The sequence below is a fragment of the Schistocerca piceifrons genome, chromosome 1 (genome assembly GCF_021461385.2).
Source record: "Schistocerca piceifrons isolate TAMUIC-IGC-003096 chromosome 1, iqSchPice1.1, whole genome shotgun sequence".
Lineage (NCBI taxonomy): Eukaryota > Metazoa > Arthropoda > Insecta > Orthoptera > Acrididae > Schistocerca > Schistocerca piceifrons.
In genome coordinates this window covers 802,357,420-802,645,777 of record NC_060138.1, presented here as the reverse complement: position 1 = coordinate 802,645,777, position 288,358 = coordinate 802,357,420, and the positions used below count along the sequence as shown (strand labels likewise).

The 288,358-nt window shown below is 43.3% G+C and overlaps 2 protein-coding genes across 3 annotated transcripts; both read left to right on the top strand.

The window, feature by feature from the left end:
• The first annotated feature begins 14,191 nt into the window (after positions 1-14,191).
• On the top strand, positions 14,192-98,670 carry LOC124794929 (pyrimidodiazepine synthase-like). Its single transcript, XM_047258642.1, has 5 exons — positions 14,192-14,297; positions 57,517-57,848; positions 80,763-80,895; positions 81,272-81,387; positions 98,302-98,670. Exons 1-5 carry the CDS (start codon positions 14,273-14,275, stop codon positions 98,422-98,424), a joined length of 729 nt encoding a protein of 242 aa, XP_047114598.1. The 5' UTR covers positions 14,192-14,272; the 3' UTR covers positions 98,425-98,670.
• A 45,951-nt stretch (positions 98,671-144,621) lies between these two features.
• Positions 144,622-259,527, top strand: LOC124804882 (pyrimidodiazepine synthase-like). 2 transcript variants are annotated; one of them, XM_047265260.1, is made up of 5 exons: positions 144,622-144,778; positions 206,638-206,969; positions 231,058-231,190; positions 253,173-253,285; positions 259,180-259,527. In XM_047265260.1, the coding sequence occupies exons 2-5, from the start codon at positions 206,688-206,690 to the stop codon at positions 259,300-259,302; spliced, it is 651 nt and encodes a 216-aa protein (XP_047121216.1). In that variant the 5' UTR covers positions 144,622-144,778; positions 206,638-206,687; the 3' UTR covers positions 259,303-259,527. The 2 variants fall into 2 exon arrangements, with proteins under 2 accessions (XP_047121216.1, XP_047121208.1); XM_047265252.1 differs by lacking the exon at positions 144,622-144,778 and adding an exon at positions 180,532-180,580.
• The last annotated feature ends 28,831 nt before the right edge of the window (positions 259,528-288,358 follow it).

Sequence of the window (288,358 nt, the reverse complement as noted above, 5' to 3'; positions counted from 1 at the left end):
TTACAAAAATCCTTTTTTATTCCAGTTTGTATTCATAATTTAACAAATTATAATGGTCATTTGTTTATCAAAGTATTTGCAATAGATTATAAAGAAGTTAATGTTATTCTAAATAAAGAGCAAATATACATTTTCTCTAGTAAAACAGTTGAAGATGGGTGCACTATAACATTTTTAGATACTTTTAAATTTATGGCTTCAAGTTTTGATAAATTTTCAACTAATAATAAAAAAACGAATTAAAGAAACATCATATTGTTTCAAAGGTAAGCCATTAGATTCAATAATTAAAAAAACGTGTTTATTCTTATAAATGTATGGATTCTAAAGAAACATTAAAAGGAACATAATTACCTAAAAAGAACGTTTTTATCTGAGACTTAACAAATCCAGTATTTCTGATGAAGATTATAATTGTGCAAAAATAGTTTTGGGAATATTCAGTATAAAAAATTTAGAAGAAAAATGAAAACTGTATAATATATCTGTTTTTTAAAATATTTCTGCATGTTTTGGAAAATTTTAGAGATAGTTGCATTAAGTCTGACAAACTCGATCCACTTTGGAATTTTTCTGTCCCAGGTTTATCTTGGGGCACCACGTTCAAAATGACAAACTGAATAAGATTTATTAAACGATTATGACATGATTTTATTTATTGAAAAAGGAATTCAAGGGTATATCTCAAAGTATCAAAAGGTACACTGAAGTTAATAATGAATATATGATAAATATTCTTTCAGAAAATGAATCATATCATGTAACACATTTGAATAAGAATATTTATATAATTGGCGTATTTCTCAATTTTTATTGATTAAATAATTCAAATGGCTAGATCTGGAAAATGACAATGGTGAAAAAATACTCAAAACACCAGATGATAATAAATAAGATTTATTTTAGAGGGTGATTTAAAATACCAAACTGAACTGCATAATTTACACAAGGATTTATCTCAACCACCCAAAGGTGGTTTCATAATAAAGAAAAGTATGTTTTAGATTATAGGAATCTTAAACAGTGTCTAAATGTTGGATTAAATTTAACAAAAGTCTGTAGAATTTTAGCATTTAACAAATCAGACTGAGTAAAAAATACACTGATTTTAATACAAAAAAGGTAGCTGAAAATTTTGACAAATTTTTTTTAAATCTCTTACATTATTCTAAAAAAATCCGTTTTCGGTAAAACCATGTCAAATATTAGAAATAGATAGAATAGTAAAACTATAACAGATTCAGAAAAATACACCACATTATGAATATAAAATGACATTTTATGGATATCCAGAAGCGATTTACTTGAAAAGAACAGCAACACAATAAACCAGTTTATATTGGAGTGAATATTTTAGATATTTAAAAATAAAAATGTACAATTATCATTATAATACTGTGAAACCAAAATAGGGGGGAAATATTGTTTTATGTGAGATGGGTACAGATTCTCTCGTTTATGATATAAGAGCAGAAAATTTTTATGAATTCATGAAATTGATAATAAACCAATTTGACACAACTGATACACAAGAAATAGTATTTATGAAATTCCACAAGTACCCTAAAAAGTTTTAGGGAAAATGAAAGATGAATATAGTGTAAAAATCATGTTATAAAATGTTAGTTTATGGTCAACAGTGTATGTTTATAGAGTAGATGGTAAGGAATATAAAAAATGTAAAGTAATTAATAAATCTGTAATACAGAATGAAATTACTATCAAGAGTCATAAAAATTGTTGAAATGACAAAATAAAATAATATAGAAAAAATAATGTTATTAGATCTTTTAAATATGAATTATATACTACTGAATGTAATAAGATTGTTTAAGGTTCTGATGTTAAAAAAATATATATATTACAAGATGGAATAAGTACTTTACACATGGTCTTTGTAAAATAAAATAATTAAAAAATTCTGAATAAATGTATTAAACTTGAAATGGAAATTCTACAACATATTATTTGTTTCATTAGTATAAATCTTTGATCCAAATGACTGTTAAAATAGCCTGTAGACTATGTCCAGAAAGCTATTAAATTTAAAATTTTGACTACATTTTGAAAATGAACTTTTAAACAATCTCTTGTCAAGAACCTAAAATTTAACTATTTTAATTTAATATTTTAACCGATTTCTGAAAAGTGTTAAGAACCTAAAAATTAACTGTTAAAATTTAATAATTTAACCGATTTTTGAAGGTTCACCAGAACTGTCATTTATTTACTAATCAAATATTTAACAGTAGCAGTTGAGCAAAAATGTATTTACTATTAGCACAAAAATACTGCCCAATATCAGCTTTTTTGGCATGGCTCAATAACCAATTTCAATTCATTTGAAATGATTCATTTCTTGAAGGTATAAGGAATCAGTTAGGAAGTGTATGGGATTGGATGTCATTTCACCATATGTTCTAAAGAGGTACACTAACTGCCCTGCAGTTTTTCCCAAAAGGAGTTATCCATCCACTATAATATATGTTACTTAAGTAAGTTAATAACTGAAGATAAAATCTTCTGAGTGATTGGGACTTATCACATTCCTTTTCAAATGTCTTCACAGAAGGTCGACAATTCGGCCCCTCTCCTGGAAACTTCCCAACGAATAGTGAATAATAATAATTAACAGTTATTGAATCTCATCACTTTATATTTGTAATTCTGTCAAATATTCACTCTCACAGAAATATAGTACTTCCATGAAAGTTACATAATGGAAGAATAATAATATTGTAACTTAGTCCATATACTGCCTACAGTGACGCAGCGAGCTCGCTTTATGGGGCGGTAATACAATATGACATATATAAAAAGAGTGATGTATTAAATGATATGGTGTATCAATAAAGCCTCTATTCATCTCATCAATCAAACCAACCAAATCGAAAATTGTCTCTGAGAAACTGCATATCAGACAATTTCTGTTGAGTTCAATGTTCGTTTGCGCTGGCTGCAGTAGGAGCGTCACGATAGAGAACTCACAGGCTTCATCAATGGAGCATGTGCCAAGTGGAGCATCGGCATATGTGTACCAAGGAGTAGCAAGCATTTCTTACCATGTGTGACATTGTTTTGAAATACAGCACATCACTACAAAAAAAAAAAAAAAAAAAAAAAATAACACCACAGTCAACAGCACGTATACGATCTAGCGGTTGCTCTTAATTTGGATTAACTAAAATATTCACGACATGCAGTGATGTTCCAGTCCATCACATCAGGTGCTTTATCTGGATATGTCACTGGGAAATGTAGAATGGCGTTTTTTCACGTCGTAAAGAGTGTCTCACAAGTGTTAAGTCATCACTGTAGAATAAATGAAAACTAGATTAATCGAATTATTCAATTTTTTGCTAATCGACAAGCGACTGTAAGTACTAAGGAACCCATTAGTGAAGGAATGCTCAGTCTTATCACTTTCTGGAGTGTGTCACCAAAAGGTGGGGAAGGTCTTTTGTCACTTCACACAGTTAATCTCCTAATTCCTTTCCACCTTTAGAACTTTTGCGGTTCTTTCAAGGCCCTTATCTTTCACAAAATCATCGCTGTAGTAACAATGTGCACTGCAAGAGCTTCATTTTCAACATAGTACAGCTATATCCGTTCAAGTTCCTTAATATTATCTCACAGGGCGCTTTAACGTTGAATAGTCACAGTGACTCCTCATACAACGCTTGTTAGATGGAGGTGATACACTACACTTCATCTTCGATGTTTATGTTATCCAAGTTTGATGTACAGGACACAATGCCCGTAGTAATTTTTGACAGAATGGTGGAAGACAACCATAAAACGATTCTTACACATGGCCTACAACACATTTTGGAAGAGTTTTCGCCAATAGATGGTAGACTTCAAATGGTTCAAATGGCTCTGAGCACTATGGGACTTAACTTCTGAGGTCATCAGTCCCATAGGACATAGAACTACTTTAAACTAACTAACCTAAGGACATCACACACATCCATGCCCGAGGCAGGATTCGAACCTGCGACTGTAGCGGTTGCGCAGTTCCAGACTGAAGTGCCCAGAACCGCTCGGCCACACCGGCCGGCGATAGACTTTACCATCTGATCTCACCATTAGAACTCACCATCTGAACTCACCATCTAAAAGTTAAGTGGCGTCTGTAAACTTTGCGTATGATGATGTAATGTTTGAGTAACGTTAGATCGATTTTGCTGATTATGTAAATCAGCAGCTCAATCGCTAGATATGATGCAGGTTAGCAAGTTCATATCGTATCATATGAAGAGGCTAGTTTTTCGAGATCCTGGTTGGCAGTCGCTTGTATCTGAATCCCAACTACAGAAGTGTTGCTATACTCTGTTATCATGGCAATTGACTTTATCATCTTTAAGAAACCTTCTTTGTAGTATCATATTAAATACTGACCAACACTGTGATAAAAGTATATACCATTTGCCTGAAGGTTGTTACATTATATTATCTGTAGATTACACATTGCTATGTACGTGAAATTACCATCATATCAAAATCCGCCCAGTCGTTGTTGCAGAGGTATTGCTTGTCTAGCACACCAGTGCTAAGTTATTTGGTATTGGGCGATTGTAGCATGAGGTTTTCACATCAAACGTCTCAACAAACATATCTGAACAGTCTAGCGGTTCTTCGGTAGAATTCCATACACCATAGTTTAATATAGCTATGAGACAACTTTGTCTGGCACTAGTTCTAATAATTTACGAGTGTGTCTTTGCTCTAAATGTCCTTTATGTTTCATATTATCTTCAGAAAATCGTACTACGCATAAAGGATGCAGTGCAATATTTGTGTCACTCAGAAGCTCACCACCTCTTCTGATCAGTGCAGGGTACTTGATTTATTGGAAAAGCCAAAGGTGTTCAATAACCGTAACTGTTGCCTCATTCTCCATCACATTGTAGCAGAGAAGTAAGGAGTTTCGTAACCGCAACTGATGCTTCGTTCTCAGCCTCACAGCAGTAGTGGGGTAAGTACCAAAGTTCAGAGTGCCATGCATGCTAAATTTTGCTATATGCCCAAGCAATTCTCAGATACCCAATCCATTAGGATAAAAAATGCACAATACCCAAGGAAAAACGATACACGTACTCTTGGGAAACTTTGTGTGTCATATGTGAGTCTGACGAAATGAGCGTGTGGCTCGGGCCTCCTGTTGGATATATCGCTCGCCTGGTACAGGTCTTTATGGTTGACGCCGTTTCGGCGATTTGCATGCCAGTGATGATGAACACAGCACCCAGTCCCCGAGCGGAGAAAATATCCGACTCGGCCGGGAATCGAACCCAGGTCTCCCGCCTAGCATTCTGCCCCGCTGACCACCCATTTATGGAGGTGGACGTGAGGGCTGATGAATGTTCTCTTCGTAATTTGTTTTGACGTAGCAGTAAGCAACTGAAAACGTTGAATTTCGTCGATAGAAGTGCGCTGGACAAGGAACACGGAATTCTAAAGGAAATTAAAGACATAGAAGACCTTTTAGAAAACCTCAGAGGCGGAGCAGAACAGGTGGAAAAATCAAGCGAGCTTACTGTACAAGATAAAGTAAAACACACAAGCTAGTTATTTAGCATTCCATGGAAGCGAGAAATGTCTGGAACGACAACTTCACAGCCTGCTGCAAGGAGCAGTGAAGCGACAAACTGAAAGAAAATAATTTCTCGACTGGTGTATTTTTGTTGTGTCGGTTTGTTTTTCATTGCACCCCTTGTGGCAATCCGGGACAGGAATAAACCCGATAACGGCCTCAATGTGACTCGGCAACTTTCGCTGTGGAACTTCAAATCATGAAGTAGCTCCTTCACGTCGTATGAGAAAAAAAGAGAAGGCTAGCATTTGGTTTGAATATGACTGATCTCATTTCATTTGTATATGGACGGTAGGTTGATCACTGTGAGACTTTTTTTTTCATTAACAGTCATTAATATCACAGAAGGAAACAGTAGGTAAAAGAACACATTCTAAGAATTTGAGTGGTGAGTTTGTTAAAAATAATTGCTAATGTAGCGCAACACGAAGTGAGTTTCAGCAACAGTTTTATGCTATGGAACACAAATGCCTCAGAGTTAGATATTCATATAGAAATACGTTCACAGAATATTTTTGCGGATCTTCGGAACAAATTTTAGCAACATATTTCTCAATAAAAATAAGCTGGCTTATAATGACTGGTTCTCTTGCTTTCCACGGAATCGACGTAGTTGTATACAGTAAGGCGAAGTTAGGGGGTTGCCATGAAAAGCAGAGGCACTCACAAATGATGAGCAACTCATGCGAAGGTTAGCAGCTTACCCTCAGGGTACATAACGAAGACGTCACGTTAGTAAACAGACGAAAAGAATAAAGACAGTTTCACTAAACGAACGATTAATCACACAGCAAGCCATAACAGTACTATACCTATGAGTGTCTATCAGGAGCAGCTTAATTTGTGTGAGCTCCATAAATTAAGACGTGAGGGGCAGACGTTGGACTATGCCTCACTGGAATAAAAGTAAAAAAGAGTAATTAACCGATCTATTGTTGAGTATTGTTCTTTGATCCGGTACTATCACCAAATCGGATTAACGCATGGGATGGAGAAGATTCCAGCAGAGCTTCGTCATTCATTAGTGGTTCGATTTGTTACCGAGAGAGTGTCACAGATCAACAAACACCATTGGGGAGTAATACTACTTAAAATATAGCGGACAACCGTGAGATGTAAAACAAAAAGCGTATAATTTTCTCGCTTGTTCGTTTAGCGTAACAACCATGACGGTGAGATACGAGAAGTAACGTCCTACGCATATTGACAGCAATAATCGTTCTCTCTCTCTCTCTCTCTCTCTCTCTCTCTCTCTTCCCTTTCCGCACTTGACTCGAATTCGGGAGCACGACGGTTCAAACCCGCGTCCGGCCATCCTGATTTAGGTTTTCCATGATCTTGTTAAATCGCTTCAGGAAGATGCCAGGATGAGTCCTTTGAAAGGGCACGGCCGGTTTCCTTTCCCATCTTTCCCGAATCGTTATAGACGGGACGTTAAACACTAATCCGCTCCCTCCTCTTCCCATTCCCCCTCTCCTACTATCTGCAAATGGAGAAGGGAAGGGCGGGCTATTTCTAGCATACTATGTAACTTCCGCCATCAACTATCAACTGTAAAGTGGCTCGCAAAGAAAAAAAAGAAAAAAAAAAATCTCAGAAATTTTGAGAAGCATGCAGTTACGGCGAGGAGTGGCAATTCACCATGAAAAATAAAAAATGTGAGGTCCTCCACATGAACGCCAAAAACATTCCTTTAAATTTTCGTTGCTCGATCAGTCATATGAATTTAAAGGTTGTCGATTGTACTAAATACCTAGTCATTACATTTATTAGCAACTGAAACTGGAATCGTCACGCAGAAAATTTTATGGAGAAGGCGAACGAAAGCCTGCGTTTTTTCGCATGAACACTTAGAAGGTGCAACAACTCTACTACGAGACTACTTACACTATGCCCGTCCGCATTCTGTTTGCCGCATAGGCGCCCGTAAGTGGGGCAAGAGGGGGCACTTGCAACGCCCCCCGCCCCCCAGAGTTCTGGAATCTGGAGTACTGTGTTCTTATTCATTACGTCATTATGTTGAGCGAATAACCATCTGTGGCCCTTATAAAATTTCATTCTTATAGCTTGACCTGTATCTAAACTGACCAACTTATTTATACAAAGCATGCCCCCCCCCCCTCTACCCATCTCCCTGCCCCCGTAAAAATTTCTGCAGTATTGTTGTGTGAGATCCTCGTCTGATAGGATTGACGAAAGACATCGAAAATGTTCAAGGAAGAGCATTTCGTTTTGTATTATAGCGAAAGTGGCGACAGAATGTGATGGATATAATATAGCCCATACAAAGAAAACAAAAAAAGGCGAAGGGGTGTGTGTGTGTGTGTGTGTGTTCGTTCAGTCACAAATTTTTGTACAGTGGTAGGGGGGAGCACCATGAACGACATACTAAAAATACCCTCCTGTGGGGTCTGATCGTTGTCGTGGCGGAGAAATGAGGGAAGGGGGGCTATTTAAAGGTCACTTTCTTACGTTTTTCTTGAAGAACTCGAAAACTGCGGCTTGCAGTAAAATGTTTCCCAGTAAAACAACATTAAATTTCCAACAAAAAAGGCCCTGCTAATTTTTTTCTCTAGAACTAATAGTTTCCTCGTTGCAAAGGATGGGATTATCACAGATTACTTAAAATACTGTCTTAATTGTATAGAATTTGTGTTTATTTTTTAAATGAAACGGGTTAAGAACACATCTATGTGTAGTAGAGACATATTAAGGAATAAATTGCGTTCTGGGGGTGTAACTGGGTGAAGGGGCGCGAGGATGAAGAGCGAAGGAAGGTAGATCGCCGGAATGCGGTCATGCAGTTCCAAGGTCTGCAAACTGACAAGGGAGAAGATGATTCGCCACTATGTACCCCACCACGTCACAAGAAGCAACTACACGGTGTTTCGCAGCGCTACACCAATCCCCTGCTGAGCAGCCTATGAGTCACTGGCGGCGCAGTGCGCAGACGTGCTATGGGGGACGTTTATTTTCCACAAAATGTGTTAATACTACATGGAATACAGATGTAAGTTACTAACGCAAGAAATGCATATGAACAGAATCTATGTAAATCTTTGCATCCTGCTAGGAGGAAACTGATTCTTAGTCATCCTGTATGGGAAATGTAGTGTTCTTCCGAGAAAGGCTGCCTACCTCACAACGAGCACTGTTCACTTTTTAAGTTACGGACAGACTATATCACTTTCCAGTTCTCTTATGTGAGGAGACAAAATTATTTCACTGAACAGGTGTTTGTACAGTAGAGTTATTTTCAGTTAATTAAATGAGTACATGTTTGCTGTTGTTAAGTGAGCTATTGCTTAAAAACGTTCAACAACTGGAGCTGTCAACTGTTTACCACTCTGAAGACACTGCCCCAAGTGTAACATGCTGCCAATATTTATGCGGCAGTGGCGACGTCATTGTCTCCGCTGTCACTAGGTGGAGTACTTTTCGCAGCGTGAGGGATATCAAATGCATTGCACCAGCCTCAGCTCTCCCAGCATCTGAAGAGGCTTAAGCTGTTTCCCTGTGCAGTAGGGTCACCCAGAAGTTATGGAACTTAAGATATTTCAACATAAGTGAAGCCCCCCACCCGAAAGCTCTAGTATGTTGTTCATGACACTTCCCTCCCACCACTGTACAAAGGTCTGCGACTACACGAATTTTTCCCCCAATTTTCCTGGACTATTAAGTGAGTCGGGGTAGCAGTAATTGAAACAAGGGCGTTTTTCGTTGCGGCGAGATCATTTCAAGAAATTTCATTCAGAAAGTTTCTCCATCGAATGCGAAATCGTAATAGTACACGACAAATTAGAGCACGTACGGAAAGATGTAGGTGCTCTTGCTTCTCAAGTGCTATTAAAGAGTGCAACGGTCAAGAAATAGTGGGAAAGTGTTTCTATGTATCCTCTGCTAACAAGGGACGTCTCCTGGCTCGAATAGGAACTTGTAGTTATACACACTCCTGGAAATGGAAAAAAGAACACATTGACACCGGTGTGTCAGACCCACCATACTTGCTCCGGACACTGCGAGAGGGCTGTACAAGCAATGATCACACGCACGGCACAGCGGACACACCAGGAACCGCGGTGTTGGCCGTTGAATGGCGCTAGCTGCGCAGCATTTGTGCACCGCCGCCGTCAGTGTCAGCCAGTTTGCCGTGGCATACGGAGCTCCATCGCAGTCTTTAACACTGGTAGCATGCCGCGACAGCGTGGACGTGAACCGTATGTGCAGTTGACGGACTTTGAGAGAGGGCGTATAGTGGGCATGCGGGAGGCAGGGTGGACGTACCGCCGAATTGCTCAACACGTGGGGCGTGAGGTCTCCACAGTACATCGATGTTGTCGCCAGAGGTCGGCGGAAGGTGCACGTGCCCGTCGTGCTGGGACCGGACCGCAGCGACGCACGGATGCACGCCAAGACCGTAGGATCCTACGCAGTGCCGTAGGGGACCGCACCGCCACTTCCCAGCAAATTAGGGACACTGTTGCTCCTGGGGTATCGGCGAGGACCATTCGCAACCGTCTCCATGAAGCTGGGCTACGGTCCCGCACACCGTTATGCCGTCTTCCGCTCACGCCCCAACATCGTGCAGCCCGCCTCCAGTGGTGTCGCGACAGGCGTGAATGGAGGGACGAATGGAGACGTGTCGTCTTCAGCGATGAGAGTCGCTTCTGCCCTGGTGCCAATGATGGTCGTATGCGTGTTTGGCGCCGTGCAGGTGAGCGCCACAATCAGGACTGCACACGACCGAGGCACACAGGGCCAACACCCGGCATCATGGTGTGGGGAGCGATCTCCTACACTGGCCGTACACCACTGGTGATCGTCGAGGGGACACTGAATAGTGCACGGTACATCCAAACCGTCATCGAACCCATCGTTCTACCATTCCTAGACCGGCAAGGGAACTTGCTGTTCCAACAGGACAATGCACGTCCGCATGTATCCCGTGCCACCCAACGTGCTCTAGAAGGTGTAAGTCAACTACCCTGGCCAGCAAGATCTCCGGATCTGTCCCCCATTGGGCATGTTTGGGACTGGATGAAGCGTCGTCTCACGCGGTCTGCACGTCCAGCACGAACGCTGGTCCAACTGAGGCGCCAGGTGGAAATGGCATGGCAAGCCGTTCCACAGGACTACATCCAGCATCTCTACGATCGTCTCCATGGGAGAATAGCAGCCTGCATTGCTGCGAAAGGTGGATATACACTGTACTAGTGCCGACATTGTGCATGCTCTGTTGCCTGTGTCTATGTGCCTGTGGTTCTGTCAGTGTGATCATGTGATGTATCTGACCCCAGGAATGTGTCAATAAAGTTTCCCCTTCCTGGGACAACGAATTCACGGTGTTCTTATTTCAATTTCCAGGAGTGTATTTGTACACAGAACCATCTCAAATTTCTAACCACGCCTGCGACAGTGCGTGACAGGGTTGCTCTTGGTTGACACACAACAGCATTTGGAGTCTTGGTGGAGGGGGGGTTAACAAGTCAGTCTTTCAGGTACTTCAGAAAGTAGTAGGTGACGTGTTTAGTACACGTGTGCCAGTATTGTCATACACACAGAGCAAAAAACGAATGGAACAGTTACCAGTCAATAAAATTTTTCTGGGTTTGTGACCTTATTGTCAATATGTAAATCTGTCGACATTTGGGTCACTGTAAAACGCCCTGAAGAAAGTCACTTGCAACAGTGACCGAAACGTCGGTAGTTTTAAATATTGACAATGCGGTCACAAACCCAGAAAAAAATTTATTAATTGAGACAATGGCAGCGGAAGCCTACGTTTACATGAAACCATTAACGTTTGAAATGCTTTAAATATTGTGACATCCAAGTTAAGGCGTTATCTAACGGAAGACGGTATAGGACAGGATAATGACACTTTCGCAATGTTTTTGTTGGAGCTTATTATTCAGAACACTAATATTCATTTGAATGATCAACTGAAGTTACATTGGATAGGATAGCCGATGAAGGAAACGACTCTATAGAGTATAGACGATAACTCGATTAGAAGTGTTGAATATTCTAGAGCCAATGGCAGTGGCAGAAATGGTACTCCCCAAAGAGAGGCTAATAGCTATGCTGATTATAAACCTTCAGCAGAAAATAAATACAATAGTGTTAGTATTTTAACAAAATTCTCGGAAGAATGTCTTGAAAAGTATTTATGATGATTGTCGTACATCTCCAAGCAAAATTACGACGTGCAACTCGTTAGTAGAGACACATCCAACTACAAATGCACGTTGAACATCAAGGTAACATTTGATTATGTGAAGAAAAAGGGGTAATGATAATCCATTTCAAAGGAAGAAAGCAATCAAAGAACAGGAGGTAAAACAACTCATTCCTCCCAGTTTCACATAGCAAGGAATGAAAGAAAATTTATCCATTATTGGCACCTGAGATTTTGGGCAATGTAAAAAGTAACAGAAATTGGGCACACACCGTTTAATGTCTTGCAGCTTTGATAGCACGTCTCAAGAAAGAATACAGAATGTGCCGTAGACGCATCACTGCTTTCATAACAGCCAGAGATGAAGAATTCCAAGCTGTTCGCCAGTCTGAGGCCAGTATTGACAAAGAACTATACCAGAAATCTGTAAGTTTCCAGACACAGCCGCACTGCATTTGAAACACTGATCAGAGTAGATTTAATTATCAACAATTGCTTTCGTCCAGTCTGTACACAATACGTGTCATAGTTCTATGATAGATGTTGGACTTCCAGTGAATGGACATCTAACAAAGGAACTGTATATTTGTCTTCAGGAAAAAACTTTCGGCCCGAAGGTTAAAAAGGCGATTAAAGACAATCTTCCACCACACATACATTTGCAGGCTAGAAAAAGCGGGAAAATGTAAAAAAGCCATTTAAAATTCTTCTTCGTGAAAGTCGTTAATGACAATGTCGCATATAACCAGGGGTATAAATACTTTGTTATGCATGGAGTTTAAAAATGGCTCTGAGCACTATTGGACTGATCATCGGAGATCATCAGTCCCGTAGAACTTAGAACTACTTAAACCTAACTAACCTAAGGACATCACACACATCCATGCCCGAGGCAGGATTCGAACCTGCGACCGTAGCGGTCGCGCGGCTCAAGACTGAAGCGCCTAGAACCGCTCGGCCACACCGACCGGCTATGCATGGAGTGCTCGCAAGGAAACAAGAATAGTAAATGATGCATTTGCTGGTAAAGATATAGAATGCATGATCATTCCACCAAAAACAACAAAATGTATATAGCCTTTGGATGTATATTTCTTCTGGCAATATAAAATATATATGCATGAGGAATAAGAGACTATATGGATTCTCCCCAGTGACTTCGACACTAAATTAGGAAATAGGATTTTCACACTGAAAATGAGTTGTGTTATTCATAACCATCGTATAAGCCTACGCTTCAACATTCCTGACAAGCAGCTGGGCACAACACTGCCACAGAAATGGTTGAAATGGCTCCAAGCATTATCAGTCCCCTAGACTTAGTACTACTTAAAATTAACTAACCTAAGGACATCCACGCCGGAGGCAGGATTCGAACCGGCGACCGTAGCAGCAGCGCGGTTGCGGACTGAAGCGCCTAGAACCGCTCGGCCACAGCGACCGGCCACACTCCCACACATATTGAAGAATTCAAGAATGTGATTCAAGTGGCATTTGATTTTGCAGCTCAAGAATGTGATCTGGAGGATTGTCCAGATATTGCTCCTATGTGCATTTTTAAAGTTCGATAGTGGGAAAACTAAGAGCAACACAATCGAGTGCTTCCAGCATCTTAATCATCGCGATATATCGTTGCTTTCCGCCCCTCCTTCCCAGCTCAGATCCTGAGTAGGCCCTTACACTGACACCCATTATCTACTCTTAATAGATACACTAAAAAAAGACTCTCAATACCGCGTAGGAAGGGTGAGTCTGTGTGGAAGAGGGAAACCCTATCCTATTAGGCGAGTGAATCTACCTCTCTGGGTATCCCAACTAACAATGCTATAAGCTTTTATTTTTCTTAACTGCCACAGCAGAGTACCTCAGGTATGTCTGACAATGTTCACATCACCAAATGCCTAATAAAAACATTGCTGCCCTGCAAAAATAAAAGATAAAAATATTTTTCGTATTCGTAACGTATATGAAAAGCTACATGAGGAATGCAAATGTCGAGGAACCGCTATGTGTTCACCGACAAGAGAAAATCACTGCTGTGAGGCTGGATAAGTATCTACTACCGAACGTACACGCAAGACAGTGTGATTCTGTGTTCGGAGGCTGCGAATACAAAGAGAGCAAGGTGAAAAAGGGAAAAAAAAGACCCATTTCCTCTCCATGGTGTAGCCTCTCGCTGCAGGCGTATTGCACGTCTCTGGCAGGTCGTCGTACTGTTGAGCCGCTGGAAAGTGTGACGTGAAGCAACAGTGGCAGCAGCGGCACGAAGTCGCTGAATGCGAACGGAAATCGGTACCGGCGGAACACGGCGGATTTTCTCGTGGCAGGCCTCCGCCGGCCCGCGTGCCGTGCGTCGGCAGTTTGCCGCTAGCGGCGCTCCGGTCGGCCCAAGGTCGATAACAACGGAAGGCGGCGGCGTGGCGCGGAGCTAGTAGCAGCTGCAAGCGGACCCCACTGCAGATCGTCCGACGCACCTGGCCGACGCGGACGCACCGAGCATGAGCACCAAGCACCTCAAGAAGGGTGAGTACGCTGGCCGCGGACGTCTTCCGTCTGATTAATTGGCTTCTGATGGCAATTACAGAGCAAAAGTGAACAGAAACTAATTTTTTTTTCCTCACGCTTGTCAATGTTTCTAAGGTGGCGTGAAATCACAGCACACTTTCGGCAGAAATAAATTGTGCGATTTCTTACAATAATAGCATAGATTTATTTATATAGTTATTAGGGTGGCGCTGGTTTCCGGCAGGAACGTAACTGCTTATTCTCTGCTAATTTATTTTCGTCGTCTGTGATCTGTTTCCCAGACATAGAGAACGAAATGTCTTAAACTGGCATAGTCATCATGCAAATGTAGATTTAGCTTGACTGGCTCAGATAATCCGAACTTCTAGGAATTTATCAGTTCGGAAAACTTGCGGATAATTTATTCTTGGACACCTTTTAAGTCTCGCGCGCTCTACGCACAAGGTCGAAGCATCAACGTCGACGCTACTGTGTCGTGAACTGCTCTTGAGGTAATGAAGTAAGAGTCCTGACAGTAAGGCGGCCATCAGCTGTAGGTTGTACAGCTGTTGTCTGGAAGCTGGGTATTTCCCGCAGCAGCAGGCAGAACTGCGCGGAGCTGCCAGTTTCGTGGACTTGGAGGAAACCTCTCAGAGGCGGAAACTAGGTTGTTTCCCACTAGATTACTCTAATTTATTAACGAATAAGACAGTAAGTTCATAGCTAAAATTCGATGATAGCTTTAGACTTAGTCTGGCGTGAAATTAGTTATTTAGCTATTCAATTTTGGAATTTCGCGACTGACCAGTCTTGCATTAGAAAGTTCTCCTTCGTTAGCTAGCCTTGCGTTTTCCACAGGAACAAAGCAAACATTCAAGACTTGTATTCGCCGTAGTACAAAAGAGATGTGCTGGCTTATAATTTTTTTAATTTGTATGAAGTCTTTCAGTTCTTAACGTCACTCGAGACTACTGTATTTGAAATTTCACTTAATCTTCAGTGTTGTTCCTACTGTCTGACTTAATCTTACTTCAGAGCGTGTACAACAGAGTACTGAACTATCAAAATTTTACCACGACGTGCTGATGAAATGAAGTATACTCATTGACGTTTGCTGTATACGTTTCGACATGACTCTTAGAATGGAGGATACAAATCGATACGTTTAATAAAAAGCAACACAAACATAAATATATGTATTTTGACTAGCCTTGCTGATTACTGGATGTTACAAAATAAACAAATACGTCGAAAAAGATAATACCGTAGTATTATTTATGTAGCATACCAGCGAAAGAGCAGTTCGTAACTTTCATTTGCACTCGAAATATACGTAATGTGCTTCAGTCGGACTCGAGCCAGATCTCTGCAATTTGCAGGCTGAAGTCTTCTTATTTATACACGCTAGTATACGTATGATGGATGGACGAACATAGAAACTGATAACTGGAGTTTTCCTGCCACCATGAGGCTCTCCCAAGGTATATGAAGTTTGATTTTTATCGAAAAATTTACAGTAGAAATATTGGGAGAATCGTCCGACCATACGCAGTGTTTGAAAAATATCTTCAGTATGACGCCATAGTGTGAGCAGTTTTGCTAGGATAAGAGCAAATAGCGTTGAGAAGAGGGATCGAAATTTTTTTAGCGAACCATTAGGTGTGAAATAACTTGATACAATGCAGTCCGCTGTTAAATTAGTATTGTCAGGTGAGTGGAAGGACAGTACCCGGCAGTTCGCTCACTCATAACTTTTGACAAATCTGTTCGTTACTCAACTTTCGCCTTCCCCCAAAATTGATAGTAACAACGTGACAAACGAGTAATTGAGGGGCTCTCACTGAAGTTCGTGATTCATTCGTCGAGGAATTTTTTGTGCTCCCTCTGCCCCTGTCCTTGAGCGGCATTTAGCTCGGCGAAGCGTTTGCGACGTCCTCTGTGGCTGTCGCGTTAGCGCCGCCAGCGGTTGCGGAGGTCGGGCATTAATTGACTCGCACCGAGCTGTCAGCCACAGGGCAGCTGGGCAGCCCTGCCCACCGTGCAGGGCCGCGGCCTTCTCCGTCTGTACTCCGCAAGACATATGCAAGGTGCGGTGCGATGTCGAACACGGCGACAGCGACCGGTCACAACTCCAGAAGACGGGCAGCAACGCTGTCGGTGCGTTGAGGTACGCAGCGACACACGAGCAATGCAGTCGCTTGTAAGAACTACGCGACATAAGATGTCTGGTAACTCTACCGCGATTATTCCATTGTTACGGGAAGAGGAAGCTGTTTACTTGTTACATACAAGTAAAAGACGAAAGCTGGGAGCACCTCTATCTAGATATGTCATAAAATGTATGTTCCATATCCCCTGCTAAACTACACGATCAGTTTGAAGTAAACTTGGTATACAAATCATGAGCAGTGCCATCTAATACTACGTAAACTAGTAACGCTCTTGTCCTTGTGCTATTTTTGCACTTCCATTTCTGAAGATCGAAATAATTCCGAAACGCGTCATGCATACTTGATCGATAGTCATTCTTCACCAGCTGCACGACGATTCATGCGACCTAGCCAGCCTAACTACAGATCTACGAATATTTACTAAAATGGTCGCTGGGCCCCGTTCTTGACTTTGTCCCACCTTTATCACTTTGTCCGAAAGAAGCACTGTGACATTAAGAACCGGCTAACTGCAAAAGGGGTGGGGATGGAGGTGAAAAATTAGTGTAGCCAACAACGTGCAAATACTAAAGTTTATTCATCCAAAACTTGAGAATGAGAGCAGTCACTTGCACCAGACTTTATTGATAGTTTTGTAAAGGTTTGAAATGTTCTCCCTGTGACACCCCTCTCAGTAAATTTTCGCTGATCATGCACTAAAACTGCCGCATCAGACATGACGTTTTAATTTATTAGTTCTCTACTACTAACTATTGACGACATGTATTGCGGCCAACAACCACATGTCGCTGAATGTACCTACAAACTCACATCATTGTGCGACACACTTCAGGAGATAATACACACATTGAGCTATGAAGAAATATTAAGTACTAACCGTAACAAATAAAGAAAAAAAAATATTTTGTGTAAAAAGAAAATTATGTTAAAGTGACACGTTCCACATCATTACGAAATGTCGTATTCATGATCTGTGGAACAAGGATTAATTTATATATGTATGTATGCTGCGAAGGCCGCTAGACAAACAAGCGAAATATGCATACGAATATATGTGGAATATGTTAAATATATGCGGAATGTCATGAGCGTACACTGGTGAAGCTGCCGGTAAAGAAGTTTGAATATCGTATATTACCATCTTACGTATCAACAATTGTGAAACATATTGAAGATTTTAACAGTAAGACTCCGTTCTGTATTGAAACCATCATCTACTTAATCAGATTTCGGATGTATTGGAAAAGAATTGGCATAAGTGGAATATACCACCAACGCAGCTGTGCAAAACACGTTCGCATAAGAGCACCAAAGGGTGGATAGCTGTTTCGTTAAAGATTTTTCAATTGTTTTGTTGGATATTGTGATTGTAAACTGTAAATTCAGGGATTAATTTTGGTGCCTACGGAAAATAATGGGACAACGGGATATTTCAAAAGTGGGCTATGGGGAAGAAAGTTACAGTAAAGTAGTTTAATACCTCTCACCGAAGTGTCTGTCGGGCGCAGCTGTGATGTTACTCAATTTCCTAACTGGAGACGAAGCGTTTGCTGTTAGACAATCGCATGATCAATGCTAACTCGAGAAGAGTTGATGTATCACGGGGTAAGCAAATGTTTTACTGTAGATTGTGCCATGTTCGTCGAGTGACAGAAAACTCTTTGGGCTATTAAACAAAGTGTCTTTATATTCCTTTTTTCACTTTCTTAGTTTTGATACAGGACCAGCAATTTTTTATATTTCATGAAGTGTTCATTAACGAATCTGTCATAGTTGCAGTACATATGTTGACTCGTTTCGAACCAATTGTTTAATTCTCAAGCCTGACCTATAGAGGCTGCACTGAAAGTACCTGATCCTAATAAGACATCAAAATGGCAATACATGGTTTACAAAGTAATCGCAGATGACTGTCACAATCGACATGTGCCTACTTAGCAAGTCAGAATCAAACTGTTTGACTGAAAGAGATAGCGTTGCACTTTGCCTCCTGCAGTTGTGGTCGGTCGCTGAGCCTTATTAGGAATCGCACCCCTGAAGTTTTCGGCGGAAGGTATATCGTGTACCACAGTCATTTCTACCCTATTCCTGTACCAGTACCTTTCGGTTCACTGGCCGAACGATTGCCGGTAAGCCTCCGTGTGAGGTCGAATCCCTCTAATTTTATCTTCGTGGTCTTCCCGCGAGATATACGTAGGAGGAACCAATGTATTAGTTGACTCTTCTAGGAACATATGCTCTCGGGACTTTCGCAGTAAACACAGATGTGATGCAGAACGTTTCGCACCATCTGCCGCTGGTGACGACTCGTATCTCTGACTCTTTCGCGCTTACTGAATGAAAATGTAAAGAAACGCGCTGCTCTTCTTTGGATCTTCTACATGTCCTGTATCAATACCGGATCCCAGACTGCCCAGCAGTATTAAAGTAGTAATCGAACGAGGGTTTTGTATGCTGCTGGGTGGAGTACATTTGCCGAAGTTTCTTCCTAAGGATCCGTTTGGCATCCGTCTCACATACGATCAGTTTTGTGGTAGTTCTACTTTAAGTAACAGGATCCTTGATCAAAAGCTATCGTTTCGGGGCGTGAGAGGGCGGGGGGAGGGGCGGGGAGGTGGCCACTCCAGCATATGCATACGAGTGTCCTCGTGAAGTCACAACTTTATTAGTGATGTATTAAGTTGTTAGAATTGAAATTCGTGAAAGTCACGCTAGAGTGCTCTGAAATGTGTGAATCCTTCGATGTCCGCAGCCAACCTGAAAAACTGCTAGAGGTATAGAGTATAAGTTGATAGTATTTTAAAATTGCCAAACGAAGAGCAATCCAGAGAACTAATACGTAAAAGTTTCTCTCCCAGCAAGGCTTGAACTGTTAATTGAAACTAAATGCGTTGTACGGAAGAAACGTCTATTATAAGGATGCGCGTTCAAAAAGACAGCATTCCCAGCTACAGGAGAATCACCGAAGTGGCCAGATGATATCAGAGGGGTGACTTAAGTCTCTCTTACCTCTGTTCGGAACAGCACAAAAAAAGCTGAAAAAATTAAAGTGTGCTCAGTCTCCTCGAATCGCCCAGGAATGGAAGTAAATGCTTGACTACTGTGTGGAAGTAAGAGCTTCACTAGTCGACAGAAGGGACTGACAACACCATAGCTGTCTCGTTGAATTATATGTAAGGCCGCTGGACCAAACATTGGTCGACTCCCTGCAAGAGCACACAGGTAGTCCACTATGGAGCGCTGTGGATTGTGCAGAACTGGCAGCAGGCGGTCGTGTGACCCTCCTGCCGGGGTCAGTCACAGCAGTAGTGGTGTGAATATGCTAGTGGTTTGTACGGAATAAGCGAAGTGAGATGGATCGGTATGGGACCGCGACAGAATTACAAGGGAGCTATTATGTCGAGACATACTAATGACCACCGTGTGAATGACCTCGGTGGAGGTGTCGGTGAATAACTGCGGACTTCAGAGTGTCAAAGATTAGTGCCATGTGACATAGCATAAAAAGGGTGGTCGTAAAAAATACCCTGCCGACAGCGTCTCGAGAATGCTGTCACGCGCACTTTCATCTCAACCAATTTCCGAGCGAACATTGCTAACGGTATTGCATTTCTGTTCACATGTGAAGTGGGGTACCTCTGAAAAGACAATTGCTCACGGTTGCTCATAAAGTTGAATGTCATTATGGTTTTTCAAGCAGATAATCTGGGCAGTAGCTGACTGGATGCGTGTAACATGGTCCGATTAATCGCAATTTTGCCTCTTCGAATGCTGCAATTGGTAGCGCACGGACGACCCGACGAATAGGTCAACCTACTGTGTGGAGCGTGTCGGGCAGGCCGGAGGTTTGTGTTCTTTCTTTATACCATTGTCGACAAGGGCAGTCACTGTTGCGCCTTGTGAGTGAAATCGCTTTCAAACTAAGAATCCTCACTATCAGTGAGTGAAAGTGCATCTACATCAGTTTGAGTGAACGCTGCGAGGGAAACAGTATGGAACGGACATCTGAAGTCCAGTACTTAGCATGAGGCCATACTGGCAGAAGCAGATAAAGCTGCAAGTCTTCAGTGGGTCACGTTGAGAAACTACACAGTAGCTGATTGGACGCGTGTAGTGTTTTTTTTTCGTACTAAAGCTTGGCCCGACTCGTTCAAATTACCGTGTGCATTGTTCAGGTCGCTTATTTAAGCATTGAAAATTGTGGATTCAGATAAATCCTTTCAGTCAAGATCGAAAGTATAATTTCTTTATTGATAACTAGTTTCAGCTAAATTATCCATCTTCAGATCTATAATAAATAGAATATTGGGTATAAGAAAATAATAATGTATAAACTGTTGGTATAAAATAATTTTATCGCACATACCACAATTGTTCAATGTGAATCACTAATTGGGGTGGAGGGAGGGGGGCGGGTAGCACTGTCATAATTTTAAGCCGTATTGCTTATTATACAATCTGATAAAAATGATGCAAAATTGCTTAAGACATATTTGAATCACGCTGGTATCTATATTCATTCTCTTAATAAGATCAAAATCGTCGTCTGTTCGAACACTCTTATCTCTAAAATCACTAGGCGAATTTTCATGGGTTTCCATCTGTAATTCGAGCACAGCTTGAGAAAATGTATAGGCTTTATTTGATCAAAATGAGATCTCGGAAAAAGGTATTTAAAGTTTTATCTAAAACCCTATACTCAGCTTAGTGTTTCGGATGTTTCATCATCACGGCGTAGTACACCAAAGAACCAATAGATGGCGTTTTTAGTTCAAATGGCTCTGACCACTATGGGACTTAACATCTAAGGTCATCAGTCCCCTAGAACTTAAAACTAATTAAACCTAACTAACCTAAGGACATCACACACATCCATGCCCGAGAGAGGATTCGAACCTGCGACCGTAGCAGTCGCGCGGCTCCGGACTGAGCGCCTAGAACCGCGAGACCACCGCGGCCGGTGGCGTTTTTAGTCTTTAACTGAGTGACAGAAGTGTTTTCGGAGGTTCAGGTCACTGAAATAGTTAAGCGCCGCAGTCTTATCCTTAAAAACTTAACATTACTTTGTTTCTTCAGATAGGTTTTTAGAAAAATGTTTACTTTAATATACATAGTCATTACTATTATTATTATTGATTGTTATAATTATTTTTTGATTGTTATAATTCTCATTGTACTACTTTTATAATCTCTATTTTTTTTCTTTAACATTAATACTGTATAACATGCTGTGTCCTTAATGTTCCGTAGAAACTGAAATTTGTTGAATCTGAGTATGCCTGGTTAGGTGTAAGAGAGGGCCTGAAGGCCCTAATCTTGCCAGGTAAAATAAATGCATAAATAAATAATATATTCTTTGCTAGAAAAACTGAATTTTTTAAGTTTGCATTGATTTCGATAACTACTCTTAAATTTTGATTTCCATTTGCTTACAATGAAAATGGCTTGGAAAACGGTAGTCATTCTGAATAAATACTGAGGCGAGAGACTGAGGACTGTGTGGTTTAAAGTCCAATGAAAATAAGCTGAGAATTGCTGTGGCTCGAGAACAGCGGGCTTCAGCTCGCTCTTTGGAGACTCCTTCCGAAAGCGAGGCGCAACTGAAGTCTAGTGGAGAGCATCATGCAGTATATCGTTCCTCAGAACCTTCACTCAGTGTCTTCAAGTGACTTACCTTCAATATATCATAGAAGCGGAAGTTTTGACGGGAAGTGGGGTGTATGCCAGATCCTGCTTATTTCTAACAACTTACCATTTCGCTTTAAATGTGTGAAATTCCCGGTGAGCTTATGTTACGGCATGACCATAAGGCCCAAGGCCACATACCTTGTGTTGCAGGCGTGAACCCTAGTGTGTTGCCTTTCCCACGGTCAGCTTTATGTGAATCCCTCCCATGTTAGTGATGCAAACAAGCTCTTCGTTAATGTCCCCAATCGTACTACTTCAAACGTTGTACACAAAGAACCTTTATAAGTAAAGAAAAATGAACTCGTACGAAGTTTCGGGTGCAGCTATAAATAAATACCCGGGCAGCGCTGGGGTTATCAGCTAGTGCATGAATACAGAACTGGAAAGTATACGTTGAGATTACAGTTCTTACCATAGTTCACGAGACTGTTGCCGCCACGTATAATAAAATCATTCTCCAAATGGGAGTAGCGAGAAGACAACTGACACTATTGTTCTAAACGTGTACCACCAGAACAATGTATAATGTTGGCTGTACGAGACTTTCGAATTCATCGTGTAAGTCAATTACCAAGTAAGTTCCACATATAAACGTCAACAACATAGATAGCTCATGACACACGGCATCTGCAAATGAAATGCCCATATCGTAGCAGGCAGAAGATCAACCGATGCCGTCGTCAGGGCTTCCAGTAAACACAAATCACTCACATCCAGTTTGACCATGTCAAATAACAATATTTAAACATTCTCGGTGACGAAGTGTTGACCTTTCTTCCACATATTGAGTAGTAGGCTGTGGACACTACTCTCTTCAAAAATGTGTTCATAGAGCTGCACGGAGACCTTAATGATCTGGTGAACATCAAGCACATGGAGTGGAGAAGTTTATCACCTGACTTCAATCTGTTAGCGTCTGAACTATCTGCAAAAACGAGTGAAGTGTAGCATTCAGCACCCCCGAAATTTGATATTACTCGCTGAGCTGAAGACATAAATCAAGGCTAATGGCGGTGTTACACGGGATTACGCGGTAACTCTTACAGTCGCAAATGTTTTGTCTGCTGGGCCTAAGAGTACGAAAATGTTGTGTATTATGTATAGCAGTCGCAACGCTGGAAAATCGAAGCAAGACAGAAACCTGCAAAGGATAGTTACTTGACATATGGATTGTGAGCTTACGTATACCATAAAATACCGTATAAAGAGGCGGAAAGGTCCGTTGTTTTAGGATTGCACAGTTGCCGAACAGCCGCTGGGAACAGGCATATCCATGAGATCTGAGAATATATATGTTGAGTGATTTAAAGTGGAACGGCCACATGAAACAGATCATAGCTGAGGTGGATACCAGAGATGCCTTGGCATATTCCGTAGTACGTCATAATGCTATCCCTTAATTAGGTGTCAATCTATTACGAACGTTTAGAATATTTATTCCTACGTTGTCGAATTATTTCGGTTTACACAACCTTTAAATTATTTGTTAGAGAAAGTGCATTATATTTATAGATAAATATTTCTTACCTTCGAAAGTTGGTGTCTCAGGGCTGCTTCATTTGTTCATGTATAACTTACTGAAAAGAGTTCGTCCAGGATTCATTTAAGTGACAAGTCGATGGAACATTGTTGCTGTTAACCATTTCTTCTAATATTTGCATGTTCTTGAAACACACATTATAACTGCATAATAAACTCTTCTTCAAAAGTACATTGTCGAACGTTCTTGCACCACACAAAGAACATAATCGGTCAGTCTAACATTTATCACTCTCTACAAATGCTCTAACGCTACCTGACACAATCTCATCCAACTCTTGCGCAACTGTGATGCGCTTGATGCTAAAAATACATTACATATTAAGATTCCAGCGTCCAGTACCTTCTAGAAAAGTGAATAGTCCAAATTAATGCTATCATGACTGTCTCAAGAAACACTGTTTTTTCAGATTTAATATGTATGCCATTTTCTGAAAATAGAGCATTTATAAGCTTAATGATTAATGAAGAGGTTTAAATTTCGACAATACGAAAAATAGAAGTCTGCAGTTATTTTATAAAATAGATTTCGTTATCGATAGTAAAATCAGAAATTATAAGTGCAGACAGAAAATTTGTTTGTATGAAAACTGAAGCTCAACAATTAATATTCACTGCAAATTTGTTTTCTGATCATTTAAGTTTCATGGTAAAACATAGTACCTATGAAATATGTTGATATGAATAACGAAAGAAAAACATTGACAGGTATATGGCTTTTGGTAATCAAAAATGTTCAGAAATATCTATGGATGAGGAAATATATAGTTTAAGAAAACATGAAACAGACTCTTCCCTGAATTTATACGGAATCGAACATTCCTGTTAACAATGCGAAAGTTCCGCAGAGAGTAAATTCATTACAATATGTAGTCAATCCACGAAGGCGGTAACTTACAGAACGTTAGTGAGACAGATAATGAAGTATTACTCGTTAGTCTGGGTATTTTAGCAGATAGAACACACATGAACATTCACAGAGGAGCAGCATGTGTAGTTTTCGTTCAATGAGCGAGAAAGCGTCACATAACTCCAGTGGCAGAGAGACATAGAGCATTACTAAGTGCCCTAGTTAAAGTTCGGAGGGAGTATGTACCTAGAAGTGTCAACTAATATTTCTTCCTCTTAAGTATATTTCACGAAAAGACGAAGGGAAAATTAGGGAGATTACTGGCAGTCATTCTTTCAGGCACCATTCGCGACTGGAAAGGGAAAATGAAGCGACGTTAGTATACAAAGTACACTATATCACACACCATAAAGTGACTTGTGGAGTCTAGCTGCTGAAAAGATAGTAGCTTTTCTGAGCTATTTAAAGTGTGTGTGCAAGAGCAGGAATATGTGATATTCCATCTCGCGGGTAGTACTGCTGCATCCTGAGTAAGACTCACTCAACATCTCAACTTGCTACTGGATGCTCTGCAAACATTAAAAAATTAATGCAAAATATTTTCGAAACTGCTTAGCGATTCCTTGTGGGCATCGCCGATGCGTTTTGCCAGTCAGTCGTAAGGAACGCGATTTGTGCGAGGACAGTCGTCATAAGGCAAGCCGTACGGCTTCCCGTGGTGGTGGTGGCGGCGGCGGCCAGGTGTTTGCCGCCTTCATAGGCTGCCATTAGCAGTCAGCAGAGCGGGGGCCAGACGGTACACTCTGCGTACTGCAGGTGGCGGCGGCACGCCCCGTTTCTCCCAGCAGTGGCAAGTGGCAGGGGTGGTACGGGAGAGACGTTTGTCTAGTGCTCCACCACGCACTTCTACTGGGCACGAAGAGGGGTTATCAGGGCCATTACGAACTGTCGGCGACAGTCACTAGAGACGTTCCTCTTTTGCAAGCAGGCAGTGCTGAGAATTCACGTAGGAGACGCTGTTTCTGCAAATAAATTTCATTTTTCTGTAACTACCACTGCTGCCGTGCTTTTCTTAGCTTAGTCTGTTACATTCTTTGCCTACCAGGCATGTTTTTTGGCTTTGGTTATCGGAGCTAATTGTTCGGATTTACTTATCAGGCTTTCTTTTATTTACCCTAGTTTTGGTTTTGCATGGCTTGAGTTGCAATGGGAAACTCCTTGGAGGTTATTACCTTTCTTAATCCACGAAAGATAATAACCTCAAAGCAGTTTCCCATCGCAACTGAAACCATGCAAAACCAAAACTAGGGTAAATAAAAGAAAGCCTAATAAGTAAATCCGAACAATTAGCTCCGATTAACCAAAAGCAAAAAACATACCTGGTTTCTTCTTTTGGGGTAGCTGGTTTCGTTTTTCCTTACTCGGGTGATTTTGTTTTATTTTAGAAATCAAGTGATCAGAATCTAGGTTGTCTCCTCTGAGGACTTTGATAATTTGGATTTCTTTGTGGAACTTAAGTCGCAGGTTCGAATCCTGCCTCAGGCATGGATGTGTGTGATGTTTTTAGGTTAGGTTCAAGTAGTTCTAAGTCTAGGGGACTGATGTCCTCAGATGTTAAGTCCCATAGTGCTTAGAGCCATTTGAACCATTTTTTGGAACTTAAGTTTGATTGCCACGTAATCAAATTGCAATTCACTTAGATGTGGCTTTAGTGAGAGCAATGTTTCCCATGTTCGAGATAGCTTCTTAAGGGGTGTCGAATTAACCTTAAAATTGTCATACAAAAAGTAAAGGCCAAAATCGTATGTTATCACTTTCACTGACTTTCAGAAAGCATATGATTCAATAGACCAGGTATATCTCTGTACACTAAAAGAATTAAACCTACATAACAAAACCACGAACTAAATCGGAAAGTCTTACTAATACATGCTCCAGTGTCATTCATGGGAGAACTCTGACCCTTTTGAGATGTGTACGGCAAGAACATAGTCTCAAAACTATTTAACTCCACCCTAGAAAAAGTAGAGTGGAACACAAAGATCCATAGTGGAATCCGACTAGAAACAAAAACCAAAGGCTTCAAAGCCAATCGTCTAGCCCTAATATGGGCGTACTATCTCACACCTGGGGAGAAGCCAAAGAACAGACCCTCGAACTACAAAAATAAGCTGAAAAAATAGGTCTCAAAATTCCTTTGAAAAGTTGAGGAAAAAATTGAGATCGTCAAAGAATTCAAATATCTTGGAGAGTGGATCAGCTGGAACACTCTGCAGAAAACGCAATAGTTTAGAAGAAATAAACTTGAACTGGCATTCCAACTCAACAAAAACATGTACAGCAAGAAGTCCCTGTCATGGAATGCAGAAATAAGAATTTACAACACAGTAATCGAACGGGAAGCCCTACATGCAGTCTAAACATTTTCCGTCACTAATCACGGCCCGGTTAAAAGGTACAACCGGAATCACAGTATCTGAGCGTACTTATTTTTTATTTGGGACAGTCAGCAAAGGCGGTTAATCCACTGTAAATGTTACGATCAGCGTTATCTTGAAAAGATTCTTATTGATTTCCCTAACATTACTACCAGTAACTGAACAATAGCACACTAGTATTCTGGACCATATGGGTGGAAAAAATAGTGCTAAACCAGAACTGTGTTCTTCCCCCAAGGGTGCTTTCATTATAGGAGCATTGGATTTGGAAATTTGCTCATACAGATTCGGTACCTTTTGACTACACCCACAACTAAAGAATCGTTTAGTTGGAAAACTGTTTAAGTGGTTACGCCAACTGTAGAGTGGGTCAACAGTGCTGACCATCAGTGACAGTGCCATATTGTGTACAAGAAAGTATTGATGGTGGTGCAGAAGGACAAACTATTTTAACAGTGTTATGAATTTCATCTCTTTAAATGTTGATAAATGAAAACAATATTGTTAAATCAAAAGCGCCACTAAAATCACCTTAAAATTTTAGTTGTAAACTTCTGGAGCGCATCACATCGATTGAGTATATAGGGGTAGTATTAAGAGTACATATGAAATAAAACGATCAGGTGTAATCGGTAGTAGATACGAGAATGGAAGAATGGTTTTTTTTGGAGGATTATGGAAGAGGAGGAAACCGCAGACAAGTGGTCAGTATCAAGTGTTCGTGAGTACTGCTCCTTTGTCTGGGGGCCTTATCAAATAGTCACGAAGCAGACATCGAACGAAACCAGAGACGCGGTTATAGGATCGTGATAGGTCGCGCTAGCCCTTGCGAAATTGTGAGAGATGTTGAACGAACTTGAAGAAAGCAGAGTTGTTATGAAAATTTCATCCGTAAACTGAAAGAAAGTGCTAGACATGCCATACATACACTGCTCTCATCTATCTCGTTGAAGGATTAAGAAAGTAACAGACTAATGCTCAAAGACAGAGCAAATTCCTTCGCTCCATATTGAAATATGACTAAAAGTGTCTGATTATTAATACAGTGTATGCTTCGCCTGTCGCTATACAGTGACTTGCGGAGTATACACAATTTATAAACAGCCCCCTGGTACAGGACTCAGTGAGCTCAGAGCACGAAGTCGGAGAAAGATATAGCGTTCCGCCAGTGGCAGCTGGTCGCGAGCTAGTGTTTGTGCTGAAGGCGCCAGCGGCAGGCCGTGGGACTAGACCGGAGCCTTTGCGGGCGCCGGCGCCGACGCCCCAGTTCGCACAGCTCTTTTTTATTTTTTGCCTCTCGTTGTGCTGGACGACACTTGTTGCCCGACCACTGTGTGACGTCAGCGGCGATTCAGCTTATACTAGAGCCGTGCCGCGCCGCGCTGCTGTGCACGCCCATGGCGTTGGAGTTGACGCCAACTGCCAGCGACTACACCCGGACAAGTAGTGAATGGCTCCTCGCTCTCTCAGAAATGGGAGCAAAAGGGGATTTTGTCCGACATGATGTATTATACATTTACGTCCGCATTACTTAAAACTGGCACCAATAAATAATCTAGCACCATATAGTCCTTAAAATTAGCGCTGCTATTTCTAATAACTCATTTCTAAGGTGGTCCTAAAGACAAAATTTTAGTTACCTGAAAATGATCCGTTACATTTATCTGGGTTATTGTCCTCAAGTTAGTTGCATCATATTACACTCGTATCTACATCTACATGGATACTCTGCAAGTCACATTTAAGTGCCCGGCAGAGGCCTCATCGAACCACCTTCACAATTCTCTATTATTCCAATCTCGTATAGCGCGCGGAAAGAAGGCACACTTATCTTTCCGTACGAGCTCTTATTTCCCTTATTTTATCATGGTGATGGTTCCTCCCTATGTAGGTCGGTAGCAACAAAATATTTTAGCATTCGGAGGAGAAAGTTGGTGATTGGAATTTCGTGAGAAGATAAGGGCGCAACGAAAAACGACTTTCTTTAATGATGTCCAGACAAATCCTGCATCATTTCTGTGACACTCTCTACCATATTTCGCGATAATACAAAACGTGCTGCTTTTCTTTGAACTTTTTCGACGTACTCAGTCAGTTCTATCTGGTGAGGATCCCACAGCTCGCAAGTATTCTTCAAATACTTAAATTATGCTTGGTTAACCAAAATTTTCTGAAAAAGATGGCTATGCTATTCCGGTACGGAATCGTGCAAGCCAATTTCTTTGCCAAAATCCATCATTATACAACACTTTGAATTGCACAGTTTCATACAGTAATATGTTTTGTCACATCTGCATTACGTAAACCGTCCTGGACACGGCTTAATGATTTTTCACTGTAAACTATTTTCGCTGTTTTACAGACAGCAAACCAGAAACATCGGTAACTGTCATGCCATTTCAAAAAAATGCTATGAAGCATTTTCAAATATTTTACCAAGAAACGCGTGGAACACTAATTAGATATTGCAGCGTCTTAGAGGCAGAAAGGAATGTCGCTGCTGATATGTACTGAATGCCTTTGGTCCTAATGCGAATTATTGCAACTTGATGGTTTTTAAGATTCTTATTGTTTTCTTGTCAGACTATGGGCTACGAATGGTGTTATGTGACAAAGAGCCTTCTGAGGCTAAACTTTCCTGACGCATTTGGCAATGGAAGGAAGCGTGGCGGTAAAAATTGCAGAAAAAGGCACGAATACAATAAAGTTGAAATGCTTGTAGGTTGTTGTAGTTATGAAGATACGAATAAACTCCCACGGATGTATTTTCAGGCCAAATTTGCTGTCTATTCTGCCAAATCTGTATAAATATGAAAGCTGGACTCCTAAGATCTTATCACGCTACCACGCAGCTCAGCAAGGCTAATGACCATCACAGACAAGGGTCAGAATTAATAGCGTTCTACCACACGGAGTTCATGTTTTAAAACAGCGTACACGCCTCTGCAAATTGTTCATTCTTCGTCTTTTATATTCACTAACGAAATGTCACCTGTCTCCCCAAAAATGCTTCAGATATTAAATTGTGATTTTAGACTTCAATAGCACTGTGTCTGTGGGTATTGGCTACCTGTTAATAAATTAATTCACTAGCGGCTTCCATTTTCCATTCCAGCATTTCACGACGTACATCAAACCTGTCGAACGTAATCGATATGTACCCGTTAAGATAATGAATGTGCCACGCCCAGTCACTTTCTACTACGCGTCCAACAGTCTGTGTCACTGAGTAAGTCATCCGTCAATAGCAAAGAGCTAAAGTCTAGCACCTGCACGTCGTCCATCTACTAACAAGGCAAACCTTTCATCTCGAACGTTTGTCATATTCCGCAATATCTCGACGACTTCAGAGGGCTAGCTTGTGTGCAGATTTTGCCCGTCTTAATGAGAACTATTAGTCAGCGGAGAGTAAAAGGTACAGCTCCAGTTGAAAATGACTGAAGAATCTATTCACGTGATGTACTTAGATGCGCTGTCTGAAATACGGTCACAGTTTTACGAGATACCCTCCTAGAATAAATATGCTTGGGGGAAGGGATATGGCCACATAGATAAGACATGGATAAGATATTGTACTTCCGTTCTTGAGGAAGAGATTAAAATTACAGCCGTGTAATCCTAATTTTGGTTTCCTTAGGTTATCCTGAAACATCATAAATAGATTAGCTCTTTACAAAGGCGCACATGGAATTCTTCTATATTTCTTCTACAGCTGAGTGTTTAGTTCCAAATGGTCACATATCAAAGAGATTATCCATAACCTATTTTAATTTCGAAGAAGGAATATTTAGAATACTATGAACAGATTACGTTTGCAATTAATCAGGCAATCAGTAGCAATATCTCGCGATTCTTCACAGCTTTAAACAGCGTGTGAATTGTCAATCCGTGGGCTCATCGAAGAGTACCTTCTAGTTACGAATTGAGGAGGAACTATTTTAACCGCTGTTTAGATTCATAAGTGCTCACGTTTTATATGGACCTGTAGATGGGACACTTGTTTTTTAAAAACCAGGTGTTTATTTTAGGAAATAAAAAAAATTAAAGCTGTAACAGATCTTATCGTTGATGAGGAAAAAGTTCATCCCAGTATAGGGGCTGTCTCGCATGTGTTCGACATCCTAAATTTCTGGGAACACTATCACTCCATCCTGCGAATATTGACCCTTCGTGTGAAAATGGGACACCCCTCGCGCTTGCGTAGGTTAAGGGATACAATAATCTCCACTACAGCTACCAAAATTCTTGTATTTGTGAAGTTCTCTCCAACTGTCCTCAACTTTCTATCCCTCTGAGGAAGTGTGAATGTCTCAGGAAGAACAACGGAGGAATGCAAAACAGCATCATTATACTTTATTCCACAGATCTCTACTTTTCACCGTTGCTCCTTGCTTTACTATGTGCACTGAGCGGTAAAGGCATTAACTGAACAGGGATACTGTAAGAACGATCATTCGATGCAAAAAGAAGTTTAGTAAACACGAGCTCTAAAATGCATACCTAAGAACTATGAATACTTGTTCACTACCGTGAAACCCTGATTCTACTGAAAAAAGTGCTCACAGCTCTGAAGGTGTGCATTTTCGAGCCCGTGTTTGACTTATTTTAATTCGAATGATCATAGCCGTCATATCCCTAGATATTGAGCATTGGGAAACACAGGAAAATCAAAATCTGTTAACATGCCGGACACTGTAAAAGCGATCTGCTGCTTACCACGACCAGTCACACAGTACGTGTAATATGTATTCCGAAACCTGAATGTCTAGTTACGGATCATGTACAGGGTGCATATTAGCTGATCGGTTGATATGAAATGGATGAATCCGTAACTGTTCCACAGAAAAATAGCCCTCTTAACAAACTAAGGAAGAGGCTCGGATAAACATTTTTAAACTTTATCAATTCCAAATATTCCAGGTAAATACTAATATTTCATACACATACTTGACAACCATAGTGGTTACGGTATTGTTAGGAAATAAACGCACATAGTAACTATGGTGTATAGACAGTTACATGGCAAGTACTGAGCCCTCTAAGAAAGTGACTTAGTGTAAGACTTTCCTTCTGTCTCTCTGGTTGGGAGGACGTACCCCAGGGTCGAATGCTAGCCTTTATTGATCGCTGCTTCCTGTTTAACTACTGGCTTTCTTACCATTTTCATATAGTTTCTTTCGGTCGGTGGGATAAGAGCGTGTAGGTGGACTGGATCGCCTACTCAACTTGACTTCCAGAACCCAGACAAGACGACGGTTAACGGTTCGTTAGTCCTCCCATCTAGAAAGCGTAATGTATTTTAAATATGGTACTTAGATGGTTTCCCGGCGCGTGTACGCGTAGCGACCGTATGTCGAAATTCCGTCGACAACTTCAAGACGAGTTTCTTTTGGCCACAAACTGGGATGTAGCGTGATATACTGTCTTCTATACCACGTGAGCACAGAGTTACTTCCAGCCTTAAAATTTTAATAAACTGCTGTAAATATTTCTGCTTGGAATAGTCGAGCATCATCTTTGCGGCTTCACAATGTAGTCAGAAAATGGAATATTGTCTGGCTGAGTTTATTTGGAAGAATTTACTGCGAATTTTTTGGGCTACGTGTGGCGGAGGGCAGAATTCGCGCCAAAGTCATATTTCTCCCCCTCTGTCCCACTCGCGGATCACACGAGTGGAAAAACGACTGTCTGAACGCCTCAGTACGAGCTCTAATTTCCCTTACCTTTGGCCGGCCCGAGTGGGCGTGCGGTTCTAGGCGCTAGTCTGGAGCGGAGCGACCGCTACGGTCGCAGGTTCGAATCCTCCCTCAGGCATGTACGTGTGTGATGTCCTTAGGTTAGTTAGGTTTAATTAGTTCTAAGTTCTTGGCGACTGATGACCTCAGAAGTCGCATAGTGCTCAGATCCATTTGAACCTTATCTTTGAATGGTGATCATTGCGCGATTTGAAAGTTAATTTAGGAATTTAGTTTGCAGCCCCTTCCGTTTAGCGCGTCGTCTATCTGCAAGTGTATCCCACTTAAAATTTCTGAGATTTGTAACGCTCTCGCGATGGCTAAATCTACCAGTCACGAATCTTGACGCTCTTCTTTGGACCTCTTAAATCAAACCCGACTGGTAAGTGTCCCATACTGACGAACAATACTCTTGACTGGACGAACTAACGCATTGTAAGCAATTTCCTTCGTTGAAGGACTGCATCGCTTCAGGATTCTACCAATAAACCGCAGTCTAGAGTTCGTCTTGCCCGCTAGTTGTGTAATCTGAACGTTCCATTTGAGATCATTTCGAATAGTCACACTCAGATACTTGACAGATGTTACCGCTTCCAAAGACTGGGCATTTATTTTGTACTTGTACATTGAGGATTTTCACCTTGTTATACGCAGTAGATTACACTTACTAATATTGAGAGAACTGCCAGTCATTACACCAAGCATTTATTTTTTGCAAATCCTCATTGATTTGTTCACAACTTTCGTGTGATACTATTTTCCTGTAGACTACAACAGCATCATCGGCAAAACAGTCTAATGCCGCTGTCAATACCATCAACCAGATCGTTTATGTAAATCGTAAAAAGCAGCGGACCTATTACGCTACCCTGGGGCACACCTGATGTTACGCTTGTTTCTATTGAAGTCTTCCCATTCAGGACGACATAATGTTCTGTCTGTTAGAAAACTTCCTATCCAACCGCATGTCGTGGGTTAGACTGTAAGCGCGCACTTTCTGGAGCAAGCAACAGTGCGGAACTGAGTCCAACACCTTTCGAAAGTCAAGAAATATGGCATCAACCTGGGAGCCAGTATCTAGAGCCTGTTGTAGATCATCGACAAAGAGGGCCAGCTGTGTCTCGCATGACCGTTGTTTCCTAAAACCGTGCTGGTTTCTGCAGATAAGCTTCTGAGTCTAGAAAGGTCATTATGTCTGAACACACAATATTTTCCATGATTCCACAAGAAATCGATGTCAGTGAAATTGGCCAGTAATTATGCGCATCCGATTTTCTACACATTTATAGACTGCTATGACCTGGGCCTTCTTCCAGTCCCGTGGAACTTCCCGCTGTTACAATGATCTCCGATAGATGATGGATAAGAATGGTGCTATATTTGTGACATAGTCAACATGTAATCTTACTGGGATACCGTCTGGTCCATATGCCTTCCTGGCGTCTAAGGTCTTAACTGCTCTGCAATCCCAGATAGACTAAACACCGTCAGCCATCCTTGCGTTTGTTCGATAATTGAAAGGGAATGGTGCTGCAATTCGACCTCACTGAATTCCTGCAAATTGATTCCTCTGCTTTTGTCGATGTGAAAGGGTTTGTACAGCACAGAAACTCGTGCCATAATCCTTTTTTGCTACACTTGAGAAAATATCCCTGGCTGAAGCTATTTCCGTATGAAGCCCTCTTAGCTTTTGTCCAGATGGACTGCTTCCGAATATTCACAGCGCAGCTGCTTTCGGAATGGATGAAACAACGGTTTTGTAAATGACCTCTGGCATATGCACCACCCACTCTTGAAATTTGTCAATCGGCTGGCTGTACGTAGTCCAGTTAACCTTACGGAGCAAGCTTTTCGGCTGCCATCGTTCAGACACCCCTAACAAGGATAGATCTGACAGACCCCAAAGTGACGCCGATATATTTTCTCAGTGTTCCGGTAGAAGTAAATACTCTAAAACTACACCTCTAGGCCAGGTGCCGGAAGAGCCCGGAAGCTAATGGAGTACGTTGGCGTCAACAAGATGAGTCAGGGGTATTTTCGAATAAAGGTTGCAAGAACGTTTTGGCTCCTTTTTATGAGGGGGCACAGATACAGTACGCTGAGTACATGAGGAACCTGAGCTGATAGTCGAAGCTTGGGGTGCTATGGGAGACGGGCGAGAGTTGGCAGGAGTCACTGAGAAACATAGCAGTTCCATCCTTGACAGTTTTGACCAAAAGGGTCATACTTCCTAGAAAACTCGTAACATTCGGGAATCTGGGGGCTTGAAGTGGGTCTCTTGTATACATAAAGACAAGTTTTGTACGTAGTGTAGTTCCTCCGTAAGAGTCCTATACCCAAATTGCAATGAAATAAGTGCCATCTTTCAAAGAGGTTTTCCTTCTGCATCTGGCTAGAAATCAGTAGAGGAGGAGGAATGGAGGGTTCTGTTACTGGCACATCTACGTCGATTTCTGAAGCTGTTTGAGTTCTATGCTTACATAACTTTCGTTCAGCTTTCTTAATCCTTGGTTAACTTGAGACTGCAGGGTTCCCCCTAATGCGATGAGTGGTATAGTTTTAACTTGGGCGACGCTATCTTCACTCGCTTCTTTTCCAGTCGTGAGCGAATGTTGGGTACCTTCAGTCGCCTTAATCGAATTGGAGCTAAGCGCGGAACTTTACAAATGCAACCTTGCACATGCACTTTTGCTTACAGCTGATGGTGGCAGCACGAGATTTTGCATTGTAGCTGGTTCATGAGTACGGACGCAAATGAGGTTTTAAAGGTAGGAGGCTGTATGGCCTGCTGCGCTTCAGCATATGATATGCGCCTTATATAATTTTAAGGAATTCCTTTTCTTCAGTAAACTTAGGGCAATTCAAGCTGCAGACCGGATGCTTACCTGTGCGCTCAAGACACCCTGTGTGTGGCAATCCATATAATTTCTGGCTCATCAGAGGCTTATCTGCTTTTTTCACCGCCTTTGTATGGCAAGGTAGTATGGCCAAGCCTCTGGAATTTAAAGAACCTTGGACAATTTTAGATAACAAGCCTTACTTTCTGTTGAACGAAGCCTGTCTTCAGATACTTTGGTAACAAAGGTGTACTTACAGGAAACACAAATTCGCCAGTTCAGTCATTCTAGCAAGCTTTTTAATTATAGCACATACTAAGATAATTCCTTCTGCTTCTCATTCCTTCAGCAGCTCTGTTGGGTCTGTGTCGTGTGTAAATTTCCACGTCATAATGCCCTCATTTGAATTGCCTACTAAGTGCAGCTCAATTCTGACGATCAACACTTTACATTAGGTTTAATTGCCATTTCTTAGTCGCTTAACGGGTTTGACTTAGCGAAAGTTTATGTACCTTCGTTTATGTAGAATACTTAATGGAAAAATTTTACGTTTCGTGAACCTTTGTGCGTTTTAGGTAGTGTTCTGTTACGTCAGAGGAATTCTTAATAAAGTGGAATAAATATTCAAACTCCATGTCAGGTATTTTTCCTGTTTTACGGTACACCTATTCGGATGGGAGTATTTTGTTCAGATTTGGGACCGCGTTGATACTAGGAATTGCTGGAAATGTAAAGGTCCACCTAGACAGAGCCCTCACTTTCTTGTAAACTTTATACAACCGAGGTGCGGCAGGATCCCCAGAGATGCCCGCTAGTGACTTTAATAGGCGTCCTTCTCCGTTGGCTCGTAATATTGATTTATATTTTTATTCCTGTTCGAAGTCTTTAAGCGTTGATATTTATACTTTCTCGCACCTCTGTCGGTTACGCTAAGATTCCCGTTCCCTCCGATAAGCAACGTTCCAGTGGTACTCAACAATGGTCACCCAAGCGTGCCTAGAGGTTGCAGTAATAATTGACGGCGCTGGTCTGTGCCAAGAGCGGAACTCTGTAATAGTTGCGCCCCTGAGGAGCACAGAAGACGAGGAAGTATACGACTAGTATTGCAAAAGCTTGACGTCTAGTTTTTGTTAATCGCGTGCTCACCAAAGAGCTGCGATCATTGCTGTAGCGAGAAGGGTGAAGGGGAAGGAAGAGCGACACAGCTAACTGTCGACTTTGAGGAACATCGCATAAGTGAAGCAGGACTTGCGCTGTGAGCGCTTTCTCCTGAATTAATACCCTCGCGTTTTCTTTGAGGTCATGTCAACGACTGTCGTGTACATTAGTCCAGTTAGGACCAGAATATAGCGGATTGAATGGTTAAGCCGTTCACGATATGAATTTTACCAACTTGGTGCTAGGTAAGGTTGCACGGTCATCGCTGAGAACGTGTCAAGCATGTAAGGAGGCCCAGGACTGATTAGTCATACCTTGTTATATTAGGTTGGTGCATAATTTCGTAGCGTTTTTGTTTTGCATGTTGGTATTCTGGTTGCTATGGATTTTTTATCGATTGTGATTTTTTTGCTTGTAGTTCGCTGTTGCAATGTGAGTCTACGTACTGTCATTTTGCCATATGAAGATAGTCAGTGGAGCTGTGGACGCTAGAAAATGGAGTGCCAAATAGAGAAATTGAAACATTTCCGACGTAGTCTTCCGTTTGAGTTCAATAGAGAGGTGGGAGCAGCGAAGGCAGGCAGAAACATTTACCATTGGACAGGGCACGCCAAGGAAATAAGGAAATGGTTTCCTCGTTTTGACCGGGTTCGATTCCCGGTGGTCAGGGATTTTCACCTGCCTCGAGATGACTGGGTGTTCGTGTTGCCTTCATCATCATTCATGCACATGGCAATATTGGACTGAGAAATGGTTGGGAATTTGTACGGGCCCTGATAACCACGCAGGTGAGCGCCCCACAGTCCAAAGATCATCCTCGTTTTGAGGACGATGGTTTTGACATCAATGACTCCTCACGTTCAGGAAGGTCTTCGGGGTTTGATTGATACGTTTAAATGCATTACTCCACGATGATCAAAGTCAGTGTACTCGAGAACTGGCAGACGTGATGAACTGTGACCATTTCACCATCGTACTGAATTTGCATGCAAGACGACGGGTTAAAGAATCTACTGTTTGGGTGTCGCAAGCTCTAAGCCAAAATCACAAAAATCAGCGGGTGTCCGTAAAGTGCATCTCTGCTTGCTCGTCATCGACTGGCTCGTGAACACAGACTGTTCCTCTCCTGTATCCTTCCTGATGATAAGAAATGGTGGCTTTACAGTAATATAATGAAAAGAAAGATATGGTCGGGCCTATACAAAGCAGCACTTTCCTCTAAAAAGACCCGGACACATCAACTAGAGATAATGTTGCGCATCTAGTGGAACAGCGACGGTGTGCTGTACTAAGAATTTTTTCTCCCGGGTTTAACCCCCCCTGTTTAAGTTTGTTCTCACCGACTGAGACGTCTTGTAGACGCAGTCAAAGGACAACAACCAGGAACACTGCATGAAATGTTACTCGATGATAACGACCGCCCACATTCTGCTAGACTGACAAAAAGCACTATACAGGAGTTGGTTTGTAAAGTCATCCCGCACCCACCTTACTCGCCTGATCTTGTGCCCTCAGATTTTCACCTTCTTCGCTCTCCATCGAACAACCTTCAAGAAACTTACCTTCTGGATGAAAATGCTCTCCGAACATGATTCGAAGAGTTCACCTATAGTCGTGGAATCGAAAGGTTACCCAGCGTTGGCAGAATGTTGTAAATAGTGAAAGAAAATATATTATTGATGACCATAGGCTCTGAGCAGCTTTACTGTATGGTTAATGATGATGGCGTCCTCTTGGGTAAAATATTACGGAGGTAAAATAGTCCCCCATTCGGATCTCCGGGCGGCGACTACTCAGAAGGACGTCGTTATCAGGAGAAAGAAAACTGGCGTTCTACGGATCGGAGCGTGGAATGCCCGATTCCTTAATCGGGCGGGTAGGTTAGAAAATTTAAAAAGGGAAATGGATAGGTTAAAGTTAGATACAGTGGGAATTAGTGAAGTTCGGTGGCAGGAGGAACAAGACTTTTGGTCAGGCGAATACAGGGTTATAAATACAAAGTCAAATAGGGGTAATGTAGGAGCAGTTTTAATAATCAATAAAGAAATAGGAATGCGGGTAAGCTACTACCAACAGCATAGTGAACGCATTATTGTGGCCAAGGTAGACACGAAGCCCACGCCTACTACAGTAGTACAAGTTCATATGCCAACTAGCTCTGCAGATGACGAAGAAATTGAAGAAATGTATGGCGAAATAAAAGAAATTATTCAGATAGTGAAGGGAGCCGAAAATTTAAGTCATGGGTGACTGGAATTCGGTAGTAGGAAAACGGAGAGAAGGAAACGTAGTACGTGAATATGGATTGTGGCTAAGAAATGAGAGGAAGCCGCCTGGTAGAATTTTGCGCAGAGCACAACTTAATCATAGCTAACACTTGGTTCAAGAATCATAAAAGGAGGTTGTATACATGGAAGAAGCCTGGAGATACTGACAGATTTCGGATGGATTATATAATGGTAAGACAGAGATTTAGGAACCAGGTTTTAAATTGTAAGACATTTCCAGGGGCAGATGTGGACTCTGACCACAATCTATTGGTTATGAACTGTAGATTAAAACTGAAGAAACTTCAAAAAAGTGGGAATCTAGGGAGATGGGGCCTGGATAAACTGACTAAACCAGAGGTTGTACAGAGTTTCAGGGAGAGCATAAGGCAACAAATGGTAGGAATGAGGGAAAGAAATACAGTAGAAGAAGAATGGGTATCTTCGAGGGATGAAGTAGTGAAGGCAGTAGAGGATAAAGTAGGTAAAAAGACGAGGGCTAGTAGAAATCCTTGGGTAACAGAAGAAATATTGAATTTAATTGATGAAAGGAGAAAATATAAAAATGCAGTAAATGAAGCAGGCAAAAAGGAATACAAACGTCTCAAAAATGAGATCGACAGGAAGTGCAAAATGGCTAAGCAGGGATGGCTAGAGGACAAATGTAAGCATGTAGAGGCTTATCTCACTAGGGGTAAGATAGATACTGCCTACAGGATAATTAAAGAGACCTTTGGAGAAAAGAGAACCACTTGTATGACTATTAAGAGCTCAGATGGAAACCCAGTTCTAAGCAAAGAAGGGAAAGCAGAAAGGTGGAAGGAGTATATAGAGGGTCTATACAAGGGCGATGTACTTGAGGACAATATTATGGAAATGGAAGAGGATGTAGATGAAGATGAAATGGGAGATATGATACTGCGTGAAGAGTTTGACAGAGCACTGAAAGACCTAAGTCGAAACAAGGCCCCGGGAGTAGACAACATTCCATTAGAACTATTGACGGCCTTGGGAGAGCCAGTCCTGACAAAACTCTACCATCTGGTGAGCTAGATGTATGAGACAGGCAAAATACCCTCAGACTTCAAGAAGAATATAATAATTCCAATCCCAAAGAAAGCAGGTGTTGACAGATGTGAAAATTACCGAACTATCAGTTTAATAAGTCACGGTTGCAAAATACTAACGCGAATTCTTTACAGACGAATGGAAAAACTAGTAGAAGCCGACCTAGGGGAAGATAAGTTTGGATTCCGTAGAAATGGTGGAACACGTGAGGCAGTACTGACCCTACAACTTACCTTAGAAGCTAGATTAAGGAACGGCAAACCTACGTTTCTAGCATTTGTAGACTTAGAGAAAGCTTTTGACAATGTTGACTGGAATACTCTTTCAAATTCTGAAGGTGGCAGGGGTAAAATACAGGGAGCGAAATTCTATTTACAATTTGTATACAAACCAAATGGCAGTTAAGAGTTGAGGGGCATGAAAGGGAAGCAGGGGTTCGGAAGGGAGTGAGACAGGGTTGTAGCCTCTCCCCGATGTTATTCAATCTGTATATTGAGCAAGCAGTGAAGGAAAGAAAAAAAAAATTCGGAGTAGGTATTAAAATCCATGGAGAAGAAGTAAAAACTTTGACGTTCGCCAATGACATTGTAATTCTGTCAGACGGCAAAGGACTTGGAAGAGCAGTTGAACGGAATGAATAGTGTCTTGAAAGGAGGATATAAGATGAACATCAACAAAAGTAAAACGAGGACAATGGAATGTAGTCGAATTAAGTCGGGTGATGCTAAGGGAATTAGATTAGGAAATGACACTTAAAGTAGTAAAGGAGTTTTGCTATTTGGGGAGCAAAATAACTGATGATGGTCGAAGTAGAGAGGATATAAAATGTAGACTGGCAATGGCAAGAAGAGCATTATTTTTGAAGAAGAGAAATTTGTTAACATCGAGTACAGATTTAAGTGTCAGGAAGTCGTTTCTGAAAGTATTTGTATGGAGTGTAGCCATGTATGGAAGTGAAACATGGACGATAAATAGTTTGGACAAGAAGAGAATAGAAGCTTTCGAAATATGGTGCTACAGAAGAATGCTGAAAATTAGATGGGTAGATCACATACCTAATGAGGTTTTGAATAGAATTGGGGAGAAGAGGAGTTTGTGGCACAACTTGACTGGAAGAAGAGATCGGTTGGTAGGACATGTTCTGAGACATCAAGGGATCACAAATTTAGCATTGGAGGGCAGCGTGGAGGGTAAAAATCGTAGAGGGAGACATAGATGAATACACTAAGCAGATTGAGAAGGATGTAGGTTGCAGTAGGTACTGGGAGATGAAGAATCTTGCACAGGATAGAGTAGCATGGAGAGCTGCATCAAACCAGTCTCAGGACTGAAGACGTCTACAACAACAACATAGGCTCTGAGTATCTGTTGCGTTCATTAAACTTACGAGAAACGCCATGAAATTGTGTGTCAACCCAATACTTTCCCTGAACCACTCCAGGCAATGTACAGGATTTCTCTTCGAAAAAAGCACAGCCGAATTCCTTTCCCATTCTTTCGAAATTCGAGCTTGTGCTCCGTCTCCAGCAACTGCGCTGTCCAGTGAAGTTAAACTCTATCTGCCTTTCGTCTTCTTTATCCTAAAATTATTTTAACAGTATTTTTTTGTAATATTGTTGTAAATTCTCAGAATTTTACGAAGTCTAACGAGCATTACTCAAACACCAGGTTAAAAAGAATTTGTTCTCTAGCAAAACAGAACCTCGTGTGACCTATCCTCGCTCAGTTTGTCAGAGGTGCTGTAACTCAGTGTGTTAACCACCATTGCAACACTATCATGCCATAAAAAGTCCGGAAAATAATTGAAAGTGTGTGTGTGTGTGTGTGTGTGTGTGTGTGTGTGTGTGTGTGTGTGTGTGTGTGTGTCCCTAGAGACGGCGGAACATTTGAATCTTAATCTTACCCTGCGGATAGCTAGTTTTAAGTTTCAATGGAATGTGCATCAAACTTAATTTGGAATGCAGTTGTGTCCCGCTTCCCTGAAATCTGGCTGAGTGCTGGGAGACGAAGAAAAAGGCTTCTACAGCGATAGGAAATGAACATGACGTTTACTGCTCGGTCGACGTCGCGTTCATAACAAAAGAAATGCTGGCACTATCAGAAGAAACCAGGTTTCCCTCCTGAATGATTTGGGAAAGCCAAAGTTGCCGGAGGATTTGAACCCGTATGACATTTCCCATGTCGTCCGCCCTGGTAGCTGAGTGGTCAGCGTGACAGACTGTCAATCCTAAGGGCCCGGGTTCGATTCCCGGCTGGGTCGGAAATTTTCTCCGCTCAGGGACTGGGTGTTGTGTTGTCCTAATCATCATCATTTCATCCCCATCGACGCGCAGGTCGCCGAAGTGGCGTCAAATCGAAAGACCTGCACCAGGCGAACGGTCTACCCGACGGGAGGCCCTAGCCACACGACATTTCCATTTCCCATGTCGAGGGCTACGACATATATACGACGAACGACCAATATTTGATGGCGGTATGGTGGAATATATTTGGCTTATGCGAAGATGACCCTATTGCCGCTGAAAAATGGAAATTGCAGTGTTTGGCCCAGACGAGAGCTTTCAACTGCTCGACAGATCTTGAAACCTAACGCACTGAGGTTGTATATGCATCTGACGCAATGTTTCTCTATGTAAGTAACACTACTACTTGAGTTGGAGGAATAAGAAGTCCGTGATGGACATGACCGCGCCACAAAACGATTTACGTTGTATGATTTATGAGACGCACGGCGAAGGCTTCCGGACAGGTGGCACCGCCTCCTGCAGAAGACAGCGGGAAGGGCGCTTTATGGTGCACGTGCCTTGCAACAGCCTTCTTGTAAGTCAGACGTCTCACGGTCGACGTGCTCTGAATGTTCACAAAATATACTTTCTTTCCACGCCACTCACATTTTCAGTATACTGTCATTTTATTTGTAGATAATTTTCATGAATGCTGAAAACATTATTGATACTGTCACAGTGGTAGATGTTGCTAGGTTTTGTTGAAACTTCTCCGCCAAGGAGAACTTGCATGGCCCTATCTGTAAAAAGCTATTTCTGAATGTATTCGAAATTGTGGTTATCAGTAGAGAGTATGGTACAGTGAGTCTTTCAATAAATAAGGATGAACGAAACTTTTGACTTGCCCCTACTCTTTACATATACGCTAACATACATCAAAAACACTTTAACACACGTTTCTGAACCTGTGCTGGATCTTAGAGAGCAGTTATTCCTTTCAGGGCTTTCATAGCGCCCAGAAGGCTCACAACTCGTGTGTGAGTATTTTCTTGGCTACCACGGAGCCCCAGCCTTTGCAACACTACCTTCCTACTTGAAGTACCAGCATGGTAGTAGTTCCATAACCACACAGGGATCGCACTGTTGGTGACTCAGCTGAAACCGCCTCATCGATGCTGAGGAGTACATACCCATCGTGACTGGGGCACGCTAAATCTGAACAATGTACTAATAGCCAGATAACTGTTCCTGAGACTGGGTGGCGCCCATGGGGAGAGCACATGTTCAGAATTAGTGGCACCATGGCGGATGCTTTCTCTAGCTGGTCATAGGGCCTTAGCTGTCCCTCCAGAAGTAAAACGTTTCCTTCTCTGGCTAAAACGTGGGAGGAATAAATGGTCAGATGGGTATGCCTTTTTTGATTAAAAGAGTATCCCTGTACCAGTCATGAGCATTGCTTGCTTGTGTCAATCTGGCAATATTCCGGTGACTAACTCCTCACCATAGTCGAAACATGGTTCAAGGCATTTTTACATCATGACTACTGTGCCTTTTCTCTTAATAGGGAGACACTTTCCACAACAGAGACCATGAACAGGTATCACAATTGTAGGTCGACTAAAGTGTCTGCTCTGAACTCAAACTTCACCACTGTCACCTCTTGTCAACGAGCAATCACATATGCCCACCACACGCGCACGCGGTGCAGTGAACTACACTCTCGTTGCTGAATGGGTGGTGCCTTCACTGTAGAATTGGCCATCAAACGAGGCCTTAGCCATGCAGCGACTCCCTGAACAGCCTTCAGTTATAGACCATGCTACTCTCGTCACGCCACTCCAGGAATTTTTCTGACACCCATCAAGCTGGAAAGCTGGTCATTCTTGTTTAGACCCCTGAACATGCAGGGATCTCAGGGAATCAAGGCGCAAATCTGTTGGCGTAGTTGGTTACAAGGATGCCAGTTTTACATGGGGGTCCCAAAATTAGATCTTCAGTTGAGTCAGTGCTATCAATTTTTTGGAGATCTGGAACTTGGGCTGGCCCACCCTGAATTCCCCAAACTAACTCTGAAGGCAATAAAGACATCCCTTTCCGCTTCTTGCAGGGAATCCACTGTCGTTTGTTGTCTATCCACTCGACATACTTGGATGACCCACGACCACATTCTGACATGAGAATCCACCTTACTGCCAATGTGGTGCCTGCCTAAAGGTGACCACATCCTACTAGACAGCCCAAATTTGGCTGCTTTGTGGCGTTATCTTAAACTTCCTGATATGCTACCTCTGGTCCTAGTAGATGACGCCAAAGGTGGGTACTTCTTGTTCCTGTGAGGTGGGACACTTTGGCCTCATTGATTACCGGAGGGGTTGGAGGGCACCCCTCACGTGCTCTGCTCCAGAGGACTCACGGCGGCCCTTGCTCGGCTGTCCATTATGGCCCCCACCTTTATACAGGATATTTACGAGTAATTCGACATACCTGTGCAATACAATACAGTGCCTGATGTGTTATCATATGTGCGTTCAGTGACACTTGCATTAGAGATCTTTTATTTCCATTTTAAAATTAATGTACGTCTTTTGGAACGCATTTCTGGCCATGTGCGTTAGGTGGCATTCAATTTCGCAACGGGCAGTGGTAACAATATGTTGGCTGATCAATGTATGTACGTCAAATCTGGACCAAGGGAAAATTGCAGAATTTTTGGTGCAAGAATGTAGAGGAAATACAGTGGAAATTGTAAAATGCTGCAATGTTGACAGAGTTTAGAGAAAAAAATACTATCGACCATACACAGCGGCAAGGACGGTTCACATACGCTTACAAGTTACTTCTAGATACATTTTTAAGAGAACCACTTCTTGATGGGGAGAAAGCGATTGGTGCAAATAGAAACGACTTCTTGGTGCAGTTATGACTCTAAATCTCTCCTCCTCCCCTACACACACACACACACACACACACACACACACACACACTTGGATAGAGATAAAATTTCGTACAGATGTTGATTAAAGTTTGTGTGGAAGCACGCAGTATCAGGAACAGTTAATAAACTTTCTATAGTTCGTTGATGCCTACAAGCATCGCTTTGGGGCTTTCCATCGGAGCTTGGAATGAAGCACTCCGCGACACCACCTGTTGATAAGGGACGGCTCGTGCGGCCTGCTTTCAATCACAGCCGCGGCAGCCGATCGCAGAAATTTCAGATAAAACTTTAGCAAGGTATTAGAAACAGAATATAGCAACTACTATTAGAAACATAAAGAAGTTAATAATATTGTAATAAGTCAAAATCACAATGAAAATATTATTGGAATTACCTTGTGCGCTTCTGAATTGTAAAGGTCTTGTAAGAGTTCAGAATGTTCTCTGCTTTAAAAGTAATTCACGCCATTGCGAGCTGCACTGACTCTCATCTCGTACTCTGAGAAGCGTGAAAGTTCTGAAGGGAAAGAGGATTCTACGGAACCAAGCGACCTTCTCTTGCCTGGTTTCAAGGAAGAACGTTACTTTATCAAAACTAGACATGATTGTCTTAATGGGAATTCCGCGATTGTTCATTAAATAAAATATGGCGTTTCAGTCTTCGATTGTTCTGTACGGACAAGTTACTCTGTAACTGCAACATATGATCTGAGGATGGGCAGCTAGCCCGAAACCGGCAATTGAAAATAAAGAATAGCGATCGAAGACTGAAACCCCATATTTTAGAACGTTACTTTAACACGCAAGCAGTTCGCTAGAACGTGGGATACCATTGGGAGACTGCAGATGAAGCTGGCGAACTGATCAGTGTGGGAAACTGGTAACGATGTCAAGATACTTGCGTGAAGTGGAGAAAATACTTCCCTACAAATATTTCAAGCGATCTTAATAACTTCAGTTACTCGGCTTTAAACTGCTTAGGTAACATAGCGGCTGACTTCCATCGTTGCGTATGCTAACTCAGAGGCAAATTTATTTGTATTACATTTTCTAACGGAAGCACAATATAGGCAGCAAGTAATGAAGGAATAACAGGCGAACGTATATCCGTTGCCTCCTTGCCTCCAGTGCTTACCTTAGGTGAAAGCTCTTCCACCTAGGAGAGAAAGTCAGGGTTTTTGTTGACAGTTAACTTACTGTTTAGTCCTCGCTTTTCGATCGGATTAACATTAAAATTAATTCGTAGCTTGCTGAAATAATGCGTCTCTTTCTTCGCAGTGCACCTAAAGTGAATCTCGCGCAGCCAGTCCAAAGAAACATTTGTTACAGAATAAGACAGTTGTCGCACTAGCGGGTGTCAGTCCTGCCGCGCTCCGCCCCCCCCCCCTCTCTCTCTCTCTCTCTCTCTCTCTCTCTCTCTCTCTCTCTCTCCCCCTCCCCCTCCCCGTCCCTCCCTCTCCTCCCCCCACAGCCTGCTCCTGCTCGTTTCCGATGGACGCGCCGCACCCATCGCCTCTCCGCAATCGATAGCATGACTCAGGAGGTGAGCGTACACTCCCACAAATCAAATAAGGTTATGGCTTCAGTGAAATAAGAGTTCATTTCACCCGGGAGGTGTCAGGGATGATACTCAACAATTCCAAAAATTTTCTGTCATACTTTTTCAAATACACAAAATGACTAAGATCTGGTGTGTGTGTCTGTCTGTGTCTTTTATTATTACATTACTGGCTTCTGCAGACGAGGAAACCGAAAAAGGAACCTTTAAAGGTGCTGCATGGTTTGTATAGGGGTAACTGTCATCCAAAATCAGTTATCTCTGCGAAAACAGTATAAATGAAGCAAAAGTACATATTCCACACATTTTGGTTAGAGAATACGACGATAAATAATGAAGAAGCCATAAGTTCTTTTGAAATAGTGTACCATTTAAAGTTTCGGGCTCGATCCCATCATCAGATGGTAGCTTTGACTCTTCTGCGAGTTTTGCATTTGTGTCCTAAAAATAACAATTATTGTGATTACATATTTTCATACTTACATGTGCTCTATACATTGTACTTACTTAATGAGAAGCCCTTCGCCACATAAGATAAATGTTTGAGCTTCTTCCACATCGATGCTGAATACTGGTCTGAACTAAATAAAATATGGCGGATACATTTGTTTACATTGGCTGCTGCTGATTCGCTGTGCCAAAGAGCATGATGTGTGCACAGATTGACAAACTTCTGGAGTTACTGTAAAAAGGTACTTCACAGGACAAATAATTTTATACTGTTAGACATTTAATGATTTAGGACTAAAAATGTTGTTAATGGAAAATGAAAGATTTTCTCTTTCAATTATTACTTATATCCTCTCAAATTACAGGCGTTCTATGAAATTTTGGAGGTGCATTTGATTTTTTAAATTCCACCATCTCGTGAAAATTGTTTCTTTGATAAAGTTACCAATTCAGCATCTATAATTTTCAATGATACTGAGCAAAACCTTCTGAACAAGGGCCTCAAACGTAATATTGCACCTAAAGCAAAAAAGAATAACAGTAAATAAGTAATTGTTAAAACTAAAATTGCACATGACATAGCTAAATAATTGCAATAAATGTGAAGCAGGTAATAAAACAGACTAATCGAAAAACACACACGGGCAAGACACAATGCAAATTTTCACAAGAGTCAAATGAATCTCAAATATAGTACTCCAGGAGAATAAAGCACTTCTAGTTACAGCAGACAAATGAAGGGTTGCAGTAGTAATGTATTAAGATGGTTATGTAGATAAGTCATTAATTTTTCAGAAACAACAATATAAACGAAATTAATTTCGACCCAACCATAAAATTACACGCTCAGCTCAGAGTGAGACTTCTTCCTAACCTCAACTGAAAAATGAGTGCACAATGATCAACCCTTCAATCAAAGAACTTCGATCACATTCAAAGACCCAAAAAGAACATTACCATGTACGTCCGAAAGTGAACTCGCAGTAAAACCCTTTCAACAAAAATTAGTAAAAACTTAGATCCTCACTGAAGCCTTCACATTTGAAGGTAGCTTTTGTGTAATCGAAAGCTATGACCTTTCAGAAAACATCAAAGATATTCCTATACCAACCACAGCCGGATTCACATCCTTTGGTATACTTAGCTTTTGCACAAATATACCAGTAAAAGAAAGTATCGGTAATTAAAAATAACTTAATTATAAAACTATGTCTACTTTAAATTTGGGTTCATTGAAATTTCATAGTGGTTTCACATAACTACTTCAGCACTAATAACAAATTTTATGCACAGGAAGATGATCTTGCAATGGGCAGCTGAGTAGCTAGCCTGCTAGCCAACATTTAGATCAATTATTCAGAAACACCCTTTCTCAATATCAATATCAGGAAGGGAATCGTATTTCCAGTGGCATGGACGATAATATCGGGCACATTGCACAACTTCATCGACAAAGTCCGACAGAGATGGGGAATGTAACAGCAGAGGTATACAAAGGCCAGTTGGCTCTGTCTGTTGGTGGGAAGGAAACGACAGGATCACCAGAAAGTAGTCACTAATGCGAAGATTGTCATGCGGTGACCAATGTAGCAAAGCCAAAAGACTGAGGGAAGAGAGAATTAAATGACTAACAAGAAAGGTGCCTTAGGAGAAAATGAAATGGGTAGAAGAACCATAATTGAGGAGACATATCATGGTCTGTGAGAAGCAGGTCAATTTGAAGGTAGGTAAATGCTGCAAACAGTAATCGCTGGAGGAGGACGTTTGCACTGCTATTGCCTCCAATGATGTATGAAAGGGAAATCCATTGTACAGATCCCTCTAGATACTCCTTGGGGACCAGGACCAGTATGGTTCTAACAGAACGCGAAATAATCACGCAGTATTGGAGAATGGTCATGAATGAAGTGTGGTTCTTGGAGAGAAATGCAAAGTGTGGAAGAGGAAAGAAGGTACTGAAGTTCAGGAAGGTGATAGCAGTACCAATCAAAATTCAACTGAATGATCACGTGAATCGTGGTCAGGTTAGCTATGAAGGGGCTGTAAGTGTTTGTCAGGCCACAGGATCACTGCATGTCACAAGTGGGGACAGAACCACAAACATCGGCTCACTCTTACTGCATGCGGAGATCTGGCTCCTTTAGGGGCACCAGAGGAGCTGTGTCCCGATTCTTCTTCATTATCATCCTCCTGTCTGCCTCCTCCCGCCTCAACCTTTGGCAAGCAAGACTCATTCAAGAGCAATCTGCACTGAGCACAGGGACCCAAAGGCTGTGGCTCCTTCAGTGTCAGGCATCCAGTTGTGGGTGGAGGGATTGGAGAGGGGTGGGGAGTTGCTGATAAAGTAATTATGGGAGAGCCCTGTCACTGGTGGACACTGAAGAATATTTTTCTGGCTGGGTGTGGGAAGTAGCTCCTAAAGAACATATCACAGGAACCATTGGAAAGGAGGGTGATAGATCTATTTTGGGGAAGGGTAAGGTAAGAGGGGCAATGGTCGAGATGTTAGTGTAATTTTAATCATATCTACAGGATGTAGAGGTTCATTTTTCTTCCATGTCTCAGTATACATCATGCAGTCAATAGATTTGTATTCCTGGATCTTCTGTTCTTTCTTCATCAGTTTTTATACTGCTGGTTGTTCTGGGTCAGTTGACACTTCTCACCTCCCAATAGAGCCAAGAAAAGTGTCCCATTGCGCTCTAGATTGAATGTCACACTCTTAATCACCATCAATGGCCTAGTGACTGCTGAGCCACTGATAATCCCTGCATGGTACGTTGTCGATTATTGCATTTTGTTCAAATGGCTCTAAGCACTACGGGACTTAACATCTGAGGTCATCAGTCCCCCTAGACTTAGAACTACTTAAGCCTAACTAACCTAAGGACATTACTCAGATCCATGCCTGAGGCAGGATTCTAACTTGCGACCGTAGCAGTCGCGCGGTTCCGGACTGAAGCGCCTAGAACCGCTCGGCCACAGCGGCAAGCTTTTACGTTTGGTATAACTACCACTTGGTAGCCTCTGCAGAATACCAGCTCTAATGTGCCATGTGATGGGCTTCTGCATGGCCCGATCCCCATGATTTGATTCTATCATATAGAAAACCTGGGGCAAGCATTTTGCCATTATACCATACTCCACCTTGACCTCTTAGGTATCCACCAACTGAATGTTGTAGCACAGTCTTGTTTTTGGGCCCCTTTTTGATAAAAGTTGACTTGACTCCTCCATATGCTCCTTATTCGCCAGTTGAAGATTATCTGCATGCAGAATCTTAATGTTTCAGTGGGTCCTCGTTTTGTCCCAATTGCACTACAGTTGCCAGGTTTATGGCTTGGTGGCTTCTCCAACTCTAAATTGTTACTCAGTGCTCCATCATGGTGTGCATCTTGCCACTGGTGTTTTCTGGACTAGTCCTGTAGAGTCTCCTTGCCAAACCAGGGATCTTCCCTCTTCATATTTGATGGTATCAACCCTTGGTCTCCTATGCAATCGCCTTTGGACAATTCCCTGGTCATTCCACATATCTCATTCTCTTTGCCTATGATTCTATTCTTGATACCAGGTTGGATTACCAGTTGGTATGTGCCCTGCTTTCCTCTGCCAAGATCGTCATCCCTCCATGGACCATGTTCCCAACGTTTTCTCATGTACTCCCTCTTAGATGGTGCCTAGGACATGGACTGCTGATTGTCAAGGTACCAGACTCTTGAAGCTCCTAAAGTCTATTTCCTCCATGACCTTTTGGCGTCTGGTATGTCCAATTAAGGTTCCAAGGTGCTACCATCTTCTACACCAATGGCAGTAAAACTGTGACTCAGACAAGACATACTTTCACATTTCCTATTGAGATGGAACGCCACTCGCTGCTGGGTGCATGTAGCGTGTTTACAGCAGAGTTGACAGCTGTTTGCAGAACCGTCCATTTTATTAAGGGGGGCCTCCCTTGACCGTGTTTTAGTATGTACCGAGTCAATGAGCAGTCTCCAGGCTAACAACCAATGCTATTCTTGCCACTCTTCGGTTTCTGCTATTCACGATCTTCTCACTAACCTTCGTTATATTCCCTGCTTCATTGTCTTTACGTGGGTCCCAAGTCATGTAAGTATCCCAGAAATGAACTGGCCAGCCATTTGGCTACAGCAGCATTTCTTCACTCCTTCTTAACTTTGCCGACCGCAGGTGCAGATTTGCAAGTGCGTGTGAGATCTGTGCTCGCTCGGAAATGGAATGACATCTGGTGGGTTACTGCCCCATCTAATAAACTCTGCACAATCAAGAAGAGTAATGCGGCATGGTGCTCTTCCTTCTACTTCTCGTGGAGGGAGTCCACACTACTATGTCGTATCAGCATCTTTCATACTAGATTAACCCACAGTTTCCTTTTATGTAACGAGCCACCCCCACATCGTTGTGATATCTTGGTGGAACGCCCCCTCCTTTTGGCCCTTCGTGCTAAGTAGAGATTTCCAGTCCCATTGCCTCTAATATTCCTGGACGATTCTTGGATGGTTGAACTGGTTCTCCACTTCTTCTGTGAAGTGGTTTTTATTTTCAGCTACAAGTTTCTGATATACCTACAGACCAAGGGCATGCTGGTTGAAGTTGGTGCATTTCCCGCCGTATGCTAAGTCTGGGAATTCCCTACCGTATCTTCTTGACCATGCTACTTTTTCTTCCCTCTTTTACTGTGTTTTAATCACATGCCTCCTTTCTGTCACTCCCAATTTTCTATTTTGGGTGTCGCCCTCTGTTGAATAGTTGGCGCTCTTGACTGTAACTGATGACCTCGTTGTTTGATCTTCTCCTCTCTCTCTTCCCCACCCCCCCCCTTCCCCCATCAACGAATCAACCAAATCAGGGGACTGAGGAGGTCAGTCTAGGATCCTCAAGGCGTATGTGGTGTAAAATGCAATATAGGGTTTTGCATTTTTGTAGTGGATTATGCTATTGGGTATGCTTGACAAGAGTGTGACAGCTTACCATTCTTGCCACATATCGTGGCGCATTTACCCTTCCTTGAACAGTCACTCTAGTTGTCATACCCAATAGGTAAAATTCCAGATATCACAGTTAAGTCGCCCAACACCATGCAGTTCTATTGTGTGTCGTATCGTGTCAGCGATTAGAGGCATGGAAACTGGATAGTTCAGCCCGGTATCTAGTAATATGTTCCCAAAGATACGTGGTGACACTCCGCTTGTAACATCTGCGCGTATTTCAGCTGTCGTCATCCGTCTATTGGGAGATTCCGTCTAAAATCCTACGCTGTTCCCGTCTGGTGGTTCAGGAAGGACCCATAACCACTGTTCTTGGTATATTTTTGCTATGAGTCCTCGTCACGACTAATACCATTGCACTACACTCGACGGTCCGTGTGATCTGTTTGTACAATGCTCTTATGTTCCTCATGCAAATAACTGGACCTATTCCAAGGTCTGAAAAATTCTAAGATTTGATGTTTTAGATTTTTGTGTATCATTTTCTTTTGTCTTTCCTTGCGGCGACAAGTTTCTAAAGTTTTGTTAGTTGTAATTTCATTGAAAATATTAAACAACTTTCGTAACTTAAATTTTTTTCAAGGTCGATGAGTAGATAAAGGCAGTCATGAAAAGGGGCAGCCACGTATCGCTCTCGTAGGGCCCGCGAAGACAAGGTTGTGCTAATTACAGCGCAAACACTACTGCTTCAGCTGACGTTCGTCCGCATCTGGAACCCATCCGGAACCCATAGAAACCCTGCTACATGGTACAGAAAGTATCCTCTGACGTGCACTGCGAATTGGTTATGGTGGCTGTGCATCTAATCTAGACAAAGATTAGCCACAGGAGAAAACGTAGCAATGCCTAGAAACTAGACGTTAAGCGAACGGCATATCTGTTGTCACATTGGTGCTAGTGCTATAGACATACAGATGTTTTTTAGCGGTGAATCAGTCTTACGTGTAAGACGACCAATTTAACGTAGATATCCCGATGTTTGATAGAGTTTTCCAGATACTGAAACGAGATTCCTGGTAACCAACAGCATGCGAAGAAATGTCTATTTTCGTAACACTTATAGTCGCGAGTCTACTACCGAAATGTTTAAGCCACTCTACCAGATCGCCTAGTGATTGGTTGAAAGGAAATCGTGACCATAAAATAGACCCGACGTTTTACAGTATCTTCTATCCCTCGGAACTGGTGCACATCTTCTGAAAATGCTATGTTCCGATCTGTAGCTGAAAAGTTCCAGCAGGTTTAGATAAAACCAATAGTCATCACGTACTCACACCACTCTTACGTAGAAATGACTTCATTCTGTACTGAAAATAAGCTCACACAACAAAGAAAATTTAATAAAATCCCATGGCCCTAGACCTAAGAGAGCGTCTGTTAGTTGTCGGTCAAGGTATTCGTGTTGTAATGGTTTCTATTTCCGTCAGTGTAAATTCTCCTGCCGGGAACACCTTCCTTGTGGCGTGCTATAGTTTCGCTCGCAGTGGTACACCAGCAGCCGTATCGACTTGACGTTTGTCCCGGGCGTGGCACTTCATTTCCGGCGTTCCGTGAAAGAGACAGATGTCTGATCTCGCGGCGGATATGCAGTGTTATTTTTAAAAATACTCTGTAGGTATCGATTGGACCAACTCTACTTCGTCCCATAGCAGAATGAAGGTATATTTAACTGTGCGTCTTAAGCGTGGACGCGTTTGGTTTCGAAAAACATAATTTCGTAAAATTTGCTGTGTGCTCTATAAAGCTAGTATTGCGTAGGTGAAGTAGTATCTTCGCAATCTTATTACCGTATGTGACTTGAATAGCAGAGACCGGCGAAAAACAATGAATCTTGCTGGAAGCGAAATATTAATAGCTATGTTTTGACATTGCCAGTTGAACATGAAGTCACAACTGCAAGAAACTTCTTTTTTTTATGAGGTTACGGGTTTCGGTCTGATTTAGATCCTCCTCAGACCTCACACCATGTTGGTGGACGTGGCGGTGAACGGAGCAGGCGCTACGACTCCACGAACACTAATTGAGCAGTTAGCGTTCGTGGAGTCGTAGTCATCTTCTACCAACATGTGAGAGCTGAAGATAATCTAAATCAGACCGAAACCGATAACCTCATAAAAAAGTTACTTGAGGTTGTGGCCGTTCATGTTCATTTTCAAGTAATGAAAGTCTCAAAGAAAAATGTTCTCGAAAATTGCCATTTGAGACCTGTGATTATACCTCAAAGTGATCGTAAGTACCAAAATGGTTTGCTTTTCTTCGCTGTCCCTCTTTGGGTGGCAGTAACGTTGGTGACCTATGTCAGCCATTTTTAATTATTTCTGGTAAGCAAAAGGTAAAAAATCAATGATCTAATTTATAAAATTAAGAATAGACTACATGAAGGCAAATTAGCTAATTGGGAATGATCTACAAACGCCATATTAATGCGTATTTTCAACGAAGTAAGGGAATTAAAGAATTACTCGGCACATCTGTGACAGAAGATACACTGTACATTAAGAACTGCTCCTGCCATCCCCCCCCCCCCCCCCATTCTATTTCCGTGATACATTAGTATTAACGTAACTGATAGTAGGTAGCCTTCAGTGTCCATCTTACACAAGTCTGCTGCTGTAGTGTCTTCAGGTAGTGAGAGATATGTAGTGACAGTAGGCGGCGGCGGCAGTATGACGCTTTATCAGCACAATATTAAAGGGACATTTAAGTGAGAAACAGCGTCTAGATCAGCACATTTATCAGTTTTAATCGAAAACTGTTCAAAATGGTTCAAATGGCTCTAAGCACTATCGGACTTTGAGGTCATCAGTCCCCTAGACTTAGAACTACTTAAACCTAACTAACCTACGGACATCATACACATCCACACCCGAGGTAGGATTCGAAACTGCGGCCGTAGCTGCCGCGAGTTTCCGGACTGAAGTGCCTAGAACCGCTGGGCCACAACGGCCGCCTTCGAAAACTATCATATTAGCAATGGCAGGCAGCAACTTCATTGAAAGAGTAGTGTTTTAACGGCGAAAGCTGTTAGATATTTCAAGGGAAATGATCAAATAGTAATAGCTGCGTGCCCGGATATAGGATTCTCTATTAACCGATACCACAGATTTGATGTACACACGAAGTGAAAAGAGTAGAATTTGTTTCGAAAAGCCTCAAATGTAACGAGAAAAGTGAAAACTACGTGTTGCAAATGCAATGGCAGCATGCTAATGAAATCGAGGCTCCTTTCTGAAATCGAGGCTCCTTTCTGAAATCGAGGCTCCTTTCTGAAATCGAGGCTCCTTTCTGAAATCGAGGCTCCTTTCTGAAATCGAGGCTCCTTTCTGAAATCAGAGGTGAGAACCCCATTGTAATAATAAGGTCGTCTTAGATAATTACCTACGAATAGTTACGAGGCACGCGCTGTTGGTCATCCGCGGTACGAATCAGTTCCGGCGATTGTATGATCCGGTTGAAGACTAAAAAAATATATTAAGTTACTCACTTTACAGGTATGTGTAATAAACACGTAATCAATGAATCTGCGCAACTGATTTAGTGAGAATAGCACCATTAGAAAAGTTAAGGAAATGAAAATAAATCTGCTGGAAAACATTGCTTTCAAATTGCAGAGTAGGCAGTGTCTCTTAAATTCAGACTGTGGAAGCTGGAACTGACCGCACTCAGTTAGATGTGCACCAATTAAGAACAGAAGTTAACTGAGCTCGGTTCAGGACGCTAAACAGCAAAGGCCCACATGTTATAAAACTTAATTGATGCGTTTCGGGCAAGTCTGTTCGTCAGAATACCAGAAACTACCTTAATACAAAGTACATTATCGCGTGGAAACTTTAACATCGGTGCTCAAAGAGGTCGTCGACATACCACTTCACCCGATAATTTCTGTGAATTTACGTTCTTCTGGGCCCACATCGTGATATGACTTGAAATGACATTGTTCCATATTTACAATGTCCGGTGCTTCAATTGAATTTCTTTATCGCAGTAAGCCTATTTCGGCTGTAATTGCCATGTTTTTTACGTTCATGTCACTTCGGTGGCTACTGTCACTTATTAAATTGCTGTCTGACTGTTTGTCAGTTTTTTAGCGATCTTGTGAGATCTTGTTGGTCCTTTCTCACATCAGTCGATGCTGTCCAACATATTTTAGTTTATACTTGTATTGCAACGTATGTCTGACAGCACATTAGACAGCATCCAGTGATGTGAAAAGGACCAACAAAGTGACACAAATTCCCTAAAATACAGTCAGTCACAGAAACCAATTTAATAAGCGAGATACTAAAAAGATAGTACCCGGTACAGTAATCCACAGTACCCACCTGTGTGACTGTGCGGCTAGTCGCGGGGGAGGTTAGAGTCCTCCCTCGGGCATGGGTGTGTGTGTGTGTTTGTCCTTAAGATAATTTAGGTTAAGTAGTGTGTAAGCTTAGGGACTGATGACCATAGCAGTTAAGTCCCATAAGATTTCACACACATTTGATTTTTTTTGAACCTGTCTGGAATGAGTCAAAAACAATTAGACCTTGATAATGGCAATTATAGCCGAAATAGCCTCATTGTAGTGGAGAAATTAAACTGAAGCAGCGGACTTTATAAATATATAATGTATAATTTTTAGTATTTATAATGTCACAACTTTTTGTGAAGTTTGTTATTGGTATTCTAACGACAGGACATGACCGAAGGGCATCAGTTTTTTAACGATTGGATCCTTGTTACTTAGAGATCTGAATCAGCGTTCAAGTAGTGGTCAGGTAATGGTATAATGGTAGCAGCCGTGCTACACGGCCTTGTCACAAGTTGAATTAGATCTGGTCAGTTGTACCTTACCAGGAGCAGGTAATACGTAATTATCTACTCTCACTAGACGTTATCCTCTGATTCATCAACCGTTATTTGTTTAGAGTGTAAATTCTTTTCATATTTGTTGGGATATTTCTTTCCGCACAGACGTGAAACCCTTACGAATTCATTTTCGTTATATAAAATTGTTATTCATGATAATGGTCCTGTAATAATAACTTGTATGTCAGAAATTATGGTGCATTAATTGTCACGTGGTATTTCCCACCAGGAGTAAAAGTATGAGCTACGGTTTTAAGGGTCGAGTAGCACAATGGCAGTTCATGGTGGAGAGTGAGAAACGGATTTACGCTATTGTTCGGGTTTTTACGAAAGTCTGTAAAAAGAAACGTGGAGCAGTTGTATCTTGAACTGTGACATGTAAAAAAGATTATTAACAGAAATGCTACTCGATGTGGTAAAAGGCTTTAGTGGTAGACCTGTATGTGACGTGAGACTCGTCGACAGGTGACGCGCAGCCGGCTCCCCCGGAAGGCGAGAAGCTGCGGCTGTACTCGATGGCGTTCTGCCCGTACTCCCACCGCGCCAGGCTGGCGCTGGCGGCCAAGGGCGTGCCCTTCGACATCGTCAACATCAACCTGCTTGACAAGCCCGACTGGCTCACCTCGGTGCAGCCGCAGGGCAAGGTGCCCGCGCTCGACGCCGGCGGCGGCCAGATCGTCATCGAATCGCTGGACATCGCCGACTTCCTGGACGGAAAGTTCCCCGAGCCACCACTCTGGCCGGCCGACGCAGACACCAAGGCGCGCCACAAGAAGCTCATCGATGACTTTGGCAAGGTGAGCTCTTCTCACTCACAGGCTGAAACATATCCTGCTGTGCAGATATTGCGCTCAAGAATTATTTTCGAAACCTTCTAACAATCTTTCTTACGGGTACGTGCACGAGCAAAAGTCTTAAAAAATTAGAAAAACTACAACACGACGCGTGTGTTTACCGTTTGACGCGGCTAACCTGGGTTGATTGTCCAAGCACGCAACAATAAATCGATGCATACTTTTTGTAACTTACAGTGGTTCGACACATCCACAATTTTAATTTCGTTTGCGAGACAGTAGATAGCTGCAGTTTTTTATTTCTTAGCAGTAGTATTACAGTGAGGATAAAAGTCACGGGATATTACCTAACATGCTGTCGGACCTCCTTTTGCCCAGCGGTGTGCAGCAGCTCGACGTGGCATGGACTCACCAAGTCGTTGGAATTCCCCTGCAGAAATATTGAGCCATGCTGGCTCTGTAGCCGTATCTAATTGCGAAAGTGTTGCCTGAGCAAAATTGTGCCCGAACAAATATCTAGATTACGTCCATAAGCGTTCGATGCGATTCATGTTGGGCGATTTGGGGGGCCAAAACATTCACTCGAATCATCCAGAATATTCTTCAAACCAATCAGACACAACTGTGGTCTGGTACATGGCATCGTTGTTTGGGAACATGAAGTCCGATTGTGGCTGCAAATGGTCTCTAACTAGCCTAAAATTACTATTTCCAGTCAATGTCGGTTCAGGTGGACCAGGGGACTCAGTCCATTCAATGTAAATAGTCCAAATCATTAATCACCACCAGCTTCAACAGTGCCTTGTTCATGGGGTTGGGAAACTTGCATGGAGTGGCATTTGCACGCGCCCTGGGGCTCTTGCAGGAATAACCGGGTTTCCCAGGCACAGGGATACTAAGAAGTCTATCAGTTCGGCACAGCTGCTCGTCAGAGATGGCTCGTGCCCATCCCACAGCTTTGAGCAAGCACGTATCGCTTCAGTGTGGCTCATTAATGCGTTTTGTGGCAAATTTATTCTCAAGACTGTTCTATTAGTGACAATTGACTATGAAATTCTATATAATGAGAACTAATTACAATGAAATGAATACCCCTAGCTGCATACAGGCGTTGATATGTCAATGGGGACAGTCGAAAATATGTGCCCCGACCGGGACTCGAACACGGAATCTCCTGCTTACATGGCAGACGCTCTATCCATCAGATCGACCGAGGACATAGAAGACATAGAGGATAGTGCGACTACAGGGACTTGTCTTTAGCACGCCTCCCGTGAGACCCACATTTCCAACTTTATTGTCCCGCACCATATCCATAGTGCCCCTGCCCATTATATAATCATTTTTGCCGATTCCCGTAAGAGTTAGGGCACTGTTTGTGCATCCGCACAGATGGTCAAATGGTCGGAGAGCCTTAACTAGAAATACAGGGTGTTTCAAAAATGACTGGTATATTTGAAACGGCAATACAAACTAAACGAGCAGCGATAGAAATACACCGTTTGTTGCAATATGCTTGGGACAACAGTACATTTTCAGGCAGACAAACTTTCGAAATTACAGTAGTTAAAATTGTCAACAACAGATGGCGCTGCGGTCTGGGAAACACTATAGTACGATATTTTCCACATATCCACCATGCGTAGCAATAATATGGCGTAGTCTCTGAATGAAATTACCCGAAACCTTTGACAACGTGTCTGGCGGAATGGCTTCACATGCAGATGAGATGTACTGCTTCAGCTGTTCAATTGTTTCTGGATTCTGGCGGTACACCTGGTCTTTCACGTGTCCCCACAGAAAGAAGTCAAAGGGGTTCATGTCTGGCGAATAGGGAGGCCAATCCACGCCGCCTCCTGTATGTTTCGGATAGCCCAAAGCAATCACACGATCATCGAAATATTCATTCAGGAAAGTAAAGACGTCGGCCGTGCGATGTGGCCGGGCACCATCTTGCATAAGCCACGAGGTGTTCGCAGTGTCGTCTAAGGCAGTTTGTACCGCCACAAATTCACGAAGAATGTCCAGATAGCGAGATGCAGTAATCGTTTCGGATCTGAAAAATGGGCCAATGATTCCTTTGGAAGAAATGGCGGCCCAGACCAGTACTTTTTGAGGATGCAGGGACGATGGGACTGCAACATGGGGCTTTTCGGTTCCCCATATGCGCCAGTTCTGTTTATTGACGAAGCCGTCCAGGTAAAAATAAGCTTCGTCAGTAAACCAAATGCTGCCCACATGCATATCGCCGTCATCAATCCTGTGCACTATATCGTTAGCGAATGTCTCTCGTGCAGCAATGGTAGCGGCGCTGAGGGGTTGCCGCGTTTGAATTTTGTGTGGATAGAGGTGTAAACTCTGGCGCATGAGATGATACGTGGACGTTGGCGTCATTTGGACCGCAGCTGCAACACAGCGAACGGAAACCCGAGGCCGCTGTTGGATCACCTGCTGCACTAGCTGCGCGTTGCCCTCTGTGGTTGCCATACACGGTCGCCCTACCTTTCCAGCACGTTCATCCGTCACGTTCCCAGTCCGTTGAAATTTTTCAAACAGATCCTTTATTGTATCGCTTTTCGGTCCTTTGGTTACATTAAACCTCCGTTGCAAACTTTGTCTTGTTGCAACAACACTGTGTTCTAGGCAGTGGAGTTCCAACACCAGAAAAATCCTCTGTTCTAAGGAATAAACCATGTTGTCCACAGCACACTTGCACGTTGTGAACAGCACACGCTTACAGCAGAAAGACGACGTACAGAATGGCGCACCCACAGACTGCGTTGTCTTCTATATCTTTATCACTTGCAGCGCCATCTGTTGAAAATTGTAACTACTGTAATTTCGAAAGTTTGTCCGCCTGAAAATGTGCTGTTGTCCCAAGCATATTGCAACAAACGGTGTATTTCTATCGCTGCTCGTTTAGTTTTTATTGCCGTTTCAAATATACCGGTCATTTTTGAAACACCCTGTATATACGAAGATACCTGTTCTTTCGGGCATGTCAGAATCGGTGGCCATGCAGCTCTTTAGAATGAAATTATAAAGAAATGAATACCTCTGTCGGGACACACATTTTCAACTGTCCCCGTTGACTTATATCAACGACTGTATGCAAGTAGGGGTATTGATTTCATTGTAATTTGTAATCTCATTCTAACGAGCTTCATGGTGGACGATGGCATCTGTTCTTTCGGACATGTCCGAAAGCACAAATACGAGAATGAAATTAATCATCTCTCTTAATATTTTGATGCTGCAAAGACCCTTTTATTGAAACATTAAACATAAAAACAAAGAATGTCAATGAACATTATTTTCTTTTTCACTAAATAATGAATGTCTGGCCCCACTTTCCAAGTATTCTAATTCCAAGACAAGCTCTAGTATTCCTCCTGAAAACAAAAATGTATTTTGATAGTGAAAATGTTGCAAAAATTATAGACATTATTCCTCTGCTCTCATATGATGAACACTTTTACATCGGCTTTACACTATTCTTCAAAATGTACATGTATACATATTCTTTTGCATGTAATCTATTGTAATGTTGGTGACTGAATCTTTTCTTTGTGGTAAAGGTTTTGAAGCACATTAATAGAACACTAAGCGTATCAAGACACCGTCGCACTGAAACGTTCATGTTCATGTGTCTGACCGCTTTGAAGTTCCTAACCCAGCCATAATGTTACTTTTCATCCCTTTAAAAACAGCTACTTTCCATTTTAAAGGGTAACTCCACCCTAAAACGTTAATTTAAAAAAATTAATGGCCATTTCACATCTTTTGAATGTTTGCGCTCAGGTCCGGAAACGATTTGGCTGTATTCGAATTAAAAATAAATCTGAGAAATGTTACAAATACGGACTGCGTAAGGGGCTGTGGCACACTGAAAGATGCCACAGATAATTTTTGATTGATACCACCATCAAATGGAACCACAAGTACTCTGAACTTGGCATAAACTCAAACTGGGAAAAACAAGTTGCAAGATTCCCAGGAAAACTGAAGCAAAACAATTGGCAGTCAGTGGTTGGAAATAAATTATTTTGCCTCTTGACTATATATAAATTTATAAAAAAATTATAAATTTCCTAACGGATACGTTCGTCGTACGTCCCACATTGATTTATGCGGTTATTTCACGCAGTTTCGCGTGTTTGTTAGTAGTGACAACTGGAAAACGCCGCTGCTCTCGGTCTTTAATTGAAAGCTTTCGACCACTGCGTTGTCCGTGGTGAGAGATAATGCTTGAAATGTAGTATTCGTAGCGTACTATTGACATTGTGAATCGTACAATATTGAATTCACTAACGATTTCCAAAGTGAAGTGTCCCATGCGTCTAGCTCCAACCACTATTCCGCGTTCAAAGTCTGCTTATTCCCGTCGTGCAGCCATAACCACGTCAGACACCTTTTCACGTGAATCACCTGAGTACAAACTGCAGCTCATACAAAGAATTGTCCTTTTACCCCTTACGTACACCATATTACCTCTATCCGTGTATGTGCATGTCGCTATGCCATGGCTTTTGTCACCTCCGCGTGTATTGTCCCGAATTGACTCTTCATGCTCCTGTAGAATACAGAGGAAGGTAATTGCGTGTGTCATTCTTCATATCCTGTCTCCTCGTGAGAAGCGAACGATCAAAATGGCAGGTTTCGCGAGAACAGCTCCTCACTCACTTGAATAAGGAAGCTCCCTAACTTCCACCGTACCAGTTTTTGAATAAACACACGTTACGTCACTAGTGGGAACTAGTGGGAACTCCTATCGTACTACTTCTCAGACTCCCAATCAGAATCCTTATGCAGTAATTGTAAATTACATTCACTACATTTTTCCAGCTTCTATATAGTTTTTTGTGCAATTGGGTGCTGTTAAATAAGAATGCTGACTGTAGCTTTAAATTTCGATATCGATATCGTTTATAAACAACTGAACCATGTCACCGTCACAGTACAGAGAAAAATTGTCCATTTAGAGAGCATACCCTATTAGGAAGCTGAAGAAAATATTGTGTGGTAAAATAAGATTTCATCTTTAACTGTGTTACTTGTGACACATATGCTCCATAAACTTCGGACCTGCTGATTTGTTCATAAAACCATTCTTTCTAAAAAAAAAAAAAAAAATTATGAGAAGTTGGACACCGTCATAGGGTATACTCTGGAATATACTATTTCACTACTGCTGCGGCTTAGCGACCTACAATGTCCAAAAAAATGTTTGCCTGTAAAGCGTTTTCGGAGACTATTGAATGCGATCAATACAGAGCTTTGACGTTACAATCACCACAGAGCACCCCCCCCCCCAGGGGGGTCCACAACTCTTTTGTGGATACGTGTGTAGCGTATTCCCCATCTTCGCCCCCCCCCCCCTCCCCTCACCTCTGGCTCTTTCCTTCCCTTTCTCCCCCTCTGGGAGTATAGTTTGTGCCTACGTCCAGAGATGGACGTTCGTAAATGTAACGCATTCTTCGCCTTCTCTGCTTGCATGTCTTCATCCTTCCTTTGTCCTTCTCTTTTCCTTACCTCTTCTCTTTACCCTTTTCTCCGCTGCAGCGTTTGAGACCTCTTCTTTCCTTTTACTTTCTTTGTTTTACCCGTTCTCTTTCTTGCTCCCTGTTCGTGTCTGAAGGCCGACCCACGCATTTTCGTGCGTAGCCGGTGACGGGGTAACGCGTAATTCCCCACCCCGGGTAGACAGGTAGGACACGTACATATCCCCTGGTAACGGCCAGGCCCAGGGAGGGGTGATTACCTGAGCTGATACCTTCCGAAAGTGCCGATTGGTCCCTCCGTCCGTTTCTCGGGAGGTGTGACCTGAGGTGTGAACAATCACCTAAGGCGGGAGTGCCCTCAGAGAGGGCCCCCACAAGGGAGGAGTGCGCCATCGGAGACGCCGATATCATGGGGGATTCTTCCGCAATAGTTTCCTCATCTTCCACTATGTCTGCTCACAAACGTAAGTTCACTGAGTCTCAGCCACAGACAGTTCTTCCATCGTTGCCACAGTTCCTCGTTTCTCGGTCTGACGAAGGTCACGAGTTCTCCACGGTCAACGCTTTCATTATTCAGAAAGGTGTCGACGCAATTGCAGGTCCTGTAAAGTCTTGTTCCAGATTACGGAATGGCACCTTGTTGTTAGAAACAGTCAGTGCCCTCCAGGCACAAAAATTGCTGCGTACTTCACTGCTCCACACCTTCCCTGTCCGGGTTGAAGCACACCGCACTTTAAATTCCTCATGTGGAGTCGTTTATACACACTCCCTCGACGTATTGTCTGACGAGGAAATTCAGCACTACCTGTCTGACCAGGGCGTAACGGCTGTTCGCAAAGTTATGAAAAGGGTTGACACGAACATCATTCCAACCCATACTGTCTTCTTGACATTTGGCAGAGTTGAACTCCCATCGAAACTAAAAGCGGGCTATGAGATAATTTCCGTTTGCTCCTACGTCCCAAACCCTACGCGTTGCTATCGGTGCCAGCGGTTCAATCATACCAGCCAGTCCTGTTCCAACCCGGCCAAATGTGTTACATGTGGCAAGGATGCCCATGAGGGTGCTTGTCCACCTCCATCCCCCCGTTGCATAAACTGTATGGGTGACCACGCTGCTTCCTCTCGAGTTTGCCCTATTTTTAAAGACAAAAAGCTCATTCAGGAAATCAGAGTGAAGGTGTCGACCTTTGCTGCTCGAAAATTATTCGCAAGTCGAAAGCCCACTGTGCCTCAGACAGGAAAATACAGCACTGTCCTTGCCTCTCCTCGGCCAACAAAGGAGGTGGCCATGCAGACTTGCGAAAAATGGCTCTGAGCACTATGGGACTTAACATCTGTGGTCATCAGTCCCCTAGAACTTAGAACTACTTAAACCTAACTAACCTAAGGACATCACTCACATCCATGCCTGAGGCAGGATTCGAACCTGCGGACGTGGCGGTCACGCAGTTCCAGACTGAAGCGCCTTTAACCGCACGGCCACAGCGGCCGGCTGCAGACTTGTGATCTCAACTTTAGTGACACGGTCGTCAGATCGGCCAGCGCAAAGGTCGCCCGTTCAACCTCACCACTTTCGCCTGCTCAATCTATGGCTCACCCTTCACCAGGTTCTGCTAAATCTCGATCCCAACAGTCAGACACCCGGACTTCCAAAAAAGAGCATACTCGTTAAGATTTTTTACGTACCCCAACTTCACAACCATCAGTTCCTCCTTCATCTAAACATCATGTTTCCAAGAAGGCTAATAAGAAACCCAGTTCCTCTCCTTCTCCGCCACGGCGTGTCTCATCTACAGCGTCACCTGGCGGTAACCGCCCTCGGCCGTCTTCTGTGCCGCCGAGGCGCACTGCTGGCGGCCGATCAACCAGCCGATCGCTGGTGGCAGGAGCTGCTCCTGAACAACCTATGGATCAGGATCTTTTGCCTTCGGCTGAGTGCCGTTCCATTCTGTCTGTCGCAAGCTCTGAGCAGTCGTTGAGTTGACAGCAACCTTGGTCACATTCTTCCATTTTCTGTCCACCCTATGTCCATTATCCATAGGAATATCCGCTGCATTCGAGCCAATCGGGATGAATTGACGATCCTCCTACGATCCTACTCGCCGGTCATCTTTTGTCTTCAGGAAACAAAGCTGCGTCCCCACGACGGCTTTGTCAGTCCGATTTGATCTCCCCCCTGTTGAAGGCACTCCAGCACATGGAGGACTCACTCTTCTCCATAATACTCTCCATTATCACCCAATCTCCGTAAACACTTCCTTCCAAGCAGTCGCTGTCCGTCTTTCCCTTTCTGGATACACCTTCTCTCTTTGTACTGTATACATTCCATCGTCCACATCAATGGCACGAGCTGATCTCCTTCATCTTCTTGGTCAGCTCCCCCCCCCCCCCCCTATTTGCTGGTTGGAGACTTCAATGCCCACCACCCACTTTGGGGATCTCCACATCCATGTCCGCGTGGCTCAGTATTGCTAGACGTCTTCCACCAAGCGGATCTTGTTTGCCTCAACACTGGGGACCCTAAATTTTTGTCTGCCTCCACGACAAATTTTTCTCATTTGGACCTTTCGGTCGGTACTGTTCCGCTAGCTCGGCGCTTCGAATGGTTCGCCCTTTCTGATACACACTCGAGTGACCATTTTCCATGTGTCCTTCGATTGCAGCCACACCTGCCATATATGCGCCCAAGACGCTGGAAGTTTGCCCAAGCCGATTGGCCACTTTTTTCGTCTCTAGCGACATTCGATGACCGTCACTTTCCTAACGTCGACGATGAGGTCACTCATATTACAGACGCTATTCTTACAGCTGCGGAACGTTCAATACCTCGCACCTCCGAATTGCCCTGGCGCCCCCCAGTTCCTTGGTGGAACGAGGCATGCCGTGACGCAATACGTGAGTGGCGACGTGCTCTTCGCGTTTTCAGACACCATCCTACATTGGCCAACTGTATCCGCTATAAGCAGTTCCGCGCGTGGTGTCGTCGCGTCATCCGCGAAAGCAAGAAGGCAAGCTGGGACTTTTTTACTAGCTCATTTAACACCTTCACTCTCTCCTCGGAAGTTTGGAGTCGGATTCGACGGTTATCAGGCGAGCCTAGTTTCTCCCCGGTCTCTGGGCTCACTGTCGCGCATGATACAGTAGTGGACCCCGTCGCAATTTATAACTCATTGGGTCAACACTTTGCTGAGATTTCGAGCTCTTCAAATTACCCGCCAGCGTTTATCCCGAAGAAACGTGCAGCGGAAGTGCCACCTCTTGCTTTCTCCTCTCAAAATCACGAAAGCTACAATACTGTTTTCTCCATGCGGGAACTCCAACATGCACTCTCTTCTTCTCGCTCCTCCGCCCCAGGACCGGATGGTACCAACATCCAAATGTTGCTGCATTTATCATACCATAGTCTGCGTTACCTCCTTCGCCTTTATAATCAAATTTGGACCGACAGTACTTTTCCCAGACGATGGCGGGAAGCTATCGTCGTTCCTGTTCCGAAACCTGGAAAGGACAAACATCTCCCCTCTAGCTATCGCCCCATTTCTCTCGCGAGCAGTGTATGTAAGGTTTTGGAACGTATGGTGAATTGCTGTTTAGCTTGGTGGCTGGAGTCCCGCAGTCTTTTCACACCTGCCCAATGCGGTTTCCGAAAGCATCGTTCTGCAGTTGACCATCTTGTCGCTTTCTCCACTTATATCATGAACAATTATCTCCGGAAACGCCAAACAGTAGCAATATTTTTGATCTGGAGAGAACATACGATACCTGTTGGAGGACAGGCATCCTCCGCACACTGTTCTCTTGTGGCTTTCGCGGTCGGTTGCCCCTTTTTCTTCGCGAATTTATGGCAGAACGCACATTTAAAGTGCGGGTGAACACGACTCTGTCCCGTACTTTCTCCCAAGAAAACGGGGTACCCCTGGGCTCCGTGCTAAGTGTTGTACTGTTTGCCATTGCCATAAATCCAATTATGGATTGTCTCCTTCCTGATGTCTCGGGCTCCCTCTTTGTGGACGATTTTGCAATCTTCTACAGCTCTCAACGGACCAGCCTTCTTGAACGACGTCTTCAAGGCTGTCTCGATCGCCTCCACTCTTGGAGCATCGAAACAGGCTTCCGCTTTTCTCCCAGTAAGACCGTTTGTGTTAATTTTTGGCGTCGTACGGAGTTTATCTCACCTTCCTTACATCTAGGACCCGTTAACCTTCCGTTTTTGGACGTCGCTAAATTCTTGGGTCTATCTTTCGGCTCGCTGCCTGCGATCCCTAAACACCCTCCGTGTCCTGAATGGTACCTCCTGGGGAGCGGACCGAGTGGTCCTTCTCCGACTCTATCGCGCCTTAGTGCGCTCGAAATTCGACTATGGCAGCATAGTTTACTCCTCTGTTCGGCCGTCTATTCTTCGGCGTCTCGACTCTATCCACCACCGTGGATTACGTTTAGTGTCTGGAGCTTTTTACACCAGCCCTGTGGAAAGCCTTTATGCTGAGACTGCTGAACCTCGGCTGTCCAATCGGCGAGCTGTCCTAAGTCGTTATGCTAGCTATCTGTCTTCCATGCCTTTTAATCCGGCCCATGACATTTTTTTCGACGGCTCCTTGAATTTAGGGTATGCAGGCCACCCTTCCTTCCCTACTACCACCGGGAGTCCGCTTCCGTCAACTGCTCCATTCTCTTTCCTTCCGCCTTCCTAAAACTTTCTTGACAACTTGGGGTACAGCACCACCTTGGCTCCGTCCCCGGACCTGCCTGCTCCGTGACCTTTGTCAGTTTCCCAATGATGGTACCCCTTCACTTGTTTATCGTCAGGCATTTTCTGCTCTGTGCACAAATGAAGGAAGCCACATTTATTTACACTGACGGCTCAAAAACATCGTTTGGTGTAGGGTGTGCCTATATTGTTGGCGACACCCCAAATCGATTTCGGCTTCCCGACCAGTGTTCGGTTTATACTGCGGAGCTTTACGCTGGTCTCCAGGCTGTCCAATACATCCGTCGCCATCAGCGGATACAGTATGTTATCTGTTCAGATTCTCTCAGCTCTCTCCTCAGTCTCCAAGCTCTGTACCCTGTCCACCCTCTGGTCCACCGGATTCAGGACTGCCTCCACTTGCTCCACTTGGGGGGCGTCTCGGTGACGTTCCTCTGGATCCCAGGACACGTTGGTATCTGTGGAAATGAGGCGGCCGATATAGCGGCCAAGGTTGCAGTCTCTCTTCTTCGGCCTGCTATTCGCACGATTCCTTTCGCCGATCTACGGAGTATTTTATGTCGTCGTGTTGTTCTTTTATGGCATGCACATTGGTCGACACTTCCCAATAATAAATTGCGGGACGTGAAAGCTCTTCTGTGCTTGGACCTCTTCCTCCCCAATGCGTCGTCGGGAGGAGGTAATTTTAACTAGACTCCGGATAGGGCACTGTCTTTTTAGCCATCGACAACTTTTAAGCGGCGATCCTCCCCCACTTTGTCCCCACTGCTCTCAGCTGTGGACGGTAAGACACCTTTTACTTGAGTGTCCCTATATTACCCCGTTACGCGCCCGTATACAGCTGTCGCCTGAAATATCGTCCATTTTAGCAGATGACACGCGCTCAGCCGATCGCGTTCTCGAGTTTATTAGTGCCAGTGAGATGTGTCAGTCATTTGAAGCTCTTTTTGGCGACAACCAACCCCTTTCTGTAGTGGTTTTTTAAGCTTTCCCTCTGCTTTTAGTTTCTCCAATTTTTTGAGTTTCGTTCCCATTTCTGCTGGTTTCCATTTTCGTTTTTTACCTTTTCATAAGTCGCAGAATGGGAGCTAATGACCAAAAACAAAACAAACAAGCAAAAAAACCAGAACAACATCTCGCAGTAGAGAAAGTAGCCAATGCAACGCATCTCATCCTCTTCCAGTCATTGCTGATCTATGTTCACCATGCCAACATTTGTGATGCATAGTCGTTTGATGGCTACTGAGCAGAGGTGTTTTTCTTTATTTTGCAACTCACCACCGAAATTTCAGTTCTAGTATCCAGTGTCAAACTGTGGTATGCTATTTCTGAATTGCCATGCGTTAGTTCTGACTTTGTTACGCACAAATCTCCCCCATAATTCTGAACTGGCATTTCTAAGAACGTAATTAACGTTCCGGACAATGGATGTATCGAACATAGTAAACGTCTTGAATGGCCTTACTCTAATTAACCGCACTGCATCGATCTGGCGCTATTGAAAGCAAGTGTTCCCCCATTCCCCCCTCACCTGCGTGTATTCGGTCGCGCGGACGAATACGCAGTACGCTGTTGTATCCTGCCAGCTAAACTCCCTTGAAAGAATGCAGAAGTAAGACAGTCAACGCACTCTTGCTCATGTTTTACCACTTCTCGTTACAGTCCCTCCAAGACGGCCTCAGGTCCACTCGACCTACTATTAAATTGTATAACTGGGATGTTTCCCAGGCTAAATCATGGTTAGGGCAATGGGCTCGCTAATTTCCCCCTACCAGTGTCAACGCGAATGAAAGATTCTACTGAAGCCTGCAGTCAGGCCAAGAACCCGTTCATGGGTTGAGCGCCAGACTTTAGCTTTCTCAATAGTATTAAGACACAAGTGAAGATAAAGTACTTTTAATGTTAAGAGTAATAGCAATGAGTTTTCGTCATATGCCGCAGTTATTGCGATCATTGTGTTTTATGAACTCAGGAAAGTCGCGTCGGGCAGATTTAAATTGGGAGACCAGGGTGCTCCGGGGAAAGAAAATGGTTTAGTCTTCTCACTTTTCTCTTATGGGCTTCTGTACCGCTACTAGCCGTCACCAGTAGAATGCAGTAACCATAACGATATGTGTGGGAAAAGTATTTCACTATGTAGCTACCAAATCTTTCTCTCTGACAGTTGAAACGGCACCTGTTACCCCGAGCGCATTGCGCAATGCGAAAAAGCTTGGAGAAGCCTATTGTTACCGTCGGCCATTAAAATTGCTTCACCAAGGAGAAATGCAGATGATAAACGGGTATTCATTGGACTAATATATTATACTATACCTGACATGATTACATTTTCACGTAGTTTGGGTGCATAGATCCTGATAAATCAGTGCCCAGAACAACCACCTCTGGCCGTAATAACGGTCTTAATACGCCTGCACGAGTCAAACAGAGCTTGGATGGTGTGAACGGGTACAGCTGCCCATGCAGCTTCAACACGATACCACAGTTCATCAAAAGTAGTGACTGGCGTATTGTGACGAGCCAGTTGCTCAGCCACCATTGACCAGACTTTTCAATTGGTGAGAGATATGGAGAATGTGCTGGCCAGGTCAAAAGTCGAACATTTTCTGTATCCAGAACCTGCAACATGCTGTCGTGCATTATTCTGCTGAAATGTAGGGTTTCGCAGGGATCGAATGAAGGGTAGAGCCACGGGTCGTAACACATTGAAATGTAACGTCCACTGTTCAAAGTGCCGTCAATGCGAACAACCCCACACCATCACGCCGGGTGATACGCCAGTATGGCGATGACGAATACACGCTTCCAATGTGCGTTCACCGAACACGGATGCGACCATCATGATTCTGTAAAGAGAACCTGGATTCATCCGAAAAAATGACGTTTTGCCATTCGTGCACCCAGGTTCGTCGTTGAGTACACCATCGCAGGCGCTCCTGTCTATGATGCAGCGTCAAGGGTAACCGCAGCCATGGTCTCCTAGCTGATAGTCCATACTGCTGCAAACGTCGTCGAACTGTTCGTGCAGATGGTTATTGTCTTGCAAACGCCCCCATCTGTTGACTCAGGGATCGAGACGTGGCTGCACGATCCGCTACAGCCATGCGGATAAGGTGCCTGTCATCTCGACTGCTAGTGATACGAGGCCGTTGGGATCCAGCACGGCATTCCGTATTACCCTCCTGAACTCATCGATTCCATATTCTGCTAACAATCATTGGATCTCGACCAACGCGACCAGCAATGTCGCGGATACGATAAAACGCATTCGTGATAGGCTACAATTCGACCTTTATCAAAGTCGTAAACGTGATGGTACGCATTTCTCTTCCTTATACGAGGCATCACAACTACGTTTCACCAGGCAACGTCGGTCAACTGCTGTTTGTGTATGAGAAATCAGTTGAAACTTTCCTCATGTGAGCACGTTGTAGGTGTCGCCACCGGCGCCAGCCTTGTGTGAATAGCTTTTCAGAGCAATCATTTGCACGTCACAGCAACTTCTTCCTGTCGGTTAAATTTCGCGCCTGTAGCACGTTATCTTCGTGGTGTAGCAATTTTAATGGGCAGTAGTTTATATAATCCAGAAAGCATCCTTAAGGCAGAGTAAATGCTTTTGAGGCTTCTGCGGTAATACAAATACACATTCGTACTTTTAAATGTCGGAAAACCCACGTGTTAATGAAATGCTTTTTATGATCTCAAGTTTAGGCGTCGTAGAATGCGTTAAGGATGCAGCACGTGTCTAAAGTGTGCAGCACGTATATATTTTTCTTTACTCCCGGTGCTTGGCACCAATGCGTGACGATGTAAGTATTGCTTAACGGTAATACTTCGCTGGAGAAGTTTTCACGAGATAGCATAGCTTTTCCATAAGAAGCTAAAAACTTCGAAGCTATTTAACGAGCCTGTTTCAGTTAAGAACTGCGCGCATGAGAAGCAAAGTTTACTCATTTGAAGTTTTCGCTTGGTGGTGGAACTTCATATCACGCGATACTGCGGGAGAAATTAGTTTGCATTCACCATAACCAGTCGCTGGCGGCGAAATACCCACTATAAACAGTAAATGTAGCAATATTTCACTCAACTCAGAATGCTGTCGCTGCTGAGTCTTCGTAGAGCTAGCCATATTTTGAGCCGTCAGGATCGTAAATAATCACAAACATGTTCATATTCCCAGCTTCGGGTAGCTATTACCATCGAAAACTGTTTTAGGGCTGTTGCAAAATATATTCCTCTACGTTGGAGACGAAATAGCATGGGTATCCTTTGACACGACCGGCCGCGTTGGTGAAATGGCTCAAATACTTGACTAGCGTACATGAGGAGGAGGAGGAGGAGGAGGAGGAGGAGAAGAGCGAGGGGCGGTTCTATACATTCAGATTCTGGATTTTCGACGGGTTCCCTCAATAGCTGAAGACAAAATCGTGGGTGAGTCCTGTGAGAGAGACACGGTGGCTATCCTTTTCTAAGCTTGCCTGATGAGTTTGTGCTGCCTCCATTTACTTAGTTCCCAACAGGACGCTAAACTCTAAATTCTCCTTTTCATCCTAAATTATCAAAAAGTCTGTCATGTTGGCGTACTGTTTATAAGTGTGTCTAATAAGTGTGCCCGTGTCAACCACAGTGCAGTGTCGTTCTACTAACTGCCATGACATAAATTGTATTGTATAGGAAGCAGTTAAATGAAAACGACACACATGAAAAAAAGTAAACTGTTTATTTCAGAAGTAATCGCAACTGTTAACACACGATGCCACTGTGATGCAAGATCTGCTCATGCACTTGCTTACGTATCCATAATCATACCCAGGCCTGAGCCTTTTCGTTGGAAGCAAATCGATGGCTGCGAATGTCTTTCTCCAGAGTTCCAAAACTACGGAAATAGCATGGAGATCGGAAGTATACGGAGAATGCGTACAGTCTTCCCAGCGAAACTTCTGCTGCATTCCCGAAAAAATCAGCGATATGATCCTCATTGTTTGACCTAATTTCAAAGTTTTACAGAAGTACAGATCGTGTATGGAAGATCGCCCAACACTGTGTTCGTTCTACCCGTAGTGTCTTTCTATCTTTGCACCCTCGCTTTCAGTGTGCGTGTGCGGGCGTGTCCTTAAGTACCTGCAGGGTTGTAACCCCCTGACAACGCAGGGATCGCATTATTGGTTCCTGAGCTGGAAACTCTTCACGTATGCCAAGGAGCATATGCCCATCGTGGCTTGGGCATGTGGACACAGGCAACATTTGACCAGCCAGATTGTTTTTTTTTGCTTTGACTGGGTGGCACCTGTGGGGAGAACAGTTATTTGGAGTAGGTGGCAGCAAGGTGGATGAAAGGCAAATGAAGCTGGGCAGTTTCTTCTGAAGCAAAGGAAAACTGTAATATGGGAGGATATGACCCCATAACATTTCCTTCCCCGACAATGCCGTGGAAGGAACGTTAAGCTAGGAGGCAAGGGGAGAAATACTCCCCACAATACTTAGTTTGCTCTAGGACTGACGGATGTTCCTCTTTCACCAAAGAGTCATTATTCTTTGTTGAGCACCTTGAGGCATTTCTGATTGTTGCCAGCATCATAATTAAAGCACCAGGGAAGCAGGTTGCTAGCCTTACTCGCCCCGAGTCCCATTAGGTTTTACCCCTAACGGTTGAGGGACTAACCGGTGGATTTGGTAGTCTTTGCCGTATGAGCACAAAGGTGACCACGACTCAGAATATGTCCCAGATGCCCAGCCTTATTCCAAAGTAACTGGTATCCCGTCTGTCGGGACCACTTACTTGGCCACTCATACGTTGCCCGTGGTTCATGAACTAAGTCATGACTAGAGGAACCCACACCATGAACCGTCTTGCACATGCGGATGACTTAGTTGTGATGGCAGATTCGATTGAAAGTTTGCAAAGTAATATTTCAGAGCTAGATCAGAAATGTAAGGACTATGGTATGAAGATTAGCATCTCCAAAACGAAAGTAATGTCAGTGGGAAAGAAATATAAACGGATTGAGTGCCAAATAGGAGGAACAGTTAAAACAGGTGGACGGTTTCAAGTACTTAGGATGCATATTCTCACAGGATGGCAACATAGTGAAAGAACTGGAAGCGAGGTGTAGCAAAGCTAATGCAATGAGCGGTCAGCTACAATCTACTCTCTTCTGCAAGAAGGAAGTCAGTACCAAGACTGAGTTATCTGTGCACCGTTCAATCTTCCGACCAACTTTGTTGTATGGGAGCGAAGGCTGGGTGGATTCAGGTTACCTTATCAACAAGGTTGAGGTTACGGATATGAAAGTAGCTAGGATGATTGCAGGTACTAGTAGATGGGAACAATGGCAGGAGGGTGTCCACAATGAGGAAATCAATGAAAAACTGGGAATGAACTCTATAGATGTACCAGTCGGGGCGAACAGGCTTAGATGGTGGGGTCATGTTACACGCATGGGAGAAGCAAGGTTATCCAAGAGATTCATGGCTTCAGCAGTAGAGGGTAGGAGGAGTCGGGGCAGACCAAGGAGAAGGTACCTGGATTCGGTTAAGAATGATTTTGAAGTAATAGGTTTAACATCAGAAGAGGCACCAATGTTAGCACTGAATAGGGGATCATGGAGGAATTTTATAAGGGGGCTATGCTCCAGACTGAACGCTGAAAGGCATAATCAGTCTTAGATGATGATGATGATGATCACGATGATGATGATGATCACGATGATGATGATCACGATGATGATGATCACGATGATGATGATCACGATGATGATGATGATCACGATGATGATGATGATCACGATGATGATGATGATCACGATGATGATGATGATCACGATGATGATGATGATCACGATGATGATGATGATCACGATGATGATGATGATGATCACGATGATGATGATGATGATCACGATGATGATGATGATGATCACGATGATGATGATGATGAACACGATGATGATGATGATGATCACGATGATGATGATGATCACGATGATGATGATGATGATCACGATGATGATGATGATGATCACGATGATGATGATGATCACGATGATGATGATGATGATGATGATCACGATGATGATCACGATGATGATGATGATGATGATCACGATGATGATCACGATGATGATGATGATGATGATCACGATGATGATGATGATGATGATGATGATGATGATGATGATGATGATGATGATGATGATGATGATGATGATGATGATGATGATGATGATCACGATGATGATGATGATGATGATGATCATGATGATGATGATGATGATCACGATGATGATGATGATGATCACGATGACGATGATGATGATGATCACGATGACGATGATGATCACGATGATGATGATCACGATGACGATGATGATCACGATGATGATGATGATGATCACGATGAGGACGGATCTGGGGCAGAAACAGCAGCGATTTTGGAAATGAAGTGGTTCAGTTCTGATTAGAAAGGCATCCTCTGCTCAGCTGCGAATGTTACTCGCCTGTAAGAAGCTGTGGGACATTTCTGCAACTATCTCCCCCCACCCCCCACCCACCATCCCCCGTAAGTCTCAGCATTGTACAGGGTATCATATCCACTAAGACCCCTTTTTATAGTGTAAATGTGAAGTGTCGAGATGTGCATTCTGTCTGTGTTCAGCGTGGACCAGATGACAATAGGTTTGATACTCGTGTCTTCATTCTGGTCCTCGAAGAGTGCTTGTTACCTGAAGAGGTCAAGACAATGGTGCATCAATACCTTCTGGAACCTTACATGACCCCTCCCATGTGATGCTTCAATGCGTGAGGTCTGGGCACATGTTTTCATATTGTAACACAAGCCCCATCTGTAGGGGTTGAGTGTCAGTCACACACCAACACTCCTTCAGTCCCTCTATACAAGTCCCTTGAGTAACTCATGTATCAGGAGGCCAAGAAGAAATATGATCGTCTTCATTTACATATGACAATGACATTCACTATGGATATGTCACCCTCACCAGTAGTGCTATCCTCTCCCTTCGTGCCTACCACATTGGGTTCTTGGGGCCAGCTGACTACATCCATTAACTGTTGCTTGGGAGCCCCATTCTACTGTTTCTGTTACACCCACTTTGGGAGCATCAACTTCCCACCTGCTGACTGCTAGGGATGTCGAACTCAACTCGCCACCAGAGTTGCAACCCTTCCTGCAGCATCTCTCATTACAAAGGGGTAACTCAGGATGCTCACCTACCAGGGTTTGGTTGATCTGAAATCAGGCTAGGGCAGACAATCACAAACATAAAAATATCCTAGAAACACATAACTCAAAGATGGAGGTACTGGTGGTCCCAGTGCTACTGTACCCCCATACATTCTATCTCAGTACCTCAGGTAAAGGTGTCAGTGGCCCCTGTGGCACCAGATCACCCTATACGACGTTATTCAGAATTGATGTGTATTGATGTCATATCCTTGCAACTGGAAGACCCTACTGTATGACCCACCTTCTTGGTCCCACGGGATAGTAACAGCATGATCCTCCTGTGGAACTGCAGCGGGTTTTTCCACCATCTGGCTGAGCTACATACTCTTAAGTTTCCCCTGCTTCCTACATTACTCTCAAGAAAACCTGCTTCCCAGCATTGTGAACCTCTTACCCTCCACAGCTATTGGGACTACTTTAATAATCGTGTTGACTATGACAGAGCGTTAGGCAGAACTTATACATATATTTTGGACTCTTTACAGTGAGCACGAGCCACTTTGTATGTCTTTGAAGACCGAGGCAGTCTGTGTGAGGATGTCTCTGGATTTTACGGTCTGTAATGTTTATCACCCTCCTGACAGTTAAGTGTTTCACACAGAATTTTCTGTATGGATTTCTCAGCTCTCCCAGTCTTTCCCAGTTAGAGTGACTTAAATGCCCACAACCATTTATGGGGTGGTACTAAGACCACTGGCCATAGTAACACTATTGAAAATGTGCTAAGAGTTTTATCTTTTCTGTTCAATACTGGGTCCACACAAAGTTGAATGTGCGTATTGGGATTACTTGGTCACTGGTCTTCACATTTGCAGCCCTGGTCTTGTCCCTCCCTCAACCCACTTGAGAGTCCCAGACTACTTGTCTGGCATTAATTTCCCTATAGTCCTGTCCCTCCTCAGCATCACTCACCTGGGTGTCAACCTGGATGGCCTCTCAACACTGCTGACAAGGACGCCTTTGCCTCTGCCATCGCCCTTAGCTTTTTGCCATGAGCAAGTAACAGTGTAGCTGACTAGAGCACAATTGCAGCTATTCTATTGACAGCAGACTTAGCGATTCTCTATTCCTTTGTATACTTTCATTGGAAGACATTAACTTGATCAGAAATCACTGTGGGCATTAAAGGTCACAGATGGGCTGTCCATCGCTGTAAATCACATCCATCAATGGATCACCTTATTTCCTTTCAATGGTGGTCTGCCCAGGTCTGTCACCTAATAAATTGAAAAAAAAAAACAATAACATTAGGAACAGTGTGCTGCTACCATTTGACTATGTACCCCTCCTTTCGTGGTTTGGGCAAAGGTTTGATGCCGCTAAGGAAACAAGTCCCCCGGAAGTCTTATTGGTGTCTCCCTGAATGGAATTGTCTACATTGACCCAGATGTTGTCCCCAAATGCACTTCTCTGCCATTTTCTCTAGCCTGTATGTCTGAGAACTGTCAGCCTGCATTTCATGTCCTCAAAAAGAGTGGAATGAATTCACTTATCTTTCAATGCACATCACCTACAGCCATATGGTTCAACCATTTAGTGAGTGGGAATTCCTCAGTGGTCCTAGCCCTTCATGCTGATGTGGCCCCAGGGCCAGACCACATCCACAGCCAAATGCTCAAATACCTAAAAGTGTATTACCATCATGATGTCAGTGTCTGTCCCAGGATCATTCCACTACTGACAACTTGGTGTGCCTGGAATCTACTGTCCAATCAACTTTGACCTGCAGAAGGCTTATGACCCCATGTGGCATCATAACATTCTTGTTACCCTATGAGATTAGGGTCTCTGGGGCACACTCACAATTTTTGTGTGGAACTTCTTGTCACACCATACTTTCAGATTTCAAGTTAGTGCTCCCAACAATACTCAGCCATATACAAGAGAATAGGGTCCTCCAGGGCTCTATTGATTGTGCCCCTTTCTCTAATGGCTGTCAGTGGAATAGCTGCACATGCAGGTATACAGTGTCACCTTCCCCCATATGCTAGCGATTTTTGCATTTACTATTGCTCTGCCAGCGTGGATGTTACTGAATGCTGACTGCAGAGTGCCATATGAAAGGTGCAGTCCTAGGCTCTCACACATGGCTTCCTGTTTCCAGCTACCAAGACATGTATCATGCATGCTTTTGTACTGTCAACTACAGCCAGAACTCTACCTTGATGACCAGTTTCTCAATGTGGTAGAGTTTTATCGCTTTTTGGAATCAGTCATAGATACCTAGTTGACATCCCTTTCCCATATTGGCCAGCTTATATGAATGTGCTGGTTACATCTTAATACTCTCCACTGCCTCAGTAACGGCAGCTGGTGTGCAGAGTACTCTACATATCGGCAGCTGTAAAAAGCTTTCAACCTGTCCAATTTTGATTCTGGTTGTCTGGCACATAGTTCAGCGATGGACTCTACTGCCTGGGTCTGGCTTGCAACAGGTGGCTCTGACTAATCCTGTGAACAACTGACAGAGGCTGGGTTCCCATCACTACAGATAGGATGCCAAGAAATGCTGCTGAATTCTGTGATACACAGTTGCTGCCATCCCCACCCCCATCGCTCCACTTCTGGGCAACTTTTTCCTGAAACAGCAGCCCAGAATTGGAGTCACAATCACAGCTCAGATGCAGTGTCTTTGCTCTGAACTAAAACTTCTCCACGGTCGCCTCTTGTCAGGAACGACTCATGTATGCTCCTATGCTATGCACCCCTTCCTCGGATCTGTCTCAATGTATCCTTTGGACTGAAAGATTCTTTTCATGTCACTGTTTTTCGGCGCCTCTTGCTGACCATCATTGATGCATTTCTGCGTTTGGAAGTGATATACACTGAGAGCTCTTTGGTCAATGGACGAACCAGTTATGTCTACACATATGCAGGATGCAATGAACAACGTTCCCAACCGAATGTATACATTAAAATTACTGCATAACTGGTGGCCATGAGTCGAGCCCTCAAGCATGTTCGTCATTGCACCAGAAAGACGTTCTTAATCAGTAGAAGTCTTCAGTCAATCAACCAGTACTACCCTTGAGATCCTTGGTCATGACTATCTAAGAGCTCCTTTCTGGCTTCCATAAAGCTGGGGGGTTGCCTGTCTTTGTCTCGACAGTCGCATTGAGATCCCAGGGAAAGAATTTGCTGACGGGTTGGCGGTGGGCTACCAGGATTCTTACTTTGGCGATGGGGGTATCAGAACCAGATCTTTGGTCAGCTTTATGCCATTGGTTGTTGGAGGCTTGGAACTCACATTGCTGTGCCCTGGTTTCTCCAAAGAAACTGTGAGCAATAAAGGCCACATCACCCATGTACCAGTCCTCCCTCCCTGCTTCTCAAAGGGAAGCTACCGTTCTCTGCTGACTCCACATTGGCAACATTCTATTATGTGAGGATCCATTCCAGTGTTGGTTTGGTACCAGTCTGACAGGCCCACATCCTACTGGAGTGCCCTATTTCAGCCATCCTACAGTAAAAACTAGAACTGGCTGACTCGCTGCCCTGGTGCTGGTGGAAGGTGGCAGAACAGTTGATCTCGTTTTACGTTTTACTCACGAGGTAGAGCACATTGGCCTCATCAGCCACTTGAGGGACTAGAGGGGTGCACTCTCACCTGATCCAACTTAGGAGGCCAAGGCTGCTCTTGTTCAGTGGTCTCGCCTGGCTCCTATCCTTTCCACCTTCCTTTAACTATACTTACTCTTTTATGTCTGTTGGCTTACTCTCACATCGTCGTTGGTTTCTATGCTGAGATTCTACATAGTTTCCTGCATTACTGTTTATCTAACACTAGAGCGCGAGGAAACATTGGTCGGATGAAGTGTGTCCATCTTCCGTCACGCGTCTCCCAGACCCTCCAGCTGCTTTCTGAGCAGAACAACTCGCCCGCCTTCACCCTCTTATCCCTCTCTCACTTGTACTTGGTTCTCTCTCTGGATTTTATTGACTGTTACAATAGGGTTCGTCAGAATTTGTCTCCTGTGTCCTTACTCTGAGGACTCTCCATGGGTTGACACATCTAGAATGGACTGATGACTTCAGTTTAGTCCCCATAACTGCAGCAATCCAATCCTCAGCTCTGGTACTACTATTGTTTTCAGTGCCTCGATCTTATCACCATGTACCTTCATAATTCGATCAGACGTCTTCAGATGAACTCTTGGCTGTGGGACTGACTGTCTCGCTGTTAAGCCTCTTAACCCACCAACCAATAGAAATTTTCTTTAATGCTTCGTTTATTTGCACCACATATATTACAAACAGATCTTATAAACCAAAATTTCTCGTGACATCTATATCTGTTCTCTGTAAACCACTGTGAAGTGCACGACAAAAGCTATTTTCCAAACCTGAAAGAGCGCTTGCATGATGATTCGTGCAAAATCTGCAATATTACATATAGATGCCAGTGCTCTAGACATTTTTCTGTTGGATCCTCTGCTTGTTATAATGTAGACTTTTATTTGCAGGTCACGAAGATCTTCTACGAGGCAGTTTACGGCAAGGAGAAGCGGCCGCTGGGAGACTACCTGGAGGAGATCGTGGCTGCTCTGCAACCTTTCGAAGACGAGCTGGTTGCTGGCGGTAACACCTTCTTCGGAGGTCAGTACACGCACTCATAATCACTTCGTGAAAAGATTTTTGAAATGATTAACGCAGCAAAATAGATAGGATGGTTAAGACTTCCTTCATCCCCTCTAATTGTTGCAGAAGAGCCGTCTGTATTTCTTCGTTTCTTTGTCATGTGCGTAGGCTATGGATTTTGTTTTGTGTATCTGTAATGCAGTTACAATTATCAGCTTGGTGGACATAAAAATTGGATTTATTGATATTTTTTAAACAGCTTGCCTCGATGTAGCTTTTGTTCGGATTTTATAGATTCTTCCTGTTTTCCTTGTATAAGTAGCACGAGTCTGAAGTTAGTTTGTGTGTAAGACATCGTATGGTGATGAAACAGAAACAATGATTCTCATTGCAGGTACCAGGCCTGGTATGTTGGATTACATGATCTGGCCGTGGGCTGAGCGTGCCAAGGTGCCCAGCATCATCAACAAGCAGGAGATGAACTTCCCCAAGGACAAATTCCCAAAACTCGTGAGTATCTAACATAAAGTGTCTGCTGCAGCAAACAACCACCAGCCAGTAACCTTGTCAAATTCAAATGGTTCAAATGGCTCTAAGCAATGTGGGACTTAACATCTGAGGTCATCAGTCCCGACTGAAGCGCGTAGAACGGCTCGGCCACAGCGGCCGACAGTTAACTTCTCATGGAAGATATGTAAGAGTTGGATAGATACGGTACACTGTCCTTGATATTACATTTCACTATCTGACAAACCATTAAGAACCCATAAAGTTGGGCATATGTCTGGTGGCATTGAGAATAACAGCTTTTGAGCTGTGTGACATTTAGAGAACCTTGACAAAAGCGACATCTATTCAGCTATCTTCGTTTTCATACGTGAGCGGTTGTCCATTTACGACAAAAAATGTATGGTAAAACTCACATCGGCTGTTAAAGACGCTTCACTGGTAGCACCCATTTGCCATGATGATAGTGTGTCTTTATTCAATGCTATGTTGATTGACTTTGTTGTATTTACAGTTTACTCGTTGTCAAAGTATCTCTTCTCCAGTAGTCTTCACGTATGTTCTGGTGCGACAAACAGCATTTCTGGTCTCCTCTACATCTATATTTACCTCTACTCTGCAAATCACATTTAAGTGCCTGGCAGAGGGTTCATCGAACTACATCGCAATTTTATTATTTCAGTCTCGTATAGCGCGCGGAAAGAACGAACATCTGTTTCTTTCCGTACGAACTCTGATTTCCCTTATTTTATCGTGGTGACCGTTTCTCCCTATGTGGGTAGGTGTCAACAAAATATTTTCGCATTCGGAGGAGAAAGTTGGTGATTGGAATTTCGTTAGAAGATATCGTCGCAACGAAAAAAGGCTTTTTTTAAAATGATGTCCAGCCCAAATCCTGTATCATTTCAGTGACACTCTCCCCCATATTTCGCGATAATACAAAACATGCTGCCCATCTTTGAACTTTTTTGATGTACTCCGTCAGTCCTATCTGGTAAGGATTCCACACCGCGCAGCAGTATTCTAAAAGAGGACGAAGCTAATGTCACAGTAGTAAGAGCTACTATTGCAATAGCATAAGTAAACTGACAGTGTTGTAGTGGTTAGCGTTCTTGGCTATTAACACAGGGGTCGCGGATTTCATTGCCAGTGACCGCCTCAAATTTTTCTCTGGGAAACTGGCAAGCCCAGTCAGTCTTGGGAGACTACTGAAAAGCTGTGTGAACATAAAAATATCGAAATTTATACGTAAATCACCAAAGTAGCGTCAATCCGAAGGTTCACTTAGGACAGCTGTAGGATGACATCTGGTGCGCTTGCACGTGGAAACTCTCGTATGGTTTCCAATTATGTCACCTTAAGTCGAGGGTGGTGCGTTTCTGTCGCCATAATACGGTCCATCCTGGCCCAGAGCTCTGCCTCGACACCCAACTCCCGACTATGGCACCCCAGTTGTGTTTCTTGAAGTCTTCTTTTTGACAACCTGCATTCTGAAGGTTCTGTTTTTGTAAACTCTATATGCTTTGCTTCCTTGCCACACCTCTCACGACCAGATCATTCAACCCTTCACTGTCTTTATCAAACATTAGTTCTATCATGTGGACTACTGTTGACAAGCTTACGAATCTGCTACTCCTTCCATGATGCTCCTCTTGGATACAGTTCACCATCCTGGTACCCATTTAGTCACCAGTGCCTTTTGCACTAGCCCTGTCAATAGTCTTCTGGTTGACGGGGATCCCTCCCATTTCCGTTGAGTGGTGCAGCTCCTGGTTTCCTATGTCATCACTAACCACTCTTCCCGTGCTCACTCAAATTCTTTCCACAGCTCTGGAACGTAGGCCCCAAACTGACTGCCCTCACATGGATTCACTGGTTAGGCTCTACTTCTCTCTGCCACAGATTCCATCTCCCCTGCTTGTCCTTCTCCAATTCCCTCCAAATCACCCATCCCCATCCACTTCATTTATTGGCCCCAGATTTGAAAGAATATCTTCCAGGGTCTGAAAGCCTCCATCACTCCCATGGTGTTCCATTGTTTGTTCTGTCTGCTTCTAATGGAGTTCCAGAATGCTGCTTTTTTTTGTTTTTTTTTGTTTTTTTTTTTTTACAATGATGGCACTAAATCTGCGATGGGGACTGGTAAGTGCTGCCAGTCCCCCGTGGCTGTAAGCTATGGGCATGCTTCAGCCATCATTGTGCAGCGCGGTGGTGGAATGTTGTGTCTCTCAGGGAACGGGGATCTTGGCTTCACTGCCTGGATCGCTAGGACGGGATAAACCTCTAAAAAAAAAAAACCCTCTCAAGGTGTGCGGCACGTTGATGGGATGCCTGGCTGTTGCGGTGGAAAGTCGTTAGTGGGCAACCTCTGGGGAACCTGCTACACCCTAGTTGTATAGTGCTTACTCAAGCACACGAGACATGGGGCTCCAAGTGGACCCTTATTTCCATTGCTGCTCGTGGGACCAAGATGGAGCCCTCGAAATCATCTTCTCCTCCCAGTGGGGAGGGAGTATCGCCTGGGAGTATTCACACCCATTCATCCAAAAGAATGAGAGGGGCTAGTCATAATAATAATAATATAATAATAATAATAATAATAATAATACGTTTAGCTGCAGTAACAGGGGTCAAGGAGTCATGAATAACAATGTATTCCTGGTGATAAAGAGGAAGGAGGAGAAATTTGAAAAAGCGTCCCTTTTATGTCCATAAGGGTTTGGAAGGCCTTGCTCGAACATTAAAATCTATAATACGATTGTGTAATGGCTCATTGTTGGTCGAAACTAACAGGTCAAAGCAGGTAGACCTTCTTCAAAAGTCCCAGAAATTGACTATATCATTGTTGAGATGCACACCACTCTCAACTCCGCTAAGGGCATTGTCACATGCCGAGATATCATGGACATATCAAAACTGAAGCAAGAATGAGCATCCTAGGGAATAGTCGATGTGAAGCAACAAAACGTGCAGGCATAATGGAGCAATTGAAAAGACTGCCACTTCCATTGTCACATTCAATTCTCCGAGACTGCCTGAACATCTTAAGGCCAGGTTCCTTCGACTTAATTTTCGGCCTTACATTCCAAACCCTGTGCGGTGCTATAAACGCCAGCGTTTCGGCCATACAACCATACGCTGTGTAGGTGAAGCGATCTGTGGGAACTGTGTAAAAGCCGCTCAAGACGCTGGGACTGACTCCCCATCTCCGGTGATCTGCCTCAACTGCTCTGGAACCACCCAGTCTGGAGCCGACACTGCCCTGCTTTTGCTGACAGATGCAAAATACAGGAGATAAGTTACCAGACAGATCATCTATGCCGAAGCCAAAAAGAATGAGACGAAATCCCCCGTCTTTGCCACCTCATATTCTTCTATGGTGCATAAACCTATTTCCAAGGCAGACGCTTCGACACAGATGACGCCTAGTTTGCCTGTATTCACCACAGGCACCTGTACTTTCACATGTACATGTCAAGGGAAAAATTGTAAGGACAAAGCAATCCAAGCATCTGCACCAGGAAAGACCAACAACAGTTGTGCAGCGAGCATCCTCGAAAGGACAGGGTGCAGGGAAAGGCTTAAAACATTCAGGTCAAAACCTGTTCCGAGCGCTGTCAGATGTCATTCCTTCCTGTCTCACTGATGCGGAAGATATCATGCAGTTAGATGCCTTGGATCCAGGCAGCCCCTCCACTCCCCCTCACTCTTAAAGTGCTTCATGTCCCAAGTGCAAAGAGACGGGTAAATTTAAACTTCACCGATGACATGGCTTCAGTACTACAGTGGAACATGAGTAGGTTCAGGACTCACCGTGGAGGAACTGAAACTCCTAGCACAGGCATGTCTCTTGTGCTATTGTTTACGAAAAACGCGTTTTAAAGATACAGATGTCCCTGCACTACAGGGATATACGCTTTACAACAAGGGTGATACCACAAGGGTGACCTATCGAGGGAATGGACCAAGGTATGTGTCAGTGTTTCACACTAATACACACCACTCCCCTGTTCTCCCCTTGGCTACTGTCTTGCAAGCAGTTGCAGTTCAAATTCATGTGTGTCGAAGGATCCCTGTTTGTTCACTGTATCTACCTCTGCAAGATGCACTAGACTCAGAGGCTCAGAACACCCACGACCATTCCTCTTCTTGGGAGGCTTCAATGTCCATGTCCTGTGGGGCTTGACCGATACTTGCCCTCGGGGTCGGATTTTGGAGGGCATTATGACGTCTCAGGAGCTGTACATCCTCAACATGGGTACTCTCACACATTTCTCTACTGCTACTGGGCCATTCTCAGCCATCAACCTCTTTGTTCTCCCGCCCTCGCCAACTCTCTTCTATGGGAGGTTATTCATTGCAGAGTGTATTTCCCAATACTCCTTCACCTAGTAAATGGCTCGCCACCGGAAGTTAAGCCCCCCAACACGGATATTCAGCTGGGCTAACTGGACATGTTTCAGCCAGCTGGCTCTGTTCGAACACTGCGACAGTGTCCAAGGATGGGTGGACCACATCACAAGAGTGATCCATCATGCTGCTGACTTCTCCATTCCACAGTCCCCATGTCATCCTAGGTGACTAGTACTTTGGTGGACAGATGAGTTCAATTCTGCGGTCTGGAAGAGGCGTGCAGCGCTTTGACATTTTAAATGCCGACCAACAGCAAACAATCTTAGCGCTTTTAGAGTCGTGAGGGCTACGTCTTGATGCATCATTAGGGATAGTAAGAAAAGGTCATGACAAGTATTCCTCGACTCCATCAATTGTTCGACTTCTTCTATAAAATGCAGTCTGGAACCGCAAGACCGCTACGGTCGCAGGTTCGAATCCTGCCTCGGGCATGGATGTTTGTGATGTTCTTAGGTTAGTTAGGTTTAACTAGTTCTAAGTTCTAGGGGACTAATGACCTCAGCAGTTGAGTCCCATCGTGCTCAGAGCCATTTGAACCATTTCTTCTATAAAAATACGACAAGCGATCTGGGGGATTTCCAGTAAACACAGCCTTTTACCTATAGCAGCAGTGCTGAAACAGGGGTGCCTCCAAACAACTCCCAGAGACATTGCACAAAAGCTGGCCAAACATTTTGCACAAACTACTGCCAATCTAAGCCAGGATCTGGCATTTCGTCGCTATCGTGCGGCTGTAGAGAGGGAAAAGTTTGACATCAGGTTCAACAGTTCTGAGGTCTAAAACTCCCCCGTCTCCATTTGGGAGCTCGAATCGACACTGACTGAGATTCGTGACATTGCAACCAGTCACGACCAAATCTGGTACTGCATGTTTAGATATTTGCCAGTGCCGTCAAAGAAAATTCTTCTGAAATGTTTTAATCTAATATGGCAGACAGGAAACTTCCCCAAATCGTGGAGGGAGGCAATTCTGATCCCTCTCCTCAAACCAGGAAAGGACAGCATATACCAGTAGTTATGAGAGTATTGCCTTAACGAGCAGTGTAGGAAAGATCCTGAAGTGAATGTTTAACCGTCGTCTGGTCTGGTCCTTAGAACGGGAAAATCCTTAGCCACTCTAAGTGTGGATTCCGAAGATTTCGGCCCACTTTCAACAATCTGACCCCCCTAGAGGCGGCTATTCAGCAGGCTTTCCTCCATAAGCATCACTGTATCGGCATATTCTTAGATATAAGTAAGGCATACGATACTACTTGGAGACACTGTATTCTCAGACAACTGCATCAATGGGTTTCTCGTGGCCATCTCCACATATTCATTGGTCTTTCCTGGTGTTTGTGGTTGGTTTGTGGCGTTGAAGGGACCAGACTACAAAGGCCAACAGTTGGTCTTTCCTGTCTCAGTGACTTTTTAGGACATGAGTTGGTGACAGGCTGTCTAATAGATTTGAGCAGTAGAACGGTGTTGCTCGGGGCAGTGTTTTAAGTGTTTACCTCTTTGCCATAGCTATCAACAGTATCACACCTATGGTAAGGAGTCCTGTACAGTGCTCCTCATTTGAAGACAATTTTGCTGTTTCGTGTTCCTCCTCGAACTGTGCCTCATTTTTGACTTTAGATTGTTGTGGTTACCACAACTGTGACACTTGAAACCCAGAACCCTGAAGGCACTGATCATCATAAAGTGCCTTAGGCACAGGTCTTGGGGAGTGGACAGGGCACGTCTCCTTCAGTCTTATCGGGCTTTTGTGCATTCGCAGCTGGACTATGGTTGCACAGTGTATGGGTCAGCGAGGCCTTCTTATGGGCGTATCATTGGCGCTGTCCAATAGGGGATTCGGCTGGTCACGGTTGCTTATCGGACAAGTCCCATACCTAGCATCTGTGCTGCTGTAGGGAACCGCTGCTTATCATCCGGCGCCAGCTCCTCTAGGTGCGTCATGCATGTAAGTTCCTCGCAGCTGCAACTTCACCCGCACACCATACTGTTGCCCGTCCACCTCTGGAACGCCTTTTTTTCCAACCGTCCACGAGCCACACTGCCATTTGGGATCCACGTGCAGTGTGTTCTGAAGTCACTCGGTGTGGAGCCAGTACGATCCCAAATCCAGGGTTTTAACTACCTGCCGCCCTGGTTGCTGGACAGGCCCAGAGTGATTTTAGATTTTGTGCAGTTCAGGAGAGATAGCACTCCTGCTTCCATTTTTAATGCGATATTCTCTGATATTTTGTATGAGTACCACGGCCATGTAGCCGTTTTTACAGATGGGTCGAAGCAGGGGGACTCTGTTGGTTGCTCTGTCGTTTTCCCGGATCGTGTCCTCAAGGTCAGACTGCCTCCAGAATTTACCATGTTTGACGCAGAATTACATCTGATCTTGCGAGCATTTGAGCAGATGACTTTGTCCCGGTGTTGGATTTCTCGTCTGCTCAGATTCTCTGAGCACCCTTTACTGTCTCCAACGTTTGTGCTCAGCAGATAAGGTAACCCATAATATCCAGGATGCCATTCTAAAACCAAAACGACTGGGGAATGGATCTTTCTGCTGGGTACCAGGGCACATGGGAATAGCAGGGAATGAAAGGGCGGATCGAGCAGCCAAGGAGGCGTGTCGTGATCCTCTGGTATTTGTGTGCTGTCCTCCTGCATGCTGCCACCTCGCTGTTGAGGTACAGTGTAATGTGTCGATGGGAAGAGGAGTGGCTGGCAGTGGCCAACAAGCAGCTCCGTGTCATCAAGCCCACAACTCGGCAGTGGAGTACTTCCTTCCAGCCACGTTGATTGGACGAGGTCCTTCTTACTCGTCTTCACACAGGCCACAGCACTAAGACACATGCATTCTTACTCCGGCGAGAGGACCCTCCAATGCGTGGTGCTTGTGGCGTGCAGATCACGGTGCGCCACATTTTATTTGGCTGCATTTTATTTTCCGACCAGCAGACTGTGGTGTATTTACCGTCTATTTTATGTAATGAACAAACGAATGTGGTTAGGGTTTTAAAGTTTTGTGAATTGTCCAACGTTTTAATCAGATTTTAGGGTTATGTTCTTAATGTGATAAATCGTGGTTGGCTCACCCTAGATTTTTGTAAGTGATAAGCCAGTCACATTTCACTGTGCTTTTCTTTTAGTTTTTCTGTGTTTTGTTTTCTGTGTTTTAATTTCTTCATTAGCTCTCTTGCCTCCTAATTAGTTTTAGTACTTGTGAGTGTGTGCAACGCTACCACCGACCATCTTAAATGGCAATCGATGCAAAAGTTATACTTCTGCAAAGAAGTTTTGGAAGTTTTGACCGTGATATAATCTATTGGAAACAGAATAATTAAACTGGGATTAGTTTCTGAAACACTCCAGTAGAGAATAACAAAACAGTAAACAGGTGGGTCAGGAACAGTCGTTCTCCCAGCATAAAAGAAAGTTGTAACATTATATATTAAAACCGGTCGACAGCCTAACGAGGAATTCTTGTCAAGTAAAATGATAAAGCAGGTGACAGTGCTAAGGCTAAGCTAACCTAACCTAACCTTCCTTCACACACACACACACACACACACACACACACACACACACACTAAACCCTTTGCTTGAATCTGCTCATACTACAACACAGAAACCTGACCTTGCAGATAAATGTGCTGCTAACTAGTAAGTCAGATAAACAAATGGGCAGTGAGACGTTAAACAGCAACATATGCCTCTCAGCATGTACTTTATATGAATTAGGTGCAACAGTTTATAAAACAAATTACTGACACATGAAACTAGTAGCAATATTGAACAGGGAAAAGCTTGAAATGATTTTAAATTGAAATCAGGGGGTCTGCTAATGATCATACTGTTACTTCACTTCATTGCTTAGTACGGGGTCTCTATGCCTGTGCATTAACCAACTTGCATTAGGATAGACGACACAGTAAATTGTTCCTTCTTAAACTCGGTTTGAAGCAACCGAACGGAATGCAAATCTGACTACACTGGCTCTGAGGAGCCTTTGCATAGCTTCATTAACTAGCTTTGTACATGAGGAGCCTTAAACGTCCATGGTTTGAAGAAACATGCTCATTAACATAACTACACCAGTATGTATACGAAATGGAGAGTATTCTTATCATTAATTATTAAGTAAAGCACAACAAACTATAATTCTTTTAATAACCAATGTGCTTTCATACTCAGTCTTTTGACCTAATCAAAAATATAATTGGCTATGCAACTGACAACAGAGCACTGAATTCAAGTTCAGTCACTTTCTCATAACAAATTAGGACACTCGGAATTAAATTCACTAGGATAGGATTCCTGTCCATGCTTGTGATTTGGTATAATCACGGGTGTAAAATTGTTTTAGCAACACCATGATTATTATTAAAATCAACCAAATTTCACAAATACCTGGTCCGTTTACAGAGTGCCAAATATAAACAAATCAGTGGAAGACTGGTAGCACTGGTGGCGCAATTTGCAGTAGCTGTTAACCTGGCGGCGACGCAGTCATAACAATACTGTTGGTCTCTCCCTGTTACATATCTTCGTGGCGTAGTAATTGTAGTTTTACAGCGCCAAAAACCATGCCATGATAACGGTATCACCAGATGCAGCATCCGAGGCCCATAAATACTGCCCTTAAGCTATTCCGGCCTCAAAATCCAGGAACATGAGCCACAATGGTCCGCTACTGCTAGCGCAGTGTTAACCACAACACTGCTGAGCCCAGGCTACATACCTGTCACAAAGCACAATTTAAACAACATCGTTCAGAAGTTTCACATAAATGAAATATGTATATGTAGTCAAAGAATTTGCATGACAGCTACAACATTTTATATAAGCAACACTACAAAATAACACAAATATCGATACAGATACAAAATAGGCCGAAAATAGGTGCTACGGGTGCATGTGATACAAAGTGACTGTGTGGTCATTTAGAGAGAATGCATATACAACACTTTTAGTTCATCTCCACATAAGTTTCGCCTCTCCCGGCGGAGGTCTTGGTCTTACCTCCACACTAGCATCGTTCTTCCCGCTCCCTTCCCCCCCCCCCCCCCCCCCCTGTGTTTTGTTGGGTCTTTTATGTCAATTTGTTTCCTCTTTTCTTGTCTTCTTCTACCCTGGTGTTGTCCCCACAGGCCTGTCGCACGTGTCATCAGGTAGGATGGGTGGTGGTGCTGGTGGCACGACATCTGCAGCGTTTTTGGAATGTCCCTGCTCTCCCTATTAACCTCCCATCTTCTCTCCTTTCCTCTTCCTACTGCCCCAATGTTCCTTTTACCTTTTTGTTTGCCCGTTTATCCTACACCTTGACTCGACTGAGCGGTGTTCCTCGCTTGGTTTCTGCCACCTCACTGTTTGGACCTCCTCCCCCACTCAACCAACGAACCAGATGGTAGAGAAACCTCCAGGTTGCACTGTTGTATTTGACCACGAACGGCACGTGTGCGATGCCTTCAATACGTCGCAAGTCAGTCGTGGTCAGAGCAGTGTTCTGCGTGGTCGTGCGCGCCTTATGTCAGAGCCAACTGAAATCGATCGTGGCAAAATAGTTCGTGCTCATATGGGTGCTTTTGCAAGAAAGATATTGGAGGTGTTCCTTGTTGAGTGACTGTGACGAAAAATAAGAGGACAACAGCTGCAAAAGTCACTGCAGACTGAATGTCGTACTCGCAAAACCCTGTCAACACCAAAACACGAAAGAAGTGGTCCTGAAGCCAAAAAACCAGGACTAAGGAGCAAGGGAGGGAAGTGTTGCAGTTGGATGTGTCCTGTCTTACGCTGATTACTACTTATGGCCGAGTTTACGTTCCAAGAGTAAAAGATGGCTGGTGTTTGTGATTTCGGCAGTCATATTATGGTATACCACGGACCCCATGGTTGCTTTGTAAGGCTGTATTACTGTCAGTTTTGGCTGAACAGGCCCATCCTATGTACAAAACGTTTGATCCCAAATAATGAGGCTGTGTTCGAAGACGACAGAGCCCCTGATACCACAGTTCGTATCGTCCAGGTCTTGTTTTGTGAGCACGAGGATGAATTATGACATCTCCCCTGGTCACAGCAGTCAACATCTCAGAACTACTGTGCCTTTCCGATTTACTCCAGAGGAAAGAGTGAGTGATAGATATCCACTTCCATCGTTACCTGAACTTGACCCAATTTGGAGGAAGAATGGTATGAAATACTACAGAAAACGGTATAGGTACTGTATTTATCAATTCCGATACGACTGGAAGTTGTTTTGAATACTACCTGTATTCCTACACCTTATTAGGTATGGTAATGTGTGGTGTTTGTGGTGATTCCATAGTTTTACCCAACCCCTTGTAGGAAAAAGTTAAATTGTCGCTGCCCTAGAGGAAGGTATTTTCCGCCATCGCCTTCCGCACTCGTACTGTCAGGTAAAATCACGCACTACTTTGAACTGGAATGTGACCTAGTGACGTAAACTAGCTAGTTCTCGTTACGGCCGGTTAACATGTTCACCTTGCTGGGAAATTCCAGTCTGTTTTCTTATCGCTGCTAGTAATTCTCAACATACATCTCCGCATTGCTTGCTGAGTAGCCCTCAGCTATTGAACGCTTTTCGCGCTAAAAGTCCGCTTTTGAATTTCATAAGTCAGAAGCAGTAATAAAGTGAGAGTAAACCATCAGACTCGTCGGAAAGTTAGTTGTGAGAAATGTCAATAGAGATTTTATCTTTTTAATTTCTTTTTCTGCTTCTTCTGAATTCCTGTAAATACAGAAACTCAATTTTATCATGTATATATCTATATTATGTAGGCCACCTGATTGTTTTTGGCGGATAATATTTCTTGTACCACTATCATTTCATCCAACTGTTTTCATGACTTCACTGCTAATTTCTACTATTTTGTATTCTGTGTATTCATGGAACCTAGTCTGATTACAATGATATTCAATCGACTTTCAAGGTAGCTCCGTTTAGTTCTTCCGTTCGTCGCTTATTTACATTTGTCTGTCGATTTTCTGTATATACTTTTCTGAAAGAATGTGTGGCACAGGCAAGTCGTTTTTCACGGCAAACTTCACTACTGTATGACATTTCCACTATATACAAAGTCTTCCACGAAAGAATATTTCTTTAATTTTCGGTCCTCTTTCTCACTGAAATCCCACTTTATGTTGCTGTAGTGTTATCTTCTGCCGTCTATCAGTTTCTGTAAGTCTTGGTACCTTCTAACCAGAATGTACGTTGATGTAAACGTACTTAAAACAGCGGCGTGACAATACTGGAGGACCCAGTTAGGGCCTGTAACAAACGTTCGTAGCTTTTTCTCAGTAATACAAGGTAATTCTGACATGGTTATTATACTTAATAAAAACTTGTGTGAGTGTTGCATACTAAAAGTAAAATGGTACACTTCTGTTAGTGAGAACGATTTAGAAGAGTCTTGAGAGGCTTAGTAGGCTCCATAGAGAGCAGGTTTAGTAACCATTTCATAGCTCCGTGAAGTATGGCCAAGATGTCAGCAGATGGGGGCTTAGGTATGCGATTTGGAAGACTCGAGGAAACGCTTTGTAAAAAATGGTTCAAATGGCTCTGAGCACTATGCGACTTAACTTCTGAAGTCATCAGTCGCCTAGAACTTAGAACTACTTAAACCTGACTACTCTAAGGACATCATACACATCCATGCCCGAGGCAGGATTCGAACCTGCGACCGTAGCGGTCGCTCGGCTCCAGACTGTAGCGCCTAGAACCGCACGGCCACTCCGGCCGGCAAAAACGCTTTGTAACTGCAGTTACGGAAGCAACAAACCATAGCGAAAAGCTGTACGATGGACTACCTTTAATTTTAGAAAAGGTTTCAACTGTTGATAACGTTGGACCAAAAGATCGTCGGTATATAGATACAGTATGTTAGAAAATGAGAGGGAAGCAGAATTAGAGGATATTGCAGCACCGCGCTGAAACACGAAACTGTTACGTGAACGCAGACGCGCGACCAAAAGTGACAGATGGGTTGGGGGAGAAGAGGGGCAGGGCCCCCTCTGCCCTATCAGCACGTAAAGCGGCTGAATCTAATAAACTCTGTTGGCCTCAACTTGCCGTACCCTCTCTCCCTGTTACACTCACACACAAGTCTCATTGGACTGAAGGTCTGGACAGCTTGCGCAATGGCACTGCTTCATTCAGTTTATCCTGTATGCTGAAACCCCTAGTCTCCTCCGTAAATCATGCAGCAAACTAGTGGCCACTGTGCCCGCAGTCGTTATTTGCAAGCAGCTCTCATCGAGAAAGCTGTTAGTGTTTTTCTGCAAGCTGCAAATCGAAGAAACAGCAGAAACGACGTTAAACCAGCAGAGTAATACCTGAAATCTTCCATATTTTCATTTCGCTTACTCATAGCATGCTCTGTTGCCGTTTGTCCACTTCCTCGAACTATTGTAAATAACATAACTGAGCAGTCTTTCCAGATGTGATGGTTCGGCGACTCTCGAAAGATATGTAGCCAGCATGTCACATGACGTTTGCAATATAGTATATTCTCTAGGCCCTTACATACTTAGTCAGATTCTAATAACGTACGTTACTGCGTAAGAAAGCTAATAACATCTCATCCGTTTAAGCAGACAAACGGGATAGGAGTTTCACAAATGCTCACCAATTCTAATGAACTTTAGCACTAACTTTCGCAACAGCCGTCCTTCTGAACCATTCAATCCATTTGACACACAGACGTGTGTGTGTGTGTGTGTGTGTGTGTGTGTGTGTGTGTGTGTGCGTGCGTGGAGGGGGGGGGGGGGGAGAGGAGCGCACTTTCGTTACAAAGCATATCTTCATAAATTAACTGAAACTACTGAGAGAAGCTGATACGCTGCCAAAATGGAATTTTTTAGATAATACGAGAAGAACTGAAGTTGTATAGTGATGCTATCTAGTAGTAAATTCTCTTAAGCATCCTTCCCGTCGTCATTTGAATATCCCAACTTAGCTCTTTTTGATTATGCATTTCCACCTAGTACCTGAGATGTGTATGAACAGTCAGTGTGGCAAACGATAATCGTAGTAACATAATTAGGGAGGGGGAGAATGAGGTGGATCCCCGTTCAAATTCTGAGTGTATAGATGTGGAAGAAAGTTTACTATCAACTAATTGAGGCCAATGTATAGTTAACTGTTCAAATATGATTTTCTAACAGGGTAATACAGTGTCTGCATGGGGGCTTACTAATGAAGAGTTGCAAGTGACACATAGCCAGGTTTTCAACTTGTTTGAGGAGTTTAATAGGCGGATCACCGAACATTTCCATGGGCGAAGGCACATTCATAAGAAAAAATTGAAGTGCGCCCCAGTTAACTGTGATAAGACTTTCTGCTGCTGATTTGTTCGTGGTTTAACAGATACTGATAGTTGCAATTTCAGAACTCTCGCATATGTGTGAGTTATCTGTGGAGAATTTCAATAATATCATGTCGGATACCGACAGATCTCCTGCAACAAAGATAGGCAAGTACTTACTAATGTACAGAAATATGAAGTAAAACTTCCCGTGAGACACAAAAATGTTGGCGATTTACACTGCGCGATTGGAACGCAACTAGAGACAGACACGTTATGAAAATACCAGTTGTAGAAAGTTTACTGTAGATTATATAGATCGTACAACATAAGCTATCACGGCTGGTACCGACGTCACTTAGGACTTCCAGGCTGATAGGCCATGGTCGGTGTACAAAACTTTCTCCTAACACTTCCTCTCCGACTGCGGAAAGCATCTTCATAGAGTCTGAGATGAAACGTTGCGAGAAAGTTACATGCCTCGGGACGTTCTATTGATTCGGAAATTTTAAATGATACAGATTAGGTAGAGTTGGAATACAACACAAACGGAAGACTTTAGTTTGTTTGTAGGATACTGGTGCACTGTACTTCGTTTGCGTACGAGGTTCCTGGGAAAGCTTTCTGCTTGTGCGACGTATGATGGAATACTGCTCTGGACCGCGTTCATCTCAGGTCGTACGTGCTGGCAATAAGGATCGAATGAAAAATAGGACAACGCGAATCATCACAGCCTTTTATTGTATGCTATGAAACTGGGGACCCAGAAACGACGGAGAGGCTTCGCCCTCGCCATAGCCCTCAGTGGTTCACAATCTCACAACAGGCTACAGCAGTGCACTCACCCCACTGCCGCCCCACACCGAACCCAGGGTTATTGTGCGGTTCGGGCCCCGGTGGACCCTCTCGGGAACGTCTCACACCAGACGAGTGTAACCCAATGTTTGCGTGGTAGAGTAATTATGGTGTACGCGTACGTGGAGAAACTGTTTGCGCAGCAATCGTCGACATAGTATTACAGAGGCGGAATAAGAGGAACTAGCCCGCATTCGCCGAGCCAGATGGAAAACCGCCTTGAAAATCATCCACAGAGTGGCCGGCACACCGGACCTCGACGCTAATCCGCCGGGCGGATTCGTGCCGGGGACCGGCACGCCTTACAGCCCAGAAAGCAGTGCGTTAGACCGCCGGGCTAACCGGGCGGTCTATCACAGCCTTACGTGCTGTGCACTAAAATTTAACAAACGCCAAGGAGCACCATACCTTTGTCTCCCAAATAGTTGTGGCCGGTCGCTGTGACCGATCGGTTCTAGGCGCTTGTCTGGAACCGCGCTGCTGCTACAGTTGCAGGTTCGAATCCTGCCTCGGGCATGGATGTGTGTGATGTCCTTAGGTAAGTTAGGTTTAAGTAGTTCTAAGTCTAGGGGACTGATGGCCTCAGATGTTAAGTTCCACAGTGCTTGGAGCCATTTTTTAGTTCTGTGGAATGACTTATCTATGCGATAAGTTCAGAGCCTGATTCTATGGCATATTGTATTGACATCTCCCGTAGCACTTGACTAAGTTATCAGCTGCTGATTGAATGCATGCAATACTGTTTCACTGCCTGGTACACTTACTTTGTCTGTAACTAAGAGGGGCGTTCCGTAAGTAATGCAAACACTTTTTCTGAAAGCAGGTTTTATTCAGGAGTCCAATATACCATACTATTCCCCCCGACCCCCCCCACCCCCTTTTGGCTACGAAATTCTATTTTTCATTGCAATCTCTGGTAAATGTGACACTCTCACGCCATCTTACTGGAGGGCCTGTATGGCCGCGTCTTACCACTCCACTACTCGACGGCGGAACCAACGCCTCGCTGCATCAATAACCTCCACATCATCCACGTACTACTTCCCATGGAGAGCATCCTTCAATGTGCCAAACAGGTGTAAGTCGGAAGGTGCGAGATCCGGGCTGCCGAGTGGATGAGGAAACACAGTCCAATGAGGTTTCGTGACCTGCTCTCGGGTTCGTTGACCTGTGTGAGGCCTTGCGTAGTAATGGAGGAAGAGACGTTCGTTTGTATTTTTGTGGCGAACTGAAGTCGTTCCTTCAATTTCCTGAGGTTAGTACACTACACTAATTTATCGTTGCACTGTGAGGGGGACATTAAGCAGAATAATCCCTTCCTAGTCCCAGAAGATCGTCGCCATGACTGAACTGGCTGAGATTGAGACTTTGAATTTTTTCTTCAGAGGGGAGACGGTGTGGCGCGCTCCATGGGTTGTCATCTTTCTGATTCGAAGTGATTAACCCATGTTTCATCGCCTGTGACGACATTTGACAAAGTCATAATAAGCCTAGTAACGCATAAGCAATTATTACACACAGAGGAGCCTACGTTGCTCGTTACGCTCTTTAGTTAGGCGGCGAGAAACCCAGAAGGCACACACCTGAGCGCCCTAACAAGCGGACGTGTTAGCACTACCAACAGACCTCCAGTCGAGGAGAGAGGCGTTCATGATCGGCCGATCACCTCAAATGAGAGGGTCCGCACGTTCCACATCTGCAGGAGTCACACCTGTGTGCGGCCGGCCGGCACACGGGACATATGGTAAGTTTGTGCGACCTTGTTTGCGATGATGAGACGCCTTGCTCAACGACTCGTTGTGCTTCTGTTCATTGTCTGATCTCCGGAAACATTTAGCAACTGCCACTGAATATCTGTGAAGCTCTGGTTTTCCACCAAAAGAAACACAATGGTATTCCTCTGCTTGGAACGCACCCCCGTAATAGACGCCATTTTGAAGGTTACATATAGCGCCGCCAGCTATCGGAACTTCACGAAACTATAAGGGGTGAAGCAAGAAATGTCCCACAGCAAATACCGAAGTTTTTCAAACGAAACTGGCAGAGAAAAAAATTTGTTGCGTTACTTACCGAACACCGCTCGTATATTTTGCCTTAATTTGTGATTCTGAGAATGCCTAGCAGACGTTAAAAAATGAACTAAAATAGCATTTGATCCACTACGTTAGATTCTGTGTTTTCTCTCAGGATTATCTTCAACGATTAGAATTATGTTACACGCAATACAATATTTCATCGTCCATAATGCTTAGCTTTTAGACTCTCATTTGCAGCAACAGTTGCCGATAACTCGTAGTAGTCGCATTTGCAAGTACCTCCAGTTAATTACTTGGTACGGTTTCAGCTGGCGTGGCGCGACGCCATGAAGGAAGAGGCAGCGGTGAAGGCGCAGGCCGTGGACACGGAGCGGCATGCGCGCTTCAGCAGCGCCTACGTAGACGGCACACTCGACTACGACAGCGTCTAGAATTCGACCCTTTACCTGGCCGGGAGGGCGCACGAGAAGAACAACAACATGACAATAAAGCGGCGGGACGGTAGTGGCCGCTGCGATGGCTGCAAGCTCTGTCTAGCTAGTACTGCAACGAGGGAACCAAACTGCTTCAGCATGATTCCAATCAACTTGTAATAGATATATCGCTTTATCTAGATTTTCTTACATATTTATAGAAACTGTATCATCTGCTTGGAAGAATAAAATTATTGCAAAATTCTGATGCGTATTATTAATTAAAATTTAATAGTACGAACAGGAGTGTAGCCTAACGACTAAGTTACTTGGCTAATGGTATGCTTGCCTGCATTAAAATACTGGGTGTACATAAAGTGCGGGAACACTTTCAATTATTTATTGCAGAAGAACTAAACATTTTACAGATATCATGCATCCTGCATTTTGAAGAGAAACTCTGAGAGCTTTACAAACATTCGATGTGTGAACCATGAGTGACCCGGCAGACGTCAATACGGTAATCGAATGTTTCTCGTGCGCACTCCACATTCCCTTCACTCACACTGGGACGTCCACTTTTCTTTGCCGGGCACAAGCAGCCCGTCGTAACGAATTTGTTGTGCCAGTGGTAAATGGCATTCCTTGTGGGTGTCTTCTTATCACACTTGGTTCTAAACGTCCGTCGAACAGCTGTAGCACACTTCTTTTTGTCGAATTCCAACACACAGAAAGCTCGCTCCGCACTGGAACTCGCCATGTTTGCGACTAGCTCTATCAGAAAACTACCAAACTACGCTGTGGCGGTACACGTGAAAAAAACTGTCGAGGTTTCGATATATGTATGATATCTGTACAATTTTTGGTTCTTGTGTAATAAATAATTGAATGTGTTCCTTAACTTTATGTACATCCTGTATTTTAAGCATTTTTTGAATAGTACGTTTCAGTGACATCATTTTGTGACTGATTCCTGGTAAAAGTAGTAAAACTGTAAGTTGCCAATGGCCCCCTGTCCTTAAGACACAAGACTCAGCATTGACTGATGGGATGGAGAAGCAGAAAACAAGTGAAGAAATTAGTGAATTATAGAAGAGGAAGTGTACTTACAAGAAATGTTGCTTCATCTTAAAAAAAGGGTAATAACTGGCTAACTGGTAAACGTCTTTGCAGTTACTGGTCACCTCTCTAGGTGCGTAATGCTGTATCTTTGCTTGGAAGCATCAGAATTACTATGATGTCACAAAATGTATTAAATTAGTGATGGTTTGGGAGGGTTTGGTCTGTCAGTGTGGTGTTCCCTGTACACCAAGCATCTTCGGTTAGAAATTGGTAGTGCTTATAGAATTTGCTATGGAGTCATCTATATGACGTGACGTCATTATTTAAGCATCATGAAGTTGAGACGTCGCGATGCGACGTTATCGTGATGTCGTGACGCGATATCATGCTGCGATACGTCGTCATGACGTTGACGCTAAGCGATGTTGACGTCGGGGCAGCACACAAGTAATTGGGTAAAATGTATACAACTGTGGAAAATATGCAAAAATGAGAGTACAAATAGACCTCGAGTGACATGACTTAGCGTAATTTGTAATTAACAATACACACAGCCTAAACGCTTTCCCCGTGCTGCCCAGCTTCAATCTGCCCCAGTTGTAAGAGTTGGAGTTGGGGAGGGGTGGTTCCATAGCAGTGATAACTAATTCAAGCACATACTGCATTGTGGTTGCCTGAAAGCATCATAACGTTAGCCCGATGTCAGAAACCGCGTAATTGCATAAAATACGAGAAATCTGGAAACATACGTAAAGGTGTGAAAAATCTGAAAAAATACGAAAATAGCTGAAACATACGTAAAATTTGGAAAATATGAAAACACGTAAAACTGTGGAAAGATGAGTATATATGCCAGGGTGTGGTCTGTGTTGGTGCCTCCAATGACGTAATATTAAATTGTTATTAACTAGTACAACTCAAGTGACGTGATGTAACGTAATCTGTTACTAACAAATAGACGCAGGCTGATCCTGTCTCTGCGCTGCTCAGCTGCAGAGTGAATCCTTCCCACTCAATTGTCTCAGTTATAAAAGATGGAGTGCAGGAGGTGGATGATCCTTGTTGGTCCCATTGACTGACAGGGGTTTCCCTCCAATTTTATGTCATTTGACGACTATGGAGTTGCATCATGATATTGAATATAGCTCACAAAATTGGTATGTGCCCGTATGCCTACTGATAACCTACTTCTGTCTGCTCACTCTGAAGATTTCCGAAAGGTGAATGGCCAAAATATTATGAGAAATGAATTTATACAGCTGCACGACCGAAATTTAATGGTTACTTCTCCTGAGGTACCTACTCTTGTTTACTTGAGTAGGGTGGACATGTGTAAAATGGTTAGTCACAGAAACTGGACACACACAGAGGCATAAGAAAGGTAACTTCGAAGAAATTGAAGGCAACAGAATTTCATTCAGGAAGAATCAAACAGAAAAAAATCTAGAGAAAGCAAGGAATGCAGCAACATGTCAGTTGGAAATGAAATCAATGAGGAGTACAAGGAAAAAAAGTGAAATGGCTTTTGTGAAAGATGTCAGGAACTAACTTTCATGGTGGTAGAGGGAGCTACACAGGACAAAAATTGTGCAGGCAAACAGAGTGAAATGAACACAGCATATAATTCACGACGTTGGATATGTTACTCTGAGCCAAAGAGGCACAGGAGAGGAAATCGTGACAGGGTGCACCAAACCAGTAAGAATATTTATGGCGAGGAAACTGTAATTATTCAGTTGTTTTTGTTGTTGTCCTCAGCCCTGAGACGGGTTTGATGCAGCTACTCTATCCTGTGCATGCTTCATTTCCCAGTACCTACTGCAACCCACATCCTTCTGAATCTGCATAGTGTATTCATCTCTTGGTCTCCCTCTACGATTTTTACCCTTCACGCTGCCCTCCAATACTAAATTATTCAGTATATGAGAAAAACGAAGCACTGGAAAGTGTTTCGCCAGAAAATGTCTAAGGCAGGCATCCCATAATGCCTTTGTAGTTTAAGGGTTCTTCCATTTGGTCTGCAGAGGCTTTGATTTTGTACAATGAATCAGCTGTGAAAATAACATATGACTCCACCAAATACTGCTGTCATACACTTATTGTGAAAATAGAGAGTCAACCGGCACCTATTCATCGGCCACATATTGTTAAGAGTAAAGACTGTTTAACAATGTTACGTTTCTCTTAAAATAATACATTGACCTGATATTTATTGAAGCGACTTATTATGATTCTTAATTCACGTACGTGGTGGAAAGATGTTTGTTCCGGTGGTGTAAACTCTTCAAAGTATCAAGTAATATTGTGAAACATAACGACCATAAACTAAAGTCAGCTCTAATGATAACTAATTGTTATGGAACTTAATTACATTTCTGCAGCTTTCATTTTATTGGTTGAAAACGTTGCATTTGAATACGTTACTTACAACAGCCAACTATAATTTAGCTACAGTGACTAGGTAGTGTAACAAATCCTCCACTACATTAGATTCGTAACGTGCGGCTACTAAACTCTTTGTCACAGTTTCAAGTACTGTAAATTGCGGTAAATATGAGTGCCGTATCATAGTTGCATCCCTGATAGCATTCCATGGACTGAACTTGATAAGTTATATCTTTCCACTGCATTACAATTTATTTTCCACGTCGTCTTTGGCAAATTGCCAGCCCATCGACTGGACTGTCGAAACTTGTTTTCATACTTCATCTTGCAAATTCTCAAAGTTACCACAGGACAGTTTTTCGTAGGAGTGTGCGATTAGTAACCAAAGCGAGAGGCATCGCTCACTTCAAAAAATGTTCAGATGTGTGTGAAATCTTATGGGACTTAACTGCTAAAGTCATCAGTCCGTAACCTTACACACTACTTAACCTAAATTATCCTAAGGACAAACACACACACACACACACACACACACACGCCCGAGGGAGGACTCCAACCTCCGCCGGCACCAGCCGCACGGTCCATGACTGCAGCGCCTGAGACCGCTCGGCTAATTCCGCGCGGCTTCGCTGACGTCTACACTATACTATAATCTTAGAAACACTAGTGAGTACGAGGAAAATGAGTATTCACAATTTACAGGCTTTTTTAATGTTTCAGAGTTAACGTTAAACAGGTTTAACGACGTTAAATACTGCGTGCTTAATCAACAGTACTTCTTCACAGATGTTAGTTATGACACTAGTTTACTAGTGGAAAGAATTTTAAAACTAAATGACCTTAATAAAATGATTCTGTACAATAAACGAATTATGTTGGCACCCCGAAGGGCAGAGTATTCACGAAGATTGAGGGCAAAAATAGCGAGGCTATAGGGTCGCAAAAGTTAGAGAGCAAGACCTGACAGGAATTTTCACCACCATTGGTTAAGTGCGGTAAATAAAATTTCATCTCTGCCACAATGCCTTTTGTTAATAATGCTTCCAGTTTTCGAGAAGGATTAAAAACGTGGTGACAGAGGTAGGTTTATTTTCCAAGAATTACTAACGCAGATATTCACAACGTCTATAAAACACTATTTAAGAAGAAAATAATTGATTAAATTTAACATACAAAAATTACGAATAGAACAGGTAGGATGCTAATTATAAGGTTCGTAGCTGTTAGTCAAATTCCGGGCTAGTTTAAGAAAAGTAGAACTTTAATGGAACTTTGCACCGAGAATAATATAGGGATATACAAGGTACAAATAAAAGCTAAAACTAGTAAGAAAAACAAAAGGGGGTTCGTCTATCATCAGGTATAACATATAGCATCAAATGCAGGCTCGTAACAAAGTACAGTCATGCGAATGTGACAGTAAAGAGCTAGTGACACGATGATGATCACTTATTTGTTGCATGTGTACAACTGAAAATGTGAATCCATGTGTCCCACCGAAAAAAGTGACGCATCTAAATGCTAAATTGACATTTTTTAACGTTCACTTTCTGTACTGCCACCGATTCTACTCATGTAAATATGCTTCTTGGGTAGATTTCGGAGCAAGGCCTTTTATTTACACAAGATAACTGAGTATCATTAATATCGTACATCTAACAAAACAACATAGCCAACTAACAGAACTTTCCTCTCGACATAACTGGTAAATGTGTGTGAACTGCTAAGGGACCAAACTGCTGAGTTCATCGGTCCCTAGACTTACACACTACTTAAACTAACTTATGCTAAGAACAGCACACACGCGCCCATGCCCGTGAGCGGCCACACAATCAGTGACATGGCGCCTCTAACCGCGGGGCCACTCCGCGCAGCCATAGCTTGTACTCTGCGGTTCAGATAAAGAGCAGGCAACCGTTTAGAGTCACTGAAAGGTTCTGAAAAAAGAAAATCAGCAATTAGTTGTCATATGCAAAGCATATTGATGGCGAACTGTGTGACAGCTATGGTGGTTGGCCAAAAATGTGGAAACACTACCACCACTACCAACAACAACAAATTACCATGCCTAATATGGTCTGAGAGAACTGTTGATATTCCAAACAGCTTCCAGCCGTCTCGGTACGGATAAATAATATACTGTTTGGTTTTCAAGGGAATCTTACTCCATTGGTCCTGCAAAATAGTAGCAAGATCAGGTAACCATGAAGGGACTGAATAGCGATGACGCACCTTTCTCCTCAAAGTACACTGCAGGGCCTCAGCAATACTGTGATCTCGTGATTGTGGTGGCCAGGGAAGATGCGACAATGCATTGTCGAGCTCAGAAAAGTAGTCCTGGAGCTGTGTGAACAGGGGCCCTGTCGTTCTGGAATACAGCATCACCACTGGGAATAAACATCGTACCGTGAGGCAGACTTGATAAATCAAAGTGGCTACATAATCCTTGGCAGTAATTCGACCCTGCAGAGTACCCGTGAGTCCCATGGAATACCATGATATAGCTTTCCAAATCAACGAACACCCACCATATTTCACTTTTGGCTCCCAGAAGTTGGGATAGTGTGGAACAAGACTTACTCGACCAAACGACTTGCTTCCGTTGCTCCCAGTCCAGCTTTTATGGATTCGGCACCGTGTCCTGTTACGGACATTTGAATCACTGATGTGTGATTTTCGAATTCCTGATCGCACTGAAATTCACGGCTTACGGAGATCGCTTCGTGTTGTTTTGGTACTGACAGCTCGCGAGTGTGACATTCCCTTCTACAGTGGCCTTTGCAGCTGTCTTCCTCTTATTTTTTATCATAGTTCTTTTCAATGAGCGTCTGTCACGATCACTCAACACACTCTTTCGTCCGCGCTGTAGCTTAGAGGATGGTTTTACGCTTTCCTTGTGTGCGGTACAACTCGTCGATATGGTGACACTTGAAACACCAACCACTTCGGCTCCCTTGATTAAGAAAACACCAACAATTTGCCCGCGTTCGAATGCACTTAACTCTGACATAATGCACTCACAACTATTTTCTGACCACGACTGACACATGTAATGTACTGAGGTCATGGCACAGGTGCCGCTATAGTCAAATGAAACACCATCATTTAAGGGCTTGGCTAGCAAAAAAGAATGTTCAAATGGCTCTGAGCACTATGGCACCTAACATCTCAGGCCATCAGTCCCCTAGATTAGAACTACTTAAGCCTAACTAACCTAAGGACATCACACACATCTATGAGGCAGGATTCGAACCTGCGACCGTAGCAGCAGCGCGGTTCCGGACTGAAGTGCCTAGAACCGATCGGCCACAGCGGCCGGCCTTGGCTACCATCTGCATTTATTTTCAGGCAAGCATTTCTCACGGGTTTCCATATTTTTGTCCAAGCCCTGTATCTACACCTGTATGAGTTACTCCTATTCTGTAATTAATCTCAACTAAAAGATACCCTCAGTTTGTTCTACAGCTGTTTTGAAAGTGCTGAAATGTATTAGAATATTATCGATTATTATCGATAACGATGGCTGGCGCGATATATTCGACTGTTGTGAAACGAAGAAGGGTAAGAAGAAGAAACTCTTCGTGAAATCTGGTCACTGCTCACGCAGAAGAAACAACTATTGCGTGGACGACGTACTATGTTGTGACATCGTGATATATAACGAAGGCATACATTGAAATCAACAACCAAAAGAAACTACAACGGTGACTTGAAATCAGATAATCATAACGAAGTTGCTGCTTGTTGCCACTCTAACGAAAATTGGTCTGCATAGTATTCGCTTACTGATGTCCCGCACTATATGTAAAAGAATGTGATCAAGTAGCGTTGACGTGAGACAAGTGCTTTTCTGAAATGAAATAGAGCTGTTAAGCCCAGTGTTCCTTTTGAAACGGAAGGTAATGTACGTTGCTGCGGGTTACAGCGGCATACATGTAGAGGGCGAGTATTAGTGCCGATTTCCAGAGTTGATTAAATAGTGTTAAACCTAACGCTTTGTCCTCGACAATGGAGAGTCCATTGAGAGACTGAGCGTACCAACTGAAACTCAACGTGAATAGACCAAGAAAATGCTACCCATGGCAGCGTTTGTTCTGCAGTGGGTGACGATGCTTGTTAAGTTGGTGAGAACCGCGGTACCACCCATGGCCGGGCTACAGCCAGGTGCAGCAGGGAGGAGTTCCTGATCGTGACTGAATTGCAAACGGATGTTGTGTGAGGGGAGGGAGGGGAAGCAGGCATGTCTCTTTCAGAATCAAACGAGCGTGCACAGTACTGGTGTGTGTACCTTATAGCTTCGATCGCTAGCAGAGACAGCCTGTACTGGTTCCAGGCAGGCTCGACTGCTGTGATAAACTCTTGCTACCGGAAGGCGAGGCTGTCAAAAATGTTTGTTTAGCAGCGATGCGTAAATCAATGCGTCGCTTACATAAGCAGGCCTGCGGGACCGCTAGATGTCGCAGATTGGGAGCGTCGTATTTTCTGACAAACGTAGGACATAAACCAGTGTACTGCTATCGTTAATTCGAGGCAATACGATATTCTGGCATGCTTAGAGTTGTAGGCCACCGTAAACTATCATAAGCAGACGTAGATGGTAGTTTTCTTAGTAGCCTTGGTCAAATAAGACAGCAAAGATGATACTTGAGCATCAGGTGTTGTATTCCTATCTGGCGCTACCTCTGTTTGCGCATGCGATCAGAGTTTTGCTAGATTCCTCTTGAAACCGGAAGCTGTGGATCGTCTAGAAACAGAGAGCATATGTATAATTCGTTACGTAGCCTGTACAACATTTTCGTTCTACATAGTTATCCTCCTACCTGTTACTTAAAAATAAACAGTATTTATAGCAAAATTGAAATTGTCAATATTTAATTCCGGTTTTATTCGCAAATTGTTAGTTTATAACAAGAAATGCAGGGAATTTGTAGGAAAAATAAAAACAACAATACCGATTTATCAAATAGCACTAGAAAACGCAATTTTCTCAAAAAAAGGTAAAATAAAAAAGACATAAAACAAAATTGTTCAAATGGCTCTGAGCACTATGGGACCGCTCGGCCACCCCGGCTGGCGCAGTAATAGTTCTGTATATCTTTTATGCTTTTGTATACAAGCTGTACTTGCATCAAAAGTAATTGCTTTGGTTACATAAAAGCACAGAAGTTACGCTAGCAATTAATTTTTATTAATTATAAAAAGCAGTTGATTTTTTCAAGGATATAAAATACACAATGCATTAACACTGAACGATGTGCGGGATCTAATTGTGTGTAAAACAAACAAAGAGAAGTGGTCGGCTCCCAGTTTCTCTCTCATATATTCATTTAGATTTCTTTCTCTACCGATGCTACCAGTACTACCGGTAATCCTGCCATTTTTACTCATTTACTTAAGGTACCAAAACGATGGAACCGTAGTTTTGCTAGAGCGCAACTCTAGCCCTGTGTGATTGTATATCTTGGGCCGAAAAAAATACACAACTTTTCTGTAAACTACTTTCTTGTTTCACACGGCGTAGGCTGTATAAGATTAATGGCTGTTTTTATTTCCTTGAACTGCCCTTAATTGTACGATGTATCGTAGGTTTGGTACAATTTACAGTTGTTCAAGCCGTTAGTACAGCTGTCACACCAGAAGAAAAACTTCAGTCACAGAGCTCGATTGAGGAAACAAGTTGTGCCGATGGGATGACTGGATTGTTAACTAGGAGAATTTTTAACTGCCCAGTTAATGATAACCTTTGGAAGTCCTGAGAAATCTCTTATGATAGCCGACGGATTTCCTCTTTTTTTGTTATCAGAAACTATTGAGCTCAGGCCAGAAGCAAGTGTTGTCCTATAGTTCTGCGTTTCAGGAAGTATGGTGTTGAAATCAGTGTGTTGAATGGTACATTTAAGAGTGGATATTAGGTAAGGATTGGACACTGTGTTCTAGAAGCTGTGCTGGAGTAGACTTCATATGAATCAGATAGTTTTAAAAATGTGTGGCATTTGGTCTCTGAATTTGGATTTCGGTCGACTGACTGATAAGGAAAATTGGTAGAATTCTTTTCGTCCTGCTAGTTTAAGAACAGAAATGTTTATTTTTCCATCTCCTTAAATGACCAGTGTGCTGGGAATAGCCGGCCGTTGGTGGCCGAGCGGTTCTAGGCGCTTCAGTCTGGAACCGCGCGACCGCTACGGTCGCAGGTTCGAATCCTGCATCGGACATAGATGTGTGTGATGTCCTTAGGTTAGTTAGGTTTAAGTAGTTCTAAGTTCTAGGCGACAGATGACCTGAGATGTTAAGTCCCATAGTGCTCAGAGCCATTTGAACCATTTTGCTGGGAATAATTCACTTTGATGCACAATGTTAGATAGCTGACTTTACTATTTCTTCGTCAGCTATGTTCAGAAACAATTTTTCAATTCACATTTCTCTGCTGTAACATGGTCCACAGCGTAAAGATAACATCACACAATAATTTATTGCGGACTAGCTTCGCGCCCGCTCCTTCGCTCGCGTAGACTATGTGGCCTGCATAGATGTTATTTTTATTTAATCGAATTTTTATGTTGTACACAAACTGCAAGACCTTCGAAGCTGTTCATGCTAATTAAATCCATATAAGCATGGTCTTTTCTGAATGCATTCCTAACCTAAAAGTGATTCTGATGGCTGGAGTCCAAATTTTTTGTTAATCATGCTTTTTGCGTTCTTGTAGAGATATCTCCATAGCAACTTTCGTCCCATACCAAATACTTCTTTATATCTAGCCGAGAACTGGAATACCAATTTTCAAAAATTTTGCGGTAATTTTTTTTAATATAACGAAATATTTTCCTTAAATTCCTGTTATCCTGATTACTCATGTCGTGAAATCTGTACCATTTTTCGTTATAAATATACCGCTCTATCTTTATTATGTATGTACTGTGTTCCATATCGCCCATCACTGTTTTTGATTATTCCTGTCCAAGGATGTCTCTGTTCCTTAGCAATTTTCAAGCAGTGTATTGCAAGGGGTCCAGGGTGCAATGACCGGTGCTGGGTGACGGGAGCGCCTTCGTGTTTGTCGGGAGGCATTCCACTACCACCTCCTGGGTTCGTATGCTGGTGAGGGGACAGCAGTCAGAAGAGGGTGGCTGCAACAAAACAGTCTGTGAACATAGCATATCTTCATTATTCCATTAGGCTCGGACAATAACATGTACGCGCCGTCGTCCTGACTGCGGCCTGGCGTCATCTACATCTACATCTACATCTACATTTATACTCCGCAAGCCACCCAACGGTGTGTGGCGGAGGGCACTTTACGTGCCACTGTCATTACCTCCCTTTCCTGTTCCAGTCGCGTATGGTTCGCGGGAAGAACGACTGTCTGAAAGCCTCCGTGCGCGCTCTAATCTCTCTAATTTTACATTCGTGATCTCCTCGGGAGGTATAAGTAGGGGGAAGCAATATATTCGATACCTCATCCAGAAACGCACCCTCTCGAAACCTGGCGAGCAATCTACACCGCGATGCAGAGCGCCTCTCTTGCAGAGTTTGCCACTTGAGTTTATTAAACATCTCCGTAACGCTATCACGGTTACCAAATAACCCTGTGACGAAACGCGCCGCTCTTCTTTGGATCTTCTCTATCTCCTCCGTCAACCCGATCTGGTACGGATCCCACACTGATGAGCAATACTCAAGTATAGGTCGAACGAGTGTTTTGTAAGCCACCTCCTTTGTTGATGGACTACATTTTCTAAGCACTCTCCCAATGAATCTCAACCTGGTACCCGCCTTACCAACAATTAATTTTATATGATCATTCCACTTCAAATCGTTCCGCACGCACACTCCCAGATATTTTACAGAAGTAACTGCTACCAGTGTTTGTTCCGCTATCATATAATCATACAATAAAGGATCCTTCTTTCTATGTATTCGCAATACATTACATTTGTCTATGTTAAGGGTCAGTTGCCACTCCCTGCACCAAGTGCCTATCCGCTGCAGATCTTCCTGCATTTCGCTACAGTTTTCTAATGCTGCAACTTCTCTGTATACTACAGCATCATCCGCGAAAAGCCGCATGGAACTTCCGACACTATCTACTAGGTCATTTATATATATTGTGAAAAGCAATGGTCCCATAACACTCCCCTGTGGCACGCCAGAGGTTACTTTAACGTCTGTAGACGTCTCTCCATTGATAACAACATGCTCTGTTCTGTTTGCTAAAAACTCTTCAATCCAGCCACACAGCTGGTCTGATATTCCGTAGGCTCTTACTTTGTTTATCAGGTGACAGTGCGGAACTGTATCGAACGCCTTCCGGAAGTCAAGAAAAATAGCATCTATCTGGGAGCCTGTATCTAATTTTTTCTGGGTCTCATGAACAAATAAAGCGAGTTGGGTCTCACACGATCGCTGTTTCCGGAGTCCATGTTGATTCCTACATAGTAGATTCTGGGTTTCCAAAAACGACATGATACTCGAGCAAAAAACATGTTCTAAAATTCTACAACAGATCGACGTCAGAGATATAGGTCTATAGTTTTGCGCATCTGCTCGACGACCCTTCTTGAAGACTGGGACTATCTGTGCTCTTTTCCAATCATTTGGAACCCTCCGTTCCTCTAGAGACTTGCGGTACACGGCTGTTAGAAGGGGGGCAAGTTCTTTCGCGTACTCTGTGTAGATTCGAATTGGTATCCCGTCAGGTCCAGTGAACTTTCCCGTGATGTTCCAACTTTGGCGTCGCAGGCGCTGCGGGCGCCACTGCACCGTACATATTACGGCTGCGAGGCAGCGTGCTGACTCGGCGAATGCCGCCGCTAGTTGCTGCTGCGGCGGCATCGAGTACGGCACTTGCCTAGGCTTGGCAGCCCGTGGCAGCCAAATAAAGACTTCTTACGTTGTGGCCTCGTGTTCCAGTGACGCATCAGCCGGCATTGCTGCTCCAGGGAGGCCAACCCTAAACCATTAATTAGCTGCGGTGCAGCGTCTGGCACTGACGGACCCCAACAGGACGAAGCTGGGCGGTCCTTCTTACGTGCCTCGAGTCGTGAGGCGACAGGAAAATCCCGGACGTAGACCCGCGGAGACGGCAGTGGGCAGAGCTGCCAAGTGGTTGGGTAGTCAGGCAGTAGTCGGAGGTTCGAGACTCGGACTTGGCAGTCGGATCACAGTTACGGCGTTGACTTCAGGGCAGCGTACAGCACAGGTTGAGCGTCTTAACATGACCCACCTTCCGGATAATGACTCGCTGGCCTCAGGAGTTACAAATATGGCGGCCTGGCGGCTGTCCGTGCCCAAGGAATATTAGTGCAACACCTTCGTCTCGCCGAACGTTCTTAATGGCACAAAAACTTCCAAAAGGCTTGTCAGTATTCTGGCCATTGATCGTTGACTCGCGGTAAACAGCCTGGTGTGGAATTGACCCATTAACGAAGGGTGCTTCTGTCAACAGAGGTCGTTGACCTGCTATGGGCAGAGCCCAGTCTCGGACTCGACGCACTGGCTATGGCTTCCGTCACTGGCTTTGGCCTGTGCAATTACAATATTCTAAATGCCCATCTTTATGGCATAGGAAAATATTGTTCAGGTTTTTGACTTGGATGAGATTACTTCTTTGAACTTCTGTTTATTCGAATTGTGTTGCATAACAAAGTCGTATAGCCTGCTCGTCCAGTTAGGCTACAAGAAAACGGCTCCTAAATAGCCTCCCATGTATTGTAAACAGAGACAAACATACCTGTGTAAATCACTCGTTTTATCCGTTGTTGCGACACTCAAGAGAAGAACACCAAGTGCCATAACCCCATTTCTCAGAAACCTCACTCAGAGGAAGAGGAGTCAAAATAGGCGAAAACGTGTTTCGTCTTATGTGTAGATACTCGACCATTTCTGAGAAAACAGCGGTCAAATTTTTCGTCGTGATTTAAATGCCCTTTTTTTTCAATTGAAATGGTGGCACAGTGGCCAGCGTCGTAGACTCTCACTTTTGAGCCCCATGTTCGAAACCCGATTATTGCTTTTAATTTTATTTTATCATCTTTTTTTTTACCCATGTCGATCCTAGGTTACTGCACGAATGATTTTATAAGTTACGGGCGCCAAGCGCGTTACTTTATCTATAAAATTACAACTGATGTTCACAATATCATACATTTATTACGTAATATGTGCGTGGTGTTTTCGGGGGTTATAATCTTTTTAAGTTCTGATTTTCTTACATTTCATTCTTACATCAAGTCTTTTATTAATTCTTGTATTTTATTCTTATGTTTATTCTTCAAGAAGATTTGGTGCAGTCCCTCGGATGATACCAATCGAAGAAACATTCTAACCATAGAAATTTCGAACACACCTCGAGCATCGCGCAAACGCAGGTTTGCCACAGTGATATTTCTTCGTATTAATCTCACTCGGGAAAGAAACTTCGTTAATAATGCTGAAGATTCATGCTTTGGCAATAATTTCGCGGCAAACCACGCATAACAGATCACTATTCCTAACACTGGCGGTTATAGTTGATTATGAATCAAGATACAATACAGGAATTCCACCGAAAGCAATATCAAATAATTCTCATTTATTTCTGTTTTTTTTTTTTTTCATGCATTCATCAGATATAGAATTAGTAGACGAATAAGGATAAAGTTATTTCAATATACCTTGGGAAAAATTCGTATAGTAATTTTCTACGGGCGTGGGTAGCTAAATGAAGGGAAAAAATAGTAATCAGATTTCGAACATGGGGCGCAGAAGTGTGAAGTCGCAACGCTAACCGTTGTGCCACCGCTGAAGTTCAACTATTTAATTGGTAAAAGAGACACAAATGATAATTAATTGAAACCCTCAGCTGCCGACAGGTGTTGTTGATATACCTCAATGGGGACAGCTGAGAATGTGTGCTCCGACCGGGACTCGAACCCGGGATCTCCTGCTTACATGGCAGACGCTCTATCCATTTTTTATAATTTTTTTGCATTTTTTCGTTGTTGATCGTCGGGTATGGTCGTTGTGGACGTCAAATGACATACGTTCAAGTTCGTTTGTTGATCCTTTCACTCAGTTTTTTTATTACAGAGGCTAACCAGCTCTCTGGCCGAACACGCTGAGCTACCGTGCCGGCATGCATGCGAGCCACCGAGGGCACAGATGGATAGCGCGACTGCAGGGACTTATCCCTTGCACGCTTCCCTTGAGACCCACATTCCCAAATGTCCACGATTCTACATATGTAATGTACCTAATAGATATTTGCCCATCCACTCATTAGTTGCGCACGCAAAGACACATAAAGTACCTCGAGAACTTTGACTGTCGTTTACTGAGAGACGGTCGAGTATTTATGGATAAGCCAAGACGCGTGTTAGCTAATATTGACCACTCTTCAACCGTGTTAACTTTCTGGAAAATCAAGTTATGACGCTTACCGTGTTCTCCTTGTACGTGGTGCCCTCATGATGGCAAAGAAGAAAAAACCCTGTTCGTCATCAAATAAATAATAATTTACTTAACATCTAGAAAATGTGTCCCATTTAACTTTATTGCCATGTTGTCTTAATGGCTATTCTATTGAGCACATCTTAAGCTACAGTTTACAAAAAGGATATAATTAAATGAAACACGACGTCACTAGAAGCTGCTTTAAAGTATTCCACAAAGCTCCGGGATTGTAGACAGATAATGTCGACTTCTTGCCACGATATTTCGACAGACAACGATTCAGCCATCTTCGGCTGAGCGTTTTGCACCGGTCTAAATTTATTGTAAAAAAAGTAATTAGAAAGTAATTATACCATAATAAATCATACATCCTGTGCACTGTAGACCATGATAACTGACATATATGTAAGTGCGTAACATCGCATTGAACACTGTTTCACTGTTTTAGGTCGACAGCAACAGGATCCTATGATTTAATAAATGCTATGATAAAAAGAATTTTGTACTGTCTTGTATCTCGTCCACAAAAATAGTAAGTGGTTCAAGTCGTCTCCTTCCTTGTGTAAATCATACAATGGAGATCCCTTGAGTCTTATTCGGAACATGTGTGTTGGAAATTGTCCATGGTTTACGTGCATGCGCGTTCACAATATTATGAGTTGTCCACTTTTATTGCAATTGTTAAATCAAGGACTTAATAATGTGCAACATAAAATATGTTGTAGGCTTTTGGAATCTTGTTCTAATCACATTGCATCTGCCAGTCGTTTCTGGTTCTTTCATTGATCAAACTCAACATTTCTTGGTAAGGTAGTTTATCATTTAGGATTTTGCCTAAGCTGTCTACTGTTTGGTTACCAAAATGCTATTCGTGCTTTCTTATTTGCTACGACTTCTTTAACAATATCTATACATATATATAACACATCTTTTTCATTTTAAAAACTTTTCTTTTAGGCTCATAAGTGTATTTAGGGAATCTGTGAATGTCACCATGCTGCTTTGTGCACAAGAACTAATTTATTTTACTGCTTCCCTAATTACGATGGTTTCCACATTGTACACTGTTGTCTCCTTAAGTAGAGAAAGTAGGGAGGACTTGATAATTTTCTGCCTGGTTGTATAATGAGCATCCTCGTTTGTTGCCGTCCATGGTCTTACATCGATCCTTATCAACCTTCGTGTAATTCAGGAAGAAGGTGCAGATCAGAACGTTCGTTAATTTCAGAGTTCAAGATGGAAGAATCTTTATATAATACGATATTTTAGAAAACTTGTACGTTTTAATTTCGGTAGCTGAATGGGGTAGGAATATTGGCATGATTTCTTATTTCGGTATTTTATTTCGACACATTGAGAACCACTCAAGCAGTTTCATAATCAGTGGTTTTCTTCTGGTTCAAGTAAGACAGTTACATTTGTCGGTGTTTGGCCATTACCTCATTAATCGATTGATTAATTGGTGTCCTGTTACTTCAAACTACCCATTCATTCTTATCTTAAAAACAGGTGCTGGTTAAATCTTTTTTACATTACGTAGTAAGCTACACGCGCAGCTGCCGTCCTGCTAGTGGTATCTGCGGACTCTCGGTTACAGATGGAGGAAAGGGCCGATGGTGAACTCGAGGAGCTTCAGCGGTGGTGTTCGAATAATAAATTAGCCATAGTAGCACACACAACTACTTACATACTGTTCATCTACCTCAAACAAGAAAAACCATGATTAAAATTGGTAACACCTCCATATCACACAGTAAGGTCAGCAGATATTTGGGAGTCCAGTTGCATGAAAAGAGAAATGTTATGAGATACATTAAGAAACTCACAGAAAAAGCAGTGAAAATTAGGCACATGTTTGTGCGAGCCAGTGTCTTGCATTACAGGCTGCCGCATGCAGTTAAGGCTTCCCACAACGCTGCTTCGCATCTATGTGTACTATGTGAGCAATGGCTGCGACTGGAGAACTGCAGATCCAGCCTTATATGAGCACTTTTCAGGTTTACCGAGGCCTTTCATGCACCACCTACTGAAGCTGTACTGGTAATACTGGGCTTCTGCCCCATCGGCATTCAAGTACGATGTAGAGCAGCATGATATTAACCCGAGGAAGACACAACTGCGTGCAATTGACTGTCAGAGTAAATGTCAGCAACAAAATAAAATTCCAGACCTGGACACCAGACGAAATGCAGCTTGATCGGAACGGTAGATCCATCCGGAGGCATGTGTGTTTTTCCCAACTGCCAAAGGCAGATTACAATCGCCTCTGGATGACCCAAATAAGGGAACAGTACAGTTAATTACTGGACATGATCCTTACCCTCTACATAAACGAAATAGGGGGATGGACAAAAGCTCTCTTGAACTGAGGAGAAATGGTGCTGCCCACAATATAATTTACACCAAATAGAAAGGGAGAACGGACTGGATGATTTGAACCTGGGGGCAATTGATCAAGATACTGAAGGGCTGAGGTTAATTTAGCTCTGTTGCTAATAGAATATCCAGAACACTGCATTACCAGTTTGACAATGGGGAACGTAGGGATATCGTAATAGATTAACGTTTTCTCGCGTCTATCACATGTCTATCAAATTGACGTTTTGAATAAAGTGTAGAATCTTCCGGACGTTGATTGTAGTAGAATGCTAAGTACAACAGAACAATTAATAGTACCCTTCACGTCAGATACCATTAAATTAATTTTACCTTTCAGTAAGTGTAAAACTGAGTGAGAAAGGCGATAGTCGACTTTGTAAACATTTATTTATCTGTTGGTCCCGGCATTGGGGCCGTTTTCACAAGTGTGACGGTTAATATTGTAAATACTAATTGTGGATAGGGCCTTGATGTGCGTATGTTGTTAATTGATTATTACTGCTGATGAATTCATGTGTCTGTAATCAATAAAGAAGTGTTGCAACTGCAAACTGGTTGTGTTACTGATATATAAGGTTAGTTTGTGCAATCGCCACACCATTATATGCCTCTCTAACTGACAGGCTAATAGGAAATTTAGATAGTGTGTTCATGCTAATAGATAAGAAACTCAAATCCTCAGACAGATATGTCCCACAAGGAAAAAAAAATTGTAAGACTTGATATCAGGCACAAACTTGTAATGTAGGGTTAATGTGGAGTGGCGTTTAGGCTGCAGGTTGTGCAGATGAGGGCCTCAATTGAACAGTTATTTTAATATCAAAATATTTCTAAAAACGGAACATTGATACATTTTCAATAAAACAAAATAGTCATATTGACGATTTTAAAGTTTGACGTGGTCGGAAGCAAAATAACTGCAATTGCAAAAGAAATAATTTATACAGTCAACTGCGAAAATGATGTACTTTAAAAAATTGAACAGGATCTTTCAGTAGAAGGTTCTTAAAGACGGCTCCACATAGTCTTGACTATCCCATTAAACTGAAGAATTAAAATGCAACTTTTGCCTAACATCCTCATCCAGACAATAACATTAACAGTTTACAATGTTTAGCCCTACGCCATAAACTGTATAAATATTGGAGACAACATCAACAGTAAAACATCAGTGCGATTATAGCACACAACTACAGATTGGTCTACCGCCACCACCACCACCACCAGCACCACCACCACCACCACCACCACCACCAGATACCTAACACAGGAAACTACAGACAGCTCTCTATCAAACTACCTATGCATACATCTTAATAAATTCTGATGTAATAACACATTCACATAGAACAAGTAAGAAAGGTAATTCTCAGCAGAACTGTGTGAACAACTGAGTCGCGTTCACAATATAGTTCAAACAAACTCTTTGGGATTAATACAATTAATCATGCATGTGACATGTGGCCCACAAATTGAACTGCCCTTACTCACAGTGCACACATTCACACTCTTGCCAGCCATCAATAAACAACCATAACTTGTCTAACGACTCTTATGGACTTCTGTACTGAATTTTTGGTTGGCAAACACACCAAATGCACCAGTACCACACAGCAATGTATCAACCACAAAAGCACCAGAATGCTACCATCAGCTGCAAAAGCACTCGGGTATTGCTCCTCTCGATATACAGAAGCACTTTATCCGCCTTGTCTGGGATCGCTGTCCATCTGGCCAGGAGAGAACACCAACCGCTCCACAAGCCTGCCACACTACACGGCGGCCACGCCCTAGCGGACCGTAATGAGATACAGCTGACAGAACCGCAACATGCCAGCTACTCGAGTCCCTCACTCTCAGCTCTGCCCAGAACTCGCTCGTTCGCGTCCGTGGAGCGACTTATTCCAACGTCCTCAGGCCCAGCCCGCAGTTACGGACTCTTCATGCGGTCTCTGACGATGTGTCGCGACTACGGCGCTGGCCTACGAAAGATAATGTTAGTTCCACTTGCTGCAACTTACCGACTGCTGACCTTGCTAGAAGCTCGGCAGAATCGGCGCGCACGACAATCATGTGTCCGTGCCGTGTGCCCTCTCGCGGCCACATCATGACACGCGATACAGTATGACTGTGTAAGAGAGAAAATGAACTGCGCCACTCGAGATGGCACAAACTCAGGACTGGATCCTTCTAATCGGCTCACCCCAATTCGATATTACTTATGGTCCCCAGCACACCCACATCGGGAAATAGCACTGTAATCATTCAAAAAGCAGTTAGGACAGTTACAGTTTTGCTAATGACGGGCGTGACGAGGCATCCGGCAAGACAGGACCAAATTTTTTCTCTGAAAACTATTGAAACGGGTATCTCAAAGACTCATTTATGGCGGAAATGCATTAGATCCAGTGGCAGCAAACAGACATGATCTCTTCGAAACTACCCACGTTAAATCTGGTATCAGCGACAATAAGGTAGTGATTAGTAATTTACAACTAAAGTAATAAACTGAGTTGTCAAAAGTCACGCGATACCTCCTACAACCGTCTCAGACTTCCTTTTGCCCGACGTAGTGCAGCAACTCAGCGTGGCCTGGACTCAACAGGTCGCTGTAAGTCCCCTGCAGAAATATTCAGCTAGGCTACCTCAGTAGCCGTCCACGATTGCGAAAGTGTTGCAGGTGCAGGACTTCTGCACGAACTGACCTCTCGATTATGACCCATAATTCATTCATCCATAAAAATTTCATCGCTAAGCGGCTACAATTAGTCTCCAAGTAGCCGAACATTTTCAGTAAATGATCGGTTCAGTTGGACCAGTAAATGTAAACACAGCCCACACCAATATGGCGCAACTACCAGCTTGCACAGTGACTTGGTGACAACCTGGGTCCATGGCTTCGTGGGGTCTGCGCCATACTCGGACCCTACCATCAGCTCTTACCAAACGAAATCTGAACTCACCTGACCGGATCACGGTTTTCCAATCGTCTAGCGTTCAGTCGAAATGGTCACGATCCCAGGAGAGGGGCTGAAAGCCGTGTCGTGCTCTTAGTAAAGGGACTCGCGTCGCTCGTCTGCTGCCATAGCCCACTGACGCCAAATTTCGCCGCTATACTGAAGGATATGTATGTCATAAGTCCCATTTTGATTTACGCAGTTATTTCACACAGTGTTGCTTGTCTGTTAGCTCTGACAATTCTACACAAACGTCGCTGCTCTTGGTCGTTAAGTGAAGGCCGTCAGCCACAGCGCTGTCCGTGGTGAGAGGTAATGCCTAAAATTTGGTATTCTCGGCAAACTCTTGACACCGTGGGTCCCGGAATACAGAATTGTCTAACGATTTCCGAAACAGAATGTCCATGCGTCTAGCTCCCACTACCGTTACAAATTCAGAGTCTGTTATTTCTCGTCGCGTGACCGCAATTACCTCGGAAACCTTTCCACGAGAATCGACTGAGTGAAAATGACAGCTCCGCCAATGCACTGGACTTTAACACGTTGCGTATTCGATACTACTGCAAGGTGCATATCGGTATCCCATGACGTGTCAATTCAGTATATTAACTTGTTCAGCGAACTAGATAATGTGACTATTTTGTCATATCTCAAGGAGGAACTGAAAACATTTAGGAGAACAGTTGATGCTGGGAGGCTAGAAACCGAACTATTTTCATTCTATTAATATTAAAGTCCATGCTGAAATAAAGGTTATAACTATTCTTATGTTTCCAGACGGGAGGTCACAGTCGTCTGAATCGTTCGATGTAACCGTATTGTGTGTAACGACAGAAGTAGTGCGGTAAGTAATTTAATATAAATGTGCGAGACGCCATAATGCAACGAGACACCCGTGAAGCAAATTATGTATTTGGTCTTAAGCCGGGCGACAGAATGCGAAGTATGTTAGATGACGCGCGAGAGAAGGAGACAAATTCAGTTAGGGCGTGACCGGAAGGCGATCTGAGATAACACGTGACGATGTCGCTTAATAATACGGATATTAAAGCAGCGGCATTGTGTCGTCTCGTGATCATGTGCACTGTGTGGAACTTTGCCGATAGTTATCTGACGCCGGCCAGAGTGGCCGAGCGGTTCTAGGCGCTTCAGTCTGGAACCGCGCGACCGCTACGGTCGCAGGTTCGTATCCTGCCTCGGGCATGGATGTGTGTGATGTCCTTAGGTTAGTTAGGTTTAAGTAATTCAAAGTTCTAGGGGACTGATGACCTCAGATGTTAAGTCCCATAGTGCTCAGAGCCATTTTGAACCAGTTATCTGACAAGCGGCGAGGAAACTGATTTGGAAATATAAACGTTAAGTGCAATAAAAGTGTGTTGCCAATACTCTTAAAATCACACCTGTGAATGTGTGAGACTAAACTGATAGGTACATGAACAACACAGTAAATTAAGTTAGTTTGTTGTAATAAACAAACAACGCAAACAGTAATTCTGTATGCAAAGACAAATCATCCATCGAGAAAGAGTTATAGACCTCCACTGACAACTGTGGTATGATTTGATTGCATGTTTATTGAATGAAAAGTTGTATATTAGCATTACAAAATAAGACATTTAAATAACGCGGTGTGGAAACTCCAGGAGTAAATAAAATAACATCCTTGACTAGTGTGCGTCGATTCCGGTGATGTAACGACTTTAAAAAATAAATAGAAAATGAAATAGTAAGAAAGTGAATTTTTGAATGAAATGAAAGAACATTTAAATATTTGTTCTAAATAATTTTCAATGGATATATTTAACATTATATGTCCAGATGACTGTTTATGGTCAAATGTGGTTGACCACATTTGGACTTTTGACTATTCACATGACTCGCTGAGCTGGTAACATGGAGAGGTGTTTTCGAGCTCGTTTCCTGGTGGGTGCCGATCCGTTGAGATTGTTTAGGTGGTAAAGTGATACACGTTTACAGGGTGACATCGAACTATATGAAAAAAAAACGTAAATTAGTTGCAAACTACGGCGTCCACACAATTTATTGAACAAGTAAACGTCACTACAGATATTCGGATTTAGGTTATGACAAGTTCGATATGCCTGCCATCATTGGCGATGATGTGGCGCAGACGAATAGCGAATTTCTGCATGACCCGCTGAAATGTCGGAACATCGATGACATCCTGAATGTCTGTTTACAGGTCAGCAGGGGTTATTGTTGTACTCTTTGCCTTTAATATAGCCCCAGAAAAAGGAGTCCCACGTGTTCAAATCCGAAGAATATGACGACCAATCGAGGTCCATGCCAGTGGCCTCTGGGTACCCTCGAGCCAGAATGCGGCCTCCAAAGTGCTCCTCAGGGACATATAACACTCTCCTTCTTCGGTGGCGTCGAGATCCGTCTTGCATGAACCACATTTTGTCGAAATCAGGGTCACTTAGGACAATGGGGATGAAATCATCTTTCAAAACCTTCATGTACCGTTCGGTGGTCACCGTGCCATCGAGGAATGTCACACCGATTATCCCGTGACTGGACATGCACACCACACAGTCACACGTTGAGGGTGAAGACACTCCTCGATCGTGAAATGCGGATTCTCAGTCCCCCAAGTGCACCAATTTTGCTTCTTGACGAACCTATCCAAATGAAAGTGGGCTTCGTCACTAAACCATACAACAATGCGCACACCAACTTCCATCATGCCCCGCTACGAAATGTGCAGTTTAAATGTCCTAATGCAAACCTTACGTTAGACCCAGATATCGGGAGCTGACAGTCGGTTACCAAGTACCGCTCGGTGTGGGCTCCCTCTACCTCAGTTTGTGAAAGATCTTAAGTATATGCATATCATGTTCTCCTTTAGGTTAAGCTCTTAAGTCCGCGGTAACAGGCGGGCACTGGAGCTTGCATCGTGGGCCAAGCTGGCGTCGGCTGCATCAGACACCGATGAAGGCGGCCTGACGCCGAAATTAAACATCACAATAACATCAGCAGGAAACGGAATGACACCACACCAACACACCATCACGGGATCAAGGAGCGATCAGATGAACAAGCTCAACAGGGGATGTAACATCTAGACGTGCAGACATGAAATCAAAAGTGATAGCAGCTGTAGACGAATCTCTGGCGCATTTTAGAGCACAAAAGGGCGTCCACCACAATTACTGCATCAGTCAAGTGCAAAATATGGGCATTAGCACTCGCCCAAATCACACTTCGTGGACAAAATGACGAACTAGGGAATTAGCGGCGGCGAATACCCCTGACGCAGTAGACAGAATTTAGCGTTTGGAAATGGAGATTGCAGCGCTTAAGGAAGAAAATCAAGAATTGCGCACTGAAAAGAGGCCAACACCACTGAAATTTGCTGCGATTGAGGCAGGTGGTCTTGTAACCAAACCAAAAACCAGGGTTGAAGAACAAATTCAATCAGCAGAAAATAAATAGGAAACTGTCCTCTTTTTTAAATCAGAGAACAGCCAGGTTGCTAAAGACATAAGGGAAACCTTAACTAAAGCAATAAACCTTAGACTTGATGAAATAAAAGTTGGAGCAATGAGGAATACAGGAAACACAGTAATTCTTGAAACTGAAACACAAGACAGGAGGAAGATCAATGAAAAAACAGCAAACTTAAAGGACATTCGATGCGAAGAACTCAGAAAACTAAGACCACTACTGGCTGTACACAGCTTTCCAACAACACTCACAGATCAAGCCTTTGCTGCGCGGGGTAGCTGTGCGGTCTCAGGCGGGTTGCCACGGTTCGCGCGGCTCCCTCCGTCGGAGGTTCGAGTCCTCCTTCGGGCATGAGCGTGTGTGTTGCCCTTAGCGTAAGTTACAGTAAGTAGTGTGTGAGCTCAGGGACCAATGACCTCAGCAGTCTGGTTCCATAAGATCTTACCTCAGATTTCCAAAATTTGAACACCAGCATCCTACCTCACATAAGCAAACACAAAACAAAGCAAACACAAAACACCAGCAACCAAAACAAGAGCGTGATGATGTGCAGTAGCCTGGAGGCAACAAGTTGGGCTGCTGCTGACCGAAGACTCTTCAACGGACATGAATCCACTCAATAGTTGCAACATTGTGCAAGAAAAATATTTAAGCCTAACGGATCACATCGACGATGCGTGTTTCTTCAGCGCCATAGACTACCGTGTGGCGAGGCACATCAAACACGAACTTTTCCTGTGGGCAGCACTCCAAATGGCGACCTTTTTTCGAGTAGAAGAACTGGAAGAGGAAGCCCCGAGTAAAGAAGACCTAAACAACAACACACTACACACAACGGAAGTACACAAAAATGACGATACACATCCAAGGTACGTCATGCCCACAAAGAATTGGATCATATACAGTCGTTAAACGCAACAGTTACCAGAAGTAGATAACAATGACAACAGACGTCCGAGACACTGTCAAATCCATCCAGAACAGGATAATGACACAAGCTTTACACAAGTATATCTGGACACACCGAAACAACATAAACGCAGAGTAATTCTTCCGTCGGCAGAGGATAGGTTACCATATAATGAAACAATAACTTCAGAAAAATATGAATATGACGCATCAAAATGTAAATCCTACATGTAAACTCTACGTTTCGTCTACGGTGGCAATGAGCACGAAAAGAAAACTCAGGTGCAAGAAACAGTTAACAACAAAAAGTGACCACACACCATATGGATACTAAAAACAACATGGACACACAAGAAGCTCACAATAAAAAATCAATACAATCTTCAACTGACGAGACATCACATCACCCAAAACCGGAAAGCGGATAAACACCACGACACAGTGCATCAAACAGAGTTACAAAACCATGAAGTAAGAAACAAAAGAAACTAAATGACATCGAAGAGAACTTGCACCTAAGTCGACTAGAAAAGAAAGGAGTTTTTCAACCCGCACTAAGAACGACAACAAGAATGAATCACCCATTGGACGACATTATATGCTATCGCAAGACTGAACAGACTGACAGAATGATTCTACGAACCGAAAACCTACCAACAGATAAACTCGAACTCTGAAATCATTTACGTAAATCATGTGAACGAAAAACTGAAGCCGTTAACACTGACAATGTCTACAAGGACCTGGTAAGGGCGCATGCAGGCGTGTACCTCGGTTACAACCAGAGCAGGCCGAAGTTCTTTGTTTTTATTAAATTTCCATAGTGAAAGTCTTGCGACCTAACTGCGTGGGTAGCGCGACTGTGGCCGCAGAACTTGGTAGGCTGGTGAACGAAGTATGCGCAAGCATATTGTGTCAAAAAAGAACCGTACACACGAGATGGAAAAATTACAGACATTCCGAGGCAGTATAAGCAAATCAAAGGCACGAACAAGGCCAAGGCTGCAATCATTGTAGCACAAAAATACGTTACAGTAACACAAACAACGCAATTATGCACACAACATACGGTTACACTCGAAATAATTTCAGGCAGGAATACTTGGATCGGCTCATCGATCTGCGCCCAGTACTCATTTGATGTATAGCCTTTTGCTGAAGTAATAAAAGAAATTGCACGATTTGAAAATGGCAGACGCCTACTTATCTTAAAAGACACATTGATTATATACACTAAAACAAACACAGACACAGACACATTACAACGCCCAAGGTGCTGCTACGTAAAGCAAACTGGAAAAATCTAAGGTACGTGATTGAAAAGTTTCCTCTGTGTGTCACTCAAGGAAGCGTAGATTACAGAGCTCACGTTCTTACAGAGAGCACAAGCTACAGCAATACATGCAGCACGCGACGCACCCAAACAAAGGGCACCATGGTCAGTACTATTTACAAGATTAAGAAAAGACACTCGTGATAAACGACGACATTTCCAAAAATCAAAGACACCACAGGAAAGAGAAATTAGACTTCAGCATTATTGTGAAACTAAAACACAATACAAAGACGAACGTCATAAGACCAGGAAAGACCACTGGGACACATATGTTAGGACAAACTTACAGAACAGCATCTGGGAGGGAGCCGTTCAAACTGCAGACTAAACTTATAAAGACTCCTACAGTATTATCAACAGTTAAGAAAGCAGCTGGTACTACCAAAAGAGGCTGGAGATGGGCAACATACTATATCCTCTACAAACTGCTTCCTGACGATGACCACACTCAGGACAACCAACTTCACACCGCCCTTCGAAAACTACTGTATGACGAATACGATAATGAAGGTATCACCATCCTCTTTGCTTGTGAGACAGTTGCACTGGCAATACAAAAAATAAAGAACAAAAAGTTCCAAGCCCTGATGGCGTCCAACCCAAAACTATAAAAAAATTTCTCCACCTGATGGACTTACTGAATTATGCTCTACTAGAAGGACGAATACCGAATATACGGAAGACGGCAAATTCAGCTGTAATCAAGAAAGCGGAGGACAAAGACCCGACTGACCCTGAGACATACAAACCAATATGCCTCATTAACATTCTGACAAAGGTGCAGGAGAGACTGCCGTGCGACATACTTCAGTCGCACTGACAGCTCTTCGGTCTTAGGCCGCATCAGTTTGGTCTTCGACCACATAAATCCATCGACGACGCAGTAAATAGAACCGTAGAAATGACACAGACAGTACATGACAAATACATACTAGCAATCCTAATTGACTTAGCTGGTGCTTTCGACAACGTTTGGTGGCCGGCGCTGTTTGCAAGACTTACAGATATGAAGACTGGCTCTATACAACAGCCTTAGAAATTATTGTAAGAACACGAGAGTGGAATGGAAGACTGGTAGCCGAAAGGTTATATAGAGGGTAACAAAAAAATCCATATGCGGGCCGATTTTCTGGGAGAAAGTCATAGAACCACTACTGAATGCACTAGAAGACAACGACAAGGGGAAACGGAGTGGTTGCGTACGCTGATGACATTATGGTCATGGTATTTGCAAATTCCAGGTCCCAGTTTGAGACTAAAACCATGCGGCTCCTGGCGTTCATCGGTGAATGGTGCACGAACAACAAACTCAAACAGCAACAAACAAAACTGTTTACCTACTTCTAAACGGCACACTGAAAATAAATCCAATTATAAACAACAGATCTATAAAAAGGAAACCTATGACGAGATGCCTTGGCATCAATATTGACGAAGGTTTACACTTTAGCGAACATGCTAGTCTGACAATTAACAAAGCGACGAATCTGATGCATAAACTTGCAAGACTGAACGCTATAAGGTACAGACTACCTCTTCAGACAGTGAGGACAGGTTACACAGCACTCTTTGAGTCACTAACCTGTTTTGCAGCTAGTGCTTTGGTACATCGATTATGCTTAGGTACGCATAAAACCATTGTGATGCGCAGCCAGAGGAGTGACCTTCTCAGAATCCTGCGGGATGTCGGCACGACCTCGACTGAGGCACTGTACGCGGTACTGAAAGTTTTCCCTATAGACATTACAATTCGCTCCAGAGCAGCTACCTACTGGCTGAAGAGGGCAAGACGCGACAAAATAAGAGTAATAACTGGACAAGATACAACTGACAAACGGAAATTAAACAAGCTGATACACGGCAGGCAGCATGGGACACAACTGATAAGGGAAGACGAGTGTACTCTTTCTTCACCAGCGTACGAGATCGGATGAACTTAAAATACATCATTCCAACACACGGCACGGTCGACTTTCTCATGGGCCGTGGCCCGTATACTGTGCATCTCTACAGGTCTGGCCTAAAACAAAATGGTTCAAATGACTCTTAACACTATCAGACTTAACATCTAAGATCATCAGTCCCCTAGAACTCAGAACTAGTTAAACCTAACTAACCTATGGACATCACACACATCCATGCTCCAGGCAGGATTTGAACCTGCGACCGTAGCGGTCGCGCGATTCCAGACTGTAGCGCCTAGAACCTCTTGATTTGTGTGTGTGTGTGTGTGTGCGCGCCTTTCTTTTATTCACTGACTTAATTTCATTGGCCACTTGTTTAAAACTAAACGTGCATATAAGTGCATAAATGCAACGGTAGGCAACCGCTCCCTCAGCAGACGAGCTATCTGCTAATGTTTAGATTGTTTACTCGCCTTTTCTGTGGGAAATTAGCGTTAAATAGTTGTTTTTATGTCTCACTGCAGTTTTGTAGGCACGATAGAGATACATTTTAAACTGTAGAAGTGCATTCTTCTCCTCCGGTGCGTTGCAGCGGCCGCTTGGAGGGTTCGTAAGAGTTCCGAGAATGTTCTAGTACATTCTGAGTAGATGACCTCACTGTCAACAGAAGTTTAAAAGAAGCAGTAAACCTGCGAAGACCCATCAGCCAAGTGAATGGACTCGTTCATCTGACTTAGGATGGAAGGAACAATTGTGTGGTAGAAGGTTCTTATTTTTCTGTTTGTTAAAATGAGAATAAATCTTGCGATAAGCTCTTAAGGTTGGGTGAGGTATATGAAGATATTAGAAACGTCTGAAGGGATATCATACGTGATAATAAAGTAGCGCTTGGATGACCTGGGTATGGGTGGGGTTGCTGTGGACCAGCTAAGGGTTAGTCTTGGTGGTGGGCGACGAGTGAAGACGGCGTCCCGAGAGCTCGCCGAGGGATGCGCCAATTAAGCAATGGTTGCTCAGCGTGGGCGTCCTGCAAACGAAAAAATGAAGGGATGATTATCCATTAGCCATCAGATGCACCTTCTGTGCTCAGTTTTGCTCAAAGTGTATTTTGAATCTGTGGTTGGAAAAGGAACTGAACCTCACTGAGTAAGTACGCTTACACTACGCACTTTGCTTTGCGTCGTTTCATTTCTTCGTATGCCAGTGGTCGCCGCATAACGCGCTCAGTGGATACTTAATATTCTTCTTATTCTCCGAAGGAATGCAGTGAAATATACAATGGTAGGTGTACTGTTCCGATTACTTTATTTCAAAACACATGTGGCAGAGATAGTAAATTTGCGCAGTATTGCTCGTACGAGGAAGTTAAGCTCGCCTTATTCGTAAAGGTGAAATTTCCACGGGTACCAAATACCACGTTGAAAACGCGGGGAAGGCGTGTTTTGAGTTTCAAAAAATGGTTCAAATGGCTCTGAGCATTATGGGACTTAACATCGGAGGTCATCAATCCCCTAGAACTTAGAACTTCTTAAACCTAACTAACCTAAGGACATCACACACATCAATGCCCCAGGCAGGATTCGAAGCTGCGACCGTGGCAGTCGCGCGGTTCGGGACTGAAGCGCCTAGAACCACTCGGCCACTGCGGCCGGCTTTGACTTTCCGTGAGGTCTTATTGTACTACGGTGCAAGACAAAGGCTACGTAAACATGTTAATATACGCCACACATGATGTTTAGAGATCGTTGCGTTTCCATACTAAATTATAAACAACAAAATTCGGGTCTGTTCTTGCTTTTAGGCGAAAGAAACCCCTTCCCTGGACAAAATTCGTTTTAGCGTTTTGACATAAGACAACTGTGTCAAGCTGAGAGACGGGTTATCTGGGTGTACTTCTGTAATAAGCTAAAGCATGTGAACTGCAGAACGGAAGCCATCAGTTGTAGAGTTAAGGTGAGTCGCTACACAACGTAATTTCCTTTCCTCAGACACCGATGGGACGCGCAGGCGAGCGATAACCAAGTAATCAAAATTTATGCCAACGCAAAGCTCCCCTCTATGTTCCACAAGACATGCAGGCTCTGTAAGGAAGCTTGATAAGAAGCAGAGACTTCTGAGCAATAGGGAAAAACAAGGGTTAGGAGCATAGATATAGACGTAATAAATGAAACGCGTTCGCCTGTAATAAGGCATATCGTAAAGCCTTTAGCGAATACCATGTCAGTATCTCAACACAGGCCTCTCACAAAATCCAGGGAAATCCTAGAAATACGTAAAGGCTGTCAAATGGCACCACAAGTAACTGATGAGGCAGGCACCGAAATTGAGGGTGGCAAAGCAAAGACAGAAATGCTTAACTTTGTTTTGAAATTTTACTTTACGACAGTAGCTACAAATCTATTGTTGTAATTTAATTCTCGCACCGCTGCAAAGATGAGTGATATTGTTATTAGTGTCAGTGGCATTTAAGACAACTAAAATCGTTAAAACTGAAGAAAGCTCAAGGGCCCGACGGAATCGCAGTCAGATTATATACAGAATGGTGTCAGTTAGTTCAGCTTTTAGCGTAATACACTGCAGATCCCGCGAATAAAGAACTACGTCCACTAGTTGGAAAGAAAACCATCCATCTACGAGAAAGATAGCAAGACAGATCTACAGAACTACCGTCCAAAATCGTTGACATTTGTCTGCTGTAAAGTGTAATGGCGTATCTCGAACAGAAAGATCCCCTCCATGCAAGTAGCGTAGATAACGAAAACATCGCTCTTACCAAACGAAAGTTAAGCTTTAGTCACATGACAGCCTGCAGGGCAACAAGAATCAAGTCAATCAGGTAGCTGCAGTATGAGATCTTCACTCTGCAGCGGAGTGTGTGCTGATACGAAACTTCCTGGCAGATTAAAACTGTATGCCGGACCGAGACTCGAACTCGCGACCTATGGTAGAGCACTTGCCCGCGAAAGGCAAAGGTCCCGAATTCGAGTCTCGGTCCGGCACACAGTTTTAATCTGGCAGGACGTTTCAGTTGGCTACAGTATTTACTGACGTCCTAAAACGTTGACGCACCAACAGACCAATGCTTTTTAACGCAAATACGATCATACGGAGCATCAAACGAAATTTGGACTGGATCGAAGTTTTGATGGTAGGCAGAAGGGAGCGTGTTAGTTGGACGGAGAGTTACCGACAGATGCAAACGTAACCTCAGAGCTGCCACCGGGAATGTGTCTTATGCCTCTTGATGTTACTGTGATATATTATTCTCATCGTAAACAATAATGGCACTAGTTCAGACTTTATGCAGAGGATGCAGTTGCCAAACTAGTATTGTCTGAAAAAGCTGAACCAATATAGAGAGATCTTAATTGGATCTCACGGTGGTGCAAAGCTTGTCAACTTGGTTTAAACATTCTTAGATGAGAAGTAGTATACTTCACTAAACAAATAGGTGGTCCCAGTATCACAATATCACTGAGCCACAAATAGAATCAGTAAGTTCACACAGATCGCTGGGTACAACAATTTGCATGTATTTGAAATAGAATGTCCCCATACGCTTAGTAATGCGTAGAGAATGTGAAGACTTCATTTCGTAGTTAGGATACCGGGAACATCATCCAGTCCAATCAAACACGAAACGAAGGAGATGGCAGACAAAAAGCGCATATGACACATCCTAAAATATTGGTCATATGTGTGGGACAGAATTTGTAGAAGATGTTAAACCTATACAAACAAGGGCATCACCAAGGTTTTCTTTTTAAAGACACACGATAGACAGGGTTGCACACTCTGAAGGTACAAGCCTACTATCCCATGAAAGGCTACTTACAAAATTACTTCGGGAGCTAGTAATAATAAGGGAAGAATGTACTACAATTGCTGCTTACCGCTCCCACAGGGGCCACAAAAACAAAGTTAGATTAATTACGACGCACACAAAAGCATTTGGGCAGTCATTCTTTCTACGCTCCATAGGCGAATGGAAAGGTAAGAAACACTAATATGTGGTCCATTGGAAGTACCTTCTGCCAGGCACGTCACAGTGATTTTAAGACTGTAAATGTAGATGTAGAGGTGATGAAATGCATGTAGAGAAAAAGAGTATGTCGGTAATCTCAGACAGAATGAGAGTAAGTGGACATTCTGTGAGGCAGGGACAGTGGCCTAAGTAAAGACATAGCGAATAGTTCAGTAGGGGTGGAATATAGTACAAAAGGAACCAGTTACGGTAATACAGCATATCGTTGGTGTAGCGAAAGCGGAGGCAAAGTAGCCGTGAAAGGCTCAGAAAATAATCGAAATTATGGAATGAAGCTGAAAATATAGGTGTCCGGACTAGAGGTGTACACAAACAAAACTTTATAACGAAAGGACTCGACATTTTATATTGTTGGGTGCATACCCAATCGATAGAGACACTATCCAAGATGTGATCCTGACCATTTCTTGAATTGTGCTGAGTTGCATGGGGCATGCGCGCAGCGACAGGACACACCTATCTCGACATGTCGGCGAACTATTCAGCTTCACAGATGCCTCCTGACGTCTTTTTCCAAAGGACGGTCCCCCCCCCCCCCCCCCCCGGACCCCCGACTATCATGAGTGCGTTACCACTTTTCTCCATGAGATGTTTCCTGAGGGTTCGATCCGTGTGGGGGAGGTCCCATTGCTTGGCCCCCCTTGGCGTCTCGATCTGATTCCACTGGATTTCAATGCATGAGGGTTTATCAAGAACATTGTTTACAAAACAAGAACTCGAGATCCAGCACATTTGGAACAGCTGACCTAGGCCGCAGCAGGGACCATAATACCTATCATGCATATGAACATGTGGCGAGAAGTGGAGTACCGTTTCGATATCTGTGGCGAGCTATGAACGGTGCCCACACTGAATGCACCAACTCGCATAAAAATGTTTGATCTCCTGCGTACGATATTGGACGAATCAACTTAAAATCTTAATAGGTACTGAAATGTAAACAAACGCTTTTGTGTATCTCTAGCCCAGACGCCCTGTATAAGAATATTAAGAACGAAGTTGGATGGCACCAGTATAGGCTGCTTAGAAATAAAATCAGTAGGAAGTGCTCTACATCCTGCAGCACCGTACACTAAATGCATACCTGTATTCCTCTAAGCTGTTTGTGTCCCGTATTCAAGAACTAGCCATGACCAGTAAAAAGTTGATTACTCCATCACCGACTTGTCACTGACGACTTTGTTTTGTTTTTCACCATACATTATGTAGAAAGTAGTTTGTTACGAAAGATAAGTAGTTAATTCTCACAAGCATTTCATTTCTTTCGGCGTGAAGTATCCATTACAGAACATAGCTTTATATCTCACACTTCTCAGTTTGTATTCTCTACTGTCTCTACAGTTTTGACAGATGTAGTTGGGACATCCTGTATTAACTCAGCTGAACACGTCAGTCGCCGTGTTTATTCTCTTCTGGACACAATTCAGCACTTGTGGAAAGCACTGCTGACAGCGTAGCTACAGATACCGTTGGAGGACAATCAGCTCCTGACTTAAGAAATTTATAGTTCTTCGATCTGATGAGTCTGTAAACAGCGGCTACCTCAGACTACAAGATGGTAGTGCTTCGGTGATTCATTAGGGTACCGAAATTACGTTCGGTTGACAACTATGGGAATGGTAGTGATAATCGTGTGGTGTTGATGACAGGGAGTCTCCACTTGGGAAAGTTGGGCCCCCGATTTACAACCCTTTCCAGGTGGCGCCACATTGGGCGACTTGTGTGTCGATTCTCAACGGGGGCGCACTGCGACAGTTGCTGTCGCACTTGCCACTCTCGAGTACTCACGACACGTTCATTTTAATGTCATGTCGAGTTTTTCGTAAACATTTATAATATTCATAACAGCACTCCCTACCAGCATTCTCACACAAACCCATACAACAGATGAGTAGACGTCCGACAGGATGCACAAAAATATGTTTGAAAATATGTAACAACTTGGAAATGAAGATAAAGGTATGGAAGACTATATGTAATGACATACAGGGGAAGGGATGAAATCATGAAAACCTATAACAAGGTCCTACAGAGTAGGCGATGCCGCTGTTGGAACAAGATAGCGAGCCAGCCAACTGATAGCGCAGTATTACATTTCGCATCTGCTTCGCCAAGTGTGTGTGTGGAAAGAGCAAACAACATAAAAGCTTTCGAGTGAGAAAGTATGTTGACTCTCACTGTTGGCTGACAGATATCTTGCAGCGGTGAAAAGCTTCATATTGGGAATCTGATACGTTATCACACAAGCCATGATAGAGCAGGAATAGAGACATGCTGTTAAATAGTAAATGGCTGCAGGCACTCGAAATTCTAAGATTTCCAAACTGACGTGTTACCTCAAACATCCCAGAAACAAAAGACTGGGGATGTTTATTGCTTCACCAAAAATTTTTATAGGAAGAGAAGAAGGTTATTATTTAACGACTCGGCTACCCTTAGGCAACTGAATTTTCGAGAAATCTCCCAGTGAAACAGCAGAGAGCATTGAGAGGGCATCCTCATCAGTTACGTTTACCACTGTGTCACCTAACTTGATGTCAACAGAGAACTTTGCCCTCGACGGCGTACAGATGTAGACCCATATATCAAACTCGAAATGCGCCGCGTAAATCACAAGCTGTGAGAGAAACAACTTACATCACTCAAGATCAATCCCCCATCTGTTTTTATGATGGAGACCGTGGTCTAGGGGTAGCTGCTTTGACTAACAATCAAAATGTACTGCATACTGGGTTCGTTCCCAACTACTGCTTAGATTATGAATAAAAATCATCAGCTAAGACGGCCAAAGAATCTCGTAATATGCAGTCATCCTCATTGTGCCTACGATCTTGTCAAAACGGCACTGGGGAACTGTACCTGTAAGCTGAAGAACCAATAGCACGTCGGTACAGAAAACAAATGAAGGAATTATTGCATTAAGACACAAGAAGTGAATACCAAGTAAATGTGGACCCTAAATGAAATAGTGTCATGTAGACTTCTCCATTGCAAAAAAAAATCGGGATAGTTCCCCATTCGGATGTCAAGGAGAGGCTGCCAACGGAGAACTGACCATGAGAAAAGACAGGAAATCCAACGAAAAGTAATGTTCTAAGAGTCGGAGTGTGGAATATCAGTATGAATCTACTAGGGAAGCTAGAATATCGGAAATGGGAAATAAGAAGACTAAACCTATATGTAGCAGGGATCAGGTAAGTGAAAGGGAAAGACGATAAAGAACTATGGCAGAAGATTGTAGGATAATATCAACAGATGCAGAAAATTGTATAATGAGAGTAAAATTCGTTGTGTACAAACAGCAAACTAATTAGTGAGTAACTGGAAACGGTTCATCAATACAATTATTCGAGTCGGAATCGAAACCAAATCAACCCAAACAATTACAGTTCAGTTGATTTCTTCTTGACCAGCAAGCCATCTTGGATGAATTTAAATGATACCATTTTGCTCAGGTAGTTTCATTGTGTACGTTACTAAGCACTACTAACTAGCTTCGAGCGTGCGATTATTCTCAAGTGAGCCTCATTAAAACTAACCACAAAACACTCATAATAAAATGCTCTTTAAAACTAACATCCTGGTGGAACTTAGTACAGATATCGTTGTCAATGTCAGAGGCAGAATACAACAAGATGAAGGCAGTATACGAGGGAACTGAAGGGACAATTCAGTATTTATAGAGAGAGAAGAAACAAATAATCATGAGTATTGGAAAGCAATAGTACGGAAAGGAATAGCTTCAAGCTGAGTACAGGGGCAACACAGGTTCAACAATAGGAACGACTGGGAAGGAAGGTTCTGTAAATTCTGCAATAAATTTCATCTAGCAATACCAAATACATTTTTCGAAGTCACAGGAGGAAGAAATCTACTTGGAAAAGACGAGGAGATACTGGAAAGTACCAGTTGGGTTACTTCATGATGTGACAGATTCCGGGATGAGGTACTGGATTGTAGGGTGTGTCCGGGAACAGATACAGACACATACCCGAATTTAATAATTTTGAACAGTAGACAGGAATTTAAAAGAATGCTCTGGAAAATTTAACGTACAACGCACTGTGATATTGATGTGCTGGGGAATGATGATGTCCGTTCGAAGTTCTATGAGGGATACTGATTACTGAAGTAAGTAAGTCAGCTGAAGAGGAAAGGAAATAACTAGAAAAAAAGCAATCACGATTTGGACAGGCAAATATACGTAGATACAAGAAAGGTTACTGTAACGAGATTGTGTTTAACAGACTTAATAATTTAATTAATCGCTGAACGACGGCTATACAAAAACATTCAAGGAATTAAAAGGATACAGCAATAAAGGCCACTCAGAAATGACACCAAAAGGAAGTGAAGGGAGCTAAAAGCGAAATGACTAGAGAAAATGTGAAGAAATCGAACAGGAAAGGCTCGGCAGGAGGACAGAGCAGCATGCATGGAACTTGGAGAAACTTTTTGTGTATCTTTAAGCAAACGCGTCAACATTCAGAGCGCAAAACGAATTCTACAATTACACGTGGAGGAGAGAACAGATAGGTACGTAGAGTATCTTAAGGTAATCAGCAAGGGGACGAACAGTATGCTCTGATAGAACATGAAATTGTCGTCGATTTGGAGGACAAAGCGGACCCAGTGTTAGACTGGGAGTTTGATCTAGCTCCGTATAATCAAACATGGCAAAAGGATTGATAACAATACACAGGAAATTCTAGAAACACTGGAGGAATGGAAACCAAATAATTATTAAAGATTGGGTGTGGAAACTATGAAAAAAGAGGAGACTTACCATAGCGATTTCAGAATTGTACAAAGCCACCTAATACTGAAGATAGAAAGTGCAGATAAATGTGACACCTATCGTAGAATAAACTTGATACCTCATACAAGCTGCTGACCAGAATTACAAATATTGGAATTTATAAGGAAATTGAGGAATTGTTAGATGACGATCAGATTCGTTTCAGCCAAGGTATAGGCATCAGAGAGGCCAGTCTAATGCTACTCTTGATAATGGAAGCAAAAATTAACAAAAATCGTGGTAATTTCATAGAAACTGTGTAAAATGTATGCTTGAACCGTCAAGTATTTTTATTTTACATCCAAACATCTACCGGTTTCGGTCTTGGACCATCTTCACGGATGAAGGGTTAAAACGGTTTAAGCCACCATATTCCATCAGTCATGACCTAAATTATGTAGTGCATACCATGAATGTATATATATGACACAGGACATACTAATACTAAATGTATACATTTTCTATTCGTGTATTTCATGTTGTTTGATGGTTCAAATATACATTTTATACAGTACTTAGCGGCTGTTGACAGTAACCTAAAATTGTTCATAGAAAATGTCGGTCTATGAGCAGGTTACAACAATGTAAATGGGATAAAGTGTCTTCATTACTTAGGAAGAAACGTTTACACTGTAGAAAAGGATTGGTAATACACAATATGTACAAGAAACAATAGGGAACTGTCGAAGATCACAAGAGTGTAGCTTCAATGACAAATGGTAGGGGTTACTAATAGCAAAATTAAAATTACAGCCTATAAAAACATAAGGACCATCAAGGATAGAGTTAGAGGAAACTTCTTTTGAGCTTATTCTTTGTGACATGTGTTCCAGTGCCACTCTTCGCTTCAACGTGCAACATACTTTTGGACACAATAGTGCTGTGACGTGCACGTCGACGACACCAGTAGCGCGGCATAACTCAGCAGCGAGAATGAGGTGGAGGCAGAGATGTGAGGACTTTTAAGTCGTGACTGTATAGTTCAGTCAGTGGAGCACTTGACCATAGAAGGCAAAGGTGTTGGTTCGAGCCCCTGTCCGGCATACACTTTTAACCTGCCAGGAAGTTACTCCTCTACTTTTCATCCTTCACGTGGAAGAAGCAAAGTCGGAAATAAAATAAAGGCTTAGAAATGAGATTAAAACTCAGGAATAATTACAAGATATGTTGATAGGAATGATAAGTCTTCTGAATACAGAAGACAGATTACACCAAAGAAGGGTGAAAGTACTGACGAGCAGCGGAAATGAGACGAGCGACAAAGTAAACATAAAAATTGGGGAACCATATAGCAGTCGAAATGAAGACATTCTGCCGTCATGGAAGAAAAGTAATGCCACAGGGATGCAGCAACTTGCGTGTCAGAAACAGATTCATACAGGCCAAGAGATCCTTTCTCGTTAAAAGTGGTCTATTTATATCTTACATTGGCTTTAACATAAGGAAGAAATTAATGAGGTTTGTCTAGAGCACAGTATGTAAGTAGGCTGTTTAGGTTTTTATGTTGGTAACGCCACGTAGCGCTCTGTATGAAAATCACTGACTGTGCTGTGGGTAGCTGGTCCCGGCGGAGGTTCGAGTCCTCCCTCGGGCATGGGTGTGTGTGTTTGTCCTTAGGATAATTTAGGTTAAGTAGTGTGTAAGCTTAGGGACTGATGACCTTAGCAGTTAAGTCCCCCCTTCAAGCTAGACAAGTTTCGTTCTTTGCAGTTTTTTCGTTTTACGCTAATTTCGTGAGATATTTGGCCCGGTCACGATCAATGGACCACCCTGTATATGATGACGTTTGAACATTATTAAGGTACATTGTTTGTTCTATATCAAAATATTTCATTTGCTAACTATGCCCATCAGTAGTTAGTGCCTTCAGTAGTTAGAATCTTTTATTTAGCTGGCAGTATTGGCGCTCGCTGTATTGCAGTAGTTCGAGTAACGAAGATTTTGGTGAGGTAAGTGATTCATGAAAGGTAAAGGTTATTGTTACTCAGGGCCATTCTTTTGCAGGGATTTTTGAAAGTCAGATTGAGTTGCGCTAAAAAATATTGTGTGTCAGTTTAGTGATGATCAGAATAAGTAGAAAGAGAGAACTGTCTAAGTACGTTCAGTGTTACTCAGCTGTCTTTGTATCAAATAACGTAGAAGTTTACTAGCACAGTCATTCATAGTTTTTCAAAGGGGACGTTTCAAGTATTGTGTGGAAGCCGATCATGGATGTACGAGAACCGGAAAAAACTGACGAATTTCAGATGTGATTTTATAGATTGATGCTGATACTATGTCGCAGATTCGTCGAAGAAACGAATACGTGGAAAACGCTGACAAGAAGTAGATGTATTAACACGTGGAGATACATGTAGACGTTATTATAGATGTATAAAGATATCATGGAATAAATTCGATGGTACTAATGGGAGCCGAACAGGGTAAATGCTTTTGAAAGTCATAGACTGGAATACGGTGTACAGAATTCCGGACACTGGACGTAGCTGCTCCTCAGAAATCAAGAGATTGGCACAAGAAAGGACGTTGTGTCGATCCGCACAAAGCCAATCGGAAGACCGATAAAGCAAAATAAGATATTCATTACCACTTATATTTGGTGTGAAGAAAAAGTTCTGCAACGGAATAGCGCGAGGTCCTGGAGTGAATGAGGTAACCAGAAGCAGACTATATTTCAACTGCTTACACAGGGTGGACAAAAACATGGAGACACCGAAACGAGATACATTACCATGCCTAATACGCTGTAGGAAAACCGTTCGCATTCAAAACAGATTCCTGTCGTCTTTGAATAGATAAACACAGGTCCTGGGTGGTTTTCAAGAAAATCTTATACCAGTCTTCCAGAAACATAATGGCAAGTTCATGTAACGTCGACGGAAGTGGATAGGCATCACGCACCCTTCTCTAAAGAAGACCACAAAGTCTCAGTAACATTGAGATCTAATGACTGTGGTGAACAGGGGAGATGAGAAGATGAATTATTCATCCTCATGTTCACAAAATCCATCCTGGATAATGCGAGCTAAGTGAACAGAGACCCTGTCGTCTTAGAATACAGCATCACCATCTGGGAACAAACTTTTTACCATAGGATGGATCTGGTCAGCCAAAATTGCCGCCTAATCGTTGACAGTAGTGCGGCCTTGCAGAGTACACATTGGGCCCATGGAATACCGCGATATGGCTTCCCAAATCATCATTAAACCCCCGAATGTTTCACCCGTGAGATGTATTCATGATCATCATGATCATCATCATCATCTCAGCCTTTTACCACGTCATGTGGGGTCGGCGTTGCTTTTCTGGATCCTTCTCTTCCATAAATGTCTATCCAGTGCTTCTTTTCTGAGCCATCCTTTCTCTCGTAGGTCCCCTGCTACCTTGTATTTCCTTCTCAGTTTCGGTCTTCCTCTTCTCCTTGGTCCTTCGATTTCTAGGTCTTCCATTCTTCTCCCCACGTAGTACTCACCTCTTCTCTGAACATGTCCATACCATCTTAGCCTACTTTCTTGGATCTTCTTCCCTATGGGCCCCACTTTCACTGTTCCCCTGATGTACTTATTCCTTAGTCTATCACCTCACTCATCTAGCTTAACATTCTCATTTCTTCCACTTCAATCTTTTTTCTTGGGCTTTTGTAATTGGCCAAGTTTCTGCGCTATACAGTATCGTAGGCCTCACCACAGCCTTGTAAAGATTTCCTTTCATTCTGCAGCTAAACTTCTTATCACACAGTACTCCACTCAGTTCCCTCCAGTTCATCCATCCACTAGTTATCCTGTGCTGTATTTCGGCCTCCAGTCCTCCATCACTTTGCATGTAAGAGCCTAGGTATTTAAATTTCTTGACCAGCGCCAGTTGTTCTCCTTGTAGGTTAACATATAGGTCTTTGGCATCCTTTGCACACATATTGTTTTCACCCTGCTAATTCTTATTCTCCTTTCCTCTAGAGCTTTTATCAACTCTTCAAGCTTGTCTTGAAGTGCCTCCTGGGTGGGTTTGCTGATTACAATATCACCGGCAAACATCTTGTTCCAAGGTGAGTCTTTTTCACATCTTTGACTAGTACATCCATGATACAAGGTCAAAGAGATATGGGCTGAGAGCAGATCCCTGATGTTGTCCTACTCTCACTGGAAATGCCTTTGGTGCACCTGCAATGCTCCTGATTTGCGTCATTGCACCTTCATAAATGTCTTCTACCACCCTGATACATTTTTCTGGCAGGCATTTACTTCTCAGATATCTCCATATCTCTTGCCTCGGTACTCTGTCATATACCTTCGCAAGATCGATAAAGGCCATATGCAGTTCGGCTTGTACTTCCCTATGCCTTGCCATCAGTTGCCTTACTGCAAATATTGCATCGGTTGTTCCTCTTCCCAACTTAAACCCAAACTGTTCCTCACATACTTCAGTTTCTAGACGCAACCTCTTTTCAATTATCCTTTCCCAGATCTTCACTGTGTGGAACATTAGTTTTATAACTCTATAATTGCCACAGCTTTGGATATCCCCTTTCCCCTTATATATGGGAAAGCAGTACACTGCTCCATGCATGCAGCATTCTTTCTCCTTTCCAGATCTTCTGCATTAGATCCCAGAGAACATCAGTTCCCTGTTCTCCCAGACTTTTCCATGCTGCTATTGGGATTTGGCCTGCTCCTAGGGCCTTCTCATTTTTCATTTTCTTCATTGCGTATTCGACGTCTTCCCTATTTATACTTTGAATCATTCCTTCATTTATGTCTCCATCTTCATAGTTCTCTCGTACATTTTCCATATTCAATAGCCTTTCAAAGTACTCCCACCACCTAATCAGGATTTTCTCAAGGTCGTGTAGTACTACACCTGATTCATCCTTTATCTACCTCATTGAAGTTATGTCCTTGGTCGCCTTTTCTCTTGTTTTAGCAATCCGTAGGAGTTGCCTGCCGTCCTGACTTCTTTCCAGTTCTTCATACACCTCTTCCATTGCCTCGGTCTTTGCTTTTGCCACTGCTCTTTTTGCCACCTTTTTTGCAGTCTTGTAGGTTCCCTATCCTCTTGTCTTCCTGTTAAGTCCCTTTGTTTTTTTGCCCCTACTTCACTTTTGTCGCTCCCTGAACCTCCTCATTCCACCACCATGCCTCCTTATCTTCTGGTGGTGCCTTTTCTGTTGTTACACCCAGTAAGTCTTTTCCAGCTTTTGTAATTACATTGCTATTATAGCTCCACCACTCCTGTACATCCTCTGGTAATTTCACTTCTCTTAATACTGTTTCCTTGAATTTATCTCGCAACAAAGTGGTTCAAATGGCTCTGAGCGCTATGGGACTTAACTTCTAAGGTCATCAGTCCTCTAGAACTTAGAACTACTTAAACATAACTAACCTAAGGACATCACACACATCCATGCCCGATTCAGGATTCGAACCTGCGACCGTAGCAGTCGCGCGGTTCCAGAATGTAGCGCCTACAACCACTCGGCCACCCCGGCCGGCTTCTCGCAACACCTCTTCTTTCAGTTTCCATCACTTTATTCTTTGTTCTCCTCGCTTGATACATTTACGTCTTTTCTCCACTACCATTTCATAATCGGCCACTACGAGTTTGTGTTGCGCAGCCACACTTTCACTGTATATAAGCTTGGTATTCTTTATTTCCTTCATGTGTTTGCTTCTGGACAACAAGTAGTCTATCTGACTCTCATGGTCTCCACTCCTGTGCGTTATAAGTTGTTCTCTTCTACGATTGACGTAGGTATTGGCAATCATTAGGTCAAAAGATTAAGCGTATTTTGCAATATTGTGCCCTGCTGCATTTCCTTCTCCAAAGCTCCATCCACCATGAATTCTGTGTCTTCGCCACTCCTCCTCTCACCAACATGTCCATTTAAATCTCCCCCAATTATCACCCTTTCATTGTCTGGTATTTCCATTGTTACTCCATCTAGGATTTTCCAAAATTCGTCCTTCTCTTCCTCCGAACACCCTGTCTGGGGTGCATACACACTTAGAACTGTGATGACGTCTCTTCCGATAGTAAGTTTTACGCTCATGATTCAAAATGGTTCAAATGGCTCTGAGCACTATGGGACTTAACATCTATGGTCATCAGTCCCCTAGAACTTAGAACTACTTAAACCTAACTAACCTAAGGACAGCACACAACACCCAGCCATCACGAGGCAGAGAAAATCCCTGACCCCGCCGGGAATCGAACCCGGGAACCCGGGCGTGGGAAGCGAGAACGCTACCGCACGACCACGAGATGCGGGCGCTCATGATTCTGTCATTGATTCTGTCCACTCCACAGACTTCCTCTTTCAGATCTTTATCCACAATAATCCATACTCCATTTCTGGACCCCTTTTCTGCACTGCTATAGAACAACTTGTATCCTTCTGCCAATAGTTTGGATTTGTCTCCCTTCCACCTGGTCTCTTGCAAGCACAGGATATTTAGCTTCCTTCTTTGCACCATGTCTAAAATCTCTCGACTCTTTCCCTTTAATGTTCCAATGTTTAAAGTTCCGACTCTGATTTTGCACTTCATTCCTTCCTTCGCACCCTCTTCTTCTGTTGGGTTATTCATAAAACGTCTCCACCTGAGATCCGATTGGGAGCCTATTACTACGGAACATTTACTTTGAGAAGTATCAATCACTGTTTTCGTTTTGGCAGGGTTTTTTCTGGCCGGATGCCCTTCCTGACGCCAACCCTCCTCCTTTTTCCGGGCTTGGGACCGGCAATAACAGTTTACGAGCTACTCAATCCACTCGTTACCTGTTGCATGCGGAGATGTAATCTAGTCCAGAAATTGAAAACAGTGTGAAAGAAGATTCATCCGATCTATTAACGTTCTTCCATTGCTCCATACTTGAGGTTTTATTGCTTCGGCGCCACATTTTCCTGTTACGGGCATTTGCATCACCGATGAGTGGGTCTGGATTTTCCAGATCGCCCTGCAATACGCAGCTTGTGGAGCTCCCTTAGTGTTTTGTTTCTGACAGATTTCGCGAGTGCAATATTCAGTTATGCAGTTATTTTGGAGCTATCGTCCTCTTATGTTTTGTCGCAATCCTATTCAGTGTCCGTCCGTCATGATTACTCAACACGTTCTTTCGCCTGTGTTATGACTTAGCGGATGATGATTTTCCATATACCCTGTAAGGAATACATAACTTAGATATTGTGCCTCTTGAAACACCAAACACTTTGGCTACCTTGGTTACTCACAGTTACACAGAACACTGTTCCGACCACGATGGCACTTGTAAAATGTTGTGGACATTGCACAGCTGCCGTTCGTGGTCAAATACCTCACTGCAAACTGCAGGTTTGACTAGCGTCTTCATATCCAAGCATGTATTTCCTGCCGTATTTCCATATTTTTATACCCCTGTGTCCGTATAGTGGGGTCGAAGTTAGCCTCCTTCACGCAATATCGCTGCATGCTCAAGCACTCCTTTCTCTGGAGTACTTTCACATTCTGGTTAACCGTCCTGAAGCTATGGGAGGATCTTATGTCATCAAATGTGTAGCGCTCCTGCACTGCTGAAATAATTCGACAGAACTCCTTTAGACAAAAAAAAACGAAATGGGATAGTTTTTGAGTCATTAAAGGTGAGCCTTTCCAGGAACGTCTCTACTTACCGACCAGAGAAGCCTTGCTGTGAGTACTGTTTGACTAGGGTCAGCTATAGACGATTGAAGCAGCGTCAAATGATGCAGATTCTAGGCAACGAGTCTGCCTGGGGAGAAGGAAGTGGATAGCTATGGGCAGCAGGTGCAAGCCGTCCGTCTGTTTCCCTTTTTCACTACCGTGTAAGGAGCATAGTGTCCTGGTGGATGCTGTGCTGTGGCGTTCTGATAACGATGGATGCGGTGACGTGGCTCTGCTAGCGTGGCTCTCAGCTGTGCCCGCAAGACGATAAATAGCCGCCGTGCCAGTGGTCGTCGGAATTTAAACTATTGACTGCGCACAGCCGGCCGGAGTGGCCAAGCGGTTCTAGGCGCTAAAATCTGGAACCGCGCGACCGCTACGATCGCAGGTTCGAATCCTGCCTCGCGCATGGATGTTTGTCATGTCCTTAGGTTAGTTTGGTTTAAATAGTTCTAAGTTCTAGGGGACTGATGACCTGAGAAGTTAAGTCCCATAGTGCCCAGAGCCATTTGAACCATTTTTGACTGAGCACAGAGCTTCACCGTGTGTTCTGTTCTGACAGAGGCTATTTAATCTGTTTTCCTCTTTATAGATGTGTGAGGGTACAGCAGTCTAGTGGGTACGGAGAGCGTGATTCCTTAGCGCTTAAGCAACGTTGTTTGGCAGACATTATCGTTGATATGTATTTCGGTGAATTCGGCTGGCATCGCTTAGCAGACATTGTGGTTCATCAGTGTATGAGTGGCGTTGTTTTGATTGTCATTGTGGTTCGTCATGTCTATGTCTTCTACTGGGTTCATTTAAGACTGCCTCCTCAGATGAGCTTCCGTATGTTAGTGAATTGGTCTCTAGTAAAAGTGAGGGGCTTGTTTTTAATGCCAAGATTCTTTCTCGTTCGTCCCCTGTTGTAAAATTAGTGTTAAGTTCGGTTTTTTTGTGTGTTTTGTGTCACTGCATCACTAAGACACTGTGACGTTTTATTGAGAGGTTAATTTATAAAGCTATGCACCATGTGACTGCTTGTAATATTTATTGCGCAGGTAGCGCCGATATTGTGTAGCGGATGGTTCGATATTTGTGAAAGCTATTGATATAAGGTTACCACCATTTAACTGTGTAACGTTACTGCGGCATTTGCGCCAACGTTTTGTCAGGAGTTCTGTGTGCCAAGCTAATGTGTCATGCATATTTTTAGAGAGTTTCATGTCCAAGATTTATTGTTTAAGAAATCGCTAAACTTGTAAATGTCTTTCGTCATTCTTAAGGAGAAAGCTCCACTGGTTGGGAAGCTGCTGTTACTGTAACTTTAAATATTTGTAGTAACATTCTTTGTTGTCAAATTATTTATCAGTTCTGTTATCGGTTTTTGCGAACAATTGCGTTAATATCTGGCGGAGTATCGTTTTTCATAATGTGCTTGAAAGTTTACAGCAAAATATATTTTATTACTAGTTGTAAGGCGAAAAATTTGTTTTTTGTTGACAGTTGTTTTACGGTCGTCTATGGTGAAATGTTCCTTACAAGTAGTGAAATGTTTACTAATAAATGATGAATTGACAGTCGAGTAAAATCACCAAGATGCTCCACTCCCCCAAACCCACTCTCCTCACCGCCACAAAAGGACTAATTTTGCATTGAAAAAAGAGTAAAACTATAATAAAATCTAATTTTTCATATTAGTTAATAATATTCGCTTTAAATTACATATGTGGAGCTTGTTTTCAGAAAGTACCAAATCCAAATGGACCAATCTTTGAGGAGAGCAAAAAAATTTCCTGTAGCCACAATAATTTTCATGTGTAAACCATACTTGATATACTGTGTAGTATGACGTAGTCATATAGTCTTAGTCTCATGCGACAATATCGTGGTGGAATTTTTCGACAGGAGAATTCTTGTCCACACATGGAAAGTTTATCTGTGACCAGGAGGACCAGTTACAACAACTGTGGGTCACCGTGCCTATGGAGGGCATAAATTGGCTTTATGACGCCCTTCCCATAGGAATTAGTGCATGTGTCGAGACCAGAGGCGGTGCAACAGTGTACTGGTAAGTGACCTCATACTGCCGAGTTCTTCGTGAATTTGACTTGATTTGATAATCATTGAAATAACAACACATACGTAGACAACCTTTAAAGTTTCATTTCATTTGCTCCTCCCCTTCTGTATGCTTTACATTTTTTGTCAGGCAATTTATTTAAAGTCAAGGTTATATTAATTTATGGAGCTTGTTTCCAAAAGATACCAAATTCAAAACATTCAATATAATCATTTAGAGATGGCAGCCCCTGCCTAAGAGGTTACTGGGGCTAAAAAGTGAATATTTTCTTGCAGAAAGAAGAAAATCTCTTTAATAGAAGCCATAAAATCCAGCATTTTACACAAAATCATACCAAATCCCTTTTAACGTTCATAGAAAGAAGTACAAATACTCTTGAAGTGATCTCGCTGGGTGCTGTGACGTCACAAACGCAGTGAGACAATATAGTTTGTCTGTGTGATCATGTGATTACAGTTTCGGTAATGGTTGCCTTCAGCTTGTCATTGTGTCTTTTTATCTAAAATGCTTGTGCTTTCTGTTATGATTGTGTATAGTGAACAGTTGATATGTCCGACGAATATGCCGATGTGACTGAATTTAGAGAAAAGTCAAAGAAACGTAAAATATCTGTAAATACGTCGTGGCGGAACGTGTTGAAACACGAAAAACAATACTGCTGCAAGCGCAAAACCTCGGATCAGTATAAACGTACTGATAGCTTTTTCAGCGCATTATTCGTATCAGAAGATGATATGATACTTGAAAATAACAGATATTAGAACAATACAGTTGTCGTGAGTCAGAGAAACTCTTTAATAGGGTACACTGATATGAACTGTCCTAAAAGAAGAAGGCCTAATGACGATCACATAGAATGTTCAAGCAAAGAGAACACTATAAGTTATAGTATACAAACGGCTCATCAGGGGAAGGTCCCTGTTCGTAGAACTACATTCCAAAGTGTTTTCAATATTGAGTGGAGGAAGGTTGAGAATGCTGCTGGCGAGAAAATGAATAGTGGGCGCAGTTTCTGAAACAAGAGGTGGTGCAAAGCGTGGTGACGATATGAAGAAACTGCAGCCTGAAATAATAGCTCACGTAACAAGGTTTAAAAGCAGAGAATGGCACTAGGGGAGAAAAAAGACACCATTAAGAAAATACTTGCCTTCAGAATGTGCCATACATAGGATGTGGAATTTATCTTGCGAGGAGAGAGCAGTTAGCAGTACAACTTCAACACAATCTACTTACGCGAAGTATAATAAGATGAGTAATAAATTAATCATCTAGTAGAAATGATAGTATGACTTGACAGTAAAAAGTTAGATTCATATTACATGTAAAATTTTTTGTTAAGATTGCTGCAGAATAAAAGGAAATTTTTAGTTACCTTTCCTTTCATTTTATTTAATTTTTTATCATAAAATTCCGTCTGAGGTTTGGCACCATAAAACAGGACACCTGCAGTGACTCCCTAGCATTCAAAGTTATTTTTTAAAGCAGCTCCTGATGAGGATATCAACAAACATCTTGTTGTGGAAAGGCTTTTCCATAAACTAAAAGCTTGTTTTAAGAACCTTGATAAATTTCCAAATGGCAGTTTAACGCTCAACTTTGATTTGATGCAGAATCAGCCTTTACGAAAGACACAAATGAATAGAGCGTATTACTCACGACAATTATGGTGTCATGTTTTGAGACTAGTTATTCAGGTGAACAGCAAAATTGTTTCACCAAACAGGACACAGTATTTATAGGTGGCTTGAGAGAGAAGTTGGTGGGGGTCCCGATGAAATTAGTTCATGTCTGTGGCATTTTTCAAGTCAGTCTTAAAACCATACTGTGATGCGAATAATATTGAGTGTATTCGATTGTTTACTGACAGTTGTACACCTCAAAACAAAAATAATTGTATTTTATTTCTGTTTTGTAAGATTACATCACAATGTGGATTTAAGATTGAGTGTTTCTTCCCATGTGTATGTCATCAATACTTGCCTGCAGATAGTATTGTAGAAAAGAAATTCCGAAAACTTGAAACTGTAATGCTCCCAGAAGTATATGGCAGTGTACTTGAGGCAGTAGGAACACTTTCCTTCCTGAATTTTGATTTTTCCTGGCTCAGTAGGCAAGAACTCAGTCGAATGTCGGTTCAAAAATCAAAAACCTTTCAAATTAATGAAGTTAAACGTCTCACTATTCATCATACATCACCACTGATTGATTAGCATACTTCATACGCAATGACACCAGCGTGCGAACACAAAATAATCCGAAGAGAGGTAGGCTACGATCGTATTTTGCTTCAAGTAAAGGATTTACCCAATAGTAGTCATCTGCAACAGGCAAAGAAAAATGGTTTAGTACCCCTACTTTCTGCAATGTTCTGTCAACTAAACCAAATACCTTTCTACAAACGTGTGGCAGAGTAAGATGATGTATGAGTAGTTACAGAGGGTGGAGACAATTATAACATTGACGTTCATTATAATGACGGATGTTTTGATCAAAGTATCGGTAATACTATGAAAAATTAGTTTCTACATACGTAATCGTTATTAATAAAATATCTCTTAACAGTTCACTATGTGTGAAGTGAACTAAATACCATTTTAGAAGGTCCAGCACAGAACTAATATACCGGGTGATCAAAAAGCCACTATAAATTTAAAAACTGAATAAACCACGGAATAATGTAGACAGAGAGGTAAAAATTGACGCACATGCTTAGAATGACATGGGGTTTTATTAGAACAAAAAAAAAACACCCCATATTGCTAGACGCGTGAAAGATCTCTTGCGCTCGTCGTTTGGTGATGATCGTGTGTTCAGCTTCCGCTTTCGTCATGCTTGGCCTCCCAGGTCCCCAGACCTCAGTCCGTACGATTATTGGCTTTGGGGTTACCTGAAGTCGCAAGTGTATCGTGATCGACCGACATCTCTAGGGATGCTGAAAGACAACATCCGACGCCAATGCCTCACAATAACTGCGGACATGCTTTACAGTGCTTTACAGTGCTGTTCACAACATTATTCTTCGACTACAGGTATTGTTGAGGAATGATGGTGGACATATTGACCATTTCCTGTAAAAAACATCATTTTTACTTTGTCTTACTTTGTTATGCTAATTATTGCTATTCTGATCAGATGAAGCGCCATCTGTCGGACATTTTTTGAACGTTTGTATTTTTTTGGTTCTAATAAAACCCCATGTCATTCCAAGCATGTGTGTCAATTTTTACCTCTCTATCTACATTATTCCGTGATTTATTCAGTTTTCAAATTCATAATGACTTTTTGATCACCCGGTATGACAAGTTATGCTGTTTCTACACTCTTCTACGAACATCTTTAGGTATCAGACATCGTATATCTTATACGGGTGTAGGATAGTAGAGCAAAGATGCGGCGGTAGAGTTTTGTGTAGCACTGGGTGTAAATGTGTTGTCATTCAGTTAACAGTCACTTATTGCTGAGAGTTTTACAATCACTCTATGTTCCCAGTGCGACCTGGCAGTGCCCTTGCTGAGCCAGCTTTGCTGTTGGCTGGCGCAGGCCCCTCGCATTGCCAAGGTCAGTACTGGGGTCCCCTCGTAGGAGGGTACGGCAGCCAGCGGCCGGCGCCGAGCTGCAGCCTGGCGTGGCTGTGGGCGTCTGTCAGAGCCTCAGCGCTCTCGCTGAGTGAAGCTGCGCACAGGCTAGGCCCCAGAAACATGCGTGCCCCTGTTGCCGGTTGTTGAGATGGCGTGTAGGCGGTAGACCCAGCAGCAATACAAGGACAGCCCGAGGAGAGGTTCCAGAATGCAGCCAGTAACGCGGCACTTTTACAGTCCAGGGATGGCTGCTCAGGCGCCCTGCTCCCACCTAAACTAAAATTAAACTCCGCCCGAACACGCCATGAAGGCCCAACAGTACCGAACGGCCGCCGTGTCATCCTTAGGCCACAGGTGTCACTAGATGCGGATTTGGAGGGGCATGTGTTCAACGCACCGCTCTCCCGGCCGCATGTCAGTTTACGAGACCGGAGTCTCTACTTCTCAGTCAACTAGCTCCTTAGTGCCTCACAAGGGATGAGTGCACCCCGCTTGCCAATAGCGCTCGGCAAACCGGATAGTCACCCATCCACGTCCTAGCCGAGCACGGCAGCGCTTAACTTCGGTGATCGGAGGGGAACCGGTGTTACCACTGAGGCAAGGTCGTTGGCTGCTCCCAATTTAACAGCAAAATTTAACAGGCAGATCGGTTCTTCATCCATGGAAGTTTGTTCTGGCCCTCGTCTTCGGATAGGTTCAAATGGCTCTGAGCACTACGGGTCTTAACTTCTGAGGTCATCAGTCCCCTAGAACTTAGAACTACTTAAACCTAACTAATCTAAGGACATCACACACATCCATGCCCGAGGCAGGATTCGAACTTGCGACAATAGTGGTCGCGCGGTTCCAGACTGTAGCGCCTAGAACCGCTCGGCCACTCTGGCCGGCTCTTTGGATAGTCACAGGTGTGAGCGGCGTTTTGGAGTGTTGCGGTTCCCTCCACAACCGGATGGCTGAAGAGTTGTAGCAGTGGACCCCAAGCGATCAGCGTCTGGAGACACTTCGTCGTATTCCTCTAGGCATCCTCCAACTAGTGAAGCTGACCTTCCATCCATATCAATGATGCAGATGGAGTGGCTAGACTCTGACAGTAAGTGGATGGAAGGCGGCGATTTTATAGCAGTCGATGACATGATTCCCTCCATACTGGCGACCAAATGTGCTCCCGTTTTCTGAACCTATCTTCCCTCTTTGCTATCCTAATGTTTAACTTCAGAGCTTCAAAGCTATACTTTAAACAAAGTTTGAAGTCTGAAAGGCGTTCTTGTATCATCCGCAGGTCAAGTTACTACACCTAGTTCCGCTAGAGAAGAGCATTGTGTCTTCTCTGCACTTCCGTCTAAGCGCTGAATCAAGTGTTCCTGAAGTTCTCTCTCGCACACTGTGAGACAGTAAACTATTGGTTTTTACTTCAGATCTTCCGGGTGTTGACATACGCCACCGTTACGTGCTCGACGAGCTCGCTCCACTTAGCATTGTCCCAGCTGGCTAAAAAAAAAAAAAAGACTGCACTTAATTAACATTCTGCTATGCAACAATTTGTGATTAGCTGTCTTCGACTGGTGTAGTTGACGACGGTTGACTACAACCAGCAAGATATGCAATGGTTTGTTTCTCACGATGACAGTTAACAATTGGAATGACGTCACTTTCGTGGGCACCAGTTCAGAGGATAACTTCCCGTGCTGACAACTCTTGTTGCCATAAAATGTTATTCTAAAGTAGGTGCGGTCTAAGCACGATATACAAGACAGCGTACACTAGACGCACTGTGCCATTCGTGACTGGGAGCACAGCGCACACTAATGAACAGCACTGCGGGTGCAGTTTTTAATGTTACAGTTGGCAGGCTGTACGTAACGGTTTCCTGCGGACAGGAGAATATTAAGAAACGGTTCTTCACTTTAACTCTCAAACTGTGCACGTCTTAAGGATTCTGCAACGTTATTTTTAAGTAGTTTAAAAATGAATAACTCACAAAACAACTGGTAAAGCATGCTGGTGTAGTGATTGGTTCCTTACAATGCAGAGGCCGGTTACATTTAGGGAGAAATTATTTTGAAAAACACAGGTGCTGAAGCTGTGATGCAAAACTTGTGGTGTGTTCAAAGCCCGCTTAGATTCCTGAACGGTAGTTTCTGCGTTAGTAGGGAGGCAGCTTTTATTTTCTCTCTAAAACTTTCGAATTACGTCTTTCACAACATTTCGAAAAATATACAGGAATCTGTTACTTTTCCTTGATGAATCGTACTGCCCGATTGTGTCTGGCGGGTCGGGACCTTATTCTAATGTGTGCCTTTCGCACTAACAAGAGGTTTCGGAAATTCAGTTCGGGATGAGACTTCGCAGGTTAGAATTATACCTCAAGGGTGTCCACCCACAAAAGTTGTACAGTGCACTAGCCAGAAGATACCGAGAAAAAGACTCTAAATTTTTACGAGCAGCTCATAAACCGGTCAACTTACGGGCTATGGCAGCACAGCGAAATTGGTGCGTCTATAGCACAGTTACTTACCACGCGAGCGATCCCGGTTCGCTTCTTCCTACAGGTAAATGTTTATTGTATTCTTTGAAGTTGTTTTGAAAACTATGACAACTTTTAAAGAAAGGTAATTACCTAAACTATTATCAATTGAATGACAAAGAATTTTATTTTATTTTTGAAATGACTATTAACAGCGAATAAGCAAAAACGGGGAATTAAGATTTGTATTTTCTTTTTAAAAAGTTGAATAATTTGAAATGCATTTTTAATCGAGGTAACTAAAGCTTTACCACTGTAACAAATTTTCTGCTAGGGTTTTATTTACATAAAAATTTTTGCAACATCCTCTTTATTGATCAATTTTGTGATTTATGTACTAGTACCGGAATGATAACTGTTATAAAAAGATGGAAAAATATATATTTTGGCTTTTGCACAATTTATGAAGGACGAAGACAGTTAGATCCATCATTTACTGCATTTTTATGCAGTTCAAATGGTTCAAACGGCTCTGAGCACTATGGGACTTAGCCAGCCTCGGTGGCCGAGCGGTTCTAGGCGCTCCAGTCCGGCACCGCGCTGCTGCTACGGTGGCAGGTTCGAATCCTGCTTCGGGCATGGATGTGTGTGATGTCCTTAGGTTAGTTAGGTTTAAGCAGTTCTGTCTAGGGGATTGATGACCTCAGATGTTAAGTCCCATAGTGCTCAGAGCCATTTTTGAACTATGGGACTTAACATCTGAGGTCATCAGTCTCCTAGAACTTAAACCTAAGTAACCTAAGGACATCACACACATCCATGCCCGAGGCAGGATTCGAACCTGCGATCGTAGCCGTCGCGCAGTTCCAGACTGAAGCGCCTAGAATCGCTCGGTCACACAGGCCGGCTTTTATGCAGTGTTCACGGGAATAAAATAAAATTCTTTATGATTTAACTGATGATATTTTAAATCATTAACTTCGTTTAAAATCTGTTAATTTTAAAACAGTTTAAAACGACAGAATAAAAAGTCACTAGAATGTAGGATCGAAAGTGTATCGTCCGCGTGGCAAAAGAGTCCGGTACAGGAGAACCCATTTCGATGTGCTGCCATAGAATATAAACTGACCGGTATATGAGCTGCGCGTAAAACCTTAAGAGATCTTTCTCTCGGGATTTTCTGGCTAGTGTATTTTACAGCTTTTGTAAGTGGACACCCTTGAATAATACTGCTAACCTGTGAAGTCTCGTCCCGAACTGAATTTATACTAATGGCTGATTCTTCTTCGGCTTATTTAAACTACCTGATAAGAAAGTACCCTTTTTCTCTTTTATAAAATGCTTATTGCACTCAAGCCTCTTGAGACTAACAGTTGAGTAGAAAGAATGTCCAGTAAAGCATTATGACTAATTATTTGTTAGGTCCTTGATTGCGGGTCCTTGTGAAAGAAATATTATCGCATTGCGTTACCTTTAGAGAGGAAGAAGAATGATATGATCAGCATTTCGTAAAAGCAAAAATGCCTTCTCATCGTAAGGAGGCACGTGGGGGGCAGACACGCACACGTGAGTGAGACATGTGCGGTCCTTTCTTAAGGACGGCCGCCACGGGCGGCGCCGCCTCAGATGTCGTGACTGCAGCCATAAAGCGGCACGTGACGGTGGACGCGCCCACGCGTTCCTCGGAAGCGCCGGCTACAAACACAGCCTGTAAACACCGACCCCACGTGAGGGCCCGCAGGTGCCGGGAACGCCGGCCACCCCTCCCTGCAGTACAAGGGAAGCGCCGTCTTCTGCCAGGTCACTCAACTATCGTAGTCTGCTGTTCCTCAGGCAGCATACTTTCCTGTACCTGGCGTGGAACAGAATGAAACTGAAGATCGTAAAAGGTCATTTTTGTTATTAACGTTTATCATATCCACTGAATCCATACCTGCATCTTTATGAAAATTGGTATGAGGTGGTGTAATTGTGCAAATCTGAATCTCGTCGCAATAATGATTCATTGACTTCCCGGGTCCTATTGCATTTATTTTTCAATACGACTCGACAGATTTACAAATATCTTGACACACTATCTAGGGAATAACGCGAAAAATTCAGAGCAACGCGAGCCGTTTAAGTATAACGAAGGCGTTGATATACTCGTAGCTTCATTTCACACGGCGAAAGGCGAACTGCCATATATTCTTTTAGAGTATATTTTTATTTTTAATTAACTCCGTTGTCTTAATGTGTCTTTTTATTTAGTCTGAAAGGAATGCAGTGAGTTATCGAAATACTGAGATCTGTTTCACTCCCACGGCTGTCATCTTCACATCTACACAGAAATTTTTTCGTGTATTAAAGGTGTACATTGATACCAAGTCTATCGGACTAAATACCTTTGGGTTTGGTTACCAATTCTGTACATTTCTTTATTAATTAGTAAAGGGTTAGCTAAATCCGTTGAGGTAATTTCGTAACAAAAGGAGTTCACTGATTCTAGCTTCAAGCTGTAGTCAGTATAGATTAACACTACTGCATGCGAAAGTAACATTCGACTGTTGAACACACTTGCCAGAAACCTATGTGGTGAAGCTCTAAATACTAGCACAATCAAAACAGTTTTATCAGTCTAGCAGTTAGGTTCCTGTATGTGTTTGTAGGCAAAGAAAGAAAAAGTCTGATGAACCAGGCAGTGTACGCACTCCCAGCACATGTTAAGCTACAAGCAACATTTCGACACAGTCGACTGTGCACCTAGTGTGATATGAGGATGTATCTACAGGGTGTTATAAAAAGGTACGGCCAAACTTTCAGGAAACATTCCTCACGCACAAAGAAAGAAAATATGTTATGTGGACATGTGTCCGGAAACGCTTACTTTCCATGTTAGAGCTCATTTTATTACTTCTTTTCAAATCACATTAATCATGGAATGGAAACACACAGCAACAGAACGTACCAGCGTGACTTCAAACACTTTGTTACAGGAAATGTTCAAAATGTCCTCCGTTAGCGAGGATACATGCATCCACCCTCCGTCGCATGGAATCCCTGATGCGCTGATGCAGCCCTGGAGAATGGCGTATTGTATCACACCCGTCCACAATACGAGCACGAAGAGTCTCTACATTTGGTATCGGGGTTGCGTAGACAACAGCTTTCAAATGCCTTCATAAATGAAAGTTAAGAGGGTTGAGGTCAGGACAGCGTGGAGGCCATGGAATTGGTCCGCCTCTACCGATCCATCGGTCACCGAATCTGTTGTTGAGAAGGGTACGAACACTTCGACTGAAATGTGCAGGAGCTCCATCGTGCATGAACCACATGTTATGTCGTACTTGTAAAGGCACATGTTCTAGCAGCACAGGTAGAGTATCCAGTATGAAATCATGATAACGTGCTACATTGAGCGTAGGTGGAAGAACATGGGGCCCAATCAAGACATCACCAACAATGCCTGCCCAAACGTTCACAGAAAATCTGTGTTGATGACGTGATTGCACAATTGCGTGCGGATTCTCGCCAGCCCACACATGTTGATTGTGAAAATTACAATTTGATCACGTTGGAATGAAGCCTCATCCGTAAAGAGAACATTTGCACTGAAATGAGGATTGACACATTGTTGGATGAACCATTCGCAGAAGTGTACCCGTGGAGGCCAATCAGCTGCTGATAGTGCCTGCACACGCTGTGCATGGTACGGAAACAACTGGTTCTCCCGTAGCACTCTCCATACAGTGACGTGGTCAACGTTGCCTTGTACAGCAGCAACTTCTCTGACGCTGACATTAGGGTTATCGTCAACTGCGAGAAGAATTGCCTCGTCCATTGCAGGTGTCCTTGTCGTTCTAGGTCTTCCCCAGTCGCGAGTCATAGGCTGGAATGTTCCGTGCTCCCTAAGACGCCGATCAATTGCTTCGAACGTCTTCCTGTCGGGACACCTTCGTTCTGGAAATCTGTCTCGATACAAACGTACCGCGCCACGGCTATTGCCCCGTGCTAATACATACATCAAATGGGCATCTGCCAACTCCGAATTTGTAAACATTGCACTGACTGCAAAACCACGTTCGTCATGAACACTAACCTGTTGATGCTACGTACTGATGTGCTTGATGCTAGTACTGTAGAGCAATGAGTCGCATGTCAACACAAGCACCGAAGTCGACATTACCTTCCTTCAATTGGGCCAACTGGCGGTGAATCGAGGAAGTACAGTACATACTGACGAAACTAAAATGAACTCTGACATGTAAATTAAGCGTTTCCGGACACATGTCCACATAACATCTTTTCTTTATTTGTGTGTGAGGAATGTTTCCTGAAAGTTTGGCCGTAACTTTTTTAACATCCTGTATATTTCTGAACGTGACGAAGCTAATTTTAATTGAACTGTTCATATACAAAACATGCTCTATTTGATGTGCTTCCCAAGGTCAACGTGTTTCAGCAGATAATTGCGATTTAGGTTTTTAATTGTGTAGCTGTGTTAGCGCAAACAAAAAGTGCTCATATGTCTTTCATGCGCAGCCGAATGTCGACGATAAGCGTCTCTTTCTTTCTCATTACAAACAACATGATATTTAAAGCGAAATTTCACGTGCCTATTCCATAGAGCGGTCCCAGATTAGTTAGGTCCGACATTAGTTCTATCGATATGTATTAAAAGGGAAAGTAACATACGAAGAGTAACCAGTAATCCAGCAGCAGCAGCACCACCGCCCTGGCCATGCTGAGTGCTACCGTTAAGCATCCAGCGCTACTATGTCGTACTCGATTGCTGTTTATTTTCATGTCTTATAGTCCTTGTTAAGACATATCGATAAAACAAATATCGCACTACACTAACAGGGGATCACTCGGTCGAACGGGTCTATAAAATTCCGATGTAAAAATAATTGAAACTTCCTGGCAGATTAAAACTGTGTGCCGGACCGAGACTCGAACTCGCGACCTTTGCCCTTCGCGGGCAAGTGCTCTACCATTTTTTTTTTTTTTTTCAGTTCGTTGCATCTGCTCGGGGCGGACGTCGCAAGATGCCCATTTCAGTTTGTCGTTGATCAATTAACTCAGATTTTTTTATTACAGAGGGCAGCTAACCCTCTGGTCGAACACGCTGAGCAACCGCGCCGGCTACTGAGCTACCTAAGCACGACTCATGCCCCGCCCTCTCAGCTTTACTTCTGCCAGTACCTCGTCTCCTAGCTTCCAAATTTTACAGAAGCTCTCCTGCGAACCTTGCAGAACTAGCAATCCTGAAAGAAAGAGAGACATAGCTTTGCCACAGCCTGGGGGATGTTTCCAGAATGAGATTTTCACTCTGCAGCGGAGTGTGCGCTGATATGAAACTTCCTGGCAGATTAAAACTGTGTGCCGGACCGGGACTCGAACTCGGGACCTTTGCCTTTCGCGAGCAAGTGCTCTACTGGCAGAAGTAAAGCTGTGAGGACGGGGCGTGAGTCGTGCTTGGGTAGCTCAGTTGGTAGAGCAAAGTTCCCTAGTTCGAGTCTTGGTTCGGCACACAGTTTTAATCTTCCAGGAAGTTTCATATCAGCGCACACTCCGCTGCAGAGTGAAAAATCTCATTCTGGTAAAAATAATTGTTTCTAATGGGAAACAAACCGACGCTTTCTGTTGACAATGAGAGTCGCGTGAAAGACGCGACCATCAATAATTGCTTGGGCTAACTGCAGCTACAAACGCAAAAACAAAGTGTCAAATATCTGCCAAAACACCGGAGGAAACGCGCCTGACGACTCTTAGGAGAGGCACCCTTTATATGGGACATGAGCTGAGGGTGCCTGGCGTGATAACGTCGGACACACACGTTTCGAGATGCTCCTAGTAAATGCACGCTATGAAACACATGGCGAAACAAGGCCCCGGGATTAGACAACACTCCGTTAGAGCTGCTGATAGCCTTGGGAGGGCCAACAGTGACAAAACTCTTCCATCTGGTGAGCAATATGTTTGAGACAGGAGAAATACCCTCAGACTTCAAGAAGAATATAATAATTCTAATACCAAAGATAACAGGAGCTGACAGGTGTGAAAATTACTGAACTATCAGTTTAATAAGTCACGTTTGCAAAATACTAACACGAATCCTTTACAGAAAAATGTAACAACTGGTAGAAGCCAACCTCGGGGGAGATCAGCTTGGATTCCGGAGAAATATAGGAACACGCGAGGCAATACTGACCCTCGACTTCTCTAGAAGATAAGTTAAAGAAAGGCAAACCTACATTTGTAGTATTTGTAGATTTAGAGAAAGCTTTTGACAGTGTTGGCTGGAATACTTTCTTTCAAATTCTGAAGATGGCAAGCGTAAAATGCAGGGAGAGAGAGGCTAATTTGTACAGATACCAGACGCCAGTTATACGAGTCGAGGGGCACGAAAGGGAAGCAGTGGTGGAGAAGGGAATGAGGGCTGTAGCCTATCCCCGATATTATTCAGTCTGTTTATTGAGCGAGCAGTAAAAGAAACAAAAGAAAAACTTGGAGTAGGAAGTGAAGTCGAAATAAAAACCTTATTTCCCGATGATACTGTAATTTCGTCAGAGACAGCATAGGATCTGGAAGAACAGTTTAACGGAATGGACAGTGTGTTGAAAGGAGGATATAAGATGAACATCAACAAAAGCAAAACAAGGATAATGGTATGCAGTCTAATTAAATCAGGTGATACTGAGGGAATTAGATTAGAAAATGAGACGTTTAAAGTAGTAGATGAGTTTTGGTGATTTGGGAAGCAAAATAACTGATGATAGTCGAAGTAGGTAGGGTATAAACCATAGACTGGCAATGCAAGAAAAGCGTTTCTCAGAAAGAGAAATTTGCTAACATCGAGTATGGATTTAAGTGTCAAGAAGTCCTTTCTGAAAGTATTTGTATGGAATGTATCCATGTATGGATGTGAAATGTGGACGATAAATAGTTTAGACAAGAAGAGAATAGAAGCTTTCGAAATGTGGTGCTACAGAAGAATGCTGAAGATTAGATGGGTAGATCACATAACTAATGAGGAGGTATTGAATAGAATTGGGGAGAAGAAAAATTCTTGATACAACCTGACTAGAAGAAGGGATCGGTTGGTAGGACACATTCTGAGGCATCAAGAGATCACCAATTTAGTACCAGAAGGAAGCGTAGGGGACAAAAATTGCAGAGGGAGACCAAGAAATGAACACATTAAACAGATTCAGAAGCATGCAGGTTGCAGTAATTACTCGGAGACGAAGAGGCTTGCTCGGGATAGAGTAGCATGGACCGATGACCTTAGCAGTTAAGTCCCATAAGATATCACACATTTAGAGTAGCATGGCGAGCTGCATCAAACCAGCCTTTGGACTGAAGACCACTAGAACAACAACAACAACGAAATACTTGCTGTATATCGACAACTGGAACACATCTCGCTTCCCTTACTTGCATGAAAGAAGAAAATACCGTAGGTATAGTTCGCATGAACTTTCGCCGCCGAAACTTGAAGCCGAACTGCGAAGATGTGAGATGGAATTTAGATCAAGCGATACTATGGTGGCTTTGAAGTGGTATGACGAAAGAGACGTACAGTATGTATGTCGACGATACCTCATACAGCTGCAATGAAATCAGATGTGATTGTGTGTTGAATACAACGATTCTGTGGGTGCAGTGGACAAATACAACATGCTACTTAGCTCAACTAAATATGTTCGCGACACATTGAAACGAAGCAAAAAAAATCTTCCTTCTCTCCTTAGGCATGTGCATGTTGAACTCTTAGGTTATTTACAAGGTTCATACCGGAAAGAATACTTCACTTACCAGATTTCATCTCAGCCTCATTCGCCAGATGTTAGAGACATACCACCAAGAAAGAAAGCATGAGGAGGTCGTCAATCAGACGGGGAAAATGCACTGCTGCTACAAGAAAGGTATTCTACAAGCACTATCGAATCATCAGCAGCGCACTCAGTAGTGAAAGGGTTAGTAATTAGTTTATTAGTGAAGTAACTAATGTACAACAGTTCATAATACATTTTAAACGTATCATAATAACTGTATGTGATATGTTGAAACTGTGTGCCGGTTCGAGACCAAACCAAGGTCCCTACGGCTCACTGGCACTTGTCGCGAAACGTAGGTCTCCATATTCAAAACGACCAAGAATACATTTCATCTTACACGCGAAGCCTAGAAAAATTGGCTGTAACGGATAACATTAATGCGAATACGCCCAATTTTTTTCGCACATGCAAATTCTTGCAATGGTTTGCGACTATTGAGATTTTGTAATTTGTAATTAGAGTGTACAGTACCAGTTTCAATAGAACCACTGGCAGTCCACTCGGTGCCTGTAAGCATGGAGGTTTGTGTTCAGAGGTTATAAAGAAGAAAAATTAAATGTTTTCACATTCTGATACGAGAATTGTGAATCACATAGTACGGCAGAGAACACTCTGTCTCACTTACGTAAGCTGTTATCCTTCACATCATGGTTCCATAAACCGACTATGACATAACAGCAGAACCCATAAGGATTTGTTTTAGGCATCTATTGCTAGAGAAATATAAATTGTAATTAGCCGTCGAAAGCCTCAGCTGTTATCTAAATTTTCCGCCGCAAAATGACGTTCTATTAAAATAATTTCAGGATTTCCGACAGAATCGTGAGTTACAAGCTGATGATTGTGTGAGATGTGTCTGCCAGTTTTGCCTTCGTGCAGAAATTATACTGCCGGATCCTGCACGATGGAGCCTGCAACTTATCAGGTACCTGCTTGCCACAGAAGAGGCCCTTAAGTGGTCTATTCTAGGATGGCCGGATGTGTGACGTCATTAAAGGCAAATACTCCTCCCACTCGACTCTGGTACCCCCATACTGGCAAGCACAAACATCATTTCAGCCTAGTTTTCAGGATTTCATGCGTGAGTGGTGGTCTTCTAATTCCATGACATGAATAATACACTGAAAAGATGTAAAAGTGTATTAACTTTCTAATAAATTTACGAATTGTGTATGGAGTATAAAGCAAAATTTAAAAGGAGCTTCAAATTTTCAGAGAATGTAAATTTGGTGGAAAGTTTTTATCATGACTTCGACGTTTTCATGTGGTGTTCAACGCTTTGCTTATACGAATGGTATCTCCAGTCGACTAGTCAGACATACAATGAAGTTTCTGTTATGATTTTTAGAAATCTAACGCCTCTCTTACATTTTGTCCTTTTAACTTAACGCACAGAAGTGTGAGTTGAGTTACCGAACAACATCTGATGAAACCTACATCCATAAAGCACCATACTATCAGTAAAAAATAAATAGATTATTGAGACATGTTTCATATGTTTCACAAAAAACGTCGGTTTGTCATATATGGCTATCAATCTGCAGCAAGTTGACAGAACTTTCCGGTAGTTTTGTGATGTCAAGGATTTCCTCCAGCATAGGAGAGTACGACCATTACTGGCATAACTTGTCTTAGGTACACGTGCAATGGATACTGATTGTTAACTGTCCATAATATGTGGCACTGAACTGCCCAGTTACACACTTTTTCGGAGTAAATTGTCAGTAGTGTAACTGTAAAACTGTACAGGCAGTAAGGAAATCTTTCAAGGAGTGAAGGGCGAGAAATATTGCACAATATTGTGAAATGGCATAAGTGAAAGAAAAGCTATAATCCGCTTTTATGCAGTTGTAACTTGCTGATCACTCATACTGAAATCACCACAGTGGGTACTTTAGTGTTGGCATACGCCCTGACCATGCGCAGAAAGCAAGTGGTCGCTAAGAAGACTTGTTCCTCACTTTCCTATGCAACACTAAAGAATAAGAGAAATTGGTATCTTTGGAACTATTTTTAGGTTACATAATAAAATATCTTGGTTGCTTCTACTGGTGCTAGAAAACTCAAATTTCATCCGGCATAAATGAATCAATCTTTACCAAAAAGAAAACAGAAAACAGTCGGTGGTTTTTCTTTATTTGCCTTTGAAACTGAAGTTACCTACTGCCGATAATTCGATAACACAGCTTTATACACTGGTGTCAAAGATTAAAGCAACAATAAGGAGTCTTTCCAGATTGCTTTTATTTTGCCACAAAACAGAATAAGCAGGTGATAGTATAGCAGAAACAATGTAAAAATACAGAATGGAAGCAACTTCAACATACATAACGGTAGAAAAAAATGTTCTTTTTTTTGCAACTTAATAGTTGGACAACTGGTTAACGTGCTCAGTATGGTGTGTGACCACCTCTGGCAGTAATACAGAGCTGACAACGTTGGGGCATGCTGTGAATGATGTTGTCAGGCTCACATTGAGGCAATAACGCCCATTATTCCTGCAGTGCTGTTCGCAAGTCTTGGAGAGTGGTTGGTGGATGCTGACGTGATGCAACCCGTTTCAATAGTGCATACCGGATATTCTGTATGGGATTAAACTCGGGAGAGCGAGGAAGCCATGCCGTGCGTGCAATATCTCCCGTATCCAAGAAAACATCAACAACCTGTGCTCTATGAGATCGAGCATTAGTGCGAAGTCTAGATCCAAAGCGTCTCGCAACAACTGCATATGAGGTCCCAAGATCTTGTCACGACACATAACACCAGTTAAACCTTGCCGATTCATCCCCGAAATTTCACGAAGAGCTGTTCGAGTGCTCAACGTAATCCAAGCCCACACTATTAGGGATCCTCCTCGATATCGGTCTCTTTCCACAATTTTTGGCGCTCTAAATCGTGGTCCAAGTTCCCTCCAGATGTGAATCCGCCGAGAATCACTCTCCAGACGAAATCATGACTCATATGTAAAAAGAACTTTGCCCCACTCTTCGGTGGCCGAGCGGTTCTAGGCGCTTCAGTCTGGAACCGCGCGACCGCTACGGTCGCAAGTTCGAATCACGCCTCGGGCATGGATGTGTGATGTCCTTAGGTTAGTTAGGTTTAAGTAGTTCTAAGTTCTAGGGGACTGATGACCTTAGAAGTTAAGTCCCATAGTGCTCAGAGCCATTTGAACCCACTCTTCGACTGTTCAGATGACAGGTTGACGAGTCAACTCTAGACGTTCCCATCTGTGAACAATCGTCAAAGGTACACATACAGTCGGTCTCCGGTAATGAAGTCCACTCTGCCGAAGCCTTCTGTACATCGTTTGACTCTGTACAACACGTTGAGTGGATGCTGCGAGCTCACACACCAGTTGCCGTGGAGTACTAAGGCGGTACATTACGCCCTTACAGCCAAATAACGATCCTCTTAATCTGATGTCACACGTAGTCAGCCATGTCCTGGTCGTCGTGATAGAGTTTCGGTCTCTATAGATTGTCGCCACATCCGAAAAACAACAGAACGATTCACATTAAGCCATCGGGCCACATTAGCTTCCGACTGTCCTGCGTCCATTCTTCCTATGGCCCTCCACTGCAGAGAGTCTGGTAGGCGTCTTCGCTGTGCCACACTGCATCGTCTGTGACTGTGTACACAGTGGTTGTGGATTGGGGCTATACTGCAAACCCTACCCCATTAGGTAGGTGCCCTGACGTCATCGCTGGCGTAGTTTTCCGTTGACCGGAATGCCATCTTCTGCGCAGAACACGATCATACGGACATCTGTTGACAGTTTGTATGATTATATCGTGAATTAGACACTGGACGGGGAAACAGCGGTTTGTCGCTTTAATTTTGGACACCAGTGTATTAATACAAGAGAGAGAGAGAGAGAGAGCGGGAAAATACACGGTCCACAAGAGGACAAGCAAGAATGGACAGAACCCGATACACTTCAGGAATTTTGACCTCGAAGTCGCTGCAACGCAATATCAGAAACAACATAAGAAACAGCGGACTTCGAAATCCCTTAGAAAGCCTTAGGAGAATTTCAAGTAGACCTGAAAGCGATGGCCTTGAAAAATGCCGGAGAAATTATGAATGTAAGAACAAGGGAAGGATTTTTCGAATTCAGTCATCATCTACTCTAAATCAAAGCGAAAAATAACGCAAACGGAAAGTTTCAGATCCTGGGAGACATTATACAGGAAACTGAACTCGACATCCAGTGAAGCAAGGATCACAAAACTATAGAAAGCAGGAAACCACTACAGAAAAAGAAGTATCTCTCTCAGTTCCAAATTAAGACACTCTAATATAATAGCCTAACGGAGGACTTGTGCGCCTCAGAAAGAACAGCGTTTAAGGAAAGAACAACAATCGAAGGGATAGAAGTACCAACAGAAGAATGATTTGCGGGCTGATTCAGAAAGAGGGGATGTGGATAAAGAGGCCGACAAAAGAACTGCCAAACAGACATGGACGATTACAAACAACACTAGGAAAATAAGGGCAAAATTCCCTGGACACATGAAAAACTGATCGAGAAGATTTCTAAAATGGTGACGATTAATAAAGTTAAAACAGACTGGGTAAAAAAGCCATGGAAGACCTCAAGAAACTAAGCGTCTCCAGGGATGACAAGCAAAAAAACATAGGAAAAACAGAACAGAAATTTTGAGCAAACGACCAAAGAGAAGAAACGAAAGAAGCGGACGGAAGGAGCAAGACGAAACAAAGTGAATTTTTTAGATTTTTGGGAAGAAAGAGAGAGAGCAAGAGAGAGAGAGAGAGAGAGAGAAAGGCTATGAAAATTTATTGTGTTTTTGCGCTCTCCTTGAGGGTGAATTAACCAAGAAAAGTGATACCCTCAAAAATTAAGAAGGTAGACAAGTCAACATCAGAACTTTATGAAGCTCTATTTAAAATTAACTTCAGTCATTTAAGTCACATGAATCCTGATTACAAAATGAGTAGGTTTGAACTCGAAAATTGATAACGGGTTTGCAGAAGTAAGGAACACGTCAGAACTGTAGTAAGAGGTAAATTCAAGCAAGCAGCAAACGACGGATAGAAATGCTGCGGCGTAAATATTAGTCGAGACGAAATATACTATGATACTTAAAGAGGAGTTTAGCCGGTCGGCCCATTACGTAAATAACTTTGGTTTGCAGAACGGATTTCATGTCACGGAGAATGTTCAAATAATTAGTAGGCTATTGTGATAAATGTAATTAAGGTAGAAATGAATTTTTGGACTACATCTTTGTGCCACACAAATGCCAAAGGTATGAAGCTGTTATTCTGTAGGGCGTTTACTCTGACGAGAGCACAGAAAACGTACATCATAGCTTAACTTGTAACTGACGACAAGGTGTTTAGAGACGAACGGGTAAAAGAAGTTGTAACAAAAATTTTCATAGACTTTTAAAGACTGTGATCGATACAAAAGACAAATAGGTGGCTGTGTTTGGTATTTCAGTTCACCTGAGGAGTCAACATGATACATTCATGTCTGAGACCGAACTTCAAAATTATGGTATTGTCAAGTACATCTGAGTAGAGTTCAGCTCTACTAAAACAACGGTTGGATAATTATGGTAAAAAACACAAATGACGTAATAAGTGGTAGGGTTACCTGTGGTACTGGTAGCGAAAGAAAAATGTATGTGCAAGAGAGAAACTGGTAGCGAACGACTTTTGTTTTTTTTGTTTATTTAGCACGTAATTAGAACCGCACATCTTTCAGTGTTGTCCATTACGTATTTTATATCCCTACAAATTATAGATTACATTTTGTAAGCAATAAAAATAACCTGATCGTTACCGGCTGCACTTTTATGTAAACAAAACAATTACTTTTGACCCAATCACAGTTCACATGCACAAACAAATATCTATATAATTAGTGTTGTTATTTTGTGCTCAATATAACGTTCTTCATCATGATCAAAGGCAAGAGTTTCCTGTTAGTAGTTGTTTATGAATTACCCGAATAACTTGTATGACCCTGACGAAGTACCTTATTTTGAAGAAATTTCGTTTTCTAGCGCTATATGTTAAATTCGTACAGTTTTTATTTTTACTACAACACATCTCTGTTTCCCATTACAAACCAAAAATTTTCGAATGAAGTTAAAAATCAACATTTTCAGTTTTGCTGCAAATATTGTTTATGCTTAAGTAACAGAGAGGAGGATATCTACGTAGAACAGCCATGTTAAAAATTTTCATATGTAGCAGTTTGGTAATACTGAAAATGAAACCTAATATGGATATACATTTCATTATATGAAGTAAAAGAAATGTGAGCAAATATTGCGAAAACCACTCATGAATTTTATTTTATTTCCCCGTAAACGTAATGTAATTAAGCAACATATCTAAAAATAACATTAATGCTGGTAGGATCTGAACTGCCCAAGTTTACTCAAAAAGTAGTCTACGTTTACTTGTGATAATCTGCAACAGCATACGATAGACAATCATGTGCTGAGCAATGCTGTGACAAACGAGAAGGAGCCGTGGATCCCCGTATTTGAACGCTACTCCGAAAAGAAAGAGAATTTCACCACAGATTTAAACGTACCCAAAGCCTTGAAGATAAGGTTCAAATGGTTCAAATGGCTCTGAGCACTATGGGACTTAACATCTTAGGTCATCAGTCCCCTAAAACTTAGAACTACTTAAACCTAACTAACGTACGAACATCACACACATCCATGCCCGAGGCTGGATTCGAACCTGCGACCGTAGCAGTCGCGCGGTTCCGGACTGAGCGCCTATAACCGCGAGACCACCGCGGCCGGCTAGATAAGGAAAAACGGAAGGAAGTTAAAATAGGTTTACGGAACCCAACTTACGATCTGACACAAGATCCTAGAAGTTTTGGTCTTATGCAAAGTCAATAACTGTATCAAGGCTCACTCGGTGACCATTGTACCACAGACAAGAAAGATGACATTGAGATAGCAAAAGTTATTTCAGTGAGGGAGAATGTACTGTGCTTCTTAACTTCAATCGTCGTGCGAACACTAATATGCAGATACCGAAGTAAGTAACTGTGGGATAGAAAATAAACTACAATGGCTCAACAAGCGAAACGTGATTGGATCCGATACGTTTCTACACTGAGGTGACAAAGTCATCGGATAGCGATACGCACATATACGGATGGCGGTAGTATTTCGTACTCAAGGTATAAAGGGGCAGTGCATTGGCGGAACTCTCATTTGCACTCACGTGATTCATGTGAAAGCGTTTCCGACGCCATTATGGCCACATGGCGGAAATTAACAGACTTTTAACGCGGATTGCTTTTTGGAGGTAGACACATGGGGCATTCCATTTCGGAAATTGTTAGGAAACTCAGCAATGATCCAAGAATACCAAATTTCAGACATTGCCTCTCGTCACTGGCAACGCAGTGGCCGACGGCCTTCACTTAACAACCGAGATAAGAGACATCCGTGTAGAGTTGTTAGTGCTAACAGACAAGCAACACTGCGTGAAATAACTTCCCCATATGGGGTGTACGGTGAACGTATCCGTTAGTACAGTGCAGCGAAGTGTGGCGTTAAAGGGCTATGGCAGCAGACGACCGACGCGGGTGCCTTTGCTAACAGTACTACATCGCCTGCAGAGCGTCACGTGGGCTCGCGACGATATCGGTTGGACTCTAGGTGACTGGAAAATCGTGGCCTGGTCAGAAGAGTCCAGATTTCAGTTGGTAAGAGCTGATGAAACGGTGCGAATGAGGTGCAGACCCCACGAAATAATGGACCCAAGCTATCAACAAGGCACTGTGCAAGCTGGTGATCGTTCCATAACCATGTAAGATGTATTTACATCGAATGGTCTGGGTCCTCTGGTCCAACTGAACCGATCGTTGACTGTATATGGTTATGTTCGGTTACTTGGAGACAATCTGCAGCCATTCATGGACCTCATATTCCCAAACAACGATGTCATATTACCGAGTCAAAGTTGTCCACTATTAGTTTGAAGAACATTCTGGACAGTTCGAGCGAATGACTTGGCCACCCCGACCGCCCGGTATGAATACCACTGAACAGTTTTGTAACACAATCGAGAAGTCAGTTCGTGTATAAAATCTAGCACTGACAACACCTTCGCAATTATCGACGGCTATAGAGGCATGGCTCAATATTTCCACAGGGGACTTACAACGACTTTTTGAGTCCGTAACACGTCGAGTTTATTCGCTGCGCCGGACAAAAAAAAGGTCCAACAGGATATTAGGTGGTATCCCACCAATTTTATCACCTCAGTATACACAGAGCATGCAAAGAAACTAACTTTTGGCAGCAGAATATCATCAGTCGCTGGAGGAACGCAGTGATCCAAATGATTGGAAAAGTTGCGGGCTTTCAAAAAGGGAAATGAAAGGATGTGGCCCTCAACTACATACCCTCTGACTCAACACTGTAATATTAGAAGTTTTGGCTGGTTTAGTTGTCTAGGGGCTGGGATACGTAGTTGCCGCATTACAGGCCAAATACTGGTGAGTCTACAGTCTACGATAAGAATCCACACATAAATTGAATGGTCAAAGGTTCCTATCACTCGGCAATTGCGAATTAATATAGAAATTTATAAATGAAAGAATGCACTTACATAAAATCTGCAGGTACTATTTTAACGACTTTAAATGATGTGTACTATAGCAGAAGTACTTTTGAAAATGCCATATATTTCTGCAAAACACTTATTGGTGTCGATGGTCCAGCAATTAAATAAAATAAAAGTTGAATATAGGGAGACAATAGATTCCTACTGCACGTAATTAGTAATGAATAACAACATAGCTCGCGAGATATCCACTTCTAAACGCACACTACGTCTTCACTGCAGAAGCCACGGAAATCTCACAAGTGTACAGTCAGCACTACGAAATATTTCTATCTGCCGCGACCACGCGCAAACCGCTCCACACTCTCCAAGTCCCTCTCCCGCGACCGAGCGTCGCGCTGTACTGTCCGCGTCCAGCAGTCACTCCCGTGTCCTGAACCGTCCTGTCCAGCACTGCCACCCTGCCAGAGCTTCGGTAGTCACCTTACTTAGTAACGAGCGCTGTGATTAGCTAGGGCGCTCCCTCCACGTCTCCAGCTAACGTATACTGATAAACATAAAACACTTTCGAAATACTGGATTTACATTTAAATAACTTGAAATTAAATAAATGTTCCTACTGCTGGACCATAAACATGCTCTAACACACATTATTAAATACATAAACAAATAAACATATATCAAAAGAAAAGAAGCAAAAGGTAGGCCAGGAGCCTAATATCTCTGTGCTTTCTAACACAGTGTAAATATTTAACCAATTTCTTCATGAACTGCATATATCGGATATAAAGAAAGACATAGATAAAGAAATATATTTATAAACGTGCTGCTACCCTTTTTCGGTGTAACTGTGGAGTACTTATGGCCTGACGCGATCGATAGTAATCGGCCACTTTGGCCTCAAACAACTCATTTATTATTCAAGTTACATGACTGGAATTTATACCAATTTAAGTTTGCACTAATAGCTTTCTAAAGACACGTCAATAGACGAAATCGGATGAAGCGTCTAAATTTTGGAAATTCTTTGCTGGGTGTTACTTGTATAATTTACCTTGAGGTACTAAACTTTAAACTAATAAAGATATTGAAAATCTCATTACACCATCTGAATCGTCGTGCAAATAATAGTAATGTACATGTTTCTTTTTGAGGTATCATGATTCATTTGGCTACTATTAATTTCTATACGAACTGTGAAATGTCTGCCATGATGGTTTCACAAAGTCCGCCATCTTTGGCATTCTCGGCATACAAGTCTCTTTCGTCGAACACGAAACACCGTCCTCGTCACAGCAGAATTCCTAGCCACGCGGCTGGACCATGCGCTGGGGCTACCCCTCTCGTCCGGCTAACGTTCCACACCACCTGTTTGCCGCTGGGCGTCCTGTGCGGCCGCCCCAACTACGAACATATAATATTTCCAGGGCGCCACAACTTGCCCGTTACCTCACAAAGTGAACAAGTGATTCTCGTTTTTAAGAACGGTCTTCGAACAGATTAACATAACAATAAGCTTATATCACAGTTTGTCTATAATAAAAGTTTGGGAAACATTTCATAGCCGCGTAGTACGTCATTTCTGTACGAATCAACATGAATTCCGCAAAGAGCGATTGTGTGATGCCCAACTCACTCTGTTGGTTCACAGGACCCAGAATGTAGTACATACCAGCAGGCAGGTTGACGCGCATTCCTTCCGGTGGGCGTGCAATACAGTTCTGCCACATTGCGTCACGAATGAAATAAGAACTTACTGAATATCAGAACAGCATCGTGTCTGTGCTGAAAAGCTCTCGGCAACTATAACACAGCACTTTGTTTTTAATGAAGACGAGAATCTTCAGACACTATGGGCGTGTCGCAAGAAAGTGTTATAGGACCATTACTGTTCATAAAATACACGAATGACCCAGTGAATAGCGCTTGAAACTCCACCAGGCTGTTTGTGGTTGTATATAGAGGTCACAACGCTAGGAAATTGTAGCGAAATGGAGAAAAATCCTCGGAAGATCGACGCTTAGTGCAAGAGTTGAGGGTTGATCCCCGACATAAAGAAATGTAAAGTATTTCACAGGAAATAGGCAGAGTGACCCTTTATTGTGTGATTACGCAATAGCCGAACAGTCACTGGATGCAGACACATCCATGAAGTTTGTGGGAGTAAGGGGCCAGAAGGTTTAAAGTGGAAGGATCACATAAGACTATTCGTAGGTAAGGCCGATGCAAGACAGATTCATTGGAAGAATGAAGAAAGTGTAGTCCATCCACAGAGAAGGTATTTACACAAACGCATTCCTCTGACACTTCATGATAGCTCCGCAATGTCTGACACTTACTGGATACGATTAATAGGGGAAACAGAAAAAGATCTTAAGAAGAACAGTGCGCTGCATCAAGGATTTATTTAGTCACAGCGGAAGCGTCACGTATATGGTCATCCATCTCCAGTTGCAGACGCTAAAAGGGAGGCGTTGAACATACCGAGAGATTACGTTCGTAGGAGCGAAGGATCAACCAGCGCTTTATTTCCCATTGCACAAATGTCGGGAATAGAACAAGAAGCTAAAATTAGACATGTTAGAGCTCACTCGGAGGCTTATCAACAATAGTTCTTCCCGCGCATCATTCGCTATCAGAACAGGAAAGTGCTGGATTGACAGCGGTACACGAAGTACGATCCAGGATACCTTGTAAGGTGGCTTGTGGAGTGTAGACACAAGAGATAGTAATTAAGGCAACTGGTTCCAGTTTAGACTCGTATTTCATCAAGCGTTAAAAAAATCTACATAGTACAACAGAATAATCCGAGGACGTGCATCGCGTTTCCCATGTGAAGTGCACACTTCTGTTGACACAACGTAAAAAAAAGTCGGCATCTCTACAAGAATTTCAATTCTGTTCTTCGTTGACGTTTAAAACTTTTGTACAACATCGATACTATTTTGTTTTCATTTCTTTGACATCGTGAATGATCTGACTATTTTGATAGCGTACTGCTATTCATATCTTCGTAGTTGTTACCTCATTCTCAATACTCTGTTTTATACATTCTGATCTTCATTCGTTCCTACACTCTCCTCTATCCACCTCTTTCCATTTTCAGTTACGGAGCGAAGTTGCGCAGAAGTTAGCGCGCTGTACTCGCAATCGGGAAGACAACGGTTCAAACCCACGTCCGGCCACTCTGATTTAGGTTTTCCGTGATCTCAGTAAATCGCTTCAGGCAACTGCCGGGATGGTTCCTTTGGAATCGGACGGCCGATTTCCTTCCTCATCCTTCCCTAATCCGAGCTTGTGCTCCGTCTCCAATGCCCTCGTTGTCGACGGGACGTTAAACAGTAATTTCCTCTTCTTACTCCTCCTCCATTGCCAGTTTTGCTATTTTGTGTACAAGCTATCCACCCCTTCATAGGGTTAGGGTTTGAGTACATTTTCTCTCTCTCTCTCTCTTATTCTTTCTAGAACTTATGTACTTGATCTGTGGATTTACTTTTTAACATCCTTATGTAGAATCACGCTTCACAATGCATCCCATCAGAAGTTTCATGTTTTCTCTTGCTCCAGCTTTCACTACCCTGCAATGCTGTATTCTAACTTATATTTAAACTTACAAGAATTCCTTAAGTACGTTTCTGTTTTCGACGTCTTTAAAGTTCTTCCTCATGCTTGTGACATCTTACGTAATATTGTTTCCTTTACAGAAAAGTTTTTCACTTAAACTTCCTTTCGTAACGTTTATCCTGTCATACGAGACTGACTGTTTTTCGTGATTTGGCAAAATAAGTTTTGTATGAATGCATTGTGTTCTGTTCCTTCGGACACGTCAGAAAGAAGAGACACCTCGCATAATTGAAGGTGGAGAGGAGAAGGAAGGAAAGGACAGGAACTAATGATGTCAGCTGCAACGGGGCTTTATGTACGAGGAAAGTCAATAATTATCCGCAAAGTAGTAATAAAATTTTATTGTAATCAAATAGGAAACTTACAAGAACATTATTTTTCGACATAGTCTCCTTGCGTTTCAACGCACTTGGTCCATCGTTGTACAAGCTTCCTGATGCCCTCATAAAAGAAGGTTCTCGGTTGAGCTTCGACCCAGGAATGCACCGCTTCCTTCGCTGCTTCGTCCGAGGAAAATCGACGGTCCCTTAAAGCCTGTTTGAGTGGACCAAACAAGTGATAGAAGGGTCAAGATCGGTACTATATGTAGGATGATCCAGTACTTCAAATTTGAGTTTCTGGAGCGTTTCAGCAATGTGGGCAGCAGTGTGCGGACGAGCATTGTCGTGCAACAACACAACATCTTTTGACAGAAATCCTCGGCGTTTTGCTTCGAATTGCAGGCTTTAACCTGGCAGTAAGCATCTCACTGTAATGTACACTGTTTATTGTTGTGCCGCTTTCCCCATAATCTTCCAGTACTGGACCTTGTGCGTCACAAAAAACCGTAAGCATCAGTTTTCCTACGGACGGACAGGTATTGAACATTTTCTTGCACGGCGAATTTGGATGTTTCCATTTCATACTCTGCCGTTTACTCTCCGGCTCGTAATGATGGATCCATGTTTCGTTACCAGTAATGATAGTGTCTAAGAAGTTGTTCCCTTCGTTACCATAGCGATCCAAATGATTTTTGCTGATGTCCAAGCGCGTTTGTGCAACTGTGTGAGTTGTTTTGGGAACCATCTTGCACAAACTTTATGAAATCCAATTCTGTTGTGGATGATACCGTAAGCAGAACCGTGACTAATTTGCAGATGATGTGCCACTTCGTCAATAATTAATCGTCTGTCGAAGAGAATCATTTCACGTGAACGCTCAATCGTTTCTTCATTTGTGCCAGTAAACGGTCGTCCGGGTCCTTCATAGTGCGTAACACTTGTGCCACAATTTCGAAATTTTTCAATCCATTCGTAGACACTCCGTTGCAGCAGAGCACTGTTCCCGTACTGTACCGAAAGTCTTCGATGAATTTCGGCCCATGACACGCCTTCCGACCACGAAAAACGGATCACTGAACGTTGCTCTTCTTTGATGAAAATAGACAGTGGAGCAGCCATGATTAACAGCACGGCAGCGATAACGAAACTAGCCTAGCAGCTTGAAAATTGCAAAGATATAACAACAAATAAACAAAGCATGCGTCATCAACGTAAAACGACAGTACTATCAAAATAAACAAAAATAACTGAATTGCGGATAATAATTGACTTACTCTCGTAGAATCAGCAGTGGCAGGTGAAAATGTGTGGCGGACCAGAATCCGAACCCGGCAGCTTCTGTTTATTAACCAGTTGCATTAACCACTGCGCCATCCGAACATAGTGTTTATCACAGCAGTGCAGACTATCTACAGACGCCTCCTCGACAACCTACATTCCCTCCACATTTTGAGTGGTTTCACCCACAGCATCCGATTCGAGTGTTGCTTTTGCATTAAGTGCCTCTACAGTTTCTCTGGATACATGTTAGATATCTTGGCGACAAACAGACCTGATCTTTTTGAGGAAGTTAATCCAGAAGAAGGTATTAGCGACTATAATTTCGTTGTGGCTTCTATGTCAGTGGAAGTTGCAAGAAAAACCAAAGAAACAGCGTAGAGTTTTCTTGTTTGGGAAAGCAAATGAAAGTGTCATTAATGAATATCGTCATAGTCACCTCCAAGCATTCACCGCGAGACACAAAGGTATTGAGCATCTTTTGTCGGAATTTAAAGGTATTGTCCACCACGTGCTAGAGAAGTATGTGCCTAGCAAAAATATAGGGGAGGGAAAGGATCCGCCTTGGTATAACAAGCTGCTGAGAAACAGAGAATTTTGCACACTCGTTTTACGAGTAAACATAGTCACTGCCCCGCTGACAAACAGAAATTATGCGAAATTAAAGCAGCTGTCAAAAGGTCAATGAGAGATTCTTTTAGCGAATTTGAAAGTAATATCTTATCTGCACATTCTAAAAATAACCCCAAAATATTTTGGTTGTTCGTTAAATCTATGAATGCTACAAATAATTCAATACCTTTTCTTACTGACAGTATGGGTAATGTAACGGATGATGATAAACAGAAGGCCAAAAACCTAAACCTAGCTTTCAAAAACTTGTTTACGGTAGAGGACTGCAGCACCATTCTCCCATTCATTTATCAAACAAACGCAAAGATGGCTGACATAGTGTTCAGTGTGTCTGGGATTGTAAAACAGTTGAGATCCCTAGACGCCAGGAAGGCATCTGGCCCAGACGGTATCCCCGTAAGATTATATGTTTACTATGCTACAAATATAGCATCATTCTTAACCATCATTTATCAGAGATCCACGGGACTCGAAGAAAGCCCAGGTCATAGCAATCTATAAAAAGGGTAGAAAATCGGTTGCACATAATTACCGGCCAGTTTCAATGACATCGATTTGCTGTATAATCATGGAACATATTTTGTGTTCAGACATAATGACCTTTCTAGATTCTGAGAAGCTCATCTGCAGAAACCAAACGGTTTTAGGAAACAGCGGTCACGCGAGACAGCTGGCCCTCTTTGTGCATGATATACAACAGGCTCTAGATACCGGCTCCCGGGCCGATGCCATATTTCTCGACTTTCGAAAGGCGTTCTACTGAGTTCCGCAATGTCGCTTGCTCCAAAAAGTGCACACTTACGGTCTATAAGATGACATATGGCGTTGCATAGAAAGTTTTCTAACAGACAGAGAGCAGTATGTCGTCCTGAATGGAGTGACTTCAACAGAAACAAGCGTTACTTCAGGTGTGCCCCAGGGCAGCGTAATAGGTCCGTTGATGGTACTGACAGCGGCATTAGACTGTTTCTCGATGATGCTGTAGTCTACAGGAATGCAGAATCACACGAAAGTTATGAACAAGCCAATGAGGATTTGCAGAAAATAAATGCGTGACTGGCAGTTATCTCTCAATATTAGTAAGTGTAACCTATTGCGTATAACAAGGCGAGAATTCCCATTAATGTACGGGTACAAAATAAATGCCCAGTCTTTTAAAGTGGTAACATCCGTCAAGTATCTGGGTGTGACTATTCGAAATGATCTCAAATGGAATTGTAAGATTACACAAGTAACGGGCAAGGCGAACTCTAGATTGCAGTTTATTGGTAGAATCGTGCTTAAATACACTAGTTCGTCCGTAGAGTATTGTCCGTCTGTATGGGGCCCTTACCAGTTCGGTCTGATCCAAGAGATTAAGAAGGTCCAGAGAAGGGTGGCAAGATTCGTGACTGGTACATCGCGAGAGCGTTACAAATCTCATAGACTGTTTGAAGTGGGACACACTTGTAAATAGACGATGCGATAAACGGAAGGGGCTGCTCACTAAATTCCGAAATCCGATCTTCGCTGAGGATGTAGAGCATATATTATTACCACCAACTTTGAAATCGCCCTATGATCACCATTCAAAGATAAGGGAAATTAGAGCTCGTACTGAGGCGTTCAGACAGTCGATTTTCCCTCGCGCGATCTGCGAGTCGAACGGGGGGGGGGAATATGACTTTGGCGCGAATTGTGCCCTCCGCCACACACCGTTGTGTATTTAACTTTTCGTTCACCTATTTGTCTTTTTCTTCCAACAATTTGATAAATTCGTTGGAAACTCTTTGGCATTGAGCGCCTAAGCGTTCACGTACCACTTCCTCTGCGTCAAGTAATGAACTCAACTCTCTGAGACAGCTGGTGGACAGTGGCTTGTAGACTGCGCTATCTGCAGTGACTGTACGTCGCTTGTTAACTTCTTTAGTGCTTCCGGTGTCTTCGTAAGCTATCTCAAGTTCAGAAATTTCGGTAGAAACATTCGACAAACTGTTATCAATGTTAGCTATTTCCTAATCTCACTCGGAAAGAGTGGTATTAATTTGCACAGCAAAGTGTCACGCTTGTCCATAGGAGGTAACAGTTCCTGTTCACGCTCGCCAAGCGTGGTATTAATTTGTGCGGAAAACTAGGGAATCGTCCATTTTCGTGGAAATTTGTGTGGTCATCTCTTGATTGCGTTTGCTAAGGCTGACATAAATTTACGCCGAAATTCGCGTGACCATGTATTTGTCAAGTTCGTTCATTCGCGTGGTCATTTCCTGATCTTGCTTATTTATCACTGTTTCAGTTTTCTTAAATAACATTGTAAAAAGGTCATTTCACTTGTTTCGGCAATTTCCTCAGTAGATGCTGCTTGTGAGTTTGAGTATATTTCAGAAATGATTCCGTTCAATTTCTCTACTGCCAGATATGTGTTAATGCGGGTAATGGGCATTAGAGTCAACATTCATTAGATTTTCAGGATCCATTGGTACGTCTTTCCATTTTTGTTCATTATATAGAAATGTCAGTGGTACACGAAACTGAATTATGTTGCAATGTAAGTTACAATTTTTAAGTTTACGCACAGAAAAAATTATTTGTAGCTGCTATTGAACAAGATGGACGCTTCTTTTTTAAAACAGCAGAAAGTCATATAAGGTCCATCCTATCCACGCGCTACATAAAAACTGCCAAATTAGACACGATCTTTTACAATAATGCAATTAAGAGAAATTAATATATTAGGACGTAAAACTTTTGATTTAATTTGAGTTATGAACTGTTAGAAAAGGAGAAGACTGTGACGCGCATAATGCAGGCAGTAGACAATGGTGTAGCGACACATTTAGTGTTTCTTTTTTCTTCCGTATTACAGCTTCATGATACCACACAATAAAATTTTTTCTTTCAATATTTTTGTTATTTTCTTAACATAGATTTCATTCCGTTGCTCTTCTTTCAGGTGCTGTGAATTCCTACATTTTCAAACACGAAACAGAAGAAACACAAAATGTCTCACAGTGTGAGTTTGAAACGTCCCCTTTGAAATATTATACATGACTGAGTTTAAACTGACACACAATATTTTTAGCGCAACGCAATCTTACTTTCAAAAATCCCTACAAAAGAATGGCCCTGACTAACATTAACCTATACCTTTCACAAATCACTTACCTCACCAAAAATCTTTGTTACTCGAACTACAGCAATACAGCGAGCGCCACTACTGCCAGCTAAATAAAAGATTCAAACTACTGAAGGCACTAACTACTAATAGGCATAGTTAGCAAATGAAAGATTTTAATAGAGAACAAACAATGTATTTACCTTAATAGTGTTGAAAAATCATAATTACATAGCAGTTCATGACATCCAGTCTTACAAATTTCAAAACTCCGCCATTTCTCTCCCCACATCCACCACTGCTGGCGGCTCACCTCCAACTGCGCCACGCTACGCGCTGTTAACATCCAGCTGCCCAACACTACAATGGCAGACAACAATGCAAACTAGCCACAGACTGCACACAGCACAGCCAGTGATTTTCATACAGAGCGCTACGTGGAGTTACCAATAAAAAAACCTAAACAACCTACTTACAAGTTAAAGGAGTTAATGGTCTCTCAAAGGTGCGGCGAGAATTTAACAGTTTTCAAATGATGCAACTTAGTATAACCGAAGAGCCGCGACAGGGAGGCAACCCCCTTAAAGATGGATAATTTTACCAAGAAGCTCACGACGTAACATTGCATACAGCCGAGAATTGATTGGAAAAATATATCAGGGGTTTGGACATTTAACTGAAAAGTAATTAACGATTGAATACTAATTGTGTCCGATCGTTCGTATCCGCACAATCCTCCGCCAACCTCACCTACATTATGCTTTAACATGTGGAAATCACAACATAAATGATTAAGAGACAAGGTAGTGCTTTGATTCAATTTGCTGAGCTGGATGTCCAAACGATAAAAGGCGATAACATAAAAAGAAGCTAAAAGAGCGGCCCTCCTTCCTTCATTTATTCTCAGTGGATTCACATTGGCCACTTTACGACTTCTTAGACCGTTTAGTAAATACATTTCTCACTATCGTATTTTTCTATACAAATGAGATATGGTTTTCTTAAGATGCATCTTTACGTTACCAGTTATGAGTAAAAATATTAGGGAAAGATGAATCATAATATGAAATCTTTTAAGTTTCCTTTTAATATTTTTATTCCTTATTTGGTGTGCACATAAACATGAACAGTAACTCTGCACCGAGCGAGATGGTGTGCAGTGGTTAGCACTCTGGACTCGCATTCGGGAGGACTATGGTTCAAACTTGCTTCCGGCCATAGGTTCTCTGTGATTTCCCTAAATCGCTTAAGGCAAATGCCGGGACTGTTCCTTTGAAAGGGCACGGCCGATTTCCTTCCCCATCCTTCCCTAATCCGATGGGACCGATCCCCTCCCCCAAACCAACCAACCAAGTAACTCTGCCTTACACTCTTGCCAAGACGCTTTCTTATACTGAAGGAAATGCACCCCTGTGGGCTTTATAGCCAGGCTTCAGATTTGACTGAGAGTTTACAGAGAGGGGAAACTAAATACGGTATTCTGTAGTGAGTTATTAGGAACCTTTGGATGTGCTTCAGGAAAATGATCGCCAATTATCGTTTTATTTATTAATGATGTGTATATAGTATTTGTCACGTCGTCAGACTACTGTATGACGAAATGGACATCTGTAGAGAAATTTTAGCTAAATAAAACACCACGAATGTTGAAATATGCACTGAATAGTGTTCAGTATAGTGTGAATCCTGGTAGCTACATTAAAGTTTGTGAAAATTGCAGCACCAGGGTAGAAACTTGTGAGAGACATGAAGTTTACTCCACACATTACGCACGTGACAATAGACAGTTGACAATTTTTTTTTCACCAAGTCTGACTTTGAGAGTGGTATGAGTATTGTGTGAGTCCCCATGCGATGTAACGTGGACCCAGTTTGTGTGTGTCAGTAACAGAATGTCAGTGATTTCTGTAGCTCTCTGAAAAACTAACTGCCTGCCAACGTAGATCACAGAAATATCTCAGCCTGTGTGTGGGATAGAGAAACAGCGTTACTAATTAGTTTGTAATGAAGGCATGCTCATAGCTCGCCACACGCGACCGGGAATGACCCTGCAGGAGCAATGCGTGTGACGTTGCCTGAGGGAGGGTCACTACAACCGGCCCTGATATCTGCCTGACGTAGGGATTTATGACCAAGTCGCCCTGAGTACGTTGTATTCCACATCCGATGGAGTGGAGTACCCAAAGTCGTGCCAGACCATCACAGCTGGCTTTTGTTCGCTCTGTCGCTCAACCATGTAGGCTACAAGGATATGATCATCAGTGCTGCGTCTGCATTTATGCTGCCATCACTGCAAGACTGGCTGAAGCTGTACCGTCCGAAAATAGTACATTGTGCTACTCAGCACACGTTTGGACAATGATGACGTTTCCGTGACATGTGTGTCACCAATCTATCAGATTGCTGTCTGCAGTTAGCATAGTGTAATTATCGACGCGGACAGGGTGGCTATTAGCTCGTGACTGGATCATATTGTGTGCTCCAGAATGTGTTCAGCTCTGCGTACAGCTAGACCGCCACTGTTTCCACATATTCAGTAATTTGGTAACAGCCTGTTCTCTTCAAGTCAGAACGCCATGGCAACACAAAATGACTTGTTGGGTACCTGTCATTCTCGCCCATTCGAACTGACGTGCTGATACTTCTAATGCAGGTATACTGCATTAGCCGCTGCACCTTTCGACTACATTTCACATCTGTTTGCAGTCATTTGTGACTTGCAAGACATGCCACTGTAATCAGTATATTACACCACACTGCTGGAAATATTTACATGTTCAAGGACACGCAGTGAAACACCTTCCAGATATGTAATAGTTTATGCACTTGGATTATTATCGATCCCTCAAAAATTTCGGGTCTTAGTAATCACGTCAGCTTATGTCACTACTGGATTTGGCGCTAGGTAAATATTCACTATAGCACGGACAGTAAGCGATTCTGTTTGGTCGTACCAATTTCGTAGTATCTACTGAGGGTTTGTATCGGCGAACAGAAGTCAATGTTTTTACTTTTATTATTAATATAACCTTTTCACTGAATTAATGGTCATAATGGGCGATGACTGGTATGCCACACAAATATCACAGATCTCGTTTTCCTGACATCCGATATCTTCACGCAGTCAGCATGTTGAAATGGATTTGACAATGGTAGTGCTAGAGGGTCGTCAGATTCGCTTCGTGTCACCACCGCTACACCCTCCTCCCCTCTTTCCCCTTTTCTCCCATTCCGGAATGGAATTTTTGCACCTCATCTGTCTGCGACCAGTCTTAACAGTCTGAGAACGTTTTCAAAGTTCTTGCTAACCATGTAACAGGCGGGACGTGAGAACCAGCCCATTAGTCATCTAGTCATGTGGAAAACCGCATAAAAACCACAGCCAGGCTGGCCGGCAAACCAGGACTCATCGTAAATCCGCCAGGCGGATTCCATCTAGCGCCGTCGCGACTCCCTGAATCCCAGATGGGATACCTTAACGCGGGCCCACTTTAATACCAGAGATCTCTTAAGCAACTGAAGAAAAGTATGTATTTTTGGCAAAACACATCAGTGATGTTATGTAGTTCGTTCGATAAGGTACTGATTTACTTCTCTGAAGTAGTTTGGCTTGGGAACAAGTGCAAAAGATGTGACATGCTCTACAAATGATATCGCTATTGGTAATTTTCTAAAGTCAGAAGATAAATTTCAGAAAAAACAGTTCTCATTGCCCACACACTTTCCTTTTGTACGATCGGGGTGTGTTATCTCCTAATCTCAGCCCTTCTGTTCCTACAATATTCGCCTTCTTCTCTTTCGCAGCATGCTAGAAATCATTTTTTTCAATACCCCTTAAAGTGAAATATAATTAGATTGAAAGAACTTAGTATAATGTTGTTTTTACGATAAACAATTGGAAACCGACGGGAGAAACGCGTGGAGGAGGTTCGAACGCGGTTGGAATCCAGCTTCGTCTCCTTACAAAGGCTGTGTGGATTACAGAATTTCACAAACATTAGTACGTGACAGAAGCACGTATCATCATCAACATCCGAAGAAATATTTCGGGAAATGAATTCGATACGAAACGTGTCAGATTGGAAATGTTCAAAGATATCCATTTGGCTCTAAATCGTTTTGATATTCAGTTGCCTCGGTGGCCCGACCTTCCCGATAGACCGTGTTTATTCCTTTTCAGAATTGTAATGATGCGAATATGAGCAGTCTGGACGCTGCCTGCAAGGCGCCGCAGCCCGGTAGCCTGTCATTTCTGGCTGGGGCGTTCTGAATGACAGAGCGTCAGAAAACGCGACCGACAGTGAAACAGAGTTTATAAAGCGCTGCAGAGTTTATAAAGAAACTGCATCAGTCCCTCCACGGCTGATTTATCGTAACAAGATGAGCGTCCGTTTCCTCCAGAAAGGTAAGTTTAATTTCTTTCTTCAAATGGGTAAGTAACAATTCTGAAGATTTTTCGCGATCTGCTTCTACGCTAAACAGGCGTGTCCACCATTTCATGGCAGTGTAACGTTACGTTGTTAGCTGTGGAATTATTTTTGTAAGATCACTATCGTCTTGCAGCAATATTTCTCTATTGGTGTTTGGACCGTTGGCCACTAATTTACAAGGCACATTAATACTCGTCTCTAGTCAAGGTAAAGCAGGGCACTCAGTTACTTATATCGCTGTCGACAAGGCATTAAGACAGAAGTTGGCATAGGAAAAAAAAACCTATTCTGCCCACTCTTTCGTGCACCTGTTATTTGAAGAAAAGACATCGCAAAGAAAGACTAATACCAAACGAATAATGGAACTGTTCACGATGTCGTCGATTAGCAATCATTAGTAGACTTAAAATTACAATCAGACGGCCCTGAAGGGACCACACGAATTTACACGGTGTTATCAAGTTCCATTTTTGTATATATGTAGAGAAAATTTAATTGCTGTCATCACAGAATATATCAAGCGTTAGGCCAAAGATATACACTTATCTGCCAAAACATTATGACCACCTACCTAGTGGACGGTATGTTCATCTTTGGCACGGATAAAAGCGGCGACGCGTCGTGACATGAGGACTTGGTAGTTCGCTAGACGGAATTTGCACTACATCTGCACACATAAGTCACTTGATTTCCTTAAATTCCAGGGAGAAGCGCGATGAGCTCTGGCACCAAGTTCAGACGCATCAAAGATGTGTTCGATAGGGTTCAGATCTGGAGAGCTGGGTGAGCAATAAATCAATTGGAATTCGACACTGTGTTCCATCATACTCCTAGGCTGGTGACATGGCATATTATCTTGTTGAAAAATGCCACTGCCGTCGGGAAATATGGTCATCATGAAGGGATGTAGTTGGTCTGCAACCGATGTACGATACTCCTTGGCCGTCATGGTGTCTCGCACGAGCTCCACTGGACCCATGGATGCCCACGTGAACGTTTCTCAGAGCATAATGGAGTCGCTGCCAGCTTGTCTCTGTCTCGCCGTACATGTGTCAAGGAGCTTCTTCCCTGGTAGACGACGAATTCGCGCGCTCCCATCGGCCTGATGAAGGAGGTATCGGGATTCATCAGACCATGCAACGCTCTGCCACTACGCCAACATCCAATGCCGATGGTCACTTGCCCATTTCAGTCGTAGTTGCCGATATAGTGGTGTTAACATTGGCACATGCATGCATCGTCGGCTGCGGAGGCCCATCGTTAGGAGTGTTCGGTGCACTGGGTGTTCAGACACATTTTTACTCTGCCCAACATTAATTTTATCAGTCTGCCCAGCGTACGACGTTCGACATTTGTAATGAAGGTGGCAGCCCAACGTCACGACGTCTCGACGTGGTTTCACTGTACATGGGCAGGGAAGCGGGGACAATGTACAGGAGGTCGGGACTAGTAAGTGGGCATCCAGGGCTTCCGTTAATGACAGAACAGGAAATTAGATAAAACAAAGAATATATTTGAGTGTACTGTATACAAGTGGTCGGAAGTTACCAGATTTAGGCCACTCTAGGAGCTCGAACAACTAACTGAAGTAGGTAACGGAAGGGGAGGAGGTTCATGTTAACTTCGTCGGTGGCCGGTAGTGAAACGCAGAGCCGGAGGCTCTGCCTCCCACGAAAGACGCCTGTTCCGATCGAGGTCTGGATCACAAGAGAGAGAGGCAACTGTGTTCTGCACTGCGGAACGCTCCAGCGTCCACGTACGTGACCTGTATCCCACGCGCTCTATTGGCTAAAACCCATGGTGTGAATTCACTAGCCACTTCAGTATGGGGCTCAAGGCGTCTCTTGTCAGCAGCTTTAACTGGACAGAACTGCCCCATTTCCGAAAGGCAGGCAACTTGTGTTACGTAGGCACAGCCGAAGCTGCTATGGGAGAAAACTTGTTAAGATTTCACTGGGCCTTTGAAACAAATTTTTTAAACCAATTCTCTAAAATATTCCTTGACTGGCTGCCACCCTGTACATGTCATGTGTTGAAGTCACTCATCACAGCACTCCTCGAACACCCAACAGTCGTGCAGTTTCCGAAATGCTTGTTTCAAGCGTCCGGGCCACAACAATATGTCCCCAATGAAACTCAGATAGATCGAACGCCTTCCCCATTCTACACACGGACCACACGGACTGCACGCTCACTGATACTACACGCACCATACATGTGTCTGACTAGCAGTCATTCCTCGCCAGGTGACGCTGCTATTGTCTGGACGAGTTTATATCGATAACAGGTCGATGGTCGTAATGTTCTGGCAGATCAGTGTATTTCTAACAATAAAATGTACAAAGCCTCTAAGAGGAAGTGTTGCATTGGTTGATAGTGTGTAAACACAGCTTACATTTTTCGTTTAAGAGACCCAGCAGTCTGTACGTACAGCTTGGCCAAAGTTGATATCTTTCTCCATCAGATCGTAGATATATTTCTACATTCCCGTCTAGTAAGGACAACATGTGCTCACAAGAATCCAGATTAGGTGTGCGACTTTTTAGCAACCAGAATTCAGTACGCTGGCTCCAATAATGACGCAATGTCAGAAGTAAATAAAACTTCGAAAAGTGATAAAAGTGTTCTGAATACCCAGGCTAATACTAATGGGGGACTGGAATGCAGCTATAGGGGAAGAAGTAGAAGGAAAGGTTACAGGACAATATGGGTTTTGTACTAGGAATAAGACAGGAGAAAGACTAATTGAGTTCTATCAAAAATTTCTGCTGATAATAGCGAATACTCTGTTCAAGAATCACAAGAGGAGGTGTACTTGGCAAAGGCCGAGTGATACGGGAAGATTTAAGTTAATTTACATCATGGTTAAACAGACACTCCGAAATCAGATAATGGACTGTAAGATGTATCCAGGGGCAGATATAGTCTCAGATCACAATGTAGTAGCGATGAAGAGTAGGCTGAAGTTTAAGAGATTAGTGAGGAACAATCAATACGAAAAGAAATGGGATACGGAAGTACTGAGGAATGACGAGATACCCTTGAAGTTCTGTAAGGGTGTAGATAAAGCAATAAGGAATAGCTCAGAAGGCAGTACAGTTGAAGAGGAATGGAAATCTCTAAAAAGGACAACCACATAAGTTGGAAAGAAAAACATAGGTACAAAGAAGGTAACTGTGAATTAACCGTGCATAACAGAAGAAATACTTCAGTTGATCGATGTAAGAAGGAAGTACAAAAATGTTCAGGTAACTTCAGGAATGCAGAAATATAAGTTGCTGGGGAATTAAATAAACAGGGAGTGCAGGGAAGCTAAGACGAAATAGGTGCATGAAAAATGTGAAGAAATCGAAAAATAAATGATTGTCGGAAGGACTGACTCAGCATATAGGAATGTCAATATAACTTTCAGTGAAATTAAAAGCAAGCGTGGTAACATTAAGCGTGCAGCGCGAATTCCACTGTAAAATGCAGAGGAGAGAGCGGATAGGTGGGAAGAGTACACTGAAGGCCTCTTTGATGGGACGTGGATTAAAAGATCTTTCGGGGACTTAAGATCAAATAAGGCAGAACGGATGGATAACATCCTATCAGAATTTTTAAAATCATTGGGGGAGTGGGCAACAAAACAACTATTCACGTTGGTGTGAAGAATGTGTGAATCTATCGATGTACCAACTCACTTTCGAGAAAGTAGCATTCACACAATTCCGAAGACACCAAGAGCGATAATTATCGCACAATCAACTTAAAAGCTCTTGCCTCCAAGTTGCCGACAAGAATAGTGTAGAGAAGAATGGAAAAGAAATTTTCGGATGTGTTAGATGACGATCAATTTGGTTTAGGAAAGGTAAAGGCACCAGAGAGGCAATTCTGTCGCTACAATTGATCATGGAAACAAGACTAAAGAAAAATCAAGACACGTTCATAGGATCTGTCGACCTGGAAAAAGTGTTAGACAACGTAAAATGGTGCAAGATGTTCGAAATTCTGAGAAAAATAGGGATTCGCTATATGGAGAGACGGGTAATATACAATATGTAGAAGAACGAAGAGGGAACATAAGAGGGGAAGACTAAGTGCTCGGATTAAAAAGGATGCGAGACGGCGATGTATTCTTTCGCCCCTGCTGTTTATACACTGAAGAAGCAATGAGACAAATAAAAGGAAGGTCACGGCATTCCTGACCGAGAGAAGTCTACTATTATCAAACATAGGCCTTAATTTGAGGCAGAAATTTCTGAGAATGTACCTTTGGAGCACAGCATTGTATAGAAGTGACACATGAACTGTAGGATAACTGGAACATAAGAGAATCGAAGAATTTGAGATGTGGTGCTACAGGTAAATATTGAAAATTAGGTGGACTGATAAGGTTAGGAATGAGGAGGCTCTACACAGAATCGGAAAGGAATATGTGGAAAACACTGGCAAGGAGAAGGCACAGGATGTTAGGACATCTGTTAAGACATCAGGGAATGACTTCCATGGTAGTAGAGGGAGCTGTAGAGGTCAAAAACTGTAGAAGACAGAGATTGGGATACATTCAGCAAATAATTGAGGATTTAGGTTGCAAGTCTGAAATGAAGAGGTGGCATAGGAGAGGAATTCGTGGCCCACCGCATCAAACCAGTTAGGAGACTGATGAAATCCGAAATTTGTGGTAAGGCCTATGGGACCATACTGCGGAGGTCATCGGTCCCTAGGCTTACACACTATTTAATCTAACTTAAACTAACTTACGCTAAGGACAACACACACACCCATGCCTCACGGTGGACTCGAACCTCCGACGGGGTAGCCGTGCGAGCCGAGACAAGGCGCCTTAGACCGCAATGCTATCCCTCGCGGAGAGACTGATGACTCAAAAAACAAAAAGGAATGGTCGTGAGAATGACGCCCGCTTCTATATTTCCCTGCAAGTTCGTTTACATCCCTATGTCTTGGGGCTAGTTGCAATGCGGCAGTAGCTCGCCCCACACGCAAGTAGAGGCACGCGTATCGGTGCGTACCTCTTCCTCAACATGTCCGTTCGAGTGACTCCATTCACACCTGTGTTCACACTGGGCACCTCTACGTCCCCACACGGAAGTAGAGGCGCCCAGTGTGAACACAGGTGTGAATGGAATCTTCGAACGCACATGTTGAGGAAGAGGTACGCACCTATACGCGTGCCTCTACTTGCGTGTGGGGTAAGCACGGTGACACAGCGGCTAGGTGCCAATCTCATAGGTGAAAACGCACGGTTTGTCACGTTCCCGCAACTCCACCAGACCGCACTCTGTCTCGCTATCACAGTGGATTAACATTAGGAATGCCGTCAGTTCAAATTCTCGTCCAGCCATCCAGATTTCTCCAAATGTGTTGTTGTTGTGGTCTTCAGTCCTGAGACTGGTTTGATGCAGCTCTCCATGCTACTCTATCATGTACAAGCATCTCCCAGTACCTACTGCAGCCTACATCCTTCTGAATCTGCTTAGTGTATTCATCTCTTAGTCTCCTTCTACGATTTTTACCCTCCACGCTGCCCTCCAGTACTAAATTGGTGATCCCTTGATGCGTCAGAACATGTCATACCAACCGATCCCTTCTTCTAGTCAAGTTGTGCCACAAACTTCTTATCCCCAATTCTATTCAATACCTCATCATGAGTTATGTGATCTACCCATCTAATTTTCAGCATTCTTCTGTAGCACCATATTTCGAAAGCTTCTATTCTCTTCTTGTCTTAACCATTTATCGTCCATGTTTCACTTCCATACATGGCTACACTCCGTGCTACTACTTTCAGAAACGACTTCCTGACACTTAAATCAATACTCGATGTTAACAAATTTCTCTTCAGAAACGTTTTCCTTGCTGTTGGCTCTGAGCACTATGGGACTTAACATCTGTGGTCATCAGTCCCCTAGAACTTAGAGCTACTTAAACCTAACTAACCTAAGGACAGCACACAACACCCAGTCATCACGAGGCAGAGAAAATCCCTGACCCCGCCGGGAATCGAACCCGGGAACCCGGGCGTGAGAAGCGAGAACGCTACCGCACGACCACGAGCTGCGGACTCTTTGCTATTGCCAGTCTACATTTTATATCCTCTCTACTTCGACCATAATCAGTTATTTTGCTCCCCAAATAGCAAAACTCCTTTACTACTTGAAGTGTCTCATTTCCTAATCTAATTCCCTCAGCATCACCCGACATAATTCGACTACATTCCATTACCCTCGTTTTGCTTTTGTTGATGTTCATCTTACACCCTCCTTTCAAGACACTGTCCATTCCGTTCAACTGCTCTTCCAGGTCCTTTGCTGTCTCTGACAGAATTACAATGTCATCGGCAAACCTCAAAGTTTTTATTTTTTCTCCATGGATTTTAATACCTACTCCGAACTTTTCTTTTGTTTCCTTTATTGCTTGCTCAATGTACAGATTGAATAGCATTGGGAAGAGGCTACAACCCTGTCTCACTCCATTCCCAACCACTGCTTCCCTTTCATGTCCCTCGACTCTTATGACTGCCATCTGCTTTCTGTACAAATTATTGTAAATAGCCTGTATTTTACCCCGCCACCTTCAGAATTTGAAAGAGAGTATTCCAGTCAACATTGTCTAAAGCTTTCTCTAAGTCTACAAATGCTAGGAACGCAGGTTTGCCTTTCCTTAATCTTTCTTCTAACAAGGGAACCTCCCCATCGCACCCCCCTCAGATTTAGTTATAAGTTGGCACAGTGGATAGGCCTTAAAAAGCTGAACACAGAGCCATCGAGAAAACAGGAAGAAGTTGTGTGGAACTATGAAAAAAATCAGTAAAATATACTGAGTAGTCCATGCCAAGATAGACAACATCAAGGAGAATGTGAACTCAGGAGCGCCGTGGTCCCGGGGTTAGCGTGAGTAGCTGGGGAACGAGAGGTCCTTGGTTCAAGCCTTCCCTCGAGTGAATAGTTCAAATTTTTATTTTCAGTTTATGTGACACTCATGTTTTCGTCACTTTTTTGGGAGTGATTATATATCAGACGTGATTTCCTGTGGAGGAATCGGTTGACCTATGACCTTGCGATCAAATGTTTTCGGTTCCCATTGGAGAGGCACGTCCTTTCGTCTACTAATCGCACGGTTTTGCGGTGCCGTCGCAAAACACAGACACTAAACTTATTACAGTGAACGGAGACGTCAATGAACGAACGGACAGATCATAACTTAGTGAAAATAAAGAAAGTAAAATTTTCAGTCGAGGGAAGACTTGAACCAAGGACCTCTCGTTCCTCAGCTACTCACGCTAACCACGGGACCACGGCGCTCCTGAGTTCACATTCTCCTTGATGTTATCCATCTTGCGCGTAGACTACTCAGTTTGTATATTTTACTAATTTTTTTCATAGTTCCACACAACTTCTTCCTGTTTTCTCGATTGATCTGTGTTCAGTTTTTCAAGGCCTATCCACTGTGCCAACTTATAACTAAATCTGAGGGGGGTGCGATGGGGAGGTTCCCTTGTAAGATAAGTCGTAGGGTCTGTATTGCCTCACGTGTTCCAACATTTCTACGGAATCCAAACTGATCTTCCCCGAGGTCGGCTTCTACCCGTTTTTCCATTCGTCTGTAAAGAATTCGCGTTAGTATTTAGCAGCTGTGACTTATTAAACTGATAGTTCGGTAATTTTCACATCTGTCAACACCTGCTTTCTTTGGGATTGGAATTATTATATTCTTCTTAAAGTCTGAGGCAATTTCGCCTGTCTCATAGATCTTGCTCACCAGATGGTAGAGTTTTGTCAGGACTGGCTCTCCCAAGGCTGTCAGTAGTTCTAATGGAATATTGTCTACTCCCGGGGCCTTGTTTCGACTTAGGTCTTTCAATGCTCCGTCAAACTCTTCACGCAGTATCATATCTCCCATTTCATCTTCATCTACCTCCTCTTCCATTTCCATAATATTGTCCTCAAGAACATCGCCCCCTTATAGACCCTCTATATACTCCTTCCACCTTTCTGCTTTCCCTTCTTTGCTTAGAACTGGGTTTCCATCTGAACTCTTGGTATTCGTGCAAGTGGTTCTCTTTTCTCCAAAGATCTCTTTAATTTTCCTGTAGGCAGTATCTATCTTACCCCTCGTGAGATAAGCCTCTACATCCTTACATTTGTCCTCTAGCCATCCGTGCTTAGCCATTTTGCACTTCCTGTTGATCTCATTTTTGAGACGTTTGTATTGCTTTTTGCCTGCTTCACTTACTGCATTTTTGTATTTTTTCCTTTCATCTATTAAATTATCTCTTATGTTACCCAAGGCCGGCCGGAGTGGCCGTGCGGTTCTGGGCGCTACAGTCTGGAACCGAGCGACCGCTACGGTCGCAGGTTCGAATCCTGCCTCGGGCATGGATGTGTGTGATGTCCTTAGGTTCGTTAGGTTTAATTAGTTCTAAGCTCTAGGCGACTGATGTCCTCCTGAAGTTAAGTCGCATAGTGCTCAGAGCCATTTTTTTGTTACCCAAGGATTTCTACTAGCCCTCGTCTTTTTACCTACTTGATCCTCTGCTGCCTTCACTACTTCATTCCTCAAAGCTACCCATTCTTCTTCTACTGTATTTATTTCCCCCATTCATATCAATTTTTCCCTTATGCTCTCCCTGAAACTCTGTACAACCTCTGGTTTAGTTAGTTTATTCAGGTCCCATCTCCTTAAATTCCCACCTTTTCGCAGTTTCTTCAGTTTTAATCTACAGTTCATAACCAGTATATTGTGGTCAGAGTCCACATCTGCCCCTATAAATGTCTTACAATTTAAAATCTGGTTCCTAAATCTCTGTCTTACCATTATATAATCTATCTAAACCTTTTAGTATCTCCAGGGTTCTTCCATGTATGCAATCTTCTTTCATGATTCTTGAACCAAGTGTTAGCTATGGTTAAGTTATGCTCTGTGCAAAATTCTATCAGGCGGCTTCCTCTTTCATTTCTTAGCCCCAATCCATATTCACCTACTACGTTTCCTTCTCTTCCTTTTCCTACTGTCGAATTCCAGTCACCCATGACTATTAAATTTTCGTCTCCCTTCACTACCTGAATAATTTCTTTTATCTCGTCACACATTTCATCAATTTCTTCATCATCTGCAGAGCTAGTTGGCTTTTTAACTTGTACTACTGTAGTAGGCATTTGCTTCGTGTCTATCTTGGCCACAATAATGCGTTCACTATGCTTTTTGTAGTAGCTTACCCACACTCCAATTTTTTATTCATTATTAAACCTACTCCTGCATTACCCCTATTTAATTTTGTATTTATAACCCTGTATTCACCTGACCAAAAGTCTTGTTCCTCCTGCCACCGAACTTCACTAATTCCCACTACATCTAACTTTAACCTATCCATTTCCCTTTTTAAATTTTCTAACCTACCTGCCCGATTAAGGGATCTGACATTCCACTCTCCGACCCGTAGAACGCCAGTTTTCTTTCTCCTGATAACGACATCCTCTTGAGTAGTCCCCGCCCGGAGATCCGAATGGGGGACTATTTTACCTCCGGAATATTTTACCCAAGAGGAAGTCATCATCATTTAACCATACAGTAAAGCTGGATGCCCTCGGGAAAAAGTACGGCTGTAGTTTCCTCTTGCTTTCAGCCGTTCGCAGTACCAAAACAGCAAGGCCGTTTTGGTTAGTGTTACAGGGCCAGATCAGTCAATCATCCAGACCGTTGCCCCTGCAACTACTGAAAAGGCTACTGTCCCTCTTCAGGAACCACACGTTTGTCTGGCTTCTCAACAGATACCCCTCCGTCGTGGTTGCACCTACGGTACGGCCATCTGTATCGTTGAGGCACGCAAGCCTCTCCACCAATGGCAAGGTCCATGGTTCATTGGGGTGGGGGGGGGGGGGGCTTCCGTGATTTCTCCAAATAGCTCCATGCAAATGCCGGGATAGTTCCTTGAGAAGGATACGGCCGATTTCCTTCCACATCCTTTCGTAATCCGACCTTGCACATCCATCTCTAACGACCGCGTTATCGATCGTACGGTCAAGCCCTAAATGCCCATACTTCCTTGTTCCTGCTACACTCGCATATTATGCAAACGCGATATACCACAACAAAGGCAAATACTAGTGTCACATTCAATTCTGCATATAGACAAGATTCTACATTTAAATGTAAATTCTCATTTGTTGAATGTAGCGTGACTACATTGTCTGGAACTTCAGACAAACCATAAATAAATCAAAATTCAAAATTATTTATTCAGCGACATAAAACACTCCGAAAACACTGTCACAATAACAGAACGTGTTTCTCTGGTTGCAGATAACTTCAAGTCCTAGGTGGAACACATCAAACAATTAATTGGTTCCCGGAACTTCTTACGTAATTAGATCTGGAGCACGGTAACCTATTATTCGAAGTTAGTAGTTTAGTCCATACCAACGCAATACGCCATCGCCAAGGTAATGTTTATTTAAAGTGAATTGCACAAGCTCCAGTTTTCCTTTCGTTCCCGCCTGTACGAAACTGACGGTCCTCAAAAACATTCTGATACACTCTCGCTGCCATATATAGCACCCTTAAATTAATTAGTATGATTTTACAGAATAATAATTGGTCGGAGATGCCTTGTTTAAGGAGTGTATGCGATGAAAAGGTGGAAAATTGTCGGTCTAGCTCAGGGATGGCGTTGATATCAGTAGCATCATATTTCACTCAAGATTGCATATCCTGCGCGATAATACAAGTTACGTGTGCAAAAGAGAAGCAAAATATTGTTTTATTCATTAGATTTTTTAAACTGTTCAACCTGGGTAACTTACGTTCAAATCGATGCACTACTGCAGTATCGAGTTCTCATGAAATAATTTGTTTTAGACAAACCAATATCCACCCAAAGGTTATAATGAGTCTGCTTAATAATTAGCAACAATGAAGGGCCGCCAACCCAGTCAATAGAAGAGATCGCAATACGTTCGAGAAAAATGGGAATCAGCCGGCCGTTGTGGCCGTGCTGTTCTAGGCGCTTCAGTCTGGAACCGCGTGACCGCTACGGTCGCAGGTACGAATCCTGCCTCGGGCATGGATGTGTGTGATGTCCTTAGGTTAGTTAGGTTTAAGTAGTTCTAAGTTCTAGGGGACTGATGACCACAGACGTTAAGTCCCATAGTGCTCAGAGCCATTTGAACCATTTTGAACCAAAAATGGGAATCATTTACCCGTCCAGCCATTACGCTTTCTGCGGCTTCCCTACAGCTATTAAAGCGAATGACATGACGGCGATATCCTTCCCCGTCCATGTCCTAATCGAACTTTTGCTTCGTTGCTTCGTTGACTGTACGTTAAATCCGTATTCCTTTTCTTTCGCTTTTTACTTTCTCACGTGACAGTGCTTTCTTAAAAATGATGCACTTAATGGACGTGCTAAATTATTGATCATACATCAAAATATTCATAAATTACGCAACGATCGACGTTTAAGTGTATGTAAAATATTTTGAATGAAATGATCTTCAGTGGCTGTAAAATAATTTTTATTGAAAGTTACGACCGGTTTCGCGTCAATTGAAGACACATCCTCAGGTGATCTGTACAATATTAATAAGGAATTACTTTTTTTCACAAACATTTCTTAACAATGGTCAGAAGCATAAAGGAATACTGAAAAGTAGTATTATACAGGAATACTTGAAGAGTGCTCACACAGATTCATTTTAACAAGTCATAGAGTAAAGTTAACTGCCTTAGAGCCATTCCCCATCACTTACGTCAAGCTGTAAACTAATAGGGCTCCTTAAGCGGTAGTAATTGGAAATTTTGGTAAGGTCTTATGGGACCAAACTGCTGAGGTCATCGGTCCCTAAGCCTACACACTACTTAGTCCAACTTTAACTTACGCTATGGACAACACACACCCATGCCCGAGGGAGGACTCGAACCTGCGACGGGGGGAGCCGCACGGACCGTGAGAAGGCGCCCTAGAGCGGTAGTCCATAGTTAAAATAAAGGGTGTAGTCGAAACTATAGAAATAAACCTGGATAAAAACCAAACCGTTCAAACAAAGCTGTAGACTAATAAAGTGCCCAGACAGGTTAAGTCTGAACCCAAAAAACGAGAAGAGCCTTACCGTGCCACGTGCAGGAAGGTAGCTGAGCGACAGGGTCGAGGCAGTCCTGACCGTTCTGCAGTGCCGAAGATGTTCGCAGGTGGCATTAGAAGCGACGAAAACAAAACCGTCGCTATAGAAGGCATCAAGGATGGGGTTCGGCTGTAGATGTGCTAAACTATTAAAAATATGCAACATAGTATATAAAAGACTGAGTTCCCGTTCTCAAAAAAACTGAAAGCGCACATTTAAAATGTAAAATATTAATAAAGAACGAGTGGTAATACAAATTCCGTCTTTCACAAAAACGATGCCATATTAGTAGACAAACGCGAAGGGTCATCTGGGAAGCTAAAGACCTGTTACGATAAAACAGTGGGCTGTAGGAGTAAGGCCTATCTGTTTAGATACTCAACATTTGCTAAAACACCCTTGTGTCGCAGATCTGTCTGGGCATTCAAGGTAGAATAAATGAATCTTTTTAGAGCAGAACAAAACTCAGCTACTTCCAAAACAAGGGTATTGCTTTCGCAATGTAGTCCGTGTATATTCTTTCGGATGTCCATAATAAGGTGACCAGTTTTGTGCAAATGCCCGTTTAGTGCCACCTTTGCGCTGGAATCGTTAATGTGCTCTCTAAAGCGGGTACCGAAGTTTCTTCCCGTCTGACCCATATATTTAGACACAAAGGAATCCCAGACATTGGCTGCGACATGGGACTGCCTTAAAGCAATGAGAAACGTTGAAAAGTGGTATTGGAGCGGGATTCGAACCCACGTCTCCTGCTTACTAGGCAGATGCTCTGACCACTGCGCCATCCGGTCACAGTGGTCATCGAAGCTGCACGGACCACCCTAGCGCGCCTGCTGTCAGCCCCAAATTCTCAACTACTAATGTATTGCCCCTTGCCCGCTACCCGCGTTACTCGTGGCATTTCACCGATTTCCGTAGGATCTCTTGAGTGCGGATGCACATGAGGCTCGAACTCTTACGGGAATCGGTGAAATGCCGCCGGTAATGAGGACAATGGGCAAGCGGCACTACATTGGTAGTGTGTGGATAAATTTTTTTCGCGGCGTGTGTGATTTTACATAATAAATACTGTGCCCCTATCTCGATTATTTCCGGATGTGAAACGTTTTGTCAGCATTAGAGTTAGTGAAAAAAATCTAGAACGTGAGGGAGGGCGTGATCAGGGGGGAAGGAGGGGGGGGGGGGGGGAGAATCGATGACAGAGAGAATTTCGCCGCGCACGTCGTGATTTGTTTGCATGACAGAGAATGAAAGATTGTCAAACCGCATAATCAAAGAGGCTTCAAATAACGAATGGGCTTTATTTATTCTTCGACACATCGTTTTGTGATTGCTACAAATATTTATCATTGACTCGGAGTAATGAAGTTGCCAACAGTGACCCTCAACAAATTTCCAGTCCCGACCTCTTATGCAACGTCGGCGTATACTGCGCGGCCAGTAATCTCTTCCAGCAGACGATGAATGAAAATTACAAGTAGAGTTTCCGTCTGATTGTGGTTAACAGAACGTCAGAAATTTAAATGGATACTCTTACTGTTGGGACCAACGTCGAAGTGTTACATAACTGTACTAGAAAGCCTTTGTGCATTTCTGCTCGACCTTTAGTGTAATCATCTATAAGGAACGCTAAGTGGAAACGCAAGAGCGATGCTATTGGGAAATGGTTACTTTCTCTGTAAACTGTCGACATAGTCAAGTCACAGATTTATATTTAGTCTAGTAATGGGTTTCTAGCGAAGGTTTCTGAATAATTTACTTTTAGTAGAAATTATGTGTGAAGCACTGATTAAATCTATTAAATGGAAGTTCGTATTAATTATAACGTTGGCGAAACGAGTTCCTCTGAAACTGCCCAACAAAATTCCTCCAGAATTTCTATTAGAGTCCACATTCACAATTTTGCAGCTAATACTAAATATATTACTTACGTTTGTGTTATTTATTATCGTAAGCCCGGAAGATTAAGAGGTGTTTTTCCCTGAAGACCATTCTTGTTAAACTGATTGACATATATATATATATATATATATATATATATATATATATATATATATATATATATATATAGTGTGTGTGTGTGTGTTTCGGGAAATATCCTAATGAAAGAAGCATCGCACTGGATGAGATCGTAATCTGTGTGCTATCTATTTTGAATCCCAATACCAAACACGACAGGAGGTGGCAGGTGTAATTTAATAAGTCTTTATAGCAAAAGACTAAACAGATCATCTGCAGAGAAATTCAACACTTGGTAGAAAGCTACCGGGAGGAAGATGAATTTGGGTTCCGGAGAAATGCAGGTACACAAGAGGCTCTACTGACCCTACGATTTATCTTATATTGCAGAAAGATAAACCTACATTTATAATATTTGTAGATTTAGAAAATTCTTCTGACAATCTTGACTGGAAAACATTCTTTGCAGTTCTGAAGTTGTCATTTATAAATATAGGGAACGAAAGATTATCAGAACTTGTAGAGAAACCGACTGAGCTATGAGTCGAGGGTGGGGGGGGGGGGGAGGAAAGTAACTGAGAAGGGAATTATTATTCAGTAAGTGCTTTGAGCGGCCAAATCAAATGGCTCTGAGCACTATGGGACTTAACTGCTGAGGTCATCAGTCCCCTAGAACTTAGAACTACTTAAACCTAACTAACCTAAGGACATCACACGCATCCCTGCCCGAGACAGGATTCGAACCTACGACCGTAGCGGTCGCGCGGTTCCAGATTGTAGCGCCTAGAAACGTTCGGCCACTTCGGCTGCCTTGAGCGGCCAGTTATGGAAACAAAGGAGCAATTCTTTATGGACATGCGCCCTGCGTCCTCAGTGATTTGTTGGATGTATTCAAAGCTCTGCCTTCCCCTACAGTTTTTAGCCTTACGGCTCCCTCTAGTATCGTGGAGATTATCCCCTGATGTCTTAACACATGTCCTATCATTCTGTCCTTTCTTCCCGTCGTTGTTTTCCATATGGTACTTTCTTCACTGATTCTGCGAAGAACTCCTCATTCCTTATCTTAACAACCCGTCTAATCTTCAACAGTCCTCTGTAACAGCGCATTTCAAACGCATCTATTCTTTGCTGTTTCGGTTTTCCTACTCTCCAGAATTCACGACTATACAATGCTGGCTACAAACGTACATTCTCAGAAATTTCTTCCTCAGATTAAGCCCTATATTTGACACCAGCAGGCTTCTCTTGGCCAGGAATGTCCTCTTTGCCTGTGCTAGCGAATACCGCCAGTGCAAATTTTTTGAATGTCACAGAATTTACATTTGTACCACAAAAATGATAGTGACTCCCTCCTCTCCGACTTCACTGCGGATATACGGATTGAAGTTACATGTTCGATATGCCTGCCATCATTGGCGATTTTGTGCCGCAGATGAATAGTGAAATTCTGCATTGAAATGTCGGAATATTGATGCTGCCGATGACCTCCTGAATGGCTGTTTTCAGCTGAGTAATGATTTTGAAGTTATTGCTGTACACGTTGGCTTCAAAATAGCCGCACAAAAAGGAGTCGCATGTGTTCTGATCCGGAGGATATGCGGCCAATAGAGGCTTTTGCCAGTGGCCTCTGGGTACCCCAGAGCCAGAATGTGGGCCCCACAGTGCTCCTAAGGGACATCAGACACTCTCCTGCTTCGATCGAGTCAAGCTCCGTCTTGCATGAACCACATCTTGTCGAATTTAGGGTCACTTTAGTTAATGGGGATGAAATCATCTTCCGAAACCATCACGTACCGTTCAGTAGTCACCGTGCCGTCAAGGAATATCTGACCGATTATTCCGTGGCTGGACATTACACACCACACAATCACCCGTTGAGGGTGAAGAGACTTCTCGATCGCAAAACGCTGATTCTCGGTCCCCCGAATTCGGCAATTTTGCTTATTGACGAACCCATCCGAATGAAAGTAGGCTTCGTCGCATGCGCCTACTAATTCCCATCATGCCCCGCGGCCAACCATGCAGTTCAAACGTCCTAACGCAAACCGTTCAAAAGTTATGACATTTTATTTCATATAGTTCAGTAATTGTCACCATTCACTTGCACTGTTTTAATGGCCTACTAAGGGTGTGAAGTAAATCCGTGATACCAACGTATTGGCCTCCCGTGGTTAGATGTTCTGTGTGTTCTCTGAATGTCTTCAGGTGAATGTCAGTACATTAACAAGCCTATGGCGAAGTTTTTCTCTTCCTTGGACAATCCAAGCTAATCATCTCCCTATAAGGACCCTGATGTCTTTGGAAAATTGAACTGTAACGTTTCCTTTTCTTTTCCTTAACATTTATTTGTAACAATCTGTTTAGAGGTGTAGTGCATAATCAACGTACGACCTATTATTCGATGCTTCGAATAAGTTACTCATAACACCGTGTTATAAGTTCCTGTAATGTTTGTATAAATCATTTGCATCTATAATGAGTTTGCTGTTTTCATAAGCAGCTGTGCGTAGCTTAGCTTATTACATCGCTGAAATAACTCGGCGTGATGCCCGTAGCTACTTCGTCAAAGAAGCGAAGTTCCTCCCACTCGCGATGCGATCGATGGTGCGAGATGGGAGTCTGACGCAACGTTGTGCACAAAGGGCGGCTGCGGCGTGGTTTGGCATTGCCTACGTTCGCGTGTGCGGCGTAGCTCAAAGCCCTGGAGCGCAGGGGTAAGCGCAGCTCAGGGCGGCTCAGCCGCGGGGGCTTAGCTGCTGAATCATCATGGCCGCAGAGATACAGCGAGGCAGGGACAATGATAGAGCGAGCGGGGTAAGGCAGAGAGAGAGACAGTCATAGCATTCACGTAGTAGCACACAGTACAGAAGATTCTGTGGACCCATTTACTGAAATATGGATTTCCTCTGGTAAGGAGGTCACTTTAAAAAATAATTTACTATGCATACGTAAATTTCTTCTAGGCATGCAATTCCTTCATTTAAGAAAAAAGAAAAAAAAACTACCAGCAGTGACACTCAACATCATCACACCGTGAACTAGTCAGGTCTGATGGGACTTTATTCTTACAGGTAGTTCATGGCACCCCAATCAACGTTGGAAAACAGACATGACAGCCAAACCCCAATATGCAAAACTAGATTAAATAGTGTGTAAGCTTAGGGACCGATGACCTCAGCAGTTTGGTCCCATAAGACCTTACCACAAATTTCTAATTTTTTTATAACTTACGAAAAATTTGCTACTGCAGTCATATCAATCATTCTGAACCATCCGATCGTATTAACTGTCAGTTTCATTAGTAATAATATAGCGGAACAATACTTTCCAAACATCAGCAACCTGTCTCGTGCACACAGAACGCGAAACTGGCCACGTGTAGTCAGGACGTAGCATGAGAAGCCAAAGAACGTGTAACTTCAAAGACAATACCAAGAAGACGACTAGTCGATTTAAATCATGTAAATCATATCTTACAAAGATAATTTTAAGATATAACAACCATAAATACAACAATTGTAGTATAGTCATAAGTAAAAAATAAACAAAAACAATCAGCATCAATTAACAAAAACAGTTTTTCTGCTATCTGTTCAACAAGCATTACCTGATAAAAATGCAATTAAAGTAACTTATGACAAAAAGTTTTGAACCAAAATTAAAACAAGAATGCGAGAGTCTTAGCTACAATGCATAATTCAGTGTATCTCGTGTCCTAACAGACAGGAGCATAGGATCAAATAAATTTTATTACAGTTCCTAGTATATTACTGAGAAGCAACATCAACATGGAAATATGAAAACCAGTGTTAAACAATACACGGTACGCACTGCTACAATTCAATAGCTTAATAAAGTGTTCCTTAGTCCTTAGTGATAGTATCCAAGAGACCTGTCAACAGAAACACTATTTAATGTCCATATGGGTGGCTAAAATAATGTAGCACACACATCTAAACTGTAGTCAAACACATAGAATACATGTGTGAGAACAACTGGACATTAGACAAATAACTAGCGAGCTTATAAAATTATTCAAAACCAAGTTAGAAACAGGGTAATCAGGTTCAGGTAATTAAAGGTTGTATTGAATGGGATGAAGTGTGTGACCAGTAAATGGATGGCTTAAAAATATAAAATCAAAAATACGAAAACAGTTTTCAGCACTATAACCCATTAACGCTCTTAAATAACTATCCACAGCAGAGGCGGAGACACCTCAACTCCGATAAACCATACATTTATCCAAAGGAATCCTATAAAAAGTATAGTACAATATCCCACATGTTTCTGGGGGGGAGGGGGGGAGATGAAGAACGAAAGAGTGTAATGAGCCCAAGAATGTGATGTGGAGTATATAAAACAGTATCAGAGTAAAATGCATTAATAAAATGATCACAAAATACATATGATCTGTCATGATGGTATAATGTCACAATGCCGTAACATAAAGGCTAAAAAGTACACTAAGAAGAGAGAAAGATAAGTAGAATTACCTTTGAACGTGTACCATCTATATTATAAGCAAACAGATGGTCAGTGACCAAAAACGGTAGCAATTCGATAAATTGTTCTAATGCAGCCAAGTGACATCAGTTTCCTGAAATGTATATCCGCTGATGAAAGTTGCCTGAAGAAAGCATTTCAGGTGCTTTATTCGGTACTGGACGACTTGAAAGCAGATAGGATGCTTAAGTCGTTCATTATCTTATGGAAGCTGAAGTAATTGAAGTGAATGTTACAAGCACTTGGCTTGCACACGCTTGTGTGTGTGTGTGTGTGTGTGTGTGTGTGTGTGTGTGTGTGTGTGTGTGTGTGTGTGTGTGCGCGCGCGCGCACGCGTAATTCTTGTGATAAACCAAAATGTCTTCAACCATTTTACAAAAGTGAGTTAGAGCATTTAGTTATTACGAAGTTTAAATACTAATTAATAAATCATATAAACGTAGATTTACTGCAACAGACACTCCGTACACCAGTAGCAGACATTAGTTTCTAAAATATTACTTCTAAAAAATTACAAAAATCATTAGTTAGCTATAGGCTGGCCAGATTTCAAAGATAAAAGAACCAGGATACTTGTGGTTATACCTTACGCCTAAGTTTATTGCTATACTTAGCTTACCGTTCTTGTCAGTTTTCGAGATATTTTGGAATTGATAATAGCTGGGAAACACATAGAAAGAATGTATCTTCATTTCGTGGATTGGAAAGGAACACGTAAATAAAATTCTTTTCTTCTGAAATGAAAAAAGGTTGATAAATTTTTTACTGTAACAGCCTGGATATATTTTCTGCAATATTTAGTCACTCACTAGCTACTTAGGTGCAATCTGTTAATTCTAAAAGCTGTGTATATATTACTAATGAACGATCAGATACAAATTATACATTTCATAATAAAATTTAAGATTTAGTTTGATTGCAGATTGTTAGGGCAAGCATACGTATAACCCAAACAATATTCAATAAACACTGCTAACACGCACCGCATCACTCACACTCTCCACAAAATTAACTTCGATATGGTCGCAGTCCCATTAGGAGAAATAGTTTGAGTGATGCTCCTTTATGCTTCCTTCAGCTTTGGTTTTACTTGTTTCGAGGGCCACAAAGCGAAAGGCCGGTAAGTTAGAGGCGGGTGTAGATATTACCTGCATTTCTCTTCAACATATCTCTTACTCTTTCTTTAGGCATAAGACAAGTCAAACCAAATGAGGTAGACTTGTAGAGGGTATTGTGAAAATATATGTTTCTATAACGTTCTAATTCTAGGAACCTTCTTTTTCACAAATATTTAATTAAATGAGAAATATTATTGCACGTATTATTACTTCTCGATTAAAAACCGGGACAGTTACGAGTGTTGTTCGGAAAGTGTGGAACGATTGGTCGCAAAATGAAAACCACAGTGAAAATCAAAACTGTTTTCTTTGCACATTTAGCTACACCTTCCAGGTACTTCTCTGCATAGTCGCCGCTCCGACTTAGACATTTGTCGGAGCGCTATACCAAATTTACAACACCATCGTCATAGAAGGCAGCCGCCTTTGCTTTCCGATAATTCTCTACGCTGGTCTATAGCCCATAGCCTGCGCCCAAATGTTGTCTACTCAGGACCAGCCAATTAGGGCTGTGTTGTGGGTGATCGAACACTTCCCATCGAAAAGGCTGCAGGAGTGTCTTCACTGCCTCTGCAGAGTGTGGCTGAGAATTGCCACGAAGAAAGAAGTGCGTGGCAATTGTGTTAGGTGGGCTGCATTCATTAAGGCGAAGCCTCTCAGCGGGCCCTCCTACTTGGCTGGAGAAATTGTTGTTCCAGGCACCTTTACTCGCTCACAGTGCGCTCACAACTGAAAAGAGTGTCTTGATGTGATCGACGGGCATACTAGAGACAGTGTTCAAAACGTCTGTGAAAAGCCTCGTCGGATTTTCACGGTGGTTTCCATTTCGCGACCGATCGTTCCTCACTTTCCGAATAGCCGCCTTATGTGTTCTGAATGATTTTCTCGGGACACCAGGACACTTATATGAAAACTGGGACGTCTGGTCACTCTAGTTAGCTACTGAGTGACATATCTTCTAGATATGACGCCACAGTGGAGTTTTAATATCTCGAATGGACTTGAAAAGACCGCCTCTTATTCATCGGTACAATAATTCGATAACTGAAGCAGTCTATCCTAATAGACTGAAAAGTGCTATGTTAGTCATCTGAAAAACGGGATGTGAGTAAACCATTCCAAAGATCAATTTCCCTCCTAACAGTCTAAATTTTTCTGATGTATTGACCTATAACCGAAAACTAACCCCTCTTATGTGGAAGCATTTGCGTAACGCCTCTCTCTTTACATTATGTAAAGACTTGTGTACAGCAGAGGGAGCCAGATTTCATTATCTACTTTATAGAGCGAGAGAGGCAGTTCGATTTGCAATCAAGTGTAGCGGATGTGATTTACGTGTAGTTTCCATAAATCGTTTGGGGCGGTTGAGGACACGGCCGAATTTCTTTCCCACGCTAGTCCAATCCCAGGTCCTATCTCTAAGACCGATTCGTGGATGGAAAACTCTGATCGTCCTTTTTCACGTTAAGAAAAGACGAAGTGTGAATTTGATATTGCCGAAATCTGAGATATTTGCCGCAGAGAAGGCAATTTAATCCCAGGTAGTTCATTATGTTTTAGTTCTGATGTAGCTCTGTGTAGTTCTGAGAAGTGATATAAGACAGAAATTTCGTGACTAGTTCTTCTACGTTGCATGTAGATGAGTTTGAATTATGTTCTTTTCCACGTGAGGCACAAAAGTTTCTGCTCCAAAGGCCTGTAGTAAAGAACTGTCAAGAGTTCTGTAAGGAAACTGAGAAGGATTTTGTTGAGCATATGCATGTTATCCAACACCACTAATAATGATTAGGGAAGAGCGTTGTAACTTGGGGTATTTTTCAGACTTCCACCTCTAGTTAACTTTGCAATGGAATTTAAATGTATTTTGTTATTCCATTTTTAATGGTAGCATTGACTTTTTAATGCTGCAGAATTTTCTGAAATTAAAAAAGATTTCTCGACAAAATTAAGGTCTTTCCAAACGTAAAACATATTCCAAGGTACTACATGGACATACACCTAGAACCAACTATTCTATTGAAATTTAAAAGCATTACAATGAAGAAAATCTTGTGAGTACTGTATTTAGTCGTCTGTCTTTTACATTATTGCTCTGCTACACACCAATAATAAGTAGGTGGAATCAAATTAAGCCAAAGTTAACCAGTTACAAGTTAAAGACGCTTTGAAAGTGAAGCAATTGGAAACTATCACAAATTTTAGTTTTAAAGATATTTTAATACATTAACGAAATTGAATTTGCAAATCTCTCATGCCTGATGGTAAAAGACCTCTTTCTACTTCAAGGAACAAAGTGCTGCACGGCCCACGAAGTTGGTTTTAAAAATATGTAGAACTGTAACTTCCTGGCAGATTAAAACTGTATGCCGGACCGATGCTCCAACTCGGGACCTTTGCCTATCGCGGGCAAGTGCTCTACCATCTGAGCTACCCTAGCAGATGGTAGAGCACTTGCCCGCGAAAGGCAAAGGCCCCGAGTTTGAGTCTCGGTCCGACACACAGGTTTAATCTGCCAGGAAGTTTCATATCAGCTGCAGAGTGAAAATCTCATTCTGGATATAGAATTGCACTTGCCATAAAATTCTGTAACTGAAGATATAACAATGTATACCAACTAACTTTAATATTTTAAACAGCAGTAAAATGTATAGACATCGAAATATTTACAAATGCTGCGCAAAACACTGCCACATTCCTAGCAATAACAAAAACCGTAGAAAATGATGGAAACTGCTCATGGCACTCTCCAGTGCGCATTCCTTCGTGTGATTCTAAAATCAGTCACTAGACTGAAGTACAGACCAAAAATCTTCAACTCTTTCTCTAGGTACACTATCCTTTCGGTACAACACTCTCCACTATTATGTTTTTCAAGTCTGCAGCGACTGAATCTTTACATAAACCACTTCGTCATCGTTTTAGGATGTCTGTTGGTCGGGACTGACTGTTTACATAAAACACTTTTAGTCATCGTCTTAGGACATCTGTTCGTGGTGGTTCTAGGCTGATATCATAAACGCCCATATCGTGACTTGAAACTGGTCGCTTTTTAGGGAAAACACTACGTGGGTGTTGACGTTAGCTGACGCTGAGGAGCGTAAGTACCATCAGTACTTGGGTAAAACTATATTGAATAATGTTAGCGAGTCTGTAACACTAGCTAAAAAGCAAAAACAAAGAGAGAATGTAAAATCAAACATGCCTTTAGTATGAGTTTCTAGGAGAACAGGTGTCCATGGTAGAATTTTAAGCCTCTACGACATGGTGCTATGATGAATAAAATTCCTCGTGTAGGTGAGATAGCAAATACACGTTAAAACGTAAGCGCTGATAAAACTGACACTGGAACAGAAAATGCCGTCCCGTCAGTGGTTCGCTGCGGTGAGAGCAAAGTTGTTGGGGCTCACTGCTTAATTGATGATAATGGCTTGAAACACTGTGTTCTACAGTCCAGATAAAATTAACTTCTCCTAACAAGATGGACGAGAAGTAGTCGGCCAAGCCCTAGAGAGGGGCCCCGTGAGCTTGTTCCCACCGAAAGACGACTAGTGTTCGTACCAGAGTGAGAGGATGTTCCTACGTATCGCAGAGCTCATCTAGTCCGCATTTTTAAGTTTGACTGATTTTGTCAGTTTAGTAATTCCCTCACGGTAATTCCTATACTGGGTGGTTTTAACTAAAATTTCCCTGCTTAACATGCTATAACACGGAAACTAATTACCGAACGAGTACCAAACTTAGTAGCATTAATGTCCAGCGTATGTGGCATATGATTACCGTGTGTCACGGCGACACCGTCCAGTTCCAGCTATGGCCACCAGGTGCCTTGCTCAATAATCGTGATTCACTGTCTCACATGCGTGACCAGTCACACTACACTTGTTGACGTGTCAACATGAGCTTGGCCAAAAGGAGCAGGGCATTATAGGTGAGGTTCTATTATAAAAAAAAAAAAACAGTAATGCTGCAGCTCCACTTTGAGAATATGCCGGCTGATAGACTTACGGAAGGGTCTTCATCCTCCAACTGCTGTGCGGAGCATGATGAAGAAATTCGAACCAACTGGAGAACTGGGCGTCGCTTCGGGAGGAGGCCGACGACCGGTTGCACCGCTGGTGGTTGATGAAATCGCTGTTGTTAAGGCAGACAACGCTACGCGCAATTCCCGATCGTCAGGCAGTGCGCGCGCTGTGTCAGGACAGTTGAACATCCCGTGGTCTACTGTACGGAAGGTGCTTCGAACCATTCTCAAATGGTATCCGTACAAGATCCATATCGTAAAGCAGCTTACACCACAGGACGCTCAACGACGTGTTGACTTCGCTCCCCACTTTCTCGCAAGGATTGAAGTTGACGAGGGCTGGCCCTGGACGATCCTACGGACAGACGAAACTCAGTTTTCTGTGATGGGTGAAGTGAATACACAGAATTGCCGACTGTGGAGATCTTCACCTTCAGTCATTGCGCATGAAGTTACTCTGTATGGTGATCTTGTCACCGTATGGTGTGGCTTCACGGCTACTTTAATTATTGGCCCATTCTCTTCTGTTGACTGGAATACTCTCTTTCAAATACTAAAGGTAGCAGGGGTAAAATACAGGGACCGAAAGGCTATTTACAATTTGTACAGAAACCAGATTGCAGTTACAAGAGTCCATGGGCATGAAAGGGAAGCAGTGGTTGGGAAGGGAGTGAGACAGGGTTGTAGCCTATCCCCGATGTTATTCAATCTGTATATTGAGCAAGCAGTAAAGGAAACAAAAGAAAAATTCGGAGTAGGTATTAAAATCCATGGAGAAGAAATAAAAACTTTGAGGTACGCCGATGACATTGTAATTCTATCAAGGACAGCAAAGGACTTGGAAGGGCAGTTGAACGGGATAAACAGTGTCTTGAAAGGAGGATATAAGATGAACATCAACAAAAGCAAAACGAGGATAATGGAAGGTATTCGAATTAAGTCGGGTGATGCTGAGGGAATTAGATTAGGAAATGAGGCACTTAAAGTAGTAAAGGAGTTTTGCAATTTGAGGAGCATAATAACTGATGATTGTCGAAGTAGAGAGGATGTAAAATGTAGACTGGCAATGGCAAGGAAAGCGTTTCTGAAGAAGAGAAATTTGTTAACATCGAGTATAGATTTAAGTGTCAGGAAGTCGTTTCTGAAAGTATTTGTATAGAGTGTAGCCATGTATGGAAGTGAAACATGGACGATAAATAGTTTAGACAAAAACAGAATAGAAGCTTTCGAAATGTGGTGCTACAGAAGAATGCTGAAGGTTAGATGGGTAGATCACATAACTAATGAGGAGGTATTGAATGCAATTGGGGAGAAGAGGAGTTTGTGGCACAACGTGACTAGAAGAAGGGATCGGTTGGTAGGACATGTTCTGAGGCATCAAGGGATCACAAATTTAGCATTGGAGAGCAGCGTGGAGGGTAAAAATGGTGGAGATGAATACACTAAGCAGATTCAGAAGGATGTATGTTGCAGTAATTACTGGGAGATGAAGACGCTTGCACAGGATAGTGCCATGGAAAGCTGTATCAAACCAGTCTCAGGACTGAAGACCACAACAACAACACATTCTTCTCTGAAAAGGTTGGCACTCAAGGACTAAAAACGTGCAGTATGACTGGCCAGCCTTACTACCATATGCTTCGTCAGTAGTTCATACCCAACCTACAGGAGAGAGACGCATTGAACTTAACAGTTTTCATGCAAGACGGGGCCCCACCGCTCATCACTCGTGAAGCCCACCTGCTTCTCCGAAACACATTTGAAAACGATCAAATTATCAGCCGATCGTTTCCGATTGCTTGGCCGGCACGATCACCTGATCTCACTCCGTGTGATTTCAGATTGTGGAGCTACCTGAAGGACAGGAGAGCAGGTGCTGTTCTGAAGTGCAGCATATCAAGAGAGGTACCCAGCATACCTACGGACATGCTTTGTTCTGCTGTGCAGAACGCAATCCTGCTCTTTCAGACTATTCTGGACATTGAAGGGCGCCATATTGATCCCCTTTTGTAGCAGTAATGTTACCGTTATGCAATGGTATGATGAACCACAGCAGCACATTAAGAATGTTTCAACTGAACTGATTCTGCACTATTTCTTTTCCCTATGTCCTTGACATTAATGCTATCAAGTTTGGTCCTCGCACATTAATTAGCTTCCGTGTTGTAAGGTGTTAAGTAGTGAAGGTTTGACTGTAGCCACCCGGTATTTAAGTGATTTTGTTTTTTGCATCTGTTATGGGATTTTGCTGTCCACGTCAGACTGTGAAGAGTTAGTGTGTGCCGAACCGAGGACTGTGCTGTGCGCAGGTGACCCGCGGCCGGCGCCACTGCAGGCCGGCAAGGTGCGGCTCTACTCGATGCTGTTCTGCCCGTACGCCCAGCGACCGCGGCTCGTGCTGGCCGCCAAGGGCATCTCCTACGACGAGGTGGACATCAACCTGCAGAACAAGCCCGAGTGGTACTCGTCTGTGCACCCAGAGGCCAAGGTGCCCGCTCTGGAGGTCGGCAGGGGCAGGGTGGTCATCGAGTCGCTCGACATCGCAGAGTACCTAGATTCCAAGTTCCCGGAGCCCCCTTTGTGGCCAGCCGACCCGGAAATTAAGGCGCGCCACAAGCTGCTGCTCGACCAGTTTGAAAAGGTTTGTCTACTTCGTAACGAGACAGCCAAGCGCGAACCACGTGCTATCCAAAAATGTAAAATGTTACACCATGAACACTTCGATCTGACGCTGCCAAACTAATACTTCAATGTTATACGGAATGTTTAGAAGATTGCGACTTTTCTGAAAATTTATGAAATAAAGAAACAATTGCTACTGTTTCAATTTTTACTAATATTTAACTAGCTCGACGCGTTTCGGCAGCACGCTGCAATAATCAGGTGCATTCCAGTTACACGTACATTACATTAATCTGAGGTGTGATTACATTCATTTGCTAGAGAGGTTGTGTGGCAAAATACGAATTTGTACAGAAAGATACTCATATTTTAGTGTCTACATTATGTGATTTGAATGGTTCGATCATTTCATTAATGCATTTACTTACTCTTTGTTGGAAATTTAGTTGTGTGACACACAGAACAAAGTGACTACATGTCACAGCTTAACATTTTCACACACAGATGTATCTGTCCTTCCAAAGGGCAGATACATCTAACATAGTAATGTACAATGAAGATTAAACATTTTCTGCGTGGATACATTTGTTTAATAGCACGTATCAGATAACATGATTAGTTAGTACACAGTTTTTATTGTTAAAGACAATATTTTGAATAAAATAAGTACTCAACATTGAAGAAGTTTTTGAAGAAAGTAATGTTGTTACTTCTAGCTTATAATTTAGTAACACACTACCATGCATAGTGCCTTGAACGAAGGAAAAAAGGTTTCATTTTCACTGTATATTACTATCTTAGCAGTTGAAACTAGTTTATGTTAACAGTTAAGCCTCTTTGGAATTATGTAAACACCTATACGTGAAAGTGTTAAACTGTGACGTGTTTGCTTGGTTAGGTTTAAGTAGTTCTATGTTTTAGGGGACTGATGACATCAGATGGTAAGTCCCATAGTGCTCAGTGCCATTTGAACCATTTTTGTGACGTGGTTGTCACTGTGCTCTTTGCCTCAGATAACCAAAGCTTTAAAAAATGGAAATAAACGCATTAATGAAATGATTTAAACATGCAAATCACATAATGTACACACTAAAATACGTGTATCTTTCTGTACATTATTGTTTATCGATACATGATCTCACTAACACACACAGCAAACAAATGTAATCAAATTTCAGATTAATGTATATTCAACTGCAATGCAGCTGATGATGGCAGCTTGCCACTGAAACACGTTGTATTAATTAAACATCAGTTAAAAAGTGACTGAAGCAGTATAAATTATTTCATGAATAATACTTTGGTATTTCCGTGTCAGTGTGATATGTTGATTGAATTTTCGTACTTGTAACATTTATTTGCAGCACAGGCAGAAGGCATTCCTAGAAATGAAATATGACGTGACTACATGATGGAGTTTCATGTATCAAAAATTGCTGGGAATTTTTAAGCGGAGATCGAAAGACTACATGCTGAGAGGATGTGCAAGTTCAGTTTATCACCAACTTCAGAATTTTTAGAAAGATGTAATCATTAACATGAGTGACATGAGAGAACCATACCAAAAGATCCCAGATAGTTTAATGCAGTGCAATGACTGCAGAACGAGTAGTCAAGAAGGAACTCAGGAAAACAGAGAGGCACTCCTTCCAGAGTGGCTACACCACGAGAAGATTGTGAGATGCTTAGATTGGCTATGGCTCTCAGACAAATGTCAACACCTGAAATTCGAGAAAAGATTACTGACAGCACCACCTCAAACCGTTGAGAAAACAAACTGTTAACTGTGTTGAGATCTGGAGTTGCTTTCTATCGTTTATTGCTGACACCACACCACATGCATTTAGTAGCATTACTGTGGTTTTAAGCAATGAATAACGCTTCTGTTTGTGTCCCTTAGTTCGATATTAATGTATCCGTAGACGATCTGGTGGAAGACCACAGGAAGCAGCAATTCTCAACACCCTATGCCCCTCCAACTCCTGGAATGATGCCGCTAGGTGGCAAGGATAGTAAACGCTGTTGTCATACATTTCATGATCAGTGTATCAAGTAGCATATTCCAGCAGGATATTTCGAGATCCCGCACTGTCGTTCTCGTTGGCCATTTCCTTTCATTTATCACCCATAGACCACAATTAGAATGCGGTGGAGAAATGCATTACTTTCATACAAGCAACCAGCTTGCAGTCTTGATTAAGTGGCCTAGCATGTGTTGCAAGTGTGGCAAATATTCCTCAAGATGACATTATCAAGTGTCTGTTTCCATGGCTCAATGTGTGTTATCGTACCTGGGTATTAAATAATTACACCCGCTATGTCGTGAAAATCTCCTTAAGAGCCATAGTAACGTGTTCAGTAAATGAGCTGTGTGTTTCAGAGTAGCGAAGATGAAAAAGTGCTCATAGCTCTTGAGGTCCGCATTTTGGAACTCATATTTACTGGACATTGTTTTATTGTTTTGATTCGTACAAGGGTTGAATGGAAAGTAATGCCTCCAGCTTTGTTAATTGGGTTTGCATGGGAATATTTTAATAAATCAAACGCAGAAGTAATCCTTAGAATGTGAGCTTTAATTAACAATATTCACTTTTTCACATAATCACCAGCCAATTGGATACATTTCTGCCAACGTTGACCAACGATGAACAAGTTTTCTGAAGCCGTCACGGAAGAAGTATAATGATGTCTCATGACAATGGAGAAAGGCGTCACCTTCATTCTCGTAACGCGAGAAGAGTTCCTGGCAAATTTCAAGTCTGTGTGCTTTCATTTCAGGAGTCAGCATCCGGGGTACCTATGGTGCACAGATCTTCCGATAGCCAAGCAAAGCAATAATGCGACCCACACGTTCTTGTGAAATGCCGAATGTGCTTGCAGTGTCTCTCTGAGTGATACGACGATCGTTCTGAATCTATCTGTCAACATTTTGTTTGTGAAACTCGGTGGTTGCTGTCACAGGACGTCCAACTATTTGTTTGTCACGCAGGTCAGATGTTCCCGCCTCAACATCTTTAAACTTACTCGCTCAACGACGTACAGTACTCACATCAACACAGTCACCATAAACTACCTTCATTCCCTGCTCGGTCTAAGGCGCTGCAGTCATGGACTGTGCGGCTGGTCCCGGCGGAGGTTCGAGTACTCCCTCGGGCATGGGTGTGTGTGTTTGTCCTTAGGATGATTTAGGTTAAGTAGTTTATAAGCTTAGGGACTGAAGACCTTAGCAGTTAAGTCCCATAAGATTTCACCCACGTCGGCCGGAGTGGCCGAGAGGTTCTAGGCGCTACAGTCTGGAATCGCGCGGCCGCTACGGTCGCAGGTTCGAATCCTGCCTCGGGCATGAATGTGTGTGATCTCCTTAGGTTAGTTAGGTTTAAGTAGTTCTAAGTTCTAGGGGACTGATGACCACAGCAGTTAAGTCCCATAGTGCACAGATCCATTTGAATTTTGCACCATTTCACCCACACTTGAACACTTGAACATTCCCTGCTGAATCTCCTTTGGGGTGACACCCTCTGCTGTCAAGAATTTAACGACTGCACGTTGCTTAAATCGCATTGACCGACCGTCTACGCAGGGTTCCATACTTTACACTGTAACTGCACAATGCTAAGGCTTCCCGCCAACTGGGGCTGTAGAGTAGAGGCTACGGAACAAGCCAGTACCTGCCCCATACCAATGCTGCCAACTGTTGAAGAGTTACGAAGGCGGAGGCATTACATTTCAGTCAACCCTCGTACTACCACTTCTGATAGTTACCAACCCCTACGACCTTAGCAACAACAGTAATGGCCATGTATTCTACTGTCAGAGGTATCAGAAAGATTTTTGCTTACCGCATAACTTTCGACTCTGTAGTACATTTAGCCTACTCCCATCATTACATGTATATTCAAGGCCACGACCCCATATATGGTGAGACACGTAAGACGTAACATCCCTTTTACTTCGTGAACAGTTGCAAATATCAAAACGAGGTTTCCCGCAAATATTAGAACGTCCATGGGCACATATGCCATAGTTTGGTTGTTTGATTAATTTTTTTTAACTCTAGTATCAACAGAGATTGAGATGCCCTGCTTAACCGACAGGACAGGTAGTTTGAATTGTGGAAAGGGGTCAAAATAAGGGGCTGTCAGTTACACTCGAACATAAACCTTTATTGAAACTTCCTGGCAGATTAAAACTGTGCGTCCGACCGAGACTCGAACTCGGGACCTTGGCCTTTCGCGGGCAAGTGCTCTACCAACTGAGCTACCGAAGCACGACTCACGCCCGGTACTCACAGCTTTACTTCTGCCAGTACCTCGTCTCCTACCTTCCAAACTTTACAGAAGCTCTCCTGCGAACCTTGCAGAACTAGCACTCCCGAAAGAAAGGATATTGCGGAGACATGGCTTAGCCACAGCCTGGGGGATGTTTCCAGAATGAGATTTTCACTCTGCAACGGAGTGTGCGCTGATATGAAACTTCCTGGCAGATTAAAACTGTGCGCCCGACCGAGACTCTAACTCCGGACCTTTGCCTTTCGCGGGCAAGTGCTCTACCAACTGAGCTACCGAAGCACGACTCACGCCCGGTACTCACAGCTTTACTTCTGCCAGTACCTCGTCCCCTACCTTCCAAACTTTACAGAAGCTCTCCTGCGAACCTTGCAGAACTAGCACTCCCAAAAGAAAGGATATTGTGGAGACATGGCTTAGCCACAGCCTGGGGGATGTTTCCAGAATGAGATTTTCACTCTGCAGCGGAGTGTGCGCTGATATGAAACCTCCTGGCAGATTAAAACTGTGCGCCCGACCGAGACTCGAACTCGGGACCTTTGCCTTTCGCGGGCAAGTGCTCTACCAACTGATTGAGCTCTGTAAAGCTTCTGTAAAGTTTGAAGGTAGGAGATGAGGTACTGGCAGAAGTAAAGCTGTGAGTACCGGGCGTGAGTATTGCTTCGTTAGCTCAGTTGGTAGAGCACTTGCCCGTGAAAGGCAAAGGTCCCGAGTTCGAGTCTCGGTTGGTTGGTTGGTTGGTTTGGGGGATTAAAGGGACCAGACTGCTACGGTCATCGGTCCCTTTGTCCAAATACAAAGAACACCCACAGAGAATAAAAACGAGGAACAGAAGAGACCACAGACGATACAGAACAAGAGAAACTGAGACAAAGACAAGACAAAACGAACTAAAACCACACAGTTTGACGGTGGTTGGCCGACCATAGAAATAAAAAAGGAAAAGCCAACCACTTAGAAACACAGTAAAAAATCAGTTTAAAATCATAGGCCAAAGGCCAGAATCAACACAAACCAATAAAATAAAACAGAAACACTCAGATTAAATGATAAAATCCCCCTGCCCGAATAAAACGTAAAACCAAGTCAGCCATAGTGGAGTCGTCTGTTAAAAGGGCATGGAGCGTAGCAGGCAGCGCAAATGTCTGCCTGACCACAGCTAAAAGGGGGCAGGCCATCAAAATGTGGGCCACTGTCAAAGCCGCCCCACAGCGACATAGAGGAGGGTCCTCCCGGCGCAGTAAATAACTGTGTGTCAGCCGGGAGTGGCCAGTGCGGAGCCGGCAAAGAACTACTGAGTCCCTGCGAGTGGCTCGCAGGGACGACCGCCACACAGCCGTCGTCTCCTTGACAGCACGGAGTTTATTGCGCATTGTCAGTTCGCGCCATTCATCGTCCCAAAGCGCAAAAACTTTTCGGCGGAGGACTGCCCGCAAATCAGTCTCTGGGAGGCCAACATCCAGAGATGGTTTACCCGTGGCCTCTTTCGCCAGGCGGTCAACATGTTCATTGCCCGGGATACCGACATGACCGGGGGTCCACAAGAAGACCACAGAGCGGCCGCAACGCGCAAGAGTATGCAGGGACTCATGGATAGCCATCACCAGACGAGAACGAGGAAAACACTGGTCGAGAGCTCGTAAACCGCTCAGGGAATCGCTACAGATAACGAAGGACTCACCTGAGCAGGAGCGGATATACTCTAGGGCTCGAAAGATGGCGACGAGCTCAGCAGTGTAAACGCTGCAGCCAGCCACCAAGGACCGTTGTTCGGAATGGTCTCCTAGAGTTATCGCATACCCGACACGACCAGCAACCATCGAACCGTCGGTGTAAACAATTCCAGAGCCCTGATACGTGGCCAGGATGGAAGAAAAGCGGCGGCAGAAGGCCTCTGGAGGGACCGAGTCCTTCGAGCCCTGTGCCAAGTTGAGCCGAAGGCAAGGGCGAGGAACACACCACGGGGGTGTACGCAGAGGCGCCTGGAAAGGAGGTGGAACAGGGAAAAACCCAAGCCCGCAGAGAAGCTCCTTGATGCGTACGGCGATCGGACAACCCGACCGGGGCCGACGGTCCGGCAGATGGACGACCGACCGCGGAACAGGACACGGTAATTTGGATGCCCGGGCAAGCTAAAAACATGGGCAGCATAAGCAGCCAGTAATTGTTGGCGTCGTAACCGCAGGGGAGGGGCACCTGCCTCAACAAGGATGCTGTCCACAGGGCTGGTGCGGAAGGCACCAGTGGCAAGTCGGATCCCGCTGTGTAGTATTGGGTCCAGCACCCGCAACGCAGAGGGGGATGCTGAGCCATAAGCCAGGCTCCCATAATCCAGACGAGACTGGATTAACGCCTGGTAGAGCCGCAACAGGGTAGAGCGGTCGGCGCCCCAGCGGGTGAGGCTCAAGCATCTCAGAGCGTTGAGATGGCGCCAACACGTCTGTTTAAGCTGCCGGATATGAGGCAGCCAAGTCAACCGGGCATCGAAAACCACCCCCAAAAACCTGTGGGTCTCCACCACAGCTAGGAGTTCGTCGGCAAGATAAAGCCGCGGCTCAGGATGGACTGTTCGGCGCCGGCAGAAATGCATAACGCGGGTCTTGGCTGCCGAAAATTGAAACCCATGCGCTACAGCCCAAGACTGTGCCTTACGGATAGCGCCCTGTAGCTGACGTTCAACAGCTGCAATGCCAGTAGAGCTGTAGTAAAGGCAGAAGTCGTCAGCATACAGGGAAGCGGAGACAGAATTTCCCACGGCCGCAGCAAGCCCGTTAATGGCTATTAAAAACAGACAGACACTTAAAACAGAGCCCTGTGGCACCCCGTTCTCCTGGACGTGGGAGGGACTATACGAGGCCGCGACTTGCACGCGGAAGGTACGACACGACAGAAAATTGCGGATAAAAATCGGCAGAGGACCCCGAAGACCCCATCCATGAAGCGTAGAAAGGATGTGATGACGCCATGTCGTATCGTACGCCGTCCGCATGTCGAAAAAGACAGCGACCAGGTACTGACGGCGGGCAAAGGCAGTACGGATGGCCGACTCCAGGCGCACCAGATTGTCGGCGGCGGAGCGGCCTTTACGGAACCCACCCTGAGATGGAGCCAGAAGGCCCCGAGACTCCAGTACCCAAGTCAAGCGCCGGCTCACCATCCGTTCGAGAAGCTTGCAAAGAACGTTGGTGAGGCTAATGGGACGGTAGCTGTCCACCTCCAAAGGGTGCTTGCCTGGTTTCAGAATGGGGATAACGATACTTGCCCGCCACTGCGACGGAAACTCACCCTCGACCCAAATACGGTTGTAAAGGTCGAGGAGCCGTCGCTGGCAGTCCACTGAGAGGTGTTTCAGCATCTGGCAGTGGATGCTATCTGGTCCAGGAGCGGTATCAGGACAAGCGGCAAGGGCACTGCGGAATTCCCACTCACTGAATGGAACATTGTACGATTCTGGATGGTGGGTGTGAAACGAAAGGCTCCGACGTTCCATCCGCTCTTTAATGGAGCGGAAGGCCTTAGGGTAATTCGCAGAAGCGGAACTCATAGCAAAGTGCTCTGCTAAGTGGTTTGCAATGACGTCGGAGTCAGTACAAACTGCTCCATTCAGTGAGAGCGCAGGGACGCTGACAGGTGGCCGATAGCCGTAGACGCGTCGAATCTTGGCCCAGACCTGCGATGGAGTGACATGGAGGCCAATGGTGGACACGTACCGCTCCCAGCACTCCTGCTTGCTTTGGCGGATAAGGCGGCGGGCCCGCGCACGCAGCCGTTTGAAGGTGATCAGGTGTTCAATGCAGAGATGTCGCTTGTGACGCTGTAGCGCCCGCCGGCGATCTGTAATCGCTGCAGCGATCTCAGGCGACCACCAAGGCACAGTCCGCCGCCGAGGGGACCCAGAGGAGCGGGGAATGGCAGATTCGGCGGCAGTAACGATGCCGGTGGTGACCGATTGAACCACCGCATCAATGTCGTCATTAGAGAGAGGCTCAAGAGCGGCAGTGGAGGAGAACAAGTCCCAGTCAGCCTTATTCATAGCCCATCTGCTAGGGCGCCCAGAAGAGTGACGCTGTGGTAGTGACAGAAAGATCGGAAAGTGGTCACTACCACACAGGTCGTCATGCACACTCCATTGGACAGACGGTAAGAGGCTAGGGCTACAGATTGAAAGGTCAATGGCGGAGTATGTGCCATGCGCCACACTGAAGTGTGTGAAGGCACCATCATTTAAAATCGAGAGATCGAGCTGCGACAACAAATGCTCAACGATGGCGCCTCGACCTGTTGCCACTGACCCACCCCACAGTGGGTTATGGGCGTTGAAGTCGCCCAATAGCAAGAAAGGTGGCGGCAATTGGGCTATCAGCGCAGCCAGGACATGCTGCGAGACATCACCATCCGGTGGAAGGTAAAGACTGCAGACGGTAACAGCCTGTGGCGTCCACACTCGAACAGAGACAGCCTCTAAAGGTGTGTGGAGAGGGACAGACTCGCTGTGCAGAGTGTGAAGGACATAGAGGCAGACGCCACCCGACACCCTTTCATATGCTGCCCGGTTCTTATAATAACCCCGATAGCCACGGAGGGCGGGGGTTCGCATTGCTGGAAACCAAGTTTCCTGAAGAGCAATGCAGAAGAAAGGGTGAAGGCTGATAAGTTGTTGGAGCTCAGCTAGATGGTGGAAAAAACCGCCGCAGTTCCACTGGAGGATGATATTGTCCATGGCTGAGAAAGGCGTGAAAGGACTGGGAAGGCAATTTACGCCGCTTGTTCACTCACTGCCACCGATTCAGTACCCGTACGAGAGGCATCCATCGCATCTGAGGGACCAGCAAGATCAAGGTCCTCAGCGGACGCTAAAATCTCGACTTCATCCTCAGACGCAGAGCGCGAAAGGTGCGGTGGGGTTGGTGCCACCGCAAGTTCTTTGGCCTTAGAGGTCTTTTTCTTGGACTTCCGGCCGCTGGTGAAGACTTATGCCACTGGCGGCCGTCATCCTTCCCGCTGGTGGAACCCTGGGAAGGGAGGGTCCCAAGGGAACTCTTACGGGCGAGAGTAGCCGAAGAAGTTAGACGCTTCTCCGGCTGAGAAGCGGGGACGGACGTCCCCGACGGGTGGGAGGAGGTTGCTCCTGAGGTAGGTGGTGCAGGAGCAACCGGTTGGGTAGAGCCCCCCACGGGCAAGGGGGCAGGAGGAGTCTTACTGCTTATCGAGCTGGCTGGAAGTCTCGAAACTGATGGGGCTAGCACATGTGTTGTAGCAGCTGCATAAGAAGATGTCATTCTCACAGGATGGAGTCTGTCATATTTCCTCTTGGCCTCAGTATAGGTCAGCCGGTCCAGGGTCTTATATTCCATGATTTTGCGCTCTTTCTGAAAGACTTTGCAGTCAGGCGAGCAAGGTAAATAGTGCTCCCCGTAGTTGACGCAGATGGGTGGCGGGGCACATGGAGTATCGGGATGAGATGGGCGTCCGCAATCTCGACATGTGAGGCTGGAAGTGCAGCGGGAAGACATATGGCCGAACTTCCAGCACTTGAAGCACCGCATCGGGGGAGGGATATAGGGTTTGACGTCACATCGGTACACCATCACCTTGACCTTTTCGGGTAACGTATCACCCTCGAAGGCCAAAACGAAGGCACCGGTAGCAACCTGATTGTCCCTCGGACCCCGATGAACGCGCCGGACGAAATGAACACCTCTACGTTCTAAGTTGGCGCGCAGCTCATCAGACTGCAAAAGGAGGTCCCTATGGAAAATAACACCCTGGACCATATTTAAACTCTTATGTGGTGTAATGGTAACGTTAACATCCCCCAACTTGTCACAAGCAAGCAACCTGCGTGACTGGGCGGAGGATGCCGTTTGTATCAGTACTGACCCAGAGCGCATTTTAGACAAGCCCTCCACCTCCCCAAACTTGTCCTCTAAATGCTCGACGAAGAACTGAGGCTTTGTAGAGAGAAATGACTCCCCATCAGCTCTCGTACAAACTAAGAATCGGGGCGAATAACTGTTACCTCCATCCTGAGACTTACGCTCTTCCCACGGCGTGGCCAGGGAGGGGAACGTTTTCGGATCGTACTTCTGAGCATTAAATTGAGCCCGAGAACGCTTAGAGACTGCTGGCGGCTGGTCGCCAGCGAGAGATGATGTACCACGCTTCATTGCGGGTCATCCGCCCTGATGCCACCTACTCCGACCAAGGGCCCTCCCCACGGGCACCACCCAGCCACAGCAAAGGCCACCTGGCAGGATGGCCGTTGCCGGGAGTCCCGATACCCCAGGAGGATAGGCATCTACTCCTTGGCATACGTGGGGAGTTAACGGCGCAGGCATCAGTAGAGCGATCCCTGTGTTGTCAGGGGGCTACAACCAAGAGGGTACATGGCGGCCCCACCACAACGGACTGGCTACCGTGCTGGATCTTAGGTGCAAAAATGTCAAAGGTCATCGTCGCAGTTAAAAGAAACACTGCAGAGGGCAGCGTGGTAATCGCACCCAGGGACGTATCCTCGCCCAAGAGATCGAAAACGAGCGGAACACCATTGCAACGACGAGAAATCCGGCTAAAGGTCTAATTGCACGACGGATACAGTGCACCATGTAAGGCGCCCTTCCCCAATTGGCTCGCTCTTCGGATAAATTTAGAAAGATGGAGGTCAAACCCGAGAGGGGACCATCACATAAGGCCGAAACATTTGAGACTCCTTTTAGTAGCCTCTTACGACAGGCAGGAATACCGCGGGCCTATTCTAACCCCCGAAGCCGCAGGGGGGACGAGTCTCGGTCGGGCGCACAGTTTTAATCTGCCGGGAAGTTTCATATCAGCGCACACTCCGCTGCAGAGTGAAAATCTCATTCTGGAAACATCCCCCAGGTTGTGGCTAAGCCATGTCTCCGCAATATCCTTTCTTTCGGGAGTGCTAGTTCTGCAAGGTTCGCAGGAGAGCTTCTGTAAAGTTTGGAAGGTAGGAGACGAGGTACTGGCAGAAGTAAAGCTGTGAGTACCGGGCGTGAGTCGTGCTTCGGTAGCTCAGTTGGTAGAGCACTTTCCCGTGAAAGGCAAAGGTCCAGAGTTCGAGTCTCGGTCAGGCGCACAGTTTTAATCTGCCAGGAAGTTTCATATCAGCGCACACTCCGCTGCAGAGTGAAAATCTCATTCTGGATACAACTTTATTATTTGATAATACCTTACAAGAGCCCAAAAAAATTTTTTTTAAACACGCAGCTTTAATCCTTAGGACTTAATTACTGGCTGAAAGCCACTTTAATTTAAAAACGGGCTGAAGACCAATAACTTAAAATGCAAGCATAATCAGAAATTTAAAAAGCAAGCCTTATCTTACAACAGTTCTTTATTTAGGCTGAAGGTCCAAAACATCTGAGATTTTGAGTGCAAACAATTTCAATTCAAATCAGCTGAAAGACCAACACTTAAGGCTAAACAATATTAAATTAAAAAACAAAAACAAAGGCGTTACGTAAAACAGTCCTTAATTATTCAAAACTCAACCAAAACAGAATTCTAAAAGGCAAGCCTTATCTTAAAACAGTTCCTCAGTTAGGCTGAAGGCCCAAAGAATAAGACACTTCAAGAGCAAACAAGTTAAATTCAAATTGGCTGAAGGTCTAACACTTAAAACTCCATAGCATTAATTTTTTTAAATACCAATGGCCTTACGTGAAACACTTCTTTAATTTCGGCTGAAGGCCTTAAGAGCAAAACAACTCAAACTCAAACTCAAAATCGGCTGAAGGCTCAACACTTAAAATTAACAACATTAAAAATTTTAAAATGCCAAAGACCTCATGTGAAACAGTTTTTTGAACTAGGCTGAATGCATGAAGAGCAAAACAACTCAAACTCAACATCGGCTGAAGGCCCAACACTTAAAATACAACAACATTAAAACCTTTAAAATGCCAAAGGTCTTACGTGAAACAGTTCTTTAAATTAGGCTGAAGGCCTAGAGAATGTTACGCCTTAATGGCAAAACAACCTTAATTTTTTTTAAAAATCGGCTAGAAGCCATACATGTACAAACAAGAACAAATAAAAAAAAGGCAGTACACCCGAGGGCGCTCAGATGTTCGAGGGTCGGCCTGGAATTCAAACACTAACTCCCGCTTAGGTGAGACAGGCAGTCGGGTCAACCGTTCACAATCCGGCGACAGCTCAACCTACCAACAGTCAACGGACCCACCGACAAGGTAACTTCCACTTCACCTGACTAGGGCACAACAGGGAGTTCAATGGAACAACGTAGAAGATATTGGCGCCCACAACCAGTCATACATGGAGCTGTCAAACTACACACCTTGCTGGACCTCAACAACACGATGAGGAAACTACATTGCCTGAAATTTACATCAACGGCCAGGGCAGGTAACCGGGACGTTAACGGCCACAAGGCAAAAGATTCCGCTGGTGCACTTCAGTTCAAATAACCAAATAAAGTGAAACTCCACCGGTGAGTGGCTAGAATTTTCCAACTTGAAAACCACGTTATTGCTCGCGGGAATATCCCAACAGCCGACAACGAACTACAATTACAAAATGTGAACAGTTTTGAGTTGCTGGTAGATTAAATCAAAACTGAACTTTCGTGTCCATAGCCGGTACCTCGTAGCAATGGGAACAGCCCCACACACTCCGACACTGCATAGAGACCGCCAGCATCCCCGGCTAAACTACGTCCTGCGGAGAAATCCTAGCTGCTCCACGCCAACCGACCGACTGGTCGCACACCGCCCAGCCGGAAACCATAAGCGCCAGGTCAAAGATAGTCCAAGCTGCGGATATCGATACGCACCGCTACTGCCACCTGCGGAAGGAGAGGATAACAGCATAATCGCGATAACCGTAGGAGACTAAACACGGAATCGCAACGGAGGTTTAATCCAGCGCATAGCATGAGGCAGCCTTGGCTCAGAGATACTGAAGCAAGTACTCTTTTTTAATGGAACCGTATACTGTTTATAACAGCATTCTATAGCTCTTGAGAAGACAATTATAGTGATATAGCGTTTGTTAATGTTGACGTTGAAACCGGTCGTAAAAAATTCGAGAAATGTCCTAGAACGTGAGGGCACGGTAGTCGGAAAGGGCATTTGCGGTGCAAACACTGCCAAGCAGGCTTCCCGGATCAGGCTGCGTAGTTGTACACCGTAAGGTAGGCCTGCGCCACGAGAATAAAGCTTTATTTCCCCTTGGGCCAACTTACGACCTAGATGCTGTTTCACCTACGAATACTGTATATGGAAATACAACAAAGGCTAGAGTGCAGCATATCACAAAGGGCTAAGGAAATTTCACATTTGTGTATCCTTTCAGATTTACGTGAGATGAAACAGAGAAATCAACTGTTCATTCTTCAAAAACAAAGTGGTATTATACGCTGCAAAAAGCAACTACTGTATTAAATATATAAATGTCAGAAGGAATATTTGACGTCTCTTTCCCTGTACGTGGCTGTGTACTTCACAGAGGTACAATGCTGTCAGATAACTGTCTCTACCTACACTGGTCTAAATTATATAATTATATCATATAGGATACGTTCGTTGAACTAAACATTTCGTTAAAAATACTTTGATGACCACCTTTTTCGCTGTAAGATAAATATTCTTCTTAATGAAACGTCGTTTCATGCTGAACGTAAGCGCGTAATGACAGTGGTACCAGCTACGTATTATACACGCTGCCGACTTATATGACATTGCAGTGCAGTTTCGTACACACGTAAATGACATAAAAAATTTACTAACAATGATTTGGCAACCAGCAAAATCACATAATACAAATTTTGTATTCCAAGAAAAAAAATCATCTTTTATTAAGGACATGTGTGCATACTGTTGACCATGGATTGAAAGGCTCATTTGCAATCGCCATTCGAAAGAACAATCAACAGATATAGTTATAGTGGATAATATGGTGGAGCATGCACTGGTGATTCGACGACAAATATCTTCTGGCGAACTGGGGCTTCGTCACTGACTGCATATTTGAGTTCTCCGCAAAGAAATAAATCGAGAGGGGTCAAATCGGGTGATCTCGTAGGCCATTTTACAACGGAATTTCGTCCTATCCAGAGTCCAGCAATGTTCTCATTCAGTGCTTGCTTCGCAACACGGGACGAGTGAGCTGGACAACGGTCGTGTTGCAGCCACATACACTGTCACATACCCAGTGGTACCTCTTCTAGAAGAACCGGCAGAGTGTTCGTCAGAAAGAGTGCGCACGAATCTCCATTTAGAACGCCTGAGATGAAGTGACGTCCCACACTGTAATATCCTATGACGCTGCATCATACGTTTACGCTCCGCGGCCGCTGATGTTGCACCTGACGAAGCCGGTATGGATTTTCGGCTGCCCATTAGCGCACGTTATGCAAATTTACATTAGCGTTTTCAGTAAACGTTGCTTCATCGGTAAAGTGCACACGTCGGAAAAACGTAGGGTCGTCTCTCAGTTGCTGAAGGGAAAACCGACAAAATTCTGAACGACGTTGTAAATCACGATCGACGAGTGCCTGTGGTAGTAATAAGATAGAAATATAAATTCTTTCGATGTAGGATGCGAATGACACTCGTGTGACTGATTCCACATTCCTTGGCAATATGTGCCGTGTTACTGCGCGGATTCAATAGCGTCATAGTCAGAAGAGCTTCTTCGTGTTCTCTGTTAGTTGCAGCCTTCTTTTTTGTCATCGTTTTGACGTTCAAGCAGCCTGTCCGCACTAGCATCTTAATAATTCGTGCAATTACCTGGCGCGTCCGACATTGGTGATCCGGATAGATAGCTCTGTTCCGCTGTAGCCCTATTAAGGCATTTCTTTTAGATTCAACACATAAAAATAGTACATCTAACTTCTTCTCATTAGTGTAATCTCTGCACACAACGAATGCTGAAGCAGAAATAAGCGGCATGCAGTGCAGACAAGTAAACAGGCAAATGTGTTGAGATTCTGCTTGGCGGTGTTTGCACAGATAACACCGATTCCGGCCACCGTGCTCTCAAATTCTGAGACATTTCTCGAATTTTTTATTACAGGTTTCAACGCCAACATTAAGAAACCCTATATCACAGTAATTTTCTTCTGAAGAGCTATCGAGTCCAGTCGCAAAAAGTATTCACTCCCATTTGAAAAATGTACTTACTTTAATATCTCCGTTGATACCAGCGCTAAAAATAATAAGCACACAAAAAACACGTGCCTCTAGACATTCTAACATTTGGCGAAAATCGTGTATTACTTTTGTAACCGTTTACGAAATAAAAGGTGTGTTACGGGTTACGTGACTCATATGGGTACATGGGGAATGGCGCAGGCACGGTAGCTCAGAAGGTTCGGTCTGAAAACTGGCCATACTCTGTAATAAAAGATTCTGAGTGAACCTCTCATCGAGGCCACTCGCGTGGCATCCACAAGGAACCACTGAAGACTTTACCACGAACAAACAGATCGAAAGAAAGCAGACAAAATATGGTTAGCGTCGCTGCCTTCGGTACGGAAGGACTTGGGTTCGATTCCCAGTACGTCTTCAGATTTTTGTTAGGAAGGTCTGGCATGGGGTCAACGCAACCCTGTGAGACAATGAGAGGTGCTGCTTGAACAAAAGAACAGCGGAATCATCAGGATTTATTTACATCCGATAACGGTTGCAGAGACTGGTGACATGCTGACCACATGTCCCATGATCAGAGATCGCTCCTCGCACTGCCTTGTAGTCAAGAGCCGACCAGTGAGAACAGGCATAAGATCTAATGCGTTAAGTTCAAAAATGTGTGTGAAATCTTATGGGACTGAACTGCTAAGGTCATCTGTCCCTAAGCTTTCACAATACTTAACCTAAATTATCCTAAGGACAAACACACACATCCATGCCCGAGGGAGGACCAGCCGCACAGTCCATGACAGCAGCGCCTCAGACCGCTCGGCTAATCCCGCGCGGCAATGCGTTAAGTGGGGTTTACTTTTGTTATTATTATTATTATTATTATTATATGCATGTAGTCGGCCACTGTGGCCGAGCAGTTCTAGGCGCTTCAGCCCGGAACCGCGCTGCTGCTACAGCCGCAGGTTTGAATCCTGCCTCGGGCATGGATGTGTGTGATGTGCTTAGGTTAGTTAGGTTTGAGTAGTTCGAAGTCCAGGGGACTGATGACCTCAGATGTTAAGTCCCACCTCAGATGTTAAGTCCCATTGCGCTTAGAGCCATTTGAACCCATTGAACATGCGTGTAACCCAGGCTGCAGGAAACTGAAGTAACCAAAGAACTCACGAAAATCTTAACTGGTAAGTAATTAAGGTAGGATGTAAATAACTTTAGTTAGCAAGCAATATTAGTGTAGAAATTATTGAATTACCTGAAAAAATAACATTTCTCTGAAAAAACGTTATTAAGTTAAATTGTTGTTGTTGTCTTCACTCCGAGACTGGTTTGATGCAGCACTCCATGCTAGTCAAAGTAAATTATATAACAATATCCTCGGTGATTTCTCGATAATCGACAATAGGCCGTGACCTAAGGTATGTTTCTCTGACTTCGGTTCCACCTGCTAGTGATAATTTCCAAAATTAAACTCAAAAATATGCTGTCAGGTTTGTTGAAGTGTGAAAATTTACTTTATACGACTTTATAGGTTCTGAGTACGTCTCCAGCATTAGGAGACAAAACAACGGGTACAGAACCAGGCCTCAGGCCACGGCCTGTTTCCCACAAAACAGAAGTACCAAGAATATAAAACTTCATTGTATAGAATAATTGTTTAAATAACTAAAACCTTAAGGTATACCTTACTTCCCAAGCAGCAGATCTGTACACATTAAGCAAAAATTAAAAAGTAGCAATGGGTTTTCCGTCCAAATCACTTAATTACTCAATACTGCCGACATGAATGCCTCTTAAAAAGATCAAATGATTGGTAGATATGCTTAGTTTTCGAATAGTAATAGTTTACGTGAATGGCTTACATATTTTGCATTATCTTACAGAATTCAAGTATTACTTCGAAATGCTTCAGCTCGCAATTCGTTATCGTTTAACCAGTTACAAGACGTTATCACGCTGTGAAGGTGACGCGCCGAAATGTTAATCAACCAGCATATTTTTGTATTACCATCTCCCAGGACAGCACAACAGTTATGTTCTCTAATGTGTCGTAACTGAAATACAAAAATTAGCAATAATCATATTAAATATGCCTGTTTATTCCGAAAATTCCGCATCAAATAATACATCAATAAGTAGCAAACTGATATGGTAAGAGTTCTATCCTCGTTATCACAGAGCTCACACGAGATTTGTAGAAGATTTTTAAAGACAAGTAATGCGTGTCGTATGAAAATACTGTTGCAATGTATACATGTTTCGTTTCTCAAACGTCTGTAATTGTTTTTAACCAGTGCGCCATTGCGAAAATTCAAGCTTTTATCATTAGATCACACCCGATATGAAGTAATTAAACCTCAGACAAGAGAATTATGCCTTAACATAATGAGATTTTCACTCTGCAGTGGAGTGTGCGCTGTTATGAAACTTCCTGGCAGATTAAAACTGTGTGCCGGACCGAGACTCAACTCGGGACCTTTGCCTTTCGCGGGCAAGTGCTCTACCAACTGAGGTACCCAAGCACTACTCACGCCCCGTCCTCACAGCTTTAATTCCGCCAGTACCTCGTCTCCTACCTTCCAAACTTTACAGAAGCTCTCCTGCGAACCTTGCAGAACTAGCACTCCTGAAAGAAAGGATATTGCGGAGACATGGCTTAGCCACAGCGTGGGGAATGTTTCCAGAATGAGGTTTTCACTCTGCAGCGGAGTGTGCGCTGTTATGAAACTTCCTGGCAGTTTTAATCTGCCAGGAAGTTTCATATGGTTTAACATACTGTCCAACAACATGGGATCGTTAGGGACTGAGTACAAGTTCAGCCTGGACAGGGAAGGGATAGATAATCGATCCTGGCGTCTTCAAAGGACCCATCACGCCGGTTTGCTTTGTGTAATGTAAACGAGTTGCATTGGTGAATCCCAGGTCTTGTGGATACGAGTCTATAGCCTTAATCACTGCGCTACAATCAACACAGATTCTGAAATGTTTCCCTAATATGAAAGGTGGGGCGTAGAAAGTGAGGTTTGAATTATTAAGTTAATTTATTTATCACTCCGTATATTGATTTCTCCTTTTCATTTTACTACTAAAGCTATCGATCGACCTTACGGCCTTTTTTTACGATAACATTTTATCCAGTTTCGCTGGTAATTTTGATGTGCACATTTCTGTCAAACTGTTGTGGTTTTGAAAGGTACTTTGACCAAGTATTTACCTGCAGTATGTTTCCATAGTGATGGAACAAATATATTACAGAGCCTTGATTAAACTGCCTAAAAGACAAAATCCAAACTTTTCAAAGAAAGATAAAGAGGTGATCATGTGTACTTACAAGGTTTTATACCGTCTTACTGGTTGCCTGAATGGTGTTTTCCTCTTCCGTGGCTGCCGGCACTTATTTTGGTTTACAGCTTTTGAGAAAAACGCCCCAGGTCGATATAGATTCCAGCTTCCGCTAAAACTGTTTTCCAGCATCTTTTGTCAACGTATTGGGTTGTTATAACTAAACTTTCCCTACTTAACACGTCATAACACGGAAACTAATTACCGTGTAAGTACCAAACTTGGTAGCATTAATGTCCAGGGTATGGTTGCATGATTTCCATGCGTCACAGCGCCGCCGTCCAATTCCAGTTATTGCCACCAGGTGCCGTGATCAGTCATCGTGATTCATAGTCTCACACACCTGACCAGACTTGTTGACGTGTCAACATAAGCTTGTACAAAAGGAGCAACGCATTATTGGTGAAGCTCTATTATTAAAACAACAGTAACGCTGCAGCTGCACTTCGAGAATATCGCCGGCTGAAAGGATTACGGAAGTGTCCTTTCTCTCCAACTGCTGCGCGGAGCATGATGAAGTTTGAACCAACTGGAGAACTGGGCGTCGCTCCGGGAAGAGGTCGACGACAGGTTGCACCACAGGTGGTTGATGAAATCGCTGTTGCTATGGCAGACAACGCTGCGCGCAATTCCCGATCGTCATGCAGTGCGGATGCTGTGTCACGACAGTTGAACATCCCGTGGCCCACTGAACGGAAGATGCCGGATCCATATCGTACAGCAGCTTGCACCATAGGACGCACAATGAGGTGCTGACTTCGCCCTCAACTTTCTCAAAATGTTCAAATGTGTGTGAAATCTTATGGGACTTAACTGCTAAGGTCATAAGTCCCTAAGCGTACTCACTACTTAACCTAAATTATCCTAAGGACAAACACACACACCCATGCCCCAGGGAGGACTCGAACCTCCGCCGGGACCAGCCGCACAGTCCATGACTGCAGCGCCCTAGACCGCTCGGCTGATCCCGCGCGGCTCAACTTTCTCACAAGGATTGAAGTTGACGAGGGCTGGCCCTTGAACATCCTTTGGATAGACGAAGATCGTTTACCTCCGACGGGTGAGGTGAACACACAGAATTGCCGACTATGGGGATCTTCAGCTCCAGTCACTGTGCATGGGTGGACGGGTCACAGAATGGTGTGGCTTCATGGCTACGTTCATCAATGGTCCTTTTTTTTTTTTTTTAACAAGTTGGCGCTCGAGGACCAAAGACGTGCTGTGTGACTGGTCAGCGTTGCTGCGATGTGCTTCGCCAGCGTGTCATACCCGCCCTACAGAGAGACCCATCGAACTCAACAGTTTTCATGCAAGATGGGGCCCCACCGTTCGTGAAGTTCACCTGCTCCTCCGAAACACATCTGAAAACGATCGAGTTGTGAGCCGATCGTTTCCAGATGCTTGGCCGACGCGATCATCTGATCTCACTCCGTGTGATTTCTGGTTGTGGGGCTACCTGAAGGACAGGGTTTACCAGGGGAACATCCACACATGTGCTGATCTGTTGGGCAGCATATTAAGAGAGGTAGCCAGCATACCTACGGACGTGTTTCGTTCTGCTGTGCAGATTGCAGTCCTGCTCTTTCAGTCTATTATGGACATCGATGGGCGCCATTTTGATCCTCTTTTGTAACAGAAATGGTACCTGTATGTAATGGTGTGATATACCGTAGCAGTATATTAAGTGTTTCAATTGAATTGATTCTGCATTTTTTCTCTTAACATTAATGCTACCAAATTTGGTCCTCCTACGGCAATTAGTTTCCGTGTTATTACGTTTTAAATACGGAAAGTTTAATTATAACCATCCGATATGTACACCCGTACAGTAAAATTTCATTCGATGACATGTCCATTCCTTTTAGCCAGGAATAAAATCCTAATAAATATAAAATTTCCAAAGACCGCCTCAGGGCGAAGCTACTTCCCATAGTGAGACGAAATAACTATTAGATATTTTATCAAGACCAAATACCTTACAAAAAATTAATCTCTTCAATATAAAAAATAAATGTAGTAGAGAAGTACGCTCGATTAATCTATCGCAAGACGTTTGTTGCGCCAAGAATACCAATTACTTTATTCACAACTTAATTGTGTTTCAAGGATAGTTAGGTACACTGGCATAAGATAGTTAAAAACTGATGTATTATAACTCTCTAATGTACTGACTCTTCGACGACTAATTCTACTAGATTAACAGAAAGCAAAATTTATCGACAGTGTCTCATGTGGCTTCGGTAAACTCTTACTTATTTCATCTTTCCATGATGTTTGTGTTTTAGTCCTTGAAATGTTTTAACACTTATGGTAATCTAGCACGTCAGAGGTTAATGAATTGTCTCCATCTTCCCCTAGCAACTATCGCTTAAAAATATTCCGTACTTGCTTAGTTACGTTTAATGAAGACGGCTAGTACTTTTGTGGTTCATCCTACTCAAAAACTGGTTCCCTGAAAATGGACTACCTCTATATTTTGAGAAAGTACACACTACTCAACATTGTTAATATTTGTGTTACGCGCTTAAGTCCGTGGTCCAAGGCATAACTCTATGCCTAAAGTTCCGTCTGCCCAAGCAGGAGACTTCGTCAGAATCTTTAACAGCACGCAAAACTGTTACAGATTCAAACAAGCACAGCAAGTTCGGCTTGCTATGCTTGCTTTAAACTGTAATAACTTTCTGAGTCGGCTGCGCTTCTGACGATGCCTTGGACCTTGGCCTTATGCCAATAAAACAAATATCACCAATAATGCAAATAGCGGCCGTGAAAACCTGTATTCTGTGACACTATATTAAGTTCTGCACAACATGCCAACAATTGACGTAGCACATGAACAGGAGACAGTAAAGAGGGTAGAATGCTCCAAACCTTTTGGGTGTACATATTAATGAAAACTTGATCTGGAAGAAGCATATTACTAAACTGTACAGCCGATTTTCTCTTCGCGTAATTGCTGAGTTTGGGGATAAAAAAATCAACCCCCTGACATGTTTTGCTTATTTCCACTCAATAAAGCCGTATGGACTAAGTTTTTGGGATAACTGGTCACTTACCATAGAAAGAAAGTACTGATTGCACAAACGCGAGTGTTAAGAATAATATATGGTGTTCACTCGCGACCGTCAAGTAGGTACATCTCCAAGGACTTTGAACTTTTAAATGCACCATCGAAATACAGATATGCTCTAATGAGTTTCATCATAAATAATCTACCAATTTAAGTCCCATAGTTCTCAGAGCCATTTTGAATTTTTTTTAATCTACCATAATTCAAGAAGAATAACGACCTCCAAAACTACAGCACTAGACGAAATGTCGTGTAAATAAGAAACATTTTAATATGACATGTTTTAAAAACGGACTAAAAAGTATAAAATGATTTCTCCTAGCCTCATATAGATTCCTAACACCATTCAGGTGGTTCTGAAAATTTGTACCTGTGTACTTTCAATAGCTGTGAAAATACTACTAGAATTTAAAAAGAAAACCATGAGGCGCATGCAATAGGTAATAGTAATGAAATGAACTTCAATTATGTACTGCATGCTTCCCACGTTTCTCGTTCTAAATTCCAAAAGTATTTCCATAGCTATTAAAAATTCACAAGAACAAATTTTCAGGACTACCTCTATGAGTTAGGAGAAATTATACTTTTCAGTTCGTTTTAAAAACGTGTTATATAACAAATTTTTATTTATGTAATTATTTTCTGCCTTTTTGTCCTGTGTGCGTCAAATTTTTCAATCGATTTGAAACATTTTGATGAGATTACAACGGTGACATGTGGTAAAAGACCCCGAAGGTAAAATTTAGAGAGAATCGAGTTCATACAGGGACTTACCAGCAACCATTCTAACCGTGAAACACTCAAGTGGAACAAGACTAGGGGGAAATAGCAGTGGTACACCTCAGAGCAGAAAGTGAGTCAATATTTCATTGTCACCCAGTTGTTACCTACGTTGAAAGTCTCAGGTCTTTAGCTCATTGGGAAATGAGCTTAAAATCATTTGCAAAGTTTGTATGAAACAGACCAGAAAGCGACCTAATAAAAAGTGTTAAAATAGCCTTTATTACCCATTGTTAAATCTGTCATTAGCTCAAAAATGCGTCCATTATACAATAACAAAAATTTTTGATCATTTGTCCAATAACATAAAAGTCTGACAGCTAGTAAAGCAACTTTTTAAACTAACTTAAAATCAATTATCCTGGACGACTCTTATTCCATGAATAAATTTTTGTGAAGAAACCAGTAGCTTGTATAAACTCCCTAGATTTTGAGTTCAGTTGCATGAGTAGGGCTAAACAATAATTTGTTCATTAATGTTAACGTTAATCACATACAGACCTCCAATAAACTGACTCGCTCTAAATCATTTCGGTAAATGATATCGTTCGGATGATATATGGGACATGTAAAAACGTAGCTAATTAATGTGCCGGTAACTGTCGAATCCTTATAAGAGAGTAGATAGCACCCGAGTTTCGCAGACTGTGTGTAACCCAAATAACTCCCAAATTTAAAAGAGTGATAGCTATATTTCGAGGTACGATAAAAATCAAACAAATGTATTTTTTTATTTATACAACTTGAGTATGATATAGTCTTTTTTAACTCATTATGTGGTGTAACATTCCTCAGGTGGCTGGTTTTGATGATGAGACAACATGTAACTCTGTTCTCGGGAGTTATCCAGGACTTTGTCAATGATTGTAGTATCTGTGGTACTTGAAGGAGGGGGAAGGGAGTGCAGGCTATAGGTGAACAGAGAATGCCGTATCAGTAGAAATCAACTTTTATAAGTATATCTCCGATGAAAGAACGCAAATTGTTCAACCTTGTTTTAATCCTTGATTTTTTAGACGACTACAAGTGATTAGCTGTTTAAAACAATCATATTCTATGTTGGGAGGCAGTGTAGAATTCAAGATAAATGTGCCGAATGTATCTCTAGTACTCGCATGTTGTGCATTCATCGCTCCAATTCTTTCCAGCCTTGATAAAAAATCGTTCTGAAAATTGTGTTACGAATATTTACTTTTATGTCTGTTATGTATCGGAATACAGATACTGTCTCACGTTGGCAAAGATCTGTGACTTTGATGATGCAGTTCTCTCAGAATCTGCCTGAACGATTGTAGGAAACCACATGAAGTCTGAGTGGAATGGGCAGGTGGCGGTTTGAGGGATATTGCTCCGGCGTGAGAACATTTCTCCTATTGTCCTATTTTCATATGAATGCGTTAGTTTTATCCTTGGAAAAGGACGCAACGAAAGATGTTTCTCGTGATTTAATCAGCTCACAGAACACTTGTTGAGACTCGACCACTGACATGCTTACCTGTACTTGCGAAGGTCTACATGCCATACGTGCAGTGCATGAGAGCCACCGAGCCCCAGACAGTGATGGAGGTGGTGCCCACTGTAGCGGCAGCCATGCGGCCCTTCGAGGACGAACTCGCCGAGAACGGACACAAGTTCTTCGGAGGTGAGTGCTGCGCCTGGCCCGTACTCGGAAGTGAAAGAGCATGATTAATCCGTTTAGGATTATGGTGCTTCTTTCCTGTAGATGACACTTCGAGGTACAAAATGTTTCTTTCAAATTTTAAATCCACTTCCGCTCAATACATAAAATGGCATATACGTGTGTCAACCTTTTAAGATTATATTTATGTGAGCGACCTGCAAGTGGTGCGAACATAAAAAAAACGGTATAACGAATAGACGAGTATAAAGAGCTCTTACACTTTTTTCCTTCTCTTCTGCAGGATTAACTTGTATTACATTTAGAATTCATTAACTCCAGTTTACTATACCACTGACTAAACTGAATCATCCAATTACACAACATCTGTCCTTCGACTAGTATAAACTGAGAGAGTGAGGGTTTTTGAACAGTACCAGAAACAAAAAATTACAATCGGTCTCATGTAAGTGATAAGTCTTACATGATCCTACATACTCTGTCTCGTCTTAATGCGTCGAAAAACTTCACATCTCTTGCCTGAAAATTTTCTGTGAAGTTTTCCTCACACCCAGTCGATATGGTCACTTAATTGTACTCGATCTCTTTTCTCAAGTCGCAAATCCTAACATTGTTTCCTTCACGCTTACCTGGCCTTGGCATATCGCATACAGGCAATGTCTTCCGTAGTATATACTGCTCAGTGAATTCTGAATCGCACCACTTACAGTTCCGGATAGAATTCTATGTCTTTCGTTTTGCTGATCTGAAAAGCTTTACTGTCTGTTATGCATCAGGACAGGCAAGGAGATAAAGTACTACCAGCGTATTATCAAATGGCATATGACCCAAGTTTAGAGTGCAGTAAATATTTAGTGGTATGGGAACTGGATCAATGTTAGAAGTTAACAAAAAACGGATTTTTCGCCTTTCCTACCACATCTTACGGGCTGCTAGATTTTTTAGCGGTAGGTCCGAACAGCGGGTAAGTGTTACGGAGATGCTTTGGGATCTGAAATGCGAATCCCTGGAGGGAAGGTGACATTCATTTCTAGAAACGCTACTGAGAAAATTTAGAGAACCGGCATTTGAAGCTGACTGCAAAACGAATCTACTGCTGCCAACAAACATGGCACGTAAGGACCACTAAGATAATATTCGAGAAATTAGAGTCGAACAAGCAGGTCAGTATTGTTTTACGATAACAGTGGAAGGGAAGCAATCGACTACAAGTACCAGAGCCAGTTATAACAACTTTCCTCACTCTGCGCCCTTTTTTGAATGGCACGATGTGGACCTTGTAAATGGATTTTCGACTGCTTTACAATTTCATCATTTCTTTAGTGTTTTAAGCTGTTCAAGACTGACACATCCCATTGTACTTGTCAACCATCGCAGATTCAGTGAACGGAGTTAGCAATAATACTAGAGATGCTCCAGTTTGGACACATTAATCAAACATTTCTGACACTGGGTACTGAAACGGATCTTACATCACAATAAACTGTCGACCGTTGCTAATTCTCCATGTTTTACACTGACCACACCAAATACAGCATTCGGATGTGGGTCAGTAAGCTACTGATAATGATATATGTGTTGAGAGTGGGTTAAACGAAACACACGAGCATATTCCTTTATCATTATTAACGCGATTTTGTGTCAATATGAAAATCAGATTACGTTTAACGGCAGTTATTGTAGTTTTACTGTCAAAGTACAAATTTTCCTTGTTGTTACTTATTGTATAATGTTTAACTAAAACCGCTAACCAACCCAAGTTCGCTGGATGGAGATGAGGCTGCAATAGAGCTGGCAGACATAATCGAAACTAACGACCTTCTTTCTGTCCGAGACGTATTTCGCCTATCGAATCTGGCAGACCAACACGTTGAACCATATGGTCACTCTAGTACGTGTTCGTGGTCGAGGTTCTCGATTTTTGAATTGTTCTAGCACCTGCCCTCTTCCGGAGATAATTTATGTGTTGACCTCGCTTGCCACAAAAGAGCCAATTAAGTAACACGTGCTGCACCTACACTTTTGCTACAAGCATAATAAAAGCACTTATTCGTTAGTGGAACAGACAAGGGGACTCCTGCTTTGCACCCTCTGTTACGTATCGCTAGAGGCCCCAGAGACTCTCCGGACCACCCAGGGGCTCTGTTGGGCGCAGCGACGACTGTTTAAGAGTTGCAGATAGCTGGTGGTTTTCTCGAAAATAAAGATTTAATTCTAATTATCGTCGTCACTAGTTTTACCAGTTTATGCTGACGTAGCAAGTAAAATATTAATTTAAATGTATGGCAAATATAAACTAGCTGTGATGAAACTGATCATGTCCCAATAGGCTGTCATGCGATTATCATTACTGGTTTTAATAAAGAGGCTATTGTGTGATTATCATTGCTTGTTTTAATAAAATATAGATTTTGTGGCAATTAAATACGGCGGTAAAGGTTGACAGTCAGCTGCCAGCATTTGTGGTTGTGGGTATTGATGAGTGGCAATAAAATAAAGGTAACTTAAGTTTCCCACTCTCATTTCAGAAATTACAACATTTATTTCCCTATAGCGTTTGGGCTCTACACTCACTATTAATGAAACTAAGGATCAACGCGCCGTGCAACTGAAAGGTTTACTTTTGTTTGGATGTAATTAGAACTATTGTTTCGACATTGATCCTCTGCGATAAAGGTCTAAACGATAGATCTAACTTTATCCAAACAGAGATAATATGCATAAAATAATGTTGTCATAGAATCGAGCTGACTTATTACTGAATGGGAGCGCGGTTTAGTATCTAGTACAATGATGGCTGGAAATAGAAACCATGGATATCCTAGTCCATGTGGGCACACGACTCAGACCTGTCCGCGAAGAACGAAGTTCCATTTTCATACAGAATGGCAATGAAAGTAAAAGATTTACCGCTCTTAACCATGACATCAGAAAGCAAGTTCGTGTTACATGGCTGCAGTCTATTATACTTCGAGCGTACTGATTGAGCCAAAAGCACGTAGCGATCTCACCAGCAGATGTGAACACCGCAACTGACAACCGCATAGCCAACCACAGCCGACCAGTGCCAAGACAGACGCAATTGTAACTGTGGTCACGCGATGCCAAACTAATTCTCGTGGCAAGCGCCCGACTGGTCACTGTAAACCAAAGAGCCTGGTGTGAGACATGTCATGCACCCTGCTAACTCCAGCTCCAAAGAGCGACGCGAGGCACAGCAGCATCGATAGCAACGTATCTACGTGCACGTCTCTTTGGATAAGACATGGTAGCGTCACGTTCATGTATCAGTGAAGCTAGATGAGGCGAAAAGCAGGAGCCTAGACATCATAAAGTGAATTACCCATGTCGTCTCCAGGTAAGACCATCGCGCAACAACTGCGATGCATCGTCAGAAGAGAGTACGTGTTGTGGTTTTCCTGTAGACACAGTTCTGCTGCAGTATGGATAACAGTTGCATCACAATGAGGGACTGAATGGCGTAGCAACTGGAAACGTGCTCAAAAGTTGAAGTATGCGTGCACACAGATTCACCGTGAAATTGTGGCGGAATTTCGACAAAACGCAGTGTCGCGTTCATCCGTAGTGAAATGGTACCAACAATTTGATCGAGGTCGCACAAACGTGGGTGATGCTAAGCTGGAGCACCATCGAAATAGATCACAGACGACAATACGATATTGCAGTGCCTGCGTTGTACTGATTTCGATGCAAAGTTCTTTTGGCAATGCAATGCAAGGTACAGACGACAATGTCGATGCAGTCGAAGAACTGATTCGCAGTAACTGCAGATATTCCCACGATGAAGACTTTCACAAAGCAGTTCTCAAATAGCTCCGAGGTCAAGGAGCAGAATATATTGTCGAGAAAACTGAACGATTAGTAAAACATTCCGATCAGTGTTCACAGAGACTTGGTTATAATGCTGAAAAGTAGTGTCTTGTATGTGTGCCGCATGGAATGTCTGCAGCATTCATTAAAAGTTACTTGGCCACGATTATAAATAACTTATTTTTTGAAATACCATCATAGGCTAAAATAAATATGATACTCCATGCGTTGTGGTATATTGCTTGCGTCACTAGCTGGCACTGAAACGCCAAAGAACTGGTAAAGGCTTGGGTAATCAAACACAGGGCTATTACAAATGATTGAAGCGATGTCATAAATTCACTGTAGCTCCATTCATTGACATATGGCCACGACACACTACAGATACGTAGAAAAACTCATAAAGTTTTGTTCATCTGAGGCCGCACTTCAGGTTTCTGCCGCCAGAGCGCTCGAGAGCGCAGTGAGACAAAATAGCGACAGGAGCCGATAAAGCGTATGTCGTGCTTGAAGTGCACTCACATCAGTCAGTCATAACAGTGCAACGACACTTCAGGACGAAGTTCAACAAAGGTCCACCAACTGCTAACTCCATTCGGCGATGGTATGCGCAGTTTAAAGCTTCTGGATACCTCTGTAAGTGGAAATCAACGGGTCGGCCTGCAGTGAGCGAAGAAACGGTTGAACGCGTGCGGGCAAGTTTCACGCGTAGCCCGCGGAAGTCGACGAATAAAGCAAGGAGGGAGCTAAACGTACCACAGCCGACGGTTTGGAAAATCTTACGGAAAAGGCTAAATCAGAAGCCTTACCGTTTACAATTGCTACAAGCCCTGACACCCGATGACAAAGTCAAACGCTTTGAATTTTCGGCGCGGTTGCAACAGCTCATGGAAGAGGATGCGTTCAGTGGAAAACTTGTTTTCAGTGATGAAACAACATTTTTTCTTAATGGTGAAGTGAACAGACACAATGTGCGAATCTGGGCGGTAGAGAATCCTCACGCATTCATGCAGCAAATTCGCAATTCACCAAAAGTTAACGTGTTTTGTGCAATCTCACGGTTTAAAGTTTACGGCCCCTTTTTCTTCTGCAAAAAAAACGTTACAGGGCACGTGTCATGCTGGACATGCTGGAAAATTGGCTCATGCCACAACTTGAGACCGACAGCGCCGACTTCATCTTTCAACAGGATGGTGCGCCACCGCACTTCCATCATGATGTTCGGCATTTCTTAAACAGGCGATTGGAAAACCGATGGATCGGTCGTGGTGGAGATCATGATCAGCAATTCATGTCATGGCCTCCACGCTCTCCCGACTTAACCCCATGCGATTTCTTTCTGTGGGGTTATGTGAAAGATTCAGTGTTTAAACCTCCTCTACCAAGAAACGTGCCAGAACTGCGAGCTCGCATCAACGATGCTTTCGAACTCATTGATGGGGACATGCTGCGCTGAGTGTGGGAGGAACTTGATTATCGGCTTGATGTCTGCCGAATCACTAAAGGGGCACATATCGAACATTTGTGAATGCCTAAAAAAACTTTTTGAGTTTTTGTATGTGTGTGCAAAGCATTGTGAAATTATCTCAAATGATAAAGTTATTGTAGAGCTGTGAAATCGCTTCAATCATTTGTAATAACCCTGTACAGAGATACGTAAACAGGCAGAATACGCCGCTATCGTCGGCAACGCCTATATAAGACAACATGTGTCTGGTGCAGTTTTTAGATTGGTTACTGCTCTTACAATGGCAGGCTACAAGATTTAAGTGCGTTTGAACGTGGCGTTATAATCGGCGCACTAGTGATGGGACACAGCATTTCCGAAGAAGCGATGAAGTGGGGATTTTCTCGTACAACCATTTCGCTAGTGTACAGTGAATATCAGGACTCCGGTAAAACATGAAGTCCCCGATGTCGCTGCCGTCGGAAAAAGATCCCACAGGAACGGAACCAACGACGACTGAGGAGAATCGTTCAACGTGACACAAATGCAACCCTTCCGCATATTGCTGGACATTTCAATGCTTGGCCATCAAGAAGTGTCAGCGTGCGAACCATTCAACGAAACATCATCGATATGGGCTTTCGGAGCCGAAGGCCCAATCGTGTACCCTCGATGACTGCACGACACAAATCTTTACGTCTCGTCTGGGCCCATCAACATCAACATTGGACCGTTGATGACTGGAAACATGTTGCCTGGTCGGACGAGTCTCGTTTCAAATTTTATCGAGCGCACGGACGTGTACGCGTATGGAGACAACCTCATGAATCCACAGAACCTGCATGTCAGCAGGGGACTGTTGAAGCTCGTGGACGCTCTGTAATAGTGTGGGGCGTGTGCAGTTGGAGTGATATGGGACCCCAGATAAGTCTAGATACGGCTCTTACAGGTGACACGTACGCAAAAAAAAAGTTTCAAATGGCTCTGAGCGCTATGGGACTTAATATCTTAGGTCATCAGTCCCCTAGAACTTAGAACTACTTAAACCTAACTAACCTAATGACATCACACACATCCATGCCCGAGGCAGGATTCGAACCTGCTCTTCAGTGTACTATGTTCAATAATAAACATAGTAATTGCAGTCAGTGCTAATGAGTGGTATTTGTAATATTCAATACTTTTACAACACTTTGAATAGTTGGTCTAGGATCAGAACCACAAACTACTAAATCATTATCAAACAACATGTTCTGCTAGTCCATACAGTTGTCTGAAGTTCATCGTATAAAAGCATACATGAAAGCTAAGTAATAGTTGTTGAAAATGAAGTAATTGACACATTAGCAAAATAACATTTTTGTCACAAAAGAAAATATGTACTTCTTTCTAATACTAATATCATAAGCATTTCTCTCATCAAACCAAGCCATCATTTTAATATTTGGAAAGAGAGTGTAACTGTACTCCAGAAACACTAACAGGATAGAATGCCCCTCCTCTAGACCTAAGACGCCCTAATTACTTGAACTTTACACTCCCTGGTACCTTCCAGCGCTATTCACTGCATTAACAGCCTCACTGCCATGATACGAAGGTTGCACATGCTCCATGGTCACATGAGTCCGAGAGACAATAGATAGACTGTTTCCGTTTCTACTGGACGATACTCAATATGACTATTTCGAACACCTGATGCATCAAAGAAGCAGGACACCTCTCATACGGACTCTGGACGCCCAGGAGAAACGCAAGAGCGCCATAACGCCAAGCGCTGGTTAAGGAGACTTAGTACGGAACTGTACGCCTTTGCAAAACTGAGACCATCGAAAAAGTTACTAAAATGCTGCTTCGGGACGTTTCGTTCATTGCTTGTCGAACGCCACAGATGAAGCCGAGGTAAATTACCAATCAACAGGAAGACAAAATCGCAGGGATGTTGTCCATGTCCTCCGTATGAAAGCCGAGTACAGACCCGAGTCGCAGTACGACGATGGGGGCCTCTTTCCCACGAATCTGAAGACCTACTCGACAGTAGCGAAGTTACAATTGGAAGGGCCATCTTCGACGCTCCTCATAGTGAAGAGGTTTGGACAACACGACCAGAATTGCAGGATCCGCCAGCGCTTCCATAGAGATGACAACCGACATGATTCGGATCCAGGGTGCTGCAATCAACTCCAATGAGAACTTCTGAAACATCAGGTCGGTGTTTCTTCAGAATGCGACCAGTGGTGTTGCATGCAGTGTCGCGGAGCAGCTTGGATTGCTGGTTGCTGTGCTGTCGAACGTTAGTTCAAACGTGAAAGCACGAGTCAGTTTTTCCATTTAGTATTTATAACATCCGGAAGAAATGAGAAATACTAAATGGAAAAATTATTTCGTGTTGTGAAATTTGAACTGCCGTCCCACAGCCCACCATCCAGTAATGCTAATATATAAGTGTGTGTTTGGGATCTGATAATTTTTTAAAATTTTTCATTTCCCGTTCCTAAAAGTTATAGCATTGACACGTTGAAGAGAGAGTGACTTTTCAGCCAAGAACCAAACTAGTTGCTACTGGGCCAGGCTGAAACACAATTGGAAATGTTTGCGAGGGGGTTTGCAAGTTCCTTAGACAAAGGGACACCAACCGACAACTTTGCTAGAACCTGTGGATGGGAAGTGTTTTTAATTTAATTCTGGGACGATATGTTGCATACAAAAGAATGTCGGGGCTGGGGTATGTGTAAAACTGTTTCTTTATGTTTTTAGTGAAGACAGTCGATTACTTGCTTGGTATGTGAGGTATACGAATGTCGGTGTTACACATTGGATTACTGGTCACCTATGTGGAACATTTGTCAAACAACCACGGGAGGGCAACGTATGTCTACACACAAGGACCACAATGATTATAAATGTGTTTGACTCGCGGGAAACTGAAAGAGAAATATTTTCAGAGTTTTCAGCTCCCATAAAAAGTGTTTCTGTACGGATTATGAAGCAGAAAGAGTAATAATGTACAATGCAACACAAACAAGCATCCAACACGCCACGCATGCGCGGGACTACCCTTCGCTTCTCACAATGGTCTCCGCGTGTGAGGTACCTGATGTTTTGCTGCAAAGTATATTTCTACTTGGAAGTACAGATGTAACAAATTAATGAAAATATGTTTACTTTTTGAGTATATTACATGCAAAAATGTTTTTCGAAAGCACGCCATGGGATGTAATATATCCGCTCCAGTATTAGATGGTTCTGTCGAGCTTCTCACATCGGGCGTTGTGCAGTTTCTTTTTTCTACGTACTTCTCGATGAGCTCAGAATTCACCATTAATTTTCATTTTAAACGAAAGTCATAAAGACTAATTTACAACTGTAGCCCTGTATTCTTCATCTGTTTGTAATTCAGCGATGTAAGGGTGGAAAGGAAATGTCTATAAAACAATGTACCCCACAAACTCCAGAAACGTTTCTTAACCGAAGACACACCAGTGGTATCTCCGAACGCTGTGGAGTGCAGACGGATATGTACGAGTGGTACAAGCGATATCAAGGAGAACTGCAGATGTCGGGTGACGCCAAAACGTTTGACAAGCCCGTGGAAAGTGTTACGAGAATATCTGTTGTGAAAGTGACAATGCTTATGTTGATTGATAATTATGCTTTTACAAATTGTTGGTAACTCCATTTTGTAATATATCCTGGGCTGCAGTCAAGCTACAAATCGTCTTACCAGCGAATGGTCGTTTGAGCATGGTTTGTATTTGAAATTCTTCTAGAGACAATAACAAGCATCTTAATAGGCATTCTGCGGAGCTGATGGTGAAACATAAACATTGTATCTCAGTAGCAATCGATAGTCTATACTGCACACCAACGGGTAGTTGCAGCTTGACAAATAAAGTTTTCTGTTCAGATGACGCAAATGGACGAACTGGATACATCTATCAGACAAAGAGCCTGTGATATAGACAAAGCAAGAATTTATGTTTCCACAACAATTGTAGAAAGACAGAGTATATATTCTATCCAATCCGTTCACCTCCAATATCCTTAGAAACGGATTTGTAGCAATCGCTTTTCTCATGAAACGAACAACACTCCTCATGTAGAAATAGACGTAACGACAATCTTGTAGTTGGCTAAACTACCTATAAACGTTGCAATACATGCTTACGCGGATAGAACACTAAACCTGTCATTTTGGGGTACGGAAATCAACTTCGACATTTACATCTACTACTTGTGTCTGATATATGTGGTAACACGAAAGAATTTGTTTTTGACACAATGTAGAAAATTTATAATACTTATTAAAACAATTTTTTTGCTCAATTTAATATTGGGAAAAGAGATACTGTGATAGTGTGACAATTTGTTTCTTTCTACGACACATTCCTTTAAAAGTGTTGATTTATAAGCGATGAATAATTCTTCTAGTCAAATCGTTGGCAATCTACCATTTTGGACTTAAATTAGTTTGCAAAGTAATACAGACTTTTCTTCCGTCTAACTTCCCATTTCTTCTGTGTCATCACAACTTTAAAAGAAACAACAGCTGAAGATATTAATCTCGTTGCACAAATAAAGGGCATTCATCAAACAGAGAAGATGCATTAACATCGTTTAATAGCGAGGTGGACGAAGTACGGACGTTTCCACAGGACTTGCTCCATGTTATAAAAATTGCATGAAACTTCCATCGTGTCATATTTTCCACAATTTTCAAATTATTAAAGTAAAGTGGCATACTGAATGTTCTCATTTACACTCTTTCTTCCTACTTTTTATATTTTTCCTTTCTCCTGAAAATCATACCTAATAGGATATTTGACTGAGTTATGATTTTGCTAGGGTATAAGTCTTCGACCTACAGGTTGATAAGTAATTCTAAATGATTCCTTTGAAATTCACACTTTTTGAGTGTTAAAATTATGCATTATTTAACACTTTCAGCTATGAAAATTGAACTCATGGCTTGTGAGCCCTTAGAATGTTTTAATAACGAAGATTCACAAAGTTAACGTTCTACCTGCTTTCCCCAGTTGTCTGTGGTATGACTGCAAGAAGTCTAGCCGAAGTTTCATGGTGAAAATTGCCTGGCCACGAATTAGCGATAAGAACTTCCACCATCCCCATTAACGCTTTCACTGGAGTCTAACCTCCAACTGGAAGTGTGTCATTATTGGAGATCGTTGTCTTCTTTCTCTTGTATTTTACAATGTGATGAGGACAGTATTAGTACTGGAAGTTCTGAAACTGTCTTACATCCCACTGTAAAGTGAAAATTTTTGGAAATTTGTGGTGAGTTCCTATGGGAGCAACCTGCTGAGGTCATCGGTCCCTAGGCTTACACACCACTTAATCTAACTTAAACTTCCTACGCTAAGGACAACACACACACACACCCATGCCGGAGGGAGGACTCGAACCTCCGACGGAGGGAGCCGTGCGAACCGTGGCAAGGCCCTCCAGACTGCGTGGACCAGACTTCGTTTCGTTTGAAACTAGTGAAATTTGTATATATAATTTTACACCAGTCTTTATTAGAAAGACCTGATGTAGGTCGCTAGTTATTAAAACAGCATCACAATGAAGACAGTGTGCAAGGAACTATAAATGCAGATTTTTTCATGTTTTACATTAATATGTACACACATCAGTGTGTTCGTGGTTTTTTTTTTCTTTGCGTCAAACAGTCTTCCCACAAAAACGTCACAAACCTTACGACCTAATGTTTTCTGCATGGCTGTAACTGCACCACTAAATAGACTACGCCCGTCAGCCTAGAGTAACTATTTTGCGGCCAAGTATCAGCATTTCAACACCTGACCTGCTGCACAAGTGAAAATAAGTATTAATGGTATTAATGGCTTGCTCTTGCCACTTGTACATGGAGATAATACCTAACCTAAAAAGATACGATTTGTAATTATTAGTATTCAAATGATGTGAATATTGACGTAATGTTATTTAGTAGACCGTCCTCATTTACCAACAGAAATATCGGCACTTGTACCCGTTACACCCTGTATGTGCTGGATGTGTTAACAGTTAGTATATCAGTGGAAATGCACGCAGTAGGCAGGTTCAATGTCACCTACATTCTGTATATAAGATCACGCAGTGGCTTTCATGTTCAGAAGTCGAATCTGAATTTTGGCTGTTCATGGGAAGTTTGTGTTATGCTTTGAGCAAGAAAAAGAAACGCCTACCAGCATGTGTCAGAATTCGACGATGGCACGATCGTAGCCAATCGAGAATATCATTTATCAATAGACGGTATTGCTCCTCGCGCTGGTCACACCCTTGCTGTTTTCTGTTCCTCCACCAGTGTTGCAACCGTGAGCCGTCAGATGCAGCTAACAGTGCGGCGGTTAGAGGAGTGGGCTGCAAAGACGGGTTTTCGGTTTTCTGCCGATAAGTGTGTTTGTGTTCATTTTAATCGTTCTCGTCATCTTTTTACTTTGCCTGCCTTGCATATGGGGGATACTGTCCTACATTTTAGAGACACAGTGCGGTTTCTGGGCCTAATTTTTGACTCCGGGTTGTCATGGCTGCCACACCTACGTGACTTGAAAGCCAGAACGCTGAAGGCACTGAACATCCTCAAGTGCCTCAGCCACAGGTCTTGGGGCGCGGACTGGGCGCGTCTCCTTCAGTTTTATGGAGCTTTTGTGCGTTCACGGCTGGACTATGGGTGCACAGTATATGGGTCAGCGAGGCCATCTTATTTGCGGATCCTTGACGCTGTTCACCATGCTGGGATCCAACTGGCCACGGGTGCTTATCGGACCAGTCCCGTACCCAGCCTCTGTGCTGAGGCTGGCGAACCGCCACTTACCATCCGGCGGCAGCTCCTGCTGGTGCGCCAGGCTTGTAAGTTTCTTGCAGCTCCCAGCTCGCCTGCTCAACGTCTTGTTGCCCATCCACCTCTGGACCGCCTTTTTTCCCGCCGTCCCCGGGCTACGTTGCCGTTAGGGATCCGTGTGCAACGTGTACTAGAGTCCCTCGGTGTGGAGTCTGTACAACCCCAAATCCAAGGTTTTAACCGCCTGGCACCCTGGTTACTGAAGAGGCCCGGAGTGGTTTTAGATTTATTGCAGTACAAGACAGATTGCACTCCTGCCACCGTTTTTAATGCAGCATTTTCTGCCATTTTATCTGAGCACCACGACTATGTAACTGTTTTTACGGATGGGTCGAAACAAGGGGATTCTGTTGGTTGCTCAGTTGTTTTTCCATATCGTGTCCTCAAGGTCCGATTGCCTCAGACTTTTACTGTCTTTGATGCAGAATTGTTTGCGATCTTGCGGGCAATGGAGCACATGAGACATTCTTCCTCTCCTAAATTTCTTGTCTGTTCCGATTCACTCAGTGCCCTTCACTCATTGCAACGTTTGTATCCGGCAGACAAAATTGTCCAGACCATCCAGGATGCCCTCCTCCGACTACAGCGACTGGGGAAGGTTGTAGCTTTCTGCTGGGTTCCGGAGCATGTTGGCATTGCTGGGAATGAAAGGGCAGATCTCGCAGCCAAGGAGGCGTGTCTCGCCCCACAAGTATCTCAGTGTGCTATCCCCTTGCACGCACTCACCTCGCTGTTGAGTTCACGGGTCGTGCGCCGGTGGGAGGATGAGTGGCTGGAAGGGACTGACAATAAGCTCCGTATAGTCAAGCCCACAACGCGTGTGTGGTGTACTTCCTTTCAGCCCAATCGACGGGACGAGGTTCTCCTCACTCGGCTTCGAACAGGCCACAGCCCTATGACGCACGGCTTCCTGCTCCGGCGAGAGGACCCTCCAATTTGTGGTGCTTGCGGCGTCCAGGTCACTGTGCGCCAAGTTTTACTGGATTGCGTTTTATTTTCTGACCAGCGGGTCGCGGCTGACTTGCCAGCGGACCTGCCATCTCTTTTAGGCAACACTCGGACGAATGTGATTAAAGTTTTAAAGTTCTGTGCCCTGTCAAATGTTTTTACAAAGATTTTAGGGAGAGGATTTTAATTTGATCACTGTGTGACAAGCTCGCCCATATTTTATGTAAGTAGCCAGCCAATAACAATTTCCTGTGACATTCTTGTTGCTATGTTTCCCCTTTTCTTAGGTTTTACTTTCTTATGTAGCATTTTCCTTCTTTTCCTGCCTTTTTTGAGTGTGTGCTTTAGTTTTCTTAGGTCTGTCCACATTCGTTCCTTTTAATGTGTGTCAGGGCGCTGATGACCTGGATGTTGAGCGCCCATAAGTCCCAACGCACCACCACCACCACCACCACGACCTTTACGCTGCCGTGTGAATACGGAATCGATCGGTTGAAGTGGGCCATATTCAGTGCCATTCAGGATTTTATCTATTCCATGCACAAAGCGTCCGAGAAGACAAGACATGTGATTCACTCGACCGTTGGGAATCGCACAGGAACAACACGAACCTTGAGTCAGGAAATGGGTTGACAAGACAAGTGTACACGCAGACTGTACGACGACGTCTGGAGCACCGAGAACTGCGAGCACACCGACCATAGTTGCGGATTCCTTGACGTGGCAGCGGAGAGAGATGATGATGCTTAGTTTAGGGGGCTCTCAATTGCGCGTTCATCAGCTCCCGTACAAATTCCCAATTTATATACAGTCCAATTTTTTTGCGCAGTCCAGCCACTGTCACGAATGATGATGATGATGATGAAGTGATGAGAACAGCCGGCCGGAGTGGCCGTGCGGTTCTAGGCGCTGCAGTCTGGTGCCGAGCTACCGCTACGGTCGCAGGTTCGAATCCTGCCTCGGGCATGGATGTGTGTGATGTCCTTATGTTAGTTAGGTTGAATTAGTTCTAAGTTCTAGGCGACTGATGACCTCAGAAGTTAAGTCGCATAGTGCTCAGAGCCATTTGAACCATTTTTTTGATGAGAACAACACAAACACCCGGTCCCCGGGCACAGAAAATCCCCAGACCGACCGGGAATCGAACCTGGGACCTCGTCATCCACAGGCAGCAACGCTAGCCACTAGACCACGAGCTGCGGACCAGCGGAGAGAGGCGCGCCGACATTGTGACGCCCTTCAACAGCAACGGACACCGGAAAAGCACCACGCCTTCTTTTCTGGCGAGTGCCGGTTCTGCGTACAGCAACACAACAGACGTATCCATGTTTGGAGACTCAGAGGAGGGCGAACATTGCCAGGTTGCATATGTCACCGTCATACGGGCCTAGCACTTGATGTTGCACCTCGGAGTACCATTCGCTGGGCCAGTTCTAGAACCTTTTTTCCAAGCAAACGACTTATTGCTTTGCCCCCCCATCCCTCCCCCTTTTCCCGTACTACACTTCCGCCTGTGTCAGTTTTCACTACTAATTGTGATATGCACTGCATACAGATCTTGCACTTTGGCGAACTTGTCAGCTAGGTGCCCCAAACAGTCGCTATTAATGGAGTGATACCTCCTGTATATAAATATTACAATTGTGGCGCCTCTGGAACATCTCTCAGCCTGGGGCCCCAAGCAGCAGCTTATGGGCCATTGGATATTCAGCACGATCATCTTTGGCTCTCTTAGCCAGCAATTTGGTCAGCAGCAGTCACATTAGAGCCGTGATAAAGGCCGCTCGTCGTACCCACTCTCTCTCTCTCTCTCTCTCTCTCTCTCTCTCTCTCTGATACTGTATTTAAACAAGATAACACAAGACCGAATATTATCGATGGTGCCGTGGCCTAGCCGGATACAGAGCGTGTGAGACTGTTGCTCTGGCCAGAACGTTATCCAGATCTCGCAACTACTGAGGGCCGGCCGGTGTGGCAGAGCGGTTCTAGGCGCAACTGCTACGGTCGGAGGTTCGAATCCTGCCTCGGGAAAGGATGTGTGTGATGTTCTTAGGTTATTTAGGTTTAAGTAGTTGTAAGTTCTAGGGGACTGATGACCTCAGATGTTAAGTCCCATAGTGCTCAGAGCCATTTGAACCAGCAATTGTGTTGCTGAAAAGGAGAGATATTTGGTAAAATTTCTGCGGAGAAATACTTCGTTGGCAGAAACAACTCAAGAATCAGCATAGGAATTCACACTGAAGAGCAAAAGAAACTTGTACACCTGCCTAATATCGTGTAGGCCCCATAAGCAAGCAGAAGTGCCGCAACACGACGTGTCATGGACTCGACTAATGTCTCAAATAGTGCTGGAGGGAACAGATACCATGATATCTGCAGTGCTGTCCATAAATCCATAGTAGTACGAGAGGGTGGAGATCTCTTCTGAACAGCACGTGGCAAGGCATCCCAGATACACTCAATAATGTTCATGTCTGGAGAGTCTGATGGTCACCGGAAGTGTTTAAAATCAGAAGAGTGTTCCTGATGCCATTAGTTTAAACTCATAAGAATTTTCCTGAGACACTCCGTAGTAATTCTGGACGTGTGGAGTGTCGCATTATCCTGCTGGAATTGCCCAAGTCCGTAGAAATGCACAATGGTCATGAATGGAAGCAGGTGGTCAAAAAGGATGCTTATGTACATGTCACCTGTCAGAGTCGTATCTAGACATATCAGGGATCCCATATCACTCCAACTGCACGAGACCCACACCATTACAAAGCCTCCACCAGCTCGAACAGTCCCCTGCTGACATGTAGGGTCCATGGATTCACAGGATTGTTTCCATATCCATGCGCGTCCATCCGCTCGATAAAATTTGAAACGAGACTCGTCCAACCAGGCAACACGTTTCCAATCATCAGCAGTCCAATGTCGGTGTTGACGGGCCAAGGCGAGGCGTAAAGCTTTCTGTCGCGCAGTCATCGAGGGTACAGGAGTAGGCCTTCGGCTCCGAAAGCCAATATTGATAATGTTTCGTCGAATGGTTCGCGCGCTGGCACTTGTTGATGGCCCAGCACTGAAATCTGAAGCAATATGCAGAAGGGTTGGTGTCACATTGAACGATTCTCTTCAGTCGTCGTTGGTCCCGTTCGTGCGGGATCTTTTTAAGGCGGCAGCATTGTCGGTGATTTGATGTTTTACAGGATTCTTGATATTCATAGCACTCTCGTGAAATGGTGGTACGAGAAAATCTGAACTCCGAACTTCATCGCTACCTCGGAGATGCTGTGTCCCATCGCTCGTGCGCCGACTATAAACCACGTCCAGACGCACTTAAATCTTGATAACCTGCCATTGTAGCAGCAGTAACGAATCTAAAAACTACGCCAGACACTTGTTGCCTTATACAGGCGTTGCCGGCTGCAACGCCGTATTCTACCTGTTTACGTATCTCTATATTTGAGTACGTATGCCTATTCTTTGGCACTTCAGTGTATATTAGTGAGCACATTCTGTGTTGTGCCCCAAAAAGCTATCAAACGAAAACGTGTTAACAATATTCTAGATAACAAGAAGAAAATCAGAAATGTTCATAACCAAAAATAAACAGTCGTGGTCGTCTACACTAATTGAAACAACTGTTGTGCTTGTATTCAAAGCATTATTCAAGCGACAAGCATCTACGTATCAGTTCCGACACGGAAGAGTTTGGCCGGGTTTGGCGAGGAAGAGTAACGACGGGATAGCAGCTGGCGGACCTTGCGACAGTAGTTTTTTATTATTCTCTTTTTTTGTGTACAGGAATTTGCAGGGATAGTTACCGATGTTTATTAGTGAAGAAACTAACTGAACATCTAACTGGACAAATTAATTCGTAGCGTATGCCTGTATGGACAATACGAACGTCAGCGGAAGCACCGAAATGGTTTAGGTTATTTGTGAAATAGAACAATGAAGTTACGAAGGAAAACAGTAAAGCATTTAACAACAAATTATGCATAAGAAATTTTTGGGAGAGCAATTGTTAAAATTCTTCAGATGGCTCCCTTCAAAGGCAGAAAAGGCAGCAGTAATAGACAATAACATAGAAGCAAGTTACATGAGTCAGCCCATAGCAGACTATGTAAGTTTAACAATAGGTAAATGTACCTGTATTTAACATAGAGGACTTAGTTTTAATAAAAGATTTCCATCATAGTTCCTACATAAAGAAAGACACGAGTTGTTTCTTTCCACAGTGTTGTGGACCTTTTAAGGTGGTGTGATTACCACATACTAAGGCACTGTTCCTTGTTGATCCATATACAGGCTGGGAAAAGGAACTGTACAATGTTGATACGGTTAAGAAAAAGATACCCCCAGGAAAACTTGCATACTTTTCAAATTTGGCAGAATAACACTCCGCCGAAAGCCCAGGTTAATGGTTTTGGTATTTCTTTTTCCGTTTCTCCAAAACCATTTCTTCCCCTTACACTCTTCTATGTTATGTACCTCTTACTATTCTATCTTATTTAATAACTAAGTAGTATTCTTGTTTATGAAATCAAGAATATAACACGAAAAGTTCGATGAGAGTAACTAGAATTAACATTTTTTAAAATGCATGTTTCTTACACAAAAACATACATACTTATGCTAACTACGTAACTGTTATGTAGAATTGGGATTTTATATTTCTTTAGGAGAAACAACACAAAACTGTAGGCTGTCTGTTGGTTTTATACGAGAGGTTCTTTATGGGTTAATAAAGATGACAATAGCCTGCCGACTATTAATGACGACAATTGACGGTTTACTGACTTCTTTTCCTTTCCTTTAAGCTTCGTTCTTCTTGCTCTCCAGGCTAAAAACAGAGATATGCTAACGTCAATTTTCAGGATCTACAACGGTGAAGGCGTGACAAGTCCGTTCAGTAGGAAATGTCAACATGTTCTCCCTCCGGCGTTACAACGAATAACAAACAGAAGTGGGGATGCTAAGGCATTCTGTCTTTCGAGGTTATCTCCTTTTTTTCTTTCTTCGGCCTATCGGTGAAACACTTCTCTTTTACGTATGTTTTTATCACCTGCGCCTGCCGGGCAACAGCCTGAAATGTGACGTGATAACAGGAGCGTAACGAGCAGAAGATAGCAGTGCCATCTAGAAATAAATGGATTAAACGACAGCTCAGATGTGTGAACAACAAAACAATATCGTTTTATTAGTGTTAAATAGAAAGAAGGCACTACGCAAGGATCTCGAGTAGAAGATATGAGAGTTAGGCTATACTGAAATAACATAGTGTTCAGTGTGAAAAGACGTAAATGACAGATAATCACATGGATATATAAGTGTTTTATAAAATAAGTGACAATGGAGTTTTCTCGACTACTTTAGCAGATTTTGTAATCATATAAAATAAAACCCGCTGAGTCTTCAAAGGATGAACACCCCCCCCTCCCCCCCGAGATCCTACACCCCATCCTTGCCTCTTTCCCTCCCACGTCCCTCCCTCCCTACTTGGCCCACTTTGCCCCCCCCCCCCCCCGCCCATCTCCCCCCCACTCTTCCCCTCCCTCCCATCTTACCATCTCCCTCATCTCTTGCGCCTGGCAGATCCTCCGTTTTGATCATCATCAGTGTACGACGTCAGTGTTGTGTTTGGTGCTGTTCTCCGGTGCGTCGGGAGGTGTGATTTTAATTGTGTGGTAGCCTTGTACGTAGTGTTACTGTTAGTGATTGTTATGTGCTACGCCATCCGTCGATACTTTTATGCTCCGGTCATATTGCGCCTTGTGTTCTTTTAATTGTCCCAGTGTGTGGTTTTTTTGTGTGCGCTACTTTTTTACGGTTTTTTTCTCCATTTTACGATTGTCTTCCATGATGTTCCCCCTTTTTTATGTCTATGTTCACCATATTCTCTCATTTGTTATTTTTAAATGTCTTCTATTGTTTGTTCTATGTCTTTCGGCTGAAGAGCAGCGCACATGCTGCTGCCAGCCCGCCCCGTTGGGGAATTGAAATACAATACAGAAAAAAAAATTCAAAGGATGAAAATGGCAGTTTTAGTCCCCGCCTCGTTATGTCTTGTTGAACATGAGTAGTATTTGTTGGCTTAGATAATCTTAAATACAAACATAGTGGCAGATGTAAATATCCGTGGGAAAAGGAAATAGACGTGGTAATACCGTTAGCCAAAGTTAACGCAGGTGCGTCTTTGTACAGCTACAAACGTGTAGGATAAAGGAATTTTGTACAAGAAGTTGGTGCTATATGCTTTAAAACTGGGGTAAAGACACACCAGAAGTGAAGGAACCCGTTTCTATCAGGATGTGAGAAATGAAACTTAGGTATTGTGCAGACAGATTGTATAGAGTGAAGTGCATCTTGCTTTAGGTTGATTGAGTGACTTGAAATGCGTAGCCAGGCGTATAGAGAGATAGAGAGGCTGTCCTACGCATGAGGTCAGATGCATTTAAGAAAGAAATGGCATATACCGCATGTGTAGAGGAGTCCGGGGACAGATATATCAAATAGAGAGTCCTAGTCCTTCGGTCAGGTGAATCCACAGAGGGATAACATGAACATATTTTAGCAGGGAATGAATGGGGGACACGTCATCCGAAAGAAAAAATGGTTGTACCGTATCTACCGATAGAAAGGGCTGAACTTAATTACTGAGGTCGAAGAAGACGTGTTGTATGACAATTGATCACTTTGTTGAAGTAGTATCCGAACTAACTGGGAGCAAACAAACTTACCCAGGAACCAATGGGTGGTAAACTGCTGTGTATATTTACGTATTCAAAAATAAGATGTGGGCAGTTAAGGATGAAATTAAGCATGTTAACTAACAATGTACTTCAATTTAAATGAAGAAAACACATCCCACGCTCTTATCATTAAAAGCATAATGTTTCGCAATGTGTAACGACAGAGCACGAACACCATTTTATGCTTAACAACTAGAGACAACTTTCATGTTAACTCTTCGAGCCAAAATAAATAATCATATATGAACATTTAAAGAAAACATTCCATTTATTTAGTAAGGATAAATGATACGTATAAAAAATTGTAATAGGATATCACGTATGGTACATTCAATTGTATCGAGTGCGTTAAAGGTGTTTTGCATGACGTCTTTCGTTTCAGTGGGGGAATATGTAGTTATTCGTGGCAATGACCTATGTTTCACTGAAAATGATCATGCTGGTGAATGATGGCCGTGTCTGTTATAAACATTTTATGTAGTTGGATCAAGCCACTGTGCGCGCCCCGATCTGTAATCTGTGCAGATGGTGCGTCTGCAGTGACGTAACACCACAGGGGCAGGGCGCGGCGTAATGAGCGCGAGAGCACTTCCATGAGCGTGGACATTTATTCCGTGGTGACGCCCCTTATAGGTGTCATGAACACCTCAGAGAAAACGGATATACTACGGTGTAAGCACTCAAGACAAATGAAGATTGTAAATCCTAGATCCTAAGTCGAGTTTGATGTGTTTATTTGATCTGTCTTCAGAATTGATGTAAATAGTTTGAACAATAACGAAGAGTTTATGAAGTCTTCGCGTATTCTTAGCTGAGTCAAAGCGTCGTTGTGCAGCAACATTGCAGCAAGTTTCCTATTTGTGTCTTCGCTTGAAGATCAGAAGTTAGGAAACTTGTTGAAACGTTCCCGCAGGACGGCGCCTTGACTCGGCTTATAACCCGAGAAGACCTCATCATCGAGATTCGCCGAGAAAATTTAGATTCGCAAATAAAGAAGAGTATCTTTGAAGACGCTTTCGTGATTTAACACTTGTAGGTAGTGAAGTGACGCACACACTTGCAGCATCACCTTGCCTGGATACGAAGCCAAGAGGAATAAGTTAGAGCAAGGCAGTGGTACGGAGTAGCGAGACCACGAGAACAAAACTAAACGACGACCGTATTCGAAGAAGATAACTTATAACACATCACACTGACAGATGCGCCACTTAGTGTTCCCTGCTCATGATCTCACATCCAAAACGCAGCACAACACGGGAGGAAGCAAGAGCAATGTTAATATTTTATGAATTCCGTGCTGTGTATGCTGCAATCTGACTCTGATATGGATTTCTGTCTGTAAACATGTGAGGTCTCTGAATATATTACGTAACCGAGAACTGAATTTAAATTAGCCACAAGAAAGACAGAAGAGAATTTTTTACTAATCGCTTTGGTAATACACGGATTGGCGAAACGCTCTGGATCCAGGCGGGTCTCCTGATAAACAGAACAAAACAGTTCTGGATAATAGTAACAGTTAGTAGGCAACACAATATGAGGTTATGTTTCCTGATAATTTTATAATGAAGTCAAAAAGAATTACTGTGTAATAGGATTTAGAATGGAGACTTTTCTGAACTAAACGTATTGCCGTAACAAATAAAAGTGCTCATTGTAACAATTGTAAACTGCAAACGTTCTACCAGGCGACTCGATGTGAATTCTACCAGAACTGAGTTACCAGTAATTAGGCTGGCCGGCACGACGTTCCGGCACCTCACAAGCAATGTCCTGTTCTTTTTCTTTTTTTCTCCCAAGTCATTGGAACAAGTCGGCACCGTTTATCTAAAATAGTACACGTGTATTAGTGTATTACATTGCAACGTAACTATAATTTTCCACTAGGCCGCCACCAGCGAACGTAACAATCGCTGATCAAGCTGATGCGACGGGAAAGAACGTGGGGTAAGGTACTAAATGTGTTTCATACAAAGAATTTTATGGCGTGAGGGTAAGGGAAGTTGTATGCTTGAAGAGAATTTTAGAAATTAAGGGCTCCCAGTTATAAAGTAACGATTTCGCGAACTTTTCTAGCTGTAAACTGTGTAGTACATCTCTTACACTTTTACCGGTTGTTTTCGCAGTACAAATGCCGTTCTAAACAGCACACTTGTCTTTCAGGGGACCGCCCTGGCATGCTGGACTACATGATATGGCCGTGGGCAGAGCGCTGCGAGGCCATACGGGCCATGTACCCGCAGCTCAAATTCCCCACAGAAGAGTTTCCACAACTGGTGAGTGACGAAGCACACTAAAAACATTCTCGATATCAGACGTAGACTCGATTTCTCGTGTTAATTATATCGAGTGGGAACAGATTCAGAAAAATTAAAAGCCAATTGATCAATAACAGCCACACGGAAAAATTAACTAGATGAGCCAGATAAGTAATCGCCTAAAATAACGAGAAAATCAGGGATATACAAGGCTGCCGAAAAAGTATTGAATCACCAAATTTTAAATGTCCACTTGTAGCAACATATGTAACACAACGGACCTTACCAGGACCGTTGCGTGACGAGGCGCACGCATGCATGGACGCATAAGGCCGCAAACAAAGGAAGAGCCAAATAGGAAATAATAAGCAATCGATTAGTTGACAGATCCAGGAGCATTTAATGGTGAAAAACTTACCGGTGTATCCATAATTTCCGTGTGAGTTTTATTTCAATTTCGTTGAAAATACAGTCGCCGGTTAAATTATCAACTACGTTTTTGAGAGAAAAGAAACTTTACGATAATGATTCCTAACATACTGAGTAACAAAAATCTGAAAACAGATTTCGGCTGATGTCATTTTGAGAGGAGTTGATAATTTACTCAAAATGGCAGAACAAGTTTTAAACAATCTTCCACATTCCTAATGGACGCTTAGGAGCATCATGGGAACCACCTTTCGACGGTTGGAACTGAGCCAAAAAAGGAAACCTGTGTCGACAAAAAGACACAGTCAACCCATGTGTCTCTGCAGGAAGGCCTTGGTAGCTGCTCTCCATGTTCACTGTCCAGTCACATTAATGTGACCAGCGTTCAAAAGCTTGTTTAACCACCATTTTCTGCGTGGATCGCTGCCAGACATGGAGGAAGAGACTCACCGAGGTTCTGGAAGGTACCGACAGGGACGTGGAGCCATGCCGACCCCACTGCTGTCACCAGCTGCGCTAGTTTCCTCAGTGAGAATCTATGGCGCGAACAGCCCGATCGAGGTGGTCCCACAGATTCTCGAATGGGTTTAAATCGGAGGAGTTTGGTGGCCAGTGAAGTACAGCAAGTATGGTAAACTCTTGGTGCTCTTCGAACCTCGCACGTACACTGTGAGCTGTGTGACACGTTGCATTATCCTGTATATAGATGTCAGGAGGCGCTGGTTTTGGATAGCGCCATTTTGCCACGCGTGGTATACCTTCACAACTGTGTCACGCGAACTGTTTCCAAACTTAGCCATATCGGAAACGTTTCCGCCCTTGACCCTAAAGCAAATCACCAATTCCTTCTGAACATCAGATAAATCTCTCCGTTTTCGCGTTACTACGACATCTACACTGTTTTCCGAGCCCCCCCCCCCCCCCCCCGCCCCGACACGCTTTATATACTCTCCACTGCTAGTGCTGCCATCTGCCGTCTGTGACTGTTTATTGCACACTAACGTCGAACATTGACTGTAGTCACATTAACATCACTGGACCGTATGGTTGAAGTCGGGATCCTACAGGATTGTGGGGCAGACCAACCCATAAAATGTATTGCCGACGCCTTGTCCCGCCCATTCAAAAAATGGCTCTGAGCACTATGGGACTCAACCGCTGTGGTCACCAGTCCCCTAGAACTTAGAACTACTTAAACCTAACTAACCTAAGGACATCACACACATCCATGCCCGAGGCAGGATTCTAACCTGCGACCGTAGCAGTCGCACGGTTCCGGACCGCGCGCCTAGAACCGCGAGACCACCGCGGCCGGGCCCGCCCATTCACTGTGAGCTTTCAGCTGGACCGGCAGCTGCAGTTTTCTTACCGTCGTAGACACATGTTCTTAAAGTCAGCTACCGTCTTGCTGTTAGCAACAGTTTAGCTCTTCACTACAGTGAAATCAACGCATCAATGTCGTTAGTATGCACTCGCCGTTCCATTCCCTCGGCGAGCCCAAGTAACTCGTGTCACAACCGCAAACCAAAGCCACCAGCCATTTCCTTAGATTCACCGGAATCTTCCCCTTTGTCACACTGATCTGCTCTACTGCTAAGGTTTCAGTACATATGATCTGTCATTTTTCATGCATAACATCAGTGAATGCCGCCCTCGGCTAAATATATTATCATTTGTTCTATTCTGCTTTCAGAATAAACTAATAATTATGCTACTCCCAATTTCTTTCTCCTTTCTGTTGCGATATCCTCCAACCTTTCCCAGTATCCAAACAAATCAGGGACCCGCTGCAAGTGGGAACTTCGCTGATGTCTGACACGGTCGGACACTGAACAGGAGATTAGATTGAAATTCCGGCGCCTTGTTAACATTTACCACGACCGGAAAGTGAAACAAGCTCCACTCAATTTCGCCACCTGTGAGAACAAGAGCTGTCGAAGACAGAAGGATGGGCAGTCACACGAAGTTCTCTTTGATGTTTAAAAGTGACACTCAAAATGAAAAAAAAATATCGAAAGTTATCAGATAGCGAAGTATTGCATATGTTTAAGCTCACACAAGTATCGTAGAAATGGAAAGCAAATTAGTCGGACCTTCAATTCAACAATGTCTTCATCAGCACCAACAAAACATCTGAAACGCTTGGTACTTCTAACGATTTGTCAAAGAATGCCAGTGAAACAGCTGTGTGAGATTATCTGAATCGACTATGATAATTAGTGGAATGTAACAAATGTGCAACAAATACCGCACCTTTAAAAAATGTTTGTGGTTGCTCAAGTCGTAGAACCTTGGCCACCTCACTTTCTTATAGAAGAACGTTAAAGTTTTGTAGCTAAGACCAATCCCCATTTACGAGAAGATCAATTTTATGGAAACCCTAATAAATAGAGACGTTATATTTTTAGAAATAGTACTGTAGTTAAATAGAAAGACATATGCAACATCCACTGACCTAGAAAAGACTTGCATGGTACTGTTTGAAACAAATGGACAAAGATATATAGCTTTCATTAACAATTTATACAAAAACAAAGAGTGGAAGTAGACATATCGGTGTTCGAATGGCTCTGAGCACGATGGGACTTAACTTCTGAGGTCATCAGTCCTCTAGAACGTAGAACTACTTAAACCTAACTAACCTAAGGACATCACACACATCCATGCCCGAAGCAGGATTCGAACCTGCGACCATAGCGGTCGCGCGGTTCCAGACTGTAGCGCCTAGAACCGCTCGGCCACCCCAGCCGGCATATCGGTGTTCAGAAATGAGTTACAGCAGAAGCAGCATCTGACAAGAATGTCACCATCTTATTGCAATTTATTTAACGTGTTTATAGAAGGCACCATTTCTTTAACGAAAGTATTGTAGAAAAAGTTAGTAACGAAAAAAGCCGTAAAAGGTGTGAAAATTAACTGCGTGACGAATATATTGTTTTAGATATTCTCATGATGTTTCACCTTCAGCTGGTACAGAAACGAAAATACATCATATCTTAACCATTTACTGCTGGCTCGATGTTCGTATTATTGCTTCAAATTTTCATAATTGTCTAAAACTCTGTTGGCTTTCTGACTGTTACGTAAATTATTCAATTAGAATATATTAAATTTCAGTTATGATTGTTGTTCAGTTGGCAAAAATATACACTGAGGTGTACAGGGCATCTCACATCAGTTCCAATGAAACAAAAATCAAAATAACACACAATGCCCATTTTTTAAAAAAATTTCTGTTGCCGAATTTCATGTTATTTTAAGTGAATCCATTATCCTCTAGCACCGCTAGTCTAATTGCTTTCCAAGTGAAATAAGTGTTGGAGTCGATTTGTTTTCTGCCACTGTATAGTAACAAGTCACCTACAGTGTAAATTGTACGTATGAAGAAAACGAAAGACGAATACCGAAACTATTGGAAGTAGAAGCAGAAGAAAAGTAAGATAAATCAGATTCAGATTCATTTGATGAGTGCGAAAACTGGAATATGCCACTGATAAAAGAGACAGACGGTGACGATAATGAAATAAGTTTTGAAAACAATGTGAACTTGGGGACAAAAATCAAAGAAATGGATAAAGAACCCTCCATAAAGAAATTTAAGGACACGACCTCAAAATCCTATAATTCACCTCACAGCTGTTATAGGTGCAGCGAGAGTTACGAAATCGGTATTAGAATGCTTCCAGTTGCTTTTTATGAAGGCATATTCGAAAAAATGTGGATACACTAACGTCGTTAAATGTACTTATGTATATGTGGATGAACTGATGTCCCGATAACGGATGAAAAAATGTATTTCTATCGAAACACCGCGCGGGATTAGCCGAGCGGTCTGGGCTGCTGCAGTCATAGACTGTGCGGCTGGTCCTGGTGGAGGTTCGAGTCCTCCCTCGGGCATGGATGTGTGTGTTTGTCCTTAGGATAATTTAGGTTCAGTAGTGTGTAGGCTTAGGGACTGATGACCTTAGAAGTTAAGTTCCAGAAGATTTCACACACATCTGAACATTTTTCTATCGAAACTTTACATGATTATATCTGTAAATAAACAATTTAAATGTTGACATCTATCATAAATTTGTCTGATTGACAACGGCTCATGTAAGTGAAGATATTTAGCTGCGGCTGCGAAAAGAGATAAGCGATTTCACTATCTACCATTTTCCGTTAGCAAAATGTTCAAATGTGTGTGAAATCTTATGGGACTTAACTGCTAAGGTCATCAGTCCCTAAGTTTACACACTATTTAACCTAAATTATCCGAAGGACAAACACACACACACCTATGCCCGAGGGTGGACTTGAACCTCCGCCGGAACCAGTCGCACAGTCCATGACTGCAGCGCCGTAGACCGCTCGGCTAATCCCGCGTGGCTTCCGTTAGCAAAATTTTGGGTCTAGGACTAGTATGCACGAAAATGTCACGTAAATACTCAACAAACTCCAATGGGAGACGCTACTAGAAAGATGCTGTGGATCGCATAGGCGCTTACACTAAACATTACGACTCAAGAAATATGTTACTACCTCCAACACACATCACATAATCAGCGTTATGATAAAATTACACGAAATCGGGAGTATCATGGGGGGCCTCACCAGATTTTCTTTCAGCGTAGCTTAGGCGAATGGTACACGATGATCCTGGTACATTACGTAGCTGCCATCACACATCGTACGATGGCACGGGGAGTACAAATACAAACGTATGAATCAAACATTCTACAGCGATGGCATCAACAAACTGGTCTCTCGTTGCTAGAAATGTGTTCGTCTCCAGGATTACTACGTTGAGAAATAAACGGTTAGACATAACGAGTAAAGATGTAGAATGTTAGTAACCTTTGTTTTATTTAAAAAGTTTTAAAGAGTTTTCACTTTAAAAATTCGGAGGTATTCCTTTTCAGCACACCCTCTTAGTATTATCATCATGACAAATCGGTGTTTTGCATTCAACATATTGTAGAGCTTTTCTGGGTATAACTGTTGTCGGTGTATAACTGTTCTTTGAACACAACTGAAACTTTTAGCTAATATGTTATCCCAGTGATTCCGGACTTTTGCGCGTGAGTGATTTGTTTATTGGAGAGGGTTTTTTTACACAAAAGATGGTTGGTAAAGGGTTGAGGAGATCCTGCATCATCGAACAATACATTGCCATTTTTTTTCTTTTTTTAAATTTGAGGAAAACGTTCTGGAGAGTAAGATATGCAAATCACAGAGTTTATGGACTGTCTAAGTTTTTTAAAGATTTACGTCATTGTTGGAGGTGTGAGAGCGACACCATATTGTCATTCTGATCTTCAAAACTATTATTTTTCTTCGATCACGGTCATTAAATATTCAATGAAATTGTTTCCAAATGCGATATGAAAACGTAATTTTGGAATACTTTAATCTACTTTACTCCAAAGTAGTCTTCTTTAATTGAAGACAGTTTCTCTGCAGAAAATCTTGTTACGCTGTGATGTGCGTTTTGTTCACAGCTGGCTTGGGGAGAGGCCATGAAGGAAGACCCTGCGGTGCGGGCGTCCATCATGAAGCCGGAACGACACGCCGACTTCATCAGGAAGTTTGCCGAAGGCACCCTCGATTACAATGACCTGTAGTCACCACAGCCATCTCGGCCACAGGGCGACACGTAGCCACGACAAATGTTTCCTATGAGCATTACTACACAAAGCTGTTGTCAGATACATTCACACTTTATGAGTGCATAAGGAGTGTAGCTAATTTAATTGATTTCGTTTCCTAGTTGTTTACACAATAACAACACCAGAATGAAATAAATGTATGCATCCTTATTGTATTTAGGCTATCCTTTTCGCATCCTTCCGTCCATAAAACTATAGTATACTCACTTAAGGGCTCTTTGATTGCAAAGTTGTTTTACTACACGCAACAACTTTACAAAATTGTAAGCGCTACAAGAACGCTCAACTCTTTTTTTGAGGCTGTTAAATAAATTCCTTATGACGCAGCACATAATCTGCCATTGCTTTCTTCCTTAGATTTTATGGGAAGTCTTCTTGAGGTCAGTTGCTGACGTGTCAAATGGAAAACTAACTGCAGCCAATGGATAGCTGATATGTACGCCTGTGCAATGGGACGATGCCTGCATTCTTGAGAATGAGTACAGAGAGGAGTTAGGGGATTTTAAGGGAAACCTAGTGCAACGAAATGTGTGTTCTACTCAAAAGGGAGGGAAAATGGTTCAAATGGCTCTGAACACTATGGGACTTAACATCTGAGGTCATCTGTCCCCTAGACTTAGAACCACTTAAACCTAACTAACCTAAGGACATCACACACAGCCATGCCCGCGGCAGGATTCGAACCTGCTACCGTAGCGGTCGCGCGGTTCCAGACCGTAGTGCCTAGAACCGCTCAGCCACTCAGGCCTGCCGTCACTGTACAGTTTGATTTTTTTTGATGGAGCCCCGACCTCACGTCTGCCTGCACCACTTCGTCACTATCAAAGACAAATCCCCTTTATGTTTTGGAAACACATGAAGATCGGATGGGGCCAACTCAGGACAGTGTAGAGGATGACGGACGACAGTGGACCCAAGGTGACAGTTTATTGCAGATGTCGCAGCTCTTGTACGTGGTCTAGCACTGTCATGCAAAAGGAGGGGAGGTTTACTCCAAGTGTGGACGAACTCTTAGAATTCGAGGCTCGATTACGGCACGCTGTTTCTCACGCAACGACTTAGTTACGTTACACACCGCCCTGTTACACGCTACAATTCGGAGCCCTCCAGCGGCAGAGGCTGAAAAATATAGACATAAAGAATGAAGTTGCAGTGACTTTTGGTAGTACAAGTACGAAGGAGTTCAGTGTAGTATCCTCAGCTTTCTGATACAATAATGTGTAATTAGTATCTAAATAGTACGAGCTTCATGACTAGGTAAGGTTAGCTTTTCTAACAGTCTACAAGCTGGCCTCGACTACATAAAGTAATTAGTCTGAATCCGGGCAATTCTGTTTGTCTGTTTTACTTATTTAGGCAATAAATAAAATCTGAAACAGCTACTTAGATTAGGCCTTCTTTAGCGGAATTTACAAGTAACTTACAATGACCAGATTAAAGTCGTTATTCTACTTGTAAAATGTTGTACCTTAATAAAAAAAAATCACTTGTTTTTGAAGTAGCCCTGTTTTTGGACAACGCGCTTTGCCCAAAGATTTTTCAGTGAGCATATTCCAACCCTAATGAACGATTCTGGAAGGTCTGCAAATTACCTTTTCACTGGACTAAAAAGATTTTCCACCCAGAATTTCCTTCAGAAGTACAGGCATGTGGAAGTCACTTAAACACTTTGTTCTGATATGCCTGTGGTGTCAGGTACTTTAGACACCTTTCAAAATGATGGAGCACAGCAATCAGACGTCTTTGCCTTTCAGGTTTTGTTAAAGCAAATCTAGATTTCGGCTAGTGCAGTTTCAACACATGTCCTAGTATGTAAGTCCCATGTTGTTCAGGCTTCTATCACAGTTCATTCAAGACAGCAGTATAATGAGGGTAGCTTTGTGGAGAACACATCGGTTGGCTGTAAGGCGCCTTCTGTAATTACAGTTGATATCTCGTCAGTCCAACCTGTGCTATACCTTTAATCTCTTCTCATGCCCTGTACACCCAAATACTCTGGAGGGTGTGTACACAATGATCCCAAGTAATTCGCAAAGTGTGAACCACAGGAAGTCTCGCGCCGTAAAATCGTCTAGCTGCTCGTTAAATGGTGCAAAAAATGTGACAACTCTGCTACCCCCTTACTAGTTCATGTACCACGGGTGAGTTCTACAAACTTTATACATAATATAAAACCCTTACGCCGTTTTTGTCGCTGACGACTCCCATTGCTCTGGCAGTAAAACTGCCGCATCATGTATGTCGTTTTGATTTATTACGTATTTACTACTAACTGTATATGTAGACAGTACTTACAATAGTACTAAATGTACCTTCAAAAATGCACCGGGATTATAAGTTTCCTTCCGCTACACGAGAGGCCCTCAACGAAAGTTGTCATCGTAGCACAGTGAAACATTTGTAAGGAGAAGTGGAAGAGAAATAACGAATAAACCATTGAAAGAAACACATTTTAATTTCCACATAAGACGGTAACATAACTGTTAGTTGTGTACCGTGTTTACATTCAAGGTTACACAAGTATATCAATGTGACGACCATCTGTACCCACAACAGCCTAGAATTTCACTAGAGATTGCTCTATTGCTGCCCGCAGCGTCTCATGTGGAAAGTCGGCCACCTTCCTAGCTTTGCTCATCTTCAACCTGCAACGTGTGTCCTTTTGCTAAAGCAGGTAACCCCATAGGAGGAAATCACACAGGTTTTAATCTGATGGCCTTAGTTGCCACGCAATTTGGAACGATCGGCCAATGATTCGGTTTTCCCCAAATGTGTTATGGAATGTGAGGCGTAGCTTCATTATGCATTAGATTTTTTTATTATTATTATTTTGATCACCTTCGGACCGGATTGATGCGGCCGGCCATGAATTCCTTTCCTTTGCCAACCTCTTCATGTCAGAGCAGCACATGCAACCTACGTTCTCAATTACTTGTTGGGTGGATTCCAATCCCTTTCTCCGTCTACAGTTTTTACCCTCTACATCTCCCTCTAGCACCATGGAAGTTATTCCCTGATATCTTGATAGAAGTCCTACCGTCCTGCCCCATCCTCTTGTCAGTGTTGTCCGTATATTCATTTCCTCTCCCATTCTGTGCAGAGCCTCCTCGTTCATTACTTTATCAGTCCACCTAATTTTCAACATTCGTCTGTAGCACCATACCTTAAATGATTCCATTCTCTTCTGTTCCAGTTTTCCCATAGTCCATGCTTCACCACCATACAATGCTGTACTCCAAATGTACATTCTCAGAAATTTCTTCCTCAAATTAAGGTTTATGTTTGATACTTGTAGACTTCTCTTGACCAGGAATGTTCTTCTTGCCAGAGCTACATTACTTTCGTCTTTCTTCGATTTACTCTCAGTCCATATTCTGTACTCATGAGATTGTTCATACCTTTCAACACATCCTGTAATTATTCTTCACTGTCACTAAGGATAGCAATGTCATCAGCGAAACTTAGCATAGATACCCTTTCACCTTGAAATTTAATTCCACTCGTGAATCTTTCCTTTCTTTTCATCATTGCTACTTCAATGTACAGACTACATCACTGTTTTACACCCTTCTTAACACGAGCACTTCGTTCTTGGTCTGTCAGTCTTATTATTCTCTCTGGGCTCTTGTACATGCTGTATATTACTCGTCTCTCCCTGTAGCTCACCACTTCTTTCCTCAGAATTTCGAACATCTTGCAAAATTTTACATTGTCGAACGCTTTTCCCAGCTCGACAAATCATATGAATGTCTTGATTTTTCTTCAGTCTTGCTTGCATTATCAACCGGTTCAGAAATTCTTTTCTGGTGCCTTTACCTTTCCTAGGGCAATATGATCATCGTCAGTCCTCAATTTCCTTTGCCATTCTTCTGTGTATTATTCTTGGATGCATGAGCCGTTGCGCGGTAATTGTCGCACTAGTCAACTCTTGTAGTCAACTCTTGTATTCTTCTGAAATGTGTGGATGACATTTTTCCGAACGTCAGATGATACATCGTCAGACTCATACATTCTACACACCAACATGAATGGTCGTTTCTTTTAACTTATAACTCTAGCACTGGATCCCGTATTTCTTCCACATAGACTCCTGTTTCTTCTTCTATAACATCAGACAAATCTTCTCCCCCCCCCCCCCCCCCCCCGCCTCCGCCCCTAAAAGAGGCCTTCAATGTAATCTTTCCACCTACCCACTCTCTTCTCTGCGTTTGTGCGTTTAACAGTGGGATTCCTATTGCAGCCTTAATGTTACTACCTTTGTCTTTAATTTCACCGACGGTTGTTTTGACTTTCCAATATGCTGAGTCAGCCCTTCCGACTATCATTTCTTTTGCGATTTCTTCACATTTTTCGTGCAGCCGTTTCGTCTTAGCTTCCTTGCACTTCCTGTTTATTTCATTCCAAAGTGACATGTATTTCTGTATTCCTGAATTCACTGAATATTTTTGTACTTCCTTCTTTCACCGATCAACTGAAGTATTTATTCTGTTACCCACGACTTCTTCGTAGCTATCTTCTTTGTACCTCTGTTTTTGTTTCCACCTTCTGTGATGGCCCTTTTTTAGAGATGCCCATTCCTCTTCAACTGATCTACCTACTGAGCTATTCCTTATCGCAGTATCTATAGCCTTAGAGAACTTATTCGAGTATTGATTCTTCCTGACTAGTGTCTTAAACTTCAGCCTACTCTTCATCATTTCTAAATTGTGTTCTGAGTCTATATCTGCTCCTGAGTACGCCTTACAATCCAGTATCATCAGAATAGCTGACTCCAAAGCATCTCTCTCCCGTAGAGCAGCGATCACATGTTGGCGAAGCAGATCACAATACTTGTGCCGCTCACGCTGAATTTCCTTGATCCTATGAGTCCGAGTTCCTCCCTACGTTGCTGTACCAATATCTGCTCCTAATGGTAATTCATGACACTAATACTACTAACAACGCAAATGCTGCAAAGAACAGTTTGGACACCATTCCTAAAACGTTGGACAACCATACAGTAAATGGATCTCTACCAACATTGGCTGAAGTAACGGAAGTTTAATTATAACCACACTGTATATTATTGTACGACACATGATTTTACAGATACGATGTCATAAACATTTAACTGCGTGATACCGAAAGAGCAGGGTGAAATTCGCTAGAGAGTGAAATATATTACGTTTATGTGAAACGTATGTGACAAGTGCATATTTGGGCAAAGTTGAAGGTAAAAAGCTGCCCCTAAACCCAAGGATCAATTTCAGACAGACTTGGTACTTATATTACCTGGAAAGAAATACTGTGGGGGTAAGAACCAGCAGCCTCATATCTGGGTGAGGGTGTTACTGTGGACAGAGAAAAAGGAGGAGGAAATGGATAAACAGAGGGGATAAAGCAGATGAACACAAATAGGGGGAGGAGATGGACAGAAGGGGAGGGATTAAAGGACAAAGACAGGGAGGAGGATGGAATGGACAGAGGGGGAAGAGGAGGAGACAGACAGAGTGGAGGAGGAGGAGATGGGCTTAGAGGGAGTGATGATGAGAAAGAGGGGGAGTAGGAAAAGAACTAAATGAACTTAAAGAGAGAGAATGAGATGGACAAAAGGGGAAAGAGCAGAAAGACAGAGGGAGGAGGGGATGAGAAGATGGAATGACAGATGGGTAGAATTACATTGGCAGAAAGACGAGGGTCAGAATGAGATGTCATGGACTGAGAGTGGTGTTGGACAAAGAGTGGGTCTGGACAAAGAGAGGAAGGAGAATTAGATGGTCAGATAGAGGAAAGAGGAGGAGATGGACAAAGAGGGGATGAGGAGATGGACAGTGAGTGGGGGAGGAAGAGATGAACAGAGAGGGTGGGAGGAAGAGATGAATGGGTAGAGAGGAGGAAGTGGTTGACAGGGAGAGGGGAGAGGAGGAGGTGGACAGGAAGAGGGGAAAAAGATGGGGAGAGGAGCTGAAGGAGATGGACAGTGGGGTATGGTGAAGGTACAAAGAGAAAGGGGCGGAGGAGAAGATGGATTGGGAGAAGTGGAGGGAGAGAGGAGCAGAGAGATGGGGAGAATGAGCAGATGGACTTGGAAGGGAGTTTGAGATGGAATGCAAGAGTGGGAAGGAACAGATGGAATTAGAGAGGAGGGAAGATCAGATGGACAGAGAGAGGAGCAGATGGAGATTGACAGAGAGAGGGGAAAGGAGAATGTAGACTAATAAAAAATTTGAATAAATATATACTTGGTAACCCTAGGTACTTAACTAATATATAAAACACAATATGTTGGCTAACACATTATTTAATAGCTGAAAATATTGGTTGGGTAAACAGTGTAACAGGTCATACTGTCGTATAATGCTATGCACAAGGGAAATTATTGTTTTTCTTCCACAGACAAAACATTAAGATGTTGATACACATCAGACAGACATTTGGATATACACTCCTGGAAATTGAAATAAGAACACTGTGAATTCATTGTCCCAGGAAGGGGAAACTTTATTGACACATTCCTGGGGTCAGATACATCACATGATCACACTGACAGAACCACAGGCACATAGACACAGGCAACAGAGCATGCACAATGTCGGCACTAGTACAGTGTATATCCACCTTTCGCAGCAATGCAGGCTGCTATTCTCCCATGGAGACGATCGTAGAGATGCTGGATGTAGTCCTGTGGAACGGCTTGCCATGCCATTTCCACCTGGCGCCTCAGTTGGACCAGCGTTCGTGCTGGATGTGCAGACCGCGTGAGACGACCCTTCATCCAGTCCCAAACATGCTCAATGGGGGACAGATCCGGAGATCTTGCTGGCCAGGGTAGTTGACTTACACCTTCTAGAGCACGTTGGGTGGCACGGGATACATGCGGACGTGCATTGTCCTGTTGGAACAGCAAGTTCCCTTGCCGGTCTAGGAATGGTAGAATGATGGGTTCGATGACGGTTTGGATGTACCGTGCACTATTCAGTGTCCCCTCGACGATCACCAGTGGTGTACGGCCAGTGTAGGAGATCGCTCCCCACATCATGATGCCGGGTGTTGGCCCTGTGTGCCTCGGTCGTATGCAGTCCTGATTGTGGCGCTCACCTACACGGCACCAAACACGCATACGACCATCATTGGCACCAAGGCAGAAGCGACTCTCATCGCTGAAGACGACAGGTCTCCATTCGTCCCTCCATCCACGCCTGTCGCGACACCACTGGAGGCAGGCTGCACGATGTTGGGGCGTGAGCGGAAGATGGCCTAACGGTGTGTGGGACCGTAGCCCAGCTTCATGGAGACGGTTGCGAATGGCCCTCGCCGATACCCCAGGAGCAACAGTGTCCCTAATTTGCTGGGAAGTGGCGGTGCGGTCCCCTACGGCACTGCGTAGGATCCTACAGTCTTGGCGTGCATCCGTGCGTCGCTGCGGTCCGGTCCCAGGTCGACGGGCACGTGCACCTTCCGCCGACCACTGGCGACAACATCGATGTACTGTGGAGACCTCACGCCCCACGTGTTGAGCAATTCGGCGGTACGTCCACCCGGCCTCCCGCATGCCCACTATATGCCCTCGCTCAAAGTCCGTCAACTGCACATACGGTTCACGTCCACGCTGTCGCGGCATGCTACCAGTGTAAAGACTGCGATGGAGCTCCGTATGCCACGGCAAACTGGCTGACACTGATGGCGGCGGTGCACAAATGCTGCGCAGCTAGCGCCATTCGACGGCCAACACCGCGGTTCCTGGTGTGTCCGCTGTGCCGTGCGTGTGATCATTGCTTGTACAGCCCTCTCGCAGTGTCCGGAGCAAGTATGGTGGGTCTGACACACCGGTGTCAATGTGTTCTTTTTTCCATTTCCAGGAGTGTATTTTCAGCGGTTCAAATGTAAATTTCGATGTGAGTCGCACCAGTAGCACACTAATATTGGAAGAAAAGAAACGCAGCAGAATAATACACGAGTTAAGGAGCAGCAGACCAGTCCAAGAGTCCAATGATCGTGAGTACATATATTTTCAGAAATTCTGTCACCAAATTCCTCTCGGGCACAATTCAAAATTAAAGATATACAAGGCACAAATGTCCCATATCATGCTTCCTCTACATCTAACGCATTAACTACTTTTCCGTTAGACTACTGCACAAAGTGACTGACCTCTTGCCCTTTAGCAAGGAAAACTTGTGCTGTGGTATTTTTTGATACAGCTTGGTATCTGTTCATTATTTCTTATCTCTAGATTTGTAATTTATAATTTTCTACGAAAATCGTTCAAATGGAAATCTGCGTAATATTATCTGCATGTGTAGTTTAGTGGTATGAAAGACGTTTCCGCGTAGGTCCATGTTATTAGCATTGGAGTATCATTAAGACGGTTTTACTTGTCACTGTGTATACTGAGATGACACAAGTTATGGGATAGCGATATGCAACTACAGATGGCGGTAGTATAGCGTAAACAAGGCATAAAAGGGCAATGAATTGGTGGCACTATCATTTGTACTCAAGTGATTCATATTGAAAGTTTCCGACATGATTTTGGCCGCATGATGGAAATTAACAGACTTTGAACGCGGAATGGTAGTTGGAGCTAGACGCATGGGACATTCCATTTCGGAAATCGTCCGGGAATTCAGTATTTCGAGATACACGAGGTCAAGAGTGTGTTGAGAATACAACATTTCAGGCATTACCTCTCACCACGGACAAGGCAATGGTCGACGACCTTTTCCTAACGACGAGAGCAGAGGATTTTGCTTAGAATTGTCGGCACTAACAGACAAGCAATACTTCGTGAAGTAATAGCAGAATGTGTGACGTACTACGCTTCCCGACAGTTTGGTATTGTCACTATAGGATATAAAACATTTTTTACTAATTTTGTATGTAGTGTACCACAGGAGACCCTATAACTGTAATTAAGTAGTGCATGAACTATAAATTACGACTTGCTTTGAATAAAATATGGAGTAATAAAATTTATGGTGGCTTAATAACAATGCAACATTTCTGCCCGTTAGTGTACTAGCGTTAAGGTGCTATACACGCCTGTGAAGCAGATGGTGCAACCATAAAAGAAAATAATTTTAGAAAGGCAACAAACTGCATCTGCACGAAGCACACCCTACAGTACGTTCAAAAGTTATCAAAGCCAATGAGTGAAACCATTAATGCGCAAAATTGTAAAAGAACAACGAACTATGCACGCCCGTAAAGCAGGCAGTGAAGCCAATAATCCAAACTATTTAAAAGAGAACTTTTCACACTCATCTGTAACTCACACGAAGTTTTATGTTTTATGATCATTAATAAAACAAACAGGTAACACAATCAGACGTTTGAAAAAGACTCAAACCGTACGCGTCTGTGAAACAGATAGAGCAGGATGTTAATAAAAATACTTTACAGAGAAAGTAATTATGCATGTCAGTGAAGCGAACGTAACAGACTGCTGCATATAACTTAAGCTTTTTATTTATTAACAGTTTTACTATCGTATTGGAGTTTTGAGCTCAGTTCCCGAGCTTGCATAAAATAATAATGAATTAAGGACGGGTCTGCCTTTTCGCCAGCACACAATTTATTGTTTGGTTTTAAGACCCAAATATGTTTCACCACAGTTGTGCAACCTCGGTGCCTTTTTCCTTTTATTTTTTCTTTATTTTACGTTGTGTGTGCCCTATGGTTGCCAATCGAAATCAGCCACAAGATCTAAATTAGTACAACATAGTATCCGGGTAGTCCTGGGGTGTGTGAAGTTAGTTTTTGGTTGCCAAACGTGTTTTTGTGTAGTTGAGCTACATAGTGGGAAGCGCACCAAGCCATAGCTACACAGCAAGACACAGTATTAAGAAACGAACAGGAGAAAACGTTCAGCTCAAGCACACAAACACGTTTGGCACACACAGACAAACTTGCACAGCTCAGGGCTAGCCAAATACTTCAATGATGACATGTTGAAATAATTCGGACCAGTGCCTGATTTCAGTTGGCAGCCACAGGACACAAACAATGCAAAGCAAAAGAAAAATGAAATTAAAAAAATCTGTTGAGCTGTTAAAGCAAAATAATAATTAGTGTACTTCCAAACAGACGGACCATCCTTAATTCATGATTTATTTTTTCACTGTTAGGAGTCCAGGTGGTTGCTAGACTCAGAATATACAGAATACAAATTAGATTTAAGTAGCAAGAAATGACAAACCATAAACAAGCCCCCTAAGCACAGTAACATGTGAACATGCAACGAAGTCGCTTTTGGGGATCAAACACTAACCAAAGGAAATACGTAAATTCAGTTAAGCTAATTTTTAGATTACCAAATACAAGCACCAATAGCGCAAATTACTACTAGGTGAAATTCTGACTTGCTGTAAATAAAAGAGATGGATACACCAGACTAAAATCTTACAAATTACGTAAAGGTGTCCTTGCCTGCTATCGCGACCAGAGTACAGAGCCAATATGTATTCTTAAACATAAATTCAAAACGAAACTCAAATAGCAATTGAAAGACCGCACAGGCTTCCCACAAAACACCATGGGAATGGAGCACAAGTCTTGAACTTGAGTGAAAGTTGAAAGTCGCGAGCTCTATCTTCTTATCTCGTGTTTTCTACTGAAAATCTCGTGCTTGTACTCTTGTTAACTTTACTATTACAGAGATCGCCTAAACTTTATTTTTTTTTAAATTGGTCCTGTGCACAACAAATAATTTACTTGGTCTTTCTGCTGCCACTGCTTGATCTGATGCATTCCATTATTTAACAAAAACATAAAAAAAACCTATTATTCATGCTGAGTGCAATGCATGTTCTGTATGGCGGCTCCTGCTGTTGCTGCGACTGTTGCTGCTTACTACAACTACATATAATTCGAGAGAAAGGGTTTCGTCAAATGTAAACCCTATAAATGATAACCCAAACAAATAATTCCTTTTTTCAAAAACTATATTCTGAAAGCGATTCTTCCTCATTCAATTAACAAAACGGTAGAAGCTCTTTGAATAATCGCTTCGTATGTAAATCTGCCTCCAGTGGCATTAAAGCAATATTACAAGTTAATCAAACACTTGAGACAGACCGAAATACTTCTCGATTAAATACATAGTGAAACAATTCCCTGACAATTACAAAAGAAATCAATGACAAAAATCAATACTTAATCTATTCGCCTAACAATAGTTTCCCTTAAGAATTTAACTCCTATCATTATCAAAATTACCGTCTGCTGATACGCACATACACAAACCCTTTTCTTTAAATTAATAAGCGCGCTGCAAATTATAAAAAATATCAACTCAATACCAAATTCTGTGTCGCTGCTGGCGGACACGGCAGTACGGCAGCTCGGCGACGACCCCCTCGCCCAATACACGTGCGCACCACAGCAGGCGGGCTCCTACACTGGCTTCCAAACTGCCACTAATTAATCCGTGCGCTGCGACGCGCGACAACAATATCTTAGATTCCAGAGTTTGTGTATGCGCGCTGTAGCCAACCTTTAAATTCTAAGAGAGTATTGCCAACTCTCAAAGTGATTAACTCAAGAACACAAAAATGTGGAAAAGCGAAAAGTTCACTCAAACGAGCGTTAGCTTTGATGACGTTGAGGATGGTGAGCCACCTTTAACTTATTGGCTAAACTACGGCCAGTAGAATGATCGGGCGACAACAACAAACGACACTTAACGGTTACAGAGTAAAAATTTGTCACGCCACTAACAAAATGTTAAATAAGTGTGAATTCCTGAGGGACCCAACTGCTGAGGTCATCGGTCCCTACACTTACACACTTCTTAAACTACGTTATGCTAAGAACAACACGCATACACACATACACACACACACACACACACACACACACACACACACACATGTCGGAGGGAGGGGCCGTGCAATCCGTGACATGGCGCCTCTAACTGTGTGGCCACTCCACGGGGCGCCACTAACATATTAACTGCTGGCTACCATGGCTCCTGTATTTGGCCGAAGTCAATTGTGGACGACGTTGGTTGTCCTGCTCAACCAAGGCGAAAACGAACTGCATCGTGTGGCCTCGTCACCTCAGAGTAAGACCGCAGCTCTGCAGCAGACCAAGGCATGATCCGCGAAGTCATCCCGAGCGATCCAAACACAGGGAGCAACCCACCACGACACCTCCGTACAACCAAGTTTCCTATCACGGCTCCATCCATCGGCTGACTCCTTGGCGACCTCCAGCCAACGGCCCCCTGAGCAGACAGCCCAGCTGCAAACTATGCACGCACTTACATCGTCTTCGCGTAGCTGCAAAAGTGCCGCCAGAGGTGTCGCTCGGGAATCAGCAACTTAGCAACGCAACCAAACAGGTTCATCGACTACCAGAATCGATATCAGGGCGCGCGCACGGCTCAGGTTTACGCTCCCGTAACAAAACAGCCAAATTGTGAGACACTTCTCGCCTTCGAGCACCTCTATCGCATCTTTGAATGGTTCTAAAAATGTCACGAGTTATTTTGAAGTGTACTTGTCGTGACCAGTAACGCTTTCATAGATGTGCTTCTCTGCATGTATTTCCATAATTTTATCGAACTACCTAACAACAGACTGTAGTGCTCTACAAAGCTCCTCCACCTAGTGTCCGTTGCTTGTTCCAAGCTTACCTGTATCAAATTCCCATTACCAGATTTCTTCATGAATTGAACTGTATCTTTGGCAACGAATGTTGTGAAAAAAAGCACTGAAAACTTATTTTCAAAGTAATCTTCATCGAAAATATGTTCAGGACTGTGTTCAAAACATGTGCAATGAATACACAATGCTGAAATAGTTGCAATGCCTTGCATATATTTGCGCCTCAGTCAGTGCCAAATGAAACCTTATTATGACGCTTAGGATTTACTCCTAAGCTAAAAAATGATCCTTGACACTAGCTAGTGAACAACTGTCCCTTGCTGAGGATCAACTGACACTTACTAAGAAATAACTACCAGTTGCTACGTAACAGCCGGCAATTGCTACGGAACACCCCACCAATGATAGTAAAAGGAAATGTAGAGCGCGTGATGTGTTAACTGCAGAGAAACCTGTGCTCGATCGCACTGCATCATTCGATAGTTTATGCTGCACTGTCTTTGGTGGAGGTTGTTGTGGAAACGATTAGTACTACATTCCGTGTAGAATCGCAAAATGTCTAAAAGACATCATTTGAGTGCTTACGATCGTGGACGAGCAGTTGGACGATTCGAAGCCATTCAACTGTTACCACTTCGAGCACAGTAACAGGTGGGTCCAAAAGATATCCGCTATTAGAAGAGGACGTTGAAGATGAAAATTCTATGCGGAAGCATGCTGGTGGCCGTAGATGGACCGCCATGACGCAAGAGGATTGCTACTTTGCCCTAGTGGCTGCAGGCCTTACAACTGCTGACGGAACACGTACCCCTGTCAGAACCATTTCGCGGCGATTAAGTCAGGCTGGTTTGTGTGTACGGAAGCCTGTTAAATGCGTCGCACTTCAACCACACCATCGCCGAGAAAGAATTTATTTGTGCAGGGAGCATGTCGATTGGGGTTAGCTACTATGGTCCAGAGTGACGTTGTCCGACGAATTAAATGGTTCAAATGGCTCTGAGAACTATGGGACTTAACATCTGAGATCATCAGTCCCCTAGAACTTAGAGCTACTTAAACCTAACTAACCTAAGGACACCACGTCATCGGTATAGCCTAAGCATTAGAGTGTGGACAGGCATTATGTACAATGGCCGAACACTGATGTTTACCTTCGTGTGAGGTAGCGTTATAGCTCAGCGGTACTGCAGAGAGATTACTCTGTATCATGTCCGTATATATAGGGGTGCGGTAAGTCCCGACTTTCTGTTTATGGACGACATCTCCAGTCTACACAGGACCACTGAGGCGTCACACATTTATTGAACATATGGAATGGCCTGCCTACTCCGAAGACATATATCCTACAGAATGCTTTTGGCAGACGTGTTTTTCAACGAACACTCCTCCCCGATCAGTGCAAGAACCGAAAATCACGTTGACAGAGGAGAGCAGTAATATCCCTCATCAGTTTGGCAGCCAGCATGAATAACAGGTTACAAATAGCATTAGTGCCCGAGGACGGTACATCAGTTACTGGGAGCCCTATATAGACCTTTACGTTGTTTCTCTGACCTGCGTCAAACATGAACGTCATTTATGTCTGTCATCCTACTTCCGTATGTGGCAAAATCTGTACCGTTTTTCGTTACAAATATATCACTCCATCTCTACTACATATGTATTGTGTTTCACGTCGTCCATCATTGCCTGTGGTTGTTCCTGTCCAACAATGTCTCTGTTATTTAGGAGTTGTGTAGCTCGCAATACATTCCCTATAATTTTTCTTTCTCAGAAAACTGAGTTTTCACCAACACCATTTTTCGCAGTGCCTACGCTTCATAAACAGAGTGCGCAGTAATAGATAGGTGCCATCTTTCCCGATACGTATCGCTCCACTTATCCACTGCACATACATTGAGGCCCACAGCCTGGCCGGTGCCAGATGACATAATCGCTCGCATTGCCTCGGAATGTCTTTCAGTGTGGCTTGCTACTGTCGAAGGATGAGACAAAATGTTGGAAACGTCCACACTCTGAAGTGACGTTTACAAGCTCCTCACATAATGTGCGAAATACTCCACCGGATACATTACACAGAAAAAGAGATTTGGCGCGCTCTTTCTAGTGAACGTAGCTTTTACTGAAACTGGTAATGGTTCAGAACTTAACACTTTGTAGAGTTCTGCAGGCATTTGCCCTAAGCCGGATATGTAGGTCAGCAGAGCAGAGCACTTACCACAATACATGTACCCGACACGATTTCCATCCTTACAGATCACCAGTAGAAAATCTCTCGGATGTTACTACGGCCACTGTCTTTCACACTTAGGATATATTCTTTCGAATCTAGTTTCTCTTTCACACTCTCTTTCGTCTGCCGTTCACTTGGCATAGACTTGCGGCGGGCGACTGAGCCGCAGTTGATATTTGGAGTAGACGGTCAGGCCACTCGAGCAGTATAGCCCTAACCGGCTATACTGATATATGCCGGACTTCCGCTCAACCACACGCGCTATACCGGCGATCTTCTCAAAAGCTATCGGCAACCCTTAGGGCACCTCGGGCGCGCGTGCAGCCTACACGGCCGCTGCACGTCTCAGTGTCGCGGACACCAGACGGCGGTACCAGCGCTAGCAGAGGCCTCCATTTCCAAGGCACCTATTCGCGTCCACCACACACGTGACCAGAAAATAGTGCCGCGAGTATTCAGCCGCTGGCCGCTATGACGGTCGGCGCCAGAGCCGCACAAGCCAGTTCTTCCGGCTTCGAGAACCTCTCCTACCCTTCGGGCGGGAGCTATTCACCCCACCGTCTCCATCGTAGCGACCGACGCCGGTGTATTCAGCATTCATATTTATTTCCTTTGCTGCACTCGGACTGGATCCAGGATAGAGTCTGCTGTCCCTAGAGTGGTATTATTCAGGACAGCTACATCAGACTTACAAGATACTAATTGTGTTACTTCGTCAGACTCTGGAATCGCCGTACTTTCATATCTGTGAGGCACTGTAATTGCGATATTGTTATTATTGTCGAAGAAGATGTTTTCTTTCTTTGGTTAATAAACTTTTGTAAAGTTTGCACACTGTTTTCCCGTGTCGGTGTAAGCGTCACATCAACATATACTGAGCAATTCGAGCGACCGTAAACGAAAGATGCAAACCTCTTGCATGGAAGTGTAGATGGTGAGCATGGTGCGTGAGAATTTAACATAGTAACTGTCCACACTGAGCAGTAAAAGTACAAAGACAGATATCGGCAGAAGCTACCCGCAGTGACTGGCTGCTATTGACCAGCAAAATCCTTCATGAAATGGCTCAAAGTGTGAACCAGAAAACAAAGAGCGTGATAACAGCAAGAATGTAATCGACATCATGTTAGATGCCGCCGACATTTCAGTGTCAGTTTACTGGCTGGATTATGATCTTTTTGTTCATAAACCTCCTTCAAAGCGTACAAGTTTCAAGGTAGTGTCTGCTTCCTTGCATACAAGTTTTTCAATTATTTAAAAGTTTAGCTGGGCTGTTAATATCTGTAACAGAATACATTAATATTGAACTCATTCGTGTAATATTTATTATTTTTTCTTATATTTTCTTAAGAGAACTTTAGTTAATTTCTATAATAGTGAGTGAGATCACCCATATTTTGTGGTGCACTTGGTAGTAGTTGATTCCATTTGAACACAATTGGACCTCACAGTGGATTCATGGAAACAAATTCAGATTGCGTTGTAAGAGGAATTAATTTAAGGGAAAATTTGTATAGTTTCCACCCCAATAAATGCTTTGCCAATCAAACACCGTCCCTTTTTATGGTTTAGGTTTGTCATTTATTTTGTAAGATTTATCATCTTGACTGTAGTTATGAATAAAAACTTGTCATTATTATTAAACACTCCATTGTTCTCGTTCATACTCCTCCAACCATTCACTGTTTTTATTTTATTGTGATGATACATGGATACACCAGAAATTCAAAATGCAATCGTATTAAATTCGTTAACTTTATTATTAATTTGAATTCTAAAAGTGACCGCAGACATAGGCAACAAAAGTGCCATCAGTAAATTCACGTTTTCATTTATAAAAATTAAGGATATAGCTCACGGTTTGAAGATCGTTGAGAAGATAATACTTTTCTTTATGTAAGGATAGTAACATTTAGCATCACTTGGACATATATTTCCGATTAAAGCAAGTGACCGATTGCAAACGCTGTTCCTGTGTTTTTCTTCAACAGACTTATTTTATCAGAGTTAGTCGGAATATGGATCTGTAGCGAGACAGGGTTCGTCACATTTTGTGAAAAGTCGCTTCTGCTAATACTGCACGTTTTGTTGCTATGAGAATGAAGAACCACATGAAATTTGTATATAAAATTATGTTGTAACTACTAATTATCGGAAAGTACTGTGTCTTGTAATGATAAAGTGTGAGCAGTCATGAATCATTATCGTGCTGTGTAACGATATTAGCCTGTTCATAAATTTCAGCAATATTAACAAACTGAACGGTATCTCTGATGTAGAAAGGTGTTAACTGACAGTATGCCTCCAAGATTTATGATCTGTTCTTTGGAAAGAGTATTCAGAACGGACGAGCTCAATAATGAATGATCAGTATTGTACCATAAAGTCGCTTGACGAGGAAAAACGAGAAAATATGGAGGCCTATAGATGTAGATTGTACTCTAGCCAAACTGTTGTGATGATTTTATGTGTGCAGTGCAACTAGTTAATATAACTGAAACATCGTTAAAATTTACTCAAATGTACTGTATGAACATGTGGAATGTCATTCAAAGTCTGCATAAGTCGTCAACACTTTCAGCTATGATTTGTCGCCGTGCTGATGCTGACCGCAACAACAAAATGCCAACCTGTTCATTCATTTCGTTTGAGCAAGTCATATTGATTCCAAATTTTTTCCTGTAAACGACCGTGAGGGCACAGATGTACAAGGAATGTGTTTCAAAAATTTTCAACAGGCAACCCCCTCTCGCCTCCCCCCGCCCCCTTCTACCTGTCTGCGAGTGAGAGACATTTCGGGTACAAGCTTTTCACTCCTGTGGGCAGTCCTCTTAGGGTATGTATCAAGGTATTGGAATTATGTAGTTTAATTTGAAATTGTGTTTAATCTTCTTTATTTCAGTGATGTCACAGAACTGAATCGTGATCTTTCTTTCTGATACCTTCTACTTAATTTCGCGCGTTAGTGTAACGTACGTTGTTCTTTCTGGACTCTGATCACACGTGGATATTGTTCGTAGTGGAAGGTTATCGTAAGCTACTTAACATAAACGAGCTGCCGAACTCATTCAGCTTCATTTCATATCACAAATCATGAGATAAACAGTGTTCTGTATGTATTGTTCTTGTAAGTGGGTAGTCATTGTGTCTGATGATCTAACATTCGTTCGTTAGATCGCCACGGGGTGCCCAAGTTGAATTCAACTGATCACGAAACGATTGTGTTGAGTGGCAATGCCTTCAGCAGTCATTCCCCGTTCATTCTCAGTTCTTTTTTTCCATATTTCGGACGAGATGCGTTCTCAAATAGCTTGATGAATTATCCACACTTTGTAGAACTCAGTGAATGTGAACCAAGGTAGATGCTAGTGGTTCAGTAGCTATCCCAAAATGCTGCTACGCATATTCAAGAACACAAAATTGCCCATAGAATGAATACCTATATGTGTCGAGAATTTTCCATCGGTTGCCATTTTTCAATTTTACGGCCACGTGTGTCAGATTGACCATGCCGGCCCCCCCAGGGGGTCCACAACTCTTTTGTGGATACGTGCGTGACGAGCACGTCGCCCCGAGCTATTGCAGCCTTCCTTTTTTCCAGGGCTGCATTTCCTTCCCCTTCCCCTCCTTTTCCCTCCTTGCTCCTTCCCCCTCGCCCTCTCCTCTCCCTCTCTTGGTGTCCTTGCTTATGTTGGCCCCCACTATCCTCCTGGTTCTGTTGGTTTTACAATTTGGCTTTGTTGCGTAATCACCTCCTCCTTTTGGCACTCTCTGGTCCCTCTCTGAGGTTTGACCTCCATTACTAAATTTCTCTTCTGTAGTTTGAGCCATATTGCCTAGTGTCTCCGACGTGTGCCCTCCTAGTACATTCCACCTTTTCTTTTACGTCGTTGTCTGATGCTAGGGTGCATAGCCAGCACGGTAGCCAGCCCGTGTGGTGTGGTCACTATGTACCCTTTTGATTGAGCCCCCTAAACACATAGGGATCACACTTCTGATACCTGAGCTGTGACCTCCTCATGCAAGCCTTGGAGTGGTTGCTTGTCACCCTGGAGCATCGGAACTCCCGGCAATGGCTGCTGTGCCAAACGGCCCTTGCTGTGGCTGGTGGCGCCCTTGAGGAGAGCCCCTGATCGGAGTGGGTGGTATCAGGGCGGACGGTATGCAAGTGAAACGCATACGGGTCCAGAACTCTGGCCGTTCTTCTGCGGCCGTCTCTCTGCGTGGAACTGATTCTTCGAGTGCTGCTTCTCTTGCCCCTTTGGCTTTCCCTTCCATGGCTACCCCCTGGGAAGACGGTCAGGCTCGTCGGCTAGGGGCGAAACCTTTCCCCCGCTATTTGGTTTGCACCAGGACTCATTGGGATACTTTCACCAATACCAAACATTTATTCTTTGTGGAACACATTGAAGACAAGTTTGGCGAAGTGGACTCCCTGAGCAAGATGCAATCGGGTTCGCTGCTGATCAAAACTGCTTCAGTTGCCCAGTCTGCGGCCCTTCGTGTCTGTACCCATCTTGGCACAATTCCTGTGTCCATTACCCCTCACCAGTCTCCCAATGCAGTTCAAGCTGTGATTTTTCACAGGGACCCCATCCTTCAAACTGATGAGGAACTTCGGGACAATCTCGGACGGCGGGGTTTTCACTTTGTTCGGCGTATTCTGAAGGGTCCTAAGGACAATCACATTGATACTGGTGCCTTTATCCTGGCCTTTGAAGGGGATACCCTCCCTGAGAACGTAAAGATTATGGTTTATTGATGTGATGTGAAGCCGTGCATCCCACCTCCTATGAGATGTTTTAAGTGCTTGCGTTTTGGACACATGTCTTCCCGCTGTTCACAGGCCCCTCTCTGTGGTGACTGTGGACGTCCACTCCATGACGGGAGTCCTTGTGTTCCCCCTCCTGTGTGTGTTAATTGTCATGGCAATCGTTCTCCACGTTCACCAGATTGCCCAGTATATAAGAAGGAAAAGAAGATACAGAAGTATAAGTCCCTTGATCGTTTAACCTACACAGAGCCTCATAAGAAGTATATACGTCTTCACCCTGTGTCTGTGACATCTAGTTACGCTTTAGTTACATCTTCACCCCTTTCTCCCCCTTTCTTACCCCAATCCCGGATCCCTCTCCTCCTCCCCCCCCCCACCTCAGCTGCGGCTCCCACACCTTCTCCCCTAGGCGCTGCTCCCCCACCCCAGCCAGAGAAGTGTCCCATTCCTTCGGCGTCTGCCGGTCAAGGGCGCCTCTCCCGGGATGCCCCTTCCCGGCACCTTCCAGGCCAAAGGTCTGCTGCCACGCGATGACCGCGAGAGCCGCGGTCTGTCGGCCCCCAGGTCGCCCGATCTCTTTCTGTTCCTGATCTTGCTGCAGATGGCTCCTTTATGCCACACAACCCTCCTTGATCTCAACCTGAAAAGAAGAAGAAACATAAGTCCCGGGACAAAGAGTCTCTGGTGTCACCAGAGGTCCCATCCACGGCTTCACAACCAGATTCTGACGTGTCGTTCATGGATGTCGCCCCCTCCTTGTCAGTGACGGGTGGTGACCCGGCGGTATGACTGGCTTTAGCGTATTCAGCCCCCACTTAAATCATCATTCTGTGGTTATTCAATGGAACTGCAATGGATACTATCGTCACCTTCTGGAATTGAAATCCCTTATTTCGTCTTACTCTGCAGCTTGTTTGGTTCTAAAGGAATCTCATTTTACTGATGCTCACTCACTAACCCTCCGTGGGTTCCGTGTTTTCTGTCGAAATCGGGTCGGACCCCTGCAGGCTTCTAGTGGCGTTTGTACGTTGGTCCGTACAGACATTGCTAGCACGTGGATTCCTCTTCAAACTACATTGGAAGCGGTTGCTGTTAGCGTCCATCTGGACTCTGAGGTCACGGTTTGCAATCTTTATCTCCCTCCTGACAGGACTCTTACATCTGCTGCCTTAACTGCCCTTCTTCAGCAACTTCCTTCTCCCTTCCTCCTTCATGGGGATTTTAATGCTCATCATCCCTTGTGGGGCAGTGCATTTCCATCTAGACAAGGTCTTCTCATGGACCAGTTTATTGCAGACCACGACTTGTGCCTTCTTAATGATGGCTCCCCTACTCATTTCAGTGCCGGTCATGGTACCTTTTCTGCCATTGATATTTCTCTTTCTTCTCCCTCTCTCCTCCCTTCATTACACTGGTCGCCACACGACGACCTTTGTGATAGTGCCCATTTCCCGTTGATTCTCTCTCTCCCTTCTCGCTCCCCGATGGACAGGTTACCTCGTTGGTCTTTCCAACACGCCGATTGCCCTCTATACACTGCACAGGTCGTTTTTTCTCCCTCTTAGTCGGGTTGTATTGATGACGTCGTACGTGACGTGTCTGACGCGATTGTTCGCGCTGCTAGCCTTGCTGTCCCGTGCTCATCTGGACCATTTCGTCGCCGGCAAGTCCCGTGTTGGAGTACGGCCATTGCCATTGCCGTCCGTGATCGCCATCGAGCTTTGCAACACTTTAAGAGGCACCCATCCGTTGCCAGCCTTATTACCTTTAAACACCTTCGTGCTAAATCCCGTTATTTAATCAAACAGAGCAAGCGGATGTGTTGGGAACGATTCGTTTCTTCCCTCGGTTCTACTGTTCCTATGTCACTGGTATGGGCTACACTTCGTTCTCTCCAGGGTTGCCATCGGCAGTCCACCCTCCCAGGCCTTCACCTCCCAGATGGCCTTTGTACGGACCCGTTAGTGCCTGCAGAACATCTTACGACCCATTTTGCAATGGCATCAGCATCAGCCTCATATCCGGGCTGCTTTCCTTCGCCGGGAACAGCGGGCCAAAGCTTCCACCTTATGTTTTACCCCTTGTCAGTCAGAATCTTACAACGAACCTTTTACTGAATGGGAATTTCTTTCCGCACTTTCATCTTCTCATGATACAGCCCCTGGCCCAGATTCCATTCATAACCAACTGCTTCAACATCTCAGTGATCCACAAAGCCAACATCATCTCCGGGTGTTTAACCGTATCTGGCTCCAGGGTGACTTCCCTTCTCAGTGGAGGAATAGCATCCTGGTTCCTGTCCTTAAGCCTGGTAAGAACCCCCTATGTGTTGACAGCTATTGGCCAATTAGTCTGACCAATGTTGTTTGTAAGTTACTTGAATGGATGGTAGCCCGTCATCTCAATTGGGCCCTCGAATCTCGGGATCTATTGTCCCCTTATCAGTGTGGCTTCCGAGAGGGACGGTCTCCGATCGATCATCAATTACTTCGCTTGGAATCCGCAGTTCAGCAGGCTTTTTCCCAGCGCCGCCATTTGGTTGCAGTATTTTTTGACCTATGCAAGGCCTATGACACGGCCTGGCGCCAGCACATCTTACTTACTCTTAATCAGTGGGGTCTTTGGGGCCCACTCCCGATTTTTATCCGCCAGTTCCTGTTCCATCAGTCATTCAGGGTTCGGGTTGGTACTGTTTTTAGTTCTCCACAGACCCAGGAGACGGGCATCCCACAGGGTTCTGTCTTGAGTGCACTTCTTTTCCTCATTGCTATCGATGGACTTGTGGCCTCTGTCGGTCCTTTTGTCGCCCCTGCCCTGTATGTAGATGATTTCTGCATTTGGGTTAGATCCTCCTCGATGGCCTCTGCAGAGCGGCAGCTCCAGGGAGCTATATGGCGTGCCTCTGCATGGACCCTCTCACACGGGTTTCAATTCTCTCCTTTAAAATCGCGAGTGGTCCACTTCTGTCGCCGTACTATGATCCACCCTGATCCAGAGCTCTATCTCGATGCACAACGATTGCCTGTGGTCCCACAGTTTCGTTTCCTAGGTCTTCTTTTCGACAACAAGCTCACTAAGCTGCCCCATATCAGACTTCTGAAGGTAGGATGTTTCCGTAAACTCAATGTCCTTCGCTTCCTTGCCCACTCCTCTTGGGGTGTGGACCGCTCCCTCCTTCTCCGTCTTTATCGTGCTCTAGTTCTGTCTCGCTTGGACTATGGTTGTCAAGTTTATGGTTCGACTGCTCCTTCCACACTGCACGCGCTGGATCCAGTCCACCATTGTGGTATCCGTTTGGCCACTGGTGCCATCCCTACTAGCCCTGTTGATAGTCCCCTGGTTGAAGCTGGGATCCCCCCCTTTCTGTTCGGCGGTCCCAGCTTCTGGTGTCTTATGCACTCGCTGTCCGTTCCTGTCCCACTCATCCTTCCTATTCTATCCTGTTCCCAGACCATGGACGTCGCCAACCCGATTCCCGCCCTCGGGCGGGTTTAACGGCTGGGCGCCGCTTTGCGTCTCTTTGCCGTGATTTTCGGCTTCCTTCTTTGTCCTGTCTTCCTCGCTCCCTCCCCTCCACCCCCCCCCCCCCCTTGGTTAGTTCCTCAGCCTCGAAGAGGTCCGAAAGATTCCATCCCCCCAATGGTGTTCCGTTCCTTTTTCCGCCGAATTTTATGGGAGTTTCGAGATGCTGTCGTTTTTTACACTGATGACTCTAAATCTGCTGATCATGTGGGATATGCCTTCATGTCCTCTGTTGGAACGGAAAATCATTTGCAGCCACCTAGATGTGGGGTGTTTACTGCGGAACTGATGGCAATTTCCCAGGCCCTTACCTTTATTAAACAGTCCCAACACAACCACGTTTTGTTATGTACAGACTCAATGAGTGGCCTTCTGGCTATTGACCGGTGTTTTTCGCGCCATCACTTGGTCTCTGCCATCCATGACCATCTTGCTGATATTCACCGTGCTGCTTGTTCCGTTGACTTCCTTTGGGTCCCTGGTCATGTGGGTATCCCGGTAATGAGATCGCTGATCGTTTGACTGGGGGAGCAGCACTTACCCCCCGTTTTCTGTAACCCCTCCTGCAGCAGGTTTTCGGCTTCACATCAAATCCCACTTCGCACAGTCATGGGCCAACTCTTGGGAGGTTACTCCCCTGTCTAATAAACTACGTGCGATTAAGGTGACACCAGGCCCGTGGCATTCTTCCTTTCGCCTCTCCCGAAAGGACTCGACCACACTGTGTCGTCTCCGCATTGGCCATACCAGACTGACCCATTGTTTTCTTTTGCGTGATGAGCCACCCCCACTTTGTGGTTGTGGAGCCTTCCAGTCAGTAGCCCATATTTTGGTTGAATGCCACCTTCTTTTGGCTCTGCGTGCTAAGTACAGGCTCCCCCACACTTTACCTTTGATGTTGGCTGACAATTCCCGGATAGTCGCCCTGGTTCTCTGTTTCCTCCGGGAAAGTGGTTTTTATTCTCAGTTTTAAGGTTTTTAATCTCTCTCTGGTGTTGAGGCAGGGCAGTGAGTGTTGGGGTATCTCCCACTGTTAGCCGTGTTTGGAGATTACCGACTCCCCTCCCTGACCGTGATCCTCTTTTCTCCCCTTTTACTCTGTTTTTATCATTTTTTAGGACTGGTTAGTCTCCTTTTCCCATACGCACTTCTACTTTCTAGCGGTTGCACCTTTTAAGTCGCAGGTGGTCTTGCTCCTGCCTCTATCATAGCGTTGGGTTCTCTCTCTTGCTGACTTACCTCATTTTGTTTTTACCATTGACAACATGACTGCCCTTTTACATTTTTTAGCCGTTTCCCTTTTATCGTTCTGACTTTTCTGAGATATCACACTATCGAAATGGACCACATTTGAAACAAGGGACTGATGACCTTGCTGTTTGGTCCCTTCAACCCCAATCAACAAACCAACCAACAACGCCGGCTTCCTCTCTCTCTTCTTGTTGTGTCAGTGTTTTATGCAATCAGATGACTATGATAAGTGTTGGCCGCTGCCTTACTGCGTGTGTTTGTGTGTGTGTGTGTGTGTGTGTGTGTTTGTTAAATGTTCCTTTTCCTGTCCGTTGTATTCCTTCTAGGCTCAAACACGAGGCTGGTTCCACTTAGAGTGGATGTGCATAAAGAGATCATCCACTTAATTAATTGTTACGGAATCCAATCGTCTGTTAAATTATATATCCATTGTATTGTAAATGACGTCATATGCACGTGTTTTCAATGTACGTCGATAAGAGCTTATTGTTTCTTTAAAATAAACTGTAATTCATGATCAGAGAATCTTGTTTCTCCATAGACGTATTCTTATATCATGAAATTCCGATCCCCATCCGTTCCTACCCGTTTAAACTGATGGTGCAAAATGAATGAGTGTGTGCCCCGAAAACAGAATAAGATTGAAATTAACGAATTATTAACGAATTCAACCCCTAGAGCAACTGCCATAACGTAATATCCCTACTCAATGCTTGTGTAAGAACATCAAAGTTATCCATTGCGTGAATCGTATTCATTGATCATATTTGATTACGTAAATTTACTTGATGCGGCAAGCATGACAGTGGATGAGCGTAACGTAGGTGGAAGATGAGATTCATCCCAGTAAATGAATAGAGACCTGGGTATACATGGCATCATAAGACCACCTACCTTTCAAGCATTCGACACAGCTTTTAATTCGCAATGTCTTATATACGAAGGTAGACTGCAGGGATTAAATGGTCTGACAGAACACCAAAGAGGCGCTCATCAAGTTACGACTACTGTGGGCTGTCACAATCCGTGGTGACGCCTACATGGTGGTACTCTCCATACTTTCCCGTGCACCTTTCCAGTTAAAATGTATTAGGAAACGAACGCCATAACAAATCATTCCACATAAATTTCTCAAGAAACGTTTTGCACCACCCTCAATATTTTGTATGTGTTGATTTAAAAAAAAATGGGAACGCCCTTTTCAGTACTCGTTTCATCACAGGTAATCGGTTCACACAAGGACTAATGTAATGCGAAAATCTAACTTCTCTATGTACTTCGCTGTAAACGGTTTGTCTCCAATTTTGAACGGTACAAATCAGCATGTACACATTGCTTATACGTGTGCATGACCCGAAGGGTCATTTCAAGCTTTGACAGTCTGCGCATCGTCACTTATGGCAAAAAGGTTGTAAGCCAGGTAAGTTTCCGGCCGAGTTGCAGTACGCCACAGCTACATCATTTGTACGTCAACTGCTAATCTGAAGATGTGCGTTGTAGGATTCACGTGTGGTCAACACCACCGGCTAATGACTACTACCTACTAGAGCATTGCATCCATGCAGCGAACCAGCATGATCTGTGTTCGTTCCCTATCGCTCATTTTGGACGTGGTGCAGAAGGACGCGACCAGCAGTTTCATCACTCGCCATCACGCGGGTGTGCACTCAGCGTATGCAGGGCAACGGGCGAGAGGCACTGCAATGCGGCTAAAGAAATATGGCTCTATGCGGCTTCATCACGACTTAGTAGCACTAATCGGTCTGCAAGCATTGGAATGCATTTAAAATTATAATTTCCTAAGTATCTGCTCGTATTATCCATGTTTTCTACAGAGTATGTATAGTGTGAGGCAAGTAAAAGTGGCCCAGCCGAGTGGATACGATTGGATTTGAAAGTATGCGTGTAGCCACACCTCAAGACACGTACAGCATGTGCAGCCCCCCACGTGATCCACACCGGTTCAGAGCGTCGTGCGGGATATGTCGTGTGAGTGGAGCAGTGCAAAGGGAACGATGGTACTCACTATGGAACAGCAGTTGTTCGTTGTGGAAATTTATGTGATAACAAATTCGTGGAAACAGTGTGCTCGGTTGTTGGCTGAGAAGTTTAATGGTGTCAAAGTGCAAGCAAAGAGTGCCATTTAATGCTTAGTTCGAAAATGACGTCATGCAGGATCCGTTTTCAACAAGTGAAAAGACATTGCGAAATGTGCCCGCATATCAGAATATGTGGCTACTGTTCACCAGAAAATGCTTCGGAGTCCTAACAAAGCAACTCGACGCCTGTCGCAAGAGATCGGTATGTCACGTTGATCATGCGGGCGAATACTCCATCTGAACCTGCAAATGCAACCCTACACAGTTTCTGTTGTTCATGCATTAAAAGCAGCAGTTGCTCCTAAGAGCCTCCAGATTTGTGAGTGGCTGTTCACTGAGTTAACAATGAATGGCTTCGAAATGGGTCTGTTCTTTATATCTGATGAAACCTAGTATCACCTGAGTGGTTGTGTCGACTCACAGAATGACAGATTCTGGGCAGCAGAGAATCCACGTAACCTCCATGAAACACTATTGCGTGACCAGAAGTTTGGGGTTTGGTATGTAATGTCTGCACCCCGCATTATTGATCCCACCTTCATTCATCAGACGTTGACTTTGGCTCATTACATTACCAACATTTTTAAACCATTTGTGGCAGAATTAACGGAGGAAGAAAAGACCTGCAGTTACTTCCTACAGGATGAAACAACTGCCCTTACAACCAGCCGTACCTTGGAGCACATTTACACAATCTTCATGCCTGGCAGAGTTGTTATCTGTCAGTCTGGACGCGGCTCCTAGTTGGCCACCCAGGTCACCGGATCTGTCACTGTGTGATTACTTTGGCGGTTAGCCCCCCAAGTCTAAGGTGTATCGCAACAACCCTCATAATGTTAAAGAACTGCAGCAGAACATTTCGGATGAGACTATAGCAATTCCAGCAGTCCAGCTTCGATCTGCATTCAGTAACTTGCTGACAAGGTCCCAAAAGTACCAAGAGATGAATCTGCTATAGTCAGGGTACTACTGTATTGCCTTTCCTCTGCTGTTTTTCTTTGTACCGTGGAACTCTGTTCTCGAGGCCACATCTACATGCCCCATCCTATATATACTGTGTACTTGAGGCTCACCAAGCATTATCACAGCGATTGAATAAGATTATGTACAACGAAAACTAAAGCGATAATCGAATATTGAATATTACTGACAGTCGTCGATTTAGCTGTGCAACTGTAAATTTGCAGAAGTGAATAGTTAATGAAATAATGCTCACTTTCACTCTGCAGCTAAAATCACGCTGACTTGGGACATATTTTAGACAGAACAAACGAAAAAGGTTTATTTTGGGGAGCTTGACAACTGGTTATATCATTAGTTATTTTATATTTAATAAAAAATCTGCATTCTAACTATACTGTAGGCTCTCGTGAGTAAATCGAGCAAATGAAGCAATAGGACTAATTAAAGTCGGTAATATTAACTGCACTGAACGGAAAGAGAAAGCAAATTGCAGTGGAAAGTAGAGAAGGCCTTTATTCGAATAAATTTCCGTCTAAATAATTATTGGAATAAGTAGATCATTTAAATACATTTATTCACAAATCAATCACCCATAACTTAAATATAGATCAAAACATAGAATGCCAACGTACTTTCTTTGTTTACTTCTTGTACGGAATTGCATAACTAATGTTTGTTCCTTGGGCTGAACGCAATTTCTGTTTGATAAATAACTTATAAATGGTTTGTGCAGAAAAGGGCTTTGGTGGCTCAATGGATTAAGTTACAGACTAAAACTCTAAGAGATTGGGGTTTGAACACATGTGGGTACTACACTGTTTTCCATTATTTATCGATTATTTCGCCTCTAATAATGAGAAACACGGCAAGTCAAGTTACACTGTGGTTTAGAGTAAATGCTGAACTGGTAGGTCTCCCTCTGGTTGTCGGTTCAGAGGTGGAAGGAAGTGAAGGCCTAGTAAAGCACCGCAGTGCTCAAATCAACCTTCTGGTTGAGCGCACTGTGTTCTGAATTAGCAGTTCACGGCACAGTTATATTCCCGCAATCCTGGGCTGTTAGTGCGGGCGTTGGTGTTGGGTTCTGCCATGGCAGAGCACGTCTGTTGAAGCAAACCTGCCGCTTACATCCCTACGGTGAGGCACAGAACGACATGCTGTCACAAAGAGAAACGTTCTGCCGTATGGAAGTGAACTAGCAGCATCAGTAGCCTGGAGCCATGAACAATGGTTAACGGGTCTTTGTTATCAGCACCGGACGAGGCATAAGGTGCCGGCCGAGCTTGTTTATGTGCCGATTTGGCTGGCCCAGGGAAGTTTTCCGTGGTAATGGCCCCAGGGTGGCCACTGTCATCATAAGAGCAGAGACTCGGTGGAAGAGATGTAATATCAAGATGGCCAGCAGCAGTATCAAGACAGCCAGCTGGAAGGCAGCAACTGACAACTTCTGAAGAGAGCAGCTGGCTGGATGTGGCGAAGCAGGAAGCCATGGAGCAAAGCAGCGAGGCACACTTGTGGACTTGCAGACAGGGCTGAGGTGGCTTGTTGTCAACGTGTGTCGTTGTTCCAGTCTGGAGCAGCAAAC

Excerpts from the sequence above, each read along its gene's own strand:
- LOC124794929 (XM_047258642.1), top strand. The coding sequence starts at position 14,273 with ATGAGCACCAAGCACCTCAAGAAGG. Across the intron at positions 57,849-80,762 it reads TCATCGATGACTTTGGCAAG|GTCACGAAGATCTTCTACGA; the intron begins GTGAGCTCTTCT and ends TTTTATTTGCAG. Across the intron at positions 80,896-81,271 it reads CGGTAACACCTTCTTCGGAG|GTACCAGGCCTGGTATGTTG; the intron begins GTCAGTACACGC and ends TTCTCATTGCAG.
- LOC124804882 (XM_047265252.1), top strand. The coding sequence starts at position 180,556 with ATGAGCGTCCGTTTCCTCCAGAAAG. Across the intron at positions 231,191-253,172 it reads CGGACACAAGTTCTTCGGAG|GGGACCGCCCTGGCATGCTG; the intron begins GTGAGTGCTGCG and ends CTTGTCTTTCAG. Across the intron at positions 253,286-259,179 it reads CAGAAGAGTTTCCACAACTG|CTGGCTTGGGGAGAGGCCAT; the intron begins GTGAGTGACGAA and ends TTTTGTTCACAG.